Consider the following 259,058-nt stretch of genomic DNA (forward strand, 5'->3'; position numbering starts at 1 on the left):
ACTCTATGCAGTTCCGATTTCCTTTGCCTGTTTATTGAAAGAATCCTTTAGTTCAACGGACACCTATATATGCTGCGTTCTTATTTTTTTACTATAATAATTTTTATGAAACGTAGTTCAAAAATTAAAATAACTGGGTAAAAGTATTACACACAGTAACATACCTAACTTATTTATTAAATGTTCATTCGTGTCAAAATGGATAATTTCAATATTCATCAAAAAACTCAAACAAAAACTAAACCTACGATATGTAAATAATTAATATAAATAATAGTTATAATACCTACTACGCTACGTTACGATGAAAAAGTTGGACTTGGATCCATAACTGACATAGCATACATATTTTTTCATTTGTATCGAACGTGTTACTAATGTAAAATCGAATCCAGTGAATGATGACCGAGTGACCCTTTATAAGTGATTTTCAATAAACAGTGAGTCAGTAGTACCTACTGCACCAGTAACAGTAGTAAACAGTGAGTCAGTAGTACCTACTGACTCACTGTTTATTGATCGGAATCGGTACTGCATACATGGTTTATTCCGACAGTATGGGGATAATAAATTATTGGGGATGATGCCTTTTTCATTTGTTTATAATTTTGTGAAAGATCACATAGGTTCCGTTCCTGTGAGATTTCCCGGATAAAACCAATCCTACGTCTTTCTTAGATCTCATGCTATCTCTGTACTTACCAAATTTCATCCAAATCGGTTCCGTGGTTTGGGCGAGAAGAAGAAATGGATAGGCAGAGTTACTTTCGCATTCATAATATTACAACCACTACCTATTTATTTATAAGGCATAAAGTATAAGCGAGGGTACGCAGTAACAGTTCATTATACAGTAGAAGAAGCAGAAGCAGTTAGCTAATGGCCGTTTATCAGTTCCACTTAAAAACAAACCTTTCTAAATCAAATGCCTTGAGAAACTCAGAAAATGATTTATATTTCAGGTTACAGTTACAAGTGCGGTGGACTGTGAACTAGTGATTAGATTGTTGTCGGACAGCAATCCCCTTTCAACCAAGCAGACCAAAATCGCTTTGAGAAACTGCTAGCTGCTATTATTGACAAACCCTCGATACGATCAATTAGGGAATACAGGATATGCAATAAATGCACAGATTGAACTGTAGTAACAAGTAAATAAGAGCATAACTTAAGAAATAGATAGTAAAAATAGATGCAGTATAGTTAACTCTGAGTTAATTGACGTATATGAAGAATCAATAATTTTTTTACCTTACTATGGGATAGATACGGACATACCTATCTATTAACATTACATAATAATTCTTACTTACTTTGAAAATAATAAATATGTTATAAAAGTATAATATTGTGTCATTTATTTTTAGTTTTTAGTTTCTATTTACACAGTAGAGTGGTGTCCCTCAAATAAACCCACTAATTGAAATTAAAACACAATTTTCCGGAAATGTTCTCTATAATTATAAGAATTTAATTATTTTATGATGAATGTTTAAAAGCTATATCCATGGATATTTTAACCATCACTGTGAAAAAGCCATTCGCATTAATTAATTAAGCTTTACAAAGGAATAAACGCGCTCAGAACCGGGGATTAACTATATAATAGGAAAATAAGCGTTCAATCTGATACACAAAGAAAATTAAAAACATAAAACACATTAATTTAATGATGAATGAAACTCTAGTTAAATAATAAAAGCAAACAAAGTTCTATCCAATTCCACCTTTGAGGTCGTTATTTCCGTAGAAAACTAAAATTTTATGCAAGCGTTTGTTAATTAAAAAACCAAGAGCAAAAAAATGTTAACAGTCGCAGCTTCTTTTTATACCGCTCGTATATAAATTCTTTGGCATTCATATTTACGATTTATTCGTTTAACTATCTACGGTCCTGCAGCATTAAATATTTAGTCGCTGCATAAAAATCTGGTTCATTTTATTTATTTTAATTTGCATTCCATAATAGGTACCAACAACAAAATAAATGCGCTCTATTTTATAATAGTATCTACATACTTCACAGAACATAACATTATTGCTGTGACATCTGCAAATAATATCTCGTATTTATGACGTAATTTATTGCTTGGCTGTATACGTATTTAGGCTGGTTGCAGAGCTTGACCGACCATCAGTGCGTACCGACGCGTCGGTCCTGACAATACGCATCAACAATTGTATGACTATGACACTAATGCGCATGACAATACGCTTGCGTATGGTCGGTCTAGCTATGAAAGGTTTTATGAATTTGCATACGACAAGCGCGACTGACGTACGCACTGATGGTCGGTCAAGCTCTGCAACCAGCCTTAACATTTAATATACAGTAATGTATTACCAAATTATATGCTGGTAATATTATTTTATACCTTCTTATACTCATAATCAAAATTCTAAATGGCAAATTACAAATAAATTTCAGGATTTCAACGAATATCAAATATCCTACTGAATACGATAAGCTACAGCTAAGTATATAAAAATATTTCATCCTATATTATTCAGTGCATCTCGAGTCTATACCATACTCTTATAACAAAATCTTTCATATTGCTTGCAGTATCTTTACTGTTTCTTATTTCTATCTGAAATAATGTTCCAATATATGAAACATTATTACAGAGTAATACAATACAAGACTGAAATACATTTATTATCACAACTAAGCAAGTAACACCTTAATCAGGTTGTAGGGTGAAGCTAATGGAAGTAGAATCGTGTTGAATCGACAGCTTATAACATTACTTACGTGACTTTGAGAAATGAGTTTTTAAATTAATTCCGTTCACATAGTCCGCTCACTACGACACTGCGTATGAGAGCTTTTACTATAATCGAAATGGAATCTACATATATTTTTGTGACCTTAATACCTAGTACTTAACCGTCATCTATGAAGCTCCCTTGGTTGAAGATGGAATCCAAAAGTTTAGGGTGAGTCCGGATTTAATTGACGTAGTAAATAAAATTTGACTACACAGAAAACCGTAATATGAAGTATAAATATTTTTTATATTATGTCTAGCTTGAAGAACTGACAAACTTCGATCACGACCGCCCTTTTAAGGTAGAGAGAGTAGAGTCGAAGGTAGCGTGAAAGGTTTTTAAATGAATTAAATATTTACTGACTCGTAAATAAAAGGCAACACACTATAAGATCATTAGCTTAAAAAGGCCCGTTAATAAGCCACTAATACTATAATTGTGACAATAATTTTAAAATATTCTGTTCATTTAAACCGCATTCGTAACTGAGGTCGAGAGCGTTTTTTATGTCCCCACATTAAGGGACATTACACGCCCGCTCTCGGTAACGTTGAAAATAATATTTTGAAGCTGTCGACTCGCTTTTTATTTCGGAACCCGCAGCAAATGAGTTTCTAAGCGTAAATAAATCTTTCGCTCCGTCGGTCGGTGAGAGGTTTCATTATTATCATTTTGTTAGGCTTTAGACAATAAGAATTCAGAGCGCAGGAAATGAAGTAGTCGCAAACGACGGCCGTGAATAATATAAACATAATAACTCCTTCCACTTGATGAAATTTGAACAGCAACAACGCAATAAACGTTTCGAATCATTGTTTGAGAGTTAAATATTGCCCTTGGTAAAGAGTCTAAAGTGCTTTTCCTGTCATGGCTTGTTAAGTAACGCGCAGAATCTTTATAATATTTTAAATGATAGGTATTAACATTTACAGATTTTTTTACCGTGTTGAATAACTGAATAGTTTATAAAAAAAATACTTTAATCGTAGTTATTATTTCAAAAGGTAATTAAATAAGTTTTAGTAATAATATTTAATGAAACTGAAAGTTCATGATTTCACTTTTTGACACGTGAATTTATGACGCTAAAATTGTATCTACCCATGCCAATAGTACTAGTACCTAACTGAAAATTGTAAAGCAAAATTAAGTCGCTCTCCAAATTTATAGCTCTACATCGAGAAACATTATTAAAAATAAGTGATATAGATAGGTTTTCTAGATGAATGTTCGACACATGCGACGCCTTGTAAATCTCGGAGCGTGTTACACAATTACACATGACTAGAAACCTTATATTTTGTGCTCGTTCTACGGAATTCGTCTCGACTCAGTATTGGTATTTTTATTACCTTCGATATATATTGCGGGACAATATATGTATGAGCTTGAAATGTTTCGCAATACAAATGATATATTGGGAAAATTATCGAATATATTTTATGCGATACCCCGAGCAATAATACTCACAATGACAAATAGAGAATTGTAGAAAAATACGTTTCATTTAAATTTGTCTGAACATATCAATGTATAAATATAAAGAAGAATGCAATCATACAACTAAAACAAAACAATGAATGTTACATGGATGTAAATTCATCCAAGTGAACAAAAATAATGAATATCCTTATTCGTTGTAAAAACTCTGGGATTCTTTAAGAGATTTCAACAAATCGTACCGGAATAAAGGTAGCACGAGAATACAAAGCCAAGGTGTTGGTGTCCAAGCTAAAATGAACTCGCTTTTAGGTAACCGTATATTTCACGAGTCAACGATACGGGAAATTGAGAAGATCTTTCAATATTGGACACCATATACCACCTGAGATTTTCAATTTTCCAATGTGGAATAAATTTATTCGGAATTCGTTCTGCCCTTGTCGAAATTCTCGGGTAAATTACGTGTAGGTGTGTGGTGATAAAGAATTCATTTCTATTTGCGTTGTAGTTATTGCTTTTCTTTCGACATTCTTGAACATAATATTAATGCTTGCTTGCTTGGAAGAAATTGCTGTTAAGCAATAAAGCCGCCAATTGCTTAGTATTTTATTCTGATTTTGACAAACTTTGTGTGTGCAATATAGGTATATTATGTATATAAATATAAATAATGGGAAGTATGTATTACCATGTCTCTTGTCTCGAAGTATTCTATGTTGATGCATATTATAATATGTACCTATAATTGAAAAACTTGCAAACTAAAAATAAAATTGAAAAATAAACTTTGTTAGCTAATTGGAGTGGGAAACATAAACGTTCAAAATTACATTCCAAATATGGAAATTTTAAAGTCGTTTAGAATATTTTTAAATACGCCATCTTGTTTGGAGCATCGCCAGGCTATACTATCAAGCCGCTGGCTCGACACCGCGACAGATATTTAATATGAACATACAAAAAATTCTTTATTACATTTTTCATGAATACTTCGAGATACTTCTATGACGTTATAACCTTTTCTTATATTTGAATTATTCACATACTAGAGACTCGAGAGACAAAGTTTCAAGAAATGTTATTTTTATATTTTTTAAAGAATAGTCTATATTATACAGTATCTTAATGATGACATGACATGTTGAGTGTAGCTACCTATAAATATAAGCCATACTTACGTAACAAATGTAAAATTGAGTACCTATCAAATTCTATTAAATTGTACGTATCTATGATATGATTAATTCTAAACATCATTCTGAATTTATTAAATAGGTCAAAAATACTAAAGAAATTCCTATTTCCAACGTATGCCTATAGGCTGTAATAATGTAATAGACATTCAAGGAATAAATAGATAATCAAGATATCAAAAAGATCGTCAGATAAATAAATAATATTCCATAATAAGAAGGTAATTGAACGTCAACACAATTACCTTTCGATTTCACAGATATCTTATTTGTCAAGAGTAATCAATATAATATCATGTATAATATAATATCATCATCCTTGTGTTCTGTTATTACGTATGAGATTTCTCGAATCCCAATTCGAGACCCACCTTTCGTCAAATGCAGAAAATGTGTTCTGTATTAGAGGGGCCAATAAATTGCGTACGTGAGGCGACGGAGATCACGAGATCACAGCGAAAATATTTTCCTTTGTTTCACCTGATTAGATACTTGTTCTCAACATTTTATAAAATATGAATACAAATATTCTTAGATTTGCATTCGTTAGATATATGCAAATAGAAAATGCTAGAATGATACGATGAGAGATTGATATGTTATTGATAAAACTTACAGTCTCAGAAAAAACTTTCAGTACAGCTCTAGATGTACCTAGGATATACAAAAATGTTTTATAGAAGCCTACATTCTAATTATTATTATAAATTGTTTTCCGACTCACTGCATTACAAAGGTTTTTAAATACTTCTCTGACATAACGTACCTATTAACTACGTACGTACGTACGCTAACCACAAGCCAAAGTTAAATAAATCTCTTCAAGCATAACATAAAATGTTACATTGTTATAATATTTATAGTGCGACTTTTGTAATTTTATAGATTTTGCGTTACTGGGGTGTTAAATATATTACTTAACGCTTTTACGAGCGTATTTTATGATATGGCTGTAGTAATATCGAGAGAAATTGTAGCTCAGTGGTCGAAAGCTCGGGCGTACAAGCGTTTATAATAGTGGCCTTATTGTGGATACATATAACAAAGCCAATATAAATATATTCATACAATATAATTTATTGACCGAAGCTGCAACAGCTTGCAGTATTTTTAACGTTTACACTTTAATTATTATTATCCTAAATTTTACATTTCATTTACGCTCCTCGGATGCGGATTTCTATGTTACCTATTTTATTTTTAATCAATTATGATGCTCCTTATAGTAAGAATAAATAAATATATTACTTAGGCCTTTGGGGCTGTCCATTAATCACGTGAGGCTCGAAAGGGGGGGGAGGGGTCCATCAAAACATCACGAAATATCACAAGGGGGAGGGGGGGTAAAGTAATATATCACGTGTATTTACTTTTCGACAAGCGCGCGATACTCAACCGAAAAGCGGCGTTACATGTATTTATTGTTAGTCAAACGCGTACAACTTTTTCGCATATCTTTCATTATTTATATGTCATTCAAAATTCTGTCTACCTCTGAACGTTTATTATAGTAGTCTTTAATTTACTATAATAAAATTAGATGATACTTATACCAGTATTTTTTTATAAATAAAAAATTGATTCTTTGCAGGTACGAAAAAATACACGTGATATAGGGGGGAGGGGGGAGGGGTAATCTTAAACCTCACCACGTATCACCAAGGGGGAGGGAGGGTCAAAAAATACCAAAAAAACCATCACGTGATTAATGGATGGCCCCTTTGTACATAAAAATGTAAAACAAAATATTAAAATAATAGCGCAAACAAAGAGGGATCTCACAAATATTTGTGAGATTCTCCACTCTACAATAATCCCCAAATGAAATATTTCACGAAATTTAAGAATGAATTATAATTATTATTAATGGAAGTAGGTATGCTAGTTATGCTACTAAAATAAATTAAAACAGGGAGCTATTTTCTGCGTCTATAGTACGCTATCTTCAGTTAAATTTAATTGATAAAAATAGGAAAGTACATCATTTTCATTTCATTTAACTTCAGCGTATTATATCCACAGTTCGAAAGACTTTTTGCGTTATGAATATTACATTTCATTCGGTTTATTCAAATACTCATTTCTAATACTTATATTTTATCATGTTTTCCACGTTGCACATTTTCTATTTGTAGGCCGATTGAAAATTCGACATCGAAATTTTTATCCGTATTGCAAACAAGAATATATAAAGTAATTCAATTCACACTCTAATTGAAAATGAATTAAAAACTCTATACTTCTACGAGTTATGATCTTTATTCTATCATTTAAAAACATACAAAATGCACAAAGGCATATTACAATGACGAATACTTAGAGTTAAATAAATGCTTTTATTATTAAAAACAGGTTATTAACCTGAATGAGAGATCGTTACTACAGCTTTTATTCTATTCTTATTGTACCAAAATACTATACTTATAATTGTAATGAAAATACCTATATAAATTAATTATAAAGGAGGATCATTTAAATTGAGTGTTCAAATGGTTAAAATATGTATAAGATTTTTTCTCATTATGTTATACGAACTTTTTGATATAAATAAGTATGAACGACAAGATTTCAGTATGATGTCTGCTACAGGCACTTTCACTGCATCGCATGTTTTTCCAATTCCATTTCCCTTTGGAATACGAAACGAAATATATTACTTACATTTTTCATACACACGACGAGACGAAACTGCAATAAAGATACTTAAAAATAGATTACACTTGCTAGGTTGGAGGATACAAAATTGGATGGAATGCATCCACGGCTTTAAGACTATCCATTTTGCAGGCCGCTTGGGGACATTTTAAAATAGAGTATAAAGACAAGTAAACACGTGGTGTTTTATCATTATGAAAATTACACTTTGACAGAAATTGCATAGGTATTGATTTTAGAGTCAAACTAGCTGCTCCGCGCGGTTTCACCCCCGCTGCTCCACTCCTGTTGGTCGTAGCGTGATGATTAATACCTAATAACCTTCCTCGATAAATGGGCTATCTAACACCGAAAACATTTTTCAAATCGGACCAGTAGTTCTCGAGATTAGCGCGTTCAAACAAACAAACGAACTCTTCAGCTTTATAATATTATTATAGATAAGAATTACATAAGTATACATTCCATATAATATGTAATTTGTATGGAATGTATATACTTATTTGTATTTGTACACCTAAGCATACCTAATGCATATTATTTTCAAAATGAATAGTGATGACGAGCGTTTCGTCCTATAATAAATGGAACATGTTTCTGATTTCAACAAAAACCATAAAATATGTGCATAATTATGTAATACTTTTGCATTTGCATATTCAGTATTAGGTATATAAAATACAGATATAAGCAATAATTTATAAGTACTTATATATCAAAAATTTCAAGCTCCCGAGCGAGTCAAATGCAGGAGGCACTCGACTCAGCTCCATCCCGCGATTTTTACAGAACCCATTTACACATTTAATTAAATTCTCACTGTTTTAATTTGACTCGGTTACTCCGCAAATTACTACCGCGTAATTCAAACTGAGCCGGCTAGCGAAGTGGCATAATATTACTAAGCTGCAATTAAGTATAAATAACGCTTATAAAATACGCCTATAGACGTGTTTCATTGAACCTAGTTTAAAATAAAATGACCTATTTAATCGCAGTGTATAAATTTAATAGCGGTTTATTATTTTGGATATATTCTTGTTCGGTGTTCCCGCAATACCCATTTTAATATTTGTTGCTGGCGCGGTTAACTTCCTTTGATTTATATTATAAATTACCGTAAACGCAAAAGAGAGCAAAACATAATTAAGTTTGATATTAACGGAAAATCCTCAGTGTACCTAGTAACAAGTTTTCTATTATGTATATATTTTACTAGCTGCTCCGCGCGATTTCACCCCTGTGGCTCCACTCCTGTAAGCCGTAGCGTAAAGATATAAGCCTATAACCTTCCTCGATAAATGGGCTAATCTAACACCGAAATAATTTTTCAAATCGGACCAGTAGTTTCCAAACAAACAAACAAACAAACAAACAACAAATAAACTCTTCAGCTTTATAATATTAGTAAATATAATAGCCACTTGTGCCGGCTTCGTCCCGGTTGACATGGAATAAAAAATAGTCTGTTACACGGTAAAGTTTCACTCCAATCGTAATCGTATAAAAATCGATTGAGTATTTTTTAAGCTACATTTTAACAAAAAAATCAAATCCTCTCTATGATATACGTACGTTGGACATAAATTCTTATATTTAGGTACCTACTGCTGTACATAGCCTACTTACAGATACTTTTAAAAATTGATTAGGTAGCCAACTTAAGGTACAAAATATATCTGCTAGTACCTAATAATGAGATGATTCCACTATTTAGTAGAAATACCGTTATTTGATACAGTTGCTAATTTAATACTAGGAAGATAAAATGGGTGACTCTACATTTATCTCTAGAAATTAGAATTTACCTAATTTTAACGAACCCTTACCTAAGAATTTTAGTGGGTAAATTGATCAGGTAAGTACCCAAAACACATTTTTTAAATAAAGTAGGTTCATTTGAAGGTGCCCAATTTTATAATAAACTCACCAGTGATATAAAAATACAGCTAATTCGATGTATGTATTTAAAAAGCGCCCTGCTGATCACATACTTAATGACCAATCACTTCTGGAATAAAACAACTTACCTTTGGAATAGCTGTGCCCGGACGACTGTTTCATTATTTACTTTGTTATGTTATTCTCATGTAATTAGATTTAAGTCTTTAAATGAGAATAAATGATTCCTTATAAGTACCTACCCTGTCTGTAATAATTCGCCAGTTTGCTCTACGTAACATTGTAGATGCGTGCAATTGTCAGAAAAAATAATTTCCTGTATATTTCCTGCGTTCAGCACTTCACTGCACCGCTGACGTAAACGAATAACCTATCAGATGCAATGCGATCGAAACTTCGCAACAAATCCACGCCAGTATGAAAAAGGAAAGCTCCAACAAGATTCATCATTTATATTCATAAATATTTTCTTATCGACAATGGTAGAAATGAAAATGCCTTTGTACCTATGTACAATATAGAGTGCATACAAGGTAGAGTGCCTGTTAGTAATATTGAACTTTCATTTAATGTTCTTAATGTATAAAACAAAAATTTAAAAATACACTTATCATCATCATCATCATCAATACTTATAATATATAAATACGTTAAAAACAACCGACTTCAATCGTAGGTAATAGTCATGTAGTAGTAAATTAGTTCTTGAGATTAGCGCGTTCAAACAAACAAACAAACAAACTCTTCAGCTTTATAATATTAGTATATAGATAACATACAAACAGTGATTAAATTATGTTTGAAATTAGCGTCGTAGTACCGTAATGTAATAAACGTGCCTAATATGTGCTATAGTTGAGATGCATATGAAAATACATTACCTAATTAATTATCCTTTGATACATTTGATTAAATTACGTGCATTATACTAGTGAGAAGCTTTGCTTTCTAGTGTCCATTTGCAAGGAGAATAAAAACACAATTTTTTTCACAGAATATTTATTACATAACTAGTTATATTTTGTAGAACTTGATAAAACTTTTTCTAGACCTTTTTTTGCATTTGTTATATTAAACTTTATTTAAATACTCTTTTTGTACACATAAAATATAAATCTTAAAGAATAACAATATAATACATCTTTCATAATACCTTATACGTAATAGTAAATTTCTTATTATTTTATTTTATATAATGTGCAAGAATGTGCACATATCGCATGTTCATCTATAGAGGATTTCAAGTGAAAATTAAAGAAATAAAAGACTTATGTTTATGCATCAATCCTGCATGAAAAATTTACGCAATTTTATGTGAACATTAACATTTTCAAACATAATAATAGCAGGGAACGTTATCAATTAGCCGGATGTAAGCACCAACTAAAGCGTGTGTATGACAGGCAAAATACTTCACACACCACTGCTTTTCAGGAAAAACCATGAATAAATGCTTTAGAAAAGATAAAACGTGATAAAACTATACAATATACCGTCGAATACAAAAACATTCATTTAACCAACTCGAAATTGGAGAATATTTTTAAACCTAACATTGTCACATTCTATTGTGTTAGTAATCGAAAAACTACAATATGTAGGTAGGTAGTAGGTACAATGTTTGTTTTGGCCTACGCAAATATACGAATAAAATACCTTTCAATACAGTAACGTACCCATACTTTATAGTTGGAAAATTTATTTATTTCCACGCAAAGGTTTAGAGTGCCACTCGGATCTACATGCCGCCCATAGTTCGACATGAAAGAACTTTAATTTCAGCAATCTAATAAACTAGTCTATTTGCGCGTTCTCAATTTTCATGCGAACTCGAGCTTTCAGCATATGAATGCCCACTCCGATATGTAGAGCTACCTACAATCTACATATCTAGTAGTTCAAAAGAATAATAATTTTTAGGGTATATTTTTTCTGCGGCCACTGGCCGGTCGGCGTTCGCATTTTATTGCACACTATTCCGGCGAATAACGCGCCGGGGGCTTAATGGACCGGCCGGGGGACCACCCTCATGGAACCTCCACCGCATCGGTTGCGAATATTCAATATTTTTGCTTCAGAATTGAAGCCTCAGCGCGGCTAACCACTTATTAGTGGCCCAGTGATGTACGGCATTCAAAGCCACAATTCATAGAGCTTGCCTTAGCAATTACCGTTGGGAACGCTTTAAAACGAATCTCTTTAATGAATATTCCTCTCTGACGGAACATAGTAACAACCGAATCACGACCTGCTTTTTTTAAATGTATATTTAATTTGTCGGAATTTCTCGTTTTATAAACATAATTTCAAATTATTTTATAAGTGACGAGGTAGCTATTAAACTGTAATATTTAATATTTAAATGAGAAAGCAGAAAAAAATAACATTTCAATGAAAATAAATAATGAACCCACTTTTTATAGCATGTTTTATTCGTTGTGGTGTGGGCGGTCTAACGTTTTCAATAAAATACATAAACCCCGGGAGATTAATGAAATCCTTTTTCCGATGGTTCCAGGTAATCACGCGAGGCCTTTCAATCGCCGAGAATTGTTTGTTCAACTTGTTAAATTGCGAATGCTGACGACGATGAAGCAATTTCCGACATCTAAAACTGTTGCTGTTTATAGATCCATATACGTTGGCTGTGTAACGTTCGCAGTTCGGTCGACTCATCAACGCGTATTTGATTGTAAATATTCGAAAAAATCGTCTGTTGAAAATGTGGTCAACGATTTTGGTTACTTTTATCAGTGGCTGGGTCGCAATGAAAAACCTAAAAGTATTGCACGGCTACGCTGCCTGCGAGGGGAAACCTGCCGGCTACCTACCACCACATGAAACCATTAAACTTATTGCTTTTGGCTTTATTTGAATGGTTATGTCACAAACTTTTAAAATGTTATTCAACTTAAATCTCTTTCTTTTTTTTCACGCAAACCCCCGCTTCTTATCCAGATAAATTTCTTTTTGTAGGTAACAGTGTATCCGGTATATGCGGATAAAAAATTTATAGTTACTGACCTTTTGACTTTTATACACATATTATTCACATTATTCAATTATAAATTTACCTATATTTACAAAATATATTTCGTAATATGAAATTATAAAACAATAATATAAGCATATACCTAAGTTAAGCCACACAAACATTCGACCGTAAACTACCCGATTTAAAATTCCAAAACTTGTAGCGAAAGCTTTGGTCTTTTACTCTTTAAAAAGTTAAGAATTGGCCCTCCTCGACTTACGTATAGCTATTAGCCCTCTATCGCATAAAGTATTCTCTTGGAAAAACTTGGCAAAGTTAGAGCCGTCGACGTGCCCGACTTGCTCCTCGATTGTGGAACTCTTCGTTTACTTACAATTTACAGAAGTCGCGCGAAACTTTTCTTCAAGCGGGCTCCTTTGATAGCGGCTGTAGATTCTTATACGACATCGAAATAGATGGGAAGTTACTTTAAAACACCAAACGAATGACAATCGACTCATTTGGCGATATTCAAAGCACGGCCTTTTTCACCAAGTTTCAAAATTTGTGATTTCTGATAGCTTCGATTGCTGTGTTCGATTGTTATTTAAAATATATAAAAATGAATCGCAAAATGTGTTGGTAAGCGCATAACTCGAGAACGGCTGAACCGATTTCGATAATTTTTTTTATTATATTTCTTGAAGTACGAGGATGGATCTTATGTAGAGAAAACGTAAACATGTACCACGGGCGAAGCCGGGGCGGACCGCTAGTTTAAAATAAATGAATAGGCAATAGTTGTATAAATACTTCTTGGTATTTTATTGTAGTATTCTAAGAAAGTTAAATCAAAAAACTGCAACCCTTTGCAAATCACCATATTCATCGTATTCTAAACCGGAAAATAACACGTTTGCGATTCAAAACTAGTTCAATGAAACATCGAAACGTGATGACTCTTTTGAAAAGCGGACATATGACTTCACTTTTAGCGTATCCAGTAAATTGAAATGTCCACGAATACTAACCTAGTTTTGCGTTGCAGAGTTAAAGGAGAGTAATTTGTCGTTTAATTTAGTGTTATTGTGAATACAGCGAGCCACGAGGCACGAGTTAATATAGTTACACAAAACAAGTTTTGACTCGTAGATCCATTACTGATACTATATACATATTAATTGTGACCTATCTCCTTTTATAGTATTATCACAGTACCTACTACCTATATTGTCTGTGCTATCTCCTAACGGTGCATTTACATGAAACGAGAAAATACTCATTCTAACCCCACTATGCCAAATTCTTTCAGTGTAAATAGGCTTAGAGCGTTCTTTCGTTGTTCTTAATCTTAGGGCGTTCGAAAAGATTTAATGCAATGTTCTAATACAACACTCAATACGAGTTTTCGTTTACACTAATGACTAAAAGATCTCGAATAAATGCTCTTGCTCTATTTCTAGCTCTATATTCGTTTGATATAAATGCACCGTACTTAATGATTTGATTTGATGTCGAATTTTTCTCGAATTTTATGATGCACGTTACTTCGTCACAATGTAATAGAAAAACAGTAGAATATGAGTAGAATGTATAGATCATGTATTTATATTAACATGCGCAATTACTCAATTATAAAATAAAACATTGAATTAGTTACTTTATGTTCTACGTAAGAAGGTATTCATTGTACCTATCCAAGGTCCATGATCTACAAATGAACACATTCAGTCACACAACATGAAGATAATAGTTGCTCACAATACTCTATTTATTCAGGTGTTGGGAGTTGGGAAAGGATCTATTTCAAGCACTCTGTAGGTACCTATACGCTTTTTCTTTTCTTTGTAATCAATAGATACCGACATCAATAGCTACAGTCTACCTACAGTTAAAAAAACAGTTCGTTTTAAGGGATGAGAACTAGGACACTGAACCGAACTCACGTTACGTAACATAGGTTCCTAATTAAAACTAAAACTTAATATTATATTGTAATGAAGACTAAATTATAAATTAATAAGTTACCTATAGGCTATATTACAGGAGGTTACTACACAAAAGACATTTTTTGAGGTCAGAGAATAAAGAAAGCGTTTAATAATGAGACCTTCCATAAACGCCGCCCTTTCTTTTTATTTTGCTCATCCGACCCATCTTTGTGACGAGATTTGTATTTAGCATAAACTCGCGGCTCGAAATAATATTCTAGATTCCTCCGTTTTAGATAAAACATAAAATCCTTTATAAGTCTCAGTTAATGAGAAAATATAATTAGATTTCCTGAAATCGTAAATCCGTTTTTACTTTAATTTATTCCTACTACTTAAGAGTTAAGTTAGTAGTTATGTATATTTCCTATTTACGAATAATATAGGTAGTAGGTAGGTAATACCTAAGTACAAAGTTTTAACACACTCATTGTAAGTAATCTTTTAATCGATTGTGTAAACTGTAAGTACGGTTTACGCAGAAAAATAACATGATGGCATTCGAGAATGAAACTTATGCAAATTCTATGGTTCGTTTTAATCACTCAAAAATAAGGCGTTCATTATTTTGATTGTTTAGATGGATCACTTTAAAATTAATGTTTAAACCTTTGCACATTGATAATAGAATATTACATATATTATATACCTACCTACATAATGAGATATTTATTATTTAATTTGTATCGTTGGAACGATATATTCATTTCTAAGATTCATTTAGATTAGAGTTTTATAGAACCTCGTAAAAATTTTACCAAATAGGTAAGTAGGTACTTACTCCCTTATTTTGTAATATTTAGTTTATCTTTAGTGTAATCTTTTGTCAATCCCAAATATGCTACGGCTCCTCAGGGCCTTTAATATTGCAGTTTATACCGGCGCAGCGGTTGAGTGTACTTTGGTATCTACGAAGTACCTACCTACCTACATTTTCTCAGAAGCACGCATTGATATTATTTTGATATCATCGCTAATTTTCTCCATAGTTTCGCCCGAAACATTTCAAAGGGATTCATAAAAATAAAAAGACTAGCATAGAATCTTTTTATACTTTTATTTTGTTGTCTTGGTTGATGAATATGGAAAATAAATAATAAATAATTTTAATATTATTTCGTTGACAAAATTTCAGTTTACTGATTTTTATTATTCGTTTCCAGCACACTAAAGCCTTGCCTCTTGGTAAACATTTGTTGAGCAACAGTTGATCTACAGAAAACAATGCTGCTTGGAACTTTGTTTAAATGTTGTCGCTCCTCGGGCCGAATCTTATCAACATGCCTTATCAATTTTTTTTACTTGCGCTGTTGCTAGCAACATTTTGACAGAAACTCCGCAATAAGGTGAGCCAACTTTGTTGCGAAACAAATGTTTATCATGAAGACAGTACATCTCAATATCTTCAACATGAAACTTAAAATAATAATAAAAATATTACTTAATCCAGTGGAAATATTCATTTATATACTATTGTCTCTATAAATGTATAACATAATATAAATATTATTATGGGCCCTCTTCACAATAGCCTGTGATGGGCGAGTATAGGCAATCACGATAGTGTAGAGGGCTTAAATGTCGATCGGCCATCATTGTAGATGTTTATTTAAAATCGCCGTAATGGCGGCAAACATGGGTGATCATTTTTTGGGCCAACGCTGTCGATTGTGAACAGGTCCCAATCATTGTTAACAGGAAACAATATTAAACCAACGATCCACCAATAAATATGTCTGATAAAACTACTAAGCACTATTTGAATTAACGAACTTTATACAAAACTATTTTTTCTTTAAATATTCATAACATTTATCTTGACTAAGTAGGTACACAGTTTGAACTGGAGACATCAACATTTTTTTTTACTAATTTAAGTAAATATTATACAAATATCTGATTGTACTGTGATATTTAATAAGATGCATTAATATAGACAGCTACATAATATGCTATTACAAGGATTTTATTGGCCTACAAAATAGGTAATGGAGTTTCTTGCCGGTTCTTCTCTATAGATACTGCTTTCCGAATCGGTGGTAAATTTAAAAAAAAATGTAATGACGATTCAAAACTGCTTCTAAAAGAAGTCTAATTGTATAAATAAATGTTTGCGTTTGAGTTTAGAATTAATATTTACAATAAATTTACAGTCACTTTATTTTATTTTTGCCCTTATTATTTACATCCTTTTTTACCTAAATACCAAAAGTAAAACACCTAATCATATACTACACTAAATAAATAATATACTACACCTAGTTTTTGCATGTCTCTACCATTCTAATTATTACTAATTGAATATTGACATACTACCTATTTTAACTTTAATATCATTATTTAATTATTATTTAACAATTCATTTAGTTAAATATTACGTTAATTAGCAATTCTTATAGAATCTTAAAATATTAAAAAAGTATCCAATAAATTATTTACATACGTTTATGTGTAAATGTTTGTTAATATAGTATATCTATAAGTTCTAATGTACAATACGGTTTGAAATAAATAAGTCTTAAATAAATGGAAACTACAAACACCAAGACATTGACAGTAATAAAATTAAATTTTTTATGACCAACGCATTCCGAGTTGCAAAACAGAATATAAAGTATTAATTCTAATTAAACATACCAGAATAGTAATGTGTACCTATTTACAAACATTGTACAAAACATCTCCACCCCTCGATAATTTTAAATAATGTAAGTAACGTAATTTAAATAAACAAAACCTGTGTTTTCATCCTCCTCTTCAAAAGTCAATTTTTTTTTAATAACTTACATAATCACTATAAAAACACATATTAACAATAAACAATAAGGCCATTCTCCCATTACGATAAGCACAGGCGATTCGAGTATCCTGCAAGTCGCCGAGACTAGTCGCCGCGGAGTATCTCACATACATTTGTGCATGAACCGCATTTTAAAAATGTTCTAAACACTTCGATCACTCCAATATATAGTTCATTTCTAAAACACCTTTTTTATTAGTAACCCACAGAACCTATTCATTTTCTATTACCATGTATAATTGGTAAATAAAGTCATGTCATTGTTATTATTAAAATGTCTCTGTCTGCGCCTCACACGGCGCGGCTCTTCATTGGGAGCAGCCGAAGATCAAAAAAGCACCATTTTCTCTAAAGTGCTGCGTGCTAGTCAATCGTTGTGAATCTTCATTGGGTCCGTGAACTGAGCAGTCAGGATGTAGAACAGAGCTGGAGCTGGTACTAGCGTCAGATACCACAGTTCTTTGAAGCCCGTTAACGATATAATACCGTATGCATGTACCAGCCAATGGCCGAGAAGTATGATGAGGTTTCTCGCGTTTTTCACAGATGACACGAGGAGTGCTGGTGCCGATTGATCAATTTTTATGGAGAAGTGCGACGCTGATGTCATCATTGATATGATTATAATGATGTAGGGGAAAGCACAATCTGGAACAAATTTATATGAATATAGTCTTCTATTTGTGTTTTCTGTCCATCACAGCCAAACAATATTAATTGTTAACTCAAATGTAAACACAATAAAATTATTTTATTAGTAATCAACTGTGTGCTAATTATTTTATCCTACCAAAGATTAATTATAAAGTGGGGATTCATAGACAACCAAAAATACTTGTGTAATATGAAAAGCAAATTAATTCAGAGCATAAAATGTAGGTAAAATATAAGCTTACATATTAAACCGGCTGCTACAGTATGCGTGAGTACCAATATCGGATAAAAGTACAATGCACTGTAGATTGCCTGCTTGCCGACGTTGTTCTTAAGCCACGCCAGCAATATTGGCCTTAATGTCACAGTTAGTAGCAGACTGAATGCATACATCAGTAGAACTATGGTATATCTGAAATACAACAAAGAAAATTTATTGGATTCATTTTAAAAATGAAATGGAAAAAAATATACCAAATAAGAATTTATATTTATAACAGAACTAGTAAGTGACAATAATTGTTATATAATGTAATGAACACCTTATTTACACAAATGTATAGAAAAGTATGTTTAAGAAATTCTTTTTATTGAACTAATATCCCTAAATATGATTGATGTTCTCTATTTGTAGTACAGATGGTATTTTTTGTTCAAAAGCTGTAACTCAAGATAAATGATATAAAGATGATACTTCTACATGTTCAACATAATTATGCATTTATTATCCTAACTTAGTAGAACTTACAATGGATACACAGCTTCTTGTGTACAGTGCAGTGTCTCCTTATAATCCGGTTGAGGGTTATGCAGCAAGGTGTACCAGTCCGACAGGGCCTTCGGCGTACACACATGGAGAGCCAGTGAACCTGTAGGAGGCAACACTAGTAGTGCCCCTATTGTACCTGTCAATACTTCTATAAATGCACAGAAGTGTTGCGTCACTGTTGTTGCTTTTCTGAAATTTTTAATTCATAGTGATTGGAAATTATTTAAAGATTTTTTGTATTTTATTATTAGATTCACATGAGAGTAAATAAAGCAATAGTGTCAACATTAAATTTTAATAATTTATTAAAGCATTAAAATTTAAACAAGTGCTTTATTTTTTGAAAGTATCTAAGGCCTATCTTAATCTAAGTTATTAAATGGAAATAGAGTAAGTATAGGTACATAATATTATCTTACTTTTTTCCAGGAGCGACCATGTCAATAAAGAACCAGTGCAAAACTAATGGCAGTAAAACCATGAAACCAAGATACTGCCAGTCGTACAGTGTTGGCTCATCCGCACACTCAACGCAATAGCTTGATGCATTGGTTCTATATCCTCGGGGACAAGCTCCACATTCACTCCAGGAGTTATCCGATAACTCTGTTCGACCACAATAAAGTCCAGGGCAAGTTCGTACAGCCGACATATTTTCTAAGTTTGAAGACAATGTACGACCGAAAACTTATCTATTTCGAAAGCGGTATCTTCACAATAAACGACATATTGTAATAATAGATTATACGTTCACTTATGGCGCTTTCTTAATTCTTTTCCAATTTCCAAAACAAAATATTTACGGAACCCAAAATTTTGGCATATTCGTGATTGAAGATTTTAGACATTTGACAGCATCTGTCATAAAACTTTATAATAATATTTAAAATTAAATGGAAGCAAGGCATTTAAGCTACGATTAAAAATTACACGTGATGTAATGTATTTATGTATTATCTATTTAAGCATGGAATCCTATTACTGTTCTGTGAATCCTATCTTACTACTATAACGATTGTAAATATCTTGCGATAAAGCAGAATAAAGTGGATAAAGTTGTATGAAAAAGATGATTATTAAACTTTTGAAAAGCGAACTGCAACAGCCCACGTGTTAACATTACGAATTAAAGCTATTCTCATTTTGTTAAATAAAAGTAAATTACTAAGCTGTTTTATGATATTGTATGCATACGTACAAGTTTTTATAGGTACCTAATTTCCCAAGGACATAAATAAGACACATTTTTTTATTAAAAATACTTTAATGAATAATACACTTTTATTAGAATATCTAGGTATATAATATTAATAGAAAATAATAAATTAAAACAAGAATTACTAACGTTGTTACATTACAATGCTTTAAACTTTCCTTTATCTCCAAATTTGTTAACAAAGCGGGCATAAAGTCGTCTGTAAACTATACGCAACATGAAGTAAGCAGCCGAAAGTAATATTAATGAAACTGAAAGCAAGATGCCAGCGATATCTAACATGTAGTATTTAACAAATGATATGCCAACTGCTGGGGACCGGAGGTACTTCGCACCACCATTACGCAGGACGTATTCCGTCCACCAGACGGCGTTGTCGGGACCAGAAATTACAGGGCTCACAACCATACTCTTCAATTTAATCATTTCATTCTTGTACCTATAAAGTAACATAATAATAAATTAGTTTTTGACGTGACAACGTCTTAAATTAGGTTGCGGCTGGGAGTCACTTATGAAAAAGTGTAACGCTCGGTAACGTTACGATGAGTCACCGAAAGAGGCACGCGGGCATGGTTAGCCCGCCTAAGAGCGAGAGAGACAGACATAAAAAGTCGTTGTCACGTAAAACTTTCGCCCGTATACCGACTTTACAGGCAACCAATTTTTTTTTAGAAATAAACTTTGGACCGATTTTATTACGGTATATTAAGCCTGTTACTATATAATATATTTAAAACAAACGTACTTATTATTCGTTGCAACTTCTGTCAGCACTTGTATCAAAGCCTCCTTTTCCAAAGAATAAATATCTAAAATTTCTCCTGCTCCATATCGAGTAATTTCACTAATAAAGACTTTTCTGGAACGCACTGTTGGTAAACCAATTATTGGAACTTCGTAGAAAATAGCCTCTTCTAAGGAACGTGGTCCACCATGTGTTATAAAAGCCTTAACATTAGGATGAGCTGAAATTAAAAAAAAACAGAAGTAGTCATAAACCGGCAACGCCTCAAGTACAAACATCCTAAAAAATATGTAACAGTTCCAAAAGGAACAGAATAGAAGGAAGTAGAAGTCGATAATTACCTAAAATTTCCTGTTGAGGAAACCAAACATTAGCAATTACGTTTCCTGACAAATTCACCATTGTCGTGTTGCCAATCTTCCACAGTACTGTAAATGGCATCTCTCGGAACGCATCAGCCAGAGTTTGCAGTATACTACTGGAAAGATGTTCAGGTTCCTGAATGGCGCCGAAACTAAAGTATATGACACCTTTCGGCGCTGAATCCAAAATCGTTTTTAACTCCTGAGAACAATTCAATTTGAATAAGACAAAAATTAAAAACATACTATACCAAACAGTAATAATTTGTTCATGTACCTGTTGTAATGGAAATCCTGGCTTAATTTGAAGGCGATCAACGAAAGAAATTGCTGGTACAGTTGGTCTATTACCGATTAAAAGAGGATTACTAGCTATTAACAAAATGTCGATATCATATTCGACTTCTATGAGCTCTCTATTGAGTCCAAACATTTTCTTAGCAGCAACATCGCAAAGAGGAAGGTAATGATTATAATATTCATTTCTCGTGCTGAAATAACGATATATCTCAACAATTTTTTGCCACCGCGTTAGATTTCTGTGGCTTAAGGTATTGACGTCCGGATAAAGTATGGGATGAATAGGAGTGCCTTTAGATTCATACTGGTGGATTTTTCCACTAGAAGTAGTAATAGAAATGTGTGGAGTTTGATATTTTTCAGCAATCGCATACAATAGTGGTACATCAGCTTCTGTTATAACGAGGTCAAATTTAACATTTGGGTTAATTAGCAAAGATGTCATCGGTTTTGACTTTAACTGGGCAATGGCCAATTTTAAAGATAGTTCATTCATACTTTTCAGTCGTGGAAAATAGTCATCGGTATCGGTATATAATCTCTTGTATTCCTCCCAAAACGGCGCTGATTCAGTTCCAACATTGAGTTCCACTATCCTTTCCATTTCTTGTGAGTTAAAGTTACCTGGATATGGGGTCATCATAACAACCGAATGTCCTCGTTGAACAAGAAGAGAAATATAACTCCTGAACACGAGGTGATCAGAGAAGGACAAAGAAGAAAATAGTGCTAATATAGATGCACTTTCAACACCCTTACAAGCAAGAAAAAATAAAAACACCACACTTATTCGCCGAAGCCACGTCATCTTGTCTGTTTATGATACGCTTTCAGTCTCAAGTCGCTGAAGTAAAAATGGTATCTTTCCTTTGGTAACCCGAACGACACACTTAATCAAACATATAAATTAAACACAAGTGTTCCAAGCAAGGTCATAAAAACTAATTTCTTTCTTTGTACAGTATAATTTGAGCAATGCTTACATTATAATATTTGCATGCTACAAAATTTTTAATTTGAAATCTAAATGAAAGATTTCATAATACTTTATTTTTTTATATCTATTACCAATATAACTAACTACATCTCTTCCAAATGTTCCGAAGTCTTGTCCTTAAAATAGTATGTGATAGATAGTTAAAAACATAAATATAAAATCTACAAAATAGAGACAAAAATAGTTAAATCGTTTTATCTTTAGCCCCTTTTGTCCATCTCGGATTTTTTTATATAGATATTTCTTACAATTTAATAATTACTTAATAATACTTTTTGACGACGCGGTTGGCGCAGTGGTAAAGTAACTGCCTACTGAGCCGACGGTCCCGGGTTCGATCCCCGGTCAGGGCAAATATTTGTGTGATGAACTCAATTATTTGTTCTTGGGTCTGGGTGTTATTATCTATATATGTATTTATTAAATATTATATTTATCGTCGCCTAGTACCCACAACACAAGCCTTAATTGAGCTTACTGTGGGACTAGGTCGATTTGTGTAATAATGTCCTATAATATTTATTTATTTATTTATAATTATTATGGTTAATATTAAAGCCGAAAACAAATCCCTGCAGCCCTTGAGACGTTCTTAAGTTTTATTTTTTGTGACCTATATAGCAAACCCAGGTGCTAGATTTTCTTATGCAAATAAAATACAGGGTGACTGGTAATTCGACGTGATCCTTCAAAGGGGTTATACTAGAGGTCATTTGCAACAAATTAAGTCCAGCTAACCAGGGGTCAAAAATGGATGGTTATTGAGCTGTGACCCTTTTCTTTTTGAGGTGATGCAAGTTTTGGGCAAGTTTTTTTTTTTAAACCGATCGTCTTCGGCTTTCAAAAAAATATCAATTGAATGTTAACAGTGTAGTAGTTTTTTCATAATTAATTGATTTTGGTAAAAAGGCAGAAAATTTTCATATCAAAATCCGTCATAGCTCAATAGGTAACCATCCATTTTTGACCCCGGGTTAACTGGACTTAATTTGTTGCAAATGACCTCTAGTATAACCCCTTTGAAGGATCACGTCGAATTACCAGTCACCCTGTATATATTATATTTTTAAAGTGTACTGTTCTTTCTTGGTTTGCACCCTGATTTTCGTACAAAACCGGCAATGTGTGTAGGTACCCGCATACTAGCGCCGTTTTGCGCACAAACGCACCTATGAGAGAAATATATTTTAATACATTTTAGATATGTAGGTAGGTAGCGGAAAATCTGTACGGAAAATTATACAACGCTTTGCTTGCAATATTATATTGTCTATAGTTGTTGATCATAATTATTTGACTGTGTAATTTGATCATAATCTTTATCACATCTTTATCGTTCGATTTGCCACCGCTTTTCGGTTGCTTAGCAACACATTCGCGCAACAAAACAGAGCAAAAATCATATTTTCCTTGTTTTGAAATGGACAGAGATATATCAAGCTACTCTGTTGTTGGACGAATAGGTGAAGGTGCCCATGGTCTTGTGTTTAAAGCTCGCCACTTACCAACCGGTCGAGAAGTTGCTTTGAAGAAAATCCTCATCAAAAATCTAGAGGATGGAATACCGGTCAATGTTATGAGAGAAATAAAGGCTCTGCAACTGTTACGATGTAAATATGTCAGTATATTTAATTCATATTTATAAGATGTTTAATTCCTTCTTACCTGACAAAAAATTCAAAAAAGATCGTTAAATAGGAAGTATCTACTCTACACTAGTTAACTACCTCTTTTATCCTTACCCAGCGGTTTATTAAGATGAGAACAATTGTTTATTAAGTCTATTAATTTTAGGTAATAAAACTCTACGACATGTTTCCCCGAGGAATGAGCCTTGTTTTAGTACTGGAATACATGTGTTCCGGATTGTGGGATATGCTGCATCATAATCAACAAGAACTTACCGTCCCTAGAATCAAATCATACGCACAAATGTTATTGAAAGGAACGAGATATTTGCACGCTCACTATGTAATGCATAGAGTAAGTAGAACTTTATGGAAAATATCTTCTTTTTATTGGACTCTAAGTTCTTACAATCATAAAGCCAACTGAGATGTAACACATTGTTTAAACGTATGCATCAATAATATATCCCATTTATTTCTAACAAAGGACCTCAAACCTGCAAATCTGCTCATAAATCATGAAGGGATTTTAAAAATAGCCGATCTGGGATTAGCGCGCTTATACTGGCCCGATGGCGGTCGGCCATATTCTCATCAAGTCGCCACGAGGTATTTTTTATTCAATCTTTTCAAAATTTTATCATGATATGACCTATATGTAGGTACATTGTACATTATTGTTACCGCGGATTCGTTCCTGTTCACGGAATCACATTAAGTACATTTCTGAAGATGTTTAACGAGATTCCGAAGTTTTATTAAAATTGCAAGTCAAAACTTTTTTGTATTATTAACACAGAGTAATGCGATTTTTGTAGATGGTACCGTGCACCCGAATTACTGTATGGCGCCCGATATTACAGCGAGAAAGTTGATATTTGGGCTGTCGGTTGTATTATGGCCGAGATGATAACGAAGCAACCACTTTTTTCTGTAAGAAGTTCTTTTTATAATTTAAAGTATTTACATAATATTGAATATCCTTCTCTCGTCTATCTGTTTGTTCGCAAAAAATAAAAAACGACTGCACCAGTTTTCATTCTGTTTTCACCAATGGATTGCTTTGAAGTTTGAGGATAGATATAAGATAAAAGTAGTAGAGTATTAGAGTAAAGAGCAACGCTCGTTTAAGCAATAGTAAAATAGCTGTATACGCATTTTCCAAAAGACTTATCCAACTTACAGGGTGAATCAGACATAGAGCAGCTAGCGATAGTTCTACAGCACCTCGGCACACCCACAGAAGAAACGTGGCCGGGCCATTCCGAACTACCCGACTACCATAAGATAACATTCCCCGAGTCCCCGCCAATGCCGTGGACGGATATACTGCCGGGCGTCGACCCGGAGGCCATTCATTTTGTCAAATCTTTCATTTTATACGATGAGAAGAAAAGGATACCGGCTAAAGAGGTATGCGAATTTTTATGGTAATTTCAAGCAAAGTACCTTATAAAATATATCTGCATGAATGATATAGTAAACCATTGACGTACAAAACAACTCGATTCACAATCACGCTCAAAAATTGCAAATCAAAACTCTGCCTACGCGTCTATTAGGCAGAGTTTCCTTACACGCCTATTAGTAGTATGTACAAGTCTTTGAAAATTACTGCAATTAATTAAGGTGATAATTTTGATGAATCGCCTGTTCAAATTATTTTTATTAGACGATTGTGAGACTAACTAGTTGTTCATATAAGGTACGTCCATGATAACTCGTATTTTATTTCAGGCATTAAGGCATTCGTGGTTTCGATCAAAACCAGCGCCAGCTACTTTAGAAGACATGCCCAAACCAATTGCAAATAAATCGAAATGAATAAATGAAAACAAAGTTCATATTAAATAATTTTATTACCCCCTGAATACTCATTATATTTATTATAACCTAAAAATGACATTTTAATATAATTGTACTTGCACCATATGTACAGGGTTAGACTGTAAATCGAATTTAGATAAGTCTTGGATAAATGTAGCCGTTGTTTCTATACACAAATACTAACGATATTAATTATTCTAGAACATTCGAATATTTGTATTCTCTACATCTGTTTTTACGAAGCCTTACTTTAGAATTACATGTTTCAATAGCCCTTTTAATACTATTGTATTAAGTACCTATAACATAGTAATCCTTACTGCTTTAACCAACAAGGTTATTACCTTATATAGGCTAGGCTAGGCTAGGATAGGGCTAGCTAATTATACTAGAATTTATTTAGTTATAGAAAATCTCTTGTGACAATTTTATAGAAGACACAAGTTTAATTGTTAAAAATCAACCCTCAATATGGTATTACAATGTTTTATATGCACATTATATAATATACTTTGAAATTATAAATACAGAAACTGCAATAGAGACAATTAAAGAGATCAATGAAACCCAATCATATAATAATCTACTTGAAATAACTAAAGAAAATATCATACACATGCAAAAATGCAGCTTATGAATGTATTCTTTATATTTTACATAATCATATTCAACCGTTTTACTCTATTAATTAATTTTAGATATCTAGGCAATGTCTTTTTAGGTACTACACAACTGTCGATATTTAAGTACACGAAACATATCTCGTAGAATGACGAGGATGTGAACTTAATATTCTATAAATAGATAACATACAAACAAAAATACATGAAAATTACAACATATACTTTATATTTATAATATTTAATAATAATATTTACAACATTAAATTAACTAATACAAATTAGTTGAGAATTCTATAATTCTTCTCATAAAATGAGGTAAATGTATTATACATACTTATGTAACAGCCTAGACAGTTAAAAGATATCCATTTTATACATTCACTACTTACTAGTAATTTAAATACTGAGTTTCTATAGTTTTTGGCCAACACCAAACAAACATTACCGTAATAATACTAAACTAAACTAAATTAAAAATGTCTATTACCATAATGCCAGGAAGAGGCATTACAAGGTTTATAACTACACTGCAGGTATGAAAATAATTTGCCTATAATAATCAAAATAATTGGCACGGGAGCTAGCAAAGTTTAAAAAAAAGTCATTTTAGTATAGTTGGGTTTTTGATATAATGTTTCTCTTGCTATTTCGTTTAGAGTCCGGGCTGTCTGGCTGGCCACAGTGGTTGCGTTTATTAGTGCGCATCTTATCTGCACAGGAAAATATCCTCAATTTCAAGTCATCATTTTTTAACGCGTAATTTTTAATCTTTTACTAAAATTCTCTCTTGTCAACGTTGCTACCTTCTATACGAATATTCAATTATAATTCCTATTTCTCTGTATGAGATTTAAAATATTATAAATACCATTTTACTATATTTACAAAAAGTGGCTAAAATTGTTGAATATAAATATTTACTAAAATTTACTTTTATAGGAACGAAAAATCTTTAATTGTTATTTATATTGTTTGAACTAAATGTGTAATAGAATCATCAACTGATAATAAATAACTCTATAATTAAATATTATGCAATGGGCATGAATGACCCGGAAGTTTTATTCAAGAATTATAATCAATCTCTATTAAAATTAGATACAGAGTTGGCCTTGTGGTATTCTCCAATAAATGGCCAATTATTTTGAAACAGCCATACACAGTTAGGGTATCTAACCAATGATGGCAATTATAGCTTGTAAGCGAACATTGATAAGCTAAGATTAAGCTAAATGCTCGTTTACTTTTTACACGTTATGTGTTTGCGTATGTAACGAATTTTACCTCAAGTGCCATCTTAACACCAGAGTTTAAGTGAATTGTACACTTAACCCCTTATAATAAATTTATTAATAGACCATTTCATAGATTACAACATAGATAATAGTAATCCATGCCAAATTACTTTTCATAGAGCCAATATTTCTATACAGCTACTTCACAGTGACATCAATTTTCACTACGCATAGTTTTGGTGTGCGATATTCACGATAAATTAAACTTACACTCACCCAGTTTCACAGAATGTTCTTCCATAGATCTGAACTATGAATATTTTACACTATAAATTTATCATGCACAATATTTTTACCATTTTCCAATTCACATGAGTGAAGTGATTTATCGCCCAAAGGAATTCACAGTGATTCCCTGTTATTTATAACGTTTATTTTCACTTGCACTTCACTTCACACTGATATCCTGTTAAATTTAACATGTCCGAATATTTCACAGTGATTTTTCGTATTTATCTGTTAGTTTCGTATCCAACCAGCAGCGTGGAGGTAATGTTTGAGCGCGTGGTCGAGTTCGCAGTGCGGCGTTGCCGGTCGTCGCAGGAGCATGCCTTTCAGTGTGATATATTGAGCTGGGGCTAGACTGAGATTGTTGCATAGCTGAAATGAAAAAAAAAAATAAGTTGGAAAATACGGAAACCGAAATTTGAGGTTTTACTCGAATCTAAGTCGTACTTATCGTCTGAATACTGAAATTAGGTGTGATTGGAATTGAAATGATAATGTAATCTAAACACATTATAGGTAGGCCACTACGCATAATGCCATGCCACGGCCATCGTGTATAAGATCCGTTAGTTTTAAATTACTTGTTTACCTATTTATCCTTTAACATTTTTAAATACTTTTTAACTTTAGCATACACTAGAACAAAATACTAAAATAATGGTCCTTCGCACCGAATCCTATTGACAACACACGTGTATCTTGTTTACAAGAGACTAGCACAACATACTAAATGGTCTTTGAGCCGGAAACCCCTTTACCACACCTATAGTGCCTTGTTTAAATATTAACACGACATACCAAATGGTCCTTCGAGTCGGAAACCTTTCCTTTATGTAAAAATCGAATGCTGATTAAATGTTTTCTGCCCTTTACTACGACTCAATTAGTCCATATAAAATGGTCCTTCGAGCCGGCTCATCACATACCTGCGCCTCGTTAGTGTTGAGCAGCTGCCTCTGGTGCGGTGCGGCGGCGCTGCAGCAGCTCCTTCTGGAGCAGCCACATGCGGTACTTCCGTCCCGTGTGCACCTTGGGCTGGTGGAACTTGAGACGCTTTCGACGTCTCTGTAAGAATACATGTTTATAAATTAGAAAAAAATATATTGAAATTATATTAATTGCAGGTAAGCGCCATGTCGCGATTGGATTTTGAGATTTATTTTTGGATATTAATGATAAATTAAGAAAGAAGTAATAAAGAAAACTTAAAGACCTATAAATTGACATTAAAAAAAATATTACTTTAATAGATAATATTAGACTTTCCCCTTTTTAGTATCAAATACTTTGCCCTTTTCAGTATTAAATAAAATTAGTTTATAATCTATATTATTCTTGTTTAAAAACATAATCTGGACTGCCAAAAAAACTCCACACACTCCTTCAAATCGCCAGGTATCCAGACCAGAAATAACCAACTTACTTTTTTCTTTGCAGCTGCGCGTTCTGCGTTTGCTCTTTTGTCTGCGTGTCCAGACACCCACTGCTGCCCTGGCGAATACAATTGTTATACGGGATCAAACACACAACTACACGACACGAGGGACTCGTGTTAGTATCCACAACTTTACAGAACACAGATGAAGCGTTAATGAATGAATGAAGAATAAGAAGATTTTTAAACAGATTTTTTGTTGATTTTTTTTTAAACAAGGAAATAAATTCCTCTTTTTTAAGTTATCATAGTAGAATTATATTTTTAACGTTAAGCCAATTTAGTTAAATATCCTCTTAGAAAATGGTATAAAAATACACCCAATTTGTTTACGAGTTTTTCATTACAGTTCCGTAGAGTTTTTTTTTTTAATCTAATCTAACTATTTGTATAGGCAATAATTAAATTTAACCCCTTCCCTTAAAAATAAAACGACTTCTTTATAATAATTGTTATTAAGATCTTCCCCATGTTCATCCTGTAAATCAAATACGAAAAACTTCGTCGGAAATAGTACTCTACTGATACTGTCACTACTAATAGAAAGAGTAATTAAAGGACTACTAAAATTGATGAATGTAACATGATATCTATATCATGCCGCTACATTTAACTATGGGAATCATCATGCATAGTTAAACAGCTACCAACGAAGAACATCGCGGAAGCAAAAGCGTATGTCTTGATAAAGCATGAACTTATAGTATAATCCATGCACAAGTAATGGATGAAACTGTCAAACATATAACAAAAAATGTACCCACGAAAAAAAATTAAAATGCAATTGAAATATGAATACAACGCCATTATCACGTATACATTTTCGTCGAAGTTAGATAAGTATTTTTTTTTTTCTCATTGTATTCATGCAAAATTATAGTTACCTAATATTTTTTTATTTCAAATTTTAAGTACTAATTTTAACTTGTTCTGAAATACTAATAATGTAAGTACATATATTTTATTCTATAGCTCGGTGCTATAAAAATAATAAAAAAAAACAAATATTTGTCAAAAAGCAACAAAAATAATTTATAGAGAAAAAGTAAACTTTACCACTAAGCCACAGAACACCTTTACCATGTGAGGGTAGATACTGTAAACAACTACCCACATCAAAAAAGATAATGCCGTTGTGAGGCATCAATTCACGCAAACCAATCAAAATGTGCAAAAAATGCCCATTATTGAAGTGAAAACTTATTTTAACATCATCATATTATATTATTCTTAAATAATATCCGTGAACTCTCTGCGGAAAAAGTCCTAGCTCCCCAAATCACCAAACAAGGGTTCCTATCACATCGAATCAGAACCGTATTTAAAAGCAATATTCGAGTATGTCTTTACGAATTTACGATGTAATTGTATTCCGCTTACAATTGTAGTCCTAAAACCTTTTCAAGTTTAAACCATTGAGCCCCCAGCGGCCCGATCGGTCCACGACACAATAATTTTCTATTGTGTCTGTGATTCCGGGGGCTGAGTTATTAACTCTCAACACTTTCACATAAGTTGTCACTCCGTATATTATGTACCGCAAGCGAAAAGCAAAGGTACCAGTCGTATTCTCACGTCGGCGTGGCCCGTGTGCCGGCGGTGGTGCGCGTGCTGCTCGTAGTGCGCGCACTCCTCGAGCCGCGTGACGCCCGCGAGCCGGTAGCGGTGGAGCTCCGCGAGCCGTACGCGTAATTCCCGCTCGCGCCAGAGCCCGGCTACTACTGCTGTGTGCTCCGCGCGTCCGTAGAACTGCGCGGTCCAGCGGAGGCGCTCCGTGAACTCTCTGCGGATAATATGTACCATTTTAAGATACTTCGTAATGTTAATATATAGTAGAATTTTTTTTTAATTTGATTAGCCTCAGGCCGAAGAAAAGATGAACTGGACCAATTTAATAGAGACTGGTCTACAATAGCACAAGATCGTGATTCATGGAAGCGCTTTGGGGAGGCCTTTGCTCTGCATTGGGACACAACAGGCTACAACAATACAATACAAACGAATAACGATTAGACTTTCCACACTGTATTTACGAGTACGCGTTTCTAACTTTGTAGTGCTGCGGTAAACACAAAATTGCAACAGCTATTTAAATTGGGTGTGTCTGTAAGCAATAAAATAAAGTATTTTATTTTAATAAGGTTAGATCAAACTTAAACCAATAAAGTGGAATTTGTTATGAAAAACAAATCATGCGGGAAATACCGCGTCTTATCATCTGCCACGCAAATGTACGTAATAATAGTTAATAATAGTAAGTCTTTGTGGACAATAAGCAAAAACAAACATTTTCCTCACTTCTCATAAAAAACAACTATGTTTGCGGATTAAAAAATTGGATTGAGCGGATTTAACATAATAATGTATTCACATTTTATATAATTTTAAAAGATTTTTTGCTCTTTTAATTAAAAATGTAAATTGTACAAGCACTTTACAAAGTTTTAATTTCATTGACATATTACTTACTTTTTCTCTTTGGCAAGTTTTCCTAGTGTCTTTTGTTTGTTGCGCTGGTTGTTAAAGAACACAGAAACAAGTTGGAAGTCCCTGACAAGCCTTTTTCTTCTTGTTCTTTCTCTCAGCCGTCGTGTGTAAATATCCACTTGGGATAACTTAAGCGCTGAAAAAGTTCATGAAATTCTAAACATTGACATATTTAATAATTATAAAGAAAGAAATAGTGTAAAGTACGCTGTGTTTCCTAAATAAAAAAAAATACCATGGAAGCAACTTAGAAAAGTAAAGAACATATTATACCAAATCAACTTTGTCTATAACTTACCAACATCAAGTTCATCATCTTCTGGATTGAGTGATAATGTTGATATTAACTGTTCTGCTTCATGATCATGCTCCTAAAACAAAGAATATATTAAAGAAAGATGTACAATGTAACAAAAACATTATTCAGTTTTAAAACTGCTGTTAATCAATCACATAAGTGCAATATTATACAAAAATAGCCGCTAAAACCGAATAAAATATAGCCTATTAATAGTAAGAATGTTGTTTTCTATTGGTGAAAATTATTAAAATCAGCTCAATACTTTGGAGCCTTTACAATACAAACAAACAAAAAATAATCTTTTCTCTTTATAATATTGGCGTATATGTAGATGATACTCACTCTTTCAAAGTCATCTCTATTTGACATATATCCAAGTTGAGCAGCTTCATCTGCGCTAATTGATAAGGGTGGGAGACGTGAGACAGCGCTGGGACTGAGAGGCCCCTGATCTTTATCTGGACAGTGCAATGATGGTCGACTAGTGCTTTCCACATTACCCCATGTTGCCCGACCTATGCTACCCTCCAGATATCTGGCTATATATTCATCTTTGGCTTCTGCAATCAGGAATAATCATTAAATCTATCATAATTATAATGTTAACTAAGTTATTCTTGATAACCATCTATTTTTGAATACTTTACCTTCTGGAGTCCGTGTTTCTATATGCTTAGCTATATCTTCCCAATTCCCAAAACCAAATTGTTCTATTGCATCTAATAATCTTACTTCTTCGTTGGCTGACCAATTGTTGCGACCCAAGAATATACCAAAAGCGCCAGCGTCCTTAGTAAATAATAATAATTAAAATTAAAATAGTGTGTATAAATTAATTATAAATATAAATTAGCGAAATATGTGGGCAAAAACTTACCATAAACTGATAAGAATGGTCATTTTTATGTGGTCCGATTTCAGCACCAAGTGAAAAACACTGAAAAATTGTGAAACCATAACAATACAAAATTTAAATTAAGCGCCAAAACTTCAAACTATATGACAAGGACACCAGTAATTTACCTGCAAACAAATATCAAAATCTTTGCACTCTGCACATCTTACACGTACACCGTTTATTTCTTCTTGGCAATAAGTACAATTATATTTCGCGTATAAATCAGAAAAAGACATCTTAAAATTAAATCATTAAATAAAAATTAGCTAACAAACTTTGGCAGTTTTTCGTCAACTACGCGGCAGCCATATTTTATCACAGATAAAGGAAACCGTTTACAGCTGGCAAAGAAAAAGCACAAAAACACAGATAAGAAATGATTTGTCGATGGATCATATATTTTTTAAAAGCAAGTATAAAATTGTTATAAGATTGCATAATATTGGAAACACATTGGAAATCATTTAATTCAGGTAATATTAAATTCAAAATTTAAAATCTGTTTTATTCAATTAAAATATATTTTCAGATATTACGTTAACGCACATATTAAACACTATCGTCAAATATTGATAATTAATTTACAAAGATAATTGTTTGCCTGTCTATAATAACTATGTAATAAAATGTATATTAGACAGGGTGTAATCGTTAAGTGTGCACAAGCGATTATTCCGTAACTATTGCAGAAACCAAAAAACTTTAAACTGATATTGAAAGTACTTAACCCAATGATAAAAATAAAACGAGAATTATAAAAAAAATGTTACAAAAAAAAAATGAAGGGATGGGAGTAAAAATGAAGGAGAATATCTACAAAAAATAAATAAAAATATGTAGTTTTCAAATCACCTTGTTTTTTTTACCTGACGGACCCAGAAGGAGCGTAATGTGTTTGAGCCTTAGGTTTGAGCTGTATGTATGTATGTTTGTTTGTTCGTATGTTTGATTCTATGTGCGCCTCTGCAGTCTAAATGGCTTGACCGATTTCTATAAACTAATTCCAAATAAATTTAAGTAAAATTTGACCTAGGTAGGTCATTTAAAATACTAATGTATTTTTGTCTTAAATTTACACGATGATGAATGAAACAACTTTAAATCGCGGTATTTATTACTTTTTATTTTTTTGATTTTTATTCTATAGTATCAAGATTGCTTGCGTCGCAGTATCAGTGTTGCTATATGAGCGACGGTGGCGCCCTCATTTTTTGTCATCTCTTTTGTGTCGCACTGTACATTAAACACTCCCATACAATTTATTTCCCATACATTTTGTATTCATAGCAGATTTTCGAAGTGACGTTCTCATTCTGCAGTACAATTAGGAGCTCTATTTACAACTGTTTCTAAATGAACTTCCCTTCAAATTTGCCAAGTAATTAAAACAGAAAATCAAAAAAGAAAGAGAAAGCTAAAATCGTTCATATTAAATGTACATGGGATATTCATATCTCATACCTACTAAATGTATGGGAGGGTCTAAAGTTATTTTTTTAGATATTTCTCGTTTTATTTTAAAAAATGTATTATGGTCATTTTATTCATTATAGTAGAGCCATTTTAATAGGCAACATTTGACAGTTCAACAAAATTCAACAACGTAACCTAGTAACGACGACATAGAATAACATGATATTTCGTTTTGTTAGAACTGCACATTTGCTTAACTTTTTTCAATTATGATTACATATTTATAATAATAATGACCGATACAAGTAATTTTAAGATTTCATTTTACTTATAAACCATACTAAACATAATAAACAATTTCTGAATTGAAGAACTGACGTTGCTACAATTTTGTGTCAATAAACCTTTTTTATTTTTAAATACCAGAGACGTTACTCTAAAAATCGAAATCTGACATCTAGAATCGAATGCATTGATTACTTGTAAATAAAAATCATCATAAATTAATAAATTCGATTGACAAATGTTTCAAATCCGTATCGATTAATTCACTTTAATCGATGTTTTTAAGCAGGTTACCTCTCTTCGAAGATAAAATTGATAGACGTCAAATGTTGCCTATTAAATTGGCTCGACTATAGGTTAAGTACTATAGATATCAGTTTAAAGTTTTTTTTATATCTGTAATAGTTATGGAATAATCGCCTGTGCACACTTAACGATTACACCCTGTATAAATAATAAGAAAAATAAACTCCCATAAAATCTAGAGCAAAAAAGACCACGTGTCCATCAACAGGCAAATTACGAAATTTAAAAAATATTGCTGTCAAATGTCAATGTTCAGTAAATGTCAAGTAATAAATTGGCAATAATTATTGTATGGGGAAAAGCGCGGGAAACTTCGAAGTTGGAGGGAGTGTTTCTAAAGCTGATTTAATTTTAATTATTTTTTTTGTAGTCAGAGGTGTTTATTTTGTAAATATTACTTGTATTTATTATATATATTTGTAAATTCATATAGTTTTGTGGTGTATATTGGTAAGTTTTCTTGTAGATATATTTTTAGTATGTAAGAACCCTCGCGGGAGTTTCGGGCGGGAATATGAACGACCCTCCCGATCCTTTTTCAGAGGATTCAGATTTACGCTCTGGTCCTCTTGTGGCAAGTTATGTCACATTGGAATCAAACAATGAAAGTATACTATTAGATCCGGAACTAAATAGAAAAAGGCGGCGTAAAAAAATTATGAATGATAGCGATACAAATATTAATTCTAGTAATGATTCTTCTTCCTTTATATCAAATAATAATGTAGCAGAAACATCAAACTCAGTTCCACCTAATCCTACAGATCATAATATCCGTGCCAATTATATCCAAACAGATGGATATCCATATATAGTTCATGTGCAGAGAATAGAAGGCTCTGAGGGAGATGGCTCCACATTGCACCCTATCACATTTGGAAATTTCTTAAAGAAAAATAAAATTCAAAATATTGTTCCTGGCAGTGTTAAGAGAATAGGGAGAAATAGATGTTCTGTTGCGTTTTCAACCTTTTACGATGCCAATGCATTTTTAAATAATAGCAATCTAAATACATTTAAACTAAAAGCTAAAATCCCAACATTTCACATTACAAGAATGGGTTTAGTTAGGGGTGTTCCGAGTGACTGGTCTCCTGAGGAAGTTATAGATAATATATCTGTGCCTTCTGGCTGTGGTAAAATTATTAAAATTAGGCGAATCAATTTTAAAGTAAACATTGATGGATCCAATGTTTGGAAGCCATCCCAATCTGTCATTTTAACCTTCGATGGTCAAGTCCTACCCCAAAAAATATACATGTGTTATAATGCATTACCAGTTGATTTGTATATTTTCCCAACAATTCAATGTTTTAACTGTTGCCGATATGGCCATACAAAAAACATCTGTAGATCGAAACCTCGTTGTTATAAATGTGGTCTAGATCATTCAGGTGAGACATGCACTGTTGAGGAAGATTGCGCACAGTGTATTACATGTTCTGGCTTTCACTACGCTACAAATAAAGTCTGTCCAGAATTTAATAGACAAAGGAACATTAAAATTTCAATGGCTCAGCAGAATATATCATATGCTGAAGCAAGTAAATTACATCCACAAATTTCTAAATCTTTTACAGACATATTACAGTCAACCCCAACTGTACATCTCACATCAAATAAAACAAATTCATTACATGCTGGCACTCAGAGGTCATCATATAAAAAGACAGTAGCTTTAAAACCACGATCTCCACCTAAAACAAGTGTGGGATATGATAGAGCTTCGCATGAAGCCCTCATAAAGGAATATCAGATCCCAGCTCCTGATAATGGTTGCGCAATTCAGCCTAGTAGTGACCAGTCTCCTAATAATGTCATATTAGATTTATTATCAACTTTAATAGAAGCTTTACATCAAAACAATATCTTAAAACCGTCCAACGTTGCTCAGTTAAACAATGTGCTCAAAAATTTCGGTAATAATAATGGATTCAAATATAATTCAGTGGAACTGTAGAAGTGTTATCCCTAAAAAAACGGAACTAATACATCTTATAAATAAATATAAACCTTTGGCAATTGCCTTAAATGAAACATGGTTAAAACCAAATTCATTTTTTCGCATTCCTGGATATCACTGTTTACGTGATGACAGGAGTGATGGATATGGTGGGGTTGCTATTTTATTAAAAAATTCATTGCTATACAAAAAAATAATTTTTTTCAACAATAATCAGTCTTGTAATATAAACGTTGTGGGAGCCATTGTTGACAAAATTTCCGTTGTGTCAATTTACATACCCCATCCAACTTCTGAAGCTTTAAATGATTTAAGACAGGTATTGAATTCACTACATGGTCAAGTGCTTGTGTTAGGGGATTTTAATTCACACCATCAAGTATGGGGCAGTAGTATTACTAATACCAATGGAGAATTATTATTGGAGTTAATTGATAAATTCAATTTATGTTTATTGAATACAGGTGAACCGACTCGACGGACACATATTAATGAAAATATTAGTGCAGTAGATTTATCAATGTGCTCGGCAAATTTAGCTTCAAAAATATCGTGGAAGCCTTTAGTGTCTACTTTTGGAAGCGACCACTTTCCAATTTTGTTAAATCTTCCTAATAAAAATAATAAGCATTGTAATAAAAGATCACCACGCTGTAAATATAATTTAAAAAATGTAGACTGGGATATTTATCGAAATCGCATAGAAAACGAGGTTAAGGAGCTGTCTGAAGTCAAAGAGGGGAAAGAAACAGAATGTTCAAACAATTTTGCAAAAATTATTTTAAAAGTAGCTGATGAAATTTTTCCTACAAAACCAACGAAAACTTCAATACTACCTTTTCCCCCTTGGTGGGATAAGGAATGTTCAGAGGCTATCAAGAAAAGGAAATCCATAGAGAAAGTATATAACAAAGACATGTCAGAAGAAAATTTGGATATTTTAAACGCGATTATAAAAGATACCCAAATTCTTCTTAAAAAGAAAAAAAGGGAAGGATGGAAATCATTTTGTGCCTCTCTTTCTCCCAATTCTAATCCTAGCGAAGTATGGAACTCTATAAGACGCTTCAGGTCAGTTTATAGAGATCAACAATTTATAGTTCCAGAATCGTTAGCTGAAGAATTTATAGATACAATAGCACCACCTTCAGTCCCATCACAGTTAGATTACTTCCCCATTTTAAAATCTGTTCAAATGGATCATAACTATGCAATACTATCAACACCATTCACATTATATGAATTAAAGGGTACTTTGTCTGGAGTGAACGATTCTGCACCGGGTTTAGACGGAATACCTTACTCCTTCCTCACGCACCTCGGCGATTCTGCCTTGGAATATTATCTAAACCTTATTAACGTTGTTTTGCTGACAGGAAATATACCACCTCAATGGAAGGAGCAGGAAGTGATACCTGTGTTAAAACCTAACAAAAACCCAGAGGAAGCATCCTCCTACAGACCTATCGTTTTATCATCAGTATTAGCCAAAATAGCCGAACATTTAGTTAAAAACCGTATAGAGTGGTATATTGAACATCATAACTCATTATCAAAAACACAGTTTGGTTTTCGGAAAGGTAAAAGTACTATGGACAACATAAGTATTTTAACAACGGATATTCGTATTGCTTTTTCTGATAACCAACATGTCATTGCTGTTTTCCTTGATATTAATTCTGCGTATGATAATGTTAATATACAAATTCTAAAGAATAAATTGATCAAATTACAGATCCCCGAAATACTAATTAACTTTATAATTGTAATAGCCACTGAGAGAAAATTAAATTTCAAGTTAAATTATTCTGACTCAACATTATCGCGAACTGTACATAAAGGACTTCCTCAAGGATCCGTCCTCAGCCCATTATTGTATAACATATATACAAGCGATTTAGAAGATATATTTTTTGATTCTGTTAACATATTACAATACGCTGATGACGTTGTAATATATATTGCAAATGATAATTTAATTTCAGCTTGTAGCTCGATAAACAATAACTTGCATGTATTAGGCGAATGGCTTGATATTAACTCACTCGATATATCGGTTTCCAAAAGCTCTGTTGTAGTTTTTTCTAGACAACGGTCGTCACCGACCGTAAATATCGTGTATAAAAATAATACCTTACCTCAACACGATCAGACTAAATTTTTAGGCGTTATATTGGATTATAGGCTCGCAGGCACTCCTCACATAAATTACGTGATGATAAAGTGCGAAAAATATTTAAATATGTTAAGGTGCCTCTCGGGGGTGTGGTGGGGAGCTCACCCATTTTGTTTGAAGCTTGTTTATAATGCCATTATAAGAAGTACTATGGACTACGGGATGTTTCTCTTAGACGGTGGAAATGTTACAGCCTTTAAAAAGTTAGATCTTATTCAATCGAAAGCGTTACGAATAATAACAGGTGCCATGAAATCTAGCCCAATCAATGCGCTTCAAATAGAATGTTGTGAGCCTCCGCTATCCCTTCGGAGGCAATATTTATCAGATAGATATGTATTTCGTCTATTTCAATTCTCTAGACATCCCTTGTTCAATAGATTAGAAAAATTATATTGCAAAATTCTAACATGCAGGTATTGGGACCATAAAATGTTACCATGTCTGATTCAAAGTTATCACAGAATCAAATCTATACCTTCCCCGATTCATCGGTCTTCGGCGTTGCCGCTATTTAGTAATAATTTCAAATCTCTTCTTATATCCCCAGATATAGTTTATAATATAGGCATAACGAAACATGATTCATATGCTTATATAGACTTTAAAAATGCACTGAATTGTAAAGAATGGGAAAAACATAATCACATTTATACTGACGCATCAAAATCATCACCTCAGAGTTGTGTAGGAGTTGGAGTGTTTCACCAGCAGTTCAACATTTATATAAAAAATAAACTTCCGCCAGAATCGTCAGTTTTTACTGGAGAATGCTTAGGTATACTTAAGGCCGTAGAGTATGTAATCTTAATGAAACTGCCAAAAACAATTATATTTACAGATTCCAAGAGTGCCTTGCAAAGTCTTCACAAATTTTCATTTCTTAATAAACCCTTTTACCCCATTATTTTTGATATCAAAAGTAAATTATTAGAATGTTCATTCAAAGGTTATGCTGTTACATTTGCTTGGATACCAAGTCACAGTGGTATCCAAGGAAATGAAAAAGCTGATGAGTTGGCAAGGTCTGCTGTGCGATGTGGAGACATGTTTCCCTATCAGAGTTATTGCCATGACTTGGTCAGTTTGCCTAAAATTTACTTGCACGAGTCTTGGGAAAATCTCTGGAAACAAAGTACATTATATAAAGGAAAGCAATATTATAAGTTACAAGAAGTCGTTACCACTAAACCTTGGTTCAATAAAGTTACAGGCTGTAAGCTTGTAACCTCTATTATTATAAGAATGCGTCTTGGTCATACATGTTGCCCAGCTCATCTTGCGAGACTGGGTATTTTAAATAGTGCCATCTGTGAATGTGGAACTGATGTAGGAGATATAGATCACATATTTTTTGCATGCCCCTTACTTGACCACTCTTCGTTTATATCCAACTTGATATCCCTTCGTATCCCATTTCCAACTCGTATGTTATGTTTACTACAAAATCCTATAAAGTTATACAACGCCTTATCATCATTTATAATAAGTAATAACTTAAAGTTATAATAATTTATACATATATATTTGTATCTAGTAACATTAAACGTATCTATAATAAGTAAATAATAATATAAATAGTAATCTATGTATATATAAATATTTCCCAACTCCTCTGACTTAAATCCAAATCTCCTCACCTTAATCCTTACCGCGAATTGTTTCCTTACCTTTTATCATACTTGACACTGGCAAATAGTCACATCTTCTTGCCATGAAAACAAAAAAAAAAAAAAAAAAAAAAATTATTGTATGGGTATGCCAATATTATTTTTGTTGCAAATTGTTGTGAAGTGATCGAATTTTTAATTACTTATAAATAATTTCACTACACGTGCTTGCGATTGTTAAATTTTCATACTATACATCTTACGTGACAGCTGTCTATATTATTATTTTAAAATCTTCGGTAATAAACGTGTGCAATGTAATGTGATAGTTGATTGAATCTTCCTGTCTGTGTAGCAAGAGTTAAAACTAGTTACCAAACATGAAATCTAGTAAACGAAGGCTTCAGGCACTCGCAGAGGGTTCCGAAGGTTTATCCAATTATTTAAAAATGGAAGATTCTGAGACATCAATTCCACCTGTCTTTAGATCACGATTGCACGAATTATTTTCTCAGATAGAAAAAGAATTTGACCTTCTCTACTCGGAAAATTTGAATTGTAAGTAAACAAGTTTACATTTTTTGAAGGTTTATCCTAGAATTTTCCTTTGGTGTTCATTTTAAACTTCAAGGTTCTGACTGTGTTTAATCAAAATATTACAACAGCTAATTACTTTTCGTATTGTTTTAGTGCAAGAGAAAATTGATATTTTAAGTGAAAAACTTGAGAGAGAGAGTTGTGTTGGTGACAAACAAAATGATTATATTGAATTTGAGACATCAGGAAAAAATTCTAAAGCAAAAAGTAAGTAATATTGTTTTATATTATAAAAAATAAATAGCACACTGCAATCTATTAAAAATGAATATAATTATAAATCTAATTAAACACATACTATCTAGAGGTGATTAAATTAACAAGAACACAAACAACAGACTATGACCATTAAAATCACACAAATTTATTTTTTATTGATACAATATAATAAAAAGTTATCAAATCAAATGGTAGATAAACATAGTATCAAATAATGATAAGATAAATTCTTAGATTTGTCTTCATTGTTGTATTCTATTGTCTTTTGTTGAGAAGAGTGTACATAATGAGGCTCATTTCCATGAAATCTTGTCCAACTTTGGATTTTAAATCATATGATGTTCCAGTATCGCAGAATAACTCGCAAAAAGTGAAAACTAGCCATAAATTAAGAGTGCAGACTAGTAAGATTGTGTCGAGTTTCAAGGCACCAACATATAGTTGCCAGCTTGTTAGAGAATTCACTGGGCACAAGGATGGTATCTGGGATGTCTCATCAGCAAGACCCGGTCAAGCACTCTTTGGAACTGCCTCAGCAGGTAAATATCAATAATTTTATGTCACCAATAAGTAATAACTTTCAAATAATATAATCAGATTTTATTGTGTAAAGAAATGTTGTTTTTGTATATGATTTTATACAGATTATTTTGCACATAATCAATCAGAAGATTGCATGCTATTTTAACAGAATAAAATTTTTAAACATCTTTATATATAAAAATGAATCGCAAAATGTGTTGGTAAGCGCATAACTCGAGAACGGCTGAACCGATTTCGATAATTCTTTTTTATTATATTCCTTGAAGTACGAGGATGGTTCTTATGGAGAGAAAACGTAAACATGTACCACGGGCGAAGCAGGGGCGGACCGCTAGTTGTTTATATTTTTCTATTTCTTTATATATTTTAGTCAATTGAAAATTCTATTCTCATTGAATTTAAAATTCTTGTCATGTTGAAAATACCTATCTAAGAAAGGACAAAAAAATCCAATTTTTTTAAAGATATGAGAATTAAACTAGATTTATTTATCATCATAACATCATAATTGATTATTGTTTTCACGATCTTTATCATAATCATCAATTAAACGCAGACTGGATTATAAATTATTTTCTATTTTGTTTTATTGTTACATATAAAATAAGTAAGTTAAGTGTTAAATAAATTTTAAACGAATTTGTCACTCAGATCACACTGCCTGCGTATGGAGCGTAGAGTGGGGAAAATGCTTATTGCAGTACACTGGCCACTCCGGTTCAGTCAACTCTATCAAGTTCCATCCAAGCAGAGACATTGCGCTCACTAGTAGTGGTGATAATACTGCTCATGTATGGCAAGCTGCTGTTAATTGGGATTTACCGGTAATTATTTACACTAAGAATGGTAAAGTCCTAATAAAATGAATGTAATAAGTGTATGATTATTGTGGAATACTTAATGTAACTTATAGTGATACAGCTCAATATAGTTTTGAAGCTGTGTACATAATATTATACATGTATGTTGATCAATATTTATAGATTTATGAATGAAAAAGTATTTTAGTTAACGAGACACAACTAGGTCAATTATTCATTGAGGAGTGAAATATTACATGTGTGTACAACATTGTAGTAGGTATATTGCAGATTGTTTGTAGCAGGTATTAAGCTATGTTTTGATTTGAAAAAACAAATATTTTTATATGTAGCGTGGCCAATCTTCAGAGGAAGAACTTGAAGGTGGCGGAGAAGAGAGCCTTGGAGAGAGCGACAGGCCAGAAGTACTCCGGACTCCACTCACAGAGCTAACAGGACATTTGGGTGTGGTGGTAGCGGCAGACTGGCTGACGGGTGGCGATCATGTGATCACTGCATCGTGGGACAGAACGGCTAACTTGTATGATGTCGAAACAGGAGATTGTCTGCAAATATTGACAGGTATTATTATACAGACAGGTACTTATTCAATTCACTTATTTATTTAGCAAACATTACAAACAAGTTCTTATTTTTATCATCTCTAGGTCACGATCACGAACTTACGCACGCGTCCGCACACCACAGTTCGCGGCTAGTTGTTACCGCGTCGAGGGACACAACCTTTCGACTGTGGGACTTTAGAGAGCCGATACATTCCGTGTCCGTGTTCCAGGGACATACTGAGTGAGTTTATTTTTTTTTATCTATGAGCGATGTTTTTTATTGATTTGACATGAAAAATAGTGTGAAAAATACTACAACTATACATAAAAGACAATACTTATAGTTTAATAGAATTTAGGCACTTATGAATGATCTTATTGTATTTTTATCTTTTTAAATATTCTCAGGAGCGTCACATCCGCTGTTTTCACGCGAGAGGACAAAGTCGTATCTGGATCAGATGATCGGTCAGTTAAGGTAAGATTTTTTTAAATACTTGTTTTTTTTTTTTGTCCAAAGCATTCATATATTTGTTTCAGATGTAATTCATAGTTATCGATTTTCTGAAACTTGTATTGCAGAAGATTCGATTTCTCAAGTTCTTGGTGTCATAGTGGTCTAGCGACAAGGACATAGGCACGGAGGCATCAATAAATTCTTACTACACTTGTACTTCATGATGATGAATGATTCATTCCCAGGTGTGGGACGTGCGCAACATGCGTTCAGCACTAGCCACCATCAGGTCGGACTCGTCAGTGAACAGGGTGTCGGTGAGCGGCGGCGGGCTGATAGCCATCCCGCACGACAACCGGCAGGTGCGGCTGTTCGACCTGCAGGGCCAGCGGCTGGCCCGACTGCCGCGCTCCAGCAGACAGGTATGTAATACTAGCTGTGCCGCGCAGTTTCACCCGCGTGGCTCCGCTCCTGTTGGTCTTAGCGTGATAATATACAGCCTATATTACTCGTGGATAATGTAGCTTTCGAATGGTGAAAGAATTTTTAAAATCAGTCCAGTAGTTTATGAGCCTATTCATTACAATCAAACAAACAAAGTTTTCCTCTATAAAATATTAGTGTAGATGTGCTCCATGTTTTTACCTGCATTGCTCCGCTCTTGTTGGTCTTAGCATGATGATATATAGCCTATAGTCTTCCTCGATAAATGGGCTATATAACACCGAAATAATTTTTCAAATAAGACCAGTAGTTCCTAAGATTAACGCGGTCAAAAAAACAAAAACTCTTCAACTTCGCAGTATTATAAGTATAGATTATAAACCAATAAACAATATTATAATATTTTAAAACACCAACGGCTGTTTATAATTCTGCGAATCTTATCTAGTATATCGTATACGATATCTAGCACGCTCGCTTACACCAGTCGGGCAATTACCTGACTTCCGTATCAAATTTTCAGCAAATATTATTCCATCAAATACATGCCACTTTTCATACGCTCATGTGTGAGCAATTCAATCTCTTTGTAACTACCGATCAACAATTACAAAATTCAGCAATATAAATCATACACATAATTAACAAGACTCTTAAATATACCTTAATTATTGACTTACAGGGCCACCGTCGTATGGTAACATCGGTAGCGTGGGCGGATGACATGACGTCGAACATAAACTTCTTCAGCTGCGGTTTCGACCGGCGCATACTCGGCTGGTCGGTGCAGCCTTCCAAGGAGAACTGAACGATGCACTCGCCGTGGAATGTTCTAGAACGTTCGAGAAGCGGCGGTTTTTAAATGTCCTGTAAGTTGTTTTGTGGATATTGGCTAACCGGTTCATGGAAAAACCCTTTCGTGTAGGTAGTAGGTACTCAAAAATCTTTATCGAATAAATTTCAATTATAAAAGGTGCACCCAAATCAGTTTCTATAGGATCAATTGATTTGGGATACTTAAACTTCTTCAGGTGCGGCTTAAACCGTACTCGGCTGGTCGGTGCAGCCGTCCAAGTAATCTAAGCTCGCCGTTGAATGTTCTGGAACGTTCGAGAAACCGCGGTCTCAACGTATTGTAAGTGGTTTTGTGGATATTGGCTGACCAGCTAATGAACTAAAATCATACTTAGTCACAAACTTCCGTCATATAAGAATATCCCAATAAATATATTATCATCTTTTCAACTATAAAAACCAAACCAAATTCTGGTTTTATAATACATAGGCCAATACTACAAAATGGAAATTTTGTTTAGCAGAATAAACTATCAAAATAACTTTAATGTATAATTGTTCGATTTATAGCGTTTTAGTAAAAAAGATATCTTGTTTCAAAATAATATTATGTTGTTCGTAGTGTAAATTTTTGTCATCTGTAATGTTCCGTAGAAAAAATGCTTCTTCATTTGAATCTTTGATCCTTGAATTATTTTCACTTTTTATATTTATTTATGTACCTACTTTATAGAAAGAATAGTTTTGAATTATTACTGAATTGATTTTCGGGAGTAAAAAAATGGGTTTTTATTATACTACAAATAACAATGAATACTGTCCAAATTTCTTTCAAAATTACTTTTTTTTTTAAATAGTTATAATGTATTATAATATAATTATTATAAGTAAATTTATCTCGGATTATAAGAATAGTCCTCTCTCTAAATGTGGGGTACTTAGACCTCTTCTATAGATAACTATGAAGCATATATTTGTTTTTCACGTATTCTCAGTTTATTGCCATCTTATATTGCAGTAAAACATATCAGACCTTCTAGAATCTCTAAAGATTTTTTAATTAATTTTGATCTTTATTACACAACTTTTACTTTAAATTTTGCTTAAGAATATACATACGAAAATGCTACATTTGTAAATACATTAAGTAATCTGAGATATCTATATTTTTCTATTACTCAAAAAACAATACAGCACTGGATAGTAATAAATTTTTAAAACAAAAAAAAAACAAAGTATACGTACTATATAGAAAATAATACAAACATAAAATGATAAGAATTGGAAGTTTAATTTAAAACTAATTCGACTTTAATTTTTCGATAGTACTATTTGAAATGTTCCTAGAAAACATGCAACGCATAGTTCACTGTAAAGAATTTTTTTTTACTGCCGCGTACTGCAAACTAAGCGTGTTTGCAGTACGCGGCCCGCGTCGCCCGACCCCCCGCCAGTTCCCCTTCGTTTCTCTGTGCAAGTATATTCGTCGCCGTACTGTAGGAAATATTGTAATACTGTGGAAGCAGGCTACTTCCGTATCATTTGATGCATGTTTAAATGTTGTCTTCATTAATGTTAAATCTTTAGTATTACAATTAGGTAATTCCATGACTAAAAAATTTATTTGCATGCCCGTCAAAAGTTATAGACAATAGACACTACTTCAAAACATTTAATAAGACACATTTTAATTAGGTTTGCTTTTTGTACTCCCGTGAGACTATTAATTAAAAAGTAACTGACATGCGCATCAAGTTTATGTACATTTTTATATGCGCAAGCTTCTCCCACCATGCTACTTTTTGGCCAAGAACTTTGCCGGGCGCTATACCTCACTTTTTGAGCGCAATGTTCTGTCAATACTTTTTTATTACCCGACTGCCAAAGAAGGAGGGTAATGTTTTTCGAGTGTATGTAAGTATGTATGTATGTCTTTTCCTTTGTGACCACCTGTAGCCTAAACGGCTTGATGGATTTTTATGTATGAGGTATCGTTAGATTTGTCTTGATTACGGGAGTGTCATAGGATACATTTTATCCTAAAAGTCCCACGGGATAAAGACATAATAATATTTTTTCTAAATTTCCCTTTAAAAAAATATGTATGCGGTATCATTAGATTCATTTCAATCACGGGAGTAATTAATATAGGATTTTTACTCTTTTTTTAGTGTGCAGTCGGGTATTTTGTTGTTTTAATAATTATCAACACTTGTTGGTGGTAGGTACATGAAAATGATGTAATCACGACAAATAAATACTTGAAATTTTACATATATTTTTGAAAATAATTGTATGATTGGTGCCAATTACATAGATGCGAATATTACAAAGGTTTTGAAATAATTTACTAATTTGTTCAATGTTATTAGCTTTTTAAAGCTGACTTAAGCATTATTTTTAGGGTTCCGTAGCCAAAATGGCAAAAACGGAACCCTTATAGTTTCGTCATGTCCGTCTGTCCGTCTGTCCGTCTGTCCGTCTGTCACAGCCGATTTACTCGGAAACTATAAGTACTACAGTGATGAAATTTGATGGGAATATGTGTTGTATGAACCGCTACAAAAATATGACACTAAATAGTAAAAAAAAGAATTGGGGGTGGGGCCCCCCATACATGTAACTGAGGGATGAAATTTTTTTTTTCGATGTACATACCCGTGTGGGGTATCAATGGAAAGGTCTTTTAAAATGATATAAAGTTTTCTAAAAAACATTTTTCTTAAAGTGAACGGTTTTTGAGATATCAGCTCTCAAAGTCGTAAAAAGTATGTCCCCCCCCTCTATTTTTATAACTACGGGGTATAAAATTCTAAAAAAAATAGAGGTGATGCATGCTAATTAACTCTTTCAACGATTTTTGGTTTGATCAAAGTATCTCTTATAGTTTTTGAGATAGGTTGATTTAACTGTAATTTATTATATTTGCTGCTACGGAACCCTTTGTGCGCGAGCCTGACTCGCACTTGGCCGGTTTTTTTCATATTTGTAAACTAACAGTTCATAAGATACGGTTGTAGAATGTTTCAATTAGAAAAGTGTAATATACCTAGTACTATGACTAATGTTTAGACTTGATTTAAAATCTTCAAGTAAATATTAATTATCTCAAATAATACGAAACAAAAGAAAGAGTCAGATAAAATCTAAAATAACCATTATCCGGTCGTTAATTGGCGATTGATCCAAGATTAGCCCAAGTCTTATAATGCTAACTAAATCTGCACAATAATTTTAATTGCTTAATTTTAAGATGTTGTTGGTGTTTAGAGTTTATTTATAGTACGGCTTAGGCATATTTGTAGAATATTTTATTGTTATTAAATAAGTTGGTTGTCGGTTTGTCCTTATAGTTTTAAGCTAAAATTAAATCATTTGCGTGATACGTGATATATATAGTATTTCATAATCACTCTATTTTCGAGAGTACATTGTTAGTTGTTGTAAGCATTTAGTTATGTTCTTTGATGTTTCACATAATACTTTTAGAACGGTTAATATTGTATATGGCAATAATTCATATTGTGAAATTTAACCCTTCAAAATGTCGTCAGCGATAAATTTTCCATTTAATACAATATATTATAATTACCTATAAATTATGTTTGTGAATTTTATTTGTAAAGTATTAATGTATTTTATCGAATATATTACGCGCTTTTCAATGTTTCCTTTCAATATTATAATTATGTCTGTGAATACATATCTTTAGATTTAATTGAATTAAAATCTGAAGATATCAGCAATCTTACTAGTCAAGCGAAAATTTTTATTTGAGCCAAAGATGTGGCTTGGACGTTCTTAGTGTTTATTTATTCTAACCCAGTATTTGTAAAGCATATAATATGAAAATACTACATATCATAGAGATACCTTTTATCAACATTTTGATTGTATTATTAATGAATGAAAATGTTAAAATTTCCAATGACATGAGATTTTATTTGTATAACTACTTTGGGAAAATATTTTACTTTTTTCTTTTGAACTATTTTTATTACGATAACGATCATAGAACAAATTTTTGCACCTGCAAGATAATCACATTACATATTATTCAATGTATGTATTTAGTTAACAATTTGATTAAAATTGATTTAAAATCTTGCTTATAGATATTTTAATCTATGTTACAAGTGTTTATCTTTATATTTTAACCAACCTAGTTACACAAAAATCTGGCAAGTTGTAAATTCATAGATTTCTGTTTCGTTTCATTGGCAAAAACTATCTAATCAAAAGAAATTTATTTAAATATTATTTTGTTAATAACTGTATTAGTTGTGATGAATATTAAATTCTCATATTGATAAAAATAAGATAAGTACCTTATAATTAATGCTGTACCTATTCATTTCATCGAACTTTATAAAAAAATCACATACATATTCTGTAATTAGGTACTTATTTTAATGATTGATTTAATATTTAGATTATCTATGTACTTATTATTGTATCTGTTTAGGTATGTCATGTTAAACGGTGTTTGCAAATATGAAAAATTGTGGTTAACTGGGGTTGTGGGAAATTATAAAAATGATATAAGTAGCTACAGATAAAACAAATATTATTGTATAGTTATTAGTTAATATTCTAAAAAATATAATAATTGTATTTAAACTGCTTCATGCCGTCTATTATTTAAAAGATTTGATTGCTTATCACGTTAAAAATTAACGTTAATTGTACTCGATCATGTAACATAGCATAATAGTTAATTTTGAATAATCATTGTGATTAATAAGTAAATGTAGTTTTTGAAAATTGATCTGAATATTTTGTTATTTCTGTTATGATATCATATAAAATAAAATGTAAATGATATTATATGGTCTTTTATTTTTAATACACCTAATCTATAAACGACATTGGTTTTATTCTAAACTGACATTTTTCGATGTAAGCGATTTTTTATTTCCACCAATACCTGTAATAATAGGTAAGTATATGGTTCATCTTTAAGAATCATACCTACTATAGATGAAGAAAACAAAGGCAAGGAAAGGATTTGCCTTGAACCTTTTACATTAGTGAACGATCCTTCGTTCGATGTTTCGTATTTAGGTAGTACATATTATGATTGACTGATTAGCTTAAAATAAAGTGTTCATAACAAGATGATTAGACATACAATGTTATGTATCATAGTGCAATTATTCGGCGCATTGATTGAATCTTCATCTTATCAATTACGTAAATCACCCACGCCCAACTATTATTGTTAAAACGTAACCAGATACGTACATAATGGAATACTTATAATTTCTAATACGCATTGTATAAATACACTAAACATGCGGCTATCGGCGAGTTTACCAAATATTTATCAGTGGGTACGCACGATGGATTTGAAGGTAGGTAAATTAAAAATGCCGTTTTTTAAATTTAAATTTTATTTCAACTTAGAGTTAATTAAGTTATTATAAGATTATGTATCTTTAAAAAATATATAATGGACAAAAAATATCCTTGATAAATTATTAGTTAGGTGGGTATCGAGATAAATCACTGAATACCTACTATGTACTTGTTAATCTTTGTACCAACTTAACTAAATGATAATTGCACATAATTATTTATTTATAATAATTGGCACGTTACATGCTTGTAAATTCAATGTAATATTGTACCTACTAAATGCAAGTTTCCTCAGGATAGGATCTGGCAAGTGTCATTGAAGCGTGAGGTCTTTTTGGAAACTTGATTTTTGCAGATTTTGCGATTTTAATAGATACTTATATGTTTTATTACAGTTATTAACAATAATATGCATGGTTTGGTGCGTAACAGCGCGTTCACCAATCGCTACTTCTGAACAGAAGTTTGTTCAATATTTTAAAGACGAACCGAAAAAAATAACATATGTCGGGTCTGACAAATCTGAAAATCATGAGGAATATGTAAGTCATCATAATATAATTATATGATCTAATACTGAGGGCTACAGCGAGTTTATAAAAGACGATGGCAGTAGATATTATACCTGTCACTCACATTCGAACGAATAAGTACGCAAACCCACAACGACCTTCTAAAAGTAATTGCTACATTGCATTTTCCTTACTGTTAAGTATTTATTCCTTTCTTTCATTTTTTATGTACGTTTACTAACCATTTTCTTTACAGGTCAACACGTATCCCTGGTATGAGTTCTCTTACAAAATATCGGATCCCCATACGCACGACTATAAAGGACAGGAAGAAACCAGAAATGGAGACAAAGTAAATGGAGATTACTGGCTCGTAGAACCAGATGGTCGAAAACGAATAGTCAAGTATCATGCTAATGATAAAATTGGGTACATGTTGATGCATTTATTCAGCGCGTTACTTATAGTGGTTACCTAATTTTACATACTTTTCCATATATTATAATTATGTTGAAAATAAACTTTTTGTACTTAATTTTATTGTTTTTAACATTTTTTGATGATATTACAGATTTAATGTTCTTGTGGATTATTGTCAAAAAAAGCGCCCTTATCCATCTCAGCTAAAAGATCAAGAGAGTAGAGAAAATGCAGAGGAAGGGAGTGCAGAAAAAAACAATAAAGCCAATGACGAAAAATCCAGTAATCAAGAAAATGAATCTTTAAATTCTGTAAAGGACAAACATTCTAATGAAAGCCGTAATTCAAAGGAAAATAATTCAAAGGAATTGCAAGAAACAAAAGATCTGAACAACAATAAATCTGGTGAAGAAAATAAAGGAAATCAATCGAGAAGCGAGAAAGAAGCTGTCCCAAAATCACAGGTTGAAATAAGCAGTAAGACAAAAGAAAGTATAATGAAAGAAAACATGAAACGAAGACCATATTGGAAAAATGAAAATAAAATTAGCAACAACGACCAAAACACGCAAAGTAAAAATAACGAAGCAGGTTCTAACGAGGAAAGAAAAGAATCGGGAAAACGAACACATATACCTAACAACAAAAAACAAGAAAAGAAGAACGAGAGCAAGAATTCAAATGAAGTTAGCAGAGAGAATGAAACTGAATCCAAAAATTCACAAAAGCTTTCCGAAAGTGAAAAACCGATAAGCAAAGGATATGAAGTATATGAAGAAATTAATGAAAATAGTGAGGAAAGTAACAATGTTTCACAAAATAATCAAATAAAAGAAGAAGTATCCGAGTATAAGAATTCTCAACAAAATATGACAAATGGTAGCACAGAAAAGAGCGAGAATGAGACAAATAAAAAAAATCAAAGTGGTGAAAATGAAGATAACAAAGAAGAAATATATGGATACAACACGTTTATATATCACAAACGTCGCCATGGTCGCCACTAGACTTGTAAATTGGCGTTTTAAAAATAAAGATATTGTGATATTATCTTGTTTCTCTAGTAGAAAGTTTATGTCTATTATAGTAGAGCCGTTTTAATAGGCAACATTTGACAGTTCAACAAAATTCAACAACGTAACCTAGTAACGACGACATAGAATAACATGATAATTCGTTTTGTTAGAACTGCACATTTGCTTAACTTTTTTCAATTACGATTACATATTTATAATAATAATGACCAATACAAGTAATTTTACTGATAAACCTTACTAAACATAATTAACAATTTCTGAATTGAAGAACTGACGTCGCTACAATTTTGTGTCAATAAACCTTTTTACCAGAGATGTCTAAAAATCGAAATCTGACATCTAGAATCGAATGCATTGATTACTTGTGAATAAAAATCATCATAAATTAATAAATTCGATTGACAAATGTTACAAATCCGTATCGATTAATTCACTTTAATCGATGTTTTTATACAAGTTACATCTCTTCAAAGATAAAATATAGACGTCAAATGTTGCCTATTAAATTGGCTCGACTATACATTGTCTAATGTCTATTATCATTTAATTTTAATCATAAAATACCAAACTACACAGTATACACAACTAACCATCCGTCAGGTAATAGTCACGGCGGAACTGCAGTAATAATAAAAAACAACATCAAACATTACGAACTAGAACAATACCGTACAGATAAGATACAGGCAACTTCAATAAAATGTTATGATCAGTGAAAAAGCTGAAACAACTTTTTCTGCAGTGTATTGCCCACCAAGACACACGATAACCAAGAATGACTACATAGAGTATTTCTCCAATCTCGGCTCCAGATTTATTTGCGGTGGGGATTGGAACGCAAAACATACCCACTGGGGTTCTCGATTAATCACACACCGTGGAAGGCAACTATATAGTACTATACAGGATTTAAAACTAGCGTGTATCGCCCCTCAGGAGCCGACGTATTGGCCAACAGATTACAATCGAATTCCTGATCTCCTCGACTTTTATATAACCAAAAGTGTAAGCCGCAATTACTTGACTGTTGAAACTTGCACGGATCTATCTTCAGACCATACGCCAGTAACATTGAATTTTAATACAACAATAGTGATGGTGAAGCCAGCAGAACGATTGTACAACAAAAGAACTAACTGGAAGATGTTCCAGGACGCAATCACTAGCAGAATTCAGCTCATACACCCGTTCAAAACTATTGAAAGCATAGAAGAAGCCATTGAAAACCTTAATAAAACAATTCATGAGGCAGCAGCGATATCCACGAAACAACGAAAAAGGTTACCACTAATGAACAACAAATACCCAAAAGCCATTAGAGACAAAATACTCGAACGCCGTAATTTACGTAAAATATGGCATAGAACCAGATATCCCTCAGACAAAACTGTGTTCAATAAATCTTCTAACGAACTCAAGGAACTAATAAAAAGTTATACCAACAATAATTTGCAAGAATTTTTATCTAACCTAACCCCGAGTCCGGACACAGACTATTCGTTGTGGAAAGCAACACAAAAACTAAATCGTCCTAGAAAACAGATCCCTCCCATCAGAAAAGCCAATGGGATGTGGGCGAGATCAGACCAGGAAAAGGCTACAATATTTGGTGAACACTTGTGCAACGTTTTTCAACCATTTCCAGAATTGAGACCGGAGCATAGCTCTGAGATACATAGTTATTTGGAAAGCGCAGATCAAATGTGTCCTCCATTAAAATACACTAGCCCTTCCGAAGTAGCGGATGAAATACGAAACCTTAAGGATGGAAAATCACCAGGATTCGATAGCATAGATAGCGTTCTCTTGAAAAACTTACCAAAAAAGGGTATAGTAGCAATCGTCAACATCTTTAATGCCTGCTTAAGATTGAATTACTTTCCAGGTCACTGGAAGATAGCACAAATAATAATGTTACTCAAACCTGATAAGATACCAAATGAAGTTGCATCATATCGGCCCATAAGTCTTCTACCGTTAATGGGTAAACTTTTCGAAAAGATCATACTAAACAGGTTGAAAGTACATCTTAACGACATCACCCCGGACTACCAATTTGGATTCAGGGAGAATCACGGAACAATTGAGCAAATTCATCGTATTGTAGACGTTATAAGCAGATCTTTGGAGGAAAAGAAATACTGTTCAGCAGTATTTCTAGATATTAGCCAGGCCTTTGATAAAGTGTGGCATGACGGTTTATTATTCAAAGTTAAAAAGATGCTCCCTCACTCATTCTTACACATTATCAAATCTTATCTCTACAAACGTTGTTTTGAAGTAAAGTTTCATGAAGTGACATCAGAACTGTATGAGATCAAATCAGGAGTTCCACAGGGAAGCATACTGGGACCGATTCTCTACATTATTTACACAGCCGACCTTCCAACTTCAGACAACACCATAGTCGCAACATACGCGGACGACACAGCCTTGTTATCCACTCACTCAAATCCAATAATAGCCTCAGATCACCTGCAAAATCACATTTATAAAAAAGAGGAATGGCTTAAAAACTGGAGAATACATGCAAATCAGAGTAAATCAAAACATGTTACATTCACACTCAGGAGAGACACATGTCCACCAGTTAAATTGAACAATGATTACATTCCTCAAGAGGATAATGCTAAATACTTAGGCATGCACTTGGATAGAAGGCTAACATGGCGAAAACATATTTGGACAAAACGGAAGCAACTGGACTTGAAACTTCGTAGTCTTTACTGGTTAATTGGACGCCATTCACAAATGAGGACAGAAAGCAAATTAGCAGTATATAAAGCCATCTTGAAACCCATATGGACCTATGGCATCCAACTATGGGGCACAGCTAGTAATAGTAATATAGAGATACTGGAGCGCTTCCAAAAAAAAACTTTAAGGACTATATTTAACATCCCATCATACATCAGTAATAGGATCATATACTTAGACTTAAAGCTACCCACTGTCAAACAGGAGATAACTAAATTTAGTGACGCCTACCAGAAAAGACTTTCAAATCATAAAAATGAGCTAGCCTTTAAATTAAGCGGAGATCAAGGCCTTCAGTACAGAAGGCTAAAAAGACACAGTGTGCCAACACTACAGGGCAGATTTGTAAGGATGGAATGATACATCCATTTGAGATGTGTCCTTCTAAGCAAAAAAAAAAAAAAAAAAACCAACAGATAAATATCACACAAAAAAGTGGCTTATTGTTGTGATCAACAGATTGCCATGAAGCAGTATATTAAAAAAAAAAAAAAAAAAAAAAAAATTAATCATGATTTAAATTAATCTACTCTTGTTATGGTTAAATTATAACTAAACTCGTACGGTTACGTTAAAACATGTGCCAAGCGTAATTAATTATTAATAGACATTGCTATTTGCTAAGCACGGTCAGTCGTCTTCCTTCTTTAGATTTAGACCACATAATTATATACTAATTTCAAACTAAATACATAAATTTGTAAGTTATTGATCTGAAGGCGGAGAAAAAGAAAAGATGCAAAAAAAATATGTGTGACTTTTTTTCTACTTAATACGCTGCCCGTTCTGATCCAAGTATGTAGTTATTTGTAGAAATGAAAAAACTTATTTATATAAGGTAACAGTACCCTTAGATTACAAAATAAAACACAGATGGAGCGTTGCCGAACTAAACCGAATAATTTATCGTCATCTATACATATAATAAATCTGTAGAAGGGTCAATTCTGTACATTGAAAATATTGAAAAAATAAATAGCAGGGGGTGTTACTGGATCGATACCAAACCCAAATATGTGATTAAAAAATTTTTGTCTGTCTGTCTGTCTGTCTGTCTGTCTGTATGTGAAGACATCACGTGAAAACTACCGGTTCGATTTCGATGAAACTTGGTATAATTATACCTTATTATCCTGGGCGTAAAATAGGATACTTTTTATCCTGGAAAAATACGTAGAAAAAAAAAATCTTAATTTTTCAGTTATCCATAGACGTTGTTCTATAGAACCGCGAACACACGTTGCGTATTATTATAGGCCTAGCCGTATTTGGGTCAGATCTTCAAGTAATGTTTATATATCTGTGGGTCAGATAGATATTTATAAAATGTCATTGTCAGATTTACTCAAAATGGAGAAATAAACCATCCACGCGAAGACGCGAAGACCGACATCCGCGCGGACGGAGTCGCGGGCGGAAGCTAGTTTTCAATAAAGCTATGTGTGCTGTCATTTCGCCGCTGCACTGTACGTACACGGTGCTTCTGTGTGCGTGTAATGTTGCCAGATATTGAAAAATTTCCCAAATTTTTCCCCGACTACGGAAAAAAGAGGGTAATGTTTTTCGAGTTTATGGATGTATGTATAATATTTCTTTGACACGCCCTGCAGTATAAACCGTTGGACCGATTTTGAGTTGTGAGGTTTCATTGCAATGATCTGAATTATTATGTTAGTGGCGGTAGTGACGTAGGCTATATACATAAATGAGAAGTCAAGTTTTAATTTTTATTTAAATTCTTTTATTACATAAAGTACCTGCCTACTAAAGTTATATATGGACAAAATAATTGTATTCAATTTTTTATTAAATAAATTACATAAAAAAGTTTCAATATTAGCTGTGTTTTACCTGAAAATAAAACACATATTAAATACTTACCTATATTTGAAGCTTACATATTGAGAAGGCACCTAGCTTTTTCCGCCTATTTTCCCTCTCTTTCTCGTTGTACGTATGCTATCTCTCTCGCACTCGGCACACCTCCCACCAGGTGGCGGGGCGCACGATAATGTGCAGGCGCTAAATCTTCTTCATTGAGTCGAAATCCTCAACAGGTGGACGTTAAGTGTAAGCTTCAAATATAGGTAAGTATTTAATATGTGTTTTATTTTCAGGTAAAACACAGCTATTAAACACTTGACCGTAATTTGAAGCTTACATATTGAGACCCGTTTGTTACCCACCTGGTGTATAATAATTATATGGACGCCAATGTGAATTTGAATACATAAGTAATTAGGTACTTATTACTTTATTTGTAATAGTAAGGTGTGCCGATAGTATAACAATAAATCACACAAATTTTTATTATCTATATTTTAACAATTCCAGAAGAAAAGTTAATCAAATAAAAACCAAAAAATAAATCATAATGATTAAAAGTATTAGAACTTATGAATTTGTTTCAAGCATACCTTAGTTAATCTTTTGGGCTTGAAAAAATAAAGTTAATTAATTAGCGTAAATTTCATCTAAAGTACTATTAGACTAGATGATGCTTACAAAATTAAGCAACAGCCGATCACCGATGAGGCAAGAATACCAAATAATAATACTCTTACTTTCTACTTCTACGCTAAAATGGTTGCTGTTTAAGTACTGGAAACAAATACTGATATATTTATAATAACACTATATTATGTTTATGATAACTGAACTCAAGGGAGTTAGAGACTAAAAACATAAAACTTATCTGTGTCCCAAACGTGCTATTACTACAGCTAAGTACGTTCGTTTTAATAAAATTGATTTTAAGATATATATAATATTATGACTTGCATCAGAACTTATTTACCGAAAGTCTCGGAGTTACATAACGTGACCACAGATTTATTTATAATAATAGTGTTTCGGCCTTACTAATAAAATGTTACTCATTCGCTATGCAATGGATCAGTCATTGCAATAACCTGTCTTGTTTTTATGATTGACGTTTCATGTGAGCAAGAGCAGGACACAGCTATTGTATAAAAAGGGAGAAATTTATCCATTGTTTAACTTTTTATTAGTAAGGCCGTTTATGTATAACACTAGGCCGTCAACAGATAGGAAATGAGCCAAATTTATCCGGTTCAACCAACTACTATGTACTAGCTACTCCGTATGTGTTTTGGGTAGACGGAGGCAAAGAGGATTTTTATTCCGACTATATCATTTGACTTTCTCCACATTTGTCACCTTGTCACTTTCAGAGTCATTTTGCAGACTAGTGGTGCAGCACTGAACACTGTCTATTAGGTGGATGGTGCTGTTGACTGGGTCTTCAGTTCCGCTTTCCAGAATTCCTTCGTCCCTATCGGTGCTACTACTACTGAAATAGCGGTATGCTTACACGTTGTTCAGGTCTCGAACTGACTAGGGTTTCTCATATTATCTCAACAACCCTTACTCGCTCTAACGAAAACAAATCTATCGCCGAGGAATTCTGCTACAGGCCAATGGCAAGAGAGATTATTAGCTTAACTATGCTATTATTATTATGTTCAGGAATATGGTGGATTTTTGAATACTATCATCGTCTGAAAGTATCTCCTTTCGATTAACTGCATTAAGGGTGCAGATCTGATTCCATCTTTTTTGCGTAGGAAACCTACGACAGTCTAAGCAACACACTAGACAAAAGAAAGTTGCCCTGTATATGGTCGGTTGTTCCAACGTCCCTAATATGGCTAGCTTACTTTAGCTACACCTTGATTGTAACTGCTAACAATGGAGGCATTGCTCATGTGTTGTCCGCAGTTCTGCGAGTGCAAAATTGAAGAACTGAGCTCGTGGAGAGCTGTGTCGAAAGAATCTGTGTTAAGATTATGAGAGGACAGTTGGTTTTGGATGCGAAGATAGGACATTAGTTTATTCATCCGTAACCACGAGAGGCAGCCACGGACAGCGACATAGCAAGAACTAAACTAGCAGTTTAGTTCGCTTACCTATGTCATATTTTAAATACAGTATATCCTCTGCATATATGACTACAGACAAACTTAATTCGCCCGTAAACACGAGAAGCAGGCACGGACAGCGATATAGCAAGAACTAAACTAGCAAAGTTTAGTTCGCTTACCAGACTTGGTAATGTTTTAAATGCATAGTCTAGTAGTATAGTAGTCTGTATTGCATTGCATTTATTGCACCCCCCCCCTTCAAATCAAAGAAATGAGAAGTCCTTTGGCAGAGCTTTCTCGTGAAGGGTAGGGGTTCCAAGTAATGTCTTATAACACGAGGCTTCTGTTTGGAAAGATTGACTTTCCGTTATTGATCCTCTATCCTAAGTAAATCAACCATCAGTAATCACAGCACTCGTTTACGTTGATAGGTGTATCAACGTTTATCATTTATACGTTTATCATATATAATAATCCTGGTGGAATAACAAGAAACTGTCGAAGCAAATGATTATCCTAGTCCTTCAGCAATTTATTGTTTGACCCCTGAAGAAACCTCATGGGTGCCATAATGAGGCCAAATGGGTTGATATGCGAGTCGAATAAATTGCCTACAAGACCGGGTAATTAAATATGAGAGGTCATAAGACCTAGAAGAGGTATGAGACAATCAATCGTCATTTATTATATTCAATCGCTTTGGTCTCTTCCGATGTTTTTATGTGAAAATTGGTCGGCTAGTGCCATTGAATTACGACACTTAACATACCGTCGCGTTGACACAGGTTTGGTGACATAGGGGCTTCCTCGAAACCATCGCCACTATTCATCAACGAGATGATACTTGATCCGACTCGCTTTCCTTTGTTGTGAATAGGCTCTGTATTGGTTAATACAATTTGTTCAGATCCAATTTCCATAATTGGTAAACCAATGGTTTCCTGATTAAATGAGCGTAAGCGGTACCCTTTTAGGAAAACGAAGTTCAAATTTCATGCGCCCATTATTTAACGTCTCTAATATTGTATAGTAGGTTATATTACTATACTTATATTGTATAGATGTCCCACTATGAAGTAGATTTCAAAAACCTTTTTCTACCTACCTTATAAGAGTTAAGATCCGTTACTGTCATCTCTAAAACTTCTTTCGTGGGTCCTTGTTGGCGAAAGCAAATATCTATGATCATTTTATTGATCAATCCTTCGTAAATTTGCACCAACCGTAATAAAGCCCCGCGAGGGCTGATATATATATATATATATATATATATATATATATATATATATATATATATATATATATAGATATCTCCACGGGCACTATGTTGATCAAACGTGCCATATAGTTAGTAATTATTTGATCCGTTTTCACTTGTTGATCCGGTTGGTATTTGTGGATCCATTGCCACACCACCGTCCGCATGTGGATCCGAACGGAGCCACAAGTGTCACCATCAGTAATAATAATAATAACGTGCTTTTTATACAAATCCACCTTTTTTGCGTTTTAGCTCTTGTTGATCCGATTCAAATGAGCCAATCAGAGCCCACCGAGCTCAGCCATTGGTCGCTTGCGGCCTTAGCCATTAGAACGTTTAAAGAAATTTATTCCCGTTACAGAAACGTATGTTGCCGTTCGCCTTCCATAATTTGTTCGGATCTTCAGGAGGGCAAGATAGCTAGCTCGTCCATTAGGATAGTGGCGATTTGATGTTGAGAATATAATATTTGTATTTATGTTTTTATGTAGCGCTTTGTGGATGAACATACACGTATTATAAAAGTATAATTGTTATAAATTCATTATTTTAATGTCGTCGTAGATTTTTTTTAGTTAAAAAAGGATAGTAAAAGATAGTTTTAATGATTTTATTTTGTAAAATTTGGAGTGGCGCTAATTTATTTTTGTAAGCACTCCCCCATACTTCTATTAAATACATTAGGTGCGGCTTTACTAACGTGCTGTAGATGGTGTGGCGTAATTTATGAGGAATGCAAGAAGTAATATTACGCAGAGATCTAAGAAGCGCTGATAATTTATTTTTTAGATGGTCAATGTGATGATTCCATTTTAGAGAGCTGTCGATTCGCAAACCTAGTAGATCGGGAGTCATTGACACAAAATTTCGAGGCATTTGTAACAGGATGGCGGTTCTACAGGGGTCTTAGTACGCAATGACAGAAAGAAAAATGATGGTGTGAACGCTGGTGCCGGCGGCTTAGTCGCGTGGGCGTTAGTCGAACTCGTCGGAAAAATAGCGAAAGTCAAACGATTTGTAACACAAAAATTTTAGAATTCACCGATAGCCCATAAATAAGATGTAGACGGTAGTGTCATGCCATACTTTTCCGGTGTGACATAAAGCCCGCCATACCGACGCGAATGCGTTGATTTAAAAAAAAACAATTCAACCATTGTATTGTGCAATTCAAATCGTATACTTTTATTTTCTTAATCATTTACTTTGTATCCTTTATCATTAGTCACTAAAATTTATTTTGTTAACTTGCCAAATATAATGTAACATGGAATTTGCAAGGGAAGGCACTGCCTTCTGAGATATAGGAATTACCTAGTTCAGAAGGCAGAGCAATATTGTAATGGTATATTTGAAGTTACTAATAAATTTTATTTTATTTATTATTTTATTGGTACCAGGCTAACTTTTGCACAGGTAACCATCGTCGTGCAGCCATTTACGAAAATCGCCATGCTTTTACGAAATAAGAAAATCGCCATGCATCGCCATACTTTTCAGACGATTCTAAATGGTCGCCATACCGCCGAAATGATTTTGTTTAATTGAATGAAATATTGAAATGAATGTTTAATTGAATGAATTTTGTTTACTATTTGTTCATTTGAGCATACATATTTTTCAAATAATGTACTAATACGGCTCAACTCCGACCGAATATCCTTCATATCATCATTACATCTGCAATCTTGTTCTAGCGGTTGTTTCCGTTTTCTGTAAATAATTTAAGTATCAGTTGGCGTAGAACTCGTAGAAAACGAACTTAGCTTCGATAGATCGGGATGCGATCCACCGGCAGTACCCACTGCACCACTGCTGGTTAAACGTGTTGGCGATCTGCGTACACTCATATTTACTCCGCAATGGATAATTTGTGCAAGAATATGAGTCGTCATTTGTTTTTGACCTAAATCTAACATTTTAATTATTTAATCAGATTGATATCAGAATCAGGGCAAAGGCGAACGCTACACGTCAATAAATATTATGATAATTATCTTGATATTTACTGATGTATCTTGGGCGGGATCACAGCACACCCTACACCATCAATACGTATCGCGTCAGTACTGAAACGTTCTTTGTATGAGCCAGACGTGATGACGGCAAGATAAATATTGCGATGTAGGTCCTGGGATCAGATCACAAGAAGTTCCAGAAATCCAGCAATATACAGGGATAGTTCTCAATGACCGGCGAAATTTTCAGAAATGGTTCAGAATCGATAACATTTTAAAACTAATGAAAAAAAAAACTTTTTTTCATTCCTGTCCACCACTAAAAAGCGAACGTGTGGACATTACAAAAGCACAATTCAGTTCAACAACCTAGATAGGTAGAAGTTAGCACACACATAAATTTAGCAATGCGCGCACGCACACAAGTGCATTGATTCTGAGGGTGTTTACGATTTAGGAAATTTTTAAGACATTTTCAAATGAATGCTATTATTTTTATTTAATTTTATTCGACAATAATGTTTCAAATGTACCTTTGGTTTAATATCTAGATCTTAATTTTAAATTTTGGCTGGTCATTGAAACTAACCCTGTATTGTGATCCGTCAATACACTACCCTACACGTCAATAAATATCGTAATCCGATAGTAAATATTGACGGATCACAATATGGATCTTACGTGTAGCGTTCGCCAAAAAGTTGCCCTGATTCAAGAGGTAGGTTGTTATTTGTAGGCTGCATACTACTTGAGAATTATCACCGTCACTGTATGACGAAAGGTTCGTCCAAATCTATCTTTTTAGGGTTCCGTATTTTTAGTTTCACAACGTTTTCTATAAGTTTCAATTGAATTACGGTCGACTTCTTCAACTTCCATAAAACTCAGGAGATTTTTTGGTAGCCCTAATTTCATATCCCCATGTCAATGTCATGCAAGTGCATATAAATGGAACAGATCAACATACGACTTATGATTTGGTATATAAAACGGAGTCAAGAAGTGTTTGAGCATTTCAAAATTTGAACCGTTACGGAAGTCGAGTTCGTCTAGTCTAGGCGGATTTAGCAATGTATGGAACATTATACCTAACTTTAATATGTTTGTGTACGGAGCCAACAAATACTGTAGTGTTTACGAAAAATTAATCTACGTTACTTAATATACAGTTTCGTTTTGTCGGATCAAATAAAGCTGTAATTTTGATAATATAAATGGATCTGATCAACATACGACTTTGGATTTGGTATATAAAACGGAGGCAACAAGTGTTTATGGGTTTCTGAATTTTGGCCGTTACGGAGTCGATTCAGTTCGAGATCTTAGCAATAAAAATGTTGAGTATATCAATTTCTCCATGAATACGTTTGGCAACGTCGCCCAAACATTTGCGCCGTTGCCACTCCGGGCAAGATCTATGCAACCGGAGTCGAGTTATATGGGGGAAAAGGTGGAGTCGGCAATGCATGGCAGTCGGGCTGGATCAACTTATATATATAATATATACATAACTTATATATACATATATATATATATATATAGATATCTCCATGGGCACTATGTTGATCAAACGTGCCATATAGTTAGTAATTATTTGATCCGTTTTCACTTGTTGATCCGGTTGGTATTTGTGGATCCATTGCCACACCACCGTCCGTATGTGGATCCGAACGGAGCCACAAGTGTAACCATCAGTAATAATAATAATTACGTGCTTTTTATACAAATCCACCTTTTTTGCGTTTAAGCTCTTGTTGATCCGATTCAAATGAGCCAATCAGAGCCCACCGAGCTCCGGGGAAAAGGTGGAGTCGGCAATGCACTGCAGTCGGGCTGGATCAACTTAGTGCCCAGGTTGGTATTTATATATATATATATATATATAGATATCTCCACGGGCACTATGTTGATCAAACGTGCCATATAGTTAGTAATTATTTGATCCGTTTTCACTTGTTGATCCGGTTGGTATTTGTGGATCCATTGCCACACCACCGTCCGTATGTGGATCCGAACGGAGCCACAAGTGTCACCATCAGTAATAATAATAATTACGTGCTTTTTATACAAATCCACCTTTTTTGCGTTTTAGCTCTTGTTGATCCGATTCAAATGAGCCAATCAGAGCCCACCGAGCTCAGCCATTGGTCGCTTGCGGCCTTAGCCATTTGAAGGTTTAAAGACATTTATTCCCGTTATAGAAACGTATGTTGCCGTTCGCCTTCCATAATTTGTTCGGATCTTCGGGAGGGCAAGATAGCTAGCTCGTCTATTAGGATAGTGGCGATTTGATGTTGAGATTATAATATTTGTATTTATGTTTTTATGTAGCGCTTTGCGGATGAACATACACGTATTATAAAAGTATAATTGTTTTAAATTCATTATTTTAGTGTCGTCGTAGATTTTATTTGTAGAAGTTAAAAAAGGATAGTTAAAGATAGTTTTAATGATTTTATTTTGTAAAATTTGGGGTGGCGCTAATTTATTTTTGTAAGCACTCCCCGATACTTCTATTAAATACATTAGGTGCGGCTTTACTAACGTGTTTTAGATGGTGTGGCGTAATTTATGAGGAATGCAAGAAGTAATATTATGCAGAGATCTAGGAAGTGCTGATAATTTATTTTTTAGGTGGTCGATGTGATAATTCCATTTCAGAGAGCTGTCGATTCGCAAACCTAGGCATTTCTCGTGGGTTTTATGTTCTAATACAACACCGTTAATTTTAAGTGGAGCGTGTGGTGGAATAATTTTGTTATGAGCTTTGAATTTAGATATATATTTATTTTTAGTAGATTGCATTGAAACCATTTATTTATTTAAATCATTTTGTTCTTGCGCTATCATGTCATGTATAGAGGGACCAAAATAAAACAGACAGGTGTCATCCGCATAAAGTGTTAGGTGACCAATAGCTTTAAATCTTGTAAATTATTAATATAATTTAAAAAAAGCAATGGGCCTAGAATCGAACCTTGTGGTATGCCACATGTAATTTGTAAGGGAATGCTATCATGGTTATCTATTTTAACTATTCGTGATCGATTTTTTAAATATGATTTCAGCATATCTAGTGCTTTACCATTAATGTTAATGGATGCTAATTTCTTTATTAAAAGTTCGTGAGAAACGGTATCAAAGGCCTTTTGTAGGTCAATAAACACTCCTAAAACTATACTATTGTTTGCGTCAATGTTCTGTTTTATTTTAATAGTTAGGTCCATAGTCGCTGACAGAGTGTTACTTTTTGGCTTAAATCCGTATTGACGCACTAAAATAAAATTAAATGAGTCTAAATATTTTTCTAATCTCGTGTGTAAAATCTTCTCCAATATTTTTGACAATACTGGCAAAACCGAAATTGACCTATAGTTACCAGGTTCAAATTTTGAGCCACTCTTACAGATAGGACAGATAATACCTTCGCTATTTTTAACGAGTCCGGAAAACGTCTTTGACTTATGGCTTGGTTAAAACAGTCGCTTAAGGTATGATTTAATTTTTAACCGACTTCAAAAAAAGGAGGAGGTTATCAATTCGGCCGTTATGTTTTTTTTTATGTATGTACACCGGTTACTCCGAGGTTTCTGAACCGATTTACGTGATTATTTTTTGTTCGATGTGGGATGGTGTCGAATTGGTCCCATAAAAATTTTATTCGGATAGGCCCAGTAGTTTTTATTTTATGAGTATTTTTGTCTGTATTTGTAAATGTTGCAAGAGCAAGTTTGAAGTCGGTTGTTTTTAACGCAGTTATCTACTTGTTCTTTGATGCATTTAATTGCTTTTGTAGTAATTCCATCAAGACCGGTACTACAGTTTGAATTAAGGTTATTTATATTTATTTACTGGCTTCGGTAGGTCTGAACTTATTAGTGAGGTAATTTTTTAAAATTTCGTAGTTGTCTTTAGATTTCCTCTCCTTTGAGTTATAAGATGTCGATTCTGGGAAACCAGTAAAAATTACATTTTTTTTCGCGGCTCTTTCTGTCCCGTAGTTCCTTGATTAAGTTTTAAATTATATGAAGTTGATTTTTAGACGTAAAACCCGATGGATTGGCTGACTGATTTATTGATTAAAGATTTAATTCCAGTGATTTTATTTTTCTCTCACTCTAGTTTATCTGGGATTCTAATTGAGAAATAGTACTCTTCAATATGTTTTGTTCAGTAATTATCATACATGCTGATGACTTAATTTTATTGATTTGATTCGTATTTTGGCGAATTAAATTCAAGGATTGTTCGTTGGACGATTTAATTTCGGTAATTTGTGTTTTTACCTCAGAAATGTTTTTATGAATTTTGTTTACTATTTGTTCATTTGAGCATACCTACATATTTTTCAAGTAATGTGTTGTGGGCGTTCCCACTCCCTGAACCGCCGCTCGAGAGCATCAGCCCTCCATTGCTGGACTTGCTCCAGGTATGGATTAATTCCATGCGATCTGGACGCGCTGACGCGGCGATAAACGTCCGCCAGCATCTCGGCATCCAGGTACCACGGGGGCGTCCCAGCCATGACACACGCGGCCTCGAAGGACACTGTGCGATATGCCCTCACGACTCTGAGCGCCATGACCCGCTGCGGTCTACGCAAGTAGGGTCTGGTACGGACGGCTCAACTCCGACCGAATATCCTTCATATCATCACTAAATCTGCAATCTTGTTCTAGCCGTTGTTTCCGTTTTCTGTAAGTAATTTGAGTATCAGTTGGCATAGAACTCGTAGAAAACGAACTTAGCTTCGATAGATCGGGATGCTATCCACCGGCAGTACCCACTGCACCACTGCTGGTTAAACGTGTTGGCGATCTGCGTACACTCATATTTACTCCGCAATGGATAATTTGTGCAGGAATATGAGTCGTCATTTGTTTGACCTAAATCTAACATTTTAATAATTTTATCAGATTGATATCAGAGTCAGGGCCAAGGCGAATAAATATTATGATAATTATCTTGATATTTACTGATGATTCAAGAGGTAGGTTGTTATTTGTAGGATGCATACTACTTGAGAATTATCACCGTCACTGTATGACGACAGGTTCGTCCAAATATCTATCTTTTTAGGGTTCCGTATTTTTAGTTTCACAACGTTTTCTATAAGTTTCAATTTAATTACGGTCGACTTCTTCAACTTCCATAAAACTCAGGAGATTTTTTGCTAGCCTTAATTTCATATCTCCATGTCAATGTCATGCAAGTGCATATACATGGAACAGATCAACATACGACTTATGATTTGGTATATAAAACGGAGTCAAGAAGTGTTTGAGCATTTCAAAATTTGAACCGTTACGGAGTCGAGTTCGTCTAGTCTAGGCGGATTTAGCAATGTATGGAACATTAACTAACTATAATATGTTTGTGTACGGAGCCAACAAATACTGTAGAGTTTACGAAAAATTAATCTACGTTACTTAATATACAGTTTCGTTTTGTCGGATCAAATAAAGCTGTAAGTTTGATAATATAAATGATAATGATCAACATACGACTTTGGATTTGGTATATAAAACGGAGCCAACAAGTGTTTATGGGTGTCTGAATTTCGGCCGTTACGGAGTCGATTCAGTTCGAGATCTTAGCAATAAAAATGTTGAGTATATCAGTTTCTCTATGAATACGTTTGGCAACATCGCTCAAATATTTGCGCCGTTGCCACTCCGGGCAAGATCTATGCAACCGGAGTCGAGTAATATCGGGGAAAAGGTGGAGTCAGGAATGCACGGCAGTCGGGCTGGATCAACTTAGTGCCCAAGTTGGTATTTATATATATATATATATATATATATATATATATATATATATATATATATATATATATATATATATATATATATATATATATATATATATATATATATATTTGCTCCATTTCGTCGTGAGGGACGGTTGTAATCAAAGCCCCGCGAGGGCTGATATATATTTGCACCGTTTCCCCGTAATGGACGGTTGTAATCAAAGCCCCGCGAGGGCTGATATATATTTGCACCATTTCCCCGTAATGGACGGTTGTAATCAAAGCCCCGCGAGGGCTGATATATATTTGCACCATTTCCCTGCGAGCGACGGCTGCACGAGGGATGGTAATTGCATAAGTTGCATGGCTAACCCCTGTTAGGAGTAGCGGCCACATATTTATGTATTTTGCTCTGATCAAGGTTTAAGGTGCTAATAAAAAATTAGCAGTTAATATTAATTTAAATAATATAACAATTAACAAGGTCCTTTAACTTATTTTTCAATGCTAGCGAGAGCTGTCCAGGATGAAATAAGAATTGATTTGACAAAGGTAATTTTTCATTATGTATAAAAAAGGACTTTAGTTAATACAAAATTCATAATTCAAATCATTCACACTAAATTTTAAAAAGAACTTCGATTAATATTCATTTCAGTTCATGAAATCGATGTCACATTTAGTTGCTTTTAAATATCCGTTAACAATCCTTACGAACGCAGCCATACCGTCGTAGGACGATATTAGTGCACAAAATAATTTCCACTCACCCGCAATTTTTTACTTTTTGTCAAGGTGTACAAGTTTATAATATTATTCTAAAACGTTAGAATAAGTGAATTGTAAATCCTTTGAAACAAATGTCTCTAAACCTAATTACTAATTAAGGCATTCCGATAACTATACGTTAACGTCCCTTTCAGCTCAAATTCGATAAACCAGAAAATCTAATTGTAAAATTTTTGGTACTTACACGTTTTAACCAAAAATTTGCATTATTTGAAACATAGGAAACGTAATTTTCAATCAAATTATCCGTGTGTAATAGGTCTATCTATATAATATAAAAGTGAATCCCAAAATGTGTTGGTAAGCGCATAACTTTAGAACAGCTGAACCGATTTCTTTAATTTTTTATTATATTCCTTGAAGTACGAGGATGGTTCTTATGTAGAGAAAACGTGAATATGTACCACGGGCGAAGCCGGGGCGGACCGCTAGTTTTCACATAAATACGGATCAGATAAATACTCTTAAAAGGACACGTATAGTCTTGAATGTGTGGTATATTCATGGTACATACATACATGAGCGAATTCAATCATTATTCAAAGCGGCCAACTCCCGTACAATTTATAACATATCACGACATGTTCTGACACGCCGTGATTCATGCAATTACGCTAACAGCAATTAATATATAATATATAATTTGTTCTTGGAGCTGACTCATCTCGTTCGATAATTTTTAGTAATAAACTATGATTTGAATTCCGAACCGTTCCTAGTGATAACGACAATGTAATAAAGTCGTAGCAATGGATTGCATGCCTGTAAATCTTTGAGTTGGCTCAAAGGCGTTAGCCTTGGATTTATCCATACTATTAATTGAAATTTTTCCACGAAAAATTCACTTGTAACCTTGTAATATAAACACATTATTAAAAATGAAATAAAATGATAAAAATATCTATATACGAGAGAGGGTAATTGATATATCTAGTCAATATCAAATAATTACAAAAGTTATATTAACGATTCGAGTAAAACCGAACGGTAAATCCGTTAAAATTGCTTTACTCACAGTATTAAAGATTCAAATATTAATTTCAAATATATTGCATACTAAAATATTTCAAAAGAAAAGTTACTATTTCAAGTAAAATGTAACGGTTGTATCGTTAATTTTAAATATCTTTATTCATGCTATTGAGTATTTAAGCATATTGAAAAATAAACTATTGCTGAAGGATTCATTAAAAACTTCAACATTTTAAATAGTCCAACGGTTAAACCGTTGATTTAAAATATTTTTACTCATTTTTAAGTAAAATATCATTAGAATAGATGTAAAATAACTCACTGTACCGATGCGACGGGATACACTTTTTCACACTTTTAACACTTGCTATATGCAATACTTAACACTTAATAGCACCAAGGTTGTAGTCTGGTACACAACCTTCTGGCGGCGGAAGCTAGACGCCAATGAAGAAGATTAAAGCGTCTTATTCACGGTCCATCTTGACGTACAAGGCCCTACTCACGGTTCAACACAACCCACAATCTGCTGACACAATTTGTTGAAGTCGCGATTGAGCGTTCTCTACTCACGATTCATCCAACCCTCAATCTGCTGATACAATTTCATTCCGCGATTGCTTGCCACAACGTGTGCACGTCACGTTGATGCCTGGCCTGATGCTAAACCTCAACGCAATAATACGCATTATTAATGGATATACTAATTTATGAAATATAAGATAATTATCTTTGAAAAGCTTGTATTTTTTCCAATTTTATTGATAGATTTCAAGGGCTATAAAGTATAAACGGCTATAAAATATAAACATCTTCCTCAAATATGTAAAAATGTCTTTCCCGCGTTTATCTCAAAACCGCCATTTTGCGATTACTGCGCAGCGCGATTGAGCCGAGATTGGGGCAATCACAATACTCACGTTTCAACACGCACACAATCTGCTGAGACAATTTGTCGGGTTGCTTCCGCGCCGATCCAATACGCAACATGTTGGGTTACGCCCCCAACGTGCCCTCAACTATACTATTCACGACACAATCTGTCAGCTCACTGCAGATTGTGTCAGCAGATTGTTACTGAAATTGAATCGTGAGTAGGCCCTTTACGTCCCGCCAAGGTCATACACGATGCACGACGCATATTCACGGTCCATCCCCGCTGTACGTCAGCTCAAGGCTGCCAGTGTTGCCACCGAAGTATCAAGCTACCCACCAGAAGAGACCTCTGAAACCACCAGAAATCCACTGTGCTGGATGTATAAAGAGTAAATAAATATTTTTAAAAATGTGTTTTTTTGTACTTTTTGCAGTACCTAAGAATTTTTCATTATTTTTAAATGAATTACATGAATCCAAACATTCCAAATCTAAATTTATTTCAAGAGCTCATTTTTAATTAATTTTTAATGAAGCTCGGTTTCTCTCTTCCCGCCACTTCACATTCATGACCGAAAAGACTCTTTCAGTAAATGCTGAAGTGGCGGGAACAGAGAGTATAATATAGCTAATCATTTTTTTTAAACAAACAAATTCGTTAGGACATTTTTTTAAAATAAATTGCCATTTTTCTGCAGTGGACTTTTGCATAAAATCTTTGTTATTCAACAATTCGCCTTGGAGTTCTTTTAAAATAATAACTTCTGAATATAAACTGTCCACGTGTACTAGGTTGATCCAAAAGTAATGATAATTGGGTATTTCCTGTGTACATAAAAATATAAAATAACTGTTTCTTGCTTGCTCATGTACTCACTACGTTATCACAAAACTAAACTAACTACTAAGTTATCACAAAAAAATCATATCAATAGGCCACGTTTCCAAGTATTTACATTAATTTCTGTTGGCAACACTGATCTGCTGTACAGCAAGCCTATTCACTGTCCATCTGCACGACGTTCGCGGTGGTGGGGGTGCTCGCTGGATGAAAAATTGGTCCAAAAAAATTGTACCAATTTGGAAAAAAGGAAAAATCTGAAGTAAAAACAATTGTAGTTAAGAAACACTGAGTTCTTACTTGACTTTGCCGCACCTCTTGGGTCTTACGTTTGAAATCTGCTTAGAGTTATGTGGTGCATTTGTGGAAGTAGTGGCCAAACCAGCCCGCAGCAGTAGAAGGAATGCTGTCAAGCTCAGACATCATTGTGACTTTGTGTCTTGTTCCATCCAAGGCTTGAACAATTATATACCCATCCTTAGTCCAGCAATTGGTTACTCCAAAGCGAGCTCTAGCAGAAATAAAAACATCATGTCTTTCTTTTATAAGGAATTCAGAGAGTGTATAACCACTGCCCTTTAGAGAGGTCTTGGAAAACCAGATAGTATCTCTTAAAGAAACATCTATAAACTTGACGATGATGGGCCTAGGCTTATCTGACTTCGCAGAACCTAGACGATGACACCGGGAGATTGCTTCCTGTTGAAATTGTGGAATTTTCATATGATCCATTACCACTTTGGTTACCAGGTTGGCGGGAATTTCCTTTGGTGCTTCAGGTATTCCATGTATAAGTAACATTTTTCTCCGACTAGGAACTCAATTTGTGATTGCAAAGTATGGAGAGAGGCAACAACAAAGGAGCGGAAGGTGTTGAATTCGGCTGCTAATTTTGAAGTGGGGCTGGTAGAAGCAGGTTGAAAATTATTAGTGTTTTTAACATTCTGCAAGTCACGCTGAAATTCAGCCATTTTAGCATTGAACAGAGCGGCCATGTCTGTCATGGATTGTTTAACAGATTCCATTGTGTGGTACCAAAAGTGATACAAAAGTTCTAGTGTGTAGTTGTTGGATTTTTATAAATGGAGATTAACTGGTGGGTGAAGGCTCAAAAATTAACACATACAGGTAAATTAAAACTAAGTATTTGTATGAAAAATTGAATATTAAATACTAGAGATCACAAAAAAAACGTGTGTCTACTTTTTGCTCCTACCCTCAAAAAAAAAAACAAAAAAAAAAAAGCGTTCGTATATTATCGATTTATGACAAAAAATCTATTTCATATTAACGTTGATTTATTTATTTTGTTTCATTTATATGTAGTTGTTGTTGCAAATAATAGATGTAAATTTTTTACCGCAGGAAAATAAAAAATACCACGTGATTGTTTTATTTGACTTATGTGTTTTAGTTTTAGTTTGTTGTTTATTAATTTCTCTTTTAGATTATTAATAAATTCATTTTGTTTTAGATTTCCAGAGCTAAATAAAAAATGGGTATAAAACATGAGACATGAGTAGATTGGACGCCGCGGCCGCCACAATTTGCTATATTGTGTTCACTGCATTTCGAGCCTGCGTGTTATCAAAATGGATACTCTAGAGTCTAGAAGAATTGTGCAATCTTACGCTTACGTTTTTTTTTGTTCCTGTAGATAATAAATATTAAATACATTTGATTAAAGAAAGTGAATTTTTATTTTGAAATTTTTTACACTTAGAAGTTACTTTAAATGTGTAACTATGTGAAAATTAAACGGTTGATTAAATGACAGTTCTAATAGATGAGAAACTATCTGTGGAAACTACTATTGAAATACATACTTAATATACATGCGTTTTCAAAGAAAAACCCGCATAGTTCCCATTCCTGTTGGATTTACGGGATCAAAAGTAATTTTTCCAAATTTCATTGTAATCGGTTTAGTAGTATTCGCGTGAAAGAGTAACAAACATCCATCCTCACAAACTTTCGCTTTATTAGTAGGATGTTAGGAAAATGTTTTCATTAAAACTGTCCTTTTATTAACTTGTTAAAATTAAAATTCTGCATGATTCCTTCATGCTGACTGTGCCTTTCTCCTCACTCCTTTAACTTTATCATCATTAATTCCATCTTTATTTTAAATTAGTTACATTTCAAGTTTTAAAATTTCTTTTATAATATACTAGCTTTCCACCCGCGTTTTTAAAGAAAATCCTGCACAGTTCCCGTTCACGTGGGATTTCCGGGATAAAACCTATCCTATGTGTGTATGTACAAAATTTCATTGTAATCGGTTCCGCAGTGAAAGAGTAACATCCATTCTCGCATAATTTCGCATTTATTATATATATATACGTAGGATTAAACAAAGAATGTATTCAACTGAAATTAATTATTAGTTTTTTTTTATTTTTTTATTTATTATTTCACGAAACCGTACCTAAATGCAAAATACATTCACGATTTTATCGATTGAAGCACATCCCATCACTATCACCTTCTATCTATCTAAATACGTACCTATAGTAAAAATGGTGCCATGCTCAGTGCCATGACTATGTTGAAAAGTAGCTTGTTGTCTATAGCTGTCTCATTCTTTCATACGACGTTTTCTTTAGATAGAGAGAAACAAATATATGTAAATTGTATACGCTCGATACAAGTACTCTATAGGTTTATTGCTCGGCGGCAACATTTTGTTGATTTAATAGGTAGGTAGGTACCTAACAAAAATATTTGCAAGGTAAAAGTAAAACATTTTATAATATTTAAGGCTTATTGTCTCCGTTCTTATAATTAAAGAGCAGTAATTTTTTTTACAACAAACGTAGGTGAGCATTTTTAAAAACAATTTTGTTTAATCATATTCCCATCTTATTTTATATATTGACAATAGCATGTTCATTTATTACAAAAGCATGTTTCTATTTGCTAAAAGTTGCTAAATATAAAATATTCAGTCTTATGAGAATATTGGATTATATTTATGTATTTTATTTACCAGTTGTTCAAATATATGAATAATGGACGAACTTCGGGCGTTTTTCAATAATCCTCCCACAAGTTCACAAAAAATTAAACTACGAGGGCCGCTCACGGCAGGTCGTCGTATCACTAAACATGATACAATAAATGAGCTTAATCGCTCCGAAGACCATCGTCATTCCGTACTTCCAAGTGGTACTGGTTATGCTAAAGAAGCTCAACAAAGAGAAGTTGAAATTTATTTGAAGGTAAAAATAAGTTCATTCATAAAATAAAGTTTTAGCATTTCCATGTAATGATGTTATTGGTTTTATTTTAGAATGAGAGGGAGCGGCTGAACTTTGAAAGTATGTCTGAAGGTTTAAATTCTTTAGAGGATCTCTCATCATGGGCTTCAAGTAGGCCACATTTATTAGATCTTACCGAGGAAGTGATGACCCATGTGTATAACAAATACACTTTTCAAAGGAAAGAAGATACTAAGAACCTCCATATAAATGAACATCATGATGAGGTTTGTTTGATATGTTTTTTGAACCGAATATTTTCTTAAATAATACTACAGCTAGGTTTTTGCTAAAATTAAATTAACTTTTAAGTTAAATGTTTAAGTTTTTTTCTTAATCACAATATGAAATTGTTGATTGATTGATGATTGATTTTAATATAGATCATGAAATACATCAAATCTTATGGAGTAGTGATAATAGAAGGTCCCACTGGATGTGGTAAAACAACACAAGTGCCGCAGTGGATTTTGGATGATGCTTATAACAAGAGACAAGCATGTAAAATAGTTGTCACTCAGCCAAGGAAAATTGCAGCCATATCTATTGCAAAGAGGGTCGCTCAAGAGAGGGGCTGGGATGTAGGAGGGATTGTTGGTTACCAGGTTTGTACATTGATTGTATTCATTTTACGATTGGCATATTTTTCAAGTAGATGAGCTGACTTAAATATAGAATATCCTGTAATACTTTAGATGGAATTTGTCTCTCAACAACTAAAAATAGTCTATGTTATAAGGCATAATTGTTGAATAATTTACAGGTGGCTTTAGAAAACAGAACTTCAAATGACACTCGAATATCATATGTCACTACAGGAGTATTACTTCAGAAATTAGGTACGCTATAACTTATAGTAATAAGATAAAATATGTTACAAACACCAATAACTTTATACTATATAGTTGTTGTATATGATATTATACATATATTTATAATATATATTGAATATTTATAATTATCATATATTTCTTTTTTCCTAAAGCCTTATTTTTTGCTCACCCACCTCCTTTTAACGTCACATACGGTGGCCTGGAAGAGATCGCTACCTAGCGATAAGGCCACCGTTTGTTTGTACACATTATTTTCCTTTTATCTGTACTTTATGTGTCTCTTTTTCTTTTGTGTGTGCAATAAATAATTAAATAAAATAAATAAATACCTAAATAACTTTCTTAATAATGTCTTTGTTTTAGTTAATTCAAAGAATATGAATGAGTATACACACATAATATTGGATGAGGTTCACGAGAGAGGTCAGGAAATGGACTTCCTACTGTTGGTTGTTAGGAAGTTTCTCCATACAGTCTCGCCACGGGTCAAAGTCATTCTCATGTCTGCTACATTTAATGTAAAAACATTTGGTGATTACTTTTCCCTACCATGTCCTACCACCAAGAAGCCTACGTCAACGTCTGTGAGAGTGCAGTCAGGAAAATCGAGATACACTACAAAAATATTTTACTTAAATCAATTGAATAAGTTTGGATCTGTGAGTATTTTCTATGGAAAATAATATGTATGTTCAATATAAAGCAAATTATTTTTAAATTATTATTTATAATTCCCGTAGATTCCACAACAGCAAGGCTCACCAGAAATTGCTCCAGATATGAACCATCTAGTTGTTAAACTTGTAAATGCCTTTGAAAATATAGATAAGAAAGAAGAGTTTGAAAAAGATGATATTTCTGAAGAAGACTTGCCATCTATACTGATATTTTTGCCTGGTATTAATGAAATTGAAGAACTATACTCCTGTTTAACTGATCGACAAATGAGGTATTTAATTATGTCAAAATGTTGCACTAATATGCATATTTAATGAACAGACTTAATTTTTTCCTAACACGAATAGTTCCTAACATTTTTACTTTTATCTAAAATATGTCCTTTGTAGCATGATTTGACAATAAAGTTATAACATACTAGTGCTCCGCCCCGGCTTCGCCCGTCACCCGTGGTACATATTTCGCAATAAAAGGTAGCCTATGTCCTTTCTAGGGTATCAAAATATCTCCATACCAAATTTCATGCAAATTAATTCAGTAGTTTCGGCGTGATTGAGTAACAGACAGACAGACAGAGTTACTTTCGCATTTATAATATTAGTATGGATAAAAATGTTCTTAGGAAAACCCAGCCTATGCGTATAAGAGGCAGAGTTTTCTAATGATCAATACTACTTAACTCTCATCTAAAACGTTATAATTTCAAAGAATGTTCGCATTCGAACAATTTTTGACGTACTTTTCATATGCATTTGATTGACTCGGACAGACAAGCTATTTACAGATGATAATGTTTATATTATAGGATGAAGCTATGTGGCGCGGATTGCGCTCAACACGAGTGGTGGGTATTGCCTTTACACTCGACCATAACAGCTGACGAACAAGTGCGCGTGTTTCAAAGAGCTCCTCCCGGTCATAGGAAGATTATACTCGCTACGAATATCGCGGAGAGTTCCATTACAGTGCCTGATATTAAATATGGTAAGTGAATATTGAACCAAGAAACAGTCATTCTGTATTTTTATTTGATTAGAGCACATAATATGGAGATGGATATTTCTTTTTAATTAATTAGAAAATTTTTCAATTTGTTTGGACAGTCTTTTCTATTAATTGTGTTATTTAATTAACAGATTTTATCCTTCCTTAAGGAATGTCCATTGTTTAGTATTTTCAGCTTTTTATAACGTTCGGTTTTAAGTATCATAATAAGACAATGTGACTTTTATTAACGTGATGTTATATGTGATGTTATTCCATAACAGTGATCGACTTCTGCCTGATGAAAGTATTGGTAGCGGATACAAGCACGAACTTCACGTCGCTGCAAATGATATGGGCGTCGAAGGCGAACTGCGAGCAGCGGGCCGGCCGTGCGGGCAGAGTGCGGGATGGACGAGTGTATAGACTGGTTTCTGATAAATTTTATGTAAGTGTATACAAAATATTTATTTAATAAATAAATAACAAATAAACTTTAATACTAATAATTTTTACTTTATAATTGACCCCGTTTCTCCAAATTAAAATTGTAATTTTATAATTTTTTAATAAAATACAAATATATTTGACAGCACCAAATATCAGTTTCAGTTGAAATGTCTACAATATATTATATTCTTGTTATATTTTAGGAAGATTTACTGGACGAGAGTCTACCAGAGATGAACCGTTGCCCTCTGGAACGGCTGGTGCTGCTCTCTAAAACGCTAGACATGGGCCCGCCCGCGGATATTCTTGCTCTGGCCATGGATCCACCAGATATGTCCAATATACACCGAACCATACTTGTGTTAAAAGAGGTACATAATATAATGTCCTACAATGTTCGAAAAAAAATTAAAAACAATTCTTCAAGATGCCATACTTTCTAGCTTTAGTAGCACAATTTGAAGAAATTTTGACTAGCCTTTTTACATAAAGTTCATAATAAAATGATTTTTATCGAATTATAAAAGCCAAAAAATACAAAAAAAAAAAAATTCTTACGAATCCAAATACGTAAAACGTAAAACAATTTATTCTTATAGACAGGCGCATTGAAGAAAATGATAGATGGAGAATGGAGTACATCAGATGGGGATATCACTCACTTGGGTCGTCTAATGGCCACCCTACCAATTGACATTAGAATGTCCAAACTAATCATGCTTGGATACATATTTGGGTGTCTGGATGAAAGTGTTATTATGGGTGGGTAGTTGATATATTTTATTTTTTTTAATCATTAGATGGTTATAGTGGTACATTTAAATTTAATGCAATATTTTCCTTGTTATTTCATTGCAATTGTTAACCAACATATAAATAATTTCGAAAAATGCATAAAAACCTAATTGTTCTATTTTTTCTACAGCTGCTGCAATGTCTGTCAAAAATGTGTTTAGTAGTCCTTTCCGTGAACGCATGAATGCCTATAATTCGAAGCTTACTTGGGCTGATGGCTCGACGAGTGACTGTGTCGCTTTTCTTAACGTTTACAAGGTAAATACTAAATATTAAAAAATGAGTTGCAATTATTGAGAGATGAAATTTCAACGGTTACAAAAACATATTTCAAAAAGAAAAATGTTATTGCATTGGCAAAATTTTAAGTTTAATATTTAAAATGATGAACATATTATCACGATTTTTTGTTACAATTTATATAGTAATATGTCTGTTGCTGTATTTTATTATATTTTGATGTTAATACAATCTACTAATTTTGTATGCTTTTTAATTTTATATAACAAACAAAACAGGTATGGAACCACCTCCGTCAACAACAATACTTCAAGCAAGCCGGCAACACGGAAGCGCAATGGGCGCGACGCTTCTACGTGCAAGTGCGTGCGATGCGCGAACTTGATGATATGGTGCGGGAGTTACGGAATAGACTGTCCAGGGAGGGCATGGAGTCGGCTAATAATACTCCGTGGAGTAAAAACGAGCTGCCTATTGTGCTGAAGGTAATACTATTTTTAGTAATAGTGTTAAATTAAAGATAATGAAATTACGAAAAGAAATCGTCCTGCATTAGTATGGAATCGCAGGCGAACATGCCTCTAGGTTTACTAATTCAATAGTTTATCATTTATTGATCATATTTGTATGAACTAAAATGTACAATCTCATATTATGATTCTTAGGATGTTATGTTTGAGGGAAACAGCATTTAACAATTTCTTTCGTATTTTTTATGAAACTCACAATGTCTATCAGTAGATTTCCTAATTAAAATTAATATGTTTGAAGTTTGGAAAAGCTTGTGTTACAGACAAGAAAAAATTAAAGAAGCACTTTACAGACACTATTAACGTCAAATTTTCAATTCAGAAACCGGTTGTAAATCTTGTGTCGTATTTGCAGGTGATACTAGCGGGTGCGTTCTACCCGCAGTACTTCATACAAGTGGGCGGTGACGAGGGTCGTGAGCGTGAAGCTGTACGCACGTTGGGTGGGCTCGACCCGCGTACAACTGTGTACTTGCGGGGATTCCCTGATCACCAGCCGCCTGAAATATACGCGGCTGCTATACGATCAGTGGTGAAGCAGCATATAGGAGACGAGCCTAGAGTCACTTTTGATAAGAATAGCCGGTAAGTTTGTAGCACGTGGTGGTAAAGGTACCCGCATAAATACTATACGCACAACTGTACCTGCGTAGCTTTCCCAACCACCATATTTATGCATTGAAATGTTTTTGTTTTTGGAATTTCTTCTCCCGTTAAATTATGCACCTTTTTATCATTTCTACTTTACTGCCTTAAAATGAATTAAATATTTTTTTACAATTTAATTTCAACAGAAAAGTATATCTAACGTTTGATGGTGATGTGGGCGTGCAGCGTGACAAGAACAAAGGTGGAGTAAGTAAAACCTTCATTACTTAATATATCGTATTTTTTTAATATAGGTAAAACAATATGATACGGCATGTTTTCAGGATCCAACAATACCTGGTCAAGTGGTGTTGCCAGTTTATAAAGCCATAAAAGCTCGACATTTACAAATGCCCATAAGGATTCCATTGCTTCCGTAAGTTTATTTAATTTTTAATCTTATTTCTGATGCATAAGGAATAGGAACGAGGCGATGAAATAATTCCTTTATACAATTCTAGCCTGGAGAAAGCAAATGCTTTGGCGGCCGCAGCAGAAGCGTTGAAGGCAGCACGAAATGTAGATAACATGGTGCCGCGTTTACCAGAAATTGACGATACATATTTTCCTCTAAAAATATCCCAGGTATGAAACCATACAATATAAAAAAATCGTAATATTTATTTGACTCATAATCACAGAAAAAAATATTTTTTATTTTATCCTTACAACCAACTTAAGCTGAGTCCGTATCAAAATGAAAATCTCTACTTAATAAAAAAAATATAGCTTCTCAAATACCTTCTATATTTTCAGCTAATAAACGTCGGTCGTTTCTGGGTGCAATACGACGACGAATCAACAGCCAATGAACTGCGACACATACAGAACACATTGAACCGCAAGCCGCTAGCGCCGTTCTCTGGGCCCGTAGTAGCGGACACGTTGGTTGCGGCGCCGTATACCGACGATACGGGCACTATGCTGTACCGCGCGAGGGTCACTAAAGTGCTGCCTAGGGATATGCTTGAGGTTGGTGCTTGAGACAATATTACTCAATAGTAACATTCCGTATGTTTCTATTGTGTTATTTTGAATAGTTTTTAAATATTTTTATATATTTGTACTTTAAGATTTGAAGATTTTGATTCATGAAATTCACGAGTTTAATGTCCGAGAATATTAGTAAAATTATTCCGTTAATTTCTAGAAGTAACCGTATTGCTATTTGTGCAGGTTTTAGACTTATGAGCAAATTTTAAAAAAAATGGGTTCTTTGAATCCTCCTACAATCTTGGCTCACCCCTCACGCTTGAGGACTTTCGATATGATAATCTGAACATGTCAAGAAATAACTGTGCGATTTTCAAAATTACGCGAATTATTTCCGCTAATGGCCTGTTTTCGGCTTAATTTTCTCGGGACTATTATGTAAAAATTATTATATAAAATTTGGATTTAATCTTAGATACTAATATTATATAGCTGAAGAGTTTGTTTGTTTGAACGCGCTAATCTCGGGAACTACTGGCCCGATTTGAAAAATTGTTTCGGTGCTAGATAGCCCATTTATCGAGGAAGGTTATAGGCTATATATCATCACGCTACGACCAACAGGAGTGGAGCCACCGCAGCAGCTAGTTATATAATACGTCCGTAATATGTTTTGATTGCACTGGGCAGGTGTTCTACATAGACTACGGCAGCGCGGGGCGCGTGTCGGCGGGCAGCGTGCGCGCGCTGCCGGGCGAGTGCGGGGCGCGCGCGCCGCTGGCCATGCAGTGCGCGCTGGCGGAGCTGGCGCCCGCGCCGCTGCTGCACGCGCACGCGCACTGGCCGCCCGCCGCCACCGCGCTCTTCGCCCAGCTCGTAGCGCGCCCCCGACTCATCGGACGGGTCAGTGGCTAAACAGTCATTTCATTAATAGCCTAGGCGATTTGTTAAAAGCGTTATATGTAAACGATTAGTTATTCTGAATGATATCCAGCCGTTTTGTTGAATATAACAACGGCGCATTATATAAGAGAATGTTATTAAACGACACTATTTAATAAAAAGTCTAATTGATTTAATGAATTGGCTGTGATCTATTATAAATAACAAGAATAAAAATGAAAAAGATAAATCACAAATGACGAAGTCATTAGCAATCCAACTAGCGCGGGGTAAGGTGCCCTATGTTCCAAAGGCCAATGCAAAAAATGTGTATTCGAGACGGGGTATTTTTCTTAGTAGTTATACCGAATTTTTCTTCGACGGCTACTAAACCATCATTAAAAAATTATAGTTTTAGACATTTTTTCCAAAATTTACAAATCAAACTTTCTAATAAGATATCATTTACAGGTGTATTCCGTAACGCACGGTGTAGTATCAATAGAACTGATGGGGGAGGGAGGCAAAATAAACATCAACAAGGAATTGATCGCTAAGGGATTTGCTATCAGTTGTGAAGAGAGCTATGATTCAAAGGTATGTTGTTAAAACACTTATTATTGCGACTAAATTAAAAAAAGACATAATGTAAGGATAAATTCCTCGTCATGTATAAATAACTAAATTTCTTACATAATATTTGACTAAAAATGCACTATAACCCTTTTCTTTTTAGTTAAATCACGAACTTAGGCAAACGGCAACAGAGCTCAATATGGCACAAAAGCGTGCGTTTAACAAAGAACAAACGGAGCTAGCGTTCAATCAGACATGTGATATTGGCCCACTTAGCTTCAAGGAGTGTATTTCGGATGTCTGTCTGAAAGGTCCTACGAGGTATGACTTTTTTTTCCTCATTAAGTTGTTTCGAACTGAGTCAGTTTCATATTTATTCTACTAGTAAACAGGTTCACTCTTATCTTTATCTACCCCAAAATTTGGATTTAATTTCAATAAGCATTGACGAAAATTAAATTATTTTTATAAGAAATAAAAAAAATGACGTGTGGCACTCGGGGACTGCCGCGGCATGCTATGCCTTCAAGCCACACCTCCGCCCGTCGGAGTGGGGAGCGTGAGGTTTTTTCGTTCTTTCTCGATTCGGTCCCCGCGCTCAAGGCCCGCGATAGAAGCTATGCAATAGCTTAAAAAAACTTATTCATGTTATTTAATGTTAAATATGAAATATCAGTTAGTTTGATAGGCATTTTTCCTTCGATCATAAATTAATATAATTGATATATTTTAGCCCACTCGAAACAACGCTACACAATATGATGTACGCGAGCCGCGATAAGCAAGTGACGGTTGAATGGAGTTCTGTCAACTCTGTATTGCTGGATACTGAACCACAGGAACTTTATGAAAGGTATAAAAACTGTACTTTTACTATAAAAATAGGTACTAACTTTTAATTACTTTACTTGACTTATCGTCAAAATAAATTCCTGCTGCTGCATTTTGTTTTTTTTTTATTAAATCTTTTCATAATTGAAATAAAATGAAATACGTTTATTATGGAAACATAAAATAAGGTACAAAGAAAATGACCAAGTAACTACACACAGTATTATATGTTTGTAAAAAACAGAGGCAGAATAAGAATTTGCTAAAGTAATGGGTGTATGAATAATTCAATTGTTTGCTAATATTTTATTAATTGCAGATTGCTAGTAGCAGGAGAAGTGGGCCACAACGAGCACAGTGGCAAATTAACCCTACGCCATACAACGCTGATGCCGAACATTCCCGGTCTGCCGGCTATTTTGGCACTGCTCTTCTGTCCTGTGTAAGTTTCTTTTAGTGTTGATATTAGTTCTAAAGTCCTAAAGCGCAAATAATGAATATCGTCTGTGAATGTTTTTTTTTTAAATAACTGTATTATTTATGATACTCTTAAGTTCATGACCACAATACCAAGACATAAAAAGAGCAATTTAATAAAACCCATACTTAATATTATAAATGCGATGAAATTTCTGTTACTCAATCACGCCTTAACTACTGAACCAATGTGCATGAAATTTGGTATAGAGATATTTTGATACCCGAGAAAGGACATAGGCTACTTTTTATCCCGGGAAATAGGATAGGTTTTATCCCGGAAATCCCACCGGATGCGGGTTTTTGTTTGACTGCGCGGTCGAAGCCGCGTGTGTAAAGCTAGTATTGAATATTTTTTAAAAGGTATCTTGTTTCTATATCTAATTTTTAAAGTTATTAAAGTTATTTTCCTCTACAGTGCTGAATTACGCCGCGACTCCGCTTGTACCCGCTACGTGAGCGTTCTATGTGGTCTGGGCAGTGAAGAAGACGGCCAGCCATACTTCCCTGAACACGATCTGTTGGTTAATATCGATGCGCAACTTACTGTTGAAGATATTGGCCTGGTTAGTATATTTTGGTTACTTGATTCCGCTGGTACAAATCTTGCAAGGTCAAATTTAGCCAAGTCGGTTTAGACATTCTCTGCCAGTGTATCAATATTATCTGTAACTAGCCGCGCCGCGCGGTTTCACCCGCGTGGCTCCTCTCCTGTTGGTCTTAGCGTGATGATATATATCCTATAGCCTTTGATAAATGGGCTATCTAACACCGAAAGAATTTTTAAAAATTCAAATCGGACCAGTTCCTGAGATTAGCGCGTTCAAACAAACAAACTCTTCAGCTTTATACAGTATATCTCGCTTGATTGAATCTGATGTGTTGTTAATCTTATCAGATTATTTATTTTCTATAACGACACTTGCAAGAATGTTTTTATTACATTTGCAATATATTTCAGATAAACCACATTCGCTATTTAATGGACTATACAATGCATATCAGTCGCAAGGGCGATGTGACCACCGACGATACGGACTTCACGCACAATATACCCAAGTTTATACGAGACGATCTCATGAAGTAAGACCTTTTATTTATTTGTCTTTAATACAAAGTTTATATCTATTCTAAGAAATAACACGCGAGGCCGGGTTAAATATTAGTTTGAATGTAATAAGAATGTACTGCGATTCTACACAGCTACCTAATTGATGTAGGTAGTTGATAACGAAACGCAGCAAGTCAACGACTATTAGCAAAGTGAAGGTAGTTGGGTCGAGCGTCGTATAAACAACGTCCGAGCCCCTAGGCACGATTCGTACGAATGCGACACGAGACAAAGGAAAGCGGCTTTTTATAGTATTCGACAGCTAAGCATGTTCAGACTTGAAATAATGACAACTATGTTGACAACTATTCATCCACAAAAATATTAAATCAAAAGTTACGTCTAAGGCCGCCTTTACACCTGTAAGTTACTTTCGTAAAAATTATGTAGCTGACTTACGGTTGCATTTACACTTAAAATAAACTTACAGTAAATAATGCTTACGTAATTTTTGTGAGTTTAAACTTACATAAATTATTACACGCCCGTTTACATTAAATCAGTAAAAAAAAATGCCTCGAAGACGCCACGTTCAAGCGGCTGCTGCATATATAATTTTGTCAAATAAAAAGCGACGGAAAAATAATACTGAAAGAAAATGCTGGGTAAAACCTTGGTTAGAAAAAAGAATGGCACAAGGTGCGTTTGAAAATCTTTTGAAGGAGTTTTGTCACTTTTTGTCACTTCTTGGCTAAATTGTCCTTTCAAATTATGCAACTTTCTAATGATTTCATCTGGAGTGGTATTAAACATTTCGCTAAGTTCAACATGTAGTGAATTTGTTTTTACGCGGTTTTTGTATTCTTTATTTTTGTAGTCCCACAGTATGGGACGTGCTTCAAAAGCGGTAATTAAAGCTTCTACCTCGTTTGGTGACCAGATTTTATTTTGTTTTTGTTTAGAGGACATTGTTTTGGTGAGTTCTCAACTTATCAAAATAATTCAATAAGCTGCGAGTCGCTTCCGTAAGCAAACTCGAACACGTTTAGACTTGTAATTTTTAAATTTACGAAAGTTGTAAAAAATTACAGTAAGTTACTTACAACGAGTGTTTACACTTGAAAATTTATCGTAAGTAGCTTACGTAAGTGACTTACGTAAGTAAAACTTACAGGTGTAAAGGCGGCCTAACACTATTGTAATTACATACATTTTCATTCAATAAGAATTAAAAAAGCTGCTACAGTGTCCGTGACTGGTATTGTTTTTGTACAAATATTAAAACATTAACATAGAGTCCAAAAATGCTATATTATGTGTTATATTTATAAATATATTTAGTGACAAAACCCTAATTCTGTTTGAGTTACTTAGTTGCCCTTTTAAAGAAATGATAACATGAACACCTTATTTAATGAATACAAGTCAAAATCAAATATTTATATATTCAATTAGCTTTCTTTTAGCACGTGTGTGAATCGTCATAACATAGTTTTACCATTTACAACCTATCATTTATCATCAATATGATGTTTTTTTAAGCTATTGCATAGCTTCTATCGCGGGCCTTGAGCGCGGGGACCGAATCGAGAAATTCCGTAACGAAAAAAACCTCACGCTCCCCACTCCGATGGGCGCAGGTGTGGCTTGAAGGCATGCTATGCAATAGCTTTACCGCGGCAGTCCCCGAGTGCCACACGTCTTTTTTTATTTCAGATTACTCCCAAAACGTCGCAAACACCGTGAGCCAGAAACTGTAGTGAACGCATGGGAATGGCGCTCAGTGCCCGAGCAAGAGTTCCTAGAGATATCCGTACCTGATATGGTGGAAAGGGCGGAGTTGTTCCCTCTACACGCGCCTCTAGAACTGGCGCCGTTGCCAAGGGAACGGCTGCTCGAACTCAAGAGGGACAATGATGACCTCAAACAACTTGTCGCTAGGTACAATTTTGTATTACTGCATTTATTACATTATGGGCGGAAAAGTTTTCGTTGCTAGTGATATTTTCATATATCTATATATATAAAACTCAAAGGTGACTGATATAGTGATCTATCAACGCACAGCCCAAACCACTGGACGTATCGGGCTGAAATTTGGCATGTTGGTAGATGTCATAACGTAGGCGTCCCCTAAGAAAGGATTTCCCGAAATTCTTGCGGGAACGTGGAAAAACGAGGATGCACGTACAAAGTCGTGGGCGGAAGCTAGTATCATATAAATGTCATTAAAACGGAAATGTTTGATAATATATTTCCGCTTATGATATTTCCAAGTTTTCCGAATAGTATGATGAGGCAATGATTTCAATGAATGAACAAACGAATTAATTAAATATATGACAATGCACTATACCGATACACCACATTTAGACAAGGGAACATTTCTATTATTTAAGTTAAAACTAGACGTCTCTATCGATTTTTAACCGATTTATAGTCTGTTTATTCTGCAGCAAGCTTTAGTAAATGTATATTTTTTGTGCAGGGCGTCGTTGGCATCCAACGCGCAGTTTGCGTGCAAATTATGCGGGACCGTGCAAATGGCTGCGCACGCGATGCGCATACATCTCTTATCCAACGGACACAAGGAAAAGGAAGAAGACTTCAGGATTGTGCAGGCTTAAAATTTACTTTTTTTATTTTATTTTTTGTATTACCGTCGAATAAGTAGAGTGAGACTATAACCGTCCTATTAAAAAAAAAAAAAACTTAAATGTACTTTCTTTAAACACAGACTATAAAGTCATGATTTTACTTTAGTACAGAGGTTTTAACTTTTCCTCGTTTGTTTTTAAGTTTAGTTGTATGTGATATAATAGATATTATGACTCGTATTATGTAATATGTTATTTTTTTCAGCCAACTTAAGGGGAAAACATAATTTCTATATCAGTTATTATGTAAAAGATATGTTTCATATCTGTCTTAAAACTTTATTTTTTAGTAAATAGCCTTGAATGTCCATCTAACATTAAAGTGTACATAAAATATATCTTTATGACATTTACATTACGTATTGTCTAATACAAATAAGGTATAGTTATTGAGTTGTTAATCAAGACCCCATCGAGATAGATATTGGTTTTTAAAAGCGAATTAGTTTTTGTTGATTTTTATAGCTTTTAGTATGCTTTGAGCATTATATGTGATTAATCCGTGTCAATTCATTTTTTACTGTTTCCTTAAAGATTCGATATTAATTTATCGAAATCACTTTTTATTTCCTTAGAAGTGTGATATAAGTTTATTATAATTTGCTTTTTTTGTTTTTTAGTTGTATGAAAAAAAATGTTGAGTGACTTGACTATTCTTTTAAAACATAGTTTAAGTATGTGACACTAATTAGAAATTATTTCAGTTTTTTTTGTTATATTCTATTGGACACAGAGTACGAGAAAGTTCTTTAAAAACCACACATATTCGTATGGCAATTTGGTTCGTGTCCAATTTTATTCTGTGATTTGTGTATCCTTTTGATTTACATAGCTTGTAAGAAGATATGATTATACCACCTATTGATCTGTTATGTTTAGGAATAAAGAAGTGGCCAAATAAATGAATATTTTCTGATATGTTGTCCTTTTTATATTAATTATAACCTTATATTTTGATATACATATTATTCAGTAAATTAGAGTTAAAATAATGCTGATTATTTTAACTCTAATTTACTTAATAAAATGTATAGCAAAATATTGATTAAAATCTATACATATAATAAATCTGTAGAAGGGTCAATTCTGTACATTGAAAATATTGAAAAAATAACTAGCAACTGTTACTGGATCGATACCAAACCCAAATATGTGATTAAAAAAATTTTTGTCTGTCTGTCTGTCTGTCTGTCTGTCTGTCTGTCTGTCTGTCTGTATGTGAAGACATCACGTGAAAACTACCGGTTCGATTTCGATGAAACTTGGTATAATTATACCTTATTATCCTGGGTGTAAAATAGGATACATTTTATCCTGGAAAAATACGTAGAAAAAAAATTAATCTCAATTTTTCAGTTATCGATAGACGATGTTCTGTAGTAGGTACCGCGAACACACGTTGCGTATTATTATAGACCTAGCCGTATTTGGGTCCAATAGATATTTATAAGATGTCATTGTCCGAGTTACTCAAAATGGAGAAATAAACCATCCACGCAAAGACCGACATCAGCGCGGACGGAGTCGCGGGCGGAAGCTAGTACCTAATAAAATTTGTTTACTTTTAATGTTGTTTATCAAATAAAATACCGACGAACCCATACAATGGGGTAAAATAATATCTAGTTATGTGCTGATTCTTATCAAAACTTTATAAATGAGACCTTTGTATTATCAGGATATCAAGTTTCAGAGGATCGTTTGTCTTTCTTTCAGCAATAACAATAGCGACAAAGTAGCTAGAAATAATAATATTAACTGTATTTTTTTTTCTTTCATATTATTTAATGAGACAATTATCTGAACAATAAAATGAGTTATTAAAGAATCCATACATTTAAGATTTTATCAAGAATAAAACTATAAACTTAATAACTCTTCGACCTGTAAAAAAACGATAATTTTATAATGAAATCATGCCGCATCACATTGGTATAAATACATAACAACGTTACTATAATTTAATTTTTTAACTAATAGTGAACCAATTGGTTTTTAATTGACAAACCAATCTAGCCTTATTGATACAACGGTAAGTGTACACAAGAGTTTACTCCACCGTGAACAGTGAAACTGACAAAAACTCAAACTCATTACTATTCTCAACACACCTGGGTCACTTAATTATATGTTCATTTGTACCTATATACGTATGTTTGTAACACATCTAGGACATGTTCATCACTCCAGTGCACCCATATTTAGTTACTACAACAAAAGCGTAACCAAATATGTAGTTAATTCATCAAGTAACAAACCAGTATTTCCTGACTTCTACTAGAGGTAGAGGCTTATAACCGTAGTGGTGGCAGTCGCGTGCTGGCTTCAACACATTTGACATGTGAACGATGCCTTCGTTTACAATGTGGAAATCGGACGACGATCTGGAACTCGTATTGTCGTAAGTAAAATTATTTTTTATATATAAAAATATGTGATAGTTTTGTTTTATTTGTATTTTTTATAGATAATGTTAGAGAATTTTTTTTTTCGTTTTAAGTTGTTTATAGTTTTTATGTAAAGTAGGTATTTGGTTATAACCGGCAATTTGCATTTTTAAATTATTATGTTATGTAAATAAACTAGTTGTTTCCATAAGCACGAGTAATGCACAACCAGTTTTACTAGTTTTAGTATATAAATAAAATAAATGGACATTGGACAATAATAATAATTATAGATATCATTCTAATATATTTCAATGAGTCACGTTGAAAATAATTATTTATTCAGAGATGATTTTTGTATTTTGTAGAGCAAAATTATATTTGAAATTTAAATTTAACTTCCTTCAAAATATTCCTCTAGATATTATTTTTGTTATTAACATTCATACATCAATGTTTTTTTTCGCATAAGAATAGTGAATAAAACCAATATTTACTTAACTTCATAACAAGTTGATCACATTCAAAATATTGTATTCGGAAGATATTTGTTCAGCATATTTTGTATCATTATGTAATAGCAACTATGATATAATTTAAACAACGTCCCTAAAATCAGAATCGTACAAGGAAAATAAAAATTAGTAGTATAAATGTAAACATACTAATGTTATATACAAAACAATGTAGAATCTATTTATACTTCTAAGAATTTATTCAAATGTAGCGCTGTTTGAGTTTATTTCATAAAAAAAGGAATACCTACCTTTATCTATTAGTATATTTTTTCTTAGAATAGGTACTAATTATAATCCAAATCGTTACTTAACAACAATAGAAGATACTATAATTTGAAAGCATTCGGGTTTATTATCTTACGTAGAGTCATTAAGATATTTGCTTTCTTATCACTTAAAAGCTTGAGACTTCATCGAAATGAATTGTTTACTTTACGTCTATAGAAACCCAAACAAGTGATCAACGTATTTAAAATAACATCAATATGTTGAATAATGTTTTCATTATCCCGATCAATACCTAACATGAAGTTCGGTTTTAGTTGCTTTAAGATTCCTGTGAGAACATTTTTTTGGGAAACATGTAGAAGGTAAATTTGCGACCTATTAAAAACCATTAAATATGTTAAGTTAATTTTGAATTGTATATGTATTCATCCCTTTGTGAATATATTGTCAATTATTAAATACTTGTATTTTACATCACATTTATTAATAATGTACGTATTTATTTATTATTAAATTGTTATTGACTATTGTTGCGCTAAAATTTAAAATTCGCGGGTGTAATTACGACAAATTATGATTCTACCCGCATACAGTAAAAATTGACATTTAATTCCATTCTATTATGTAGGTATATACTTAATGATTATTCAACTATACCCACTTGGCTTCCCTGTTCGTCAAAATGTTAGTGTTTGTCGGAAGCTACTCTTTGGTCGGAAGTTAGTGCTAGTTTTTTCCCATAGAATCAGAAGTAAATATTTTACCAAGAATTACTAAAAATAACATAATGAATTTTAAATATATTATGATTTCTGTAACAGTTAGGCCCAGTTTCGCCATTCTCCTTTAATTTCTACAAGCTGCATTTCTTTCATAACATTATGTAAGTTGATATTAGCTCAAATGTTCCGTTATTATGATCACGTACACGTAGTTTTTATTACTTAGATAAATTGCTCCCATGATTATGTTTTTATCATATGCTATGACCCCGGGGACAATGGAATTATAAAATTTAATAATATCTATCGTATCAATGTAGTAAAGGTTATCAGGGGTTGGTGTCACTCCTGCGATATAAATTGTCTCAGTTTAAGCTTTGCATACTCCGCGACCACTTGTCAGGATGGTGGCTCAAGAAGTATCAGGAACCGCGGTTGCTGCGTACGAGCATTTTTTTATATTTATGTTATTGGTTCGAAAGTAGTCAAATTGTCTTTGATACTTGCTATCTTTGCGAACAGACAAAAATATAATTCAGTTTGGTCTGTAATGTTTTGTATAAATAAAAAAAAAAACCATACTATAACAGACATGTATTGTAAATTCTAAGGCAGGACTCAACAAATATCTTTAGATTACATATTCAAACTTCAGAGCAATAATTCCTTCAAATTGTGTTCTAGATCAATTCAAGATGAGCTTCGCAAGCAAGTATCGGAGATGCGAAGCAAGGTGGCCAACTTCAGGCCACGGCTGGCGATTGTACAAGTTGGGGGACGGGAGGACTCCAACGTTTACATCAGGATGAAGCTGAAAGCCGCTGAGAATATCGGCATCCTTGCTGAACACATCAAACTGCCCAGAGACTGCACTGAGGTTGAGGTATTTAACAGAATGATATAATATAGTACTAGAAATGTATTTAAATAAAAAATCAAGTACTTTTGTGATATTACTATTTCAAATACAAAATAGTTTTGTTTAATTTTGCATTTTAAATATAAGTATTTTAAATCAGTCACATCTCTGATTATTTTGTAGAGCTTCAGAAGCTTGTTAAATTGAGCCAATAGTACCTAATGTAATAAAATTTATATAAATACATACTATATTTAAATAAAGAGGATCATCAAAATCGGTTCATCCCATCCTCATAGGTGAAAGTTCTGAATCAAACACAAAAAAGCAATTGAATTGAGAAGCTTCTTTTTTTAAAGACAGTTGTAAATATAAGTTACTATGTATGATATTCACGAAAAATTACCCGTTAAATATAATGTACCTAGTTTAAAGAAATAAGAACATCTTGGACATATTGCGAGTAAACATCGATTATCGATAAAGAAACTTTTGATGGTTTTATTTATCTTATCTGTATTCAAAAGCTTATGAAATTCAAATGTTATGGGTAGGTAAATCGTAGTTCGTCCCAATGCAAAAATATAAAGCTGATAGAGCTATTTTATTATATTTGTAAAATGTTTTATCATTAATTTATTGAAATATATATGAAAGAGTCATACGTGATATAAAAAACTAATAAAGGCTTTCTCTTTCAAAATAATATCTAACAAAATCAGAGTAGAAAGAAAAAAGATAGAGTTTTCAAACACATTACATCTACTTATGTATTAAAATAATAAAAAAAATTACTTAAAATGTATGATCAATTTATATTATGTTCAGATTGAAAACGTAAACATAATTTAAGATACGGCGACCTCAGAAGCAAATAATCTCCAATTGTTTACCAATATGATCATGACGTAAGAGATATTATGCACGCAATATTATGTATGTTGTAAAGTAATGTAAACAAATGAAATTGAGTCTTTGATACACGGTAGTGTATGAAGAGCAAATACACTACGAAAGTGTTTTGAAGTGAAACTTCTTTAGGCGCGTTGAGACTTTGGGAGTAAAATTTAAAGGTCGTGTCATGGCAATACCGTCATCGAGTAAGGTGACGATTTTAGTATCTTTGAATCTTGCCAAAGAAGTTTCACTTCTGACACGTGAATGTTATATTATCAGCATATTAATTAAGATATGTAGAAAAAAAACTGATATGAATATGTAAATACTAAATAGTAAACAAACTGTATTTTTTATTATTTAATTGTTAATAAATTAAAGAAGCAAAAAAACTGATATGACATTTTTTATCAGTTTTTCTTCTATATATCTTAATATGCTGATTACATAATAGAGACAATACATTCTTTCTTCTCCTTTCAGTATAGGAATAAGACTCCGATTACCAATACCTACGTGATGAATTTGCTTTTAATACACTACGATGAAAAGACTCAATTTAATTTGTTCCCTACATAATAATATATAATAATATAAACATTATTATAGAAACATGATTGCGATCTATTACATCATAATCATATCTATTGGTAAACAATTAGAGATTATTTCTGTCAACATCTGAGGTCGCGGTAGTCCACTTAAAATTAGAGAAAAATACTTAGTTTTGTCACAATAAAAGCATTTAATTACTTAAGTCTTAGCCTTATTTTACCATTCCAAATCAGTTAATTTTCTAACATCTGTTTATAAACGGGATATTTAGATAATATTTTTTTCTATGAACTAGTGCTCTCTGAATTTATAATTTTTACGACATCCTACTATTATCCTTGTATACCTTATGTGCCTATGTTGCAAAAATTGTATAAATCTGCCTATGTACCCTTGTTACAAACATTGCCTGTCTACTTGTTCGCAGCTATTAACCAAGTTGAATGAGCTGAACGAATCGCCCGAAGTGCACGGCATCATCGTGCAGATGCCGCTCGACTCCATCCATCCTATTGACAGCCATCTTGTTACTGACGCTGTTTCACCGCACAAGGATGTTGATGGGTTTGTGACTTGCTGCAATAAATATTGACGTGTATTAGTAAAACAGCTTTTATTTTAATCAATCGACATTAGTTTAAACAATTATAATGAATTGAATGTATAAACAATTTCAATTATAACATAATATGTTGGAACATAGGCTTACAGTTACTTTATATGAAAAAAGAAGCAGTTTACAAACAGCTTCAGACATCTTTTAATAATAGTTATACAAAAGATTCATAAGTTTCGCAAGCTTTTTTTTTTTTTTTTGGAAGGTGTTTCTCAATGTTAGCCAGAAGGGCTTCTACATTTTAACGCGGACGCGGGGGTGAACTGAAGGTTCACCCTGGTAGAGACATGCACAAGGGCGTCCCCCCTTGACGGGGATCTCGAACCTCGGCTTGGGCTGTCGCTTGAGTGGAGGAGGCCAGAAGGGCCCTAATCGGACGGGGTTTCGCAAGCATCGCACGTGTTTTAATGACAATTTGATGATATTTTTTTCAATTGAATTGACGATTTATTTCTAGCTTAAACACGCAAAACGAAGGTCGCGTAGCCCTGGGCGATCTATCCGGATTCGTTCCTTGTACTCCCGCTGGGTGCATCGAGCTGATCAAACGCACTGGGGTGTCCATAGCGGGCAAGCGGGCGGTAGTGTTGGGCAGGAGCAGGATTGTGGGCACACCTGTAGCTGAGCTACTCAAGTGGGAGAACGCTACGGTCACTGTGTGCCACTCGAAGACCGCCAATTTGAGTGAGATCGTAAGTTGAGGTGTTTTTTCGTTGCTTTTGCTAGTATTGGTTCACCTTGTACCCCAGCTGGGTGCATCGAGCTGATCAAACGCACTGGGGTGTCCATAGCGGGCAAACGAGCTGTAGTGTTGGGCAGGAGCAGGATTGTGGGCACACCTGTAGCTGAGCTACTCAAGTGGGAGAACGCTACGGTCACTGTGTGCCACTCGAAGACCGCCAATTTGAGTGAGATCGTAAGTTGGGGTGTTTTTTCGTTTTTGATAGTATTGGTCAAGCGGGGAGGTGTAGGATGTAGGCATACCCAATGCGGAACTATGGAAGTTAAGTGACGCAAAGCTTAGAAGTCAGAGTCGGAAGAAAGGGATAGTTCGTTTGCATTTAATCCTAAATAATTTCCTCTAGAGACCTAATGCTTGGAAATACATGATTTTTTTTAATACGTATCAATTTCTCTATGTTCTCTCTATGATGAAATGCTCTTTCATAAATTCATTCAAAATATTGATTGCTAGATAAATATTTTTTGTATGCAGACAAAAACCGCAGACATCTTGGTCGTGGGTATCGGCAAAGCTGAATTAGTCCGCGGATCATGGATCAAGCCCGGAGCAGTCGTTATCGACTGTGGAATCAACCCTATCCCAGGTTTGTTATATATTTAAAATTTTATGAACATAAATCTTTGATAGAAATTGTATTTATATGTTCAGAAAAGTAAAACAGCAAAAATATTAAAGTTAGGCATTTATCTTGAGACTACATTAAAGTTATAAAATAAGGAACAGAAATCGTCCTGCTTTTTAATCTGTGTGTGTAAAAAATATCTTAATTTTCGAGAACATTTAAACATTTATTGAGTATAAAAAAATTATCTGCAATATACTTTGCATACCTTCGTATGCTAATGTTGGTTATAGTCACTTCCCCTTTCAAGAATGTTTTCAAAATATTACAGTACAGTTAGTACAATGTTACATTCATTGTACTGTAAGTTATGCATTGAATAGTAACAGAGATTTTTATTATACATACAAGCATTATAAAATATAAAACGTAATTGTAATTGAATTTTCATTGTTATCGCGGCTAGTGCAATATCAGGTTTGCTGTTGAGTGATTTTTCGTGAAGTTTTTTTTTGTAATCGAATGTTCGTATAATTTTAAACAAGAATTATCTAAAAGTAAGTTATTTAAATTGTTGCTTTGTCAGTTTTTTTATTTGACTGTATCTTACCAGGATGTTTCCTTAAATCTATATTCATTATAATATTATTTATACCGACGTTTCGAACAATTTAAAGCGAGTGTTGTCACGGGGAGATAAATCTACAACTCGAAAACTACTGACACTAAACACTTGACACTTCTTTCTTTGCGTGATATTTATTGTACTCCAAAAAATCTGAACGAACTAATATCACATTCAAAATTTCCATCAAAACCCGTTCACATAGCTATATTTTACCACAGACTCAACAAAAAGCAGCGGCCAGCGTCTAGTGGGCGACGTAGCCCACGCCGAGGCTATCCAAGTGGCGTCCCACGTGACGCCCGTGCCGGGCGGCGTGGGCCCCATGACGGTGGCCATGTTGATGCGCAATACTGTGGTGGCTGCACAGCGACAGCTCGACCGACTGGTAGCTCCCACGTGGGGCTTGCAAGCGTTGAGACTGAACCGCGTGGTACCACCTCCTAGGTAAGTGTCTATATGCACTTTAAGCTGCATCAAAAAGCAGCAGCTAGTAGGTGATGCCTGTGCCGGGCGGCGTGGGACCCATGACTGTGGCCATGTTGATGCGCAATACAGTTGTGGCTGCACAGCGTCAGCTCGACCGACTTGTAGCTCCCACGTGGGGCTTGCAAGCGTTGAGACTGAACCGCGTGGTACCACCTCCTAGGTAAGTGTCTATATGCACTTTAAGCTGCATCAAAAAGCAGCAGCTAGTAGGTGATGCCTGTGCCGGGCGGCGTGGGACCCATGACTGTGGCCATGTTGATGCGCAATACAGTTGTGGCTGCACAGCGTCAGCTCGACCGACTTGTAGCTCCCACGTGGGGCTTGCAAGCGTTGAGACTGAACCGCGTGGTACCACCTCCTAGGTAAGTGTCTATATGCACTTTAAGCTGCATCAAAAAGCAGCAGCTAGTAGGTGACGCCCGTGCCGGGCGGCGTGGGCCCCATGACGGTGGCCATGTTGATGCGCAATACAGTGGTGGCTGCACAGCGACAGCTCGACCGACTTGTAGCTCCCACGTGGGGCTTGCAAGCGTTGAGACTGAACCGCGTGGTACCACCTCCTAGGTAAGTGTCTATATGCACTTTAAGCTGCATCAAAAAGCAGCAGCTAGTAGGTGACGCCCGTGCCGGGCGGCGTGGGCCCCATGACGGTGGCCATGTTGATGCGCAATACAGTGGTGGCTGCACAGCGACAGCTCGACCGACTTGTAGCTCCCACGTGGGGCTTGCAAGCGTTGAGACTGAACCGCGTTGTACCACCTCCTAGGTAAGTGTCTATATGCACTTTAAGCTGCATCAAAAAGTAGGGTTCAAGTAGTGGCGTGGGCCCGATGACGGTGGTCATGTTGATGCGCAATACAGTGGTGGCTGCGCACTGCACAGCGACAGCTTGACCGACTGGTTGCACCCACGTGGGGCTTGCAAGCGTTAAGACTGAACCGCGTGGTACCACCGCCAAGGTATGTGTCTATAAAATCCGAATCGTACAACGTCCTTAAATCAGAATCGTACTAGGAAAATAAAAATTAGTAGTATAAATGTAAACATACTAATGTTTTATACAAAGCAATAGATGATTTATTTATAATTCTAAGAATTTAGTGAAATGTAGCACTATTTCAGTTATTTTCTAAAAAAAGGACTATACCTAGTACCTACCTATACAGGGCTGTCCCACTATTAGTATACTAAGCGCGAAGGGACTTGTAGTTTTGCATATACTTACTGATCACGTAAAAAATACTTAAACAACAAAATTACATCAAAAAATTTTTGCAAAAATTTTCCTGAAAATCCATGTTTTCTTCTCTAACTTCGCGCAGCCGGCATATACCGTTTCTCTAATATAAGCATTTTGTCTATGAAAACATAAACTTAAACGATAGCTCACGTGCTGGTTGCTTGATAAGGGTGTAGGTACACATAGAGTTTTAAGAATTCATCTATTTGAAAAAAAATGCGTCTGGAATTTTATAAGTATTTTTTATATACTCAGCGTATGCAAAACTATAACCTCCTTTGAGCTTAGTATACCAACTGTGGGACACCCTGTATACAGTTGAAGCTGCAACAAAAAGCAGTGGCTAGTAGGTGACGTGTGCCACATCCCCGCTACTATCCTACTAATATATACTAATAAACGAAAAAGTTTATAAGAATGTGTGGATGTATATCTGTTACTCTTTCACACAAAAAAACAGCTGTTCGGATCTATATGAAACTGTACTTTTTGCCCGGGAACGCACAATAAAAGACGCTGTGGGGTTTCCAATTCGTTATATTTCCTAAAGTCTTATGAACTATACGTAATTTGTTTACTAATATTATATTTACTTCAACAAACAGTGACATTGTGATCGCACGCTCCCAAAAGCCAAAGGTCATCAGCAAGTTGGCTGAAGAGCTCGGTCTATTCCCGAGCGAGATCTCTCAGTATGGACACACAAAAGCCAAGATTTCCCTGTCTGTACTCGATCGGCTTAAGGACCAGCGCGGTGGGAAATATATCGTCGTTGCTGGGTTAGTTCATATATTATTTTTTACGATTTTTTGCAATCTGATGCAATTTTTGAGTATATTCATTCCTCTAATAATAAACCATAGACTAGTGTTGCAAGAACCAAGCAGTTTACCCTTATTTTTTTCATTCATTTTTTATATTAGCTACTAAGTAATAACTAATAAGCTAAATATAGACTTAGAATTTTATAGTCTTGTGTCCATTTGATTTCGAAAATTACCATTCATGTTTTATTTCTTTTGCAAAGATACTTTTTTATAGTCGTACGTAGAGAAGTAGAAAATGTTATTTTTTTACCAAAACAAAGTCACAAAACGCTCATTATACATATTTTAAAATGAAATCTTTCAGGATTACCCCCACCCCTCTAGGAGAGGGTAAGAGTACCACGTTACTGGGTTTGGTACAAGCTCTAACAGCGCACCGTGGCCGCAATTCCTTCGCGTGTATGCGTCAGCCGAGCCAAGGGCCTACGTTTGGGGTTAAGGGCGGTGCTGCTGGAGGTGGTTACTCGCAGGTTTGTTATATTTGTGTTTGATGTAAAGATGTTAAGGGCGGCGAAGCACCTGTAACACTCCTAGTGTTGCAAGTGTTTATGGGCGGTGGTGACCACTTAACATCAGGTGGCCCACCTGCTCCTTTGCTTGCTCTGACATAAAAAAAAAATGTAAAGGGGCTTCGGTTGCTGGAAATTGCTGAATTTGTGAGATATTGTATTTTTAACATATTCATAGAACGAATGAGGTAACAAAGCAAGAAAAAAAACTCCTTTTGTGTGGTCGCTTAAAAAGTATTCCTCACATATGCAAAAGACGGAACTTTTTGTGGTATTGAGTTATTATTTGATGAATTTCAATATATTTTGTATTTTGAAAGTAAACTGTAAATTTGTAAAGTAAACTGCTTTGTTCTATCAAAATGTCAATAAACAATAATATCGTGGTCATGATGATAGTATTTAGTCGTTTAAAATGCAATTGACGTTAAAAATGTGCCAGAAAAAGAAGTCTTATTTACTTGTATGCGTCATCACATTATTATTAATAAAGGCTCCTTTCAGGTTATTCCTATGGAAGATTTCAACCTACACTTAACTGGTGACATCCACGCGGTATCCGCAGCTAACAACCTGCTAGCCGCTCAAATGGATGCCAGAATATTCCACGAACTGACACAAAAAGATGGCCCCTTATACGATCGTCTAGTACCAAAGATTAAAGGCGTGAGGAAATTCTCCCCAATACAATTGAGGAGACTGAAGAAACTCGGCATTGAAAAGACTGACCCTGACGCTTTGACTCCCGAAGAAAGGACCAAGTTTGCAAGACTTGATATTGACACTTCGAAGATTATGTGGAACAGAGGTATAGTACTTTAAAAGGGTTTAGATGATGCATAAGATATGTAACGAAAAAAAATCTACTTTTCTCTTACGTTTCTGTGGTATTTATCTTTTCGACCTTTAGTATCAAAATATGTTTGCTCTTTCATTCAAGGTAATTATTTTTCGAAATTCTGGTTAAAACAAGACAAAGATTTGTGCTGTTTGTATGTAAAGTAATATTTGCCCAAAAAGAAACATAAATCTCTAAAAGTAATCATTAAGTATATAATTGAATAATTTCTATTATAAAATTATGAAATTAACCTTACCTTACCTCCTTTCAGTTGTGGACCTCAACGACAGATACCTCCGTAAAGTAACCATTGGTCAGTCGCCAACCGAGAAGGGATTCACTCGCGAGACCAGTTTCGATATTTCCGTAGCGTCAGAGATCATGGCGGTGTTAGCTATTGGTAAAGATATAGAAGATATCAAGGACAGGCTCTCGAGTATGGTGGTGGCTCTGGACAAACGTGGAAACCCTGTGACTGCTGATGATCTTGTAAGAAAACTTTTTAAACCACTAACTATTAGAAATCTTTTATATAATTACTAACGTGTTAATAAAAAAATGTGAATATTTTATATGTTAGTGATACATTTTGTCAATATTTTTCACGTGAAACTGGAATAAAAGGAAAAATTAATATCGATGTGTGATAATCGTGTTGCGGATTTGCTCGAAAAATCCATTAGGAATCAATCCTTAGTTTCAAGTGCAAAAAATGTTTTTTTTTAGTTTTAGCATTGACGAATATTATATTCGTCCATGGTTTTAGGTACAAAAGTACAAGTGTCATTTCACTCCTCCACGTTACAGGGTGTAACCGGCGCTCTAATGGTCCTGCTGAAGGACGCGTTCGAACCAACACTGATGCAGTCGCTAGAGGGCACGCCTGTGCTCGTGCACACGGGGCCCTTCGCGAACATCGCGCACGGCTGCTCCTCCATCATCGCTGACAAGATCGCCATGAAACTGGTCAAGGAGAACGGTTATGTGGCTACCGAGGCTGGATTCGGGTCGGATATTGGTGAGGTTATACTTATAACATCTGATGATCATGTGCACATTTTGTTTCGTTACTATTAAATAAAGCATACATACTCTATATGAATTGTTTCTGCTCGTAATAGTCATTTTTTAATACATTTTTTTTTAGTTTTATTGAAGTGAAACTATATTTAATTTTATTCAAGGTTGCGTCATGGCAATACAGTCTCGTCACGTAAGGCGATGATTTTGGTATCTTTGAATCTTTCGCAAGAAGTTTCACATCTGACACGTGTGCTCAGCTCACACGCTCATTTTTGACGTGACAACGTCTTATAATTCGCGACGCCCGAAAAAACATGACTCATGCGGCGTTACCTCGCTCTGAGGCGTTCCACATAAGGCTTGAAGTGCAAGCGAGAGCGCGGAACGTGCGACAAAGAAGCACAATCGTTGTCATGTTCAACTATCGTCAGTAAACCGACTTTACAGACAACCAATTTTTGTATTGAAAATTGTTTTTGTGTTACAGGCATGGAGAAGTTCTTCGACATAAAGTGCCGCGCGTACGACTGCGCGCCGCACTGCGCGGTGGTGGTGTGCACGGTGCGCGCGCTCAAGATGCACGGCGGCGGGCCCACCGTCAGCGCCGGCCTGCCGCTGCACGCGGTGTACGTCGAGGTATGTGTATATCATAATTATTGTTTCTCCTACTCCCTCAGCTCTTGGACGCTAAGTGCCAGTGTACACTGAAGACATTAATTGTTTCTACTACACGCTGTATACGTGGAGGTATGTGCCCTGTCAAATACGTAAATACGACAACGTTAAAAATGGTATGTACTTTGTGTGTGTCTCCACAGGTCTTCAATTTGTACTATAGACTCGAACTGTTTCTGCTACACGCTGTTTACATTGAGTTTTTCACTATAGACACTAAATATTACAGCTCCTTGTTCTACACGTTTAAGTGTACACTATAGACACGAATTTTTTCTGCTACACGTTAAGTTGTATACTATAGACACTTAATATTTCTGTTACTTGTAAAATTATAAACATTATTATTTTTATTACAGGAAAACCTAGATCTCTTGAGCAAGGGCTTGTGTAACTTGGGCAAGCACATTAGCAACGGTAACAAATTCGGCGTACCAGTTGTAGTTGCGATTAACAGACACGGGTAAGGTTTATAAATTCGTATATTACCAAAAATATCTTTTTGTTATATGATAGCAATGATTTTTTCCTTCGAATTACCAAGTGCATCTAAATGTATGAATTAATTTAATTCGAAATATATAGAGATTTTGTAGGGAACTAGTGATGACTTTGAATTGTAGAAAGGTTCGAATTATTGCAGTTTTGAATTAACTAGTGTCGACTGTATGATATAAAAGTATTATAGGCCATTTTTAAATATAAATTTTCCCAACTACTCATTTACAGCAACGACACACAAGCCGAGCTGAACCTGGTCAAAGAGTTTGCGACCAAAAACGGCGCTTTCCGCGCAGTGATCTGCGACCACTGGGCCCAAGGTGGTGCTGGGGCCCTGGACCTGGCTGATGCGGTCATCGCAGCCTGTGATACACCTTCCACCTTCAACTACCTCTACCCCCTGGGCATGTCCATCCAGGACAAGATACAGAAGATCGCCTTTGAAATGTACGGCGCCGGCAAGATAGATTATACTGATGATGTACTGGAGAAGATCAAGCGTTTTACTGAGAAGGTTTGTTAGAATTATTATTTTTTTAACGATACGTAGAATTTGATCTTTGAAATGCAGAAAAAGTTTCTTTACGTTTTGGTTTGTTTATGTAGCCAATAGACAACAAAAAACAGCTAAAATTTTCTATGGAAAGTCATATTATACAAGTTTTACTTCTTATTATACTTCAACTTAACGACCTTTAGATTATTCCACAGTGATTTTATCAATGCAATAATATAGTATTATATTTTTTGACATTCAATCTGCATATTAAGCTTTAGTATGTGTATTTTTACTATTCGTTGCATATCTAGGACTATATTTTGTCGCAGATAATATGTGGGGAATATTCAAAATACTTTATAAACTCTCTCAAAAATAATGTTTTATCTCCCCAGGGTTACGACAAGTTCCCAATCTGCATGTGCAAGACATCTAACTCGTTGACCGGCGACCCAACCGTGAAGGGCGCTCCAACAGGCTTCACACTCCGCATCTCTGACATATTCGTATCTGTTGGTGCGGGCTTCGTGGTGCCCATGGTTGGGGAGATCAGCAAGATGCCCGGATTACCCACCCGTCCCAGCATCTATGATATTGACCTTAATACTGTTACGGGCGAGATCGAGGGACTGTTTTAAGTGATTTTTTTGTTTGAATAAACGGTTTTATTGCGATTCTCGTGTTTTAATTTTGGCTAATGATATATCCTTGGTGAATTGGCCATGATTGGCTTGTCCTGCTCTAGCATCTATGATATCGACCTTAATACCGCTACGGGCGAGATCGAGGGACTGTTTTAAGTGTTTTTTTGTTTGAATGAACGGTTTTATTGCGATTCTGGTGTTTTATTTTTAGCTTTTGATTCATCCTTGGTAAATTGGCCAAGATTGGCTTGTCCATCCGCTCTTGCATCTATGATATCGACCAGCTACCGCTACGGGCGAGATCGAGGGACTGTTTTTATTTTCCTTTTAATTTTATCATCTGTTTTTTAATTCTCTTCGACTATCAAATTAATGAAATACTATTCAATAGCCATTTAAAATACGAAATATCAATAAGGAAAAATTTATCCCAAAATGTTCACTGTTTGGCCGTTAGTTGTTTAAGTTTCGAAACATGTAACATAATATAATATTGATAAGAAGATTAATTAAAAGTTTAATTTTATTGTCTATTTAATTGAAAAAATCACGAAAATAATGGTTTTCTCATTAAGTGTTTCCCATGAATACACAACGTAGGGATAATGCAAACAATTTTTTTTAAAAGATGTGGATTAATTGGAAGTTTCATAGCAGAGACTTGTAACAAACTATAAACAATATTATAGTGTAACCTTGGTTGTAACTTAAGTATTATTATCCTAGAAGTAATGCATATTTGTTGTTAATTTCTTGTTTGTATGTCTGTAAGCTGTCTGTAGTTAAATAGCTCGATCCTAGAAAATATAACTGCTGAATGTAGGGCGTTGGTTGGCATACCTACCTCAAATTATTATGTTTTTCCAAAACTACCTACAGAGCAGCATAGACTTAACTCTAAATTATCCATATCTACAAGATACTCGCAAGGTGACGAAAAACATGCCAACTCAAATTCAAGGTTTATTTATCTTTTTTCTTAGCATAATTTATAATATTACTAGTGGTCCGCCCCGGCTTCGCCCGTGGTACCTACATGTTTAAACTATCCTATCTCTCAAGTTGGATCGAACTGCACATGGTGTGCAAATTTTATTATAATCGGTTAAGTGGTTTAGGAGTCCATTGAGGACAAACATTGTGACACGAGATTTATATATATTAAGAGGAGATATACACGTTATTAACAGATCCTATCAACAGAATCAATTCTTTTAATTCAATTGTATCATAACTTTCAAGATAGTTTCATTAAATACCATAGCGACCAAAACATTTCGACAGATGAAGTACCTAGGTAGGTACATAACCATTCATATACCGGGTGTAATCGTTAAGTGTGCACAGGCAATTATTCCGTAACTATTGCAGATATCAAAAAACTTTAAACTGATAACGAAAGCCTAATGAGTAAAATGACAATAATAACTTTTTAAAAATAAAACGGGAAATATCCAAAAAATTCACATCAAACCCGCCCATACATTTAATTTCCCATACATTTTGTATTCAAAGCAAAATATACATATGTTCGGGACTTCGGAGAGACATCCTCGATTTGGAATACCATTATATTCCACATCGAGCTCTATTTACTGTTTTTAAATGATTTTTTAATAAAATTTGCTATATATTTTATAGAGCGGGATAAGAGCGGGATGAAAGAATTTCATAAAATTGAGGACAAAACAAATTGCGAAACTGTAAAGTGTAACGTGTTTAGTTCAAGGAAGTCTGATCAGTGCATTATGATTATTCACTTTTTTCGGATTAAGGCATCTAAGGCGATTAACACACGGCACCGCGCACCGCGGCGGTTAGCAGTGAATCCCTACGAGGAACGGACTGTTCGACCGCGCGGTCGGGCGGTGTATGTGTGTTTGGTATCAACGGATTTAATAGAAGCCAATGCAACTTGAGAACCGCTTAACCGCCAACCGCGGCGGCACGCGGCACCGTGTGTTAATCGCCTAATATATGTACAGCTACTCCAGTAGTTCTTCCCGTGATATAGGTTTATGGTCTAAGATCCCACTGCAAGATTAGTAAGTTAATAGAACGATAATGGAGGTACCTATAGTACAGAATTTAATCAAAATATAGAGACGTGAGAATTGCGTATAAATTAGTGCAAGTGGTTACAACCACAAACATCTAAATTAATAAAATAGTAGGTAGGTGTATACCTTGTAGCAACATACTACAGCGTACGGTAACGTCAATTTAGTAATTCATAGATTTTCCTTATTTCATTCAAGCCCCTATCATTCAAGAGCTCGGCGTGAGTAATGTGTAATAACGATAAAGGTATAGATATTATATATTACTAGCTTACCGCCTGCGGATTCGCCCGCTTTGTCTCTAACCTAATAGCTCAGGATCCATCGCCCATTTTTGCAAGTGACTACTATCAAGCTAATTTTCCGTTTGTAGCTATATTTTGATGAGACGCCCAATAATTTCGTGTACGAAACTCTCGATTGTGGTAGCTAACAAAGATAACAAGGATAACATTTTTTGATTTGATGGTTCTCAAATATTTATAACTAGAACTGAATTTTTTTTTTGTTCAATCTCAAGATAATTATCTAAATACTTATATTCGAAAAAATATTTGTCCTACAAAATCTATGGTTTGTTCAAATAGTCCCCATTTCCAAAGTGTATCGATAACGAGGTCATCATAAAACCTACTAACAAGCTAATTTTTTTTGTTTTCACTTAGTTAATGTTTATATACCTACTTAATTCATTATTCAACAGACATATTGTCCTACAAATTGCGTAATAAATATTTGGGAACCATCAAATGTTATCCTTGTTATCACTGTTAGCTACCACAATCGAGAGTTTCGTACACGAAATTATTGGGCGTCTCATCAAAATAAAGCTACTCACGGAAAATCAGCTTGATAGTAGGTAGTCACTTGCAAAAATGGGCGATGGATCCTGAACTATAATTAATTATTTACTAAAACCTTCCTATTGAATCACTCTATCTATCAAAAAAAAAACCGCATCGAAATCCGTTGTGTAGTTTTAAAGATTTAAAAATACAAAGGGTCATAGGGACAGAGAAAGCGACTTTGTTTTATACTAACTAGGTATGCAGTGATGATGTATTTCACTTGTTTAGGGCCTTCAATTTTTTTTTACTAGTGAAATAATGTTCAAAGTCACTTTTAAATAAGTCGTGTTTTAAGTTTATTGATAAGTAAACTTAATATAGAATTTAATTTTACTCAGTTTATTTATATTTAGTGTTCGTCTACCATCTTCGATAACAAACTATTTTTCCAGTAACCATTTTAAAATATGTATAAACATATGTTATTTTCAATTCGGATTTCGGCATTTGGCTTATGTCCAACTAACTACAGATAATAAACTTCTTAGAATCTCTGTTTAAAAGATCGGAAAATGAAAATCGTAAGATTTTTATATAGTTGAGCAGTAGCAACGAACCTTAGGTATGTACGGTCTACACCGTTTATTAAAATATATGTAGGTACACAGTCACAGCTACATATTTTTTGTTTATTTTTAAAACTTAACAAAAAAGGATGTCCCGGGAAATGGAAATTGAACTGTAAACTGTTAATAATTGTGAAAGCTTGAATAAAGTTTGCTTTACTATTTAGGTACTATAGTAAAGCAATGTCATTGATAAAGCTTATTACGTCTACTAATCATGTTGGTTTATCACATACCTACCTATTTAATGATTATTGATCATATTGTAAGACAATCGTAGTAAAATTGTATACATCTAGTATTATTTGTAAACCAAGGTTATATGTTGCCCTATTTGCATACCAATACTAAACGGTAATACTTGAGCTATGCAATGATTTCATGTGTAGGTACTGTATTTATCTCATTTAATGGAACTAATCGACCGTGAACAAATTATAGATCATCGCTGAAATAATTCAATCACGTCATAGGTTTTTTTACGATGAAATGGAATAAGGCAGCCTGGGTACTTCAGTACAGTTTGGCAACATCTGTAAAAAATCACTTTACGTTTACGGCACAGCTACCTATATTACAAACAACGGCCGGTACAAAATTAATTACAGCTTTTATTTTTCCTTAGGTCTTGGAAAATGCGATTTTTTAGTGCTTATTTGAAGAATCCTTTCTTTATGTCTAATATCCCAATGAGACGGCCGGTTAACCTAATATTGGCTACAACTTATTAACAATTAATATAATAAAATACATAGGTACACATAATGTATTGGTATATATGAGGCGCTAGCGAAGCTTTTAAATTTTGAAAAGTTCAGAAGTTGTAAAAGGTACTGTTCACAAATGTACTTTCTTATGTTAGAATGTCTTTAAACAGTCATTGAATATCAACACTCTACATATGGGCTAAGGCGGTTAATAGTCATGAATCACGTTCATCAGTGGACTTGACCAAAGTACCATGAATCCTTTTAAAATGGTCATCGTGTAAATTTACATAATGAATATTCTGTGAACGGTAGGTACCTAATTTGGGTTAAAACAAAACAAAGATTACCTACGTACCTACCTAATCTTTGTTTGAAAAAGCTTACCTTAGCTAGTAATGAAAAGAATGCTATGATAAGAATTCCATGACTAATAAAGTTGTTTTATGATATATATTCGAAAATGGTTAGGCTGGGAACAACTCACAGCTGAAAGTCGAGGCTGGTATGAGTTAGAAAACACGCAAAAACTAATATGACACCTTATGACACTCTCTCTCCTTACAGGCAGGTATTAATTATTCGCTCGTGCAACGTTCATAGAAATAAGCTTTACGCATTTGTCATTGAATATTTCTTATTTCTTAGAATGATTGACCGCTAGATCATTATATATCATTACCGACTAAGCAAGGAAGTTAAATACATATTCTAAAATACCTAAGTTCTAAATGGCAATTGCCATTATTTACTAATAACGCTTGCTTACGTTTTAATCTATGATTGCTATGTTGAGAATAGGTACCTAATATAAAATACGTTTTGAGTCACACGAAATAACCGCTATTAGTAACGGTGCATTTACATCAAACGAACATAGAGCTAGAGCAAGAGCATTCTGTCGTGATCTTTTAGTGTAAACGAAAATTTGTATTTAGTGTGGTATTAGAATATTACATAGAATCTTCAATCGCACTAAAAACAAAGAAAGAATGCTCTACGCCTGTTTACACATAATTTGACACAGTAGAGTTGGAATGAGCATGCGCTCTGTTAAGTCGTGTCGTATTGTGTTAAAAAAAAAACACAAATTTAAGTATGTAATTAAAATTAGTTTATTTTACTGTTTAATTTACAATACACGATACACAACACAACTTTATAATTATTCACACACAGAAATAGCACTTTAATCAAATAGGGCTGTTAACTATACATAAAATATTGCTGATTAGTTATAGTCCATGTCAGAAATATTGGACAGTGTAACAGCTAGCTTTATGTAAATGCACCGTAAGGTGTACCTATAGGCATAGACTATAAAGTATTAAAGGTTTAAATATCCATAGTGAAATAAGTAGGTACCTATGTCTATAATATGTCCTAGTCTAAGTCCTACAAATAACGATAATATTTTTAAATCATTGCGTGAACAACTCTTCTGAGACGACAATATATTATCTTGTTACATATTATAATTATTTTCATTAGATAGGTACCTATCTCGATTCCATGACACACTTATTTTTATGAGTATTTGAGTTATTCAAATCAACTAAAGGAAAACAGAAGAATTTAACAAAGTCATGTTCTTCTCCGTAATAGAGTCCAATATTACATCATTTTGAAATTATTGTTAAGTTTTCTGCTGTTTCATTAAAGGAGGGTGAGTCGGCATTGCAGTAAAAATATGCAAACAAGACAATAAAACTCATACATAATATAATTTAAACGTTCTTTCAATCAATCTTAATTCTTAATAAATCAAACCACATGAAGTCAGTCAATGAAACATTGATTAAGAGAGTGAATGCATACCTACAGCTTTTAACGTTAATCATTGCGAACCGTTTTGATTTAAAAATACGAGTAAGCTCTAAATATAAAGCACACACGTGCCACTATAGTCTACAAGGACGCCAGACACCCACAGTACGTAAGGAACTTCTTTGTATATAAGGCTTCAGATACGCGTGACACACCTACACTTAATATAAAATTTATTTCATATGTTAATATGTTATGTAAATGAACATTAATTTGCACATGTTTTTTCCTACGTTTTGCACTACACGGAAACTCTAATCTGTCTAGTTAAAAATGTTAAACTAATCGATAAAAATAATTGATAAGCTTGGTAGGAGTACGTTTCACTACTGAAATGAACAAAAAAAAACACAATAAGAGATTCACTTTCACTTTGATCTAATTTTTGACTACGTGCCTAATTAATTTCTTTACTACCGTGATTACTGCGCATGTGAAATATTTATTTTATTTTTAAAAAGTTTAAAAACATTTCATTTTAAATATAATGGGATACTTAGAGGCTAGGGCGAGCTCGAGCTGAACTGAACACGTGCATTTAATAAGAGGATGCATTTCAGAACGTTTTGTATTTTATTGTAAATTTTAGGTAATGGAGAAAGTCGCCAGTTTTTCGTGAAGCGAAATGATTATCAGCGCTATCAATACATTAATGAAAAGAAAACCATGCCTATTCTTAAAAACTATATTGTTATATAAATTTATAAAGAATAGAAAAAATTCGATCACGAGGCGGGACTTGAACCCGCATCCTTCGCGCCATTCCGGGGCGGATGCCTAACCAACTCAGCCACTCGTGACCCGCCTCGTGATCGAATTTTTTCTATTCTTTATAAATTTATATTTATAAAGCATTTGAATGCCATAAAAACCAAAAAAATGTAAATTCAAGAAAGGGTCGTGTTCCATCGTTACAATGTTGTATTCACTGAAAAGTGCTTCATATTGGTTGAGATGGTTGTTAAATCATCTCAATAGATGGCGCGCGGTGTGTCCCTTAAGACACATAAAACTGAAAGGATAGAATAAATTCGATTGCTCAGGCGGGTCACGAGTGGCTGATTTGGTTAGGCATCCGCCCCGGAATGGCGCGAAGGATGCGGGTTCAAGTCCCGCCTCGTGATCGAATTTTTTCTATTCTTTATAAATTTATATTTATAAAGCATTTGAATGCCATAAAAACCAAAAAAATGTAAATTCAAGAAAGGGTCGTGTTCCATCGTTACAATGTTGTATTCACTGAAAAGTGCTTCATATTGGTTGAGATGGTTGTTAAATCATCTCAATAGATGGCGCGCGGTGTGTCCCTTAAGACACATAAAACTGAAAGGATAGAATAAATTCGATTGCTCAGGCGGGTCACGAGTGGCTGAGTTGGTTAGGCATCCGCCCCGGAACGGCGCGAAGGATGCGGGTTCAAGTCCCGCCTCGTGATCGAATTTTTTCTATTCTTTATAAATTTATATTTATAAAGCATTTGAATGCCATAAAAACCAAAAAAATGTAAATTCAAGAAAGGGTCGTGTTCCATCGTTACAATGTTGTATTCACTGAAAAGTGCTTCATATTGGTTGAGATGGTTGTTAAATCATCTCAATAGATGGCGCGCGGTGTGTCCCTTAAGACACATAAAACTGAAAGGATAGAATAAATTCGATTGCTCAGGCGGGTCACGAGTGGCTGAGTTGGTTAGGCATCCGCCCCGGAATGGCGCGAAGGATGCGGGTTCAAGTCCCGCCTCGTGATCGAATTTTTTCTATTCTTTATAAATTTATATTTATAAAGCATTTGAATGCCATAAAAACCAAAAAAATGTAAATTCAAGAAAGGGTCGTGTTCCATCGTTACAATGTTGTATTCACTGAAAAGTGCTTCATATTGGTTGAGATGGTTGTTAAATCATCTCAATAGATGGCGCGCGGTGTGTCCCTTAAGACACATAAAACTGAAAGGATAGAATAAATTCGATTGCTCAGGCGGGTCACGAGTGGCTGAGTTGGTTAGGCATCCGCCCCGGAATGGCGCGAAGGATGCGGGTTCAAGTCCCGCCTCGTGATCGAATTTTTTCTATTCTTTATAAATTTATATTTATAAAGCATTTGAATGCCATAAAAACCAAAAAAATGTAAATTCAAGAAAGGGTCGTGTTCCATCGTTACAATGTTGTATTCACTGAAAAGTGCTTCATATTGGTTGAGATGGTTGTTAAATCATCTCAATAGATGGCGCGCGGTGTGTCCCTTAAGACACATAAAACTGAAAGGATAGAATAAATTCGATTGCTCAGGCGGGTCACGAGTGGCTGAGTTGGTTAGGCATCCGCCCCGGAATGGCGCGAAGGATGCGGGTTCAAGTCCCGCCTCGTGATCGAATTTTTTCTATTCTTTATAAATTTATATTTATAAAGCATTTGAATGCCATAAAAACCAAAAAAATGTAAATTCAAGAAAGGGTCGTGTTCCATCGTTACAATGTTGTATTCACTGAAAAGTGCTTCATATTGGTTGAGATGGTTGTTAAATCATCTCAATAGATGGCGCGCGGTGTGTCCCTTAAGACACATAAAACTGAAAGGATAGAATAAATTCGATTGCTCAGGCGGGTCACGAGTGGCTGAGTTGGTTAGGCATCCGCCCCGGAATGGCGCGAAGGATGCGGGTTCAAGTCCCGCCTCGTGATCGAATTTTTTCTATTCTTTATAAATTTATATTTATAAAGCATTTGAATGCCATAAAAACCAAAAAAATGTAAATTCAAGAAAGGGTCGTGTTCCATCGTTACAATGTTGTATTCACTGAAAAGTGCTTCATATTGGTTGAGATGGTTGTTAAATCATCTCAATAGATGGCGCGCGGTGTGTCCCTTAAGACACATAAAACTGAAAGGATAGAATAAATTCGATTGCTCAGGCGGGTCACGAGTGGCTGAGTTGGTTAGGCATCCGCCCCGGAACGGCGCGAAGGATGCGGGTTCAAGTCCCGCCTCGTGATCGAATTTTTTCTATTCTTTATAAATTTATATTTATAAAGCATTTGAATGCCATAAAAACCAAAAAAATGTAAATTCAAGAAAGGGTCGTGTTCCATCGTTACAATGTTGTATTCACTGAAAAGTGCTTCATATTGGTTGAGATGGTTGTTAAATCATCTCAATAGATGGCGCGCGGTGTGTCCCTTAAGACACATAAAACTGAAAGGATAGAATAAATTCGATTGCTCAGGCGGGTCACGAGTGGCTGAGTTGGTTAGGCATCCGCCCCGGAATGGCGCGAAGGATGCTGGTTCAAGTCCCGCCTCGTGATCGAATTTTTTCTATTCTTTATAAATTTATATTTATAAAGCATTTGAATGCCATAAAAACCAAAAAAATGTAAATTCAAGAAAGGGTCGTGTTCCATCGTTACAATGTTGTATTCACTGAAAAGTGCTTCATATTGGTTGAGATGGTTGTTAAATCATCTCAATAGATGGCGCGCGGTGTGTCCCTTAAGACACATAAAACTGAAAGGATAGAATAAATTCGATTGCTCAGGCGGGTCACGAGTGGCTGAGTTGGTTAGGCATCCGCCCCGGAATGGCGCGAAGGATGCGGGTTCAAGTCCCGCCTCGTGATCGAATTTTTTCTATTCTTTATAAATTTATATTTATAAAGCATTTGAATGCCATAAAAACCAAAAAAATGTAAATTCAACTATATTGTTTACATATTTTTTGGACTCGATTGTCAAATCCATACTAATATTATAAATGCGAAAGTAACTCTGTCTGTCTGTCTGTTACTCAATCACGCCTAAACTACCGAACCAATTTGCATGAAATTTGGTATGGAGATATTTTGATACCCGAGAAAGGACATAGGCTACTTTTTATTGCGAAATATGTACCACGAGCGAAGCCGGGGCGGACCACTAGTATAGTATAATTGTTTTATTTCATCGATATAGTATATATAGTGCGATATCATAGTATATATAATTTATAATTACTGAAATTTATATGTCTATGGGGTTTTTAATATGTCCGCAAAATATGATTCATAAACCATAGTCTATACAAATTCCTGAAACACTCAAATCAGCACTTAAGGCACATAAGAGCTTCACAGAATTCGAGCCAATTTCCTCCAAGGGTTTATTCCTACGGTCTATCATCATCTCACCTAATTTTGTACCGTTTCGTATAAATTTATTCTAAATATTAATTTTTAAAATTTATTTTATCGGGACTGAGAAAGAAGAGGGAACTTTTACTATCAGAATGCAGAAGTTCTAGGTTAAGCCGTTGTAATTTTAAATGAACTAAAAACTAAACCGCATAAATAATTGCAATCTCTAATTAGCCAATATTTATAATTATTTAATAGAAATTACAATTACATTATTAATACTATAAAAGATAAAATGAGTCACGCTATGCAGTGTTTGCACCGCTCCTTAAACCAATGGTCCGAGAGATAGTAGTAATAGAGAAATCGAAATAAAATGGTTTATAGTTTTCTCTTACATTCTCTATCAAGCACATCAGCTGTGTATGAACTATGTACTAAGATTTTTATTATTATTATTAATACAACATGATCTTCTATTCTTTTCACATTTTTTGGGAATATGTAGAGCCAAATCCTGGCTCTATCTCTTTAAGCAGTGAGAAGGTGCCACATCGAGGCTTAGTAAAATATGTCAACCTAATTTTTTAGAAGCCAAATGTATCAAAAGATCGACTGTAAGTAACACAATCCTATCCACTTCCATTTCAGTTTCCTTTTATTTTTGGGCAATAATTAGAAATTATAGAGGTGAAACATGTTGAAAACAAACAAAAAGAAAATGACGTCGGTATCGCGAAATGTCGATAATATTTCGGGGCTATCAAATATCCTCTGTGCAGATGTTATATACCTACGAACTGCCTTCCAGTGCCTACTAGTACTTTCAGCGCCGGCGTCTGAGCATGACGCGCTTGCGTATTATTTACCATATAAGATAACAAAAGGTCACATGCGTGCTACGTGCATTTTACCTATAAGTTGTACGATAAAATGTTCAACGTAGAAAATAGTGCAGCTGTGTTTCAATATTTAAGTGTGCGAAATTAACAAATAAAAAGTACAAAATGTGGTTTGTAATTGTTTTGGGTTTATTAACTTCAGTGAACTGTGAAAAAATTAATACAGCTTGCTGCCTACCGGAGCAAGGTTTATTTGTGGATGGGCAGAATACTTGTGAAAATGCTGTTACCAAAATTCGAACACCGACACGATTAACATGTAACAGTACGGACCAAATATCTATGACCATTTTCAATTTTACAATAAAAGATGATGGGACTCTCAGTATATTAGATGAACTATTTGACACCGATGTAGAATATGAAAAGTAAGTCGAGTAAAATATTAAATAACAAGTGCTTCGCTTTATCGCTTCGTAAAAAATATATAATAAACAAAAAACTAGATCAAGGTTTTACTCGATGTATATTCGCGCAATATTCGTACGAAGGACTTCAGGTTTATGAGATGACGAGATCACACTTATTGGAAATTTAAGATCAAGTTTTAAAAGGTTAAGCATCCCAAAAAGTATTTTATATAATTATGTATATTCTTTCAATTTGGTTTTCAATATCGTAACTAAATTTTCAACCTACAACCACAGCTACAACATAGGTACACTTAGGCTCCGCGCAGACAGAGAGCGTTCTGCGTTCCGCGTTCTGCGTTCTGCGTTCCGCATTCTTTCTGATGCGAAGGATCTATAATAGCGCAGCGTCACGGTCTGACTGCGTTCTGTGTGCGCCGGCGCTATCCTTTCCATCCAGGATCCTTCCCATCACAAAGAACGCGGAACGCAGAACGCGGAACGCAGAACGCGGAACGCAGAACGCTCTCTGTCTGCACAGATCCTATCCTACTAATATTATAAATGCGAAAGTTTGTGAAGATGTGTATGTGTGTGTTTGTTACTATTTAAGGCAAATACTACGAAACAGATTGCAATTAAAATTAGCACACATATAGAGGGTAACTTGGATTAACACATAGGATAGTTTTTATCTCGAAAATCCCACAGGTATGGGAACTATGCGGGTTTTTCTTTGAAAACACGCGTGAAGCCGCGGGCGGAAAGCTAGTTACTTATAAGAACCGAACCAAGCTTCACCTAGCTGCTTTTTATTTTCACCCGGGTTGCTCCGTGAATAAAAAATTGCAGTATAAGTCGCGTCAAGTAAAAAGAACGCTGACGGTTAAGCTGCGCATTGGCGATTTATCGGTCTATTTTGGTGTTATGAGGTGGTATAAGAATAACAAATAGGTAGTTGAGAAGCCACGATTCGCGAGCCTAGTTCAAAAATAAAATAATCGGCATATAGCTTACGTGCAAAACTCGATCCATGCGCAAACACACCCCATCACTTTCATCCAGCGTTCTTTTTACGTGACGCGTATTGTACCTAGTTAGTTACGTTATTTTTTTTACAGAAACTCCAATTATTTTTTGTTTTTTTTTCTAGGTATTGTGTAGCAGGGAGCATAGTAAATCAGACGGAAGGTTTGCTGGTGTTTTGTTCTGAAGACGAAGAGAAGCTTATAGAAGGCAATGTACTCGAATATTGTATGATTGTTTCCGTCGTATTTCTTACGCTCACAGCGTTTATTTACTGTATATTGCCAGAAGTAAGGTACGTCAATCATTAAGTACGTTATTTGTTTATAGTCGTCACCAAGGTCGTCACATTACATTTAAATCCTTAACCACACTTATTAATGTGAATTTATTACCGCTGAGTCAGCTTAGCGTGGAAGCATTATGGGAGAAGTAAGAAACGTTTTTTAGACGTCGGAGAGCATTACAATATGAGGCCTTATGAATTCATTACAATAACTACTAACAATTTAAAATAGTATTATTTTATATTTGTCTCATGATTTCAGGATTAACTAATCATTCAAGGATTAAAAAATCATTGAACCGTATAATTGATGTCCGTCTATCCGCTAAAATCGTTCATCCGAAAACTTCTTATTATTTGCATTCATTACAATGATAAACAGAACACGTAATAAAAATGGTTACACAATCCCTTGCCAGAAATTGAACGTTTATCCACTTTGTGAATGAGACTTATGATTTATATTTTAACTTGAATGATTATATTATCTAATGCTCATTACTACATACAAAGTGCTCACATCCCCAGTATAATCTCTATGTAGAGCTGTTTGAGTAGTAATTTTGACTAGTATTTGTAGTTCTGAAGTGTAGTTCTGAAATATCTTTCAGAACCCTTTTGAAGTACCCTTCATATATACGTTATTATAATTATATTATAGTTAAGAAATTAAATATGACAAAATCAACTTTAAATTTTCTTCTTAACGTATCGATAGAGTACATTTTTATATTCAATTCAAAATAATCTGAATGATTATGTACAAGTTGAAACTTAACGTAATAATAATAATTATTTCATCGTCAACATCATGATGATAGATTATTACATAATTGTTATTGTTTAAGTAAGTATTCAGCTCAATTCTTAAAACTCAACCGCCTGTAACGGGAATGGTCCATGACAATGCGAAATACGTTTATTCAAATGATAAATGGACGCAAGAAATTGAAATTCATTGAACTCCATAGTTTCCGAAATGTTTCATTCAATGATTTGACTAAAGTATTTCCTTGTTCGAGTTGATATCGTGAAAAATCGGACTCCGACCGAGACACTCAAAACAGTGGGATTTTTATTTAAATACATGTGTTTATGAAGGTGTTATTGGAAATAGTGAATCCGATTTTTGCGAGTTGCGATTGCGTGCATATTGCTATATTTCTTAATTAACTACTCTTATCTTTATAATACCTACATAATTATGTTATTTAAAAGAAGTATTAAATAACAATTGATAACTTTTTTAACCGATTTTATAGTTATAACCTGGAGGTTATCAATTAAACATTAATTAAAGTAGTTCTTTCAGGACTTTACCTGGACTTACTTACCTAATAAATATATTATAAGTACATAATTATATTATTGTGTTAAAATGTTGCTAAACTAGTACTTGCAATACTAGAAATACTTACTAATATTTATATAAAAGTGTCCGTTGGTTTGTGTCTTTTTCCCTGGGACGCAGCAATAAATGGTAAGATTTTTAAAAATGGAGGCAAGAGAAAGGTAGAGAGTGATTTAAGCAGTAGGTAAATAAAATCATTGAATTTAGACCAGTAATTTTTTCAACAGAGAGTCCAGAGATATTATATCATTGTATCCTAGAAAAACATCCGTTGTAAAAATTCGGTTTAACAAAGCTTAGACCTTTGGCTTAGACACTATTCGGTTACCTACCTAACCTATAGTTTATGTGTAAGGTCATAGCCATATATGAATATAACATTACAACCCAATTGTCTTGGATTCTTATTTCAATGTTATTTACTTACTTATATATAAGTAAATTAAAATAATTGTCAGATCTCAAACCATGCGATCTTTTTTGGGGCAGTGATTTATAGGTTAATTGTTAATTTGGATTTGATTTTAAATGGTTTTTTAAAACTCAAATTAAAATTTCAAATAGGTACTAAAAATACAAAACAATCATTACAAAACTTAGGTATGTGCCTTGTCATCTTGAGCGATTCTTTTTCCCGCTCTATCCTGCGCCAATCCCTATGATTACTTTCTTAAATCAAAATAATAACTATGTTATGTATGTTCAATATTTTTTCAGAGATCTTCAAGGAAAAAGCATCATCAATTTCTGTCTGAGCTTGGCTACGGGTCTTGGAATTTTAGCTTTAATGAAATTAATGGAATATTCTGATATGAATTTATGCGCAGTACGAGGTACATAATATAAAGTCTTATTCAATGTTAAATTTTTTATTATAATAATGTCGAATACAAAACTATCAATTCTACCTATTTAAATGTGTCAAACATTGTTATGGATGTTTGTTAGTCATGCTAAGTGATTAGTGAATGCTATTTCACACAAAGATAGAGTAAAGAGATATTTTGGTCAAGATAGATGTCATACTATGAAATGTACAATGTATACGTACATACCTACTTAACGTTCAATTAAAATTCTGAAAAATAAAATGATTACACCAAAGTGTGCTAGATGATTTCATGATTTTTTTTATATTTTCAGGATTTTTGACATACTTCTTTTTATTAGCGAGTTTCTTTTGGATGAACGCTATCGCGTTGCAAATGATGTTTTATATAAAGTGAGTATACAATTTGATTTTACGTTCTAAATCCTTACGTCCTAACGTATGTGTACATACCTACTATACTTACGTACCTAATGACATGTGGGTATGTAAATGTAAATATAATTTAAAAAAAAGTTACTTAAATAACTATAGTTTTCTTTTATATTTGTATTTAATTTGTGTGCAATACAATAACAAGAGAAAACTAAAGAAATTTAATAATTACGATTAAATATGATTTCAATGCTTCAGGCGACCATTCATGCACGATTATGGTTGGAGGCCTTTCATCTGGTATGCACTTTACGCCTGGGGGTGTCCCACACTCCTTACTGTATGTATGGCAATCGTTAACTTCCACCCTGGGAAGCACCAGAAACCTGGCATTGGTTTGAACACATGTTGGTTTTTCAGTAAGTGATTTTTATGTCTAGTATAATTTACTACCAATGTGTGAGTAGGTTTAACTGTTGATTGTGTGGCCAGTGGGAAAAATATGACGACGCTTTGGAAGGATTTCGTGAATTTGCACATAAAACATAAAAAACTAACTTTTTATAATGTGAAAAAAAAATTCAATTAAATACGCGTGATTGAATAAATTGTCTTGATTGGTACTAAATGAACGTGTGGAAGATATGTGATGAATTTAAAGTTACTACCAAGGTTAGACTTTTTTGTCCATGTGCGATGTATCGTGTATGTTTATTTAATCATCATCATATATTTGTTATTGCACCAGCTACATAAGCGACAGACGCGACGCCACGTACATATTATACTTATTTTTTTTTAAGTGGCCGTAAACCTATCTTGTTAAATCGGGAATTATTCTGTGATTATGTTTGCCAAATTACGTGGAAATGATTGTTTTGTCTGAATATGTAGTCAGTATCTAATTACTTACCTACTTTAAACTAAAAATTTCACTTGTTTTTTCTAATTAACAAAACAAATAAAACGTGTGTAATTTTATTTTCAGGTTTAGCACATAGTTTATACAATTTATATCGCCGCTTGTAATCATATAACAAAAACAGATCCTGATTTCAATTAACACGTGTTAATTATTTTTTTTCTAGATACGCGCCAGCAGTGGTATTACATGTATAGTGTTATGTCGATTATAATAATATTGAATATCTTCATATTTATTTACATATCGATGTACATGTGGAGGCAAAAATTTTCATCGACGCATGTAAAGGCAATGCGCTATAAGTATGAAATTTTCTATAAATATAGTTACATTTTTTACCAATTCTGTATTAACTAATAATCATTTAAATTAATAACTAAATCTTCTTTTAGGTTTACGATGTCTGTAAGGTTATTCGTTTTATTGGGATTGCCTTGGATATCGGAAATGATCAGCACATTATCCACAGCAAGTATTGTTTGGTGAGTATTGGGAATAGATATATGTATTGTGATTTGTGTATAAGTAGGTACACATGACGTGGTTAGCACAGCTTGTTTATTTTATTTCAATAATAATTTTAGTCAACAAAAAAATATGTTTGTGTGGACGTAGTCGTCGACAACAACTAGTATCGAATAATCTATATTCTAATCGAAATGATCTCAAAACGATCATAATATTGTAGATAATAAACATTCTCATTAAATTTTTGCAATTAATATTTTATTTGCATTAAATCCTTGAACACCTATCAACCTACAAAGATAATGAAGAATTCTTATCATAATATAATAATTATTATACTATGTAGGTAGATATTATGTACAAATATCGAACATAATATTTTCTTTTAAGTGTGTGTATTTATTATATTTACATTTTTTAATACAAATTTCAATCAAATTTAACTTTAACAGGGTTGTATTGGATATATTTAACACACTGCAAGGGCCAGTAATTTTTCTGGTTCTTGTCGTATTCCGTCAACGAGTCGTTAAGGCACTATACAAGCGAGGCTATTTGGATTGCATCTCTGGAGTGGTCGAGAGATACTTGGCAGTTGCAGACGACGACGAAGACATCGTTCAGCACACAGCCGACGTCGCTATGGACGACCGAAAATTGGAATTGTGATGAAACGAAAATATCTATATGAAGAAAAAAGTGGCCTAGGTGTTTGGATTTATATACGCTGATAAGACTCTCTAAGATGTAGTTAAAGTCTCTGAATATATTCTGACTAGATTCAGCGTCATACTGTTACTATACAGGGTGTCCCATTATAAGTATATACCTATACACTATTATTATCTAAACGGCCAGGGCCTTGTAGTCTTGCATACACTGATCACGTAAAAAATATACTTAAAGAACAAAATTACATCAAATATTTTTTGCTAAATCTTTCCTGAAAATCCTTGTTTTCTTTTATAGCTTCGCGTAGCCGGCATATACCGATTCGCTAATGTAAGCATTTTGTCTATGAAAACATAATCAAATCTATTTGAAAAAAAACTTCGTCTGGAATTTTGTAAGTAGGTATTTTTGTAGTTAGGTACTCAGCGTATGCAAAACTATAACCTCCTTTAAGCTTAGTGTACCAACAGTGGGACACCCTGTATATTGGGACAAAACTTCGAGCTACTTACAATAATTAATATGCGTGCCTGAAAATATGAATTGATTTAATTTGTGTATGCGTGATGGTGTGTATATGATGAATGTCAGAATGTAAAACACAATACATGGATGTATGAAAATTGAAAATGTTATACAGGATAAACTAGTCGAAGAGTTACAAATAGAGTAATCTAGTCCAAAGACTTAATTAATATTTGCCTCTTTAAGCAGGTACTTACATTATTGTCTTCTAAAAAATATTGATAAAATATAACAGTATTAGGAGTCTGTTTTGTTTTAAAGGTAAACATCGAATCGTCATAAACTTATTGTTTGTATGATAATATTAGATAATAATATGTATATTGTATATCCTTTTGTTGTGTGTCAGTAACTACATGACTTAATGTTAATTGTATTTTTTATTAATATCAATGGTACCAATACTGGATATAATTTTCAACTGAAGGAGCTTTCTGTTATTTCATTTTAGTTTATAAATTAAGTTTAACATTAAATACATTTATAAGTACAAAAAATTTTTCAATAATAAAATTCACGTAATCTATCGTTTCTATTTACATCTTTTTTATTCAATTTTCCCATATATCCCATTTATCCTTTAATTTCAGGCTTATAAATAATTTATTTCAACATATTTTCTGCTAGAATTGCTATAGTATTATTAGGTATTTATATGTGCTTCTAGTATAACGTATTATTCCTTCTGCTCTATCATATAAATTACTAATTACTATCTTTTCGCCAACAGCTTCGCCCGTGTAGTCAAAGGAAAACCCGCATAGTTCCCGTTCCCGTGTGATTTTCGGGATAAAATCTATCCTATGTGTTAATCCAATTTACCCTCTATGTGTGTGCCAAATTTCATGAAAATCGGTTCTGCAGTGATTGCGTGAAGGAGTAACAAACAAACAAACACGCAATCTTTCGCATTTATAATTTTAGTAGTATTAAATAGGTGAACTTATTGGAATAGCCCTCAATGTCGACTCGCTCTTGGCCGGTTATTTTTAAGTTGCCAACATATACGGTAAGGCGCAAATAAATTTGGAGATTCGGGAAATAATATAAATGACAGAAATATTTAATGAAACTACTACTTAAAAACATACATTGTTTATTGTTAATTATAAAAAATATCCTTATGTTAAACAAATGCGGTGGAAATATTATTAAATCTTAAATTAAGAATACTAAAAAATTAATAAGTACCTAGGTAGGTAAGGTATACGATGTACATTTAATAACAGTTACTTGTATAATAGCTGCATGTTTTTACAATATTAAGTGTAGAACATGATCATTATCCTTAACTTATATCTAAAATTAAAATATACAGTATAAAATTGTGAGATGCTTAGTTCTATAAATAATAATATTAAATAAAAAGATCTTTCTGTTGTAGAAATTAAATTATTGACAACGAATCTTAAGTTTATCAATTAAATGCCTTAGATTTAAGAAATATTTATAAATCATATGCACATAACGTTTAAATAGCTTTTATTGACTAGATATTGTATAATATTATTGTTGCCATGGATTTAAAATTAAACCACCTGTTAACAAATAGCAAAAAATTATTTTTAATTGCCAAAACACATGCGCACGTTTAGTTTATTAACACATAACTATAGTGTGGATACCTATATATATTTCTGTAAACATCGATTGCATGAACAAAAAATATAATGTGGTAATTCCTTAAATTTCCGACGAAGTCACTTTCACTTCACCGTGTTGTAAAACAACAAAAATTTCTACCACAAATAAATTCCAAACTGTTTTTTTATGCTTAGTCTGCGATTCTGAAAGATTAACGCACTTAATACAATTATTTATCTGTAATAATTCATTTACAATTGCCACGATCGTTGCACCAATATAATATATTGTTTTCTCTGTCGCATAACTCTTATATAATTTGCCTCAAGCCATCAGATTCTATTTATCTTCCAAGCCCAAGGCGGTAGTATGTTCAACGATATCTTCGTCATCATCAGCGACCGCCAAATGTTTTTCAACCATCCCTGACATGCAGTCCAGGTAACCTTTCTTATACAGCGCCTTGATAACTCGTCGACGGAACACCACGAGGATTAGAAACAGTAGAGGTCCTTGCAAGACGTTAAAAACGTCCAATATAGTCCTGTAATAATAAGTTAAATGTAAATACATGTAATTTGAACCTACAATATCCTAAATAATCCTCATTTCACATATTAATTGCTTTACTTATAAATTATATCACCAGAAAAGTATGCCTACTTGGAATTTATGTACCTATTTAATTTTAACATAATCTATATTATTATATACTCACCAAATGATATGGGGTTTCATTAAAGAGCTGATCATTTCAAATATCCATGGCAATCCCATTATAATACACAACTTTAAGGTCATTCCAGTTCTAGAACAAAAACAAAATTATTTTAATTGTATTACATTGACATACCTAACTACTTAATATCTAAATTCTAAATAGTAAAATGTGTTTAATTTAATTTTCTTTTAAGGAAAGGGAAGGATAAGGGAAATCAATTCTAAAAAGAGTAAAGTTAAGAACACATACTTGTATCGCATTGCCTTGATGTGGGTCGACGAAAATGACTGCCTCCATAAATGTACAGATGTATAAATAAATATGGCTGTGTTCAGAAATATTATGATGGCCATAACGCTGTACATGTAATACCACTGCTGGTACTTATCTGAAATATCAATAGATACATGCTAACACGTTTAAATAAAAAAAGTATTTCAATTTCTATGGGAAGACATGTTGTTTTGTATAATTGTTTATTCAACACGCTGACCAGTTTTCATTGAAATTAATAATAGTCGTGATAATATGCACCATTTATTCCTTGGTAAAGTGTTTATATAATATTCTAAATCAGAGTTGAGGAGACCCTGATAAGACTAACAAGTACCTAACCACCAAGTAACAGATAAGTCTCTGACTCTATACCTATGGCATAAAAAAGATGATCAACATCTTTTCAATAAGTTCTTAAAATGTAATGTTGTCCGTAAAAAAGATCGACGAGTGAAAGATGTACTGAAATAAAATCTATCTGAAAAAAATAATAATTGAAAAGCCTATGTAAAATGTGGATATTCCGACCAGGCTTTGACGCTATGGGATTGACGTTGTTCTAGCTGCTTATTAAGGTCAACTAAATATATTACAAAACTAGGCCATGTCGGCGAAACGCCTAGTTTATGTACTAGATTTCCGCCCGCGGCTTCGCCCGCGTTTGCAAAGGAAAACCCGCATAGTTCCCGTTCCCGTGGGATTTCCGGAATAAAACCTATCCTATGTGTTAATCCAAGTTACGCTCTATATGTATGCTAAATTTCATTGTAATCGGTTCAGTAGTTTTTACGTGAAAGAGTAACAAACATCCATACATCCATACAAACTTTCGCATTTATAATATTAGTAGGATTATGTATTCATTTTTCACGATTGTCACGCTTTACCACAAAATTAACAAACGAACGATATTTATTTTAATGTAATTTCACATTAAGGAAACCAATACTTAAAAAAAATTATCTGACCTTTAAACCAACATGTATAAATCCCAATGCCTGGTTTCTGGTGGTTTCCGGGATGGAAATTAACAATGGCCAAACACATTGTGAGAAGGGCAGCACATCCCCATGCGTATAGCGCATAGAAGGAGAATACCTTCCAACCATAATCATGCACCACGGGCCTCCTGAAATTGTATTCGATAAAAATTAAATTTGACAGGTAGACTGCCTTACGGGAGGAAATGTTGTAAATGTGAGAAGATTTATAACATCTTATTAGTTATTGTATAATTTCAACTAACCTTATGCTGAGGAATATTTGTATTGAAATAGCATTCGTCCAAAAGAAGGTTGCAATAAAAAAGAAGTACACTAAAAATGCTGAAACAAAATAAACAAAATCATCGAATGCACGAATATCTAAGTAGTATTGAAATAAATGAGTCAATAATAATATTGGCTCACTAGTGTCTTGTCTATTCGAAATCACAAAAAAATCGCCAGGAATATTGACTTTTTGCAGTAATTAAAAATTTTAAGCTTATTATTTTACAATGAAAACACATAAATCAATTTAAATATGTTATTTATCTTAGATCATTCAAAATATTATTCTATTGCGAATAGCCAATGTTATAGAACAAAAAGTTTCATCCCCTACTGTAGGGCAAAATTTTTACAAATTAGAAATGTTTTATTCATTTGAATCAGTGCAATGGTTAAGGTGTCATTTGGGTAACATGCAGAATGCATGCAGACTAAGTGATATTTCCAAGTTATAGTAAAAAACTTACATTGAATAGAACAAAATACCAAATCTGCCGCTGGCGCGAGTCTTGCCACGGCAAACAAACTTAGAGCTAATGATAGACTTATGCAGAAATTTATAATACTCTTCCCCTGAAGGTCTCTGAAAGAAGACAACAAAACCGTATTGACACCGAAAAAAATACAAACGAACTATAGATAACGTATATCTAACATCTAGGAATCTCAAACTTTATATATTATTGGAATATTATAAACGAGATAGAAATAATTACGTTGCCATTAATTCTGGTAGGTACCTAGTTTAAGATATTTTTATATATGTTTATTCTGATATTATATAATGGTAAACATAGATGTTACTTGTTAGGCAATTATACAATTCGATTAGATCATTAATTCTCAATGAAATGATAAAACCTACCTTAATTCCGGTAACAAGCAGTAGATAATAGCAGTAAGCAGTAGAAACACAACGGATATAACCATACAATACTGGATGACGTTGTTCTCTTCCACTGGATCCTCATTAATATTGCACAACACGAGCACAGGCTCCGACTCATTGACCGTCCTGTCTGCTATGCAGAACCTTGAAATAGATACAGAAGGATATAGGCAATTAGGTATGACGAAATCTAAAGTACATATCTATATATATAAAAGAAAGTCGTGTTAGTTACTCCACTTATAACTCAAGAACGGCTGAACCGATTTAGCTGAAAATTGGCAGGGAGGTAGTATAGAGCCAGGAGAAGGATATAGGATACTAAATACGTACCACGGGCGAAGCCGGGGCGGACCACTAGTTATGTATAAAAAGCTCTACACATGATAGAGTTCAAGTATGTAGATACTAAATCAACATCACGTAAGCTGTTCTTGTTTAATTAAACTTGTAAAAATGTACATAGTTAAAATAAAATGTCCAAATACCATTAGGGAATTTATATAGGTAGCAAAAACGTTGATTAATTATTTAAATAAGTACTATAACTACATACTTAATCAAAATTCAAATAAAATATTGTACGATTGTTGTCATCTCATATGATCTCTCAGACAATGGAATAAAGATTAATGTAGTTCTAAAAATAGAATGGCATGTCATAATATCAGCACACATATTAGGTGTTGTCAGATGCCAGCTTGAGACTTAAGACTCAGAAACTTAAAAGCACAAAGTCAAAGCAGCTTATATAGGTTTTATTTCCAGAATCCAGACACATCGAATACTTTTTGTAAATGATTTGGTTTTCTCAAGCATAAGCTAGAATAAGGTCGAGATAAAATAATGATAATGAAGACCTGATCAATCTAAGTCCAGAAACATGAAATATGCATAAAGAATCGGGGAAAAATAACGAGACAACAAGGTAAACAAACTTGGTAATAATTTTGAAGATATCTAAATCGTTATGAAAGGTTGTCCGATATGCTTCATTCAAAGGTATTGTAAATTAAATAAATTAATTAATTGTTATTGTAACAAATATATTTTTCAATTAGCAGAAGCGGACGTAACGGAACTATAATGACCCATTTAAACTTAACCTCCATCATTGGCCATGAACGGAACCGCGGTTTCATTTTTTACAAAAAAAAGAATATTTTACGAGTAGTTAATTATTGGTAGCTCATAGCTTTGACTTCTACATTACATTTGAACTAGTACTTTTAGTACAGTACTCCAAAAGTGATAATGCGCATAGAAATCTTCGTCACAGTACGGTAACTGTCATTCCTATGTATATCCATATGTTCCCGGAGCGTCCGAAGACGATATGTATATAGAGTGGTTAAATGCATTTTCTCCATGCATAATTTAGTAAAAATTTTTAATTAAATGAAATACGTTTTAGAAATACGACAATTAGCGAAGATTTGCATGCGCATTATTAATTTTGGAGTACTATACCTACCTACTGGCACTAAAAATAAGTTCTTGAGAACTGTTATCGACTTCGATCGTTGTGTTTACATACAGATTGTGCTGATAACATTCAGGTTAAAATAATAGTTCGTACAAGTACAAGTACAACATTCTATATCTGCTGTGTAAGTGTGTAGAAGTGCTGTGTAGAAGACTAGTGATAAAAAAAACGCGCCAAATCTTTGTATAGGCGGGAAACATGCGTTGCTCTACCCGGTAGAGCAAGTATTCGGTAGAGTCTACCGAATGACCTGCATGCGTCGGCAACGAACGAAAGGTATCAACTGAATCAACATGATTATATAAAACTTTAGGATTTATCAATGCTCTAGTTAAGTGCAAACAAACATAGTTTAAGACCATAATGTTTTTAATAAGTTCAGTGAGTAACAATAGGTAATATTACATGAATGTTCTTTTAATTTTTTTTGCAAATGTCAAACCGGTTTTCACCTATGTTATAATATTATAGAGACTGGTATATAACATTTAAATAGTGATAAGGTAAAGTAGATTTAACCTGTTAAATTTGATCATATAGGTAGGTAGGTATGTACACAAACATTCTAATCATGAAATAAACCAATAACTAGGTACTATAAATTATAAAAAATTGTATACTTACTCTCCTACCGGTATTCTAGTATTGATATCTCCTTTCATTTCAAGGGACCCATCCTCCGCCAGAGATATGTTAAAGTATTCTAAATAAAAGTGGTCCGTCTTATTGCATTTAAGATCTAACGGTGTTCGAGTCCCATTAGTCGGGTGTTCACAATAATCCAAACCATCCATTAATATTCCTTTCTCCGCAGAACAGCATGTCGATTGTATTTGGCCACAATTCACTGACGCTAACAAGGCAAACACCAAAATAACACAAAATTGCAAACAGTGCCTTTGTTCAAGCATTTTCACTTATTATTATCAGTATTAGTTTAAGTGAAAATAACGATAAATATTTATCATTTCGCGTAAAAACAACGATACGTCTTGATCATGCGCAGGCGCAGGCCACAGAGCAAGTGGCGCAGGCGTTTTGGCCGTTTTGGCTCTTGTCGCGGAGTGTGAGACCGAGTAGGTATAGTGACGACATCGTATACAATTTTTGGTGAGAGTAAATAGATTGTATTGCGAATTTTACACAGGCGCGGGCGCCACGGTTCCTCAAGAGCTGTTTCTTTATCTTTTCATCACTTTAGATGATGAGTAATATTGTGACGGTGAGATCATTGCAAACTAAAACGCATCGGAGTTAACCGGCGCTAATTGTGACGGTACAGATAAGATGCTTCATATGGATTTTCCACTTTCTTTTCGTTTAAAAGTCTACAGAAATACTCCATCTGTGTAACAAGAGCGGGCTTAGAGAACTTTATGGTCTTTAAACAAGATGATGATGATGAGATGCAGTAGAAGAAGGAAGAATTAAAAATCCCCCTAACCCACAAGGTCATTAGAATTTCAGCTTTATTGATAGAAGAGATAGAAGAGAGTCAATATAAAATAACGTTAATCCGATTCACCGGTTTAATAATAAAATAGGTAACTGTCTCACGAGAATATTTGAGCTGCTCATTGCAATGCCTTAAATTACTTTAGGTAGGTACCAGTTAGCCGATCAAGGTTGAATACCTAATACCTATTCTAAATATAAACATTATTATGTAGAGACTAGCCAGCCGCGTGCTCTATGTTAAGTATATCTAAATAGGCAATGCAATAAGCATTGTGTGAATAGTACGTGAGTTATCCAGTTATTGACATAGAAATAAATAATGTACTTAGCTACCTCAAAAAAAGACTAAAAAGTTGTTCGATCGCAAGTAGAGCCAAGCGACTAATTCAACAAGTCCTTATTTAACATGCTGCCACAGATACTGCTCTACACCTTACTACTTAGGTACGAGAGCTATTGTAATAAATTAAAAAAAAAAACAAAGTGTTATAGAAATAAATACAATGCGAATGGTTATTAAAATTAATTAAGTACGCTAGCATACCTACTGTTATTTTTACTTTGTGTTTATTTTTTGGAAACTTAATTCACTTGCATAAAATAAATTGTATCACAAGTTATAGTTTAGCAGATAATTATTGATAATCCTAAAATCTCGTACTTATAAAAAAGATATAGCACGAGTCACGTTCGTAAACTCTAAAACTAATGGTTGTAACTAACTAGATACTGATTTGATAACATCGAAAACCAAATTTATTTTCGCGCGTGTCTGCTATTGTTTTAATAATTTACCCGCACCGAATTATATAATTACTGCGGGTTTACTAGACCGTGGGATGTCGATACATGAGTCATAAAACAGATGTTTTTGTAGCTCAAAACGTACAAAAGATGCTCGTAAAATCGGCGATGCGGCCATGATGCGGCACACTGTAATAGATTAATGAACTGGAAAATCTTTACACAATAATCCGTTCTCGCACAAAAATACAATAGCTTCGAAGAATAAAAATCATTACCAGTAAAAAGTCAAGTATCTGGAAAATGAACATTTTAAGACAAAATATTTCCTAAGTCAGCCTTTTGCTATGCTTCACGTTGCGGTCCTAAACGCAGCGTTGGCTCCTAGCAAATTAATCCTAATTTAAGTATAAAATATATTATGAGGATGCAGAACGTTTTCCGGCAATCCTAGACCATATTTTTAGCATACGATTGAACATCAAACAATTTTTAATTGATAATAACATTAGGTAATTAAGGAGTACTATAAAGTAGTTAAATTATCTTTACACCCGACTTTTTTTGTCAATAACAATTAAAGTTGATATGCATCACTGATGAAGTTAGAACACACACAGAAGTTATAGGTACGGGGTACCTAACAGTTCAAGTGCTTAATAATATCAGGTTCTAGCGACACAGGTTCGATTCCCGGTGGAGACGAAGAAAAAAAAATGTCTCGGTCTGGCAGGACACAGAAGGCTGATCACCTACTTTTCCCTAAAGAAAATCGATCAGTGAAACAAGTGTATGCATAATGCATCTGCCCTTTACCCCACTACGGGGACACGGGACTTCACTACACGAACAAAGGCGTGCTGCATTATTTTTAGCGATGCGTATTTGAATTGCGTAATTTGCATCGAATTAAGTGGTATTAACCTACACGTCTTCATTTCCAGGTCATTGGTTATCACAATATAGGTATTTATAGAAAATAGAAAAGCTCAGACATCATCAAGACAGTAGGTAATCTAATAAATCCTAGACTTAAGATTGTGGGGTACAATTGCTTCTGCATTGAATTAATTCTTCCGAGATATCCCTACCTGATGATGAATTAATTTTTTTAATAGGATTATTAGAAAATTTCTAAATTGATTTGATTCGTTGCTGTCACGGATCCAAAAAATGTGATAAAAATACCTCGATAATCAAAATATGAAATAATATTTATAAACAAGCGAAAAGGAAATGACCCAAACGTTCCCAAACGTTAATACAACAAAATAATCTGAATAGCTTTGTTTCTAAATATTTTGTTAAGCGAAAGTAGTTGATTACAATGTACATAGTTCAAGCGTCATGAATTTATTCAAGGTTGTTAGGTCGATTCAAATGTAATATTAAGTGGAAGTATTGGATGCTTCCATTTTACAACCACATTACAATTCAGGTGATAACATATATTACACCCGAATTTATTAATTAAAACGAGAATGAAATAATAGATTATTTGTAATAATAATACTTTGTTATAATTTATGTTTCAGTATCAAAGACAAGATAGTCGAATTAAGTTTTTCAAATTCATGATCAATCATCAATAGTGATCTTGAGAGGTACTTCAGAGGTGTGTTTTAAATAAAATAAATAAAAAAAAACTGTTTATTAATATTTTATTTTTATTTTATTATCAAAATCAATACACGTATAACTAGATGACAATTAAATCTAGGCTTCATCAACTTCATTAACGATTTCCGTGGGTGTGAATGTCTCGTCGTCCGAGTCCCCGCCCCCCGGGTGCGCGGGCACGTGGCGCTCCGCCCCGTGCGCGGCCGCCGCACAGGCGCTGCCCGGGGCACTCCATTCTGCTTGGCTCTGAGAATGATATTGTTAATTACGGACAACTTTTATTTAATAACACTTCTTTTAGAAGCACTTTCGAATCGTCATTGCATATTTTTAATTTAACACCGATTCGGAAAGCAGTATCTATGGAGAAGAACTGGCAAGAAACTCCATAGTCTCCTAATACACATAATTTGTGTAAATTATGGGGCGTAGTAGGATATCAAAGACAAGAGTGAAATTATGTGTGCGTGCGTGGGAATCTAACACGAAGCGTGTGAATTTATTGTTTTTTTAACTCTAAAAACAACTATGTTAGTTCACGTCAACTGTGTGTGTGTGTGTGTTAGTATGTGTGTGTTCATTGTAGGGAATGAAGAGCTTATAACCTAAGTGTATGGACGATTAGTTTTCTCTCCCAAGTATGCTATACTATGCAACAATGTATGCCCCAACTGTGCACTATATTGCACACACGCTGACTCAGAAACATGTGTGCACTCACCGGCGCGGCGTCCCTTACGACGGTAAGGTACAGGTCGTACACGTAGCGCGCCATGTGCGGCATGTCGCGCACGCGCAGAGCCAGCTCGTCGGGCACCGTGGCGCCGGTCCGTCGCTGCGCCGGGTACCGCTCGCCCGGCACCAGCTCTAGTTCTAGCGGCCGCTCCACTAGCTACAATTAAGATCTCTATTAGCCACCGCCCTTATGATACGATAAAATACAATTAAAACTTTCAAAACAAAAACAGTAACAAGAATTAAAATAAAAGAGCGTGTGTGCTGAGCACTCGTGTCAGAAATCAAACTTTTGATAAAATTCAAAGATACTAAAATCGTCGCCTTACTCCATAACGTGACGGTATTACCATGACGCAACTTTGAAATTTTACTCCCAACGCGCCTAAAGAAGATTCACTTCAAAAATAACACAACATACACACAGTATTAATTATATTAAAATTAAAATTTCGGTCAATAATAATTCAACTATCATAAGATAAATGTGTAACGGTGTTTTACCTGATTGAAGGTAGGTTGTAATTCAAAGCAGTTCTTGAACAGATTGGCCCTTGCGAAGATGTACATTCCCAGTCGTGCGCGAGACGCCGCCACGATCAGACGTCTCAAGTCGCGCACGTGGCCCACTGCTTTTGTGCGCACTAGGGATATGAGAGCGATGTCGTTTTGTTGTCCTTGGTACTTGTCTACGGTTGTCACCTAATAAACATTTAGAAACATAAATTTAATGAGATATTTGTGACCGTGATGTCATGTCATCGAACTTTTATATGCAGAAAGTTCTGGGTTATGTCAAATTTTGTTCGATATATTACGATTTTTTTATCCATCTAGGGTCATCAACACTGTTTTATGACACCTACTTATAAATTAATTATTCAAGATAAAGTTCTTCGATTGTTTTGTGAGAAGTATATTTACCTTATGAGGTCTTCCAATGAGTGGATTATCCGCACACCGTTTTTCAATTACGTCTCTTATAAGATGTTTCTGTCCATTGTAGGTTGTGAGAATAGAGATTTTCTCCGCCGGCCATCCAATAAGCCTCATGTACATAAATACTGCAACTACATATTCAGCTTCTGCTAAATTCTGGAAACAAAATATAATACTTTTTCTAGCTCTTAAACAGTTTGGTTATTTTTACAATTTTTTTTAGCGCAGTACCACCAATGGTACAAGTTGCAAATACTGTGTGAAAGGGTAAGTGTGGGGCAGACGGATTACACACCTAATTCATTGATTGATTTTCGTACAAGTGCAAGTATCTGATAAGCCTTTTGTGTCTTGCCAGAACGAGACATTTTATTACTCCTGCAAATACTATACAAAACATTATTTTGGCACTTTTATACCTGATAGAAATACGGGCTGGGTTCAGTCTCGCCCGCACCGTTGAAGTCCTCCACGTTGACGAGCTGGAAGTCGTACCGCAGGCCCGCGTTGGCCGCGCGGTACTCGGGCAGGTTGCACACGTGCGACAGGTCGCCGAGCGCGCGGTACCGCCAGCGGTATAGGTTGCATATACTGGGAAATTTCGGAATTATTAGCTTGTTATCTCTCTAAAAGGGTATTTAACACTGTTTGACGTTTTATTTTCATATGTTATTCGTCATTTTTAGTGACAGACAAGACAAAAAGAAGATGAGAAAGGTGTGAAATCGACCCTAAGAGCTAGCGCACAAGAGCAACTTTTTTCTCCGCAACTATTTTCTCTCCCATCAATTGTATGGGGAGTTGCGCTACGTGCGCGCACTTTCATACTAGCCGATGGGTGGGAGAGACAAAATAGTTGCGGAGACAAAGTTGTTCGTGCGCGCTTCCTCTAAATAATAAATATAAATACATTGAAAATTTAAAGATTACATACGTTCCATCGATACGATATTGTTAGCATTAGACCAAATTCTATACTATGAATGTTTACATAGAATCTATAGTTATAACGTTGAAAACATTGAAACGTGTTTTCGTCGGTTATGATGTTTTACTAATTTTATAATGGATTGAGTTCCGAATACGCAAAGTAAATAATTATGTTGAATAAGAATATGTATGCTCTGCGAATCAAATATAGGTACCTAAAATCTACTATTAAATAACCTAAATCTAATATTAGTTCACATCACTGATTTAATTAGTCAGGGCGGGCTATAAATTAGATTACAATTTTTTATGTATTTCAGATGTTCAAAATCAACATGTGCTCGAGCTGTGCAGATTTTATACCATAATTTTAATACAGTCTGTAGTAATTGAGTCTGACGTCACCGCCTTGGCAAGATCTATTTACAGATTCATCTTTCCAAGAAACCAAAATTCTTTCAGCAAAACACTTCGTTTTCCTTCTCATGTGTGTTTGTAAACAAGCAGATGAAAATGTATTTTTATCTACTAGTCTACTCGTGTAATTAATTATGGGTTGATATGTTGGTAGTGTTTAATATAAATTGTGCCATCTTTTCTTTTATGTATTGATGCAAATAAAGAAATTTGATTTCTTGAAGTGAAATTTCTTTAGTCGCGTTGTGAATAAAATTTCAAGGTCGCGTCATGGCAATACCGTCACGTCATGGAGTAAGGTGACGCTTTTGGTATCTTTAAATCTTGCCAAAGTTTCACTTCTGACAAGTGCTCGGCACACACGCTCTTTTTTTATTTTTCAAGTACAATAAGGTCTATATTTCTATAATGCGCGTTATCCTTTACACAAAGAATTTGCAAAACAGTTATTTCCTAGTTAAAAAAATATTCAAATCAATTGCTATAGTATTACAGTTCATAATGATATACATATTACTTACGAAGGCCTCGCACGTCCCTGTGCGTCCAACTCCACATATGGAACTCCGAGCCTAACCATCCTGGTAAACAGGCTCTGTTCCATATTACAATACTTCTGGAAGGCCATATTCTTCACCACCGGAGGTAGCTGGTGATGGTCACCGATCATTATCCAGCGTTTCAGTCGAGATCTACCGTCCTGGGGGTTCTGCAGCAGCAGCGGTATGAAGGTCTCGATCTCCAGAATTTGAGCTGACTCCTCCATGAGGATATTGTCGTATTTGAATCCTGGATAGATACAAAGATTTCGATTTGTCGGTATATTTTTTATAGTTACGATATATTATGTAACAATTTTAATAAAAACTAAAAAAATCAAAAGGGATTCAGCATTAATTCTTACTCTATTATCGTCGTTTTATTGTAGTGCGATAGTGTGATGAAGTAGGATTTATAATATTTTGAACTATCTGACCTATCGACTTTTCGAGTTATCGATTCATTGCGAGTTATCAGACTTATATTTGCAATAAATTTAAGAAGAGTTATTTAAATCTACAAATAATAATTACTTCTAAAAATTTTTGGAACAAACGAAATTTAGCAGTCAAATTTAAATCTTTATTTTTGGTGTCAAACTCATATACAACAATCACTCATTGTCCTTTTTTGTGGATACAATAGCTAATTTGAATAAACTTGTTTGGCGGATAACTTGGCTTACTAACTACTTTGAATACTAATATCAATGTTTGATTAACGGGTTCAGAATTTGATTTAACAGAATATTTAAAGGATAATGATGACCTATTTTATTGCTATTAAATATTTCTATTACATAATACTTTACTATCTCGAAAAAATTCTTGTAAGTGTTATTATTCCACTAAAAATAAATTAATAATAAAATACATTATATTTTACATATTATTATTTAATTGGAATATAATATATTATATAAATATTTTTAGGTACCACTTATCCCCAAACAGGCCTGCAAAATTGATACATAAAGTCGTATTGCCTTAAAGTACATACCCATTTGCACAAGTTCAGATCGTTTCAAGGCAGCGTGTGTGCACGTCATGGCGATGATTTTAGCTTCCTTTACCAGTAAGTACTTGGATCTGTCCAGACCAGAGCGTAATAGTTCGAATGCTCTGAACTCCTCTAGCTCTTCAAATATGTGGTCTATGTACCTGGTAAGGATAGTTAATTTATGTATTGATATAAGGAATAAATTATAGAAAGGCATATTAGACTTATGATGTAAGGTATATAGCTGAGAAAACTACAGTTACTTTCATCATATTACCATACCACATCATATTAAGTTTTAAGGAAATAGGAGTCAAGTAAGCAGTTACCTGTAGCAACTTTCAGCGATTTCCATGTCCTCTTCATAGGATTTTCCAGGGAATAAAGGCTTGGGAGCATCGTCAAAGAATTCATGGAATGGGAATTCTTTACTGATAGTTTCGATTGATTTCGACTGTAAGAAAAGATTTTGTTATTTCGTTTTGTAGAAAAATATTCATTGTTTGGGTGAAACGAACCAATGACCAAATTCCACCCATACAGCTAATTGGCAGTACACATATAACACCTGTTACATAAATCTAATATAAGAGATATTTTCTGAGCAAACAGAACATAAACCCAAAAGGATTATACCTGAGTACGGCAAGTCCTCAAGAACGCCTGCCACCTGGGTCGCACATGGTACACGTGGAAGTGGTGCGCCAGTTCGCACGTGGCGCCCGCCTCACCGCCCGCTTCCAGCGTGTTCTGGAGGCGAGCCACTTGGCCCAGTAGTTCCATACGCTTGGCGAGCACGTAGTTCACTCGTCCATATCTATTGGTATGGAGGTAGTGTCAAAAACTAAATCTTGCTCAAACTCCTAACGATATGTCAATAAAAGGCGGACTTGAAAATTGATTGTACAAAAGGAATTTACCCTCAACCATTCTGTATCAACAGCCTTACTTAATAATTCCATTTTATTATACTACTAGCTGTGCCGCGCGGTCTCACCCGCGTGGCTCCGCTCCTGTTGGTCTTAGCGTGATAATTATATAGCCTATATTACTCGTGGATAATGTAGCTTTCGAATGGTGAAAGAATTTTTAAAATCGGTCCAGTAGTTTATGAGCCTATTCATTACAATCAAACAAACAAACAAACAAAGTTTTCCTCTTTATAATATTAGTGTAGATGACCGTTGATACAGAAATGGGATTTCAACTTGGAATGCGAGATACTATCCGAAGAAAAAATTCTGTATGGGTTGTGATACACATAAGTATGTCTTAGATATTGTAGAAACACATTCAATAAAATGTAATGTGATCTAAAGTCTAAACTAAGAAATTATTCAATGTCTAAAGCGAACCGAATTAGGTGTCATTCACCCCAATTAATGTTTATCATACAGATAATGAATGTCATGGAACAATATGATATTAATTTTCGTTTTCGGTTCATGAGCTATGAGTCTAGTACTAAGTGCAAATGTAAATGAACTTTACATATCTATGGTTGTTGCAAATTTTCGGAAATAGTGTTCTTTCTTCATGAGTGACTCATACAAACATACAGAAAATTATCGGAATGTAATAGTAATTAAACTTACGCATATGCGAATATAGGACAAAAACCAAGTGCTAGTTATAAGAGCAACTATGGAGTTTCTTGCCGGTTCTTCTCCATAGATACTGCTTTCCGAATCGGTGGTAAATGTTAAAACTGTTATGACGATTTAAAAAAGTTTCTAGAAGAAGTCTAATTGAATAAATGAATGTTTGAGTTTGAGTTTGATATCTATTACTTCAAAATTTATAAGAGATATATCTTATTCATAATGATGCAATAAAGTATTATACAAAAGGCGTTAATTAATAGTCATCACTTCTTAACCCATTGAGCCCCCAGCAGCCCGATCGTACCACGACACAATAGATTTTCTATTGTGTCTGTGATTCCGGGGGCTGAGTTATTACAAGACGCTTATATTAGAATACGCAATACAATGATTTGCATATTCTTTTCATCGCTTAAATTTTTCCTGTAAAAATTACTATATCGTAGTATCCATATCAAAAAATCTCTTCGGTTAATGACTTGCAAAAAATATTTTAGCTAACCGTTTTCCTCATTACTAGGGATGTAACGATACATGATTTTGTCGATACGATACCGATACCGATATTTGTAGTTATGTATCGGCGATACCGATACCGATACAGATATCGATGGCTTGGTAGAAAAATAAATATTGAATTATGCATAAAAAGTTACCAACATTTAACAGAGACCCAACTGTTATTCGTATTCTTTTAAATAAAAATGCCAAATCAAAAAACAACAAAACCATTTATTTTAGTATTATTATTTTACAAAGTCAGTTAAACTTTAAGTAATACACGTCTACAATCAGTACCTAATAAAAGTTTACTACTGGTATAGTTTTTTCAGAAAACAAAGTGCGCACACGCGGGCGGCCTCCCGCATCGTTCATTGGGCGCGGTTTTTTGAATTGTTTGATATCGGTATCGGTACCGATACATCGGCTTGCCGATTATATCGGCCGATATATCGGTATCGGTATCGGTATCGTTACATCCCTACTCATAACCTTGTATGAACTTCCTAAATAGATAACAATCTTAGCAAAGATGACGCAATACAGCATACCGAAAGAGGTCAATCTACGATGCAAAATGGTCATGGCTAGATAAAATAATAAGCGTGACTAAAAAGGTCGACACAGCTAGACATATTTAGTACTTATAGTGTTCATTCATCATTGTCTTCTGTATGGATATGATCGGTTCATCAAATAAAAATTGCTTGCACATAAAGAATCATGTCATGAAAAATTATTTACATTGATAGCGGCTGTAAATTAACTCTGCATGAGTAACCGCAAAGTTGGTATTTAAAAGATAAAGAAAACTGTTTTTAAATGCAATCATGTTTTATATGCACATTTTTGTAAAATGACTTCTTTGATTTAAGATTCCTAAGATTACTTCTTCTTTGCAAGAGGCACACAAACGTAAATATTTGAATCGTTACGATTCATCATTTTAAATGCTTTTCATTGCCTCAGCATTTATTTTCTTATATAGGTTAATAACAGTCCTACTTTAACATTTTTATAGTATAACCGCACTTTATACAAATCAACACATTGATTGATTGAAAGTTGGACCGGTTGGTTAGTTGTTTCATATTTGTTATCGATCAACTTTTAGATTGATTGATGGATTGTTTGATTGATTGATTGATTGTTTCGCACGATCGTTCCTTACCTCGAGAAGTCCTTATCAGTCTGTAGTTCTTCTTCACCATGACCGAGACGCAACAAGTGTCGCTCGTCCACATCTAACTCGGCCACTTTCTCGAACAGCTGGTTGAGCGCTTGGTTGCTGTGCGTCACCACCAGAGTGCGTTGCCAGGGGAAGTTGTGGTACAGGTTCGATATTATCTGTACTGCTACATCCGTTTTACCTGTTTAGAGTAAATACCGAAGTAAATAGGTGGAATATGCAAGATGTGAATTAGAATATGTGCAAGAACGTGTTGATACATTTTGAATATGAACAAGGTTGTTCTGTACTACTATAATACTGTGTGGTAAAAATATAATTTGAATTTTCGTCTGTGATATTATAATGTGCAGGAACAGTGGCGTACAGCGTACCTACAGCCTTGAGTTCTGAGATTAGATACCCAATGGGGCCTAAGACAAGGAACATCTTTGTCTGCTAGGGCACCTACTTGCCCGTAACTTTTAATAGGTATTCGTTTAGAAAGAAAGTACCTAATGTCTTAAGTATACGGGATACTTACAATTTTGTAATCAAAATTGTAATCAAAAAAATCAAAATTGTCATCAGCTAGGTACACATAAAATTTATATTCGCACAAACCAAATAATACATAGTTCATAACGCAAATAATTCGTTAATATCCGTTAGCTAACGTAAATATTCAATAGGAGTTCTAATTCAAGACCAATCTATTTTAGCAAAGTTGTTTGGTTTTATTGGATCGTAAAACAATTTAACTACTGTTCTATAATAGACCACTTTAGCTGTTAAGATATTGTTTCACGATACATTTATATTTACACTGAAATAATTTTATGCTAATGAACAATTACCCGATATCTCTCTATGATACAGGAGCTTTATTCGAATCATTAGAAACATAGGTAGAGTTAATTAAATAATTACTCATGTACAATACTAAAAATAACATAATCATTTGTTTATATTGTAGTTAAAGTTATAAATTACGGTGCATTGACCACATTACTGCGTTTTATCTTTTTCAATATTGTTCCTACGCACAAATTACGTAAGATCGACTATTATTTTTAAACATTATGTAATCATTTCTGATAGAAACATTTATAATTCAATTCAAAACACATTAAAACTTTGACCAACACAATTAGATTAACAATGGAATTAGTAAAAGTATTATTATCTAGCTGTGCCGCGCGGTTTCACCCGCGTGGCTCCGCTCCTGTTGGTCTTAGCGTGATAATAATATTATATAGCCTATATTACTCGTGGATAATGTAGCTTTCGAATGGTGAAAGAACTTTTAAAATCGGTCCAGTAGTTTATGAGCCTATTCATTACAATCAAACAAACAAACAAAGTTTTCCTCTTTTTAATATTAGTGTAGATAAAAAGCATAATTTTTAAAGTAAAAAAATGGAGAAAATAAATTTAAATTCATAAATTTAATAATTGGTATTGTTATTTATATTTTAAAATGAAGTTCACTTATAATAATTCTAAGGTCTTCTATCTACGGACTTTCTTTGTTTATCTCCTACTTTTTCGAATCGTATAAAACTACTAATTTTTTCCTTCTATATATAAAACTTAAAAACATACCTGTTCCCGGAGGTCCAACTACTAATGTAAGTCCCGGTTGCATTCCCGAACGAATTGCCTCCACTTGAGTTGGAGTAAATAAAATGTTGTTCCTGCAAATTGATATATGCGTTAATAACTGTCACTACATAGTATAAAACAAAGTCGTTTTCTCTGTCCGTATGCCCTTATGTCGCTTAACATTTTTAAAACTACACATCGATTTGGATGCGGTTTTTTTTAAAAAATAGAGTGATTCAAGAGGTAGATTTTAGTATATATTTTTTAGGTTTTAGACAAAGCGGGCGAAGCCGCTGGCGGAAAGCTAGTAATCAATAAACCCGATACTAATTCTTTGCACATATTGAAGAATGTACTTTTGGCAACAGCGTATGAGTTTGTTTGTTTGTTTGTTTGAACGCGCTAATCTCAGGAAGTACTGGTCCGATTTGAAAAACTTTCCGATTTAGAAAGCCCATTAATCGAGGAAGATTATAAGGCTTATATATAATCACGCTAAGACCAACAGGTGCGGAGCAATGCGGGTGAAACCGCGCGGCACAGCTAGTTAAAATATATCTCTACATTCGGATGAAGTACATAATAGTAATTTATTGTTAACAATCAGGACATTGAAATTCAACAATAAGAAACGATTATAAAAAACATAATCAAATTAAATGTGCATAGAATTTTAATATTTCATCAACGTATTGTTGTATTGTTATGCCGAAAAAAAAATGGTACGCTAAAAATAAAAAAAATGGCGCCAAAAATGCATCATCGTTTAAAATACATGCATGCATGGTGTCATTGCTATTTGGGTGTTAATTTGGGACATATAATGAATATTAAAGCAATTTATATACGTGGACGTGCGTACATATTGTTTATGTCCATGGTTAATTTTTTTTTTATATCTTAAGATTTAATAAAATTCTTTTCTCGTTTGTAGTTATGTGATTTTTTCTTCATTTCTTTCTTCCTAAAATAAAAAAAAATATTTTAAAACTTTTCCTTTTTTTCCCGACTGCGACAAGAGGGTTGTTTTTCGAGTGTATGTATGTAGGTACTTATTTTTCTTTGAAACGCCCTAGAGCTAGTCGTATTTTTATGTGAGCGGTGTCAATAGATTCACCTTAGTCGTGAGGGTGACATTGGATACATCAAAATTAAAAAAAATGGCGCCAAAAATAAATTTATAGGAAAACAAGGTTTTTGTTTTTATAATAATACTAGCTTACCGCCCGCGGCTTCGCCCGCTTTGTCTCAAACCTAATAAATTATACACTAAAACCATCCTATTGAATAACTCGTAAATGTATTAAAAAAAAACCACATCAAAATCCGTTCCGTAGTTTTAAAGATTTAAGCATACAAAGGGACATAGGGACAGAAAAAGCGACTTTGTTTTATACTATGTAGTGAAGTGATATCTTGTTATATTTAATTATGTGTACTTACTTTTTAGGCTCATTGTAAAGATATGGTCCCCGTTTCGGCTGAACATGAGGTTCCACAATGATGACCTTCCGCGGTTCATCTTCATCCATTGCATTGTCGCCCAACTCCTGTTTCCGTAGAACATTCTCGAACGTCACTCTGTATAAGAAAATATAGTTAATATGATTGTTTAACATATGTGGGGGGCTAAGTCGATAGAAAAGAACAAAAAATAGATTAAAGCAGAATATAATATTGATTTTAAATTTTAGTTTTATAGAATGAATGTGCTTATAAATTCCTATTTTTCATAGTAATTAATGCTAGGGATCGGTGAAAGTCACAGTTTCGATTTTCACCTCAAGATTGATATTTTATTATTTCACTTTAATTCTTATTATATTTTGTTTCTTTTTTCAGAACTTTATTAAAAAATTAAGGTAAATATATCTATTTGCTGCACCATTTGGTTTAGGTTGCGAATAAGAGATTCCTCCTAACAACAAAGCCGCCTGAAATTTATCATGCGTTAGTCCCGCAATTATGTATTAAAATTGTTATAAAATGAAGTATTTATTGTATGAAAAATAATGTTTGCTTACGTTTTCCTTGTTACATTGATAAACTTTGCATCGAGTTATTATAGTGGTAAGATTAATAATATATTAAGATAACATAATAATAAATTCCACAATTAAAAAATGATTTGAAAACTCACATTGTGTTAAATATAATATAATGACCCGTGGACCCGAATCTAAAATTTTGTTATAACTGGGTCTTCATATTTGAATGATCATAAATTTTTATCTTAATTTACATTTATGAGAAAGAAAATGTGCCATTTCGGTTATATGAATCAATAATATTCCTTCATTGATTATTAAGAAAAACACATAAATAATGTTTTTTTAGATCAGATCATTTACATTTTATGTTTTCAGCGGCACCATTATCCGAAATAAAAACTTTATAAATATATTTTCTGCGAACGATCTTCCCGATAGGAATAGAAAGAATTTGCTGTCGGGTTTCTCCCGAGAGCAAATGTTTCAGTGACGTCCTAGCCGCTAATAGAAGTTAATTGATAAGGACGGGATGCTTTAAAATGTGTATGGGAAATAAAATGCCCGAAATATACGATTAATAATTAGCACAATAAGATGGAAAAGCTGTCATGAAAAGTAGGTTATGAGCTAGTTTACATTAGGAGGAAAAATTTGTAATACGGTATCATATCGATAATAAGTACTGTATCGCAAATCGAAAAATAAAATTAAGGTGCACATATTATATTGTCTCTACCTATGCTACATAAACACACTGTCATAATTATTTGTATCATTTAGTACTGAATCATTGCATCTGTACAGTCACGTGGTCTCCTCTGAAAATCAGTGCAGCAATACATTTTAATTAATGGTTGCTGCTTTGCTCACGGGGAGTCCTTTTTACCACCATTGCTATATATGTATGTATATTTTATTTTCCTGTTCTGTGTTAGATTATTAAGATTTATATTTTTGTAATTGGTGGCAAATAAAACACTTTCTATTTCTATTTCTATTTCTATCGATTTTAAAAATTTATTTACCATTGCAAAGCTTAAATCTTTACAGAAACTATTTTTGTAACAACAAGCGCGGAACCAGGATAAGTATGGGCTAATGGTTCGGTCACACTACCAACGACGACTACGACCACGACCAAAATTGTCATCCAGTCAAAATTGGTTCAAAATAAAATATTAAAATTTCCCGTCATACTGGTACTCGGAAAGAAAAAAAAATCGAGGACAATAATTAATATAAAAATAGGTTTTTTGCGATTTTCGCCGAGACAGTAAGTTAATCATATAATCACCTTTTACCAAAATTGTAGATCATAAAATTATATTTAAAAAACTTCAAGTACATTTTTGTCTAGGAGCCACCGTTTCTACGAAAAATTTATTTTTAATTCATTGATCTAAAAAAAAAAATCCAAACACCAGAACGACAGGAAATTTTAATATTTTATTTTTAATTGTGTTTTGCACAATTTTGTTAAATTGCGACTGGATGAAAATTTTGTTCGTGGTCGTTGTCGTCGTTGGTAGGATGAACAAATCCTTAGCAAAACATCATACGCTTATGACAATTAGTATCGATAGCGGATTCTATTCCTTTGCGTTTTGACGTTTGTCTCGGCGCTCTTATCCGTACTATCTAGTACTACTCTACTTTGAAAGAAGGAAAAACGAACGTAAACACGTTTGTTTTTCTTACACGTCGCAACGGAGCGATTTTATAGTATGATAGGCTACTATTTAACGCAGTAAAAGCACACCCCGGACACTCCATACAAAATTATCGTTTTGACAGTCACACTGTAGAGACTGCAAATGTGTGTGTTAACGCTTTATGGTTGGCACATTTGTGACTAGCGTAAAAAAAAATTCGCGTTTTTCTGATGAAATACATCCGTAAACAGCACAATATCTAACCATTTTCTACGAAAATCGATAATCACAAATCCAAAATAATAAAATTACTTTAAGGTCTGATTTTTCAGTCCTTGGTTAAAACTTATTCATCGAATAACGTATTAAACTACCATTTCAAAAATGTATTCTAATTGTCCGTATTTGACAGTTTTCAGGTGACATTTTAAAATGTTCGTGTAATACTTTATTGGACGGATAAATTTTAACCAAGGATTGAAAAATCGGCCCTAAGTCAATTTGATTAATGTTGTCAATCTTCGTTGCGTATCGTCCTTGCAGAAAAATACGGACCATTTTTAGGCTGATCGTGATGTCCGTGAACTTAGCAGAGCATTTTTAGCAGATCAAAAAAATAATGTGAGTTCTTATCGCGTGCAGTTGAGTTCTATAGTTCCTGATACTTTTTAGAAATAGTTCTGGCGTTTTTACCTGAAAAAACGACATTTGAAAAAATGATCTGCCAACTTCCCGTAGCAGAGCATTTTTAGCAGATCAAAAAAATAATGTGAGTTCTTATCGCGTGCAGTTGAGTTCTAGAGTTCCTGATACTTTTTAGAAATAGTTCTGGCGTTTTTACCTGAAAAAACGACATTTGAAAAAATATCTTAGCAGAGCATTTTTAGCGGATCAAAAAAATAATGTGAGTTCTTATCGTGTGCAGTTGAGTTCTAGAGTTCCTGATTCTTTTTAGAAATAGTTCTGGCGTTTTTACCTGAAAAAACGACATTTGAAAAAATAACTTAGCAGAGCATTTTTAGCAGATCAAAAAAATAATGTGAGTTCTTATCGCGTGCAGTTGAGTTCTATAGTTCCTGATACTTTTTAGAAATAGTTCTGGCGTTTTTACCTGAAAAAACGACATTTGAAAAAATATCTTAGCAGAGCATTTTTAGCAGATCAAAAAAATAATGTGAGTTCTTATCGCGTGCAGTTGAGTTCTAGAGTTCCTGATACTTTTTAGAAATAGTTCTGGCGTTTTTACCTGAAAAAACGACATTTGAAAAAATATCTTAGCAGAGCATTTTTAGCAGATCAAAAAAATAATGTGAGTTCTTATCGCGTGCAGTTGAGTTCTAGAGTTCCTGATACTTTTTAGAAATAGTTCTGGCGTTTTTACCTTAAAAAACAACATTTGAAAAAATAATTTTCACACATTTCCGTGCGATTTTAGAAATTACATTCATTTCCTAGGAATTTTATAGAATGACGGATTACATACATTTCCGTTAACATATATACTATGTTATCGCAAATGTATGAAATCAAGGAATTGTATACAAATCCTAGGAAATGTGTACAATTCTGATACCATTTAGGAAATGTATAAAATGTTGTTTAATTAACTATTTAATGCATGGAAATGCATGCATCCTAGGAAATGTATAGTCTTCCTCGGAATTGTATATAATTCCAATATCGTATTAGGAAATGTAAAAAGTAAATGATTTCTGTAATAAAACACGTTGTTATTTTTTTTATTATAGCACTTATTGAGACAATCGGGTAAAGAACTCAACTGCACGCGATAAGTACTCACATTATTTTTTTGATCTGCTAAAAATGATCTGCTACGGGAAGTTGGCAGATCATTTTTTCAAATGTCGTTTTTTCAGGTAAAAACACCAGAACTATTTCAAAAAAGTATCAGGAACTCTAGAACTCAACTGCACGCGATAAGAACTCACATTATTTTTTTGATCCGCTAAAAATTATCTAGTACGGGAAGTTGGCAGATCATTTTTTCAAATGTCTTTTTTTCAGGTAAAAATGCCAGAACTATTTCTAAAAAGTATCAGGAACTCTAGAACTCAACTGCACGCGATAAGAACTCACATTATTTTTTTGATCTGCTAAAAATGCTCTGCTACGGGAAGTTGGCAGATCATTTTTTCAAATGTCGTTTTTTCAGGTAAAAACGCCAGAACTATTTCTAAAAAGTATCAGGAACTCTAGAACTCAACTGCACGCGATAAGAACTCACATTATTTTTTTGATCCGCTAAAAATGCTCTGCTAAGTTATTTTTTTCAAATGTCGTTTTTTCAGGTAATAACGCCAGAACTATTTCTAAAAAGTATCAGGAACTCTAGAAATCAACTGCACGCAATAAGAACTCACATTATTTTTTTGATCTGCTAAAAATGATCTGCTACGGGAAGTTGGCAGATCATTTTTTCAAATGTCGTTTTTTCAGGTAAAAACGCCAGAACTATTTCTAAAAAGTATCAGGAACTCTAGAACTCAACTGCACGCGATAAGAACTCACATTATTTTTTTTGATCCGCTAAAAATTATCTAGTACGGGAAGTTGGCAGATCATTTTTTCAAATGTCGTTTTTTCAGGTAAAAACGCCAAAACTATTTCTAAAAAGTATCAGGAACTCTAGAACTCAACTGCACGCGATAAGAACTCACATTATTTTTTTGATCTGCTAAAAATGCTCTGCTACGGGAAGTTGGCAGATCATTTTTTCAAATGTCGTTTTTTCAGGTAAAAACGCCAGAACTATTTCTAAAAAGTATCAGGAACTCTAGAACTCAACTGCACGCGATAAGAACTCACATTATTTTTTTGATCCGCTAAAAATGCTCTGCTAAGTTATTTTTTCAAATGTCGTTATTTCAGGTAAAAACGCCAGAATTATTTCTAAAAAGTATCAGGAACTCTAGAACTCAATAGCACGCGATAAGAACTCACATTATTTTTTTGATCCGCTAAAAATGCTCTGCTAAGTTATTTTTTCAAATGTCGTTTTTTCAGGTCAAACGCCAGAACTATTTCTAAAAAGTATCAGGAACTCTAGAACTCAACTGCACGCGATAAGAACTCACATTATTTTTTTGATCTGCTAAAAATGCTCTGCTACGGGAAGTTGGCAGATCATTTTTTCAAATGTCGTTTTTTCAGGTAAAAACGCCAGAACTATTTCTAAAAAGTATCAGGAACTATAGAACTCAACTGCACGCGATAAGAACTCACATTATTTTTTTGATCTGCTAAAAATGCTCTGCTAAGTTCACGGACATCTGATCGTGCGGGGTGAGGTAAATGTTTAATTTTGGCGGGAGGCGGAGAGTGTCTGTTCTGTAGTGTTTAGCTACTATTATGTATTCTGTGGTAAAAGTCTCAGGGGAAAATCCATTACAACACATATTTGAAACACTTAAAATTTTATAATGCAGATGTTACTGATAACTTCCTTTCAAAACTGCGTGAAACAGCTACATATTATAAAATAAGTTATACTCACTTGAACGGTCGGACGAGTTTCTGCGGGTTGTCAGTCTTTACTTTAATCTCGTGTCCCGGGAAGCTGTTCCTCAAGTGTTCCATATCCAGGAACGTGTCGTTAAAGTCCAGTGTTGGTATTTCATTGGGCATCCTGGACAAAATATTACATGAGTTGATAATTTTACGTATGTTTAATTTTCAAATACATTTATCGTTGGCCATTATTATGTAAATTAACCAATATTTTAAAATCAAATCAACAGAAAATGAAATTAAAAATTTTTTCTTTATTTTTAATGTGGGAAAATCTTCCAAAGATACCCACGGCCCCCGGGGAAGGAGCCGTGGGTTATATCGGATTCATACCGACTAAAACCCCACTGTATTCCGTCGAGCCGCTTTAATGATGGGGCCGCGGCCGCGAATTCTGCCTCGACCATCCTTTAGTTAACTGGTATAAAACGCCTGTTCCTGGTCCCTTATTTATCCAGACCATTTAACTAAAGACTTGATACAAATAATCCTACGATAATGGGGAATATTCATGTTTTTCTTTTTTATCTTAAATTAATAGTTATACCCGGCGCGGCCTAAAATGATCCCTATGACAGTTCGTCTTAGTGATTGCTCGTATGATGGATCGTGTCGATACTTTACTATTTTATAGGCAAAGGCGTAGTTTGCATTCAGCCACGTCGGTAAACATGTTTTAACAAATATTATAAAATGAATTTTTAACGTCTATTATGTAAACGAAACGGTAAGTAAAACGAAAGTTTTCCAAAACATAAAAATGCACCTAATCATTTTCTCGTAATTTTTAACCCGTTTAACACAGTGTATATTATTTTATCATGAAAATGGAATCCCCCATTTAATTTTTCTAAAAAACTTATATTATCATAGGTTAGTAAATTAACGCGAACGGTAATTAATTAATTAATTATGCTGCGATCTTCTGTTCCATTCAATAGTGAATGAACTGTAGCTTAAGCATGGAAAAAATGTGAACTCGTTTCCATTATCGAAATTTGTTTATAGATATTTCCCGCACTAGTCGATAAATGCCAACGATGTAAGTTTTGAAGGGCGTAAACGTAAAGTCAGATTGATATAATTTCTCGTAAATGATAAGAATTGTTATAATTCCAACGGAATATCATTGTAATAGCATAAAGCGCGCTTTGCGTGACGTCACATGACACGTCCAGTGGGTGTTTACCTTAGTGTTTACTATGGAGTGATGAATAAAATGTCGTGTCAAATGACGTCACATTTCGTTCGACCAGTGGTGGCGCGTTTTGGAAGTTTGAAATTCGCTCCCTTTTTTGCACTTTTTGAATATTATTTTAGGGGTTTAAATAATAAGTAAATAATAAAAAAATCCTTTTCATTATAATATTACGATAATAAGTATTCGAGAAAAAATTATTTTAGGCCATTTAAAATTTTATGCATATTCCCTATTACCTGGTGTAATGCGCCTGCCCCGGGTCCCCGTAGCCCAGCACGATGTCGTGCAGCCAGTCGGGCACCACGCACTCGGTGTTCATGAGCTCGCGGATCGTCTCCAGCACCGCCTTGAAGTTGTTCTCTTTGGGCTTGCGGCGCATCACTATGTTGAACGTTTCGTATACGTCCTGGAACAGATTATTTATTTATTTATTTATTTATTTATTAGGTTTACCAGTAATTGTTACACAAAATAAACAAGTATATATAAAATTAATCTTAAAACTAAGTGTACAATTTAAGGTAGGTAAACACCACATGCATACATTTAAATTTTAAAAGGTTTTATACAGGAAACAAAAAATACATCTAAAATATTAAACTAAGTGATGGACAAGGTACTTTTAAATTTATTTAACCTAAGGGAGAACATATCTAGATCTTTAGGAAATTCATTGTAAATTCTACAGAGTCTAGGAATCGGAGATTTTAATTTGTTAATCGTTCTCAATGAATATCTCAGCAGGTCGGTGAGAAACTTGAAAATTACATGTAAGCATACAATTTTCCAGCTTTTTCATATTATGTAAACAATTGCTTTTTCTACGTTTATTAAGTTACATAAACTAGAACATTTGAACATACATGCATACAGCAGAGTAATCCTATTCTACTAATATTATAAATGTGAAAGTTTGTAAGGATGTGTGTGTGTTTGTTACTCTTTCACTCAAATACTACTGAACCGATTACAATGAAATTTAGCACGCATATAGAGGGTAACTTGAATTAACACATAGGATAGGTTGTATCCCGGAAATCCCACGGGAGCGATAACTATGCGGGTTTTTCTTTGAAAACGCGGGCGAAGCCGCGGGCGGAAAGCTAGAATTTCTATAAATGAAAAAATAGACGAACGAGTTATTCTATAAGTCCATTCTTGCTTTTTCATTCTGAAACTTTATTATCAAATTGACAAAATTTCTGTACAACCCACTACACAAACTTAACAACTCTTACCTGGTGACCCTTGCTAGCTCGATCCAGATCCAATCTATACTGATTAGGATCTAGAAGCAGGCGGAATGTTCTAGAATCTCCATCCAGCTCTGGTCTCGGTTCTGGCCCCTCTTCTATGACCCTCCCTGAAGCATCTAACATTCCCTCCACTTCGCAACCACGCACGTACACTATGCCCGCTTGTTCCACCATGCTCTTTTTGTAGTCATACTTTGTGCCTGTTGAGAATATAGGATTTTAATATCTGTGATGTTGTTTGGATATTGGTTTGTGAATATTAGCGATTATTTACAATAGTGTCAGAAATTGGATATTAAGTGTACATTTCACAGATATTTATTTTTCAAAACTAAGCTCGTTCAAAAAGCATATTGTTAACACTTTTTAAACAAATTGTATAAAATTTAAGTTTTTACTTTTTAATTTCAATTTATAATTTAATTTTTATGAAAAATTGTTAAAGCGGTGCCTACCTGTAATTTAGATACGTAAATACTAATGTGTATTTTAAGTTAATTTTGAATTGTTTGAACAAAAAATTATGTATCTAGTTGGTAAGCCATTTTTTAAATAAATAAATAAATATCTAATGGCTAAGGATAACATATTATAGATATAGACTATGTATTCTCACACCTCGCAAGCGATGTCTGGATAAATCGTTGCTGTTTTGTTTTGTCTTTCATGGGCTTTAAAATATCTTTCTATTAATCTCAAGTAGATAGCCCATCTCCAATGCCCTTTTTAAATTATATAGAACATTAAAATCCTTACCGATACTCTGACTAGGCCGCACTGTGACCAGGAAGCAAACATCATGTTTCCTCAAATTTTCCCACTCGTGTTTGATCTCTCTCCTTACACTAAGTGTCACTGTGACGTCAGCACGCACTCTAGAGGGCGCTTTTTCACCAATGTTCGGTTTGGCCACTTCCACCACGGCAAAGCTTTGTATGGGATGGGCCATGCGTGCCCAACCGCCGAAGTATACGCTGCCGTCTTCTGCTCGCCTGTGAAAAGAATACATATAATATTTATTATTTACCTATAGCGAGGAATATATTTAGGGCGCTTTACTGTTGTAAAAGACAATTATATACGAAAGTTTGTCAGCTTTTCTAAGATTTTTTTAAATCGTATAAAATATTGGCAAAAAAATCTGATTTATTTGAATACCACTGCAGTATCTTTACTTACCACGGCGATAGGCGATATACTGCATCTTCAATGTCTTGACGAATTTCATCTGCAAGAAAAAAATAGTCATTATTATTATTATATCAAGCGAAGAGTGAACCGGTACCTACTAGGGAAGCGCGTACCATCTTAGACCGCATCTTAGCTTTCCATCAGGCGAGATTGTGGTCAAGCGCTTCCCTATCTAGAGTAAAAAAAAAAAAAAAATTCCACAGGCCATATATTAGAAATACTCATAAATTCTTTTTCTTTGATTTATTTACGAAAGATAGAAATGAGTAGACAGAGTTAATATTGATTGGCGATGTTTTCTATAATTATAACAAGCGCTTCTCTACTCACAAGTACTCTCCAATCTAAACAGATTGAAATTCCTCAACAGATAGTCGTGCAGCGTCAGAAACTGCAGGTTAAGTTTGGGTAGGGCTAAACAATTCTCCCCACTGTATATCTCAGTGGGCACTACATTTTCATCCCATATGATTTCTTCAGTGGGATATAGGGGCATGGAATTGAGCTCTTCCAGTTGGGATATACGCCGCTCGTGACGAGATATCTGTGGAAATTTAATAGTAATGTATCTGAGGTAAAAAACATGTAGGTATTCGATAAAATACATTAAATAGGATTTACACGGGATACATAAGGATATAAACTAAACTCATATAATATAATGTTATCCGTGTACTGTGTACTAAACACAATTAAAATTAGTGCGAAATCTATCTAATGTTTCTATGTAAGATTTTTATCTTGTGACTAATAGACAGATGAACAACTGCGTATGCAAAACTCTAATTTGTCATATATCTTATAATTAAAGATACTCAATAGTAACTAGTACAAAATACAAACCAATAATTCTTTAAGGAACAGTTTGTCCATTCGATGCCAGGGTGCTTCGTCCTCCTTGCCTTCAGGCGGTACTAAGTTCAAATATGTAGCGATTGCTCGCAGTGCCTTGTCACTGAAATATTATTATTTTCATAAAATACATATTATAAAACTCATGTAAATAAAATGATAAGAGAAAACTAGTTTCAGTAAAACATGCAATATATATGCAGACATGTATTTTTTTTTAAACTATGGCATTTTTTGTAATTTTGCCTGTATTTTAATATTTTATTTATTAAAAGAAAAGAAAAATTCGATCACGAGACGGAATGAGAATCTGCGTCTTTCACCTTGCCGGGGAGAGGGCAGACTTCGGCCGCCCGCGATCACTTTAAAATTTTCTCATTTGCCTGTCTTTATTGGTTAAATAAATTCTAGCAATTTCAGTATCGCTCTATTTTCAATGCATATTTTTTACAGAATATAACTATTAAATCTAAATATTTTTCACCTTAAATTCCCAAAATGTTTCTGTAACGATTCTCTAGTGTCAACGCTGGCAACATTGGCCAGCGCGAATAATCTTAGATCAGGAAACTTCGCGAATGCCGCTTTCTAGAAACACAAAGTATAATATATTTAATTTAATAATTTGTAACAATATGAAGGTAGTTATTTACTTTTATATTTCTCTCCATCTAGGCATCTAGTTATATAGTATAATGAAAAATATTCTTTATAAACAATTCGAAAGAATTGACTATAATATTAGGTACAATAAATGTACCAAATATTATAGTTATTATATTATGTAAGTTGTCTGTTGTGTTGTAACCATGCAAATAAATGATTTGATTTGATTTGAGGTACATTATTGAAATACATAATTATATTTTCAGAATAAACAAGTATACAAACGGAACTGAAATCTTAGTAGTCAGAAATTAAGATATTAAAAACTGGTCATTAAGAAAAAGGTATTTACATACATATTATGTATAGTTTGTATAAGTTACCTGAAGTGAAGTAATCCTTGAATAATGTTGTAGGGTCATATCCTTGTCCGTCATAGGGTCCCCAGTTTCATCGCTTATTTCAAACCTCGCATAGAACTTCAACATTTGTAAAAGCTGCAACAAAAAACGGTGATATTACAGTCATATTATTATAGTATATAATATATATTATACTGTATACTTAAATTGTTAGTAATTGAATAAAAAATGGAAACATAGCCAAAACCCCATTTATATAAATTAAACATTTTGAAATTCTAAAATACAAAAAATATACATTTTTTTTTAATTCTGGTATTGAAGGGGCATTTATCTGAGGGCATACAGGTATGCATTTTGGTTATAAGCGCCATCTTTAAGAGTTGCTATGAACTAATTCAAACGAATAATTTTATCATCCTTACTCAAACACGATGTTTTAAAGCTCGAAAGACAGATGGCGTAGTATCAATAAAATTTACTATCGGTCAATTAGGGAAAGCTGGCATGTTCACAGTACTCACACTTATGCAATTTCACTTACAGTATGTTCAAAAATAAATGCGACTCTAGTTTCATTTTAGACTTGAATTGTAAAATGGGTGTGTTGTAGATAAATATATTATGCAAATATAATTATGAAAGCTCTCATAATTTACCTGTAAAATTATACTTTATAAGTAAATCAATTGATGAAGTTAATTATTTATTCTAATAATAATCAATTGGATAAAAGTATTAATAATCATTCAATTATCAAATAATAATTAAATTTCAGGTCATAAAAACAATACAAATAACACGTGCGCTCACTCCCAACACACGGATGGTTGTTTTGATAATGATCAAAGACTTACTATGTATATACGGACAATAATGATTTAAATAACGGACGTCTTCTGCAGTTGCGGAGCAGTCTTGTCCTGACTTTAGTCGAGTAAAGATATCTAAGAAATATTATATTTGTAGAAAGTACGTAATACCTACCAATACGCGCTGACAAATATGTGTTACATGTTTATTGTATAATTTTCACACTATTGGTTTTAAACTCAAACTCAAACATTTATACAATTAGACTTCTTCTAGAAGCACTTTTGAATCGTCTTAGCAGTTTAACAGTTTTAACATTTACCACCAATTCAGAGAGCAGTATCTAAAGAGAAGAAGAAGAATCTACTTAATCATACCTAATCGTAATCTTCTACTTCACTGAAACTTTCATCGCTCGAAGAACTCGCCGTCGGAATTTCATAATGTTATTATAAATGAGTCAGTGTAATTATCTACTTTTGGTTCTAATTGAATATATTTTTCCTCATGTTCTCGCGTCTTTCTCCAAACTTTCTAATATTTTTTTTAATAATGTGATAACTCTGATTATTAATTAGTAATTTGATTTTTGAAAAAAAAATGCCGATTTTAGTCAAAATTTATATTTTTCTAACAAGATCCTTATCATCCAAATTTCTACCTTGGTGAGAAAAATTGACATTTCTAATGAAAATGAACAAAAAATTAAATGATTTTATTAAATACTGTAAAATAGTCTATAATTCTTCCATTTACTGTATCACAAAATTCTTCATAGATTTTTAGATATTCGTAGGTACTACACCAATTACATCACCCTGTATTTATAAACAATTGCAAAATATGACACATACATAGGCCGGGAGATACTGACACAAAATTTCGGGTCATTTGTAACAGAATGGCGGTTCTACAGAGGTCTTATTACGCAATGACTAAAAGAAAAATGATGGTCAGAACGCTGGTACCGGCGGACTTGTCGCGTGGGCGTTAGTCGAACTCGTCGTATAAATAGCGAAAGTCAAACGATTTGTAACACAAAAATTTTAGAATTTACCGATAGCCCATAAAAAAGATGTAGTCCGCCGGTACCAGCGTTCTGACCATCATTTTTCTTTTTGTCATTGCGTACTAAGACCCTTCTAGACCGCCATCCTGTTACAAATGACCCGAAATTTTGTGTCAGTATCTCCCGGCCTAACATGTGCAATGTGTAAATGTGTTGACGTTCCAGCTCTTCTTAATATATCAATACAAAACATAGGAACTATAGGTAAACCAGAATCTGATGGCAATTAGGGAAATCAAAATTTGGAGTGTGCAACCCTGGGGAAAATGGACTGAACGATCTTGATACTGCATATTTTTTATTTTGTCCTCAATATCATTAGTCACATTACATAAATGGACAATACTGTACTTAATAATGAGATATCCACTTAATATTATGTAGGTACATACTTACATGTATAATATACAATTATACATATTACTTTTATACAGGTAATACATATTATTATTAACACATACCTATATTTGTATATTATTCATTACCAGTATGCCATGTGAAAATATCAATATAATCATAATGTAGATCAGAACTGCTCATAATTTTTTATAAAATAAAATAAAAAATAAAATAAAACTATGTTTATTTTCCTAAGTATTAACAGATACACACATTATAAAATTGACTTGGACAGCTTGGACTTGACTATTAGCCGTATTGGAAACTCCTGTAATAAGTTTTCATAAAATTATATTCTAATCAACAAACAATATTATAGTTACCTACGTATAATATTATTTTAATTTAAAGTATCAAAACGGGTAAGTCCAATGTACCAATAAAATCTTCAAATTTGAAAATTGTGATGTGTTTGACCCTTCTTCATCGAATTTTTTTCTATACATATTATAAACAACACCTATTGCTTGTGATCGCAGCAGCTTTTTCGACATTTTCGAAGATTTTTTAGACAAAATCCTAAAAATTATTCATCAACTGCAAAAAAGACAAATAATTTGACAACCAATTTGATAGTTGTCAAATAAATTGCCACATGAAAATCTTTTATTTCTTAAATATAAATATGCCATCAGATTCTGGTAGACCTATATCTTTTCTATCACCAAAATTTACATTTGTCATCAGGTTGTATCACCTCAAGAAGCTTATATCTAATACACTGGAGATTGCACTATGACCATTGACTTGTCACAAGAAAATATAACCTTGAATGACGTCACTGTTGTTTTTTGTCTCTTTCTGTGGGTGACCACACTGGTTTGTATATTCAGGATTTTTCGAAATAGAAAAAACTAAAAATCATGGTCTATAAATAATAACGACATATATTTTTAACAGTATTAATTATATTATAATATTACTGGCCAAACTTTATAGGTACATACAATTTTAATTGGTATGTAATATAGAATGATAGTTTTAAAATAACTCTTGGCTACAAAGCCTGGATATGAACCGATATATAGCATTAACATCCTTTGTAATTAGAGGAAAGTTGTGTTTTGCATCAGATGCTGTTTACCAAATTGTAAGCTACTCAGATCTTCTTTTTAAACGCGTTGCTTCGACGGGTCAATTTCAAGCCAAAATCATCAAAGAAAAACTGTTTATAATAAACGCCTGGGTTCTGGGTCGTAATCCTCAGTAATTTTACCCTTGATGGGCACATATATTTCTTTTTATTTTACTTTTTGGAAAGCTGAAATACCTAAAACAAAAAATATGAGGTAAGTTAAAAAAGTATAAATTTCAATGTAAAAACGAACAATCTTCTAACTACATGTGAGTGCAATACCGATGTCGAGTGTTGTTTCATTACTAGTAAAAATCTTGAAAATGGTGTTCTAAATTTCATCATAATATTGTTATTACAATATAATATTATCTTCACTATCCATAAAAACTCGTCATCATGGTTACCTTACTTGTTAATTTTGTTTATTGAAAACTTGTTGAAAAATGATAAAGTATTAGGAAAATAACAAATTTAACATGACTGCTTTCTAAAATGATGCAAAATTTTACAATTTTTGCCATTGAAATGATTCTAAACAGGTAAATGCAGGAGTATTGAGGAATATTGTAAATAACGTAAATATACACTTGCCTGTGAAATTCTATGCCAGAATTTGGTGTCCAAACACTTCTGCAATTTTTCACAATGCAATACATTATTTATATTCGGAAAATATTTATTAAATACGCAACAATATTAACTTAAATATTCGAAGCGACGCAATTTTTTTGACACTTATGCCATATTGTCAAAGTGAGAGTTGCTACAATTTTATTATGGTAACTACCCATAATCAGGGAGTATCGCTTTTTAATAATTGGTCCAGATACTTATTTTATTTAGCATAAATAATAATTGTCTCATCCAACAATGCTTCTGAATGACGTTGTTGGCAATTTATCAACAAACTCATGTACAAAAACTAACCTTTTGCACAGAATATTACGGCATACATAGTAGCCTTGGGAAAACTTCGTATTAACAGTGGCAATACCAAGTTAGGTGTGAAAGTGATAAAACACAACAATTTCCTTGTTACACGTCAAATGTTCATACCGAAATCTCCAGTGTATAAGATATAAGCTTCTTGTATCACCTAATAAATAGATCTATCACCACGAAATATTTTCGTTCTCAGATAAACAAAAATTTTTCCCAGGTATGAATTATCAAATTAATGTTAATACATATTATATGTGTAAAATAAGAGATCGATAACCCATAAAAATATATTGCATTACATGAATATAAACTTCGTTCTTATAATAACAGTTTTGTTACTTAAATAATAGATCTGTGCTCAGAATGGTAGATCTGTCACCAAATAAATCGATTATCGATCCCTGACTGCGACTCCTTTTTATTTGATATTTTGTCACCAATACAGTAGTAACAATTTATTTCGTTCAGAATATAAATTAATAGTATTCGTTATCAATTTAATACATCAATTTATAATTTTAATGAAAAAATGATCAAAGGGGCGGAGACAAATTGGCGCGCTTTAAAAATTGACATGTGCAAACATATTATCGGTTTAGCCATACGCTTAAAGCTGGCCAACCCCCCACCCGAAGCAAAAAATGTGCTTAACGGCCAGAAAAGAAAAGGGCGCCCTTCGAAATCCAAACCAGCGCTGATTATTCAGTGATTATTGTTTTTTAACAATAAATATTGATTATTTTAACTTTAATTAAGTGTTTTATCTACAATTATGCTAATCAATAGCCAGCTATTAAACCGAGCTGATTATTCAGTGGTTATTATTTTTAAGAATAAATATTGATTATTGTAACTTTTAGTAACATAATATGATTTATTGGTGATCTCTTTAAATTAGTTTGCTTAAATACTTATAAGAATACACCTATTATAATACATACAAAAACATTTATTTGGTACTAGACCTTATATCTCAGGATTTTAGGTGATTTATTGTGGAACTGATTTTGCATTGTTTGGTGACTACATTTTGGTGAAAGATCTACTATTTTGAGGACAAACCCTATTATTTAAGAAACACAAAACTAATTAAATTGGTGATAGCTTAATTTATGATACCCCAAAACATAGACCGTACTGTATCATGATCAGTTAATAAAAAAATTGTAAAAAGTCTCCTCGGTCATCAGGCTTTGTCGATAACTTAAATAAGCAGAAAACAATTGTTTTATGCAAAAATATGAGGTCTTATTCTTTGAAAATCTTATAATTTAACTCAATGAAAATTATTGAAAAAAATAGATAATAAATTCTAAGTATAGTTACAAAAAACCAAAATATTTTTTATTACTTAATTACCTAACTACCACAAAGATTAATGATATGAGGCTCAAATTTTGCTAAATTTCCATGACATTTGCACACACATAATGCATGTAAAAGTCCTTCAATTCATTTCAACTAATTATATTTTTTTTATATACACGACGCTATAGCATAGTTTATATTTTGAATAAAAATACAATCGTCATATTTTGATTTCGTAACGTAGGTAGTTCATAACTTGATAAAACAAAAATTTTAAAAGAAAATAAAGAACAAAGGCATCTGTATCATTGACTTTTCCCATTTTTGAAGGAAGTCATCTTTATTCGCGAAGTTCATTTTTCAAGCCTCTCGAATCTTGACATTAATTTTCCTTGTACATTGTACAAAAATAAACTAAATACGAGAACCTTTAAAAACAAAAATAAAAGTTCAATAAACTTTTGTTTCTGTAATTTAATTATTAAAAAACGCAAATTTAGATGTTATGATTTTTTTTTATAAATATTAATCTTTAGTAGTAATATGGTAGTAATATAATTTTTTTTGTTATAATTCAAATGTAAATTCCTCTGGCCATAGATTATATGAAGGGAAGCAGGCTGTCAAACGAACAAAAAGGAACGCACTCGCACGGACTCTGCGCGTATCAGTGGCGAGGACGCACGCGCATTCCGTTTTTTAATCAATTTTTACTTTGTGACCGTTGATTTACGATCTACAGTAGCCACGATTGAGTCAAACATTTTTTTTGAATAACTCATCTTATAATTTACATAACTTAAATAAGTTTAAACAAAGTGCTTTGTGTATTCTTTTAAAAATGAAGGTAAGCTTAAAAAAATGTGTAAAAATCTAACTGAAAACTTATTGCTAAAATTAAAGAATAAGTTAATATTCAAAAGGTAATTTCGGCCTTGCATTAAGATTTGAAAAACATTTACAATTGTTTTAAATCTAATTATAACTGGCGTCTGTTTTTAATAATTAAGTGCCACCTGTTAGATATGCGCTCTTTATCTCTATTGCCTCAACATCACTGCATGAAGTGTGTTTTACGTGTAGGTACTTAAACGTACGTGTGATTTTATGAAAACTAACAGAAACGTTTTTCATAATTTACTAAATTCTTTTCTTAAAAAAATGACGGTAGAAATACAAATTCCATTGACTGTATCTCATTATTGAATTCATAAATGAAAAAAATGGATTAAACTTTATATTGCAAGTAAACAACACACAATTTTACGGTAGAACCGTCACAAACAGAACATTTGCAACCACTAAAGTAACCTATATTTGGATCGAGTACGACGACAAATGTGTTTATTTCTGAGTCTTAAATTTACTTCAATTAGCACGAGTTTTGTTTGTATCGCAAGAAAACTACATTAAAAAGACGTTGATATAATTAGACGATGCTACAAATAAATTATAGGTAGTCTTTCTTCGCAGTGAAAAATGAAGAAAACATTAACCTATAGCGAACTCAATCTATACGTGGATTTATAATTTTGAAACATGAAGGTTGAAATCGCATCTCAAAAGTAATATATTTAACGAGGAAAATGTTTATTTAAATAATTTAACAAGCTATTTTAATTTAGAAATTAAAGACTTTTTAACGGATTTTAAACGCGATTTATTCATTCTATTATTTTCCCGACGTTTCGAACACTTTACAGCGAGCGTGGTCACGGGGAGACAGGGTCTCCCCGTGACCACGCTCGCGTCTCCCCGTGACCACGCTCGCTGTAAAGTGTTCGAAACGTCGGGAAAATAATAGAATGAATAAATCGCGTTTAAAATCCGTTAAAAAGTCTTTAATTTCTAAATGTATAATACTCGCGTAAAATCAAACCCTAGAAAATACTAAGCTATTTTAATTATAATACTGTAAGTAATAAATTTTAATATTACGTCAAAGTTGAAACAAAGTTGCAATTATCACTAACTAGTACCTACTCCGCGCCGATTTCATTACAATGTTTTCATATTACATTGAAATTTACAATAATATTCCTAACAATTTATGTATTACAGAGAGGAATCTAAAATATAGTACAATCTACCTAAAATGGACATAAATGCGATGATTGAGTATAACCGGTAAGGTGTAAATAACAACAAATTACACGAGTGACATGTTGTTTAATGTTTCGTGTTCCCTTAACTTTTACAATAAGCTTTTCAATTTATAAAACTTGTCTATAGAAAACAGTAAACACCTGTATTCTACACTTAACTTGATCTGGGAAGATTCATTAATTCATGGAATGTTGTATCGAAGCATTTAAAATTACGATTTTGTTTTATTTGTTTCGTTTTTGATACTTTTGGAGTTAATTAAAAAGCTAAATGACATTTAATGCACGAAATTAAATATCGTATTTAATAATGATTACATACCTTGTATCGATTGGAATAAAGTACCTACCTACCTACAAAGAAATTTTATCGCCTAGACTTCTAGACTCTAGTCTAGAGTCTAGACATTATACTTGTGTATGTAACCTGTATGCCCATAAAATGGGTTTTAAGTTATAAACAAAGACATTTGTAGAAAAATCTTTGTATGTACCTAAGAATAATAATAAATACAAAAAGATAGTACTATCTACTACACAATTACATTAGGAGCTTGAAGCGCACTTATCGTAATTTTAAAAACAGTTTCCGCGGATAGGGGCAAGGGTCTTCATTTACATGATAATTAAACATGTAAAACATACATAACAATTAATTAAATTGACGTTAAATATTATCTGTATACTTAGAAATAGATTAGGAAAAAGTTTAAGAGAAATCTGTTATTAAACCTGAAAAAAGCTACATAATCATCATGCAGCATTAAACCAAAAGTACCTAGGTACCAAAGCATTCAAAGTAGACTTTATAAATTTGAATAAGAATTGTAAGTGTCGTATTATTGAATACATATTATGCTAAAGCCTTAAAAGTATTTTCCACATAGGTATGCCACATTTTCAAAATAACTATCTCCTAAAATTGTTATAACCGTAATCAACTTCAACATTTTTTTTTTAATTATTCAAATCATGTATTTATTTTATTATCCACGCACATAGACGTCAAACAATCTATTATAGTGTGATCAGAGGATTTCCCTTCTTACGCGACAAACAAACATTTGGATATTCGAGGAATCGAAACTTAAACCAAAACAAATATCATACGTTATTTCAACAACATCGGAAATTCCTATTCTAATCAAATAATTAATAAATTTTGATTAAAAAGTGTTCTTGGATAAAGTGTATAGTGGAATATTGAGCCGCAAATACTTCTGAAATGTTTTAATTTTTTATTGATTGTGAATAGGGGAAGCTACATTTCCGGTTACAATAATAAAAAAATAGATATACATAATATATCAGTATGAAGACTATAGTAACTGTGTCCCGTAGTTCTCCGATTTCAATTATACCTATAGGGGTTAAATTGATAAAATTAACCATGATGATTTGAACTGAAATCTCAACTAGGTACTTTGTCTTGAGATTCCATTTCTTTTTTTTAAATACATACTTTTGAAAATAGACATACTTTCGCATATTTTACAATAAGGCAATAAAAATTAAAAGTTAAGATAATGAAGAATTTAAGGATAGGGACAAATATTCGAATGAAAAAATTCCGACACAAATATCTAAATGAGTCCAAATGCATATAAACATAGATATCTGTAGCATTTTTTTACAATGTATTGTAATTTGTAAATCACTCATAACGGTTCCTACTTCCTATAATATAATACGAGAAAAAATATCACACCAAGTACAACCAACTAGTACTATACATGACAGGATTTCCCGCTCTTTTATCATTATTTCTATTTGCAACAATCTATATTTAAGTATGATAAAGGGGGTAAAAAAACATAAATATCACATCCTCCTTTTATTGATTAAAGGGTAGGAAAATAACATTCTATTGATATTTAATGGAATGCACAGAAATAAACTTTCACATATTGCAGCGCATTAAATATCGAATATAGTATTTGTTTTAATTTGAACTTTACATGAGAATAATGACTAAACAAAGTAGTTACATAATTCGCACATAATATTATAACACTACAAAGGATAGGTACATTTACATATTAATTCAACCTAATATATAAAAACTAAAAATCTCGTATAGCATTGTTTGAAATTAAACCACAGAAAACGTCTATTTTTCATTGATAAGAGGAAGGCAGAACATCGGGTCAGCTAGTTACAAAATGAAATAATAAGCAAAGCCGTAAAATCAATATCGAATTACCCTCTTTACATATCATTACCGATCGCTGATTGCCCACTGACCCATTTTCAGGTACAAATGCGACCCGTTTGATCCTAATATGACTAGTAATACCTACGTATATTATAATTGTGCTTATTAATAATGCTCCATCATTTATAGAACCATTTGATTGTTATTTGGTAGGACGAATTCATATTTGTGCTTGAGTTAATATTTCTAAACACATAAACTACATTGAAGATATGAAATTGGAGTGAATCCAAAGGTATGATTTATAAGAGAATCTTTATTTGTTTAGTCGAGTACCTAGTCTAATACTAGAAACCAATACGGAATAATTTGTTGTTTCAAAAGCTTTCTTCAATTTATTCATTCGTTAAAAAAAGACTTTGTCAATAAACATATCAAAATGTACAATTATAATTGTAATTTATTCTTTTGAATCACGAGCATAGAAAAATAAAAAAAGCTCTGCAGCAGAGGTCAATTGATTAGGAAAGTTTTCACTAAGATTAAATTGGGTTGAAATATAAATAAGCCAAGGATAATTTTTAAATTATAATTAATATGTAATGTTTTATTATTTAAATTCACTGCGATAAACGCATCAATAATTATACACACTAGTGCTCGTGCACGCCCCGGTTCCGCTCGCATACACTTTTGTATGTTTTTCAAAATATTAATAGGCTTTATTCTAATACAAACAGATTGTTTCATAAGTCCAAAAACTTCTTAAGTTGTGAAACTAAGAAAAAATTATATTGGAAGCTACATTATAATAATAACATAACATTCAAGGTGTGTTGAAAATCAATTAGTTTCTAAACAAAAGATAAAATGTATAGTTCAATAACCGGACGCTCAAAGTGAATATTGGTATAACGTTTGTATTATCAGTAATTGTATCAAAACTATTATAATTATTGCGTTGACCCTGACACCACACTGGTGATAATAATTATCATTCAAAATAAGTTATGCAGCCAACTAATTACCACAGATTCTACAAAAACAATTATGCCTAGCCCCTAGTTGTCTTCAAAAATACATATTTTATCTGAAATCAAAGGTCAAATGGATCTTGTATTTCTTGACTCTTCGATTACAATTGAATTAATCCTCAGCTCCGTGATGATAGTTTAAGCTATTATTTTAATCGTCTTAAAAAACTTTCTATATAAAAATACAAACATGTTTTCCATCAGTTTAGATAATAAACAAGTTGTCCTAATGCTAGCCGTCTAGCCGTATACAAATACAACGTATATTATAAATAAGCCTTTTTCAGGAGACTCTCTTCCTGCTACTATTGGGCTGTGGCCTCTCCCTATCAGCCAAACAATGCTGTCCGAACAACGAGATAATCAGACCCAGAGGATATTGCGATGATGACTTAAAGTACAGGATAAACATGAACTGCACATCAGGTCATATGCTGCTAAAGGACGTAGTAGTGGATGGAGACAAGATCTCCACCATGGATTACCCTGGATACGTGTTTACGGACAATCCAGATAGGTTAGTCGATTTCATCAATTTAGGTGACACGAATTTCTAGGTACCTACTGGATATTGTTTAACAACAGGATCTCATGTTACTTAATGTTTTAATAAGTAAAATTATTTTAACATCTGCTCAATTTAATTCATATTGGGTTCGTTCAACTTTTTTGTCTAGTTTATTAAAATTCAACCCAAAAACTTCAAATCGTTTTTTTATTATTTTTTCCTTTTACAAATACGACGTGTTTGATTGCAGCATAAATAGCAGTTCCTTACAAATCAACCCGCGACAGCATCATTCTGATCCATAAGCCATTTCGTTCAGAAATCACCAACAACAACTTTACCTAAACTTAACAGTTTTTATATATAAGTCATTAATCCTATTACTTTCATTTTAGCTACTGTCTAGGAGACATGTACCGCAACAATAGCATGCCTTCATTGGGTCTCATGAAGGCCGCAGTGGTGTGCTATGATAAAAACCAAAGCACAAATGATGTGGAGACTGGTGGGGTCCTTGCCCTCGTATCAGTATTGTTCCTTTTCGCTACTGCTGGTATCTACATGTATTTGCCGCAAATGAGGTATGTAACCAGTAGTCAGTAATTATTTTTCTTTTGAACTAACTATTTTTCTATTCTTCTTTAGAACTAATGGAACTAACTCTAGTTGAATAAATAAATGTTTAACAGGTATAAAGACTTGTCTTTAAACCCTTGAGCTATCCATAGGTAAATCTTGTTATTATGACGAGTTAAATGGATACATTTTACAACTCTACTGCATATGACTACATAATTTATGAGGTGTAATATATCACCAAGAAGTTTTATATCTTCCTCATTTCCTATCTTGTATGAAATTATTAGTTTATTATCGACTGATATTATTAATACATTTTTTTTTATTTGTAGAGACTTGCAAGGATTGTGCTACATATGCATGTGCATAAGCATGGCATTAGGATTCTTATCGCTCGGAATTCTCCAATTGAGTCCAGGATTCCAAGGCCAGATATGCACTGTTACAGGTAAGAAATGGTTTAATAAAAAGCATTATAATACAAATATGTACTTAGTACAATTATTATGACTTCTGCTTAAAAATACCAATAATATTGCAGGTTTCCTTATTTATTTCTGGATGATGGCAACTTTCTTTTGGATGAATGTTATTAGCATCAACATGTATCGCACTGTGATGTGAGTAAAGCTTCTATGAATTATTTTTCTCTATCCCAATTATTATTTAAACATCTAAGTAAATTAATAGCACACGTCATAATATCATGATAATCATAAATCGCTCATTGTCATACGACACGAAGCCAGTCATTTGCCGCCCCCATTAGAGTTTAATTTGAATATGTGCAGATTTTTTTTTTTTATCTTTGCAAACTTTATTCAAAATACGCAAAATAATAGATTATCCATAGAATTCTTCATCTATTATTTGAAATCTGAAAATTTAATTAGAAATACCTAAGTTATAAGTACCTACTTCTTTACCTTCCTGGCTATTGGATATATATATATTTTTTTTTGTTATATCCAGTGATGCCGCCTATCTGAAGAAGACAGAGAGACGGCAATATTTCCTATACAACAGTTACGCGTGGGGTTGCTCGTGCCTATTTCTTATAATAGCCCTCATAACTAATTTCGTCGAGGGAAACCACTACAAACCTGGTATTGGTGATAATAACTGCTGGTTCAGTGGTAAGTTACATCTTGTAGAAACTTTCGCTTGTATAATTTATAATAAAGTCTACTGTAAAGAATGACTATCTATAATAATAAAATTATTTTAGGACGCGCCCAAACCTGGATTTACTTCTATGGACCCATTGCCGTCCTCATCGCCGCGAACGTCATACTTTTTGTTATGTCCTCATTCAGTTTATGGACGCACAACAAAAAATACGAAGTAAACAAGCTAAATAATCTCAAGCGCAAGTATGTTTTTACTTTTTATCACTAATGTACCTACCTACTGGTTAGCAGTTATCTCTGAACGAAAGAGTGTCATTGTTTATTTATTTCTTTTTAAGGTTTCTCGTGTCTCTGAAATTGTTCCTGGTTATGGGTATTTCATGGATCTTCGAAATTGCCAGCTTTGCTCATGGAGAGAAACATATTCTTTGGTAAGATTTTCGTTTTGCTTATGTTCGCTGTTTACAGTGTTATTTTTAATTTAAATAACTTATGAATACTATTATTATCATGTAACTAGTAACGATGTAAGTATGTAACTTTATTACTATGATGTTTCAGGAAAATAATGGACACCTTCAACTGCCTACAAGGGGTCATAATATTTCTGATACTCGTTATATTCAGGCGTCGCGCTATGAAGGGACTAGCTGATGACCATATTTGCTTATTCGTCACCCGTCCCATAGCCAATAGACTTAGTCCAGACGACGACGCAGACGAACAACAAATATTAGATGACACTGTGGAAGTCAGGCTGAACTAAGTCCTCGTAAATTTTATAAAATCGCAGTCTTAATATTAAGCACAATGTAAATAAAAAGCTATAATTTTAAACTTATGAGCGCGTAGAAACAACTCAATGTAAATAGCTTAAGGATCAATGATAAATCTTATTTTTAAGCGTCTAAATGCTCTAAAAGGATACAAATTAAACGCAGTAAAGCTCTCATTCTTATATACATAGATTATTTAGCTATGAATCTCCAATATAATTAATTTTATAATAATGGATATACTTAGATACTTTTCTGGGTTCTATTGTTTTATTTATCAGAAGACAAATATTGTTTGTGCCATAATATTGATAAATGAATTTATTATCATTAGATTTACTTAAGTGTAAATTCTAAAATAGTTATAATATAATAATATTAAGTTTATTATATAATTTTAATATTTTAATTAGTTCCTATATTTTTATTATATGCATGAATTATTAAAGAATGTTAATATCAATTACCATCAAGTTTAATTTCATTTTTGATTCAAATAACTTCAATAGAATGAGATCCTCTAAGCTAAGGTACATAAAAAATAAAAAAGCAATGCGATATCATAAAATAAAAGAAGTAGATACCTACCTATTAAATATTGTTACCTGTGATTGTTACATACTGAAACATTGTCAATTACCAGAAAAATACGAAAACATTTCGTGCTAAAATTTTATTTTGTAAATTCATATAATATATAAATATTTTGTAATCATTTAATATTTTATCGTCAAATAAAAAATAGGGAATTTATATTTATTTTTATGATTTTACTAGCTGTGCCATGCAGTTTAATCTACAGCTATTAGCCAATAGTACCGATAAAACATTCACCTCCTACTTAAACCTATAATTGACTCAACATTCGACTATTTTCTATACAAATTTCATCCGTATGAAAATAACTGTTAATTAATAAACAAAAAATCAGAATTTAAGGACGCTGTCACAAATCTGCGTTACTCAAATTTAGGTATCTAACGTCGCCACGTGGTTCGCGGGAACATCGCGCTCACGTAAACATAGCGCATTCCATTTTATAGACCATCTTCATACTTGATATTATTTTTTTTTATATTTTTATTGAAATTGATTCCAGAAGATTACTGGGAACTTTAAAAATTCATTTTGTTACTATTATTAGTAGGTACGATCCTTATAAGTATTTTAGTGTATTCAACCAACTTAAAAAAGTGTGACTATTTTACAACAATTTGAATATGAATTGTATTATTGTATACAATATCGAAGCTTTTTAAGAAATGTATAAAATACTTTTTTTAAGAATTATTATCATACATAATATTATATGTTACCGGCAATATATTAAACCCGGCATTGTAAGCAATTTTAGTAAATGTATGTTATTCCGAGAAACAGTCGGAATGAAATAAATTAAATTCGTTACCACACATTCACATTACCTATATATTTAAATATGAACTTTTCCTAAGTAGCAAACACATTTGCAAATGTGGGTGGTTTTTGGGGTAGCTATTAATCAATATGAGGTCAAAACTAAAATCCAAGATGGCACCGACGAAAATTTGAAATCTTTTCGTCATGGGTGTCATTTTCAAGGAGTTGGAGTAGCTATTAAATAAGTATTAATCAATATGAGGTCAAATCTAAAATCCAAAATGGCGCCGACGACAATTTGACATCATTTCGTCACGGGTGTCATTTTCATGGTTATTGGGGTAGCTATTAACCAATATGAGGTCAAAACTAAAATCCAAGATGGCGCCGACAAAAATTTTATATATTTTCTTCATGGGTGTCATTTTCATGGTTATTGGGGTAGCTATTAACGAATATGAGGTCAAAACTAAAATCCAAGATGGCGCCGACGAAAATTTTACATCTTTTCGACATGGGTGTCATTTTCATGGTTTTTGGGGTAGCTATTAACCAATATGAGGTCAAAACTAAAATCGAAGATGGCGCCGACGAAAATTTTACATCATTTCGTCACGGGTGTCATTTTCATGGTTATTGGGGTAGCTATTAACGAATATGAGGTCAAAACTAAAATCCAAGATGGCGCCGACGAAAATTTTACATATTTTCGTCATGGGTGTCATTTTCATGGTTTTTGGGGTATCTTTTAACCAATATGAGGTCAAAACTAAAATCCAAGATGGTGTCGACGAAACTTTACATCTTTTCGGCATGGGTGTCATTTTCAAGGTTTTTGAGACAGCTATTACCAAATCCCCAATGTAACCGTCGATAATTAGGTATATTTTTCTTACTCCTTTAAAGTAAACTTAAATAAAATAACAAAAACGTTAACAACCACAGTTTTGTAGAAAGTCTTAAAAAAAACAATTTTAAAGAACATTGAAATGCATATTTAGAAATTTAATATAAAACGCAACTCTGTGGCAATCATGTTAATATTCTGACAGATATTAGTAACTTTAAATATATTCTTTAAATATATTCGCTAAACTTTATTTAAAATAAAGTTTATCTAAAACATTTAAACGAAGAGAATAAAATAAAAAAGAACGTGTGTGCCGAGAAAACGTGTCAGGAGTGAAACTTCTTTGGCGAGATTCATAGATACCAAAATCGCCGCCTTGCTCCATAACGCGACAGTATTACCATGACGCGATCTTGAAATTCGACGACCATCTTGGATTTTAGTTTTGACCTCATATTCGTTAATAGCTACCCCAAAAACCATGAAAATGACACCCATCACGAAAAATGTCAAATTTTCGTCAGCGCCATCTTGGATTATAGTTTTGACCTCATATTCGATAATAGCTACCCCAAAAACCATGAAAATGACACCCATGACGAAAAGATGTAAAATTTTCGTCGGCGCCATCTTGGATTTCAGTTTTGACCTCATATTGGTTAATAGCTACCCCAAAAACCATGAAAATGACACCCATGACGAAAAGATGTAAAATTTTTGTCGGCGCCATCTTGGATTATAGTTTTGACCTCATATTCGTTAATAGCTACCCCAAAAACCATGAAAATGACACCCATGACGAAAAGATGTAAAATTTTCGTCGGCGCCATCTTGGATTTCAGTTTTGACCTCATATTGGTTAATAGCTACCCCAAAAACCATGAAAATGACACCCATGACGAAAAGTTGTAAAATTTTTGTCGGCGCCATCTTGGATTATAGTTTTGACCTCATATTCGTTAATAGCTACCCCAAAAACCATGAAAATGACACCCATGACGAAAAGATGTAAAATTTTCGTCGGCGCCATCTTGGATTTCAGTTTTGACCTCATATTCGGTAATAGCTACCCCAAAAACTATGAAAATGACACCCATCACGAAAAAAAGCCAAATTTTCATCGACGCCATCTTGAATTGTTTTACCCCACCAATCTATTCAACAACCCATAAAAAAGAGGATCTCAGGCAAGGTAATTTTAAAAACATAATTTTAAATTACAAATAATTGGAATATGAAACTTATACAGTTTACTCATAAAAAGTATCAAATATTTCAAATCACGAAAAAGACAGTGCACGCACAATAATCTTTTTTATTTCGTTTTTATTTTTGGCACGAGGAGCGATACACCCGTCCTTCCAAGAGCGCTTCTGAGCGCGGTCTGACGAACCGCGAGAACAAAATGTATGAAGAAATCGACAAGTATTTTTAATTTAGCTCATTATTGAAATAAAATTTTGATTTAGATTCATAAAAATTACACCATATATAAAGGACTATATATCCCTCAATAAGATATAGTTAAGAAGATAGATTAGGCTCTTAATTTTCCTAAAATGGTACCGGTTTAGACCCCATTTTTTTGCATTTTATGCGTTTATTGTGATGGAAAAAACGTATTTCAGCGACAATTTTGTATGACGTCGTACAATTTTTATAAGATGAACGCAGAGCTGAATATATTATCTTTAAATTAAGATATTACTATGTTCTCACGTGTAATTGCTTTAAGTTAAAATGGTACCGAAAAACAGCGTGTTTTTGTAAAAATACGTTATAGCGTCCTTAACTTTTATGGCCATAGTTAAAAGATTTCATAAAATAAATTGCTTTCAACTTTCAAGTAATCCCGAGGAACATTTTAAATGTGTGTCTTTGATATGGCAACGAGAAAATAATTTTGTCAAAACTGTCAAGTGTCAAATGTTATTTGTCAGTTGTCACTTCTGTCAGTTACAAAAGATTCAAGCATCACGCTACAGGAAATCGTATTTAAATTAATCTAAGCATTGAATTCTATTATAATAAGTGATAAAACTTCGAGATTCTAAGTAACATAACGAAAAGATTTCGTACAAAAGCTATTTATGACATTCGGAAATAAAGTGCCTTCAGTTTTAAGTCGAGACGTAAACCACAACAAAACTTATGTGTGATCAAGTTATTATAAACATTCAAACATGTACTTTTTGCATTTAATATTCTTAATAAGTCCATTGCTACTACGAGTTTCTAAAGCTGAAGTTGGTGACACAGACCTGAATGATTTATCAGAGCAACAAAACTCGGTACAAATAAACAAATGTTGCGAAGAAAATGAAATAATGGTTGATTCTGTGTGCCGATTGGCTGAACTATACAATGAAAGTAAGATATGAGCTTTTTTGTGTTATAATTTACGTGAATTAAATACATATAAAGATATTCAACATAACAGAAATTTGGATTGTACTAACTCTAACATAATGTACCTAACATTATGTTAGAGTTAGTTTGAATACCTGCAACAATTTAAATTATTAAGTAAAAAAATGAAATAACTCAGACCCAATGGAAAATTTTATAAGTACACTAGACTACTCTAAACATATTTAATTCAAATGACAATTCAAGCAGAATTTAACTTTTCTCTTATACTTTTTATTTAATTTCTCTTTTTTTATTTGCCATGTGACACCTTATGTATTATGTATTAATTACACTCCTTTATTGATAACTAGTTGTTTTATGCAGCTTCAACTGCTTGGACTAAATATCTCACTATCAGATGAGTAGTTTTGGCTGTGGGGTTCAGTAATCTTTGTGTTTTATATAATATTGAATAATGATGTGAACTAATAATGAAATTCAATATTTTCATAACATTTAACTGTAATTTCAGGTCTTTGGCAGCCATTGTTTAAGACTGAGGATGGAAAAGATGTTAAACTTAAGTATTTTAGATTTATAAATGGAATACCAAATTGTGCAACCACCCAACAAAGACCCATATTTGATCTAGGGAAATCTGAGGATAAGTAAGTCTGTAATTAAAAAACTATACATATTATTGCCATACAAATATTTAAAATATATGGCATAAACTTAGTGACACTACTGTAGTTACCAGTGACTCATCATATTAATGAGTCACCTATGTAAAAGAGTGAAAGTTGTAACTTGTATTAATCAAACTGGAATCTCTACTATTTAAAATTAATTAATATAACTGTTTATAAACAGAAAAAATGTATTTCATTTACCAAATCATGAAAAATGCGTTTTTAAAAATTTTTAAATAGTTACCTCTCTTATTTATTTTTTTTAATATTGTCTACATGATAATGTTAACAAGCACCAAATCTATTTTCAGGTTAAATCTTTTATCTGATGGCCGTTTAATGCATTTGATACACCACCAAACGAATGCTCAAACTATAAGAGATGATTCACTCTTGGCAAACTCATTAAACTTCCATGATATCATTTCTATACCTGAAGTTAAAGAGCCATCGTCCTATATTCATGTGCAGAATAAATATTGCATGGATAAGGTAAGCAAACTAAACGAAATGCTTCTATAGCCATCTGAATGAGATGAATCATTTTGAAAACATCTTAATGACTATGCTCATGTCAAACTTAACATAAAAAGTATTTAATACCTATTGACGGTTATACAGTTTTTCTACTATTGTGATAATTTCAGTGTAAGTTTTTTGTCTCATTGTTATCTCCATTCAACAATAACAATTGTGAAATCATTGTTGATAATGAATGGACACACAGAATTTTAACATTATGTTACTCTTTAGATGACTGAACTTGGATATATTTTTCGAACAAATCCATACTTATATTATAAATGCGAAAGTAACTCTGTCTGTCAGTCTGTTACTCAATCACGCCTAAACTACTGAACCAATTTGCATGAAATTTGGTATGGAGATATTTTGATACCTGAGAAAGGACATAGGCTACCTTTTATTGCGAAATATGTACCACGGGCGAAGCCGGGGCGGACCACTAGTATAATATAAAAAATATTGTATAATTCTTGTTGCAGCCATATAAAAAAGACTTTTTACACATTATATTACGTTTAATTAATTTAAGAATATTTTTTAGATTTTTATAACAAGCACTAATTCCACCGGGCAGTATGCACTTGTTTGTGTACCAGAAGTGAAAATCAATTGGAAGGACACAGGGTTCCTAATGAAAAAAATTCTCAATCCCATCTTCCATGCAATCGCAATGATATTGTTTTTAACTGTTGCTATTATTTACTTTGTGTTGCCAACACTGAGAGATCTCGCTGGGAATATAATAACAACAATAAATGTGTGTTTGATTGTCAGTCAAGCTGCAGATTTAGTGAGAATATTTACAGAGTTGAGCAATCATGTCAGCTTTATGATAACAGGTTAGTACTTTCTTTATTTTATGCACCAAAATTTACACAAGATTATATATTAATTTCTCTTCTCCTGTGTTTTAAAAACTAAATAAAATAATACTTTATAATTTACAGATATAATCTTATATGTCAGTTTACTTGGTGCCTTTTTCTGGTTGAACAGTTTTGGTTTCTACATATGGAAGACTTTCAAGTGAGTATCCATGCTAATTAACTATCTTCAAAAGATGAGGTTCTAAGTTCCACTTAAACTTATTTATTTTCATCCAATAGTTGATCAAACAAATTAATTTATACTTACAGATCAAGGAATGTATTTCTACGAGTGACAGATGTTCGCAAATACTGCTACTATTCAAGCGTGGTGTGGTCTAGTGTTACTCTAATGGCAGCTATGGCTATATGTGCTCATTTTTTACTAGACACTGGCACAAATCCGTACAGAAAAATGAAAACGCAATTTTCGTCGTCAATTCTTATAGATGATGTTGAACAAGAGACGATTGGTATGTATTATTTTACATAAACTCAATTACAATTATATAAAACTAGCTTACCTCACGCGGCTTCGCCCGCTTTGTCTAAAACCTAATAAATAATATACTAAAATCTTCCTCTTGAATCACTCTATCTATTAATAAAAACCGCATCAAAATCCGTTGAGTAGTTTTAAAGATTTTAAGCATACAAAGGGACAGGGAAATAGCGACGGAGAAAGCGACTTTGTTTTATACTATGTAGTGATAAGTAATGATGTCACAAGAAAATGAATTCGTGTTTTCTATTTTCAGGCTGGCTTGGAATTGCAATATTCTTTACACCAGTTGCATTCACTATTATTTTTAATCTGTTCTTCTATATAACAACATTAAAAGTAATAAAGAGAATAAATATTTATGGACGAATCCACTATAAATTAAAGGGATGGTGAGTGATTAATTACTTTTCTTAATGAATACCCAAAATAAAAACAATACGTAAATGAAATGTTTCTTCTCATTTCAGTTTCGACTTATTCTTGCAGCTATTTCTCATAATGTCAATGTCATGGTTGTTCCTAATGCTGTCTTGGCTGAATTTCGATGGATTACTGTACGCACACATAGTGGTGAATTTATTGCAGGCAATATTAATATTCTATGTGTGTGTTGTTAGGCAGAACCATGTCACATTTTTATTAAGAAAAAGCTGTTGCTATGCTCAGCCTATACCCACAGGAGAATGGGGAGATGAAATGACTCATATGAACGGTGGAAATTACTAAATACAAACATACTGATTGTATTAGAATCAGTTATTAGAATTTATATGTTATAATTACACTCGTAGGATATAGCAATATTATAATTGCACACAAAGATTTTATGTGTAAGTAGAAGTAGGTTTTCCCGTGATTTCATGTGCTTTTGAACGAACTTTAATCGAAATTTGTGCCTTACAACGCGAGCAGTATTCTGTTAAACAATAAGTTTTACTTCGTCACTTGGTAGCTTTGTAGTTTTAAGAGAATGACTATGTAATAGATATTTTAATTAATCATAGATTTTATAACGATTTATTTTTAATCGAAATATACTCTGCGAAGAGGAAATTGGTAGGGCCTTAAACGAATTTTTAAGTCAATCTTAAAATTATATGCATTGTATCGCATTTATGTACAAATGAAAATTGTGATAATTTACCGTAGTGCTCATTGGAGATACTTAATTTTAATTTTATTGGACCAATTAATTATTTGCACTACTAACATCATGAAATGACTAACATTTTTTAGGATTTAAATTATAATTGAATTATCAAATATTATGTTTTTAAAAAATATATTGAACATAAACAGGCCTATTCTCTTTATGCTATGCGTTTCTGACTCACAAATTATAATGCACACTCTTTTACCTTTTGACTGAAATAGTTTTTTAGTATTAATTTTGTGTTGTGACATTTTTACAATTTTTCGACTATTTACACGAATGTCCGTCCCAAATTATTTTTTATTAATTATACTTTCGATTTTTATATTGCTCTCTATTTTTTATGAACGTATGTAGTACTAAAACAATCACTGAATTACAATGTTCAATGCTGTCTTTTATCTCGAATAAGAAAGATATACTTGGTGTGTTTTATTTTATCAATTTACACAAGTTTTGTATAAGGATAATCATGGTGACCTGTACTCATAGATTTTATATAATTCTAATCAATAATCAAATTGAGTATATCAAAAATGACATCTAAACCAGAATTTATATAATATGTATTAAGCTCGTGTAAATTATACAATGTGTGTATAATCAAATAAATTTTTAAGATTATACTATTTCTTTAATTTAATTCTCTACCAAACACTTTTATTGTTTAAATTGTTATCCATAAATTTGCACATATATTTTATTAAGATATCGGATATTCATTTTTAATTTCAATTCATTCAAGTACAAAACATTAACGCCCACTTTGGCCACCATAATAGGTATTTGTTATTTTAAACTAAACTTACTTGTGAGAACAGTTGTCCCTCTGGCCTTCTAGTAAGAGCCGCTAACTGACTGCGCACCACGAGATGACAGTCATCCATTACGGTATTGAAAAACCGCCTTGTCGGCAAAAGGGCTTCCAGATCAATCATCAGCTCGAGAAACCGCTCACAGTATCTGGTAAACAATAAGGTAAGTATTAAAAAAAATATTTACGATAAAAATAAAAAATGTCGAATCAGACTTTCCCGAGTAATTTGTTGTTTTGCTCCTATGGGTCATAGCGTTGTCTTATATTATTATAGTCTCTTACGGATATACATCGGTACCATACTACTGATCACTAATCAAACCATATTTTCAATGTTAATGAATAAAGTATATCGAAAAATGTCTTCGTAATAGCATAAAAACGTTAACTTGGGAGTATGATTTTTTGTGGGATTTTTATGGGATTAAAAATCTTAATTAAATGTTTAAATAAACAATACACCCGCGTGTATATTTGTATATTTTGCGTTTTGATAAGCCAACTTATTACAAAAAGAACTAGCTAACTAACCTGACTTTATCATCACTGATATCACCAGTCTCCGGAATGCTCTCCAGTATCCTCATGAACTTGATCATCAGTCGCTGCAAGTACCTCCTTTCCCAGTTCAACTTATCTACTAACTCTGGCTTATCTTTCTTTTGTATTGCGCGCCAGTATTTACGCCACTTAGGCACGACTTTGAATTCTTGATTTCGTCGACCTTAAAATTAATTTAGTTTTTTTAATAATGGATTAGAACTCCTCATCTTCTTGAAAATATAAAATATACGGAATAATTTAATTACATTGTTTATTGTCATTTTAACTTAAATTTGATACATCACACATAGTAAACTTGTAACTGTTTAATAAACTTTTGTTGCTCTTAGAGGTGATCTGTATTTCCTCATTAGGAAAAGTAAAGTAATTTCATTTCACTATTTAAAAAAGAAAAGTGATCTAAAAATATATTTGATGATATCAAAGTATAATAAAAAAATTTGACTAAAAAAAATACCTTCTTGCAAACTAATCCACATGCTCAACGACACAAGTCGCTTCACTTGATCCCTGCACAGTTGCACCTCCATACTCCCAAAGCAGTGGTTGAGGAACAGCAACAATGATGTTTGTTCCCTCATGTTGTTGCTTGTGTGGTCCTCCGCGACACTCGCTCGGAGTACTTGCTCGAAGAAGCCCGGGAAGTGATCTGGTTTCTTGAGTAGCGCCTGTAATGTATTAGCATTTGTATTAATAGTAGCACAAATTTTATTGAACGACATTATAAAAACGAATCCCTTTGTCACAAATTGAGTCTAAAATACAGATGAAACTAATAAAAGCATGTTAAAAAGGAACACTACACACAACTTTACAGGGATTGAAAAATATGGTAATAATTATAAAGAACATTGCAATAAACAAAGTTTTTTAAATATGTTATAACTGCTAAGAATTATAAAAGAAGATAGTTACAATTTCTGGACAAAATTTGACATTGCATAAATATTGATAAAATAATGATTCCTGATACTACTTTTGCTTGATAACACTTATTTTCAATATGTATGATATCTAAGAGGTAAATTAAAACATCGCAAGCATTCAAATATTTCACTATCACCAATACAAATTCAAATACCAAATGAAAACACACCTGCCAAGCTGGTACTCTTTCTCTGAACTTCTCGTTGATCATTACAATAATAGACATCATGTGCGAATGTGACGCCTGACCAGTTTCATAGTGTGGCCACAAATAGTTTTCCAGATACTGTGAAAACTCAAGCATCATGATACGACGAACTGAGAAACTGGAATAAATAATAAGTGTTATTAAAAATACATTTCTTAATAATGATAAATAACAGGAGGATTTCCAACTGTTTAAACTGAGGCTTATGATTTGTCTATTTATTATCCACATTCTGTTTTTTACTATTCAATCAGAGAAAAAGGAATCCTGACTACAGAATAACAAAATTAGATGTGTTAAAATATGTGGTGCTTGAAAATAGATATTTTAGTTGAAACTTACAATTTTTATAAAATCAAACACTGCAACTAACATATTATTAATCTACATACATTGTCACTTTACACTTAATAATTAACAAAACTATATTTACTGATTTTACTAAATATAATTAATTTAAAAATTAAATTCATAAATGTTAACATAATATTATAACTTAGTTAATTAAACCCTAGGTAAATTAAAACATTAAGCACTATTTTGATTTCCACATTGGCACAAAATCAGTAATTTAAAAAATAAAAAGGTCAATGAACTGAATCCACTAGGCCACTGACCCCAAAACATTCATTTGTCTACTTCAGTAGGGCTAAGACAAAAAACCAAACCCTTATATTTTTGTATAGAAATTATTACAAACTTACTTGGATCCAAGTATTTCTGCTTGATAAATTGATTCAACAATAGCAGCATCATAAGGCAAGTGGTTTTCCTTAGTTTGCGGTGCCCAGTACTGGTTAGCAAGCTGAAATATCCACCATATTGATTTATAATTCAATGAGGTTAGTTGTATAGATTTGTGTGCATAATATGTTTAAAATACCAGTTGGCTTTCTCATTATTTATAAACAATTTAAAAGGAACAACATTATTCCTGAATTGCGTCTCTTGTATAGATGTACTCAATAGTAATATTTTCTTATGTTATTATGAACACAGACAATGATAAGATATAAAATTACTTAGTGTAGACATATACATTTGTTTTTAGGATTGAATTTTATTATCACTACGATCTTCATAGCTTAGATTTACTGCAACTAATAGGTGGAAAGCTAAGGGTAGTTCCACCCAGATTCTAGGGCCTATGCCCTAGTAAGCAAAAATTATGCAACTTCTAAGTTATCTTTATTTATAAAGTACAAGAAACAGAATTATTTGTTAAATTATGATATTTATTTTTATATAACACATGACATTTTATTAAGTCAGCACACATTCAATCAATTTGAATCATATTCTGTAAGGTAGCTATGAAGTAAAGAAATGGAAAAAAAATCAATTTGAATAATTAAATTGTGGTCTAGATGTGTTTATTAGAACATAATATCTTAGATAATATAAAAATGAAACGCTAAATTCGTTGCTAAGCGCAATTCTTGAGTTCAGTAGAAGCAATTTTGTTAATTTTTTTTTTATAATATTCCTTAAAGTACAAGGAAAACCTAAAGGGCTCTTAAGGTTTAAGTTTATGGAGAGAAAACGTAAACATGTACCACAGGCAAAGCCGGGGCAGACCGTTAGTTGTTTATAACTTCAAAATGTGGAAAATCATCCTTGTGTGTTAACAATTAATATTATTGTAAACATAATCCCTGCTTCATACAAAAGATATAACTCATTAAAAGGGGGTCATAGACATTCTTTTGATATAATTTTACGAAACCGAAACGTAAAATATATAAGAAAACACAAAAACTCTAAATAACCTAACTTTTGATACTTACGAGTGTAATTCTATCAGCATTTATCTGAGAAAGTGTCGGCAATGGTATTTTCGCCTTATCCGAAGGTGCTGCAACGTCGACCTTCATTTTTAAAATATGTTATTATACTTTTTATTCAATAAACACACGGAATAAACACATCAAAGAATTACGAATCAAACAATTTACAAATAAAATAATGTCACTATCACTGTCAAAGTTCCATGACAATGACATAAATTTAAATGTTTAGAAACCAAAATAACAACAGGTTCTAATAAAACATTGGCACTCAGCTTACTTTTTTTTTCAGATAAAACTAATATGATGTTTCCATCTGAATTCAATGAAACTTTGGACATGCACGATCGCTTTGATACAGATGATCTATTATTTAGTCACAATGCAACTCCAGCTTCGGTGGCAAATGCAGAAAACGATCTTATTACCATAACAGAAGAAATAATAGCTACTGTAGAAAATAACTTTAATCCTGAAGAAGCTAATTATGAGCACTTCACAATGGAGAATGAATCGTTTATTGATATGAGTACAGTAATCACCCATGATGAAAACGCAACAATACAGTTAATTCAAACAGACCACTCGTTAATTAATGACGAACCGACATTATTAGATGAAAATACTGTTAATCAATTCTTATTACCATTACCAGTTTCTTCGAATGAAAATAAGGTTAATAAATTAATTTCCCATTACATACCTAAATAATAAAAATTAGTTATTGTTATTAAAATAATAATATTTTCAGGAGAATTTAAATACAGGACCCGATCTTTTAGCTTTATATTCGTGTGTAATTTGTCATGATATATTTACGAACGATGCTGATCTACTGGATCATACAATTTTAATGCATGCAAGTGATAATTCTGAAAATTCTAATATCCCTAAACTGATACCTCAAAGTACTAATAGTGGAAAAGGTATAGAATATTATTCTGTCCACTGTAAATTTTTAGAGTAATAACAGTTTTCTCTGCTTCAATCAATAATTGTATCTAATGTTATTGTAGATAGATTTTAATACGTTTTAAATTATTGACTTACAGTAGGTACTATATTATAACATACTTATCTAAGCATGTCTTTCCTAGAATTACCAACCGGCAGTACAAACTTTGATGCCGAATGGCTGGTGTGTTGTCTTTGTGAAAGAGTTCTTTCGACTGCTTTAGAAAATGAACCTACTGGTAAGTTACGGTATTAATTTCATACGGAAAAACACATACCTAATATAAGACTCAACAGATTTTGATGTATTTTTGGAGGAATGATAGGTTCATCACCCTAGCAACACCATATAGGTAAGTGGTTTAAAATGTTTTTTTACTTAATTTTACAGAACAATTATGCTGCATTGACATAAATGGCAAAAGCAGTGTTGCACCGCGAAAACTCAGCACAATGTTTGTCTGTGATATTTGTAACTATTTATTTGCTGACGGGGAAGCACTCGATTGTCATAAGCTAAGTTGCTATTCGCAATGCGACCAACTGCCCGGAAATCTGGTGAGATATTTTTTTACATTAAATTACATAATCCATACTAATATAATAAATGCGAAAGGAACTCTGTGTGTGTCTGTATGTTACTCAATCACGCCTAAACTACTGAACCAATTTTCATGAAATTTTGTATGGAGATATTTTGATACCCGAGAAAGGACATAGGCAACTTCTTATCCCGGGAAAATTTTTCTTTGACTGCGCGGGCGAAGCCGCGGGCGGAAACCTAGTATTATCTATATTTTTATAAACATATCTAAGAAGTTCTAACAATAGGTGTTTTCATCCACAGGACGAATGTATTTTAGAAGCACCTTTACCACAGAGTATAAACGTTCTTCCTGCATGTACGTTATGCGGGAAGCAATGTTCAACAGATGAGGAACTACGAGCTCATGCAGAGAGCCACAGACCCAGTCGTGGTCGACGAGCCTACACGCCTGGGAATAGTTCCAAAATGTGGAATTGTGGATCTTGTAATCAACTGTTTGCTACTGCCAGGTACACCAAAAATCAATAATATTTAACGGAAATATATTGTGATGATTTTTGGAAAAATAAAATACAAATATTTTGTTATTTTTTATATTACCTACGTACCTGTTCAGAAATCCTCTTTATATTCTTACCTTACCAATTGTTATTTTATTTCTGATCCGGTTTCTCTAATAAGTAAGTAAAATGAATGCTCTCTGAAGAAATCGGCAAATATTCTCACAATCAGTGTCCACTATTACACTATAGGTACCATATTATAAAAGTTCTCGTGGACAATTTATACAGACTTTCACGATAAAAAGACACTCAAAATAATGAATATTCTGTTAGAGAGCTGTATCGTCACAAGCGGGGTGAAGACCGCCCGCCCGGCGCACCTGTGATGGCCTATGTCTGTGAGGAGTGTGATAAAGAACTGGGCAGCATGTGCGCGTTGCATACACACAAAAAGATGCACAAAGTATCAAAACCAGTAAGGATATTACCATAGATATTACTCATTGTATGTACATACACCTAAACCTAAAAATTCAGTCTAAAATATCTCACATTTTTCCACCATACAAAGAATTTCAGTGCATTACTCTTCGTATTTAATATGCAGTCTTACGAAAAAATCAAATACTTTAGGGTTATCCGTGTCGAGTGTGTGGTCGCCGCTTCAATCAGTCAGGACACCTGGCAATCCACATGAGGATGCATACAGGAGAACGTCCATACCCTTGTGATCTTTGCTCCAAGGCGTTTAAAGTCAAGGTTAGTTTAGTATATAATTAATGTGTACCTATAAGGAAAGGTTTCGTATGAAAATGTAATTACATATTTAATAAAAATATACCTAATATAATTTATGAATGGATGTAGGTACAAATATCTCTGGCAGCTCGCTTAATATTTTATATGCCTAGTCTGTTTTTTTAGAAGGCCGTGCCCGGTGCCATGTTCTTTAACGTCCTTCAGATGCGTGGAAATTATTACGCACGTGTAGAGGACAAACTGGTTCACGAAGCGACAAGCAAACTCTTCGATAGTAATTAGAAAGTATTGAGGAAAAATGAGTATAATTTTATGAACAACATGAATTATAATATGTCTACTTATTAACAAAATATAACCTTAAGTACATAAGTAAGTATATATTTTACAAAATTATAAGAATTTTTAAAAATATATAACTAATGATAGGTAATTAAAATAATAGAAACATACCAAAACTTTAATATAAGGCTGGAGTTGTTACTTGTTTTAGTTGTATAGTTAAACCATGTCTGGTTCATTTCATACAAAACAGAATTAATGCCATCCGACTACCAAAAGATGTCGCTAAGTGCATCATTTTAACCAGTAAAAAATAAAATTAGATTAAATTGCAATTTCATTACTTTTTATAATTTTTTTACATACTTTAGTAAATGTAATCTACCTATTTAACTTCATTTTCGCTCGATTTTAACTAATTTTACAGAAAAGTTTATATTTAAACAACGCCATCTCATGAAACTACTATAAAACAAGTTATTCTTCTCCGATTATTATTACCGACATTAGTGCCATCTAGTGGCTTTGGAAGGAAAAGAACGTCAAGTCTGTGTTTAACGTGCCATCTAGTGTGTTAAAAGCAAAAGACCAAGAGATTTAAATCGAACATTTAGTACGTTTTTTCCCCACTGGCGCTTTAATTGCGCAAATTCAAAGCGCAACTTCTTTTGTACGGAGTTGGACCGTCTGTTGTATACGTAGTATATTATTATTAGTCTGTGGTTAAACGTAATTTTTAGGATTGTTTGAAAATTATAAGCGCCTACGGCTCATCTCCAAATCGTATTGTATATTCCTGAACAAAAAATGTCAGGCGTAAAAAAATCTTTAAAACTATTTTGAAATGAAACCTTTTTTCCAGACTTATATTTGGAGATAGGTAGTCAGATAGCTCACGTTTTTGAGAATCGATCATCTCTATACAAATTTCCTACCCCATATTTCATCCTCATCAAGTTTTGTTTTACGATAAAAATGCACACATACGAATTATGATGCTGCTACTACCTATATATATCTATACTAGCTGGTGCGTTGTGCGCGGGCTGCAAGCAGCCCGCGAGCCCCTTTTGCCCCTGGGTTGAAGCAATAGGGCAGTCATTAGAAAATGTGTTAGAATTCCCAGTCCATTTGTAATTTTCTGCTAACAGCGATCCCACAGTCAGTCGGTAATGCTTATAAATTCCCCATTCAAGTATTTTCCACTCCGGGAGGCTGTCCACCTTCGGAAGCATCCCAGGACAGAAATCTTCAGTCATTTGAAAATGCATTAAAATTCCCCGTCAATTTGCTATTATCTGCAAACAGCGATTCCACAGTCAATCGGAAGTGCTTATAAATTTCAAATTCAAATATTTTCTATTCCGGGGGGCGGTTACCTTCGAGGGTGCATGGTGCGCGAGCTGCAAGCAGCTCGCGGCTCATCCCAGGGCAGAAAGCTTCAGTCATTTGAAAATGCATTCAAATTTCCTATCCATTTGTTACATCTCCTAACAGCGATTCTACAGTCAGTCGGTAATGCTTATAAATTCCCCATTCAAGTATTTTCCACTCCAGGAGGCTGTCCACCTTCGAGGGAGCGTAGTGCGCGGGCTGCAAGCAGCCCGCGAAGCATCCCAGGGCAGAAATCTTCAGTCATATGAAAATGCATTAAAATTCCCCGTCAATTTGCTTTTATCTGCTAACAGCGATTCTACAGTCAGTCGTTAATGCTTATAAATTCCCCATTCAAGTATTTTACACTCCGGGAGGCTGTCCACCTTCGAGGGAGCGTAGTGCGCAGGCTGCAAGCAGCCCGCGAAGCATCCCAGGGCGGAAATCTTCAGTCATTTGAAAATGCATTCTAATTTCGTATCCATTTGTTATTACATCTCCTAACAGCGATTCTACAGTCAGTCGGTAATGCTCATAAATTCCCCATTCAAATATTTTCTATTCCGGGGGGCTGTCCACCTTCGAGGTTGCGTGGTGCGCGAGCTGCAAGCAGCTCGCGGCTCATCCCAGGGCAGAAATCTTCAGTCATTTGAAAATGCATTCAAATTTCCTTTCCATTTGTAACATCTGCTAACAGCGATTCTACAGTCAGTCGAAACTGCTTATAAATTACTTATTCAAATGTTGTTAAATTTTTGAAACGTCTTATCGATAGCGGGCAGTGACTTTTCATAATAAACTGTTCAAGAGTTAACCTAACACGCTCGTCGCTTCGCTCCTCGCTACCTATTTGAATATTTAGGCCGGCCGCTGCCGCGACTCGCTCGCTTCGCTCGCTTGGCTCGTGCGATAGGTAGTTCAAAAGTTAACCTAACACGCTCGTCGCTTCGCTCCTCGCTACCTATTTGAATATTTAGGCCGGCCGCTGCCGTGACTCGCTCGCTTCGCTCGCATGGCTCGTGTGGTAGTTCAAAAGTTAACCTTACACGCTCGTCGCTTCGCTCCTCGCTACCTAAACTGCTTATAAATTACTTATTCAAATATTGGTAAAATTTTTGAAACGTCTTATCGATAGCGGGCAGTGACTTTTCATAATAAACTGTTCAAGAGTTAACCTAACACGCTCGTCGCTTCGCTCCTCGCTACCTATTTGAATATTTAGGCCGGCCGCTGCCGCAACTCGCTCGCTTCGCTCGCTTGGCTCGTGCGGTAGGTAGTTCATAAGTTAACCTAACACGCTCGTCGCTTCGCTCCTCGCTACCTATTTGAATATTTAGGCCGGCCGTTGACGCGACTCGCTCGCTTCGCTCGCTTGGCTCGTGCGGTAAGTAGTTCAAAAGTTAACCTAACACGCTCGTCGCTTCGCTCCTCGCTACCTATTTGAATATTTACGCTGGCCGCTGCCGTGACTCGCTCGCTTCGCTCGCTTGGCTCGTGCGGTAGTTCAAAAGTTAATAAATATTTTCTACTCCGGGAGGCTGTTGACCCTCGAGGTTGCGCGGTGCGCGGGCAGCAAGCAGCCCGCGGTGCCGTCTTTTGCCGATGCTATTCCTATTACCCTTCCTACTATGGAAATTTCCATACAAAATTTTCGAAAAAAAAAAATTTCGCTTTTTAACAAAAAAATTTATATGCCTGGAAGCGGACCAAGTTTTGAAGTATTTTTTACTTCGGCGACCCCGACCTACCTGTCACCGATTCAGAGAACCGTTGAATTTCGTGATGTATCGAAAATGGAAACCAGCGGTCGAAGTGAGATTCTGAGTATGCAGTTTTGTAAATCTGGCCGATTAGAGCACAGAAGTCAATTTTCAAACCGATAGTGAAGTAACCGGCGCCACCATCTTGCCTCGAAAAATCGGCTATATTTAAAAAAAAATATGGCGTCCAATTTGAAATTTCTCGATTGCCCTGGTAGCGCCCCATCTTTCTGATCATTTTTTAGTTCTACACCCCCCACCTATCTTGCGCCGTTTCAGAGAGCTGTCGAATTTCACGTTGTATGAAACTCGGAAACCAGCAGTGATAATTCAATTATGAGTATGCCAACTTAATATGCGGCTCGATTAAAGCCCCTGTGCCAAGTTTCAGCGCGATCGGACCAGCGATGGCCGTTTTAGCATTTGTATGGCGGCGGCCATTTTTTCCGCCATTTTGAATTTTTTTCACTATCTGTGGTAATTGCTCGAGGTCTACTACAAGTTTAGTTTGAGCACCCCAGATGTAGCTGCTACCGTTTGCGCGGGCCGTTGACCGTCTCCGCGGGCTGTGAGAAAGTTCAGGATTTCGGATTTTTCTGGATATCCTGGGAGCTGGGTGAGTATGAATGCGTCATTTGTATGTTTCTCCGTCGTGCCACCATGGCTAAATTTACGTTTTTATGTTTGCGCCAAAAATGGAAAAATTCCAAAATCGAGCATCCCACTATGGCTCCCTGGTAGCGTCCCAGGGTGGTGATCATTTTTAGTTCCGACACCCCCAACCCAACTCGCACCGTTTCCGCGGGCCGTTGGATTTTACGTTGTATGGAAGTTGGAAACGGGGGCCCGGAGCCACTTGAACGGGGCACCGATCGATTCGCCGGCTCGAACAGAGCACGTGTGCCAAATTTGAGACGTAAGGATTCATAAACGGCGATTTTGGCAAAGTACGGCGGCCATCTTGTTTTCGCGAAAATCCCCATTTTTCCACCACCCCTGGTAATTGCCACCAGTTCCGAGCATTTTTTGTTCAGACACCCCCCCTCCAGGTACCACCGTTTTTGCGCACCTCCAGGGGTCCACTTGGTTTTCGAAGATGATCGAGATCGCTATATTTTTCCGGTGGTCACTGGAAGCACCTCTACACGACCACGTCGAAATCCCCCCAACTTTCCCCGTAGTTTCCGAGAAACCCGATGTCAGTCAGTCAGTGAGTGAGTGGTAGTGTAGCTTTATATATTATAATATAATATTAAAATTCGCGCAATTCTGTTCAGCAGTCCACGCGTGAAATTGTAAAAAAACAGAAGACAGTTATTTTTGGATGTGTTATATCAATTTCGAAGTTTGGATACATTGGGATTGACGATCTTTACAAATAATACAATAGGTACCTATAGGTATATAGGTCAGTATGATTGCACTGTAGGTGCTATGTTGAACTTTTTTTCGACATTTTAAGCTAGCTCATGAGGAAATAGTAATATATTTTGTATTATTCCCTTCTTTTTTATGGATATAGTTCCCCCTTAATTTCTACAGCTTCTCAAAATGTATTTAGGTACGCTTATTAAAGTACACTTACAAGATTAGTTTAAGTAGGTATTACTTTGGCATTACTCGCTTTGATGTGATTTAGGGAATTCTATCAAAATTACTGGACGATACATATTGCCTTACATACCCTTTTCTATTTCATACATACACACAGTGATAATTGCATTGGTCGCTTCCCATAAAATACTCAACTGAATGATTTAGTTGTTTACAATCTATTTTCCGTTCTCTCATAAAAAGCGCATACATCCCCTCGCTAGGTTGGGCATAAGCAGTTCCCAGTAGTTTTTCCCGTGGCAGGTGGAGCGCGACGACCACCGGCGGACGCATACGGGCGAACGGCCCTTCGCGTGCACGGCCTGCCCCAAGACGTTCACCGCCGCCGCACGCTTGCGTGAGCATGCGCGCATACACACCGACCAAAGGTTAATATAAACTGTACATCTATTTAACGACTAGCTGAGCCCCGCGGTTTCACCCGCGATAAATGGTCTATCTAACACCGAAAGAATTTTTCAAATTGGACCAGTAAGTACAGCTATTACAATAGAAATATTGTAATACTGTGCCAGTAGTTTCCGAGATTAGCGCGTTCAAACAAACGAACAAACTCTTCAGCTTTATAATATTAGTAGACCGTATAGATGTGATACAGGTAGAGCCGGGATGTTACAGACTACAGTCATAGGTATATTTTTTAATGCGAATGTTTGGGGTGCGAAAACGAATGCTAAGATATCGAACTACGAACTGTTCACTGTATAGAGATAACATTTCGCATGTGACTCATTTGACTTGAGTGACTAACTAAGACTGAAAGGATATTGGGAATTTCAAAGTGCAATCTGATGAAATGAGGAAAGAGTGAAGAATTATCATTATTACACATTTTTTAAACATCTCTTTTTGTATTTTATTATTACTTACTTAGTTACCTATTAATAACAAATACCCAAATCAGACGTGATACAAAGTCGGCAAAATTATCCGCAATTAGCTATACGGAGGCGTGCGGTATTTGCTGCTTACCACGAGGCAACAATGTCTGCTCATTTGCGTTCCCTAACATTTTTAATTTCTATATGTATTTGCATATTACTAAAGGCTAGGTTCATTTTCTTCAAATCTTTCTGTAGAACACCCTAATAATTTACTTTTAATATTTGTGGATATTTAGTATGTAGATATTGTAAGATTCGTTTTATGTTTATTGAAATATCCTAATGGTTTATTTTAATTCTCTTCCTATGAACTTACCCAGTATATTTATCCATAAAGATCTAGAAGGTTGGTATGTACGTATATTGTATAAAGCTTATTCCTTATATCTATATAACCGTAAACATCATCACGACTAATTAAACCTTTGGTTAAACATAACTAAACAAGAAGCTGATGTGTTCCTTTATTAGTAAATACAAGTAGGTAAGTATAATAGATGGTATTTATTAGGTTCCGAATTCCGATTTAGTGTAGCGTTAAAAAACTTTATAATATAGGTATTGTAATTACATAAAAGAAATGAAACGTTATGTAATCTATTAATTTAACATTAAACCATCTAGGTACTCCGAACTATGTACATTAACTCAGTTTAAATTTTTGCAATATGAATAACATGCTACGTATATAGTACATAATAATAAATTATTATTTAAAATGTCCAAATTATAATAATAATTGCAATTATTTCCATCAATAATGAATTCTACTATCCGTGGGTCGATCAGACGAGTCGAGGACGAAGTTCTCAATAAATTAAACAGCCACCGAGAGATGGCGCTAGTTGTCTCGATTCTAAATTGCCGAAAGCGCGGCAAACAGTATTCAACTAAGTAGATCTAGTGACTAGTATATTCATGTATGAAGAACCGAATAAAATTGTTCCGAGGAAATATAGTTTAGCATCAAGCTATAATAATAAATAGCTATTATCTCTTTATATAATAAATAATTCCCTTGTTAAAAACAATTATTTCTATATTTAATGCTTAGCTACATTTCCTATTGCACTTCCACTTTAAATTTTTCTTTTTCATTTAATTATGTTATTGTAAATTCAGTATTTACAACCCTGGTATACCCTGGACACACCCTGGAGATGCAGCTAATGTAAATGGTATAATAATAGCAAAAATATTCATTGATTGGTAGGTATACATCATAATCCATAGATAGTCACTTTCAACAAATGAAACTAACGAGAAATAATAATAATAATCATAGAGCGGAAAGGAACTGCCTATCCTTAATATTTTAGCTTTATGATATTTAAGACCATGATTTTTCTACTCTATCACGGATTGAAGCCCCGACCCGTAGGTCAAGTTTAACGCTCGACTAAGCAGCAATAGTCTAGTTAAACAGTATTATGGGCCTATGACTTAAAGTGGACATATATTATATATAACCTATTTTAATATTGTATTTTATTGTGTGAATAAACTAAGTTATTTATTCCTAACCGAATGTTGATACATTTCACTAAACTGTTCAACAATTTTATCAACCAATCGCTACTGTTGACATTGTATCCTAATCAAATTTGTTTCTTTCAGTCATAAAATCTGTTTATGATTAAAGCAGTAGTCAGATAAAAAATAATTTTTATTTTCTTTTTAAACTCAAGAGCATCAGTTGTTTTTCGCCTAATCGCCAAATCGCAAAGAGACCTTACCGTTGCAATATAATCGTTGTTCTAAATTATGTTAATTTGTTTGTAATTGTTCCTGTGTGTTCTCCAAATAAATACAGGCCCTACCGTTGTGATATATGCGGTGCGGCATTCCGGAGGCCGTACGCGCGCACCGTGCACACGCTGATCCACACGGGCCAGAAGCCGCACGAGTGCAACGTCTGCGGCACGGCTTTCAGGTACCCTAGCAACTAGCTAGTTGCAGCCAGTACTCAATAGCCCGCGATTTTATGTGGTAAATAGCTGAGTTTGTTACTCTGTGTGCTTTTACACGGAATAAATAAAGGTACCTCGTACATACAGCTAAATTAATAATATCTGTAGGTATGTACACCTTTGATGCAGATCAGCTGTTTTACGTAGAAGAGCACAATATGTCGAGTCAATAAATTTTGTGTATAAAATAATAGGAAATGACTAGCTTAAACTCTACCGTCGGTAGAAAAAATTATTTCTATATAAATTTGTAAAGAATAGAAAAAACTTTTTATAAAGCATTTGAATGCCATAAAACCAAAAATATCACATTCAAAAGTATTTCTTTAAAAAAAAGCGTATGAATGCCTTTCTGTTCTATAATGGTCTAGAAATCAAATGTGCCTAGAAACCCTGTTATATAGATGAAATTATATATGTATACGTTTTTCTGTAGAGAAGATTATAAAACTACGGATTGTACAACCTCTTTCAAATTCTGGTAGATTTTGTGACATTTGTAATTTATTGTATTTTAATAATTATTTGTGGAATTAATTTTATATTATAATTTGTTATCAGGCGTTCTGGCGACATGTGGAAGCACAAACGGACTCTACACGGCATCCAACCAGAGGTGGAAGCGAAAATGTGATTTTAAATGAGTGATAAGATTATCCAATTATTTATTTTAAACAAAGTGTGTATATAAGCAAAGAGTGCCAGTAAACTCTTTCAATTATTTCTTTATCTGTGTAGAATGAAGTATCTTGTACTTTTTAGGTATATAAATAAAAAGTCAGAAATTCTTCAACAGTAAATATTTATTATAAAAATTGCTCTTATAGCCACATTTCTGTTTCTATAATATATATAATATTTATGTTCATTCTTTGTGCCATTGTTTCACAAAATTATTCCTGTTCTTGTTTTATTTCGACACAACAGCTTAAACAATATTAATATATTACAATATTTCTTACATTAGAACACCGGGAACAATTTTGAGTGACTCGTAACATGAGGAACGTACTAACAATTCGATGTGGAGACTGAGTACATTCAAAATTGATTTCACGATTTCCTAACGAGTATTCTTCTAGTAATATACACAAACGTTTTAATATAAATCCTGTCATTTTTTTGGTAACCAATGGCAATGAAAACACTAAGAAAAATTACACTTATATAAGGATTTTTACAAAGTTACGTATGATGACGCCGCGGACGTTTCTTTGAAATGTCCTCGACTAGAAGACGGATGTGACAACAGTCAACTCGCACAATAATTATTGCTGTATTTCACAACACAATGCGCGGCGCAGGGCTCGCCAACTGATTCCATGATATCTCAAATAATGATAACAACCTGCTATTTATATTTAAACTATTATAAAAAGCGCCTTTGATCTATCAACACTCAGACAGTTGGGCGTAACAGTAAATCTTCACATTGTGTCCTTTGTTTCATCGTCCAAAAGCGGTTTTTATAATTTCCAAAGAATAAACCTGTGCAATATGGTTATATCTACGGGTTTGGAATTTCGATGCATATTTTACATAATTCTGTACACTATTATAATGACAGGACAGTCGATGAAAATATTGAAAATTTGTACATGATTGCAAGCATTCAGAATGAGCATTTATGATATTTCTGTCGCACAATATTTAATTTAAATTTAAATTCATTATTTTTACTAAATAATTTCAAAGTCTCAAACATCAAACATTTCATAAACATCGTGTATTTAAGTACAGTATTAGAATCCAGTCAGCATTTGTTCATTGTGCAACAGAAATGTCAATATAAACTGTGTCAGTACAAAATGGGTTTATGTACGTCATAGAAATATATCCATAATTCACTAACTTACTTAAGTAAACCATCACAACCAATCATACGGACATATTTAACAAAAATATCTAGGTAGGTACGTATGAAAAATAATCAGTTCAATTAAACGATACAAGAAACAATAATTTTAATGCATCACCGAGTTTAGAACCCATGAATTTAACCTAGCTAGAGAATATCTGAGTCTGTACTGGCAATATTTGTGACATCTTACAATAAAATGCAGCATGTAACTTGTGTATCTGTGGTCTGTACTGAGACGTGGGGCGAGCTCGTCCCGCCGCCAACAACATCATCTGAACTTGACAAACGATATCGATAAAATTATTAATTTACATAATTTATTTACAATCGCGTATCACCGCGCTATAATGCCCATCTCCGTAAATTTTATATGTACACTAAATTTAAGAACATAGTTTTCTCTCATTAGCTACCGAATCACAATTCAAATATTAGATTAATTGACAACGGTGGACAAACATGCGCCGGAGCACTAATGCATCTTACTTTATTGAAATTTGTACTTTGTTCTATTAAATGTCGTGATGTATGTTTGGTCCATGCAGTCGCAATTCCATGTCGCGCCGGGCGATGTGCTATCGGGAGCGCGGTCGGTAACGAAAGATAACCTATTATACAAAAATAATTCAATTTCGATGTAACCCGAACTAAATTTGATTGCAATGTCGCCGCAGCGATTGATTCCGACCGCAAATCCTGATAACACATTCATTAAGTCCCATTTCACGCGGGATGCTCACAACCCGAAGCTGCTAATGAGAGAACGTATCATTGCCGCGGTGAGGCAGCACCTTGTGACTAGATCTCTCTTGTTAGGAACGACGGGTTGCCGCCGATTACTATATAACTTATCATTCGATGTCTCAAATCTGTTTACCCATTACCGTAGCCTATTTTGTTTGTATCGCTCGCTATTACGAATCAGATAGAGACGGCCTCCTGGCGGTGGAACTTTATAAAACTATATTACGGACTGCAAACGAAACGCCATTTACTAATAGTCGATAGAACGTTAGGAACTGTGTGTGAGTAATAATTAATTATGAAAAAATATCACTAATATTCACAATTTAAGTAGTATTTAAATAATTTAATGTACTTAATAGTAACGGTATTAGTAAAAATAACTTCCAGCAACAGAAGGCCGTCGCATCTTTGGACAGAACGTGAACGTTAGCAATTCCTGTTGGTTTAAGTACAACCGTGACAGTGTTTATTATCATAAGTATTTAAATTTATATTACAAATTCCAATCGTCAAGTGCGTGCCAATCGTGATACTTTCATTACACTCAGAAACAGTAAGGCTGTTTAATTGACAACCAGTCACAGCGCCATAAAGAAACGTCGGATGCGGAAATAATGAAAGTCCATCGATTTCTTAAGTACTTATCAATTAATAAATTACAGTTTGTTCTCAATTGTTTACAAATACATAGCAGTCAGCGCCGCTCTCGCACCAACATTCGGCACATGTCCATACACACAGAACTGGCGACCGCCTCCCGTCGCCGCTCGCGAGATGCGCACTCTCATAGCAACAAGGAACAGAAGCAATAACACAATAATGTTTGGTAATCTCGCTCATCGTCAGCGGGCGACCGCGCTGCGGCCGACGGGAGGCCGGAGAACATAACACATAGTCACGCCGGTCGACATATTTTACAGAAAATATCAAGACAGAAATAATTTCAAATAATCCTCGTATCCTCTTTTAACATAATAAATATAGCATTTATCTAATTATACACAATAATTTCAACAAAAATTTCAAACACGGATCTTAACGATAAAACGTCTTCGGCTAAGTCACTTGTTGCAGTTCGGAATTCACTTAAAGAAATAAACTTATCAAAAATAACTCGGCTCGCGTTAAAGTCCCGCGTCTCGAAGCTAGCACCTTCCCATAGTGAATTACATAATACTAACTACTGACTGCGCGTTCGCGTCGCGTCACGGGGCGGGCGGCGCCGACTAGAAGAGCCGCGCGGGCGGCGGGGCCGCGCCGCGCGGGCCGGGCTCAGCTGGCGCGCGCGGCCGGCGGCGTATCACAGGCGCTCAGGGGGGCGCGGGCGCGTCCTGCCCGCGCGCCGTGCACTAACTCGTCGGCACCAGCAGCCGCACGAAGCTGTCCTCGCTCCAGCCCCAGTCGTCGGGCCACGTCTCCTCGGGGGGGTCCAGCGCCGACCGCGACGAGAGGCTCAGCACGGAGCCCCAGTCGATGGTGCGCTGCTCCTCGTCGCCGTAACCGGAGTCCCGGTCGGGCTGCGGCGGCGCGGGGAAGGGTGTCGCGCGCCCCGCGGCCCCGTCGCGCGCGCCGAGCAGCTCGCAGCGCGTCACGCCGTTCGCCACGCAGGCGGGTTCGAAGGGCGCCTCTTCGGCGCTCTCGCGCTCCATCTCGCGCTCGATGCCACGCAGCGTGTTGCAGACGAGCACCGAGCGGCGCAGGGAGGGGTCCGCCGTCTGGCGGAAGCGCGCCAGCTTGAGCGCGCAGAGGTTCATCATCTTTAGCCGCCTCTCGCGGTAGCATCGCCGCGAGGCGCAGCGGCCGGCGGCGCGGCCGTCGCAGCAGGCGCGCGCGGCGGCCCCGCCGAGCTCCAGGTAGGACTTGCCGTTCTCGGCGCGGATGGTGTCGTGCGCACCGCACCAGCCGCCGCACCAGCGCCGGCGGCAGGCGCGCCGCTCCTCCTCCTCCCGCCAGCAGTCTCCGCCGCCCGCGCCGGCGGCCACGGCTTCCAGTCGCGCGATAGAATCTTCCCAGCGTGCGACTTTGCCGCCGCCCTCGCACGGGGAGCTGGCGCGCCGCTTGGCGCCGCACCCGCCACCCGAGCCCTGTAAAGCAGAATTCGAAATTTAATATGTATTACAAACATTAGCCACTGTAATAGATCGATCGATAATATATGGATCTTTCTATTGAAACATTTCTATTTAAAGAAATTTTTATTGAAACGGTCATATAAATTTATTAACTATTGTTCTTTGGAATTATATGGCTATGGAAACTATTGATACAAGAACAATCAATTATTATATTAATATGCATCGTTTTGCATAAAGTCTATTTATAACATTTATAAATTAGTTAAATTCAAAAACTTTAAAAATGAGTAATTGTAACTGTTACATTTAACTATTATGATACACGAGCAACTTTATATCTACCGTACCATTTAAGAATTAATTCCAAATGGAAAGATCAAAGTGATATCCAGAGAGCAACTGAGTGTATAGTGAGTCGAACATCGCTCGAGGTACCTGGGGTTGCACAGGGTTCTATTGTGAAGGGACCCTTCCCTTTTTTTGGGTGCAATATGCTTTCGGGGCGCTACCCCAGTGGGGCTCTGGCCAGGTAGATCCGTGTTTCGGAATACAACTGTGGGATTTGGGTACAACTGGCGTTCGCATTCTTCAACTTAAATTGTTACCTTATACAAAAGATTTTAACGAGCATTACGTACGGGAACCCTTCTTTCTAAGTCTTTTCTATTACGATTTACGTTTTCCTTTTATTTTATCCTTCTTGGATTCTATTACCTATGCTTAGAATATATTTAACAAATAGAATAGTTAAAGACGAGAAAAGTGGAAAAAGAATCTATGTGAGACTGAGTAGGTAGGTATTATGAGTTAGACTTTGTATGTAACATTTCAAAAATATTTCACACTGCAAGACCACAAAATTCAATAAATGGATGAATACAAAAGGACAATATAATTAAAAGCAACATTGTAATATCTACTGAAAATAAAACAGCCTAGCGTAAAATCTTACAACTTGTGAAACTTGAAAAACGAGCCGATCTATCGTAATAGCACCTGCGTCGAGAATATACGTGAAGCTTTGTGTTGCTGTAATTCTATGAAGTCAATTTACTGTTGTTTAAATAATTCTCTACTTTGGTAAATTTTCTTCTTAAAAGTAACAACGAATTTTAAGTCGTAATTATTTTATTAAAATATATCAGATATAAAACTCTACATGTAGAGTATTTTTATGTTATCGAATATTGTACTAAATTGACTAAAATCTGATATATTTTATAATATATAATATATTATTAATTAAAATCAAACCTTACTTTGGCATACGATTATTAATGCATTATTTAATTCATTTAATAATCGCTTATTGTCAGTACAGTATCCCAAGATACATGTAATATCGTGAAATCGAAAACAATACATTTTAATAGTACCTACCTATGTAATAAACAATAACAGATCAACCTAATACAATTGGTATATAATGTAACAATTACTTAAGCTATAGCTACGCAATGCTTAAGTGGTAAAAAAAATAGAAAACTTTATGTCCATCGGGCGGCAGATGCCTTTGCACCTGTCACGTATAGGCACGCTTTTCTACGCGAAATAATTCAATATTCCACTGACCCTTCATGACTTCTTATTAAAAATAACTTGAAAAGTATTTCAAAGCTTAAGTAAAATGTTACATTACTCATAAACGTATTATATATCTATCCTTTACCTTAGGTGGCCTGGAAGAAATCGCTTTTAAGCGATAAGGTCACCTTTTGTACTTTACCTCGAATCTGTACAACTATATATTATATACTGTAATGTTAAATGGTGTGGTACAATAAATGGTTAAATAAATAAATAAAAATGAAAAAAAGGCTACATTTTTGAATTGAATAAGGTTTTCGCAATTCAAATCTTTACCGCGTGAATACTCATAAGTACGAGTAGTCACACGGTACGGCGCTGCTCATTGCTCCGTTGACTCAACGATCACTCATCACTAAACTGTAAATAATTATTTTACGTCACCCTCTCTATCGTTCTTCGAAAAACGCTCTTATATTTTCAGCTTTAAGTTATGTAGAGTTCAGAATAAATGTGAAATTTTACAAGTAAAACTTTATACGAACATAATTTTATTTTGTATTATACAGCGAATCAACTGGTATAAGAAGCGAGTAAAATAGCGGTGTCGTCGCCAGCGCTGGCGCTCATGAAAATAAATTTAGTATATGACGTCGGTGCCCTGGCGTTGCCGCATCGCTTCGTGGAACGTGGCCGTGCGACGTTGCCGCACCGTTCGCTCTTTCTAATCTCGTCGTAAAGTTCTTTTTCTGATGCGCAGCGCGTCGCTTGTTCTGTCCATTCGAAACTTGAAAATGTCTGACGTTTATTTTATCGCTCTTGTCGCATACTGCTGCATTTTATAGCCTATGCTTAGTATTATGAACTTTGGCTTAGTGAATTCAATATTTAAATAATTTTGTTTTTAATTAATTTAATTACAAATGTATGTTTGGCTTAAAAAAAATATTTAAGGTAAAATAAAACCTACATGCTGAACTCATAAAATGATACGTAAAGGTAGGAAAAATTTCGAGCAACCAGGCGAGTCGAACAGACTTTCTATGGCATTGTGAAGAAGGAATAGATAGCGGCACAGCATTGCCTCAGAGCGCGCTTAACCATGTCGTTGTCGAGCAGACGAGGGTCGAGGCGGAGCGCAGTACGGCGCGGGCGAGGGAGAGGTTGCGGGGGGCTGCGGCGGGAGGGGCGCGGCGGTGTGCTAGTGTGCGGGCCCGGCGCTGCACGTGCACGCGCACACAGACGCGCCACATAATAACATCGCGTAGCGGCCGTCCGCTTCTATCTAGCGCTACAGCTACCTACGCTCCAACGAGCGCTGTATTATTATAGTCGACTATAAAATGGGGTAGATAGCGTGGGGTGTAGCTCTACATTATAAAGCGAGGCTATGCAAGAAAACATTTCGCTGCTTCTCTACTTATTTGACATTATTCAAACGATACTTTTATGTGGAAATGTTGGCTATCCTTTTCATAAAAAAAACGGTTGAACACTTATAAATCTCTTTTAATAACATAATTAAATTAATAAACTATCGTCGCTTTAATTAAAAGGCTGCATTATAAAATTGAATGTGAAATGTAAACAAAGATGAAAGCATTTTGTGAATGTTATGATTTTTATTACGCTTCCATTGTAAATCGCAAAACACGATAATAAAACGGCGTAACGATATTTACTACAAGTGATCTACATAGGTATTAGGTATCTTTTGTGCTCCATTCATAAATTCATAGCGTGAAGAGGTGTTAATCCGCAATATCGAATCGAGTCGATTGAATGACCGATTAACGAGAACCGTTTCTTTTCTGTATCTACAATAGAGCTGTGGAGCACGTGATCGAGCTGTAGTTTCCATTCATTGAAGGGGTGTTCGGACCTGCTTGCCTTGTTTACAGGTGGCTGAAGATTAGATCGAGATAGCTCCGACTCAAACGTGCTTAATGCATCAAACCCTCGATTGTTTCCGAGCATCCGATTATTATCTCGATCACGATGAATTGAACTTCCTAATGTCTTAATGAAAATTACTCGTTCGCAATTTGTGTATTGTTTTCTATATCTCTGGCGTCAATGTTTATTTAATTATTTCTTATTTTATGAAATCTAAGTGTATCATCGAACATAAAATTATAAATTAATGTATAGCATAATATACCTACATAATATTATATTCCTACAATAAACAAATAGGTATATTTGTGTTATATTTTATAACGACTGCAAACATTGGACCTTAACTAGACGCGATGGAAGCTTATCACTAATAACCATCATGAATCATGATAGGTATTAAAAAAAATACAATCCATCTATCTATAATACGAAAATTATAATCAGCAAGTCACTGATTAAAATTGAATAACATTGTGAAATTCCGAAAAAGCTATCTGCTGATACTTTTAAAAAAAATTCCAAGATACAAAGTGGAAGGCGTTTTCGGGTCGCACATTCGAGCGTTCGCAAGCATAACCAAGGCAGCTCGGCCGGTCTGTGGCACGCACGTTTCCGTGAGCGGCGAGCGAGGCCGCGCCGCGGTGTGTGCGTGTGTGTATACGTACACCGCCGTGTGTGCGCACAACCAGTCTTACATCCTGTTTGGTGGCCCGTCGCTCGCGCAGCTTCGAATACACTTTTTAGAGCTTTTTATTTCACTTCTGCTCCGTTTAGATCGGTTTTAACGCTGCCCGTTTTATTGGGGCATCGGATATTTTAAAATTATTTGTTTTTCGACCGTGTAACATCATAGAATATTAGGCAAAAATTTTTGAATAAAAAATTAAATAAGTATATTTTATTATTTTTTCACTTTCTAAATGTTATAATAGCTATCGATTTATATGAGGCTAGAATCAACATGCAATATAATTTTTAATGATCATTTGAAAAAAATATAATTATAACCTATTTACGTTGTATTCGGACCACAATAAGGAGAATTGGCCGGGTACCGTTACGAAAGTGCGCGGTGAGGTTGAACAATTTAAGTGTGATGAATATAAAAAAAGTTTACGCATACCGTTAAGAAACAAACAAAAGGAATTCCACAGGAATGTGTTCCCGCATAAAAAGCAAGGGTATTCCCGAAACGCATTGTTTACAATGTGCAGAGGCGCGTGCGAGACGTGGCGTTATGCGTTTATTATGATGAGCGACTTGCCACTTGATGCAATGAAAGGGAAAATTGTAGTTTTTTGTGTACCGATGACGCATTCGCTTCCCCGAACCTCGCCTCGCTTGGAATGTCGGTTGCGACTTGCGAGTTTGCAGCCGCCTAGTGGAATGTTTCCTCTTGCCTAGTAAAACCTGCTCATACGAAACTCCTTACCTTCAGTGGTAGCAGACCGTCTATAAATATTGAAACAGTTTCACATGCTTGCAAGTAAGTTTGCGAGATACTCGATGGCAAGAATTTGGTAAATTTATTTGGACACCCTTGGAACTCTACATAGCGTTAAAAACGAATATCAGATTATAAATTTTGCTTTAAGTACATCCATTAGGAAAGAAGTAAGAACATGGTCAGGAAGAGAGGCACATTATATTTTAGTTTAAAATTCTTTGTATTAAAGAGATATTCGATAATTTTTATAATATCGCCCTTTCCAGTTATTCAAAATAACAATAACGTTATAATAATAATTATATATTAGGTATGTGACGTAGCAAGTGCCGCTTTGTATGAGTTGTATGCGATTATTTCTCTACAAAGTTGACAACTTATTTATTCCTGGAAAATACTTGACTGTTTTCTTTCTGAATCGGGATCAAGGGATCGGCTGAATCAACACTGAAGCTATACAACTCTATGTTGCATTTATCTCGTACTTCGGGCTTCTTGCTATGGTTTTTTTATTACATACACATCTAAGTTTGAACTGTTTCTTGAATGGGGTAAGTTACGGTTCGAGCTTGACACTGACATTGTTAGACTCGCGTACGTAGTACATAAATCACTGCAATCCACGGGGCTGAAGTGTTCACGCTCATTTAAGATAATAAATCAGAAACAGCGGGCGTGAGCGAACCGATAATGACGTCACTGGCACGTATCTCGGAGAATCCCCGGAAGAGAATAAAATAAAAATGTCACGTAGCGATCAGCTGTCGGGCGCGAGCGTGACGGGAGGGCCGCACCGCAGCGATACGCATAACGACGCCGCAATAAAACTTATTTTTATGTTTTTCGCTTACAATGGCCGCGCGAAGGTCGAGCTATCTAAATGGGTCAATACACTCTGCGTAGTACGAGCGAACACGTGCTCCCGCGTTTGTAAATAGCGAGATATCGGCCGATTGTTGCAGTGATTAATGGGGGCGCGTAATGACTCGGCGCCGGCCGCCGCCCGCGCCGCTCGCTAATGTGCCCGTTCATTCATCGCCCCGACACTATTATTTGCTGACGGAGATGGTTTTGTTCGCATTCCGGTAATCGATGCGACGACATTAGGGCGATGCCCAATGTCAAGGTTGCACTTGATATGCGCACTCACCCGTCACTCGTTACGTCACCTGCACTTAACCCTCTCTCTAAATATATTTGTTATCAGTCCATTGTGTTCTCCGAATATTTTTGACGTAATCGACATCGTCTTTTTCTGTATTGTTTACAAATATGTACATATTATCTATTGTGCAGTGAACATTTTGCTGTTATATCTCTGTTACAATTTCTACACTTAGTATTAGATACAATAATATGACAACAGCTCTACATCTGGAAACGTATACATATTCTTCACCAAATGTACAAATTAACTTTAAACCTTTTTAAAACAAGAAACCAGATCAATTTCGCATAGTGAAATAAATGTAGGTACCTATGCGATTCTTGATTATTAAAGTCAGAGATAAAATTTTTGAATAGGTATGTATTTTACGTACTTTCAACATTGTATCATTCAAATATTTTCATAAAATATCATAAGTTTAAAACATGAAGATTGTTTCAAATCAGCTGTTGCGTCGAGAAATATACGAAACACTGCAGAGTTAACACTCATGTACCTAGGTGAGCCCTTCGTGTGGGAGCAATCGACAGCCGCGATAAGGGCGAGGTCACGGTTATCAATGGCGGTATCTCCATACGCGTTCGGCCACGACATCTCGCGCCCATTCACTATGAGGAACCCCCCGCGCTCCCCCGCTTCCTGTGCCCACCCCGTACTTCGCGGTGCATCCATGCAACAAGTTAGGTGTCTTGAAGAAGTTCCCAAACTACGTGTGAGGAAACTTGCCCTACATAATTATCTTCCGACTTCAATTACACACCTAATGATTTGAAGTTGCTACAGTATTGTGAATCGTCATTATTGATTGGCTCCATTGTAGCGGTACATACGAAACAAAATTAAACCCACACTCCAAACGCTGATCAACCGAATAAAATTCTAGTGAAACACGCTGGTACATATTTTCAGTGATGCCCAATTAAATATGGATGTGATTGAAAAACGCGTGTCCGGTAACGAGCGTGTACATAATTGGTGGGCGGTGGAAGCCTGGAGTGACCCAGTTGCGTTGCCCGGCGACCCGGGTGTCCCGGCCGAGCTCCCTCTGCCCCCACGCCCCACTCTGCTCCCGTCGCACTAAATAACCTGCCCGAAAGCGACACCTTAACAAAGGTCGTTCAACCGTCACAGGGTACTTTGCTCTTGTGATTTTTCATATGTGATATTCGACACCAACAACCCACTGCGGCCCGTGAAAAGCTGAAGGGCAATCGAGTGTCGTCTATTTCAGGAAAAAACAATTCAATTATTATAGATTCGGCTCGATGAAACAGAGAGGTTGAATTTGTAAATTCAGTTTCAGTTTCGAGCAAATAATGAAAAATATAGCAGCGAAATTCAAATACATTTAATTGTTAAAAGTCGGGTTTACCGACTGCCACCCTAAGACGACGACTCCTTAAAGGGCGGAGGGGGATCGAGTAGAGTTGTATTTCTCCGAACTTGCGCAAAATTTCACTTTCTCTGAAGATGTTATGCGTAAAGTTAGCCACCCCTTTACTCCCGTCTTGGCTAACAAACTTTTATAAAATAGTTTCTCGTCTCTTTAAACATTTATCATCAGCAGTTCTGGCCTATTAACGAGCCATTCAATAACGTTAAATTTATACTGAATACATACGAAAAATTTTATACGCTTTGAAATTTTATATCGGGCTGTATACAAGATTAAAAGTTTAACTAAAAACAAAACTTGCAGTACATTCGCAGAGAGCGCTTTTCACCCTCTGTGTGACATCGTTATCTTAGCAAATTCTAACCGAATAAAACATAAAAACGTACGTCAAAAAAAGTCCTTCTACTCACAAAAACCCTACTGCCACCTCGCCCTCTCTGAAGTTATAAAACACTGAAAGCGAGCGAATGAGGCGCAGTGTTCTCGACCTTATTCCTTATTGTCAAAGCTCAAAGTGGTGTACGCGGAGCGCACACGAAAGTCTCGTGGCTGAAAGGCGAGCACACGAGCGTAGAAGGTTTAAAGCAAAATGAAAGCCGACTTCGCTCTTAATTCACCAGTACATAGATGCGGCATACGAACGTCGATAGAGCTCCCCCGGCCGCCTCACCCGCCCGCGCCGCCTGCCCCCACGCCGGGTATAAATAAGGGGGAAAACTCCGGTTAACAAGAGAGTGAGCACCCTCCCTCGCGGCATCGCTGGAAGGGAGAATTAAGGGGGTTGCGGCGAAGGACGAATTAAGGAGATGAGAGAGCACACGCTCTCGAGACGAAACGTCATGCCGAGCAGGGAATTATACAAAAAGCATCTGAATACTACAATTGCTCATTTCACTTTTTTGTTCTTCGATATATTTTTTTTTAAACTATTTATAACTTATAATAAGTAATCAGCATAATATCTAGTAACCAGAAACATTACTTCAAATACCTACCTAGACGTAGAACAATATAAGTTATAACGTTCATATTATGTAAACATATATTTCTGATTACAAATATCTAGAACTTATTTTTTAAGTCATAAATAACAAACTATATCCCTCTGGAGTTAGGGTTTGTTTTCGGTAGAATTGGTGGAGCTCCTTTGTCTTGCTAATTCTAGACGGAGCAGAATCGATCGTATTACAGAGCCTCAAGGTGGAGTTTGGCCAAACGGAATCGTAATATTCTTTGGAAGAGGGTGGGTATAAATTTTCCATGGGGGCAGACGGGGCGACGTCGCGCGAGGGCGCCGCTGACTCACACGGCGCGGTTACGGGCGTGGGGCGCGGGTAGCACATAATATTATAAGTATCTTCTCACATGTCACAAACTTTTCTCCGCATCGAGAAACTTTGTTAACGTCAACCGAGCACGTGGCCTTCGGCATTATACATAATTACTACGATTCCCGCGCAAATGCGAAAACTTTATAGCCTGCTTTTTACGATCAATGTCAAGTGCTTAGGCCTTAATGAAAACAAATTCTAATATTTGGACTTGTAAATTATAAATATTTATGTTCATTGACAGCGAAGGTTCCTAGTGCTAGTTTTTATAGCGCTTAAATATAGGTAGAGAGCGCAACTCTAGAATTTTACAAAATATCATACCTACTTATATATTTTCTTTTACAAAAAAAAAGTTATTTAATAAAAATGTTGTGTGGTTTTATGAAACCACGGTAAAAGTGAAACTTTTTTTCACACTATAGACATTTAACTAAAAATTATCGTATTTGTACGATAATTGTCGTACGTATCGTGCGTCACGCGACATGCGCTACACAGACGACCAAAAAGTTTGAGACGATGTTATAAAAGTTTCAAGATGACCAGCAGATACACAAACATATAAGAATATCGCAAATCTTTTTTTATCCAACTACGTAGATTGCTTAGAGCGGAAATACATTGAAAATACATTAAATGCCAAACAGCATAACATATAATAATAATTGTCCGTGATAAGAGTGTCGGGCAATCAGCGTTACATCGGTCCGTCACCTTGAAGACTGATAACGGGCCCGCTGATAAGACGCTTGCGACATTCTCGCGGTACAAGTTACAGCCGTGATTATTTAATTATAATTTTACATAAATCTTTACAGCTTTTATTAGGCTACAACTCATTGAGTAATTTACATCATTACATAAAAACATGCACCGACTATCATTATGCAAATATCATGTTATCCATTCACCAAGATTTTTTAATCGTATTCAGTGTTACGATGATCATTAATACATGTATTATCAGTATGCCATACGAGTTTCGCTGAGTGTGTGTTTACTATTTACTGTTTATTATCATAAATATTTTGTCATTTTTCTTATAAATTGGTAATCAATATGAATCTAAGAAATTAAAGTGCGGTGTTGAAAGTTGAATATTATATGTTTCATAAAATATTCAGTATCGTGATACTTTTTCTTATATTGCATACATATAACGCATATATTTCTTTTAGAACCTAAAAAGCGACGCGTTCGTATTCAGCATTAGCATATTGAAAGCAATACATGTTGGAAGATGTGTATTCGTTCGCTGCGCTCTGTGAACTGAGTCCTGAGAGTTCTCTCCAGGCTGTATATTGTTATATCCATTGCGACGAAGGGGCGGCTTTATCTATATATATTCGCCCCTCCTCCAAGAAAATACGCTGGCGTAGCGCGGGAACGACTTTCCCGCTAAAACTTATAGCCAGTTCGTTTTGACGCGACGCTTTTTCATGAGCTTGACTTAGCCGTCTTTTATGGAAAGCAGATTTTGCACGAGCTAAATAACTTCGCAAATTTATGAGCATTCAATCCTGTTATGTCTAACTTTGTTTCTTTAGTTATTTTACGAATAAGGCTGATAATTTCAACGAGAAGAATACTAGGAGCTTGATATTTGTCTAGAACCTCGCTCGGTATAATCAATATAGGTACCTACTACCTAGTGGGTAAGGAAAACAGAAATGTGGCCACCAAACGTATCGCTCGGTTTACTGTTGCCAGCTAATGGCGATAGGGCCAGTGTGGTAGTACCGTTGCTGCTTTGCATAAGTAATGACCACCGATGCCCCCCCTCCGTCCCGCGCCCCTCGCCCGCCCCCGCTCTAGGCCTATCGATTGCGGCGGCGCGAGGGCGGGCCGCATCGCCGTAATTGTCACAGCAAGTAAAATCATACTCGTTTCTCTTAATATCCGCCTTATTACTGTGGCATAAAACGCAAACTGCCTAAAATCAATCTCAAATAGACTACCAAATGTGTTATAGTCGGCTCTAAGTTTGGAGGCGGCTCGTAATAGAGCCTTCGAAAATTCTATGACAGAGCTTAATTAGACAGGCGTGCGATAGCGACAAATGGATTTTACTTGTCGAATATTTCTGCGCAAATTCTGGCCTTAAAAGTAAACTGTTTAAAATTAGTGATACTGTGTGTGAATTGAGCTGACCGTTTCAGCTCGTCGTACCTATATATTTGTTCATTTTGTTAGCAGCAATCTGCCACCAGCTAAAAACAACACGATTTTCAGACGTGCTCAGTACAAATAGAGAGCTTAATTCAGATGTTGAATTCGGATATTTTCAAAATTATTGCAGATTTAAATATTTCTACCGATTGGAACGTATGCCTTACGTCGTACCTACAGCTACAGTATGCTACACAACGTTTTCATCTTTTTAGAAAACAATAACGCATTCGAGCAACGAAGCGAACGACGTCGCATCGCATGTATTAATAGTAGTCGTCTAATAGCGCTGTTTTTTAGCGCACAACCAGCGACGAAAGTATGGTGAAAGTTGCGCGTTGACGTCACACACACACGCGCAAACACGCGTGCTGTGCCCGCGCCGCAGCCGACGTGACAGCCGAGGCGCGCCGCTCACCTCAGTCTTACCAAACGACGTTGCAACACATCGCATGAGAAATACACCAGCCCGATACTCAGTGGCCTCTCTCGACACGTTCTCTTACCCAACAGACTGTACGTACGAGTTCGACTCCGCTGTAATATACGACTGAACTCTACCGAAGGACTATGGGCGTTCCCCGCTGCTGATAATAATTGATTATATACGGGTTCTACTGATTGCATGCGGGTGGCTTAATAAACAAAAATACAAGTCATAAATAACAGAAAAAGTCGAGACGTATGTGGACAAAAGTTTACCCGAGACGTCTGTGCAAGAGCCCGGCCTAGATTAAACTAAATACACACGCATTTCATTCATAATATAATCACGAGGATAGTTAATCGGATGGTGTCGTATGTGAAGGGCAGAAGTAGCAAAATTCGCCGGCATTGGAGTTACGGCACGCCGCCCGTGGCGACAATTAATTACATAAAGTGAGAGATGAAAAGGAAAACGACCGACGATCAGCTGATTTCTGATGCGTACGTAAAGTGTTCTATAATTACCTACAATGTTATATTTTGAAAACCATTATTGATTAAAATCGTTGTTACCACGTTGATTCCATTGCGTAGGTAAATGTCTAACCAAAAAATAAGCTGAAATACCTACGTACCAATTTGTTTAATGAGATTGTTTATGATGCTGTACGCGTGCTAATAAGGTTCACATTTAAATCGCACAAAGAACACTAATTATAGGAATCTACTTGAAAACTGTGCACGATACAACAAATTTTAATTACCTACCTACTCTACCAATCATACATTGATAGCATTTTGCATTACATGTTTACAAAAGACTCTTAATTTGCAAAGTGTAGGTGTAATCTGTAGAAGCTTTATTTTTCATTGCCAAAAAAGCTATGAGAGGTGACGTCACGACCTCAGTGGGGTAAAGGAGATTAGACGGGGTGGGAACGAGATTGGGAGCGGAGGCGTTCTGACGCCAGCACCCCTACCCCTTATACTCGATTTCAAAGCGTACTGCTCAACTTGATTAAAATTTTTATCGTTATCATCGAATTATTTTCGAAATACTGCTAAGAATAAGGTTAGTGAGTTGTTTATGGTAATGCGTTTTTTGGGTTAACTAAGGTGCATTTATTGTTAATGTGCGATTGGAATATATTGATGAAATTTAAAGAAGTGTAATTTTCAGTTAATGAATCATTTTCAAACTTTTTGTCAAAGTATTTAAAAACAAAATAGCTCAAACATTTAAACTGTGAACTAATTAGCAAATATTCAGTACAAACCATTTCGAGGCACGAGTGAGTTTCCATGATAACGTTTCTATAGAGATCAAGAGACGGGACGGGGGGTGAATCCCCACAGTGGGGAGACATGTCGATCCCCTTACCCCACACTCACACACTGCATTATAGTAATTTACAATTAAAAATATTTTCTAGTCGTATTTGAAAAAACGGAAAAGATACCTAATCCTGATTTAACCCCTTATTGCATGAATTATTAAGGAGATGAAATAAAAATTATTTTTTTGCAAAAAAGTGTTTATTAGACCTTACATTATGAGATCAAATTGAGAAAAAAAATTATTTACTTATATTATAGAAAATATATAACGGCGCCATATATGGACTCGTATGCAGTGTTTGTTGTATTTTTTCTGTCATATATGGCTTCGTATGCAATTAGAAAAAAGTAACTGATTAATAAAATAAAAACATATTCCGGACTAATTTCACACACACGGTTGCTAAGCCCCAAACTAAACTTAAGCTTGTATCCTGAATGCTTAGTCAACTGATATGCTACATATACTTTACATAAATCCTATCCTACTTATATTATAAATTCGAAAGTTTGTGAGGGTGGATGTATGTGTATGTGTTTGTTTGTTACTGTTTCACGCAAATACTACTGAACCGACTTCTATGAAATTTAGCACACATAATATAGAGGGTAACTTGGACTAACACATAGGATAGGTTTTATCCCGAAAATCCCACGGGAACGGGAACTATGCGGGGTTTTCTTTGAAAACGCGGGCGAGGCCGCGGGCGAAATGTTAGTACTTTATATGGATACCTAAATAACACTCAGAATCACAGCCAACTTATACTTCGTGAAATTGCTTAAAACAATTACGTTTGTCATTATAACATAAAAACACGTTATATTTTTCACATAACGTGAAGGAACGAAATTGGAACAATATAGGCATAGCTGACGGGCGTTCTTCTTCCAAATTCGGTAATGACTAATCCCATCAGATCGTACAGAATCAAAGTGAAAATCCAGATGTCCTGCAGGAGTTTTTCGTAGCTTTTTTGCGGTAATTGGCGAGTCAGAAATACTGAGGAGACTCCAGAGATGCCGATGTTTCTAAGTTTTTGAGAGACGACCACGTCTTTTGGTAATAAGAGCTTTCCCTGACTTTCGCATTTGCTCTGAAACGGCTAATTAAAAATCATACAGTGGCATATAGCATGAGTCTGTATTTATTGATGATGATATAATATTTACATGCTTAGCATAGTGAGATAAAAGTGTCTAGGATCGATACTGGAACAATCAGTGAAAGTATCCATGCTGTGCTTGAATGCATACCCAGCCACATATGACATAATATATTTTGGACGGAATGCATACGAAGCCAAATATGACAGATTTGGAAAAGTACAAAAAACATGATTAAAGCAAAAAAAACAACCTAACCAAATGTTTTACCTTATTTTAGAAAGACTAAAGAATGAAGAAATATTTTTTTTCATGGCTTTACTCACCTTTTTGATATTGAAATCTTAATTTGAAAATCACGGTTTTTTCCGCGCACCCAAACCGTCGCACGCCCTAGACTAAATCTATAATATATCTGATGGATAATATTTACACTGTATAAATTAATTACATTCCAATTCTCGATGAAATGCTGTTTAAGATGTAAGGTAGTTTTTTTAGATATTGTTTATAGTTAGCCTATAAAAAATTCATAAACTTCGTCGTCCATATATGGCTCCGTATGCGGTAAGGGGTTAAGACTATTGATTTTTGCAATTTTCTTTAACACATTTCAATCTAGTATTTATTTTGTATTTTGTAACTATGTACTAATTAATAAGTCCTTTGTGTATCATATAAATACCTATAAATGACATTTCATATTTTTGAAATATTTAAGCACTTAATGAACGCCTAAATAAAAATATTATTTTCCGATTCACAAAAAAAAAAGTGTGAATTCTCATAGCGGCTGAATACGACAAGCAACGGAAGAAGAATGAATTTTTAATAAACACAGCGCGGGTGGGTTCTCACTACCCATCTACCCACCTCTAAACGGCACGCACTTAGAAGATTAGTCCCGGGAGCAACTCTACCTAAGTGACTAACAACAAACATCTATATTAAAATAAGACCGTTTCTTTTACTACATCAAATAATCAAATCTCGAATATATTTATTTACGATCACTTCACTCCTTTAGATCTATCAAAACAAATAGGATAATAAAGCACCGCACGTGGACGTAAACAAACAAAAAAGTGTCACACTTTACACGAAATCATAAATCCGAACATCAACAGGTAGCGCGTAATAAAATAAAAGCAATAAAAGATAAGGCGGCGACCCGGAATGCAATAACAATGTAAATAGAGTTTTATAGTGTAAACAAGAAGAATATGGATGTGTTACGTAAACACTACGTCAGCGGGCGGCGCGTCACGGGTGCGACGTCACGGGAAGTCCGCAATAGATATACATATTTACAGTAGCCGTGCACCGCGCGGGTTCAATGTCGAGCTATCTATCGCCCATCAATCACCGATAGACGCGGGACATCCTCCCGCAAACAAACATCGCCCGTCGCGCCCGTTTCTATTTCCCTGCGAGCCGCGACTTACTACGGCCGCAGTTGTGCACGGATCGACTGTACCTAAAACGAGACATAAATTTTACCGTTAGATTACGCGTCATCGATTTGACGTAACATTTAGCACGCGCACGTTAATCTTTCAGCAAAAAGCGGCGATGCGGACAGATGAGTAAACAATCGATGTATGGTAATTATCGCCGGCGGAAAGTATCGATATCGTCGGTGCGTGACTGGTGGAGAGGTGAGCTGGGAACAAGGCCGGCGATGTTTACAAACTTCCGTCACGAGCCGCGAGCACTTGTCACCGTTCCGTTCCTCACACACGTCTACGCAAATAATGGCGAGCCCTCACCATTGACATTGTCCCACTTAGAACGACTGGCCGGCTGTCTAGACTTAAAATGCGTCCGTTGATAGACAGATTACTTGTATGTTGTAACTTACGATCGTTTAACTGTTGCGTGTATTGTCTCCATTGTCTCCCTACTTGGCGAGTCAACGCTGCGTTGAAATCATTTTGTCTTCCTAGTACAATTTCGCTTCAAAGATATTCAGTATATTTTAAATTTCATAAAAGCATAAAATATGAAAGAGAATATGTCACACTGCAACAGTAAATAGCAATTCCTTGATTATAAACGTCGACAAATGAGCAACGGTATTCGCTAAAGATAGAATAACGTTAGCGAAGAGTATTCTAAATTTTCAAAGGCGTACCTACACCCTTATATTTACCGTGCCCTGTATAGGGTGGCTAGGGGAGCGCATTGGGGTGGCTGGCAGCCCCGGTGCAGTAGGCGCGTAGTAGCTGCAATAACGGAGCAGTGAAAGTGTCGCGGCTCGCTTCAACCGTCAATGGGTGAAGACGTACTACTTACTCCCTTCACCCCTTCGTCTTGAGCACAAACTTGCAGTTAATACTAAGTTATTCGGCAAGACAGCACGTATGCAGCGCGCAATGCACTCACGAACATCGCAAATATTTTACGCGTTGTAGGTACCTAAATTGTTCGTTTAAAAAGTTATAATTTTTCAATACGCAAGTTGGAGTTGGTTGTAAAAACAAGCTAACATTGATCAGTCATTTATAAGAATGGATATGAACGATTTTGGATATCGAAACGTACGTGATCGCGTGGTGACATGTCGCGGCGACAAGCATATAAATGCGAGGAACGAGTACACCGTCATTATCTCAAATAATGAATGAAACGGAACGTAAATTGAAATGTATCGCGTGCCATAATCCGCGTGCATTAATCTCACTCAAATGCCGATCGTTGCGTCACATCGAACAGCAAACGGCTCAAGTTCATTGATCCACTTAATGTCCGCGCTAAATGTGTCGTTATTGTTGAATGTCAAAACAATGTTACATAATAATACGCGTTTACATGCCATTTGCGCACGTGGTGGAGTAGAGTAGCGAGCGGCGAGGAGCGATCCGCGGCCGCGTTCCGGCGCCTGCCCACTTCCGACTGATCACTCGCAATACGTCATTATGTTTATTTATGAGCTTATGATTATAAAATGACGTTTACTACATTCTGATATCGTTCGAGTTGTATAATAACATCTATTCATTCATAAATGATTAATAGTCGCTACCTACGAAATAGATTTGTAGTGGCATTAATGAAGCTATTATCGTTTAATTATACCTAAACAAGATTTTACGCTTGCCGTCTGTAGTAAAACATAATTCACAACATTAAAATGTTTTATTTACATTTGTTCACGTCAAACCATTAAAGGATTTGTGAGGTAATATTTTATTTTCCTTACATTCTTACTACATACAAATACAACTAAACTATTTATACCTATTCTTTACAGCTTTAGCAAAAATAAACACGCTAAGTCATCGTACCATTTATAATTTTTATTATTAGATATTGCCTTCAACCTATTATAAACTATACAATCTAGGTATTATAACTTATTGAAACTTATAAAAATAATCCACATTGCTACAAAGAGGCACCTTCACCATATGATTATAATAATTATTATCAACAACCAGTCTGACATAATAAAAGTATACACAAATAAACATTTAAAATTGATGACTGCTATTAAACTTTCACCCCAGGATGAACTTGACCGTCGAAATAAGAAAATGGCAATAAAAACGTCAGTCTTATGGCATGACGTGAATTTACATAAATTATTATTGGCGGCGGAGCGTCTGGGACGAACGGTCGGGAGCATGTTTACCCGGTTGCAATGTTTATATAGGCATCCGTACACGAAACTGAAGTTCAACGACACCTTTATTGTTTTATAGGCACGTAATTGGGTCGCGGTGCGTTCAAAACATGTGTGCTTAGTTGGCAGAATCGCAAATCGAAAGACACCGTTTTGCAACTTTGAGCTGCTTTTATTTATTCACTTTCGTATGCAATTTACATTTTTCAATGTTGACTTGGGATTAGTTCCTATGTAGGTAAGTAATTGTTTTATGACTTTAATATCTATTTTAACGTATTATCTAATGATACTGATGTAGTTATAGTTAATGAGTTAACCAGTTTCTGCGAACATTCAACTGTTAAATAATTTATGCTGGCAACTGGGATTTCCAAGAGATTACGACATAATTTGGTGTTTGACAGAGAACCCTACTAAATACGGACGGGAGCCGCAAGTCGCAACACAATTCAAAAATAACAAATTATAGGATTAGCACATTTCAACACTTGTTCATCGAACAGCGCGTGCCAACAATAGACCAGTAAAAAAAGTAAAAAAAAAAATAATCAAACAGACGTCACGAGTAATTCAATACGATAATAAAATATGAACCGCATTGAATTCGGTACCTACACCTGACGCGGTTTTTCTAAACAGGTGCGATCGGCCATTCATAATTCACATCGTTAAGTGTCGATGCCCTATATTATTGTAGTGTCTCAAGTTCATTGAGTCACACAATAGGCTCATAATTGGTTGTAAACGTTTATGTCAAAACGCCGGCGCGATTCATAATGTTTTACATAATTAGTTTTGTTTGCATACGTGATTATTATGCGTGTCTTCGCGGATGACGTCCGGTGCGTTGCGGCACATTCATTCATTTGTTTATATTGTTTACTAACTTTAAAGCCACGTGCTCCAATGTGAACGTGTTAAGTGATTATCACAATCGCATCCGTTGATAATCGAATTTGTGCGTTCAAGATTCGCGATAGCGTTGTGAGAATTTCACGGGCATACGATTTATGTTTTGTTATTTATATTCAGTCTGGTGTAGACTGTAGTCAATTTAAAAATGATATAAGTTGTCTGGTGGTATTTGAATAGTTTAACTTGATTCTGATACATATACCTAGGTACATATACGATTTAAGTAAATTTCTGTACACGTGAAAACTGAAAACACAAATCTCAATTCATTTTTTTTTCTTTCTTCTTGGCAACAAGATGGCAATTGACTTTTTGACAAATTAACATTTGCTGTGCAATGTTGAAAATGACAAATTAATGAACTTTGGAATATTTAGTCTGGAGTTCCTCAGAAAAATAATATTAAGCAAAATCTAATAAATCCCAAAAAGCACTTGTAATTCCTAAATTTCTTATCGTGCATAATCATAGGTACCAACCTACCTATTTCTTCATAAAATATTTTGCATTATTAGCAATACAAAATATATATTTAAAAAATAGTAAGACAAATCTACGAGCAATTTAAAGTGTAGGTACCTAGTCTTTATCCGAACTGAACCAATATCAAGTTCGGAATAACGGGTTATTGGCAAACAGCAATACACGGCATACGAGTGACGTGTGAGGGCTGAGGACAGATGCACGTGACTGCAACAAGTTGCATTCCTAGATGCACCCTTCACCCACCCACCACCCGATAGGCCTACCAAAGTTTATGTCAACAAACGAAAGTTATTTTAACTTGGTTACTACCTAGACAAAAACGAAATAACAATAAGTACCAACCATTATTATTATCGCCTTATTCTTTGAAACGAACTTATGGTTAAACAATTACAACGATATCAATAACTTATCTGATAAGCGATAATGTATTATCGGCGGGATAACATATTTGCAACACAGTTTTTTGTATATCGTTTCTATTTCTTTTTGAAAAGAAAAAAGAGATAGACAGAGAACCAAAGAAGGTATGGGGCGGGGCGCCCCAATCGTTGCCATAACAACGACCCCTCGTGCTTGTTGGGAAAACCCGAAATTGAAATAGGAATATACATCAAGACTGTTATTAGCTTGTACCTACAATCTACATACTGTAATAAAAATAAATATTCCATTAGGACTAGCTTTTTAATGTAGCATAAAATAACTATGTTTTAGGTATATAGGTATATGACTATCGTTTTTTTCATAGTTCTAATTATTTCTTTGTTTTAATTTATTTTCATATCTTTATAATTTTAAATATAACTAGAAGGACATCTCTAACCCAGGGAAAATGCGAAAAATATGTATATTCGTTATTATTCGAATATAGACACGAGTTCGTAATAAAACGAAGGAGCAATATAGAAAGTAAAGTGTGTTCGCGCTGGCAAGCCAACTCGGCGATAATTAATGTGGAGTCGAGCGAGCGAACGGCGCCGGCAGCCTCGCGCCGCGCACACAAAAAACCCGCCCCGACACAAAAACACCCGTCGCCAGACAGGGACGGCGCTACGAGTTAGAGTGAAACAGTAACGTTTACATATTTCTTGATGACTTCTCGCTCGCCTCGAGCGTCGCGCAGTTATCAAGATTCGAGGCGAATACAGCGCTTTTGATTTAAAACTACAGAATGCGCCCTTCTATCTATCACATGACGTTTGACAGGTCGCCGGAAACGCGGCAAGATGTCAGATTCGAAAAAAAGGCGCGTATCGCACTTTTAAGTTTAAACATTTTTTTAACTATTTGCGTTTCACAATATCTAACAAAGGACTAAGTTTTAGTATATGAGGTATTAAATACAGCAAGTGAGCGATGTTTAACGCAATAACTTCTTGGAAAATTACAAATAACTATTATGCATATTTCGCTTTCTATACTAACTTTAACGAATATAGGACATAATATATAATATGACTGCAAAGTTAATCACTATGAACATATTCTAGAAATATATTTTGGGTAGGTATTTACATAAATTGAGTAAAAATTGAAGTACGACAGACAGAAATTACGGAGGGTAGACATAAACTGATGGTTATTAATAATATCTGTGAAAAACGAATGAATCCCGCATAGATTAAAAGATCCAAAATACGAAGTAAACAACTTTTTTATGATTGAATTCTACTCATTTTTAAATGAATAAATATTGCTTTCTCTAATAAAACGTTCTTAGTTCATACATCAATAGTTACTAGACAAGAAAGAACTTGAACAAAGTGTTGCAAAGTTCGAATTGTGCAATATCAGGAAAAATATTTCTATGAAAGCATTTATTTCCTCGAACGGGATTATAGTTTCCATAAGATCCAAAAGAACATAGTTGTCAAAACCTAGTCTTGGACTTACAAAAATCACTTGATGTTACTCAACAGAATCAAGTTGCAAACTAAGTTGAAGTTGAATAAATTTCCACACACAAGAACAGTTCGCACTGGGGGACGTATATTTAGAACTGTATCTTACCTGGAAATCACTCCACATCTTCATGGGGATACACCATAGTTCCGATACGAAAACATCACAAGAACACGATAACAACTGTCAAATATGTCACAGCACGGCGTCACTAACACGTACAATCGGTGCAGAGGCCGGGCGCAGACTGACGAGAGCAGAGCGAGGCGAGTGTCGGCCGCGGCCGGGACTTGCGACGTTTCGGAGTTGCGATCGGCCTGAATCGGCCCCGCTTCGCCCGACCTGCTTCGACTGTACGGCTTTCGGCACACAATACTGGATTCTACGTTCACAGCGCTGCGCCCACCTGCGTTATACTTCCACGAAAAACAAAATTAAACTTACCCTCCACTGGCTCCAGCATGAACACAGAGGATTTATGTGTAGCTTTCTCCCAGATTGCAATTTAAAGCACTTTTCTACGAAAAAATACTATTGGAGTGGTCAAACAGCTTTTGTCTTTGGTAAAAAATTAAATCTTTCCTAAGCAGGTTCATTACGCCTCTAAAACAATTATTGATATGAATCCCTAAACTATTAATAATAAATTAAATATTAGACAAATAAATAATGAACATAGAGGAACCAACGCACGCACATAAATAACATTTTTCATTACCTCGCTACGATATTGAAAGTACAGACATAGATAAAAAGCTCAAAGTTTCATAGGTCAGATAACTGTACGGTGACAAAAAAAGCTCTCGGAAACAAAGTTTCGAGTGCAGGGTGCGTCGTACGTAGCAGGAAGTTCGTAGCTGTAAAACTTCGTAGCGTCCGTAGCGTGAAAGTTTTGATTTCAACGATTTGCGTTGCGGCAAAGAGGGCCGCAAGGCCGCGCTAGATATAGACCTGTACCCTGCCAATGACACAATATGTACATTAAGAATTACTCGCAATACAATGCACAGCAAACTCTTCACCATTGCTCGGTCAATCATACAAAACCATCAATGTACACAAAACTCGAAAATTAAACAAACAGTAGAGATATCAGAGTTGCTTTTTCCTCAGTCTCTCAATAGAGTGCGCCACTTGGTTACTTGACGACTACGCCCTTACTGTGTTCAGAACGAATTTTGCAATTCCTTCGATAACAAAGGATTGCTGGTATTCGTCATACACTAAAGCGTCGCTACCGGTACGATGTTGATATACGTTTTGCAATGCTGCAATGTATTGTAAACTTGCGATGCAATGTTACAATGAGGAAAATGTTTTGTCTCAGTACCTGCGAACTGTCCCGAAGTCCGTACAATGGAAATTATAAAAATATAATGTATTGGAAATTAAACGCTTGGGTTGGCGCGAAATGAATTTAATACTTTCGTTAGCTGTTACATACTCGTACATAGTGCTTATCGCCATGACCAAGCGCATTCGATTAGTGCAAGTGAACGAGTCTGAACTAAATAAACAAACAGACTCATACCTTTTCGCTTCTATATAATAAATACGTATTATAAAGGGAATGTTTCACTTCTTTTCAAACTCAAACTCAAACATATATTTATTCAATTAGACTTCTTCTAGAAGCCTTCTTCAATGTTCTCTCCTACTTCTCTTCTTTATGTATGTTAAATATATGTAACGATGAATACATGTAATTTTTGTGATTGATTTACCTTTGTACCTACATTTACAATTCAGTTTACAGTTAATGAAATATAAGTCTCAATAAATGTTTATTTTTAATTTTTTATAGGTATATCAGTGTTTTATTTCATAAGTATAAAATTAAACATTATACCCAGACAGGTGAATTCAGGGATCGAGGAAAATTTATCTCAAAGGAAAAAAAGAAAATATTGTAATAAATAAAAATATTCTTTTTTCATATACTTTAATTGGCTTTAGAAAGACAATTCAATACTTTCCTATTGAAGTCGGTATCAAGACGTATGTCCATGACATTACATTTTTATCAGAAGGCCCGTGAATATGACCCCAAACAATGGCCGAGAGCAACAGGCCGCTCTAACTTTAAGGCCTGAAGTCCACCTGACAGATAACTTACTTTATAACACTACAGCACAGATAACATAATACTATAGGTAGTATATACATATGTCTTTTAAAATATAGATAGAATATTGTGCTTTCATTTTGCGAAATTAAGTGGGTACCTATCACTACCTACGTCAGAATCCAATGATTTACACTTTTTGAACGTAATAGGAGCTGTTTGATATTTATTCTTTTTTTATTAATACGAATTAATAAAAAAAAAAATAAAGGGTAGTCCAAAAGTAGTGCCAAATCGATGTTGACAAAAAAACTACCTAAGTACCTACTTAATAAAATAATTCTAGAAGGTAACTGCTTCCCCATATGTGCTCAACACTATATCCATAATAGTTATGTATATGTTTACCTCATAAAAAATATAAATGGCATCCTCTAATAATTTATTCGCTAAGTGATATTTGCTATGTTATCAAAACAATTTATGAAAGATTCCGACCATAAATTAAGTATACGTATCTATAAAAGTACAACTACTCGAAACTGTCACAAAAACATGGATTCAGCCGGCTATCATTCGCTAAGCAGTGGGTATATTTTTATACGCAAGGTGTGCTGGCGCAGGTTGCCATGTGCAAGCGCTACGGTGCCGCATTTCGCATCATCACCACTTTACTGCGTACGACATTCGTTTATTATAAACATATTACACTCCACACCAAACTGACACCTTTTACCGCGCGGTAAAGGTCACTTTACTTCGCTCAATATTTATTATATCTGTGCTTTGCATTGTCCACTGAAAAGCTGACTCCTCATAGTGTCATTTTACACTATCATGTGCGAAAGCAGGCCAGGCTTGTACGTGGATATCATTTTCCAAACCCGAACAAAATTTTCAATACTTTTAAACGCACAAAGGTGCTTTACTAATGAAATATTGCATTCGTTATTTGGATAAAAGAAGTGATAATTACAACCGCCTTTGACTTGCCGGACGATGAAATGATACTAGGTATCGTTTTAATGAAGCACTTATGTTTTTGCATGAAATTTTTATTTTCTCCTCTCTATGATTATAAGTTCAAAGAATGTGTTTGGGAATGCGTCTCTTTCTATGATGACCCACAATTTGTTGGTCAGAATATCTTTTGCATTAAAAGGGAGAAATGTTTGCTATCAATTTATATACCTAACAATGATTATGACTATAATATTTCAATTGGTGTAAAGAATAATTTAATTTATAAATATTTAGCGAGAAAAAAAATTGAAGCGTATCGATGAGTTTGTTTAAGTATGTATCAAAAAATGGAAATTATAAAATTGTTTTAATTATTTAGTTAGAATAGCTGAATACACATTGCATCACGCCAAGAACCATAGATGCAAGTTTATTACAATTTTATGAACAACGTTCGTCCGTCCGTCAGTATGTCGTCAACACCATCAACACTCATTGCTTTTGATTAGTTTACTGATGACCATCACTGTGCTAAGAATTTGACACTAAAATAGAACAGCATTGTTGTGAAAATAGATTGAAACTTAGATACTACTGTGATTCCTTTACTTTGGGTCCTAGTTCAGGCCACAGTACTTATATCACATACTTACTAAATAATTGGTCTTAATGTCTTAAAGGAGTTAGAGAGTATTTTTGGAGATTGTCAAAGAAAAATTAAAACAGTGCATCGCATATTAAAAATATTATGTAAACATTTTTAATTTTTCCATTTCACATTGCAATTCACAATAACTCAAAAATCGAATGTTTATGACTTAATCCATAGACTTAGCTTAAGGATTTAGAATGCCGTTCAAATGTTTATAATGACGATTAAAATTTAACAAAAAATAAATATATTTTTTTAAATATTATCTTATGTTGTTGCGCCATGATTAGAAGCAATAGCGATGCCTGAGTAAGCACTGAGTACGAATGCGCTCAACCTCCACTGACAATTATAGCGAAGATATTATGACGTAAAACTAGCTCGATATTATAAACTACAAACAATTGTAGAATATTATTATAGTATTTATATTTATGTAAATATTTAAATACTGGCACCCAAATACCTACAAATCTTCCATGTACAAAATCGATGCATTTTTAATAATTTATTCACTGATTATAATTGCTAATAAATATATTTTTAGGACAACATACTGTACCTACATGTGTTATGCAGCTCTCTACACTTATCCCAGCGTTGTAGATTGTTGCCTAAAAGCTAATAGAACGAATCCCTGCGGGAACAAATTAGCTTGGTGGCGATGATATTTTTTTTAATGTTACAATTAATAACAATGTAATTTTGATGGTGTGATAGGGAAAGTAGGTAGTGGTATTGTAGGAAAAAAGGGCTTTTCATAGAGTTCATAATCTTTTATGAATTTTGAATAGCCTGTTTGTTTTTATTCTCACTTCCAATTAATCAATTCGGTAAGATATCGATTGCGTTATAAAAGTTTTATTTAGATGTATTAAAAAGCTTTTAGTCATAATATTTGAACTTATATATTATGTATCTGGAGGACTCTACCTGCTTAAAATAAAATGTGTGTGTTCAGTTTTCAATCAGTTTTTGATGAAATTCAGATGATTGTAATTTTTTTAAACAAAGATTTATGATATCCAAGCTCTTCTTAAATTACTACATTCGATTATTATTTACTAGCTAACCTCCCGCGGCTTCGCCCGCTTTGTCTAAAACCTAATAAATTATATACTAAAACCTTCCTCTTGAATCACTCTATCTATTAAAAAAACCGCATCAAAGTCCGTTGCGTAGTTGCATACAAAGGGACATAGGGAAATAGGGACAGAGACAGCGACTTTGTTTTATACTATTATATTATGTAGTGATAATTTTCATAAACTTACAAATCATACAAAATTTTACCATGATTTTGTCTGATAGTTCTAAGATCCCTCGTAAAAAGATACTTAAATATTTTCCAGTCTTTTTATTGCGTTCTCAACAGACGCGGTAAGTATTTCCAAAACCTCAATATCTAGAGTTTTGGTAAATATTATTATAACACAAAAAACTAATAATTTAAGTATTTTTTGTAGGAAGGTTTGGATTATATATCTCATTTATTTATATTTAATAGAGACTGAGAGTAATTCAGTTCAGTTATTTATTTACTTCTTATTTTTAGGAAAATTTAAAATTGAGTACTATTACAAAGCTCTATAACAATATTGTTAAATATACAACTATATGTCTAAAATTTTGTGCATTAAAATTTATCTTGTTTGTTTCTTAATTGTTGATTTAAAAAGTAACCGAAGAAATGCATGCCAAAAAATGCTAACGAATTTCCTTTCAAAACAGGATGCCTAGTGCCCTCTAGTTTGATTCTTGCAAAATTAAAGCGCATCGTCCTTGAAAAATAGAAATATTAAATTCCTTTCTCTTGTTTTATCTTACATTATTACCTGACTGAGGAAAGTATTGAATTTTCAGTTTTATCACTTTCATATTTTTAATATTATTTTAAAGTCATCATACGAAATTGTAGAATACACACCCACTGCTCTGATGACGTTATACATATTAGAAGGTAGGTAGGTATACCTACTTAATTAGATTTAATATTGGTAGGTCTAGGTCTAGTCTAGTAGGTACTAAATATATACAGAAACAATCACACATTACATTATTACGAATACTTAGTCCAATTAATTTCATCATAGAGTTATCGAGCATCGAGAAATAATTAATTGATTTTCAAACATGCATTCAATATTATATAAAGTAAAACAACATCTTTCGTTGAAAGAAATAAAAATCTAACGACGGGCATGCGCACTGCGCAGTGATTCTAACATATTACTAATTACACAAATGAAGGTGGAAGTATTAAAAATCTAACTAATGAATAACGTAGGTGATATTTTAACACAATATATAAAATTACGTACATTTATGTATGGTGTACCTATAAACAAAGGATCAAGACTGTTTTCAATATTTCAGTATATCTGAACTTAGATAATATAGCCTATATTATAATCAATTAGACATCGGATTTAAGATACATCTAAAACCAAAATCTCATAAATATGATCCTATCATGCTAATAATGCAAAGCTTACAGCAAAAGCTTTGGTGACTGGTTTATTTAATGACTAGTTTTTCACGGGTGTCTTACCCGCTTTATAGAAAACATTATATACAATTTATTTAATTATTTACTTACTAAAACCTTTCTCAATAAAAAACTCTATATATTAAAAAAAATCCCCATCAAAATCGGTTTTACAGACTAGCTGCTCCGCGCGGTTTCACCCCCGTGGCAGCACGCCTGTTGGTCGTATATATATAGACTACTATATCCTTCCTCGATAAATGAGCTATCTAACACGGAAATAATTTTTCAAATCGGACCGGTAGTTCCCGAGATTAGCGCGTTCAAACAAACAAATAAACAAACTCTTCAGCTTTATAATATTAGTATAGATCACTTATATCAAAAGTAATAGAAACAGTGTTTCTCTCTAAATCAATATACCAGGGATAAGTCATTGGGTTATACTTTGTCTTTATTAATCCTACTAATATGAAAAGGCGAAGCTTTATAATGTGCGAAAATGAACTGTGAAAATATTAGTTTCTCTCTCGCACTAAGAACCTGAAATTTTGTATGCAGATGAGTTATAAGGAGTATAATAATTATGACTTGCATGACAGAGACAAAGCTATAAGTATTCATAAATTATGAAAAAAACTTTTATACTAACTTTTAATCGAATTAAAGATTACTTTGGCAATAAAACTCTATCAATATAATATCAGCATTTATATGAATACAAGCAAAATATGTACCTATGTTGTAAAAAATGTCTTCTACTCATTAAATATTCTCATAAAGCAACCCTATATCTCTTATTCATAACTTGAAATTTTGAAGATCTGGAAGATGTTTTTCTTTTGAAACAAGTTCAAAGTTGGTATATTTTATCGGAGAAAATAACAAATAGAACATTAGCTTATTTACCGTACTCTCCCTACACATTAAATAGGAAGTTTGAAAATCGATGAACTGAAAAAAATCACTTACTAAAATTAATATCCGATTAAAAATATTACTTAAACTTTCTACCTCTAAAATTTCTCTAAAATCAGTGAAGCCGTTTCGTACATTTGCCCGATAAGAAATATAAAGAAAAAAATAATTCAATTTTATTTTTTTGTCTTCTAATACTGTGTCTAAATTCTGTCTATATTCTTAGGATGCGTCATGAAACTGATATTAAATTTAAACAAGGGCTAACCCATGACTTGTTTTGATATTCAACGCCGGGATTCCCCATTATAGTGATATAAAATGTTTCTGCATTCAAAGAAATTACACGTTGCATTGCTGCTTTTATTGCATTTATGTAACGAGGTGGAAATGTTGCACCAGCAGTGTATAGCGTACAGCGTAGAAATTGTTTTATCGTAAAATGAAAATGTACTATGAGCATAGTGCACTATAATATTATATATGAACTTAAATATCTACCTATCCAATTATTTGTAATGGATAACATTAGAAAATAAATCTAAAGGAAAAATCTTTCATCCCCATTTTATTAACTAGGAAAAAAGTAGCGTATTGAACGATTTTCATTCCAAATTTCATCAAAATCGGTGTTGTGGTATAGCAGTGAAAGCGTAACATACAGAAGGACTTTCGAATTAATAATATTAGAATAAATTAAAAATATTTTAAAGAAGTTTTGTAACTCTCAAATGATGCAAATACCTATTGATACAAAAATTCGATCAGAACATAGCAAATTTAAGATTTTTTACATAATAAATACCTACCTTATAAAATCTCATAATACCTCTAAGTATAGTAAATTAACATATTGTTTCTTTTTTGGTTAACTGTACATAGCGTTCTCAGCAGTTGTTGGTTGAATTTTTAATTTGGATATTTTTCTTTGTCTGTGAATCTGTGAATTATATTTGGCTGTCTATTATATAAGTGACGTTATGTTTTGATTCAGGAATTTTATGTTTTTATATCTTAACTAGCTCGTTGCCGCTTCGCCCGGGTCGACTCGGGATAAACATGTTATAAAAATGTAACCTTGGATTTGTTTATTTGTTTTAGCATTAGAAAACTACATTTTTCCTAAGTGAAATTTTAAAATCAAGCAAGATTTTTTTTTAAGTTCTGTTTATATTTAACACTAGTTTAGATAATTCTTATAGATTTTGGCACTCGGCAGACAATTCAATTATTTAATTCGAACTTTATGTGTATCAATGCACTCTGATATACAGATTAATTCATTAAATCGACTCTATGTAAATAAAAGAGTCCAAATAATGAAATCTATGTTAATACATAGAGTCAATTTAATGAACTCTATCTAAATACAAAGAGAACATTTAATAAACTCTATGTAAATAGTAAATACATAGAGTCCATTTAATGAATCATTAGCGTTCCGCCCGCGGCTTCGCCTGCGTGTACAGTGTTACATTGCGCGAATAATGTTCCCCGTACAAATTTCCATCCTATACCTATATCTCATCTGTTTTTTAATAATGTGAAATAATATGTTTGACCACTAAAATTCTAATATGTATTTCTAAATATCATCAAAATGAAAAAACCATGATTTACTAATTTAAATAGCCATACAAAGAATTTTAATCGAAAATAACTATGTCAGTCTGTCTATACTCTATAACGTCCGCGTCTGAACCACTGAATTGATTTCGGTAAAACCTTGATGAAGGACATAGGCTAGTTTTTCTAATGAATATAATTCTTGAAGAGACCATAATCTGTAATAAAAATCGGAGAACAAACGGATAATGTACATTCACGCAAGCGAAGCCTCGTGCAGAAATTATATTATTATGTCATTTTGTATATTTTTTATTTTTAGCTAATTAATTAATTATGTACATAACATTTTTAATAGTACTGAGATGTCATCTTAATTTAAATAGGCTATTTAAAATAATTTTATATAGTATTTTTTCATATACGTATATAATGATATAGTTAAGTATATAAAAATTAACGTTCCATATTCAAATTTTGTCAATTTAATAATGAGCTTAAATTAAGGTTTACAGTATTTTTCATAATTATTTTAAGTCTTTGTCAATCTTTATGACTCGCAATACATAATTACATATATTAATTAGGCTAATTAAGGAATTCACCGTAATAAATTATATGTATGTATGTTTGAATAAACACAGCAATTGATTTTTTGATTAATTTATAAGTTATTTGTGGATTACAATAATAGCATTTCATGATCTCTACATTCTGTGTCTCTACCGTCAATATTATTCGTTTCGGCATACATTTTCACGTGTCCCAGTAAATTGAATAAATCTCCCGTATGCATTAAGCCAATATGATCACAATTAGCACAAAATAGGATACACTCTCATATTGCAGGTGTGCAACACAACTCTTTTGTCTCATGCTATGAACTCGTTCACAAAAACAAACACGGCACATTAGTATTTATTCCAATACAAACATGTTCTATTTTGGCATAGCGATAACTTTGTTTATGTGCTCGAATGTGAAGGTTCGCTGTACGCTCGGTATCGCCCGTACAGCTCTGATGTTTTCCTCACTCGTTTTTATCTGTATCTCTGCTCTTTGACTCCGGCTGACGTATAAATTCATATAAAAATTTAATATCAACTTTATTTCCGAAGCAGTAAAGTCGCATATTTCATAGCCGTGCCGACGCTCGCCTGAATTTTGGACTCATTAGCTGGGCATTCGGGTGTTTTGGATTTAGCAAACAGAAATTTAGGTATTGTATTGTAGCGTGCGATAAAATACATAATATTCCTAATTTTGATCATTATTTGTTGACAATTTTTTACTAGAATTAGTCAAAACTGTCTTTTGGGAATTATGTAGAGGCAGAACAAAGGAAAAATCATTTTAAAAAACATTAATTTGATAAAGTATTTAATAATGTAGAGTTGGGTTTTGTTTTATAAAATATTGTATTCTTATATTTCTCTGCGTAATTTTCCTTCTGTGGCTTTAAATATGTGTAATAGATAATGTAGAGTTATAAACGTATTCAATTAATCGCAGGCGGTACAATGACTGATAGAGTCATGATCATATGCCTGAAGCGTGTTGTGTTCTCTGAAAATAGTGTGAAAGGCTTCAAGGCTGTGATATGTAGGTGGAAATATTTAGGTGTATGCGAAATGCGGGCACGTGACGGAGTCGCGGCTGCGGCACGGCGGTGATGCGTCGGATCGGCTGCTATTAGGGCTGCCAGATACCCCGGGCCCAAGGAAATACCCGAACGCAAGCTTGCCCGGGTTCATTGAATCTTGTACATTAATATTTTTTTAAATTTCAAGAATCTCTCTCTAATCTTAAAAGATATTGTCTAAATATGACGAAAATGCCTAATGGTGAAGTCATCTGCAGTGGAGGAGTAACAAGAGAGTCTGCATGAGACCGTGGTAGAGCGAGTGCCAGCAGATCTGTCAGCCCTAGAGCGATACGGCGCGAGAGCCTCGACCGCTGACGCAACGCACGACCTCTTTGCCCGGCCCCGCGGACTCCAGCGGAATGTCCACCGGCCTCCGCTCGCGCTCCACTCATTACGAATGTCAAATGTTATCGCACGCAACCGTCCGCCGTCCGCCGCTCCTCGTCCGCACTCTGCTGTGCCGCTCTTCATAATAATAAAACCTGATATTTAAAACGGAACGTCCTTCTAACGCCGTGTAGTTGCGCCGACGCCAATCTACGATAATAATAAGCCGGGCTCAAAGATACTGTCGCGCTGAAGCGCTGCATGTCAAAGTACGGTTAGACGGTAGTACTATTTCAAGCGCTACAGCGACGTAAGCGTTCGTTTCGTAGCGCTCACATAAGTACGGCCAGTTCTATGCGCGCCTGTATAGCTATTAAATGTATATAGAATATATAGTAGTAATCGCTCGACGCAGCGGTATTATGTCGGAAATATACCGGCCGCTCCGCGCCTCAAGCCGTTACACTGTTTTGCTATTTAGTTTGTATGGGGAGTTTATTTTACATTTTTTAAAGAAACAGGACCAGTTATTAAAATTAATTTATTGCTAAAATATAAACCTTTGGGTAAGCAGTCTTTGCAATGGTATTGGGTTGTTGTTGTGCGTTACGTTTAAAAAAAAATAAAAATTTTAAATTTTCATATAATTATAAATCACTAATTTATAATGTCTCAAATGTTAGTATTTTATTTCATTTTAATTAATTTAACGAAACAATTAATGAGATTTTCATATGGAACTGGAGATATGCAGCACAATTTTGCTAAACAACTGTGTGGCATAGTATTAATTTTAAGTGTTAAAATAACCAAGACTCATGTTCACGTATTTTTGAATCGAAAATGTTGATTAGCCCCACTACAGACATATTTCAAAATTAAAGTACCTACTTAATTAAAAATTTTAATAACACTATTAAAAATTTACACTTCTTTCGCTGTCTTTCTTCTTTAAAATCAAGAAATTTAATTCTTCTATTATTACAATAGCGCCAATATATTTTTCATAAAAATATATCTCCTTTACATAACAGAATAATAATAAAAAAACTAAAAATAAGCTCAAATATTACGGAACATTAAAGTTAGAACTACAAACTAGCCCTCCATAAAAATTATGATATTCAAATTGTTTAACTGTTTGCTAAATACAGTCAATAAAAAATTGATAATTATGATGATAAAATTCATAACTTAAATAAAAGGATGACTTTTTTATGAAATATAATTTTTGAGCCAAAATTACGCTATTCGAATTGATCTTTTTAAAGTTTCAAAAACAGCAGCGGATAAAAAAGAAGGTTTGAGTAATTATTTGACTACTCAAAACTTTTTTTAATGCCAGATTCCGAAATAAAATATGCATAGATAGATATGCAATTATGTATATTACTTGATAAAATTATAAAAATTATACCGTAATAAAAAGATGTTGAATAAAATAATGTTAAAAAAGTATTTCTCATAAAAATACCATCACAATAGTATTGATACCGTTAAATGACGATTTTTATTACAAAAATTCGATACCATATTTATGTTATTTATTATGCCACAAAATTATCATATTTAGTTCGTATAATTTCTCATACAAGCATCTTTCTAAAAAAACAATTAAATAACATCAAAATTGAGCTACTATGTATTTATAAACAGTTTGGCTAAGTTCCGAACAAAGAAATTCCATATAAACGATAACGGCCTGTGGCGCGGAGCGTCCCTCTGTCAGCTATAGCGTGGCCTTATAGATGGTTGTTTGCGCTCACAGAGTGCGGTGAACAGCGCTCACCGGCGGCGCGGCTGTGTGCGTGTTCATGTACACGCCAACACAGCGGCAAGGCTGGCACACAGGCGCACGTGTACGGGTGCGTTCCGAAACCGCTCTCTATTCTATCTATGCGAAGGCGTCGTATTGCCACGTATAGCGGGTACGCTCGGGGCGAGGAATTTAGAGGCGGGGGTCGTATCGTTAATTGTTATGAAGTTGATTTCGCTCCTGAAATTCCGAAATAAGTATTTTGAAATAACACCTCTTTTTGACGACGACCTCAACTTTGCCATGCGAAATGAGGCTCATTGTGCCAATTCCGCGTTAATTGTTATTAATCTATTTGTAGAAGGCGCCAGTGTCAGGACGCTAAGCGATTCAGAAAATCGTATGACACTAGGACGTTCTCGATTGTTACTCGGCTGCGGGCCGTGATGTAGAGTCGCGGTGTTATCAGTGCGCTGATAACGATTGAAATGGCACTGTATATCGTGGACGTAGAGTTTATTGTTGTATGTTGTATATCGTTACTCGTTTCGAAGTACTGGGCTAGGGCTCGAGTTGCAGCCTATACGAAGTTCGCGTGGTAGAGCCATAGAAATCGCCCTCGCAGTTGTTTATCAAATAATTTATATTTACGTAAAAAATATAAACTCGAAGTGTTTTTAAAACAAATTACCCGATATGTAATGTATTTATCTATCCTATATCATCCATTAGAATATGAATTACTTAATGAAAAATATATATATTTTCGTGTAACTTTTAACAACCAATTTTCTCATATTAATTATTTGAACTCTAATTCATGGTTGAAACAAGTTCATGGTTACGAGATTGAAATGATTTTTAATAATCATTAGAGCACCATAATCGAGAAAGCAATGAATTTGAACTGAGTATTTATAGTTGGAGGTTTCGTTCGAAAACCTAGGTTTATTACGTAGTGGGTCTAGACTCTGGCCTGTAGACAAAACAGCGGGTTTCGAATGCTACGCACGTGTTAAATTCGTATGAACAAACTTCTATTGCGCGCGGGTTATTCAAAATTATCGCTAGTCAAATTTTTTAATCAAAAATGTTATCATATTTTATCAATATTAGCTCTATCTTCGTTGTAAATATGTAAGAAAGTCAACTAGGTACTACGAAACAGTAGAGTTCTTTCTTAAATTTCTCCTAAGGCAATCCCATACAAATAATATTATTTCATGACTCTACATTCCTAATTAATTTAATACGTTACCTACCTATTTATTTATATCGCCTGAATATTTTTTTTATTAATCTAAGATTGAATATAACTATGTACATAGGACTATTATCAAATTAATTCTGTGTAAAAATTACTACAAAGACAGATAATTACTATTTTAGTGATAATAGAAACTCGTCATAATAGAAAGGCATAGAGTTCACTTTTGCATGCACAGCCAAACAGCATTGTCGACTGACTACACTCAATAATAATCCTTACAAAACTCATCACTGATCTCATCACATCAATCGAATGCTAAAATCGATATTCTTGTTTCATTACATCGTTTCCTTCAAAATGTCAATAAATTGTCAATCGATTTGAAAATCGATTGACTCTTCAAATCGAACACAAATTTTATCTGTGGCAAGTCGCTGTCATTGCAAGAACTGGCACGCCACACGTTGCCAGCAATATCCTCGCAATTGTACTTTTTCTGTTTCGTGTTCATTGCGCACAGAGTTTCAACGATGTTGAGTCATTGACATGCGACGCGCGAGCCGTTCTCAAACGCTACTAAAAACTATTTAAAAATCCCACACGCCACTTTCAATCTTAGTCATTGCAAATAACAACTATAATTGTACAGCAAAGACGGACATATGGTGTAACCAGCATACTCGCGGTGATGTCGCTGGAACATATGGTGCGACGCTCTGAACATCCTCTCATCTCATCAGTGAAATTTATCTCCTATCATCATAACTTACTAGTCTACAACGTCTAAATTCGCGATAATATTATTTTCCTAAAACCAAGAATCAACTTTAATAAATAAGTAGGTACCTATCTGAAGGATAACTATTTTATTATCATATTAAAAAATACTGCAACGTAGCAAAATATATAGCAGAAAGATAAAGCAAATAATGAGGTTATGTCTGAGGCGGGAAATATTTCAAAATGGCCGCCTCATTTCGTTACGTTTAAAACGAAAGGTACACGGCGAGATCAGTCGAGGAGCGCAACCGGGCAGGTCGGCGTCATGGATGGCTGGTAGTGAAATTTTCCCGTAGCAAGTCAGCTCGAGTTGGCTTGAAAGCTCGGTCCGAGCCAGCCGGACGTCTTGGAAATAATGCCTCCTCGCAGCACAACTGACGTAGACTTGTGATGATTCATTGAATAAGTATTTTTACTCAATATGTATAACATTAGATGCTTTTAAAAATTCACATAGGTGTAGAATTAGTTGAAAGCTGATAAATACCTGTTTGCCATAAATAGCTATAAAATAATATAAAATAATTTTTACGCCTGATTAAAAACATAAATGCTACCTAATCAATATAATTAATTGGTACAGTTAAGTAAATAAGTATAGAAAAAGTTTTATGACTCCCGTCATATCTGTGCTTTAGGCAATATAATATAATATTATCTAAACAAAACTAAAATTGATCATTTTTAAATTGAATAACTCTACAAAAAAATGTGAAAGACTCTACCTGCTTTTTATTCCGCGTACAAATACCTAATAGCCCTGGTCGGTTAAAAATAAAAACTATATTAAAGTCCAAGTGAATTTCCTACAGTTTCCTTAATCGAAATAAATATATAAAAAGTCATAAACTAAAAAATCCTTGAATATAATGTGGTCTAAAAGAGACCAAAACTAAGTATAGTCTGTGGCACGTTGAGCGCTCGGCCCGCTAGGTGGCAGCATACAGTCCGCTATTCACAGTGTATATTATTTACCGCGCTTATGTATGTATGTCGTTATATAAGTGAACAGAAAGCTACGTTCGGTGGCCGCGCGGCAGCGGGGCGCCGGGCTGGTGCGGTGCGCGGGGGGCGGCCCACGCACACGCCCGCCTCGCCCACGCACACAGATGCCCAGCGCCGCATCCGTACACACGGAACGAGCAAGCGCGCCAACCGACCGACTCGCTCGACGTATTCTTATTATTATGAAAGGAGAAACGCTTTTTGTAGGGCAAGAACTAAATTTGTAGTACCATTACCACTGCCGATAATAAAGATCGTAAACGCATTTCTGTTCGCTGAAGTTTACGTTGTCGCTCATAGATGTCGCATTTTCTTTCACTTTTCACGTTATTTACAATATGTTGTAGATCTTCACAAGATACATAAAGGTATTTGTTCCTTTATGACAAAAATACTTTTAGTTATATAATTAGGACTTTAAATACCTAAATATTACAGTTACTGTTATTTATAATTTAAGTAGATTCTTTAAAAATAAATATAGAAGGTATATACTATACATACATAAACGAGCACTAAGTTAATATTTTCTATTTGAAGACCTAAAAAAAACTTCTTCAATTATTCATTGCGTAATCCAATTTAGGAATATTTCGTATAAACGAAAAAACTGATATATTTTGTTAATATAAGACCTCCGTCGTATTTTTAAATCTAATATTAAATTAGGAACTGTTTTAGTTTGGCATTGCTTTGCGAGGTGGCGCCGCGTTGCGTAATGTAGGTACCTATGTCAAAAGATCTACTGAATAGATTATCTATAGTCTATACTTCTAGGAGCTAAGTTATTCGCGCCAAAACATCCGATGCGTTCAGGATTGCTTTAAAAACTGGGGCAGCGAATGTCTGCATGAGGATAATAGAGTTTATTTCTCTTTTTATTCAGACGACATTATCTAGTAGAAGGTATCTAATTAGTGTTTTTGTTTATTATAAGTTGAAAATTTTATACAAGAATTGATGCAGATGTAGAGCTAAATTTGTTAGTTTAAGTGGATGTAGAGTTTTTTTTATTTTTTATTTTATTATTTATTTAGTAAGTGGATATTTTTATAATATATTAATTCAAGTTTATTCATGAATTCACGATATAAAACTTTAATGAACAGACATACGAAACAGTGAAACCGGCTGGCCTATAATTTAGATTTTAGAGGATATATTTTTGGAGTTCCTTAGGGGATCGCTAACGATTATGGTGATTCATCCCTTAAAAGGATTAAAGAGTTTCACCCTACAATTTCCATACGAACTTTCAGTTTATATGGAAATTTTGTAATTGTTGTAGAAAAAATCCTTGATATTTTGTATTTGTGGAAACATCTTAGCGTTATTTTGTTGCACAATCTAGATACTATTTTTCCTTATAACGCGATCGAAGGAACACGCCAGTAGAAGATAAAAAAATGGTTTCTTCAATTTTGTGACGCGTGATTCGAATGGATAAGTATTAGATAGAAACTCTTCTCTAATTCGAATAAAGGATTATATCCTATATAGCATATAGCATCTTGATTATTCCTTGAAATTATTAATATTTTATTTTACTCAAATTAATTTAATTTTAATTATATAACTTATTTACGGTTAAGATTCCTTGGATCTATTGAGACACACGGTGCTAATAATTTCATAAAATAAATTTGTTTCTTTATCAATGCAAGTTGTGAGAATTTTGGCAATATTAAAGCAATTTAGAAAGAAGATAATGGTGTAAATAAAAAGTCCATACTTGTATCGGTAAAAGTGTCTATTGATTACTTGAGATATAATAAAAAATACCAGTTTCTGTACAAACATAATATTTATTGCTTAGCCAATTTAAAATGAACAACATAACTTGGTAATTAGCTCTTGACAATTCGTAAATATTTTTTGAATTATGAATCCCATACACAATAGCTGCTTTTGATACTATAAAGTACATATTTCGATGAGCTATAAGCTAGATATCATTGAAACAGAGTTATGTACCTACCTACTATATAGTAGAGTTACATGTCTAATGTCATTTGTCATATTAGATGCAACTGTAAGATTTAAAACTGGAGATGATGATGTACCTGCTTCATGCGACAATTTCAGTCTAATAAACTTATAAATAGCCATTAAAACAGACGAATAAGATGCATTGTGTCTTCTTATTTTTTATTACATATTACGTACTTCTTATGACGAGAGCAATCGAATCCATACTGTAATATATAGAAAGCATACTCCTGTAGCATTTTAGTGCATCTAGAACCAGGAAACAGTTCCAACCCAGCACTGCCATGACTATAATGTAAACCGGGTTTAAAGGCAAGTACTTGAGTTCTGTATTAAACCCTGGAGACCAACCGCCAGAACAGATTTGCCCTGTTGATGTGCAACTACTAAACTGATATTTATGCCATAGTGTGTGTCGACTGTACTTACTCTTAATTGGTTAACTGAAGCTGATTAGTAGAAGATAGAAGAGTAAGAGTATTGATTTGAAATAAAACTAGATATTTATAAAGAACTTTTAGCTTAAGCTAAAGAAAGCTGAGCTAAAATTTGTAAGTATCATTCCAATAATTTAAACATATAGAATAATGATTTTTCTAACGTAACTGCAATGTTTAGTACAATAGGAGCTTCAAATTTGACAAAGGTTTCTATAAGGTAAAAAAAAATCAAATCTATACTAATATTATATAGCTGAAGAGTTTGTTTGTTTGTTTGAACGCGCTAATCTCAGGAACTACTGGTCCGATTTGAAAAATTCTTTCGGTGTTAGACAGTCCATTTATCGAGGACGGCTATATAGGCTATATAGACCAACAGGAGCGGAGCAATGCGGGTGAAACCGCGGGGAACAGCTAGTACATAATATAAATCGACAAATAAAATATAATATACCCTCTAATTTCTACAACATCTCCGAACTTTTTTACCCGCTCGATGTACCCTACGCTGGAGTTTCGGTGGCCCTTCCTATAACAAAGATACGACTCCAAAATAATTGGAGTACTTAGTACATATTATACGTATTAATATTTAATACCTGTGTAACCAAGCTCAATAACCAAAAAGTGTTAGAAACTAATAAGTTTTTACGCCTATTATCAACAGCAATGATGCAGCAATGAGATGAATTTGTAGAAATATATTTTTTGTTTAGAGGAGTTTAGGATTGATGTTAGGTTTATATATAAAGTTTTGATTAACAAAATAATGTTATGACTTTAATCGACACCCTTAAATTTAATCAAAATATTTATTATCATCATATGAGGTCAAATTAGATTCGAATGCAACAAAATAGAGCGCAATAAAACTTTTTTAAGTTTTAGCTCTAGAAACATTTTAGTACCTAGGCAAGGTATCTAATAAAGGCGTACCTAATATGATTATAATATTTTATCAAGGAATTCATATTGTTAGATTGTTTTTATTACTATTTCGTATTTTTTATACCACAAATAGAATATGCTTAAAATATATATAAAATTATATTTCTTACTTATTATAAAATTATGGTATATAATGAATTAATGAAATATTTAGACATATATCCTTCCAAAATATCAATTACACAATAGTTAGAGCTATGCTTTAATTCATTATTTCAATATACATTCCATACAGCACATAAAAGCAGAAACACATTAAAACCACAGTCTTTTTATGTGGTTTCAAAAAAGGTCTTAATCTTTTTTATCCTACAATCCCATACGATTGTATAATTTCAATTCATCAAATAGGGATTTTCCTTCCAAAAAGCCATAGCAACTTGTTTTCCTCATTCAATTTGTTGAAAACATCATGTATTTCATATCGAATTAAAAAGTAATCATGTAAAGGTCCTCATTTACGAATGGGACTCTCGCACGGGCTGAAACCCGGCTGCCTGTCCTGCAAAGTGCCACCCCATTGTTACTTTACTATATTATGTAATTACTTATGTGGTATACTTACCATGATTAATTTGAAGCTATAGTTCATATATTAAAGAAGAAATAAGATTTAAATTTGGAAGAACGAATACTTTCTAGAAAGACACAAATAGACAACAGAATGGAGACAAGTGATAACTGCGTTAAAAACAACCGACTTCAAACTTGCTGCACTTGCAACATTTACAAATACAGACAAAAATGCTCATAAAATAAAAACTACTGGGCCTATCCGAATAAATTTTTTATGGGACCAATTCGACACCATCCCGCATCGAACAAAAAAAGAATCACGTAAATCGGTTCAGAAACCTCGGAGTAATCGGTGTACATACATAAAAAAAACATACAGGCCGAATTGATAACCTCCTCCTTTTTTTGAAGTCGGTTAAGAACCATCAAGTACACATTGGCCTACGTTTTGCAAAGGTTGAAGTTAGGATATAGAACTTTGAAGTTTAGAAAAAAACTAAATCTCTATTAAGGTAATCATAATTGATATTAAAATTTCAATGGCATCTTGTAACAATTCTTGTTATGGAAATGTTTATCAATACGAAATTTTTACCCCTTGAAACAATGAACAAGTCAAAAATTTTAAGAGACAATTTGGCTATACCGCTACGAGTGAAACTTGACTTTTGAGTCGAACCTTTAAAGATATATCTTGTTATCAGCGCGTCGGTGCATCAGGGAGGTTTCAGATGATAAGGAATCTTGACTGTTAGTAGCATACTTACTGATTTATTAAGCGTCAATTCCTCGGTATTAATTCCTGAAAAAACTTTTCAATTCATAAAAACGATTTGTATAAACTTCACAGATTTATATAATGTCTTGGTTGTACCTATACTAATAATCCCAGTTATCCTACGAAACCCTTCTATGTGTAAGATATGTTCATTTAACTTATTTGACAACCCGAATTTATCTTCTTCTTAATATATATAAATCTCGTGTCACAATGTTTGTCCTCAATGGACTCTTAAACCACTTAACCGATTATAATAAAATTCGCACACCATGTGCAGTTCGATCCAACTTGAGAGATAGGATAAGTTTTACCCCGGAAATCCCACTGGAAAGGGAACTATGCTTGGTTTTCTCTGAAAACGCGGGCGAAGCCGCGGGCGGAAAGCTAGTGTATTATAAAACTCATCCATACTAATATTATAAATGCGAAAGTAACTCTGTCTGTCTGTTACTCAATCACGCCTTAACTACTGAACCAATTTGCATGAAATTTGGTACAGAGATATTTTGATGCCCGAGAAAGGACATATGCTACTTTTTATGCCGGGAAATAGGATAGGTTTTATCCCGGAAATCCCACGGGAACGGGAACTATGCGGGTTTTTCTTTGTCTGCGCGGGCGAAGCCGCGGGTGGAAAGCTATTGTTTTATAATTTGAAACAGAGAATCAAAGAGTAAGCAAAGAGTATATAATAATCGTAAAGCTAATCAAAATGTAAAAAGCTCCTATTTATTCTCGCTTAGGTATATTTAATATTTTGGTAATACAGGTCAACTATTGCAATCAATTGCAAATAAATATTACGTAAAGTAATTGCATTTTTAATTATTTATGTATCAATATTAAAATATAGATAAATTTATCAAAATAACCGCTAAATAAATTAAAACGCGCAGCAATTAATTTAATATAATATTTAGTTCAGTTTTTTAATACAGTCAGACAGACAGAAAAAAATATAATATGCGTCTATTAACATCAACTAGAGCGAGGAGACATTGCGAAATAAATAAAAACACTACATCATCTCTTTTCGAAACGCTCTGCTTTAAAATCTTAAAAAAAAACTGCGAAAGTGTGCTAACAAAAGGCAGTAAGGAGAGCCGAGCTTGACTTTAAATGTCTTGGCCTCGCTCATTGCTAAGTCCGTAGTGACCCTGAAGCTAACCACTTGCCTCCTGACCTTCAGCCTTCATCACACGCAGAATAAAACAGCACCAAATACTCTAATACAATATTAATGGGCATTAGGAAATATTTGGGATATTAGCTGTTCTAGATTGTCCATAGTGTAAATAGTACGGATGCCAAGTCTTATTGGTTATTTTTAGTGTTTTTTTTTTATATATTTAGGTAAATATTGGCTTTACTATATAAATTTTGGTAAAAAAATACTCATTGTGGAATTTGTGGAATAGATTCTCGTTTTTTTTTAATTGTTAAAAAGATTTTTACTAGGTATATAATTTACTATTTAAACATGACAACTAGAATTTATTAATTTAATTTAAAATAATATGTTAGTACTAACAATGCTATCTAAAGGCTATCTAATGTTTAAAATTTTCTTTGTTATGAACATTTTTCCTTCAAACTTAGATAATTATATTTGAGCGGATTAGGTAATAGGTACCTACTGGATATGATAGCAAATTAAACGTTTAAAAATTTTTGCAATATATTAAATGAATCCATATATTTAATTTCAAATACATTCCGTCATTTTATGAAATTTATATTTCATCAGCGGTTTGCCCTATATATATCCCTTGTATTTTGGAAAGGTTCGTACGTAAATCTTTTCAGCCGTTAAGCGCATGTATGCGAAAACGTAAGATAAACAAACTGTCTATATTTACATTTATAGTAAACTTTAAATGTTCCAAATGTACTTAGTTGTAAGTAGGAAAGTTTGTTGTGATTTTATTATGTCTATAATATAATAATGTGTCTACGTTTGTTAATTTTTAATTCAACAAATCCTGAAAGGATTTGACTGAAGTTTGATATGCCGATTTGGAACGCGGGCTATTAAGGAAATTTTTGCCTAACTACTTAATTAAATAATCACCCAAGGGCTCGTCATCCTAATAAAATACTAAAACAAACAAATATGTTAATAAACACAAATCATGTAGAGAAAAATCACACAATTATTAAGTTCAATAATTCTACAAGAAATCTAGAAAAATCACTTACGAAGAATACAATAGCATGCATAACAAAAAGGAAAAGTTAGTGTATCGTGTAGCCAATAGCAAGCTAGTGCAGTACAAACGATTAGACCACAACACACGTGTGCAGCCACGCTGCCAAATGCGGTGCGAACACTTCATAAATGTTATCAGGACGGACGGGAAATTGTTTTTCCTTTTATTAAAACTTTCGTTTGATTTACATTGCATTTCATTTATGTTGTGTTACTTTTTAACTGATTTCAGTGACTTGTTAATCTTCTCCAATGCTGAAAGGCACTTAAATAATATCACTCATGTAGAGGCAAATAATAATTAGCCGCTTGTTAATAAATATATAAAATATATATTTAAAGGCAAGGTAGAGGGAAAGGATCGACGATATTAATAAAGGAATGGACTAGATAGGGTAAGGAAAAGAATATGGCTCCTTCCAGTCATCCTACGAAACGCAGTAGCGTCACGTAGCGTGCTAATGCATGACGCCGATCATCTATATAGGTACTTTAAAATTGAAATCTAAGAAAACAATAACAATTTAGACAAGATGATCGTAATAATTATCAGCTAGAAACTATTAGAATGTAACATCAAAAATTATGTAGGTAGTAGGTAATTAGTATATTTTCTAACTCTCGAAAACAAACTCTCTCAGTCTTTCCGTCCTAACTAGCTCAACTATTTTATTGCAGTAGTCCAACGATTAAAAAGATTTATGTTCAGTTAAACTGGTGGGAACCAATCTGCATTTATATGAGTGAACCCCATTCAGTTAAAAAAAGCTTGTATTTTTCGTTAAAACTAACTACCAACCAACCTGTACCTAGTGTTTATTTATTACTTATATCATAAAGTTCGCAAACAAACATCCTAGTAGACCTCTATGAGTACCTACATATTATCAAGATGGAGAACTAATCAACTTTCCTTCACTTTCAAGCACTAAACAAACATGCACATCAATTGTCAACCTCGAAACGAATTAAAAACAGCATGCCTTCCCTGGAAGATATTCGCGAGTTATCGTGTTATATATCCTACTTTATAGTAGAGCCACAGGCACCTTCTCCTTCTCATGGACTCTTTATTGTCATTCGATATAATATGAAAAATCTTCTACTATAACGAAAATGATTCAAAAAGAAAGACTTAACCAAGCCGCAATGGCGAATGTTTATCCGATCTCTTTTCCTACCGAGCTTGGGCGAGCTTTCAGCACCCTATTAGACTAAGGTCATGACTTTTGTATTATTATTTGTCGGGTATTCTGGTATATAAATCTAGCTTGTAATTAAAAAAAAACATTTCAATAGGTACTCTGTAAAATAATAATAAGTAAACGTTTTCATTCTAACATTTCTCTGTATGGATAAGCTAACATTAAAATTATTTTAAATTATTCAACTAATATATTAAAAGTGTCGTGGAAACTTTTAAAGATAACTAACATATAAAAGTAAAAATAAAACTTTACTATATCCACAGACTATATCTATAAACAAAAAAGTCAGGGTAGTTATCATACTACCTGATCAAAACGTAGGAAGGTTTCTGTCAAGCTTAGATGCTTAGATGGGGGCATAGATTCTGTACAAGGAACTAAGTAGTCTAAGATATCTTTAGAATAATTTCATAGACACTGGACGTGGTTCTGACTTCAATCCCGGGAATATTGAACACAAATACAACGATTGTTTTTTTAGGCTATTTGTTCTTGGTTAAGTGATACTAAAACAATATAAGTAATATGAAATCATAATTTTCAATTTTAGGCGACGTTGCGTGGTTTTGTATCTTTTAATTTTATTACATCTTTCTAATTTTTTTAAGATGTTGCAGCTGTTGTTTTTATAAATCAATTCTTTAGATATAAATTTTTACTATTAAAAAGAGTGAATAATATTTTATTATACGCGTATGTCTCAGGAAAGTGGATAATGAAAAACAACGTAATTACTAATATCCAGACTCAATAAAACTATATTTCTAGCGCATAGATAATGAATATAGGTTAAGCTTAGATCTGGGTTAAGTTTGTTGAAAGTCTCCCATTTATATGTTCGAGGCGATATTAACAATTTGTTAATAATTAATAGATTAAAAGAGTGGAATAATGTGATAGGTAGGTACTAAATATTAACAATCTTTGTAGCTGTGTAATGGGGTAATTCTTATAAGCTTTATTTTAAAGCTCGTTGCTTCTATGGTTCTTAAATTCAAAATATGATCCTTTGAAATAAAATTAAAAATCTGGAAAAATATGTGTCGTATTGTGTATCCCAATCCCTGTCATGTTTCCCAAACTTCAAAGATGATATTAATTTAGTAATTATATAGCGATGTAGAAATACAATCAGGAATCGTTAACTAAAATCTTGTTTTTCATTTGTAAGCATTACCACGGACATGTGAGTTTGAGAAAGTCATTTGGTATCGATTGTTATTTACTTACAAATTAGTCTCTACTTTAGAATTTCCATGTTCATAAACAAACTTTGCTTAGTGTTAATAATAACCGTGATAACTTCATTTATCAACATTTTCATCATCATCATTAAGTATAGGTTCATTTTTTTGCCATAACGGTATCCTTACAATGATTTTTCTTATCAATTAAAAATAAGCATAATATTCAGATAAATATACAACTCTATCTCGATAATTATTTTTATGTATTTAATTTTGTATTTATGGTGAATAAATGATTATGATTATTATGATTGTGACTCTATTCAATTTTTGCAATCACATCTAGACTTGTGAGGCATCTTAACCACTAGACGACTTGAACCTCATGTTAAATAGCTCTTCATCCAAACCCAAAACATAATGATCTCCCTTTCCTTAATAATTCGATATTTGTAGCCAGAGACATTTCTAATTCCGTAGTGATAGAAAAGGAAAAGCTGTGGGCGTCGCAATTCCTTATCCCGAAATAGCGTTATTGTTTAATTTAATGAAATAAGAGAACATGAGTTCCATCATTGGCGTTAAAAACTTTGAAGAAGTATATCAGAATATTTCGCGACGACTCTTGGTTTCCATTACAATTGCAATTACTAGAAACTTGATAGAAATAGCAGAAATATATTTTACTTAGTAAGTTAAAAGTTTAAAACCAATAAGGCCTCGATTTTGCATTGTGTGAACAACGTTTTCGTCTGGAAAAGAAGAAGCAATCTATAAGATAAATTGATGAATGAATTAAAAATCAAACTTAACTTTCAACTTATTCTATTACTAGCTTCCGCCCGCGACTCTGTCCGCGCGGGTGTCGGTCTTCGCGTGGATGGTTTATTTCTCCATTTTGAGTAACTCTGACAATGACATCCTTATTAATATCTATAGGACCCAAATACGGCTAGGCCTATAATAATACGCAACGTGTGTTCGCGGTTCTACAGAACAACGTCTATGGATAAAACTGAAAAATTCATTTAATTTTTATTCTACGTATTTTTCCAGGATAAAAAGTATCCTATTTTACGCCCAGGATAATAAGGTATATTTATACAATATTTCATCGAAATCGAACCATTAGTTTTCACGTGATGTCTTCACATACAGACAGACAGACAGACAAAAATTTTTTTAATCACATATTTGGGTTTGGTATCGATCCAGTAACACCCCCGCTATTTATTTTTTTCAAAATTTTCAATGTACAGAATTGACCCTTCTACAGATTTATTATATGTATAGATAGTTGAGTCTATGATCTTCGTCAAATGTAGGTAATCTCTTATGTGTCTATATTTAAACTAAAATTCATCAAAATCTGTTCACTGTAAGCGAAAGCTCAGAAAAAGTGAAAGCTCAAAACACACAAACAATATAATTTTTAAATATTATGTTTTAATATTTTAAACATGCCTGTAAAATATATCCCGCAAATAACCATTATAATCATAAAACTAGCATTCTATCAGAAAAAGTGAAACATATTAGAAAAAAACGTAAGTGCTTAAGCGTGAGATTAAATGGGAAAATGACATCTACAGATATAGTTGTGGCATTACGTACAAAATATATAACGTATAAAAGCTTTGAAAATTCTTTGTTGGGTTTAATATTTTAGAATTTTCCATTACATTTCTGTTTGTTCATTTAAACTTAATCTTTCCTTAATTTAAATACCTAACCCTTTTTTAACAATTTACACGAACTTCTTATGTACATGAAGTTTGTATGTCCGCCTATTTAAAAAAAAACAACAAAAGATCGTCACAAAAGCGCTTGTATTATTACAATATAAAACCTTTTGTATGAATTGTTTAAAGAAAATTAAATTTGTGTTCACTTCTGAAACCTGTAAAACCCATTCACACAAACACACACTAATAAGTATTGTAATCGGTTGACCTTTACGAGTAGGAACATCAACTTATTTAAAGTACACTTTTTAAAAACACAGTCAATGGAGTCTTGTTTACTTGACATGTCCATATTCTACACTATTTTTCACTATCTAAGTTAATATTCGTACTGGAAAGTATAGCAGCACAACCAGCCTTTTCCCCGATATACAATCTTCTTAGTCGTCTCTAGATTTAACGTAGTACCTAGAGCTACGTCGCTACCGCTACTCCTAACTTATGGTATAACAGGACCTATGGTAAAAAGAGGCGTCTTCAATCTTCATCATAATTATTATCATCATTATTTCATGACTAGCTGGAGCCCCTGATTTCATTCGCGTAGTACCTTGGAAAGTAGCTTTCATGTAGAGCTGATCAACAGCAAAAGAGTAACAAACATCCATCCATCCATTTATAATAATAGATATTAGCTTTGATTAGAGTTTTAGTTGTTTAATTATTATAATCCATTCCGATTTATAATCATTGGATGAAGTCTAAAGGAATAATAACTGAAATTGTTGCTCACCTTAAAGCACGTATCGCATAAATAAAAAAATACTTTTAAAAACTACACCAGAAAAACTTTAATTAAGTTTCCGATTCGACACGTATTTTTTATGTCTGCATATCGATTGCTGCGGGGTTTCATAACCGATTTTCATTATTCGTTTATCCAATGGTGCTGATAACATTGTCAGTTAAAATACACGATCTTATTTACTTGAGTAGTAATTCTGGGATGATTTCTGATGCTGAAGATGAGGCATCTCTGTTATGTATAAATAAGTTTTTAAAGCGATATTGGTCAAGGAAACATTCATATTACATATATTATACTATCCTGTTCTTCTTAGCGTTATGATATATATCCTATATACTTATAGCCTTCCTCGAGAAATGGGCTATCCAACACCTAAATAATTTTTCAAATTGGACCAAATCGGACAAATTCCTGAGATTATCGCGTTCAAACAAACAAACTCTTCAGCTTTATAATATTAGTATAGATTACATAGGTACCTAATTTCACTATATTTTACAATATGAGAATATGCATTTTCTAATAATACGGTGACATTGTCTTATTTTCTAAAGTGATGAAACCGGGTATGTACTGTTTCAAAATTATAGTTTGCGAATATTCAAGTACTTCTTGTCATGAGATCCGTACGGTTCTAGATAATATGTTTCCTTGGGGCCTAAACAAATAATAATTACTACTTATTACATTTTTTATAGTTACTAAATATATTTAAAGAAAATATTCATCCTACGTTTCTAGAAATCAAGCACGTATATAATTATATTTCCTTCAATGAATCTAGTGGACCAAATAAACCTTTTGACATCAGCAGCGAATCTTGATACAAAGAGAACTGAAATCAATGAAATTCATGTTAAATTGTTAAATTTATGTGCATTTACTACATAATATGTTACATATCTGATTAATTATAAGAATTAATAAAATAATATAAAGATACACACTTTCTTATCCACATCAAATATTTATTTATTAACCGCATCTCCTCTTGTTACTTATCTATATGAAAATATGATCTAATTTCCATTATGATCTCTCTAACTTTGTTGACTATTATTCACATATCATATTTATTGATATAAATGTATGTTTTATATAATATCAATTAATTATCATCGAGAAAACAAATATTAATATAAAATATCATAATTGTCCAAATCCAACGGCCCCAGCCCTATCACGATACACGTGTCAACATTTAAACGCTCTGTTATACAAAACTCGACTTAATTACAATAGACAACGTTTCAGTCTTTTTTCTTTATTAAAAAAAAATTAAAATATTTAATTCAAATAAAAAATATTAAATGCATAAAAATTATATTTTTTATACAATGCATGAGAATAAATCGGGTTAAAAAAGCTCTACAAAGAGAAATTAATATGTCAGGTAGATCTGTAGAAATCTCTAGAAAATCGGAATTTATGGAGGACGATGTCGATTGTTTTACTGTTTATTAAAACAGCAAAGTAATATAGACGTCGAATAATCCATAGTTATCTTTTTCTATTTTAAAAATAAACATTAAACTAGCTAAGAGCCGATTTTTCAATTCTTAATAAAAACATGTTAAAACTTATCTGTACAACAAAGTATGCAATACACAATGATATAAAAATGTCACCTGTAAAAGTCAGAAGACTGGCAATTACAATTCACAATTCATTTTCGAATACTGTTCAGCCGAAAACAGTTGACAAATCAGTTCGAGGAAAAGTAAAAAAAAATAACAGAAAGCTAACGCAACTTTGAAGTTTCCTCTGATATATTATTTCAAATTTATTCTGTTGTTTTAATTCCAATATCTATATCAAATTATTAGAATAGACAAATAGACTGTTAACGATTATCTGAAAATAGTTAATTTCACAAGAGCGCCCTCTAGCGGCGGTTATCGGCAGTCGGTGCCGCGGACCGCTCGCTTCCGCCTCTACGTTTCCGCTAAACTTCAGCATTCCCAATAATTATTAACTTATTTAACTATACATTATTATCACTAGCGTTTGTACCCGGATTCGTTTGACAAAAAAGCACTGAAATTTGACTGGAAATATTATATGATTAACGAAGAACAAACTTCACTAACTATGATATTAGGGAATATTGATTATTTTCTGCTTTGTTTTAGATTAGTAAGTAATCTACACACACTTTGAAGTTAAATTACATACTACTTTTTTACAATTAATATGAACTATCATACTTAATTAATAGTTGAATGTAGTTACTTAAACGTTATTCATAAATCGTAGCTCTACCATGATAGGTTGTTACGACAAAATAATTATTATTACCTGCTATTAGTTTTTTTTTCTTTTTATTGAAATTTTCCCGAAGGCAGTTTAAATGCAGTATTGATACAGAAGATATTTTTAGCCGTTTCATATACAATGAAACCGGTGCGAGCGAGCTAATAAGTACAAATATATTTAGGCACATTTTTAAGGCTTTTGTATGACTTCCTTAGAACGCTCTATTTACATTAATTATAACTTTCTAAATATTTGATTCGTGTCCCGTTATAGGAATCGGGAGTAATGCATTTTTTTAATGGATTAATTTAATTGTTTGTATGTATCCCCTTGAACTTTACTGAGGATTTGGCGACATGTAGAATTCTGCCAAGTCTTTTAAGACACCTACCTATTTAACAATAGGCAAAATAATATCTCTGCACAACTGAAATTTAAGTAGACTAGACTCTAGAGATTGAAAATTACTAAATAGTACTAAGTTAGTAAGAACAACAGTTAATTATTTACGTCCTGTATGCATTACATAGCTATCGTAATTTATAGATATAATATAACAAGTTAACAGTTACTTAAAATTATAATCTAAACTCCACAGATAAGTAAAACAAAGTAACACAAAAAACGTAATTATCAATAAACAAAGAATCATGGCGCGCTCAATTTTCTGATGCAGAACTCTTTGTTGTGCCCGAACAATGAACGAAAACTTTGAATCAATACTTATGATTTAATAGTTTCAATTTTCAAATTATTATTTTCAATTGCTTTAATAGATCAATAAATATACTGAAATGAACAGATATCTATATAATCCTTTCTTCTGATTTAAATATGCCAATCTCTATGAATAGTGTAATACTTACTTATTATGAAAAATAAATTAATGTTTATCCAATAAAAAAACTATTAAAACAAAATAGCCACATTATTTCAGCATGTATGTTATACATACCTATCTGTTAATTATTGATTAGGTAATGAAAATATAACTCTGTTGGTGTCTTATTACACATTTAAATCATTAGTCGTTAATTGGTTCAAAAAGATAAATCTAAACTAAATTTCCAATAAAAATTATTATCAAATCATTATGAAAATGTAAGATCTAAGATGTCATTATGAAGATGAAAGAATTATAAACTTATTAATTAAATATTTATTGAAGAAAAAGTCAGGTAAAGATGAAAAATAAAGTGAATCATACAATGTATATCAAATTATAACAGATAACAGCATACTAAAAAATCAATAAACTGCCATATTCTGTCCTCTCAGACCTCTATTTTGTTTTTCATTTGTTCATGGCCAGCTTTCAAAACATACTAGAGCATTCATAGACAATATAATGATACTGTCTATGACAATATTCTAGAGACCAAAATAGATAGGCCGGAGTTGTTCTTTGTATCAGCCCCTAAATAGAGTGCGTAATAGAAGGGGGAGGCCGGAGGGCAACCCTCTCGCAGCGCATGCGCCCGCCGCGCCGCGCGTAATATCGGTTTTATAAGGACGCTTTTGTTGCTTTTTAGCATTAACGAAGTTTTGTTTTTGTTTTTAATTTTCATTAGTATTTGAACTAGGATATTCTTTGATAAATAAAATTGAATTTTAATTAAATAATTGAAAACAAAGTCAATCGAATAAGAAACTTATGTAATGGAAGTCCTATTTTAGTAAAAGTGTAAGTTATTTTAGTAGAAGTGGAATGGTAAATTATGTAAATTGTATCTATCTTATTTCCTATAACAATAGTCTATAGTGCATCATTGAAATAAAGATTTATAAGTATCTATTTTCTACATACTAAAATTGATATCCAGCAACAATTATCTTAGTTTCTTTATTACCAATTTAAATTTCGTTTTGAATGTTTCAAATTAATAATATTTTTTAATAATCGATAGAAAAATTGCAAATTATAAAATGTCAGACTTAAAATGCTTAAAAATATCACAACGCTTAATGAAATGTTGCTTTCGTAAAATAAAAACAGATTGCTGGGCTTCATAGATGGGAATGTGGAGGGTGCCGTGACTGTCACCCGTTGGACAGATGTGCGCTGCACCGTGCACGTGGCGCGCGCTGCGCACAATGGAACGCGGCAAAACAACATGGCGGACGGGGAACTTTCCCGCTCTTTTATGTGCGCCTTTTCTTTGGCGTTATTTTTTAACTGCTTTGAATATAGCGGAAAAAACAGTACCTGTGTATATTGCGTATTAGATTTTATTTCAAGTTGATGGTATCAGAGATGGTAATCAGGATTTGAAATTTCTTTGGTGTTATTGTAGATGATAAAAATATTGGATTTATTGTGTTGAATGTACTCTTTATTTTAGAATCTAGAGATCTCTTAATACGACTACCTACTTTCAATTAATCAATAAAAAAGTGACATTAAAATAGGCACAAATAGCCTTCATAAATCTGTAACACCTTCCTAGCGCACGTCTAATTTATATTGACAGTTATATTCCTCTTTCCACGGCGCCGACTCCCGATATTTTGGGATGCAGACATCTGCTCCCATTTTCTCGGTCCTGCCTGACTTGCGCAGTACATCTTCTACTTTCTACTGAATTATTAAAAACCTTTAATAGATCCATTTATATTAACAATGCCAATGAGGAAAAATCATGAGCGTAAGTCTAAAGAAAATTCTTACCTATTCTAAACGTGGGCAGGTAAGTACTGTTTTCCGTGTTTGAAAATCGGTTAAATCATTGTTTTTGCAACGATTTTTAATTAGGTAGGTGTACGTAGTAAAATATTTTTTGTTTGTTTTAAGAACTAAGTAGGTATGTATAAGAATTTTTTACATTTTTTCTTCTGTTATTATATTATATATTTAATAACAGGGGGATACAGAATAGATAAATTAATGAATAATCATAGAACAATGAAAATACAATCTGTAGATAAAAAATATCAGAATATAAAGAATCGTATTGTAATGTCTGAATAAAAATATTAATATCATTTCCATGGGCAATCTACCATCGAACCCAAACCCAGTTGTTGATTATGCGTCAACCACTGCACCGAAGAGACGGTCCGTAAGAGAAATGCTGCCAATTGGTGTGTCTCTTATCTTACACATTTTTTTCAGATTATAGAAGCTTTTCGTATCTTTCTTAATGTGAGAGAAGTACCTAGCTAAATCCAGGTGATTTTTGACTAGGTACCTAGTAGGTACCCTTATAATTATATTGACCATGTTTTGTTATAAATAAAAATATAACTTAAAGATTAAACATAAAGAAAAGTCAAACAATATATAAGAAATTAAATTTGCATAGGAGAACAAGTACCTCTATCCACAAAATCAGTTTTATTCAATGTTTTAAACACTCAAAAACTACAAAAAACCAAGAGCTTATCAAAACTGGTAAAAAATAAAAATTTTAATAATTTCAATGAAGCGGTTGATTGTAGCTCACATAATTCAATGCACCATCCAAATTGAATACATTTCCTCATTTTGAAACTGTACAAAATATCTTTCATCGTCATTCATGAGGACAAAACTCACGAATAGGTACCGAAAACAAGCAGGATAAAGATTTTAAATAAAAGAATCCTATTTATAGGCACTTTTTGTATTTAACTAGGACTCTTCCTCACAAAGGTATAAAAGATAGGTGTAATTAGTCCTGATTTATTCACTTATTATTTAATGAAAACTTTTTATTAAGGATTACCTAGTTAGTGGAATTATCTTTGTCGTAGAATAAGTCCATCTCCCAATCCCAATTTATATTTTATCTATAGGTATATATTTAAAAATTAAAAAGAGATCAGTCATTGCGTAGATAATATAAAATACCTATTCCTTTGCCAAAGAATCTTTACATAACATTTAACTAGGAAATCAATTTTCTTCCATCGTAAAAAGAGTATGTTTTTATAATAATTGTGATTTGGATTTAAGGCTCTGAATGGAAAACAAATATGTAGGTAGATAGAAATAAAAATCTAGAAAGTAGCTCTATCGATTTATTTTTATTTTTGTTTTACTAATATTATTTATTAATTATTATTATTATGTAACATGTAACTATGTAGGTACTACATTTAAATTAAGTTAAATACCTACTTCGTTAACAAACGTAAAGTTCTGTTTTTAAAATAATTATATATTTTATATGTGCCGTCACGCGTAATGAGAGCGAAACCGCAGTAGGAAAGCTAGTCAGTATAATACTTCTCTTATCTCTAATAATATGATTGCTTCTGAGAGACGTGTCCCTTACTGTCAGGACATTTGTATTTTCCCTCTTTCCCGCATGAGTCAAGCGGGAACTCCGTTGATGATATTATAATTTATAATTTCTTATTTCTACCATAGCCATTCACACTTCATCCGTCTTCGACTGGTTGTTTATCATCTTAAGAAATATAGTCAATAAAATCATTTATTCAAATTTAATAACAACATACATGTTCTTATTAATATGATCACTTAATAAGTCTATGAATCAAAACATGTTCTTCATAAGACGACCAAAAAGTGTTTACAAACACCAAATATTTAATTACAAGATGGCTGCAAAATGTAATCTCAACGTAATAAAATATCCATGACACAATGCGTATACCGATCTTATACCACCCAATTCTCGATTCCAAAGTCCTTCCTATGTGAATTAAAAGAAACAGTGTTTCGCTGGAGTCGCTTGCTAATGCAAAGTAGGTAGTATTCGACATTCACCTATAGTGATACTCAGAGCTCGTCATTACGCAGAGCCGATGGTCAACCGGTTTGTGATCGCATCAGAAAAACAGCTAGCCCGTACCATGAGACACGAACGAGTGAACGTTACTAAATGATAATAAACATTCTCTGGCTTATATAAATTGATTCTAAAATAGGTTACCATTTAAGCCATTTGCGTACATATTATTGACGGATTAGGGTATGAAATTACATGCCTAATGGGGTTTGAACTTTTACCGTTGGAAGATTAAAAAGTCTTGCTTTCGGGTCCTGCAACAATGAGCGTATTTATCACACTTTAGTCTATTTTCAATGTCATATCAGCCTCGATATATTTCTTTAGATTATTCCAAGTATCATAAGACAGCTACATTTTCAAAAATAAGAAACTCACAGAATAATCAGCACCAATGTGATCCCCCATAAACACGGTTATAAGATCTACATCTTGTAACTGTAAATAGCATTTAATTTTCCCGCATATTTAGTGAGTTATCCTTCCCTTTAGGCCTCAAGGGCGGCCTCTCCGTGACTGAATGTTGCGAGCTGATGGCTACTCACCATCTGATGACCCGGCGCTCGTTACCTCTCCTATCCGATTAAAAATCTTACATGTGTATATTATAAGCCTCGACTTTTGTCTTTTTCTCGTATTAAAATGAGAGATTAGGTACCCGCTGTAACTAATTGGCTTGTTTTTCGTATATATTTTTTTTAAAGTTTAGTCGCTAATCAGAGAATCTAATATACTTTTTATTAATTAATTTCACGTGTCCTTGTTTTTTTAACATCGAGGTTTTACAACAACGATAACAGTAATAAGTCATTAAACGCACCATTCGGTTAATTGATAACAAATATGCATAATTAAATGATATTATAAACGTAAAATCGTTTAGTTTCATGGTAACGGGTGGCCGACATGCGTGATCAGAACGTGCCACAAATTCGGTGTCAAAAATTTATATAACGCAGCGAATTTTACCAAGCGCGTCAATTTGCTCGTATTAACTGCATAACCTGATACTGTGTGAATTGAAAATTACTTAATGTTCAATGTAAAATATTACCGCTTACTGACATCATAGCCGTGAAGCATACTGTATATTTCAATATAGGCTTCAATCATTAGCATGACGAGAAGCTACCGTATCTTTCAATAGGCGATTTCTATGTGTGTGTGTGTATAGTGTGTACCAATAAGGTATTTTAGTCTTTTTTTTGCATTTGCAGGGAGCTAGCTCGTGTGTAGTGTGTACCAATAAGGTATTTTAGTCTGTTTTGTCATTTGCTATATAACGTCCCAATAAAATATATAAATAGGTATAGGTACTTGCGTTTATGGCAATCACAGCAAAATAAGAGATAGTTTTTACCTAATAGACGAACTTTTAATGTGTATTCAGAATACCCAAACCGCTTTAACACAATACTAAGTGCGGTTTAATCTGCATCATCATGATTGATGTACCTTATTTATCTTTTTATTTCCTATTTATTTTTCTAAAAAACTTAAATCCAAGAAAAACTACGTTTAAGTAACTCTTACTGAAAGAAGAGAAACAAGGGGGTTGTGAGTTGTCTTCCATACCAGAGATTTTAATTTCAACTGCCTCTTTGGTTAATTGGAAGAATAATTTATATAGAGATATTTTAAAAGACATTCTGTATCTTCTTTCTCGAATCCAGATTACATGATGACAAAGTCAATAAAGGTTGTGAACAGAAAGAATAAATACAAGCATTACATGTTCAAGACATGCTACATAATATTGTCATGCAGTCATCATCATCAGCCAGAGCGACATGCCTCCTTTAAATGTTTGGTCATAATCCACCATACAGTCCAAATATGTCGTTAAATATCTAATACCTATTATTTGTCGACACTATTGGACGATAAAGAAGATCAAATAAAAAAGAACAAAGAATACATCCCAATTTTTAGTCAATAATGTTAAATAATAATACTTACAAATTCAACGTTATAACTATGAAAGATAATAAAATACGTCCAAAATTTGTTGCTGTTCGGAATTAATTTCTCTGTTATGTCCAAAACAATATAGCTTCAGGCAGATTTTTCGTTACTCCCACAAAAATTGGCGAATCCGTAGGCGTAGTCGTTATGTAGACAAATAATTCCTTACCGATACTCGAAAATTAATAATTTTCACGTTTTAAACGTAAATGATACTTTTTTAACGAATAAAATATTCACGTAACTACATATATGATAAATCGAACTTTTTGAAGATGAAGACTGAGCTTGATGTAATATAAATATTACGTGCTTTTTATACCTAATACGAAGCTTCTGCAAAATATCAAATTTATGGTTGTAACTTAAAAATACACTAATAACTTATGGCTATGAACGACAAAAAATAACACTGCATAATTAGAATCATCATCCTAAAGTAATAAAGAAATTTGTTATAGGTAATATCAGCTGACGTCATAAGCTAGGTATATTCAAAAGTTTTATCGAAATAAAGTTTCTTCATATATAAAAATAGTATCTAAAATTATCCATTAATAGATATATATAAAAAAATAATATATAAATAAATATAATATATTTTTTCACTTCAATCGAAATCGGTTGAAAGTCAAATTTGCACCATATTGAAACAAATTTATGTACCTAGGTAATGTCCGAAAATAGAACTAAATAAAAAGTACCTAGTTTCGATCAAAAAATATATTTACCTTAACATCATTAGCTATTAATTCGTCTCCTGTATAATATTCATAGTTATGTAGAGATGTGGTCAGCTATAAAATAAGGTCAACAGACGAAAACTTAGAAAGCCGTGGGAACAAACAGAACCCGTTGCTTTAGTTCGGCTCGGCCAGAGAAAGGTAGGTGGCGTTGGTGTCGCACGTGCTCTGAAAATATTTTTAGATACATTGTACGTAAAATTAAATATATTAGCTGGAAACGTTTTCTATTGAATAGTATTTATTGAAGTAGGTATTTGCTTATTTTTTTATTTCCACTCACTCACAATTTAACCATGCTAAAACCAATGACTCTATTATACTAGGCTAAAACTATGAATGAAATATCCTCACTAATCTTACCTCGCCTAACTTCCTGTAAATATATTATTTTAGTTCAATTTATTATACTTAGTTACGATATTTAATATACGGTTTACCTATGTAAAAATCATTATCGTCAAAATATAGTTAAAGCTTAAGATAAGCTTTTACATAGAAGACCTACTTATTGTATTGTACCTTTTATTTTTACTCAGGACCTAACCTAGGTACTAGGTAGTAGGTACCTAGTCATAGACCCTAGTTTGCGTTTAGAACATATAATTACATACCTATCAAGCTAAAAAATAATTCCATATGATGTGAAGTAAAGTTACCTAAAAAAAAGAGTGTGTATACATAATAAATGTACACGCGTTAGAAGTTATACTTCTTTGGCGTATGGAAAAAAATACTAGAATATACAACTTGAACATAGTTATCAATTTTCATACCACCTAGAACTAACTTCATGCTGTTAAATTTAGGTGTCGGTGTAATGTCGGTGCGCGCGCATCGTAAAAATTCACTCTCATCATTTTTCTCCATCGCGCCAAAAGAAGAGTATAACTTCAAAAATTGAAAAAGATTCTTTCACGCATGCTTATAGGAACGTACATAGAACACAATATTAATGCTACGTAGGCACATTCCATTTCAGATTCATCACCTCTATTATATAAAACATCTATAATAATTTACCTTTTTAATGTTAGTTATTTTGAAAAAAATACAGTTCAAGCTATTCAAATTCTTCATGGGATGGGACAGAGCATCATATTAAGTCATAACTTTCAAAATTCAAGTGAAAATGCAGCCTGAAGGTATACGGATAGAGCCACTGAAATGAAAATGAAGAAATAAATAAGAATAAAAGTACGTCGTAACAATGTAACATTCAACAACGTATAGAATGCGTAAAAAATGTAGGCATGGTGGCATTTTAACTGTTATTCTAATTAAAAAATAATGAAATAATATTTATTTGAAAAATTGTATTATCACAATAACTTGCTCACGTGATTTACGGATAAAAATTTGTTTAAATATCTCTCTTTGGCACAATTCTTCAATCGTTCTGGCATGCTCGTCGCTCGCGTCACAAACATCTATCCACCTTAACTTTAGCATCTATAATAACAAAGTATTACAAAGAATCCCTACATAACATACAATATTCCTTACAAACAGTGATCTGATTTATAGCAGATAGCAGTCTAGTGCTACGTAGAGGGTGGGTAGGCGAGGGACGAAGGGCAAAGGGTCGCAGTACGGGGGCGCCAGCCACCAGCCAGTCCAAGGGTAAAAGGGATGTTCACACCGAAGCCAGTTCTTACTTTAACATTTTAGATTTATAGCACGATTCATAATGTTTTTTTAATAATTTTCTTTTCTCTGCTCGATTTATGTGCGGTTGCTAATAAAATGTGTAATTGTTTCTATTTAGAATATGACACGCTTCTTTGTGTGGTAGAGTGTTTACAGACGAATTAAATATACCTATCTATTATCCATCCTGTTACAAATGACCCACAAAATTTCGGGTCATTTGTAACAGGATGGCGGTTCTACAGGGGTCCTTAGTACGCAATGACAAAAAGAAAAATGATGGTCAGAACGCTGATACCGGATACCTTAAGATACTATAACGTTTTATATTAGAGAATCTTAACATAAAATATTATAGTATCTTCACCGTGTGTGACGTCGCGCTTAATTCTTGTCAAAATTCCGGTAGGTACTACACTATATTTACCTAAACAAACAGGTACCTATATACATAATATATGTACCTATTGTGTTTATGAAACGCAGGTGGTGTCGAGACACTGATGCAAATTTAGATAACATTTGTTTGATATTAGATCATCTCCAAATCGTCTTCGTTATGTGCAATGGAAAGTGAACATTTTTACGACCAGTAGTGTCTATAGTGAGGAATATGTTAATTTCAAAAGATTCTCTGGCATTTCTCATAAATTGACAGGTGGACAAGGACAATTAGTAAATCTATCTTTTATTATGTTAAATTAACAAGTACGAACCCTTTGCCCCAATTGAGACGGATAAAGATTTTTATCATATTGAAGTAAGAAAGCAAAATAAAAATAAATTTAACATGCACTCAAATGTATTGAAAGAGTCATGCAAATTTTAAGATAAAAATAAAGCTTACCTATATCTTTTTATAGAATCAATTAAACAATATAATATACTATATCGTATAGCTAGCGCAGTGCATGGCGCAACGGAGCGGTAACAAGTTACATAAAAATACGAGTCTCAACGCTACCGGTTGCTCCATACTCCATGGCTGGCCCGACTGGCTTCTCTTACTTTAAATACCTATTAAATAAAGAATTCGATGAGATAGTATCTACGTAAAACTATAGTATTGAGCATGCAAAATATCTGCAACTACTTTTTTAAACTTTTAAGGGATGCATGACATTTATGGAAGGTATGTATGTAGATATATATAAATATATTATCTTATAGTATAATAGGTATTAATTAAAATTGATTTCGTAAAGAAAATATTAAGTCATGTATGTAGATCCGTATACAGTTTTAGTTAATAACTTTCATATCAAAATATGTAGGTAAGTACCTACAATCTACATATTAGAAATCTATTGCTTAGTGATAGTACTCTAAGCTATTCGCTATTTTTATATCCTTCAAATCATCACATTCCAAACAATATACCATTCCTATCGAAGCGACTTCGAAGTAGAATATCGAAAAATCCTTCCTTTAATAGGTATCTACGTCATAAAGGGAACCCATTATCCAAATTTCATGGCTCTAGTTTTTGTAAGCTCTGTAAACTTACGGAACCAGTTTCCCTAATTAAACATATATTTTTACATGTACCTTACAATTTATAATCAAAAGAAAAAGTTTTAAAATAAGTACAATATACATTACAATACTCAAACTCAGTACTTACCTATTTATAAATTTTGCACTCTCAAAAAATCGCAACAGGAAAGTTCAGAAAAAAGCTGATTGAAAAGTTTCCGCAAAACCAAGCGATGAACGTAACAGACATTAATAAAATTTTACATGAAGTAAGGTAGTACTTATCGTACTCTGCCAAAAATACTGAAAAAATCGTGGGAATCCAGCCAGACCGAGCTGAATAGCCGGCCAGTTTACACTTCATTCAATTTCAGTTAGCAAAAACCTTAGGCAATGCTTGTTTACATTGTGTATTTGTAAAGAGGTTTAACTACGTTTATTTACTTCATAGTTTTTGAAGGACTATTTTAAATGACGGTTACGATTAAGTAGTTACTAATAATACATGTTCTAACTGTGCTCCTAATTACATTGATTCTTGAGCATAAAAAGTAGAGGGAATAGATGTGCAAAAGCACAACTTTTTCAATCATAGGCAATTAATTTATTAATAGTAGGAAGTTAGTATTAAATATATGTGTTTGCTTCATGGAAAAAAAAATCAGTTTACTGTTTATATAGTAGTAGCAAGGATAACAACAATCACCCAGAAAATAAAAAAAAGTCTCATCTAAACAAAGCAGGATTTTTCCCTATTTCTACTAGACTATTATTTGTTTATTAAAAAAATCATTATTTTAAAATGTAGGTAACTATTTAATAGAGTCAATTGAAAATCGTAGTAGCGCGCTAGGTGTTCAATAAACCTTTAGTGTAGAATAATGCTCACGGAATTTTTGAGATTTTTAGCCATAATATAACATGTTCTATGATACATTTGTTACATTTGCAATTTTGTAGTAGTTAAAACAGAAGTTTAAAATATAATCTAAGACTTCTGTTTTAGAGTATATAAAATTCCTTTCACTGTTTAATATAACAAGAAAGTTATATATAATAAGTTTATGCGCGTAATATATTAAATATGGTTATATATAATTAATTAAGATTAGTATTTATCATTATTCCCATCGAATTAAACTTCATAATAATTATGTCTCTTATAAATTGGTTACCTATATCAGGCTCTACCTATAGGTGTAATATTAATTTTTATTATTAAATCAGCATTATCTTCCCTTTCATCATTCATGTATTACTTTTCTTCTTTTTTCTGATTCAATACTTTTAAAATGGTGGAGCAACAGCTTTCTATAGTCCTCTTAACTAGCGATACATCCTTGATAATTTTCAACAGGGAGGGATGAAAAATTTTTCTTTTTAGGACACTTTTAAGCGAAAAGTGAATCTTCTTCCTGTATTTAGAACTACTAACTACAACTGTAACATTTTTTCAGTATCCAAGGCGAATTTAATAGAATTATATTGCAAAACAATTATATAAAATAATACGCTACGAGATGACATAACTGAAACCTTTGGTGGCACGTGGATGTGACGTCATACCGTTTCCAACTAGTAGTAATTATTAACTAGTTATTGTCTGAGTTATAGAGTTCTGAATATCGTGATATTATGACCTGTAGAGTGTAGACTTTTAATATTGTGTATAATTAATTACTATATTAATACTTACTAGTTGTTTTCCTTGGGTTCGCCCTTGTATCATTTTTATCAAATTATACCTATGATCAAAAGCAGACTAAATCGAAAACGAAACGAGAAATCAATAAATTCTAATCAACTGTTCATTATAAGGACTGTAACTAAGGGAAGATACTTCCTTATATAATAAAGCTTGGAATAGTAATTGGCTTAAAACTTAGGGAAGTACAAAGTCTACCGAGCATTAAAATAGGGGATGGAATTTAGAAATAGGTACGTTAGGATAGTTACCTACGTGTCACCTGAAGAGCACGCGAGCGAAGCCACGGGAGGAAAGCTAGTAAATTGTATAAACTCGGAAACTATACAAATTAAAGTAAGGTTACTGCTACAGGTACTTATTATAATTAATCTCAATAGTTGGATAGGATTGTGGATAGGATTGATGAAAGATTCACATAGCAACAGAAGTATTAACAAAGTAACTATAAAGCAGTGAACTAATTAATATCGACTCTTTGAATAATTACAACTACATAGTATAAAGGATACAAGAGGTAGGATTTATAAGGTTTCATTCGTTTAGATTAAAGTAGTGCATTACGAGTAGGTACATTAATACATAGATACATGCAAGATACATGGGTATACTGCATATAAATCTAAATAACAAGGTATGACGTGACAAAACGTTGTCATTGTATTTTACCTAACGTCGTCATCATCATCATCATCCTCCTATGATGGTTCAGGCCATAATGCACTTCGGTGCAGATGTCACACGTCGTCGAAATTTTAATTCTTCGACATGCCGGTTTACTCACTATGTTTTCCTTCACCGTTTCGAACAGTAATGATATTATACACGCGATCAGATAATTGAAATATAAATTATTATTATAAAATATATATATTATAACTCGCCTGATCTCGATCCTCCGACTTATTGATTTTAAATCCGAGGTCCTCACCACTGAGCCACTAGATACTTACTACTCTCAACACATGTGACATCATAGTAA

The 259,058-nt window shown here is 33.9% G+C and overlaps 15 protein-coding genes across 21 annotated transcripts; 9 read left to right on the forward strand and 6 right to left on the reverse strand.

The window, feature by feature from the left end:
- Positions 1-15,968: 15,968 nt before the first annotated feature.
- LOC123699799 (JNK1/MAPK8-associated membrane protein) lies at positions 15,969-19,840 on the reverse strand. The gene is made up of 4 exons (XM_045646827.1): positions 19,573-19,840; positions 19,133-19,342; positions 18,627-18,796; positions 15,969-18,378 (listed from the first exon to the last, which is right to left on the reverse strand). Exons 1-4 carry the CDS (start codon positions 19,803-19,805, stop codon positions 18,098-18,100), a joined length of 894 nt encoding a protein of 297 aa, XP_045502783.1. The 5' UTR covers positions 19,806-19,840; the 3' UTR covers positions 15,969-18,097.
- Positions 19,841-20,464: 624 nt separating this feature from the next.
- Positions 20,465-22,986, reverse strand: LOC123699678 (UDP-glycosyltransferase UGT5-like). 2 transcript variants are annotated; one of them, XM_045646688.1, is made up of 4 exons: positions 21,757-22,986; positions 21,459-21,681; positions 21,118-21,337; positions 20,465-20,808 (listed from the first exon to the last, which is right to left on the reverse strand). In XM_045646688.1, exons 1-4 carry the CDS (start codon positions 22,585-22,587, stop codon positions 20,508-20,510), a joined length of 1,575 nt encoding a protein of 524 aa, XP_045502644.1. In that variant the 5' UTR covers positions 22,588-22,986; the 3' UTR covers positions 20,465-20,507. The 2 variants fall into 2 exon arrangements, with proteins under 2 accessions (XP_045502644.1, XP_045502643.1); XM_045646687.1 differs by having other exon boundaries at positions 21,459-22,986.
- Positions 22,987-23,953: 967 nt separating this feature from the next.
- LOC123699836 (cyclin-dependent kinase 20-like) lies at positions 23,954-26,250 on the forward strand. Of its 2 annotated transcripts, XM_045646874.1 has the most exons (7): positions 23,954-23,985; positions 24,205-24,394; positions 24,571-24,759; positions 24,892-25,013; positions 25,223-25,337; positions 25,590-25,817; positions 26,142-26,250. In XM_045646874.1, exons 2-7 carry the CDS (start codon positions 24,353-24,355, stop codon positions 26,226-26,228), a joined length of 783 nt encoding a protein of 260 aa, XP_045502830.1. In that variant the 5' UTR covers positions 23,954-23,985; positions 24,205-24,352; the 3' UTR covers positions 26,229-26,250. The 2 variants fall into 2 exon arrangements, with proteins under 2 accessions (XP_045502830.1, XP_045502829.1); XM_045646873.1 differs by lacking the exon at positions 23,954-23,985 and having other exon boundaries at positions 24,109-24,394.
- A 1,650-nt stretch (positions 26,251-27,900) lies between these two features.
- Positions 27,901-45,660, reverse strand: LOC123699750 (transcriptional adapter 2B). 5 transcript variants are annotated; one of them, XM_045646768.1, is made up of 10 exons: positions 45,558-45,660; positions 33,478-33,623; positions 33,248-33,389; positions 32,943-33,160; positions 32,598-32,670; positions 32,282-32,435; positions 31,373-31,595; positions 29,801-29,868; positions 29,304-29,442; positions 27,901-28,749 (listed from the first exon to the last, which is right to left on the reverse strand). In XM_045646768.1, exons 2-10 carry the CDS (start codon positions 33,478-33,480, stop codon positions 28,609-28,611), a joined length of 1,161 nt encoding a protein of 386 aa, XP_045502724.1. In that variant the 5' UTR covers positions 33,481-33,623; positions 45,558-45,660; the 3' UTR covers positions 27,901-28,608. The 5 variants fall into 5 exon arrangements, with proteins under 5 accessions (XP_045502724.1, XP_045502722.1, XP_045502721.1 ...); XM_045646766.1 differs by lacking the exon at positions 45,558-45,660 and adding an exon at positions 33,624-34,108 and having other exon boundaries at positions 31,388-31,595; positions 33,478-33,537; XM_045646765.1 differs by lacking the exon at positions 45,558-45,660 and adding an exon at positions 33,624-34,108 and having other exon boundaries at positions 33,478-33,537.
- On the forward strand, positions 41,402-45,685 carry LOC123699749 (WD repeat-containing protein 37). Its single transcript, XM_045646764.1, has 9 exons — positions 41,402-41,809; positions 41,942-42,055; positions 42,415-42,606; positions 43,262-43,434; positions 43,764-43,992; positions 44,079-44,217; positions 44,385-44,454; positions 44,679-44,855; positions 45,560-45,685. The coding sequence occupies exons 1-9, from the start codon at positions 41,632-41,634 to the stop codon at positions 45,683-45,685; spliced, it is 1,398 nt and encodes a 465-aa protein (XP_045502720.1). The 5' UTR covers positions 41,402-41,631.
- A 5,232-nt stretch (positions 45,686-50,917) lies between these two features.
- LOC123699751 (GATA zinc finger domain-containing protein 14-like) lies at positions 50,918-53,009 on the forward strand. Its single transcript, XM_045646770.1, has 4 exons — positions 50,918-51,026; positions 51,426-51,572; positions 51,799-51,971; positions 52,114-53,009. The coding sequence occupies exons 1-4, from the start codon at positions 50,967-50,969 to the stop codon at positions 52,967-52,969; spliced, it is 1,236 nt and encodes a 411-aa protein (XP_045502726.1). The 5' UTR covers positions 50,918-50,966; the 3' UTR covers positions 52,970-53,009.
- A 21,786-nt stretch (positions 53,010-74,795) lies between these two features.
- Positions 74,796-88,049, forward strand: LOC123699748 (probable ATP-dependent RNA helicase spindle-E). The gene is made up of 27 exons (XM_045646763.1): positions 74,796-74,908; positions 75,082-75,310; positions 75,382-75,576; positions 75,733-75,954; positions 76,113-76,188; positions 76,546-76,841; positions 76,923-77,131; positions 77,666-77,844; positions 78,129-78,292; positions 78,498-78,665; positions 78,894-79,056; positions 79,220-79,347; positions 79,608-79,814; positions 80,215-80,444; positions 80,654-80,714; positions 80,792-80,883; positions 80,969-81,092; positions 81,264-81,479; positions 82,131-82,343; positions 82,794-82,919; positions 83,059-83,219; positions 83,632-83,751; positions 84,049-84,171; positions 84,625-84,772; positions 85,168-85,289; positions 86,974-87,198; positions 87,746-88,049. Exons 2-27 carry the CDS (start codon positions 75,101-75,103, stop codon positions 87,882-87,884), a joined length of 4,317 nt encoding a protein of 1,438 aa, XP_045502719.1. The 5' UTR covers positions 74,796-74,908; positions 75,082-75,100; the 3' UTR covers positions 87,885-88,049.
- Positions 88,050-90,149: 2,100 nt separating this feature from the next.
- LOC123699491 (C-1-tetrahydrofolate synthase, cytoplasmic) lies at positions 90,150-103,906 on the forward strand. Its single transcript, XM_045646438.1, has 15 exons — positions 90,150-90,315; positions 92,454-92,652; positions 94,508-94,644; positions 95,154-95,388; positions 95,913-96,024; positions 96,850-97,075; positions 98,963-99,136; positions 99,489-99,654; positions 100,198-100,501; positions 100,806-101,023; positions 101,342-101,552; positions 102,045-102,193; positions 102,592-102,695; positions 102,962-103,247; positions 103,628-103,906. The coding sequence occupies exons 1-15, from the start codon at positions 90,263-90,265 to the stop codon at positions 103,868-103,870; spliced, it is 2,817 nt and encodes a 938-aa protein (XP_045502394.1). The 5' UTR covers positions 90,150-90,262; the 3' UTR covers positions 103,871-103,906.
- A 10,890-nt stretch (positions 103,907-114,796) lies between these two features.
- On the forward strand, positions 114,797-121,472 carry LOC123699639 (probable G-protein coupled receptor Mth-like 4). The gene is made up of 8 exons (XM_045646633.1): positions 114,797-115,258; positions 116,394-116,561; positions 118,621-118,736; positions 119,047-119,125; positions 119,366-119,526; positions 120,196-120,334; positions 120,425-120,514; positions 120,953-121,472. The coding sequence occupies exons 1-8, from the start codon at positions 114,996-114,998 to the stop codon at positions 121,167-121,169; spliced, it is 1,233 nt and encodes a 410-aa protein (XP_045502589.1). The 5' UTR covers positions 114,797-114,995; the 3' UTR covers positions 121,170-121,472.
- A 1,304-nt stretch (positions 121,473-122,776) lies between these two features.
- On the reverse strand, positions 122,777-128,986 carry LOC123699641 (G-protein coupled receptor Mth2-like). Its single transcript, XM_045646634.1, has 8 exons — positions 128,549-128,986; positions 126,415-126,582; positions 126,017-126,132; positions 125,525-125,603; positions 125,247-125,407; positions 124,252-124,390; positions 124,000-124,089; positions 122,777-123,825 (listed from the first exon to the last, which is right to left on the reverse strand). Exons 1-8 carry the CDS (start codon positions 128,833-128,835, stop codon positions 123,621-123,623), a joined length of 1,245 nt encoding a protein of 414 aa, XP_045502590.1. The 5' UTR covers positions 128,836-128,986; the 3' UTR covers positions 122,777-123,620.
- A 2,787-nt stretch (positions 128,987-131,773) lies between these two features.
- LOC123699462 (RNA helicase aquarius) lies at positions 131,774-180,486 on the reverse strand. The gene is made up of 27 exons (XM_045646402.1): positions 180,325-180,486; positions 179,242-179,342; positions 178,499-178,655; positions 177,860-178,070; positions 177,370-177,562; positions 176,831-176,984; positions 153,845-153,958; positions 153,340-153,443; positions 152,847-152,958; positions 152,334-152,547; positions 151,992-152,040; positions 151,569-151,804; positions 150,795-151,012; positions 149,793-149,962; positions 148,342-148,473; positions 142,628-142,765; positions 141,185-141,276; positions 139,583-139,781; positions 136,943-137,123; positions 136,636-136,760; positions 136,307-136,467; positions 135,289-135,556; positions 133,840-134,011; positions 133,406-133,576; positions 132,986-133,183; positions 132,468-132,638; positions 131,774-131,992 (listed from the first exon to the last, which is right to left on the reverse strand). The coding sequence occupies exons 1-27, from the start codon at positions 180,409-180,411 to the stop codon at positions 131,843-131,845; spliced, it is 4,278 nt and encodes a 1,425-aa protein (XP_045502358.1). The 5' UTR covers positions 180,412-180,486; the 3' UTR covers positions 131,774-131,842.
- LOC123699464 (probable G-protein coupled receptor Mth-like 3) lies at positions 160,081-168,185 on the forward strand. The gene is made up of 9 exons (XM_045646404.1): positions 160,081-160,279; positions 165,014-165,243; positions 165,630-165,815; positions 166,146-166,261; positions 166,355-166,433; positions 166,786-166,949; positions 167,042-167,186; positions 167,282-167,374; positions 167,505-168,185. The coding sequence occupies exons 1-9, from the start codon at positions 160,274-160,276 to the stop codon at positions 167,707-167,709; spliced, it is 1,224 nt and encodes a 407-aa protein (XP_045502360.1). The 5' UTR covers positions 160,081-160,273; the 3' UTR covers positions 167,710-168,185.
- Positions 171,879-176,645, forward strand: LOC123699463 (probable G-protein coupled receptor Mth-like 5). Its single transcript, XM_045646403.1, has 8 exons — positions 171,879-172,298; positions 172,813-172,948; positions 173,284-173,464; positions 174,039-174,336; positions 174,445-174,523; positions 174,634-174,836; positions 175,122-175,257; positions 175,336-176,645. The coding sequence occupies exons 1-8, from the start codon at positions 172,112-172,114 to the stop codon at positions 175,592-175,594; spliced, it is 1,479 nt and encodes a 492-aa protein (XP_045502359.1). The 5' UTR covers positions 171,879-172,111; the 3' UTR covers positions 175,595-176,645.
- A 141-nt stretch (positions 180,487-180,627) lies between the features above and the next one.
- LOC123699899 (zinc finger protein 836-like) lies at positions 180,628-191,642 on the forward strand. The gene is made up of 10 exons (XM_045646947.1): positions 180,628-180,999; positions 181,076-181,241; positions 181,422-181,517; positions 181,670-181,836; positions 182,126-182,334; positions 182,662-182,803; positions 182,962-183,087; positions 188,361-188,485; positions 190,815-190,934; positions 191,533-191,642. The coding sequence occupies exons 1-10, from the start codon at positions 180,628-180,630 to the stop codon at positions 191,603-191,605; spliced, it is 1,596 nt and encodes a 531-aa protein (XP_045502903.1). The 3' UTR covers positions 191,606-191,642.
- Positions 191,643-191,756: 114 nt separating this feature from the next.
- On the reverse strand, positions 191,757-216,634 carry LOC123699570. Its single transcript, XM_045646547.1, has 2 exons — positions 216,508-216,634; positions 191,757-195,663 (listed from the first exon to the last, which is right to left on the reverse strand). Exons 1-2 carry the CDS (start codon positions 216,529-216,531, stop codon positions 194,929-194,931), a joined length of 759 nt encoding a protein of 252 aa, XP_045502503.1. The 5' UTR covers positions 216,532-216,634; the 3' UTR covers positions 191,757-194,928.
- Between the last annotated feature and the right edge of the window lie 42,424 nt (positions 216,635-259,058).

The sequence above is a fragment of the Colias croceus genome, chromosome 18 (assembly GCF_905220415.1).
Source record: "Colias croceus chromosome 18, ilColCroc2.1".
Classification (NCBI taxonomy): domain Eukaryota; kingdom Metazoa; phylum Arthropoda; class Insecta; order Lepidoptera; family Pieridae; genus Colias; species Colias croceus.

What these genes read in the sequence shown, in the direction of transcription:
- LOC123699751 (XM_045646770.1), top strand. Translation starts at nt 50,967, where the DNA reads ATGCGGCTATCGGCGAGTTTACCAAATATTTATCAGTGGGTACGCACG. An exon ending in CTGAAAATCATGAGGAATAT is followed by an intron (nt 51,573 to 51,798) that starts GTAAGTCATCAT and finishes TTTTCTTTACAG; the next exon opens with GTCAACACGTATCCCTGGTA. An exon ending in CATGCTAATGATAAAATTGG is followed by an intron (nt 51,972 to 52,113) that starts GTACATGTTGAT and finishes ATGATATTACAG; the next exon opens with ATTTAATGTTCTTGTGGATT.
- LOC123699570 (XM_045646547.1), bottom strand. Translation starts at nt 216,531, where the DNA reads ATGAAGATGTGGAGTGATTTCCAG. An exon ending in AGATGTGGAGTGATTTCCAG is followed by an intron (nt 195,664 to 216,507) that starts GTAAGATACAGT and finishes TCTGCTTTACAG; the next exon opens with GGCTCGGGTGGCGGGTGCGG.
- LOC123699464 (XM_045646404.1), top strand. An exon ending in ATGTATTTGCCGCAAATGAG is followed by an intron (nt 165,816 to 166,145) that starts GTATGTAACCAG and finishes TTTTATTTGTAG; the next exon opens with AGACTTGCAAGGATTGTGCT. An exon ending in CTAAATAATCTCAAGCGCAA is followed by an intron (nt 167,187 to 167,281) that starts GTATGTTTTTAC and finishes TTTCTTTTTAAG; the next exon opens with GTTTCTCGTGTCTCTGAAAT.
- LOC123699799 (XM_045646827.1), bottom strand. Translation starts at nt 19,805, where the DNA reads ATGTCGGCTGTACGAACTTGCCCTGGACTTTATTGTGGTCGAACAGAG. An exon ending in ATGGTCGCTCCTGGAAAAAA is followed by an intron (nt 19,343 to 19,572) that starts GTAAGATAATAT and finishes TAAAAATTTCAG; the next exon opens with AAAAGCAACAACAGTGACGC. An exon ending in CAAGAAGCTGTGTATCCATT is followed by an intron (nt 18,797 to 19,132) that starts GTAAGTTCTACT and finishes GTTGTATTTCAG; the next exon opens with ATATACCATAGTTCTACTGA.
- LOC123699899 (XM_045646947.1), top strand. Translation starts at nt 180,628, where the DNA reads ATGATGTTTCCATCTGAATTCAATGAAACTTTGGACATGCACGATCGC. An exon ending in TTTAGAAAATGAACCTACTG is followed by an intron (nt 181,518 to 181,669) that starts GTAAGTTACGGT and finishes TTAATTTTACAG; the next exon opens with AACAATTATGCTGCATTGAC. An exon ending in CGCATACACACCGACCAAAG is followed by an intron (nt 188,486 to 190,814) that starts GTTAATATAAAC and finishes AAATAAATACAG; the next exon opens with GCCCTACCGTTGTGATATAT.
- LOC123699641 (XM_045646634.1), bottom strand. Translation starts at nt 128,835, where the DNA reads ATGCTTGAACAAAGGCACTGTTTGCAATTTTGTGTTATTTTGGTGTTT. An exon ending in GGTATTTTGTTCTATTCAAT is followed by an intron (nt 125,604 to 126,016) that starts GTAAGTTTTTTA and finishes ATTTTGTTTCAG; the next exon opens with CATTTTTAGTGTACTTCTTT. An exon ending in ATGAAACCCCATATCATTTG is followed by an intron (nt 123,826 to 123,999) that starts GTGAGTATATAA and finishes TTATTATTACAG; the next exon opens with GACTATATTGGACGTTTTTA.
- LOC123699749 (XM_045646764.1), top strand. Translation starts at nt 41,632, where the DNA reads ATGAAATCTAGTAAACGAAGGCTTCAGGCACTCGCAGAGGGTTCCGAA. An exon ending in CTACTCGGAAAATTTGAATT is followed by an intron (nt 41,810 to 41,941) that starts GTAAGTAAACAA and finishes GTATTGTTTTAG; the next exon opens with TGCAAGAGAAAATTGATATT. An exon ending in AAAAAATTCTAAAGCAAAAA is followed by an intron (nt 42,056 to 42,414) that starts GTAAGTAATATT and finishes ATGATGTTCCAG; the next exon opens with TATCGCAGAATAACTCGCAA.
- LOC123699836 (XM_045646873.1), top strand. Translation starts at nt 24,197, where the DNA reads ATGGACAGAGATATATCAAGCTACTCTGTTGTTGGACGAATAGGTGAA. An exon ending in CTCACTATGTAATGCATAGA is followed by an intron (nt 24,760 to 24,891) that starts GTAAGTAGAACT and finishes TTTCTAACAAAG; the next exon opens with GACCTCAAACCTGCAAATCT. An exon ending in CGAAGCAACCACTTTTTTCT is followed by an intron (nt 25,338 to 25,589) that starts GTAAGAAGTTCT and finishes TCCAACTTACAG; the next exon opens with GGTGAATCAGACATAGAGCA.
- LOC123699678 (XM_045646687.1), bottom strand. Translation starts at nt 22,587, where the DNA reads ATGACGTGGCTTCGGCGAATAAGTGTGGTGTTTTTATTTTTTCTTGCT. An exon ending in TCCTCAACAGGAAATTTTAG is followed by an intron (nt 21,338 to 21,458) that starts GTAATTATCGAC and finishes TTTTAATTTCAG; the next exon opens with CTCATCCTAATGTTAAGGCT. An exon ending in GAAGTTGCAACGAATAATAA is followed by an intron (nt 20,809 to 21,117) that starts GTACGTTTGTTT and finishes GTTACTTTATAG; the next exon opens with GTACAAGAATGAAATGATTA.
- LOC123699639 (XM_045646633.1), top strand. Translation starts at nt 114,996, where the DNA reads ATGTGGTTTGTAATTGTTTTGGGTTTATTAACTTCAGTGAACTGTGAA. An exon ending in TGTATATTGCCAGAAGTAAG is followed by an intron (nt 116,562 to 118,620) that starts GTACGTCAATCA and finishes ATATTTTTTCAG; the next exon opens with AGATCTTCAAGGAAAAAGCA. An exon ending in GAACACATGTTGGTTTTTCA is followed by an intron (nt 119,527 to 120,195) that starts GTAAGTGATTTT and finishes TTTTTTTTCTAG; the next exon opens with ATACGCGCCAGCAGTGGTAT.
- LOC123699462 (XM_045646402.1), bottom strand. Translation starts at nt 180,411, where the DNA reads ATGAAGGTCGACGTTGCAGCACCTTCGGATAAGGCGAAAATACCATTG. An exon ending in GAGCTAGCAAGGGTCACCAG is followed by an intron (nt 149,963 to 150,794) that starts GTAAGAGTTGTT and finishes AATCTGTTCCAG; the next exon opens with GACGTATACGAAACGTTCAA. An exon ending in ATCTGAACTTGTGCAAATGG is followed by an intron (nt 135,557 to 136,306) that starts GTATGTACTTTA and finishes GTATCTATCCAG; the next exon opens with GATTCAAATACGACAATATC.
- LOC123699748 (XM_045646763.1), top strand. Translation starts at nt 75,101, where the DNA reads ATGGACGAACTTCGGGCGTTTTTCAATAATCCTCCCACAAGTTCACAA. An exon ending in AGTGCCTGATATTAAATATG is followed by an intron (nt 77,845 to 78,128) that starts GTAAGTGAATAT and finishes ATTCCATAACAG; the next exon opens with TGATCGACTTCTGCCTGATG. An exon ending in TGTCTGAAAGGTCCTACGAG is followed by an intron (nt 83,220 to 83,631) that starts GTATGACTTTTT and finishes GATATATTTTAG; the next exon opens with CCCACTCGAAACAACGCTAC.
- LOC123699750 (XM_045646765.1), bottom strand. Translation starts at nt 33,734, where the DNA reads ATGTCTTTTTCTGATTTATACGCGAAATATAATTGTACTTATTGCCAA. An exon ending in ATTTTGATATTTGTTTGCAG is followed by an intron (nt 33,538 to 33,623) that starts GTAAATTACTGG and finishes ACAATTTTTCAG; the next exon opens with TGTTTTTCACTTGGTGCTGA. An exon ending in CCGACGTGAGAATACGACTG is followed by an intron (nt 29,869 to 31,372) that starts GTACCTTTGCTT and finishes TGTATTCGCCAG; the next exon opens with GGCAGCAGTGGGTGTCTGGA.
- LOC123699491 (XM_045646438.1), top strand. Translation starts at nt 90,263, where the DNA reads ATGCCTTCGTTTACAATGTGGAAATCGGACGACGATCTGGAACTCGTA. An exon ending in GATCTGGAACTCGTATTGTC is followed by an intron (nt 90,316 to 92,453) that starts GTAAGTAAAATT and finishes ATTGTGTTCTAG; the next exon opens with ATCAATTCAAGATGAGCTTC. An exon ending in CTGTGACTGCTGATGATCTT is followed by an intron (nt 101,024 to 101,341) that starts GTAAGAAAACTT and finishes TCCACGTTACAG; the next exon opens with GGTGTAACCGGCGCTCTAAT.
- LOC123699463 (XM_045646403.1), top strand. Translation starts at nt 172,112, where the DNA reads ATGTACTTTTTGCATTTAATATTCTTAATAAGTCCATTGCTACTACGA. An exon ending in TGTCAGCTTTATGATAACAG is followed by an intron (nt 174,337 to 174,444) that starts GTTAGTACTTTC and finishes TATAATTTACAG; the next exon opens with ATATAATCTTATATGTCAGT. An exon ending in TACATATGGAAGACTTTCAA is followed by an intron (nt 174,524 to 174,633) that starts GTGAGTATCCAT and finishes TTATACTTACAG; the next exon opens with ATCAAGGAATGTATTTCTAC.